Source organism: Antechinus flavipes, chromosome 3, assembly GCF_016432865.1.
Source record: "Antechinus flavipes isolate AdamAnt ecotype Samford, QLD, Australia chromosome 3, AdamAnt_v2, whole genome shotgun sequence".
Taxonomy (NCBI): Eukaryota; Metazoa; Chordata; class Mammalia; order Dasyuromorphia; family Dasyuridae; genus Antechinus; species Antechinus flavipes.
Genome location: NC_067400.1, coordinates 629,458,084 through 629,744,123, shown reverse-complemented (window position 1 = coordinate 629,744,123; position 286,040 = coordinate 629,458,084). Strand labels below are relative to the sequence as shown.

At 47.0% G+C, this 286,040-nt stretch overlaps 6 protein-coding genes across 7 annotated transcripts; 4 read left to right on the top strand and 2 right to left on the bottom strand.

Annotated features, from left to right (window-relative positions):
- The first annotated feature begins 11,987 nt into the window (after positions 1–11,987).
- Positions 11,988–26,640, top strand: VRK3 (VRK serine/threonine kinase 3). The gene is made up of 15 exons (XM_051990205.1): positions 11,988–12,615; positions 14,903–14,971; positions 15,740–15,879; positions 16,033–16,173; positions 17,145–17,291; positions 17,508–17,560; positions 18,333–18,399; positions 19,106–19,190; positions 19,303–19,408; positions 19,911–20,003; positions 22,161–22,293; positions 22,530–22,650; positions 23,497–23,555; positions 23,720–23,867; positions 25,225–26,640. The coding sequence occupies exons 1-14, from the start codon at positions 12,488–12,490 to the stop codon at positions 23,854–23,856; spliced, it is 1,479 nt and encodes a 492-aa protein (XP_051846165.1). The 5' UTR covers positions 11,988–12,487; the 3' UTR covers positions 23,857–23,867; positions 25,225–26,640.
- A 6,691-nt stretch (positions 26,641–33,331) lies between these two features.
- LOC127556771 (zinc finger protein 500-like) lies at positions 33,332–43,528 on the bottom strand. Its single transcript, XM_051990191.1, has 6 exons — positions 43,407–43,528; positions 42,267–42,736; positions 37,764–37,855; positions 37,400–37,571; positions 36,559–36,672; positions 33,332–35,682 (listed from the first exon to the last, which is right to left on the bottom strand). Exons 2-6 carry the CDS (start codon positions 42,703–42,705, stop codon positions 34,901–34,903), a joined length of 1,599 nt encoding a protein of 532 aa, XP_051846151.1. The 5' UTR covers positions 42,706–42,736; positions 43,407–43,528; the 3' UTR covers positions 33,332–34,900.
- Positions 43,529–87,028: 43,500 nt separating this feature from the next.
- LOC127556742 (NACHT, LRR and PYD domains-containing protein 12-like) lies at positions 87,029–111,613 on the top strand. The gene is made up of 10 exons (XM_051990130.1): positions 87,029–87,308; positions 88,662–88,754; positions 92,887–94,609; positions 99,831–100,001; positions 101,926–102,096; positions 102,186–102,356; positions 102,987–103,157; positions 106,876–107,046; positions 110,267–110,437; positions 111,307–111,613. The coding sequence occupies exons 1-10, from the start codon at positions 87,029–87,031 to the stop codon at positions 111,392–111,394; spliced, it is 3,210 nt and encodes a 1,069-aa protein (XP_051846090.1). The 3' UTR covers positions 111,395–111,613.
- Positions 111,614–138,081: 26,468 nt separating this feature from the next.
- Positions 138,082–187,243, top strand: LOC127557662 (WD repeat-containing protein 87-like). The gene is made up of 3 exons (XM_051990972.1): positions 138,082–138,099; positions 153,196–156,844; positions 187,078–187,243. Exons 1-2 carry the CDS (start codon positions 138,082–138,084, stop codon positions 156,094–156,096), a joined length of 2,919 nt encoding a protein of 972 aa, XP_051846932.1. The 3' UTR covers positions 156,097–156,844; positions 187,078–187,243.
- Positions 187,244–187,949: 706 nt separating this feature from the next.
- On the top strand, positions 187,950–200,457 carry LOC127557661 (trichohyalin-like). Its single transcript, XM_051990971.1, has 5 exons — positions 187,950–192,578; positions 196,586–196,753; positions 196,874–198,238; positions 198,351–200,300; positions 200,340–200,457. Exons 1-5 carry the CDS (start codon positions 188,190–188,192, stop codon positions 200,373–200,375), a joined length of 7,908 nt encoding a protein of 2,635 aa, XP_051846931.1. The 5' UTR covers positions 187,950–188,189; the 3' UTR covers positions 200,376–200,457.
- A 65,349-nt stretch (positions 200,458–265,806) lies between these two features.
- On the bottom strand, positions 265,807–285,830 carry LOC127556734 (NACHT, LRR and PYD domains-containing protein 14-like). Of its 2 annotated transcripts, XM_051990116.1 has the most exons (12): positions 285,732–285,830; positions 284,986–285,123; positions 284,185–284,256; positions 276,274–277,957; positions 275,351–275,521; positions 274,272–274,439; positions 271,179–271,349; positions 269,075–269,245; positions 267,918–268,088; positions 267,548–267,718; positions 266,599–266,769; positions 265,807–266,142 (listed from the first exon to the last, which is right to left on the bottom strand). In XM_051990116.1, the coding sequence occupies exons 2-12, from the start codon at positions 285,005–285,007 to the stop codon at positions 266,001–266,003; spliced, it is 3,114 nt and encodes a 1,037-aa protein (XP_051846076.1). In that variant the 5' UTR covers positions 285,008–285,123; positions 285,732–285,830; the 3' UTR covers positions 265,807–266,000. The 2 variants fall into 2 exon arrangements, with proteins under 2 accessions (XP_051846076.1, XP_051846075.1); XM_051990115.1 differs by lacking the exon at positions 285,732–285,830 and having other exon boundaries at positions 284,986–285,395.
- Between the last annotated feature and the right edge of the window lie 210 nt (positions 285,831–286,040).

Here is a 286,040-nt window from a genome sequence, read left to right as displayed (position 1 = left end):
GGAGACGACCTCAGAATACAGAGCACAGGATATCGGATATAGAAACTACCTTAGAACAGAAAGCAATGAATATCAGGGCCTAAGACTACCCTACAACACAGAGCAAAGGATATCAGTGCCAGAGAGTACCTTTGAACCCATAGCACAGGATATTAGGTCCAGACACTATCCTAAAACACAGAGCATAGGATATCAGGGCCAGAGAATACCCTGGAACACAGAGCAAAGGATATCAGGGGCAGAGACTACCCTGGAACACAGAGCATAGGATATAAGGGCCAGAGACTACCCTAGTACACAGAGCCAAGGATATCAGTACCAGAGACTACCTTAGAACACATAGCACAGGATATCAGGTCTAGATACTATCCTAGAACACAGAGCAAAGGATATCATGGCCAGACACTACCCTGGAACACAGAGCAAAGGATATCAGGGCTAGATACCATCCTAGAATGCAGAGCACAGGATTTCAGGTATAGAAACTACCTTAGAAACAGAAAGCAATGAATATCAGGGCCCAAGACTGCCCTACAACACAGAGCAAAGGATATCAGGGCCAGAGACTACCCTAGTACACAGAGCAAAGGATATCAGTGCCAGAGACCACCTTAGAACACAGAGCAAAGGATATCAGGGGCAGAGACTATCCTGGAACACAGAGCAAAGGATATCGGGGCAGAGACTACCCTGGAACAAAGAGCATAGGATATCATGGCCAGAGACTACCCTGGAACACAGAGCAAAGGATATCAGGGGCAGAGACTACCCTGGAACACAGAGCATAGGATATCAGGGCCAGAGACTACCCTAGTACACAGAGCACAGGATATCAGGGCCAGAGACTACCCTAGTACACAGAGCAAAGATATTACTGCCAGAGACTACCTTAGAACACATAGCACAGGATATCAGGTCTAGATAGTATCCTAGAACACAGAGCATAGGATATCATAGCCAGAGACTACCCTAGAACACAGAGTATAGGATATCAGGGCCAGAGACCATCCTAGAATGCACAGCACAGGATTTCAGGTATAAAAACTACCTTAGAACAGAAAGCAATGAATATCAGGGCCCAAGACTGCCCTACAACACAGAGCAAAGGATATCAGTGCCAGAGACTACCTTAGAACTCATAGCACAGGATATCAGGTCCAGATACTATCCTAGAACACAGAGCATAGTATGTCATGGCCAGAGACTACCATAGAACACAGACTATAGGATATCAGGGCCAGAGACTACCCCTAGTACACAGAGCACAGGATATCAGTGCCAGAGACTACCCTGGAACATAGAGCAAAGGATATCAGGCCCAGAGACTACCCTGGAACACAGAGCAAAGGATATCAGGCCCAGAGACTACCCTACAACACAGAGTATAGTATATCATGGCCAGAGACTACCCTAGAACACAGAACATAGGATATCAGGCCCAGAGACTACCCTGGAACACAGAGCAAAGGATATCAGGGCCAGAGACCATCCTAGAATGCAGAGCACAGGATTTCAGGTATAGAAACTACCTTAGAACAGAAAACAATGAATATCAGAGCCTAAGACTGCCCTAAAACACAGAGCAAAGGATATCAGTGCCAGAGAGTACCTTAGAACCCATAGCACAGGATATTAGGTCCAGACACTATCCTAAAACACAGAGCATAGGATATCAAGGCCAGAGACTACCCTGGAACACAGAGCAAAGGATATCAGGGGCAGAGACTACCCTGGAACACAGAGCATAGGATATAAGGGCCAGAGACTACCCTGGAACACAGAGCAAAGGATATCAGTGCCAGAGACTACCTTAGAACACATAGCACAGGATATCATGTCCAGATAATATCCTAGAACACAGAGCATAGCATATCATGGCCAGAGACTACCCTAGAACACAGAGCATAGGATATCAGGGCCAGAGACTACCCTAGTACACAGAGCACAGGATATCAGGGCCGGAGACTACCTTAGAACACAAAGCACAGGATATCAGGTCTAGATACTATCCTAGAACACAGAGTATAGGATATCATGGCCAGAGACTACCCTAGAACACAGAGCATAGGATATCAGGCCCAGAGACTACCCTAGTACACAGAACACAGGGTATCAGGCCCGGAGACTACCTCAGAACACAGAGCACAGGATATTGGATATAGAAACTACCTTAGAACAGAAAGCAATGAATATCAGGGCCTAAGACTACCCTACAACACAGAGCAAAGGATATCAGTGCCAGAGACTACCTTAGAACACATAGCACAGGATATCAGGTCCAGACACTATCCTAGAACACAGAGCATAGTATATCATGGCCAGAGACTACCCTAGAACACAGAGCAAAGGATATCAGGGGAAAAGACTACCCTGGAACACAGAGCAAAGGATATCATGGCCAGACACTACCCTGGAACACAGAGCAAAGGATATCAGGGCCAGAGACTACCCTAGTACACAGAGCACAGGATATCAGGGCCAGAAACTACCCTAGTACACAGAGCACAGGATATCAGTGCCGGAGACTACCTTAGAACACATAGCACAGGATATCAGGTCCAGATACTATCCTAGAACACAGAGCATAGTATATCATGGCCAGAGACTACCCTAGAACACAGAGCATAGGATATCAGGCCCAGAGACTACCCTAGTACACAGAACACAGGATATCAGGGCCGGAGACTACCTCAGAACACAGAGCACAGGATATCGGATATAGAAACTACCTTAGAACAGAAAGCAATGAATATCAGGGCCTAAGACTACCCTACAACACAGAGCAAAGGATATCAGTGCCAGAGAGTACCTTAGAACCCATAGCACAGGATATTAGGTCCAGACACTATCCTAAAACACAGAGCATAGGATATCAGGGCCAGTGACTACCCTGGAACACAGAGCAAAGGATATCAGGGGCAGAGACTACCCTGGAACACAGAGCATAGGATATAAGGGCCAGAGACTACCCTAGTACACAGAGCAAAGGATATCAGTGCCAGAGACTACCTTAGAACACATAGCACAGGATATCAGGTCTAGATACTATCCTAGAACACAGAGCATAGGATATCAGGCCCAGAGATTACCCTGGAACACAGAGCAAAGGATATCAGGGCCAGATACCATCCTAGAATGCAGAGCACAGGATTTCAGGTATAGAAACTACCTTAGAACAGAAAGCAATGAATATCAGGGCCCAAGACTGCCCTACAACACAGAGCAAAGGATATCAGGGCCAGAGACTACCCTAGTACACAGAGCACAGGATATCAGGGCCAGAAACTACCCTAGTACACAGAGCACAGGATATCAGTGCCGGAGACTACCTTAGAACACATAGCACAGGATATCAGGTCCAGATACTATCCTAGAACACAGAGCATAGTATATCATGGCCAGAGACTACCCTAGAACACAGAGCATAGGATATCAGGCCCAGAGACTACCCTAGTACACAGAACACAGGATATCAGGGCCAGAGACTACCTCAGAACACAGAGCACAGGATATCGGATATAGAAACTACCTTAGAACAGAAAGCAATGAATATCAGGGCCTAAGACTACCCTACAACACAGAGCAAAGGATATCAGTGCCAGAGAGTACCTTAGAACCCATAGCACAGGATATTAGGTCCAGACACTATCCTAAAACACAGAGCATAGGATATCAGGGCCAGTGACTACCCTGGAACACAGAGCAAAGGATATCAGGGGCAGAGACTACCCTGGAACACAGAGCATAGGATATAAGGGCCAGAGACTACCCTAGTACACAGAGCAAAGGATATCAATACCAGAGACTACCTTAGAACACATAGCACAGGATATCAGGTCTAGATACTATCCTAGAACACAGAGCATAGGATATCAGGCCCAGAGACTACCCTGGAACACAGAGCAATGGATATCAGGGCCAGATACCATCCTAGAATGCAGAGCACAGGATTTCAGGTATAGAAACTACCTTAGAAACAGAAAGTAATGAATATCAGGGCCCAAGACTGCCCTACAACACAGAGCACAGGATATCAAGGCCGGAGACTACCTTAGAACACAAAGCACAGGATATCAGGTGTAGATACTATCCTAGAACACAGAGCTTAGTATATCATGGCCAGAGACTACCCTAGAACACAGAGCAAAGGATATCAGTGCCAGACACCACCTTAGAACACATAGCACAGGATATCAGGTCCAGACACTATCCTAGAACACAGAGCATAGTATATCATGGCCAGAGACTACCCTAGAACACAGAGCAAAGGATATCAGGGGCAGAGACTATCCTGGAACACAGAGCAAAGGATATCAGGGGCAGAGACTACCCTGGAACACAGAGCATAGTATATCATGGCCAGAGACTACCCTAGTACACAGAGCATAGGATATCAGGCCCAGAAACTACCCTAGTACACAGAACACAGGATATCAGGGCCGGAGACTACCTCAGAACACAGAGCACAGGATATCGGATATAGAAACTACCTTAGAACAGAAACAATGAATATCATGGCCAGAGACTACCCTACAACACAGAACAAAGGATATCAGTGCCAGAGACCACCTTAGAACACATAGCACAGGATATCAGGTCCAGACACTATCCTAGAACACAGAGCATAGTATATCATGGCCAGAGACTACCCTAGAACACAGAGCAAAGGATATCAGGGGCAGAGACTATCCTGGAACACAGAGCAAAGGATATCAGGGGCAGAGACTACCCTGGAACACAGAGCATAGGATATCATGGCCAGAGACTACCCTGGAACACAGAGCAAAGGATATCAGGGGCAGAGACTACCCTGGAACACAGAGCATAGGATATCAGGGTCAGAGACTACCCTAGTACACAGAGCACAGGATATCAGGGCCAGAGACTACCCTAGTACACAGAGCACAGGATATCAGGGCCGGAGACTACCTTACAACACAAAGCACAGGATATCAGGTCTAGATACTATCCTAGAACACAGAGCATAGTATATCATGGCCAGAGACTACCCTAGAACACAGAGCAAAGGATATCAGGGGCAGAGACTACCCTGGAACACAGAGCAAAGGATATCAGGGGCAGAGACTACCCTGGAACACAGAGCATAGGATATCATGGCCAGAGACTACCCTGGAACACAGAGCAAAGGATATCAGGGGCAGAGACTACCCTGGAACACAGAGCATAGGATATCAGGGCCAGAGACTACCCTAGAACACAGAGCACAGGATATCAGGGCCAGAGACTACCCTAGTACACAGAGCACAGGATATCAGTGCCGGAGACTACCTTAGAACACATAGCACAGGATATCAGAATAGTTACTATCCTAGAACACAGAGCATAGGATATCATGGCCAGAGACTACCCTAGAACACAGAGCATAGGATATCAGGGGCAGAGACTACCCTGGAACACAGAGCATAGGATATCATGGCCAGAGACTACCCTAGAACACAGAGCATAGGATATCATAGCCAGAGACTACCCTAGTACACAGAGCAAAGGATATCAGTGCCAGAGACTACCTTAGAACACATAGCACAGGATATCAGGTCTAGATACTATCCTAGAACACAGAGCATAGGATATCAGGCCAGAGACTACCCTGGAACACAGAGCAAAGGATATCAGGGGCAGAGACTACCCTGGAACACAGAGCATAGGATATAAAGGCCAGAGACTACCCTAGTACACAGAGCAAAGGATATCAGTGCCAGAGACTACCTTAGAACACATAGCACAGGATATCAGGTCTAGATACTATCCTAGAACACAGAGCATAGGATATCAGGCCCAGAGACTACCCTGGAACACAGAGCAAAGGATATCAGGACCAGATACCATCCTAGAATGCAGAGCACAGGATTTCAGGTATAGAAACTACCTTAGAACAGAAAGCAATGAATATCAGGGCCTAAGACTGCCCTACAACACAGAGCAAAGGATATCAGGGCCAGAGACTACCCTGGAACACAGAGCAAAGGATATCAGGGGCAGAGACTACCTTAGAACACATAGCACAGGATATCAGGAATAGTTACTATCCTAGAACACAGAGCATAGGATATCATGGCCAGAGACTACCCTAGAACACAGAGCACAGGATATCAGGGCCAGAGACTACCCTAGTACACAGAGCACAGGATATCAGTGCCGGAGACTACCTTAGAACACATAGCACAGGATATCAGGAATAGTTACTATCCTAGAATACAGAGCATAGGATATCATGGCCAGAGACTACCCTAGAACACAGAGCATAGGATATCAGGGGCAGAGACTACCTTAGAACACATAGCACAGGATATCAAGTACAGATACTATCCTAGAACACAGAGCATAGCATATCATGGCCAGAGACTACCCTAGAACACAGAGCATAGGATATCAGGCCCAGAGACTACCCTAGTACACAGAGCAAAGGATATCAGTACCAGAGACTACCTTAGAACACATAGCACAGGATATCAGGTCTAGATACTATCCTAGAACACAGAGCATAGGATATCAGGCCCAGAGACTACCCTGGAACACAGAGCACAGGATTTCAGGGCCAGTGACTACTTTAGAACACAGAGCATAGGATATCAGGGCCAGAGACTATCCTAGTACACAGAACACAGGATATCAGGGTGGAGACTACCCTAGAACACAGAGCCCAGGATATCAGGGACAGTGACTACCCTAAAATGCAGAGCACAGGATATCAGGTATGGAAACTACCTTAGAACCCTGAGCACAGGATATCAGGACCAGAGACTACTTCAGAACACAGAGCATAGTCTATCAGGGCCAGAGACTACTCTTGAACACAGAGCTTAGGATATCAGGGCCGGAGAGTACCCTAGAACACAGAGCACAGGATATCAAGGCCAGAGACTATCCTAGAACACAGAGCTTAGTCCTTCTGAGACTCAAATGAACTGATGCCAAATTGAAGTGAGCACAACAGGAAAACATCATAAACAGTAACAACAATATTATGTCATGATCTTCTTTCAGACTCCATAGTCCTTTCTCTGCCTGTGGTCAGCTTTTTCAATCAACAATTTCTCGTAATTGTCTTGGATCACTGTATTACTGAGAATGGCTGAAGAGTATCCATGTAGATCATCAAGGCTCAAGTAATGAATCACCTGTCCTTAAAGACCCTCAAAGTTCAAGAGGAGATCTCTGAACCTAATCCGTGTGATGAACCTTTGTGGACAATTCTGCCTCCTCACTCCCTCCCTTTTTAATATCTGTTGTCCTCAGCCCATCAGCTGGGGTGCTTTTTCCACATTCGTCCACAGCCCCAATCCAGGAAGGTTCTCGGAGCTCAGTCCTTGCCCTGGCAGAATTAGTGCCTGGCACTCATCTCAAAATACTTCCTATGGCACAAATTTTAGAACATTTCCAACCTATAGACTGGAAAGAGCCTCAGCCGGCACCAGTGGGTACACTGGAGGTCCCAAATCTGGCCAAACAAAGAAGCTTTCAGGAAGCTCAGCCAAGATTAGGATTTGCTTAATATTTAGAATTTTGCTGTCTCAACCCAAGCAAACAGGGAAAAGGTAAAGAAAAGAACACGGTAAGAGAAGGTGGGGAGAGATCCAAGCCGTCGAATGGGAGGAATGGGAAGACTGAGATTCTTCGCAGAGAAAGAAACTCTGCTTCCAGCTAAGTTCCTGGGTATACAGTGGGGCTCTCTCTGCAGGAATTAAGGACACGCAACTCATCTCGCAACTGCCAGTCATTTCCCTTGCTTCTCTGTGGGGCCCAGGAAAGGCCCCTTCAGAAAGTGTACTTGAAGCAAGCAAGGGATTCTGAGAGTTGAAGATCAGGAGGGACAGTGCAGCAGGCATGGGCATGGGTACCAGCAGGAGCAGAGACATTGTAATGACAGATGCAGTCTAGCAAGAAGGGATAAGTCAAATCTTGACATGACAACTCTTCCAATGCTTCAAGACAACTTATGTGTCAGAGCCAGAAGAGGCCTTTGTTGAGGTCATTCAATCGTTTCAGCCGTGTCTGGGTCTTCATGGCCCAATTTGGGGTTTTCTTGGCAAAGATATTAGGGAAGTTTGCCGTTTCACTCTCCAACTCATTTTACAGCTGAGGCCAACAGAGGGATCTGGCCAGATTCAAGTTTTCCTGACCGCAAGCTCAGCACTCTCTCCATGTGCGACCTCATTGCCCTAGGTGGGACCTGACCTCATAATAACAGACACTGAGGGCAGATTGAGACTTTTTTTGACATGGCTAATGCGTACATTTGTTTTAACCCTAAGTATTTGTACAAGGGTTCTTTTTCCTTTCTTTTTGAATTGGTGAAAGGGAGGGAGAGGGAGAAAATATATTCTATGGAAATTGGAAAAAATTCATTTAAAATACCAACATGTAGTGTTCTGGTTAGTTTTCTGGAGGTCTCTGGACCAACCTTCGTTTCAGCTGAGTAATCACCACGAAAATAGCCAGAGATAAAGTCCAAAAATCTTTATTGTCTCCTTCACAGTCTTGTCTCTTGCCTGAGGCCCGGACTAGCTTTCAGGAGGTCTTCTGGAACATGTCTTAGTTTCTGTGGGGGAGGCAGGAGGACCACCATGACAGTCTCTGTTTTGAAGTCTCCCCGAGTCCGGGAGCTTGTTCTCCAGCCTCCAGTCCTCTGTCTTCCCCGAGTCTGTTCCAGTCTCCCTCTAGGTCTGACTCTGTCTTCTTAAATACTCTATTACAATTAAATCCATTCATCATACTGAGTATAAGCCAATTATTATATTACAAGGGAACCATTATTTGTTGTAAGATTAATTCAATCATATTGAGCTAGAGAACTATTAATCACTAGATCACCACTGTCTTATCAATTCCACTGAGTTAACACCTTGTTGTAAGAATCCTCGTTTCAAGTACAGAGTTCTGGCTCGTTACACTAACATAATAACAGCTTTGCTTTCTTAAAGCACTCTGAGACCCAGGGAAGCTCTAATTCTCTCATTTCATCCTTACCATCTGCTGCAGCACCATCTTCAGCGCTTCAGCTCATCACACATCCTCTTCCAAAAACAAGGCCATAGACTAATACATTGTTGGTGAAGTTATAAACTGATTCAACCATTCTGGAGAGCAATCTAGAACTATGTCCAACGGCCAATAAAACTGTGCATACCCTTTGACTCAGCAGTGCCATTTTCCCAAGGAAATCATAAAAGAGGGAAATGGACCCACATGTGCCAAAGTGTTTGCAGTGGTTCTTTTTGTGATAGCAAAGAATTGGAAAACGAATGGACGCCCGTCAATTGGGGAATGGCTGAACAAGTTGTGGTACGTGAAAGTAATGGATTATTATTGTTCTATAAAAAATAATGAAGAAGCCAATTTTAGAAAGGCCTGAAAAGATTTACATGAACTGATGCTGAGAGAAACAAGCAGAACCAGGAATACATTGTACACAGTGACAGCAAGATTGTGTGACAATCAACTATGAAAATCTTGGTTCTTCTCAGTGGTTTAGTGATCCAAGGCAATCCCAATAGACTTTGGACAGAACATGGCATCTGCATCCAGGAAAAAGAGATTGAATGTAAATCAACACATGCTATGTTCACTTCTTTATTAAAATTTTTTTTCCCTCTCCCATGGTTTTTCCTTTTTGCTCTGATTTTTCTCTCTCAGCACCATTCATAATATGTGTTAAAATAAAAACAATTTTTTTTTAAAAAAAAAAAATAAGGCTTGGGGAGGGAGGGAGAGGAAAAATCGGAACAGAAGTGAATGCAAAGGATAATGTTGTAAAAAAATTACCCTGGCATGGTTTCTGTCAATAAAAAGTTATTTAAAAAAAAAAGACAAATTATCCTAAATAAAATAAAATAAAATATAAAATTACCTATACATATAACTTGTAAATAAAAAGCTATTTAAAAAAAAAAAAAGAAGGCTACATGGTGTGACTAGCACACCACAAATATGCTAGTGCTGATTGAAAATAAGGAAATGAGGTTACTAATAATTCAACAGAGGCTTTTATTGAGAGGAATCATGTTGCTCTTAAAACCACATGTTACTATTAAATACATTGTTCTGTAGCCAACTCTGGTTTCTGTTTCCTATGAGCTAACTCTCTAAAGCATGTTATTAGTTTCTAAGGAACTCAATCATATTTAAAGTTGACAATGCCCTAGTTATTGTGCCAGGACCTTTTATTTTCTCATGATTTCAAGCTTAAATGCACTATTGATTAATCTTAGGAGGAGGTGGATATTCTAGCTACCGAAGTTTCCGGATTCCTGGGAGTTCTCTATAGCTATAGACCTGCTGTGGCCAAGCTGGAAACTGACCCCTTAGCCCCACCTGGCTCCCAGGTGCAGGATGCATGTTTTCTATCTTGACTTCCCAGGCTCCAAGGGAGCTTCAGTCTAGGAGAGCTTGAAAAGATTCTCTAGTCAAAGCCCCCCATCTTTTTGTTCAGGGGAAGAAACTGAGGTCTGAGAGGGGGGAAGGGAAGTGACAAGTGCCTGAAGTTCCTGGAGTGAGCAAAGCCATCCAAGTCCCTAACTCAGGCCTTTCTCCCCAAATTTGTGCTCAGTTATTTGGTAATAGTTGATCTCATGCTCTGGTGAGCAAAGACTTGGACACAGCAGAGAGAAAATCAATGAAGGAGTGAATGAATGAATGAAGGTGTGTGAGTAAATGTAAAAAAACAAAACAAAAAAACATAGTGCTAAGTGCTGAAGGTATATCATGGCCAATTGACAGCCCCTGCTCTCAAGGTGCTCACATTCTAAGGGGAAGAAAGGGCTAACAGAGCTTCATGTTTTTAATGTCTTCGGTAGGGATGGGGGGGCAGGTCCTAAGAAGTTTTGTCTTTTGTGGGGACCGGCCAAGAAGCCAATTTTGGCTCACAGAGGAAAAACCTGATTAAGTTTCTGAGTTTTCCAGGAATGGAATAGGTTGCCTCCAGGACTGCTTGGAGGGGCCCCTGACCACTGGCTCTGTCAGAGAGGACCTTCTCAGTCAAGTCCAGGCTGGATCAGTGGCCGCTGATGTCCCTCTCATCCTGCCCTTCTACTGTGATTCTATGGCAGCAGAAGCCTGGCTTGGAGACCACAGAATTCAAGCGTGATTTCATGTACAGTCGAGAGGGGTAAAGGTGAAGCTCCACAGCCTTTTTCGTAGTGGCAAGAAACTGGAAAGTGAGTGGATGTCCATCAGTTGGAGAACGGCTGAATGAGTTCTGGTATATGTTATTATTCTATAAGAAATCAATAGCAGGAAGATTTCAGAGAGGCCTGGAGAGACTTGCATGAATGATGATGCTGAGTGAAATGAGCAGAACCAGGAGATCACTGTACATGGCAACAAGAAGATTATATGATGATCAATTCTGACGGATGTGGCTCTTGTCAATAATGAGATATTCAGGCCAGTTCCAATGGTCTTGTAATAAAGAGATCCATTTGCTCCCAGAAAGAGGCCTGTGGGAACTGAGTGGGGATCACAATCGCATTTTCACTCTTTGTTGTTTGCTTGCATTTTATTTTCTCTTTTTTTTTCTTGTGCAGCACGATAATTGTATAAATGTGGACACATATATTGGACTTAACATATATTTCTACCACGTTTAACATATATTGGACTACTTGCCATCTAGGGGAGGGGATGGGCAAAAGGGGGGGGTGATAGGAGCAGGTCCTTGTGAGGACATCCGAGATCCCCTCTGCAAACCTTCAAGCCACAGGTAAATGCTACTTGCTGCTGTCCTGGTTGCAGGGGGAGGGTGGTGTCCCTGAAGCGTATGCAGCTGCAGTGATCCGGTCTGCACTTTGGGAAAACCAAGGTGGCAGCTCTGAAGAAGGTAGCCCTGGCATTAGCCACGGAATTAGGCTAGAGGTGAAGTACTTAGGGCCTGCTGGGAAGGCGGAAAGAGAGGGTGTTTGAGGGATGTTTGGAGGCAGAAGAGACATGTGGCAGCATTCTGATGCCTCGGTTTCCCCATTTGTAAAATGGGAGAGGGGAAAGGGAACAGTGGTACCAGACGAATTTCCTAGATGACGTCCTTGCTAAGTTTAAAACGAATGCCTCGAGAAACAGAGAACGGAGGAAGGGTCCCCTCTCCCATCTTCTTTCTTCTTTCTCCTTCCTCCATGCCTTATACAGCGCCGTTCTCCCCATCCAGAGCCTGAGCATCGCGGCCACTTCGGCGGACTACATTGCCCAGAAGGCTCTAACGCGGCCCGGGTGGAAGACGCTGCAGGTTGTTGTGGAACCGAGCACGTGCGGAGGGGAGGGGAGTAAAACAGGGAATCGGCCTTTGATTGGTGGACCGCACGTGAACGCTCGAGGCGGCGCATGCTCAGAGACGCCGTGGGTTTTTTCCTCCTCGCCTCTACCTAACTACGCAACCAGGGCCTCTCAGGGACGCGGGAGGCGACAACGGGCACAGAGCCCGGTCCGTGGCCCAGCGGCCGGCCTGCGGGAAGCCAGGCGCTGCCGAGAGCTGCGGGAAATGGAGCCCGCGGAGAGTTCCCGAACGCGGAGGTCCGGAAGAACGCCCGCACGTGCGCAGTGCCGCGGAGGGGCTGGCGTTGCGCGCGCAGCCCCGCCCTCCGCAGTAGCTGCGACTCTTCCAGAAAGGTGAGCGAATAAGCGGCGGAGGAGGGAGGAGGAGGGACGCGAGTGCTCCGTGGAACCGCCGAGCCCGCCCCGTGGCGTCACTGCCGGCCTGCCCGCCCCCTGCCTGGAGAGGGCGGCTCAGGGTCACCATGGCAACCTCCCCGCCTCCCCGTGACGTCACCACCTTCCGAACTCAAACCCGCCCTTTTTGTCAGGGAGGCCCTTTTACAGTTGGGGGACACTGAGTCCTCTTCTCTGTGGCGCTGGTGAGGGGGAGGTGGCTTAGTCCATGTACTCCGACACCCCTCCCCCAGTGTTCCTCGGATCTGCCGAGGAGCCGGGAGCAGAGGCGTCCCCCGCCCCCTCCTGGCGGGGTCTGGGTCTGGAAAGCCAGAAATGGGGCAGGGCTTTGGGGTCTCCTTCACAGTCCTGGCCTGGCACCCAGGAGGCGGTTAATAAATGTGGAGCAAAGGAAGTCTGGGTCATTATGCGCCCCTCCTCCTGAGCCTCGAGGCTTTGTCAGCCAGCAAGCCCTGCCTTCGGGGAGCTTGCCTGCTAAAAGGGAGCCGCAGAAAGAGCTGGACACGGGCGCCCTGGAGAGGCCCCCCAGAGAGGAAGGCCCCTGGGGGAGGGGGATCTAAGAGAGGAATGCCCCTGGGGGAGGGGGATCTAAGAGAGGAAGGCCCTTGGGGGAGGGGGATCTAAGAGAGGAAGGCCCCGGAGAGGACCCTGTGGGGGAGGGGGACTGAGAGAGGAAGGCCCCTGAGGGATCCCTTAGGGGAAGGGGACTGAGAGGAAGGTTCTAGCAGCTCTGGAGAGGCCTCCTGCAGCAGGAGCTGAGAGGGAGGGCACTGCCAGGGAAAAGACTGGGAGGGAGGCAGTGGGTACTCCCTCAGAAGCTCCCTGGGGCTGCCTCCTCCGGGCTCTCCCCGACTTCCTTCTTTGGGACACCCCCACCACTTGGCGCCAGCCCATCCACAGCCTGGGAGTCCCTTCTGCCTCAGTGCCCCCGGGCATCCTTTCTCTCTACTTCCCTGATTAAGTCCCTCCTCCTCATCTGCCTCCTGCCTAGGCTGTTAAGTGACCCCCTCAGGGCCCCAAACAGGCCTGGCCCCCTGCTCTCCCCACTTCCCGTTGCTCCCCTCAGGCGAGGGTGTTGGGACACAGGTCCCTTGCCGAGAAGGCCTCTTGAACACATTTGAAACAGATACTGAGAGAGGGCAAAAGGCTGGAGCTGAAGCAAAGACAGCAGGGTCAGATAAAGCAAAAGCAAAAAGATCTAAGGAAAAGAGAGGGGGGCGACCGAGGCTGGTCAGAAGGCGCCACAAATAATGGTGCTAGGCGCGCGTGCTCTGCGGGCGAGAGCATCCGGGTCCTCGGAGGAGCTGAGCCACTTACAGCGAGCAGCAGCCAGCCAGGCACCGGGGAGGCCCCCAACCTCCCCCTCTCAGAATTAGAGAAGTCCAAGCACAAAATCAGCAGCAGCAGGGGGGCAACAGGTGGGATGGAGCTCTGCGGAGAAGCGAATGGGGACGACAGGAACAGGCCTTTTCCTCAGGATACGTGGCACCCGCCCCAAAAGGGACCATGTATTTGGGCACCAGAATCTCACAGGCAGAGGCAGAAATAGGAGAGGCTCTTCGTGACCTCATCCGAGGTTTTTGGGGCAAAGAGATGGGTGGTCTGCTTTACAGATGGGCAAACTGAGGCAACGAGGGTCCCCCAGCCGGTCCGGGACAGGCTCGGCTCAGAGAGGACGGCCCGACTTCTGCTCGGCTCCCAGAGCGGGTCTGGGGGTCGGGGCCCTGCCGGCGGCGACCCTTCCCGTTAGCTTGTGGCAGCTCGCCTGGGGCTGGGGGCAGCTCGAGCCCCTTCTGTCCGGGTGGCCCGGGGTGTCAGGGGAGTCTGAGCCTGCTAGCTCGAGTGAGATCATCTTGGTCAAGGGCGCCGCTCCGTGCTGGCTGTTAGCAGGAGGAAGGCATGGGAGGCGCCGTGAGACCCGGGCCCGGAGCGGGCATTTCCAGGGCACAGACCCAGCGGGCCATGGGCAGCACCTCCCGGGGGCCCTCGGGGGTCCTGGCTGCATCACTTCCTGCTCTGCCTTCTCGGGCCCCTGCGGAGGGTGGCCCCCAAGGGGGCGGAGAGGCCCAACTGGGACTGAGTGAGGGCCCCAGGGCTCCAGGTGCCCAGGTCCCCGGCTCCCTCCTTCGCCTCCCCTTTCCCCACCCCTTTCCCCACCCTGATTAGGAGGAAACAGTGACTTCCTGGCCAAAGTCTGCAGCTCCTCCCCTCTGCTCCCTCACCGCAGGGCACCCCAGCCCGAGACACTCCCTCCATGCAGCAGGAAGATGGCAGCTGGGGGCACCCCTGAGCGCAGGTACTGGGCTGCACCTCTGGGGTCTGGGGGCTTCCTGGCTGGGAGGGGCTTCCTGACCCTGGGGGGGGGGGTCATGGCTTGGAGGGGCTTCTCTGGCCTGAGGGGGCTTCCTGGCCTGGGGGCAGCCGGCTTCCCTCTGGCCCCCAGCTGCCTTGTCTGAGAGTGAGGAGGGAACAGGCTGGTCCGAGAACACTGGCCGGGGCAGGGAAGGACCAGGGCCCCATTCTTGCTTGGGGGGGGGGGGCTCACCTGGCCCCATCTGTTCCCTAACACTTTCCCCTCAGGTGCTTCCAGGAGGTGCTGGGGGGGGCTTCTGGGCGCCCACCTGACGGTGGAGAAGCCCGAGCGAACGGCCCCGCCGGCCGGGCCCCCCAGGAAGGCTCCGGGGCACAGTCCCGGCCGTTGGGGGCTTTTGCTTCTTCCCAAGTGCCCGGGCTGGGGTTCTGAAGCCTCCTCTGGCCCTTCCCAGGAAGGCTCCTCCCGCTTTCTCCCTCCGCTTTAGGGATGGGATAACTGAGGCCGAGAAGGGGGGGGGGGGCTCCCTCCGTGCCCTTCCCTGGGCCGGCCCTGCCCTGCCCTCAGGAAGCTCCGCGAATGGGAGGAAGGGCACCGGGTGGGCAGGGCCGGGCTGGGCTCTGGGGCCCCCTGTGCCCGCTCTGCCTGTTACCCACAAGAGGCTCGTGCCCGCTGGTCCAGGGAGCGGGTCGTGCGCCAGCCCGGCCTCAGGCCCCCCCCCCCCGCTGACTGGCACACCCCGCTCCCCCACAGGCCCGTTCGCTTCTGCCCAGAGTGTGGGGAGGAGGTGAAGCCCACCTTCACCTTCTGCCCCTACTGCGGGGACGCCCTGCCACGTAGGGATGACATGGGGAGCCAGAGCTCTCCGCAGGCGCTCGGGGCCGCCGGAGAAGGTACCGTGGGGGCCCGGGGGTGAGGGCGGCCCCCCAGGGGGGTCCTGTGGGGAGGGCCGGGCCCGGGGCCCCGGGCAGGAGAGCGTGGTTAGGGGCTGTACCCAGGGTCCGGGGGGGGGGATCGCTCACACTCACCCTCTGTTGCTGTTCCAGCCTCCAGGAAGAGAGAGGCCCAAGGCCAAGGGGTCCAGAGGAAGAGAGTGAAGGGGGCCTCGCCCTGCACCTCGCCTCCCACCTCCCCCCCCGGACCCCAGGGGGTCACGGCCACCACCAGCCCCCTGGGGAAGGCCAAAGGTGAGAGCCGGCTGCTGCAGCGCCGCGGCCCCCCGGCCTCCGCCCTCGCTCTCCCAGGGGCGCCCACCCTCCGAGGGCCCCAGGCTGGCCAGAAGGGACCCCGCCTGCGGTGACCCTTCGGGCTGCTGCTGATCCCCGTGGTGGGCTCCTCGGCCTCCCCTCCTCCCCCCTGGGGCACGGTGGGGGGGGGTCCTCCTTGGACGGGGCTGACATTTAGCTCCTGGAAATTTCCACCCTCCTGAGCCCTCCCACCCCCGACACAAAGCCGCCGGGTCCTCCCGTCTCCGGGCCCAGGTGGGCCGGGTCAGTGGAGGCGGAAAGGAAGGAAGAGGCGCCCTGGGGGACAGAGGGTCCCCGCAGTGCCCAAGGGGGGAGGGGCCGCTTGGGACAGAACCAGAAGCGGCTCCCGGAGAAGCTCTCACCGCTGGGCACGGCCTCCCTTGGGGACCCCCGGGGATGGGGGCGAGGAGCAGGCGATCCCTTCGGAAGGAGCAGAAAACCCCCAAGGGGCCTTCACAGCCAAGCAGGCGGGGGCAGGGGGCCAGAACCCGGGCTCAGCCCGAGTCCGAGTGAGGGCCGCACAAGATGGACCGGACAGTACCTCCCGGGGGCCCGGAGGGGGATTATGGGGTAGACAGTAACTGGGGGGGAGGAGGAAGGGAGGGGGGACAAAGTCGGGGAAGAGAAATGGGGAGAAGGGGAGACAAAGGGAGGGAGAATGAAGGGAGGGAGGGAGGGCCCAAGGGGGCCTGGCGGGCCCTTTCCCAGGCTTGGGGGAGAGAGAAGACCCAGCTTCCCTCAGCAGGGGGCCTTCTCCCCTCCCTCCTCCAGGGCTAAAGGAGCCCTCAGTCTTGTCCGGTACCTTCCACAGCCAAGACCCAGCTGCCCCCCATCCCACGGCCATGAGGTGCGGGGGCTCCCCACCTCCCCCTTGTGGCCCCCTCTGGAACCTCACTCTTGTCTCCCCAAAGGCCGTGGCTCCCCCCAGAAGCCGAGATCCGCCAAGGTGCTGTCCCTGGAGGCTCTGAGGGCGGTCGAGGTCCTGACGGACAAGGACAGGCGGAGCTGGAGGCTGGGGAAGCTGGTGACCAGCGGCGAGGGCGCCATGCTCTTTGAAGGTGTGGGGGGGAGCAAAGGGGGCCCCACAGCCCCAGACTCCCAGCCTAGGTGAGGGGGGGGTCTCAGCCGTCTGTCCGGGGCCAGCCCTGGGGCGTTAGGGTTAGGGAGGGTCAGGGCCGCACTACGGGGATGGTGGAACCCACCATTGGGAGGGACTTCCTGGGGAAGGCTGGGGCGGGCTGGCCTCTGAAACTGGCCTCTCTCTCCCTCCCCAGCCTTCCTGGCCTCTGACTCCGTGCTCCCGAATCAGCGATTTTTCCTCAAACTAGTAAGTGCCGCGTGGGCCCCGAGATATCCCACAGGCTCGGGAAGCGCCCGTGGGGGCCCTGAGATATCCCACATGGGCCCCGAGATATCCCGCAGGCTTGGGAAGTGCCTGTGGGGGCTCTGTGAGACAGAGAGCTGGGGTCCCCACCCCGGCAGGCCCCAGGGCCCTGGGCAGTGGCTTCTCGCCTCTCCTCTGGGGGCAGAGAGAGCCCCGCTGGTCTTGCTCCTTTGGTGCTGATTTTGGGGTTCTCGATGAGAGCCTCCCGGTGCCCGAGCCTTCTCTTCTCCAGGCCAGGCAGGTGCCCGGGCTCCTCCGGGCAGGAGCACACTCCTCCCCCTCTGGCCCTTTAGTGGTGGGGCAGGGGCTGCCCGCAGGTGCGACAGGCGGCTCCCATGCCCTCCCTGCCCTTGCACCCCCAGTGAGGCTGCCTGGTGGGCACCGGGGGGCCGGCCCTCCGGCACCCTTGGGAGGGAACGCATCTAGCAGCTGGACAGCAGGAGCTGGGGGCTGCCAGCCCTTGGGAGTACCCGCTGGCACTGAACGCGCTCTCAGGGGACGTGTGACCTGGCTCCTGTCCCCCCAAACCTCCCACAGCTCCCCACAGTGCCGGTGGCTCCCAGCCTGGGCACATTGTCAGCCACCTCTGGGCAAGTGGGCACACGGGACGAGCCCCCATGAGCTGCAGGGGCCCCGCCTCCCCCGGCTGGCGAGCTGCATCTTCTGTGTCTTCCCCTCTTCTCCCTCTCCCTCCCCCCTCCCTCCCTCCTTCCAGGATTTGAAAAACGGACGCCTCTTCCACGAGCAGAACTTCTTCCAGAGAGCGGCCAAAGGGAAAGCAGGTGCCCCATGGGGAGAAGAGGGGGTTCCTCCCCTGTCCCCGCCCCCCTCCCCTCCTGTTCACACTAGGTTGTGAGTGGCTGATAGCCCTCCTGGGAGCCCCTCCGGGAGCTCATGCTCAGCTAGGGTTTGCTCGCTTCCGGAAGCTTCTCTGGCAGCTCGGGGAGAGCTCCGGGACCCTTCTATGGGGGCTCCAGAGAGGAGCCCTGCCCCCCCCCCGGCCCCGCGGGCTCTCGCCTCTCCCTCGGCAGTGCCGGAGTCTCGGGGCTCCTGCCGGCCTCTCACACGCCCAGGCAGACAGTGACAATCCAGCGCTTTATTGTGAGGAATAAATGGCACGACTGAGGACGTGGAGCCGGAGAAATGAGATCTGGCCATAGACGGGGCCCCTCCCGGCCCAGAGCCGCCCAGGCCCGAGGCCTTCTGTCCGGCGGGCCCGGGGCCCGGGCATCGGACCGGCTGCAGCCGGGGAGCCCCCTCTCCACAGCGGGCGACTCCCTTCCCTGGAGCCCCTTGGGGAGGGCCCTTGCCTTTGGCCCCCAGCCGGCCGGGTGGGCGACAGGGCTCCTGCTGTTCCCACTTTGCAAAGAAGCCTGAGGCTCCCCACCGGTTCCCGGCCTGAGGCTCCCCCCCCCCGGGGATTCTCTGCTAGCTCAGCCCCCACCCCCGGGGCAGCTGCCCACCTCCCGGCCTCCTTCTCTCCCACAGTGGACAGATGGAAGAAGGCCCGCTCCCTCCCCTTCTTGGCCATCCCGGCTTGCATCACCTTTGGCCTGTACCAGGACACCTTCAGGTGAGGGAGCCCGGGGAAGGGGGCGCCGAGTCCCCCCGGGTGGGGCCCCGCGGGCCCGAGGGCCCCTGGCTTTGCCGGGAGGTCCCAGCCCCGGCCGCCCTCTGCCCCTCAGGTTCCTGGTGTTCCCCTGCCTGGGGAGAAGCCTTCAGTCGGTCCTGGACGAGCGCCCCGGCAAGCTGCTGGCAGAGCTGACCGTCTTCCATCTCTTGTTCAGACTGGTGCGTTTGGGGAGCTCCCGGGCGGGCGCTCGGAGGAGGGGACGCCAAGCTTCCTTCCAGGATTCCATGGTCTCGGGGCCCTCGTCTGACCTAACAGGGGCCTTTCTGTGACCCAGCACGGCTCCCTCGGCCAAGAATGCCAGAATCTCGGGGTTGGAAGGGACCCCGGGGGTCATGTAGACCCCGGAGACCCCGGCGGCGAGGAGCTCGCTCCTCTCTAAGACAGCCCGGGGATAGAAGGCGCTGGGGCGGGGGCCAGCACGGGGAGGGTTCGGCCGGAAAGGCGAGGGCCGCCGGCGGAGAAGGGCCTGGCGGGCCCGACGGGCGCCGAGCTCGGAGGCCGCCCCGGCCGAGGCTCCCGAGGTTTGGGGGAGGGGCCGGGGTTCCTCGGGGCGACCGGCCGAGGCGAGGGGGTCCGAGCGGGTCACGCCGGGGCGACGACAGGAGGAAGGGCCGGCCCGGGCGGCCGGAGAGCGAGCGGGCTCCTGCTTCTCTCCCTCAGGTGGATGCCCTGGAATTCATCCATGAGAACGAGTACGTTCACGGAAACATCTCGGCAGAGAATATCTTTGTGAATCCGGACACGCCTGGCCAGGTGGGTCCGGCCCGGCCCGGAAGGCCGTCCGCGGGTCTGGGGACCCGGAGCCGCTCGCTCACCCGGGCCGGCGAGCGTGACCTCCTGAGGACGTGGCCGGCCTCCCTTGGCCCGGCTCCTTCGGTCCTCCCTTCTTCCACCTCCCCCACGGCTCCCGGTTCCGGGCTGGGGGTCTCAGGCCCATCTGACTCTGTGACCCCCTTTGGGGTTTTTCTGGACAAAGATACTGACGCGGTCTGCCTTTCCTCCTCCTGCTCGCTTTTCAGATGAGGAAATTGAGGGAAATGGGGGTCAGTGACTTGCCTGGGGTCACCAGCCCCCAAGGGGCCAAGGTTGGGGCCGAACTTGGGCTTTCCCGGGCGTAGCAGCCCCGGCCCGGCCGGCCTCTGGGCGCGGGAGAGCCCCGGCAGTCCTTGGAGACCCTTCTCGGGCTGGCGGCCAGCCTGTCTCCCAGGGCCTCGGGTCGCTCCCCAGGGACCCGCTGTCAGACCTTCCTTCTGAGACTCGGGGGCCGAGCGGTCCCGGATGAGTAGCTTCCCTCCCGGTCCTCCCCTGGAAGGCCGGCGGGGCCCTGACCCCCCGTCTGTGGCCCTCGGGTGCCCTTGCCGAAAGGCGGGGCCCGGGCCCCAGGCGTGCCGGCGCTGGGACCGTTAGGCTCTGATTCCGAGCAGTTGGGTTCTCTTGCTCACGCCGAGATCCGTTGGCCGTCCAGCACTTAGGAAGCGCCGGCCCCGGGGCCGATGGCGACCCCCGAGCGTCTTCGGCTGTCCCGGCCCCGCGTGCCCCGGGGAACGGCTGCCCAAGCTCGGGGCCCGACCGCGCCTCTTCCCCCTTCCAGACTTGGCTCGGCGGGGGGGCTCAGGCACCCAGAGGGTCACAGGTGGTCACTCGGCCCCTGCCAACGTCCGGGAAGGGACAAGCCTGTCGTAGGGGTGGCCGGGAGCGGCCCAGTGGCTCGAGCGCCAGGCTTGGAATCGCTCATCTTCACAAGCGCGAGTGCGGCCTCAGCCCCTGCCTGTCCTGTGGCCCCAGAGGGGTCCCTTGGCCCGCCTGCCTCAGTTTCCTTATCTGTAAAATGGCCAGAAAAGCCCCAGGGGCTCAGGGAGAGCGGGAGAGGCTCCTGGGGGAGGGGACGGGCCCACGTCAGAGAGGCTCGTGGCTCTCCGCTCCCCCAGGCCTGGGCTCTCCCTGCTCGGCGCTGACCACTGACCTCCCTGGCTCCCTTGCAGTCCCAGCCCCAGTTCCCCCCTCGAGTCCCTCTTCTTCGTGCTTCGTCTTCTCTGTTGGGCTCCTCTCCTCGGGGCCTCCTGGGCCCTCAGCACGGAGCCGGACCCAGCAGGCGCTTAATCAGCGCTCCCGGCGTCCAGCGGCGGCAGTCCCCTCTCCTCGGCCCGGGGTTCCCTGAGGCAGTTGGGGGCCGGGGACTTGCCCCGTCCTGACTTTGGGGCCGGAGCTCTGCCCGCGCGCCCCCAGCGGCTTTCTGGCTCGGTTCTTGCTATGCTTTGCCGGCCGTTTCCTTCCCCGGTTTCTCCTTTCCATTTGGTCTGAGCGTGTTTCGTCCCCCAGAGTCACTTTCTGGCTCGCTCTGCTTTTCTGTCCACGCGGAGTCCGCGACGCCCTCCGGGGCCTCCCTGCCGGCGTCCTCCGCCCGCGCGCCCGCCCCCTCTGCGGCCCCTCGGGACCCGGGCACTTGCGGCGGGTCTCGGCGCCCGTCTCCTCGCGACCCCGGGCCCGGCACTCCCTGGCGGGGAGTCCGCTCTCCTCGGTGCAGCGGGACACGGTCGCCTGCGGCCTCGTTTCTCGGGCCGTGTCCAGGGGCCGCAGTCCGGCCACAGCTTTACGCCTTCTCTGGGCTCCCTTGGGGGCTGAGGCCGCGGGCTCTCCCGGGCTCTCGGACCTGCCTCGTGGCCGGGGCACAGCCGGGGACGGGCCCCGGGAGACGGGGCCGGGGCCCGGAGCGGGAGCCCTCGAGAGACCGAAGGAGCGGCTCCCACGCCGGGAGGGCCCTTGTCCTCGTTCTGCTCTCCCGAGGACCTGGGCAGGGCTGGGGACGCTGGAGAAGACGCCCCGAGGGCCTCGGGCAGAGGGAGGGGGCGGGCGTCCCTGACGCCGCTGGATGGGCCCCGGGTGCCCGCGGCCTCCGTCCCTTCTCTCCAGGTCACCCTGGCTGGCTACAGCTTTGTGTTCCGCTACTGCCCCGAGGGGAAGCACGTGCCGTGCGTGGAGAAGAAAAGAGACCCTCACCAGGGGACGCTGGAGTTCATCAGCCTGGATCTGCACAGGGGCGCAGGTGAGGGGGCCCCTTCTCCCTGGGCCTGCGAACTCGGGGTCCTGACGGGCCCCTTCGGCCCCGCGCGCCGCTGCACTCTCGGAGGCCTCGGGCTTGGACGGGGCGGAGGCCGCAGAAGCCCGCTGGGGAGCACGCCCCCAACAAGGGGCCGGGGCCAGGCCGGCGGCCTCCGCGCTCTGCTCCTCTGCGGCTCTGCCGGCCCCCGCCCCGCACCAAGCCGGGCTGTGTCTCCCCAGATCCCTCCCGCCGCAGTGACCTGCAGGCCCTCGGCTATTGCCTTCTGAAGTGGCTCTACGGGATCCTGCCGTGGACCGGGCAGCTCTCCAACGCTCAGGAAGTCATGGGGCAGAAGGAGAGGTGAGCCGCTGGGGGGTGGCCCAGAGCCGGGGACGTTTGTGAGGGAGGGGAGTGTCGGGCCGGCTCTCCCGCCAGGAGGCCCTGGTTTTCTGGGGACTTTCCCAGATTAGGGCCTTCCCTCGGGGCCCGCGTTGTTCACTCGGTGCGCCCTTTGACTCCCGCTGCGGCTCAGTCCCTCCCGGCCTGGGCCCCCCTTGGGCCGGGGAAGCTGGAGGCTGCTGAGCCGCCTTTGCTCTCGTTCTGAGTTTACGAACGCTGCAGAAATGGCGGATGGGGGGAGCTGGGGGATGGGCGGCGGTCCTTGCGCACGTTCGGGGCCCAGACGCAGAGGACGGTTTAGTGGGCGCAGTTATTAAGTGCTGAGCCCTTGGTGAGGTGCCAGGGGCGCACGGGGAGATCCCCGGGCAGTCTCAGAGATGGCGCAGATGGCATAGGAAAGGGCGCCAGTGAATCCACAGGCGGAGGAGTCCCGGAAGCCCCCCGGCGGCAGGCTCAGGGGCTACGAGCCTGGAGGCCTGACGGGTGGAGACCAGGCACATGGCAAGGCCTGGAGACCCTCGGCCGCCTGGGGACCCTCGGCCGCCTGGGCACACGGGCAGACGCAGGACTTCCCACCATCACGAGGTGGTTGAGAGGAAGTGAGATTTGTGAAGTGCTTCGCAGGCCTTCAGCAGCCTCAGAGCCACAGCCTGTCAGGGAACGGCGGTCGGGGGGAAGAGGCAGCTCTCCAAAGCCCTGCCCTGGGCGGCTGTCCCGGCACTCAGCCCGAGCGTGAGCCCCTCGGGGCCCGGACACGGGGCGTCCACCGTGCGAGGGCTGAGCGTGCTTTTGTTTCTGCTCCGACAGGTTCCTGTCCAACGTGGCGGAGCTCATGAGGTGGTCCTGTGGCCAGAGGAAGCCTTCAGGTGGGCTGGGAAGGCGTGGGGGAGCCCAGCCCCTCAGAGGGTCTCGGCCGGCCCCCGCCCCGTCTGTGGGACCAGGGGTCCTTGAGCACTCGACTGCGGGTTCAGGGTCAGAGAGGACGGGAGGTCTCGGGCCTGACCCCGGCTTGGGGGCTGCTGTGTTTCAGAAGCGCTGAAGACCTTCCTGAAGGCGGTGATGGAGTTGCAGTACGAGGAGAAGCCCGACTACCGCATGCTGCAGACGGCCTTGGCGCCGGCCCTGGAACAGTACCACCTCATGCCCTACGGCCCCATCTCCTTCTAGCCGACTCGCAGGTAAGCGCCCGGGAAGCACCCGGGAAGGTGCTGGCCCCAGAGCCGGGAGGCGCCCGGCACACGTCCGGCCCGCGCTAACTGGGCCGGTGCCGCTGGCGCTCAGCCCACGGGAGGCCGCCCTTGACCTGGAGGGACCGGCCAGCTCAGCAGGGCCAGGATTGGGGGCCTCCGGTGCCCTCCCAGCTCGGAGGCGCCGGTTCTGGCCCGGAGCCTGGGCCGGGCCCAGTCAGCCCAGCAGCTCGCGGTGCTGGTGCCGTGGCTCCGTCTCCACGCGGTCAGATGAGACTTTCTGCGGCCGGGCCGGGCTGGGGGTCGGGGACACAAAAAGGGTCGTCCCTGCCCCAGGGAGCTCCCATTCGGTCGGGACCAAGTAAACACAGGTGGGGCCGTCACTCCCCCCAGAGAACATAAGAAACAAATCCCCAGCCCAGGGGATTCTGCCGGTCACAGTGTGAGGAACAGGGAGAACAGGGAGCTGAGCGCCGGGCTCTAGAGCGGGAGCGACTGAGGGGGGCTCGCCGGTCCTGGGTCCCCAACAGCTGGGACTCGGGGGCGGCAGAAAGAGCCCCCTCCCCCACGGGGTCCCTGTGCAACCCCTGCCCTCCAGCACTCCGCTGAGCAGCCAGGGGCCTGGGGAGGTTCTGGAAGGCTCTGGGCCGGAACCACTGGGAAAGGAGATAGTAGCCGAGTCACGGCATCCGAGAGGAGGGCAGGGGTTGATGTCAAAGAGCCGTGCAGGAGCCTGGGATCTGAGGAAGCCCATTGCAGGGAGACTCCCCGGGAGAGCTGGCCCACAGCCGCCCTCAGCGGACTTGTGTGTTTGGCAGGTGACCCTGGGGCTCGGCGTCCCGGGGGGGAAGGGGAGGTCACAGAACCAGGCAGGAGCAGGATGGAGGCGGCCACTTGGGGCTGTCTGGCTTTGTCTGGGAGCCCGGACACTCTCGGCTCTCGGGGGGACTCCTGCCTCGGGCAGGGCTTGGATCAGTCCTGTCCAGGACCCCTGGACTCAGCTGGGACCCAGCAGACGGGCTGCGGCTCTGCAAAGGGTGACAGAACAGGGACCAGGAAAGACCCCGACAGGCTCAGCTAGCCACGGGCTGGCTCCCCGGAGCCAGTTCTAGAGGAGGGTTGCAGGGGAGGGGGAGCTGACCGGCCTCTCAGTGAGAGTCCGTGGCTCTGTTCTGCAGAGGATTACTTGGGGGGGGGGTCTCTTAAGATCCCAAGGAATCCCAAGATCCCACCACCGAAGCTCTCTCTCGGATCCCAAAGGGGACCCGCCCTCCCCTCCGAGCAAGCCTTAGAACCGAAGGGCCGAGACCTGGCAAGAAAAAGCCTAATGGCCTTTTCTTCCTTTCAGATTTATCGGCTCCCTGCTTGTTTCCTCCAAAAGTGACTATGAAGCCGGCCCGAGTGTCATTCTGCGAGGGGCCCCCGCCTCGGGCTGATCTCGCCAGAGCCAGAAGTTCTCTCAGAAAGCTTATTTCTCAGTCTTAGATAATGTGAAAAGTCCAGTCAGCGCCCGTGAGACCCGCCGAGGAGGCGGAAGCCGGGGACTCGGGGGACCGTGCTTGGGGTTCTGGGATCGCCCCCCTGCCAGCCCTCCCCCGGGGCCCTGGGCGGCCCGCCTACACCTGTGGGGTCTGCCTGGGACTCTCCCTTAACCTCAGAGCCCCCAGAGCTGCGGCTTTATGTTCTGTGCTCCTGCCTCCCGGCACCCCCCCCGCTCCACACTGACCCCCCGCCGCTGCCCCCTCGCCGTGGGGAGGAGCCACATCTCCTGCTTCATCCCTTCGCTCTGCAGACTGTGGCTCCCAGAGACTCTCGGCTGAGTTTAGATGCGGCCCCCCAGGAGCCCAGACGTCTCTGCCCCAGTATTTAAACTGGAGCCCAGGGCAGCGCGTGATGGCGGCACCAAAGGAGACGGTGGAGAGGGAAGTGGCCCCCGATCGGGCCTTCCTGTTTCCTTGGAGCGGGGACGACGTCCCAGAACAGAAGCGACATGGGATGGGACGTGAGATCCTGAGACCGGGATGTCCGACGGCGGTCGTCGCGCCCGGCCCCCTCCAGAACACCCCCCCACCCGATTCTGCAGCTATTTCTTGAAGACCTTTGCAGCCACCAAGGCAGCCCGAGCTTCTCGCGTCAGGCCGACCTTCATTTCTAAAGGCGAGGCCCTGAGACGGGCAGGAACGAGCTCCGAAACGTGCCGCTGGACCGTAGGGCCGGGCGGCTCTCCCTGGGCCGAGGGACCCCAAGATTTCTGTGAAACGTTGGAAGTTGTTGTTTTTCTTAGAGGATGGTAGAGCCGGGAGTTTGATTTGTTTGGCCATTAGGGATTTTCTTGCCAAAAGGGACCGGAGTGCTTTCCGCTTTCCTTCCACAAGGCAAACTGGTGAAATGACTTTCCTAGAGCCACATAGCTAGTCTGCAGCTAGATCTGAACTCGGGTCTTCTGGACTCTAGCCTGGGGCTGTAGCCACTAGAAATCTTAATTCCACTTGCTTGAGGTTTTGTTTTCAATTCTGTTCTGAGGTCACTGTGACCACGATGATGACAGGGATTGGGGGCGGTACACAGATACCGTCGCCGCGTGTTGGATGTAAGCAGTTTATCCTCATTTAGTCCTTTGTCTTTGTTCTTTCTGATGAATTTTCCCCCTTTGCACTATTTTTGGGGTGTTTTGTGTCTGATTTGCAGATTTTATAACTTTTAAAAATTGTTGAAAAAAATTAAATATAAATACAAACATAAAATAAAACTATATTTAACTTAATTTGGTTGACGGAAGCATGTTTTATTTGTTAGATGTTGCACAATCTGGAGTGCCGTTTTCTGATGGTCTTTTTCTTTTGGCAAGAATCCAAGGCCGGCTGATCACCCTCTGGACACCTTCTAGCTAATACACTGTGGCTGGCTTACCCGGGCAGAGGTCCCGGCCCCAGGCACTGCTGCTAAGTGCTTCCATGGTAACCTTTTAATGGCCATAGGACCCTATGGTGACATTTAGCCCGCTGAGACCCCCAGATCTTTTTCAGATGAAGTGCAATGGAGGGATCCAACCAAGGCTTGAGAACACTTCCCCCCCCTCCCCCCAGCATCCCTGTGCGCTCTCTTCCCCAGGGGAAGCCTCCCAAGGTCCTTCTCGCAAGGTTTCCAGCTCCTTGGTTCTTCACTGCCATGCTTTCATCCCAGAGCACCGTAGCTGAGCAGTCCCCAAGGGGCCCTGAGGCTGAGCGGCCAGAGCTTCCAGGGCCCTTCCCCGCAGCCCGTCAGGCTGAGAGTGCCAGGCTCACGTCCACATTTGGTGGCAAGTCATCAGCATCGGGATGGACAAGACCCGTATGGGACTGGGAGCGCCAGCATGGGGGGGTTCTGGAGAGATCAATTAGATCCTAGATCACCTCCTGCTGAGGGGGGACGGCCCCTGAGGACCCCGCCTGAGAGGGAGGCAGCCCAAGATCCCAGGTGGGTGTGGGAGAGAGCCTAGATCCCAGACCCGTGAACATGACAGCTTAGTCCTGTTGGGGACAAGCAGTCCATCCATCCTGAGGCCTTTTCTTTGTTCTTTCCCCGTTACCTTTGTACGTTCCTCTTCACTCCTGTGTTTCTGCTTCGAAGGTTTATGTAACTATGGACTTGCCTCAGAAAGGCTGGGAAGTCTGTTCCTCCCCTCTGAAGCCATATATGTCCGGCTTTGCTGGATCCATTCTTCTTGATGGTAAACCTATATTTTCTGCCTTCTGGAATATCTTCTTCCAAGCTCTCCACTCCCTCATGTGGTAGCTACGAAACCGTGTGATTCTGACTATGGCTCTTTAGTCATTCTTCTCCATCTTTCTGCTGCTTGCAGTGGATTGTTTTTTTTGTTTGTTTGTTTTTTTTTAGCGTGGAAGCTCTAGGTTTTGGCTTTGACGTTTAGGGAAGCCTTTGGTTTGGGGTTTCTTCCAGGAGGTGACCATTTCCAACATGGCACCTGCTTCTAAGAGATCTGGAAGTTTTCCTTCATGAGTTCGTGAAATATGATGTCCAGGCTATTTATTTGGGGTCATGAACTTGCTTCGTTCTTAAATTCACCTTAAGTCGTCCTTAAATTTTTTCTCCTCAATCTGTTGTCCAAGTGAGTTGTTTTTGTTGGAAGATACGTTAAAAAAAAAAAAAAAAAAAAAAAAGGAAGATACGTTACATTTTCTCCTATTTTTTCAGCTTTTTGATTTTGTTTTAATATTTCTTAGTGTTTTGTGAAGTCATTGTTTTGTTTGATCCATTCTATTTTTCAGACCAAGATTTTGTGCCTCTCTGTGCCAAGTTATTCTCTTTCCAATTCTCCTTTGGTGGCTTTCATTTCTCTTTTTTCTCTCACGCTCTCATACCATTTATAAAACCTTTTTTGAATTCAACTCTTTCCTTTCAGTTGAACCTGTGCCCAAGCTGTAGTTTGCTTTGAAGCTTTACCTGTAGATGTTTTGGAGTGATTCTCTTCCGGGTTTGTCACCCTCAGCGCGCATTTCTTGTTTGCTGCTTTCTTGGGGATATTCATGATGGTGTAATTCCGGGATCTCAGGAACGGACCCGTGAGCTGCCCAAGCTCCTGAAGAGATCCGGCAGCTCCTGCGCTGTGGGTCTGTGGGCTGGATCTCAGTAGAAGACTGCTGGACTCAGCTGGCGGGGAGGCTCTGCGGGTTCAGTGCCCGACTCCCTTTGGTCGGGGATCCCTGCCCTGGACATCCATCTGCAGCCCTAGGCTGGAACTGAGATCTTGCACCTCTTGAGGTCTGAGCCACATGACCGCTGCCCGCTTGGGAACCCGCTCTTGGTTCAGTAGCAACCTAGAAACTGGAGCCTCTGGCAGACTCCCACTGGGCACAGGTCAGCATAGGATCTGTTGGCAAATGACCGAGCTGCCGTGATATAGAGGGCTGAAACTCTTGAGTTCATGCACTGAGGTCCGGACAACTGAGCACTTAAGGCTAATTACCAATTGGATAATACTCTATAAGCATACGCTTGGAAAATGGCCCTTCCCACTATCCTGTGCTGGCTCGATAATTGGTGTAGACAGAGAATTATGGGAGGGACTAGGGGGTGGAGTAAGACTAGCCAGGGTCACTTCTGGGCGGTAGATGAGGAAGAAGGCGGTCGCGGAGATTCTGTGTCCATCCAATTCACTCCTATCTCTAAAGACCAAGAATAAAGATCGAGGACTTTTGCTTCTCCTGACTCCGGCTGATTCTAAGGTATCCAGGGTGTTTACGCGGTCATCACACCATGAAGCCCTTGCCAAGGTTAAGTTCCCATTTCTTGCCATGGCCCACAGCCTCTCCCAGCCTGGTGAGCTCCATGAGGGGCCTTCCTGGCCAGGGCCTGCCTGCCATGCCAGCCCGAGCTGGGGCTTGTTCTGGGGGAGTTCTAGACCTCTTCCTCTATCTTGGCTCCTGAGCTCACACACTAACAAACAGGGAGAAAAACCATAGATGGAGAGTGGAGAGGTCCCTACAGGTCAGCCAGTCAGACCTCACTCTTTTACAGACCAGAAAACCGAGGCTTACGGATTTAGGAACGTGAAACCATGCAGGCTAAGAGACCAGATTCAAGCACAGATTTCTACTCGGAAGACGGCATCCCATCAGACCCTAATCCCAAGGTGCTTAGCAATGCTAAGGTTGTGTGTGTGAACACAATATATATAATATATATAAGAGCAATGGAGTCAAATGATAGAAACCGGACATTTTCCAGAGAAGAAATGTAAACTAGCAATAACCTTGTATGAAGTCTAGTTCATAATAATAATAGGAAATAGAAATAGAAAAATAAGTACAGTAACATTTTGCCTGATCAGAGTGGCAAAAATAAGACAAAAAAAATGTTGGAGGAGCTGGAGCACGACAGCAGCGCTAAGGCAGAGTTGTGGGCTCCAGAAAGCAAAGGATCACGGACCAGAGCTGGAAGGCCATGCAGCGTGCCCTCCTCCCATTCTACAGGTGGTGAGTCTGAAAGCCTTGTCACACAGGCGGGGGCCTCCGAGGGAGGACTGGGGCTCAGGTCTTGTCAGATGTACAAAGATGAGAGAGAAGGGATAAATTGGAGAGAAACTGAGAGGGAAGGCAGAGCAGTTAGAGAGGCTTCAGGAAAGCTTCCTGGAGCAGTTGGGATGTTGGGTGAGACCGGAGGGGAGCCAGAAATCCCAGCAGTGGAGAGACAGACACGGAGAGCAAGAGAAGAGGAGGAGCAGGGATGCCGGGTCAAAGAGCAGGGGGGAGTCATCCCCATAGACAAAGTTTTAGATTGCTGAGTGGGGGCTGCCGCTTCACCTGCAAACTCAGGTCGAATTTTCGGGACACTCAGCAAACCTCCCAAATCCTCTTCAGAACTCCGGTCATCTTTCCATGGCTCCCCATCGTGGGTTTGTGATGTCGATTTGGCCCCCAGATACCAAATTTTACATGAAATCTTATTGTATTTCATCTTAAAAGATTCGACCTCGGGCTGTATCTTGTCAAAGATCCTTTTGGATCCTAATCGTCGCTGGGTACGTCAGCCGTCCTCTGCTTGTCGTCTGCAAAATTGGCGAGCACATCCTGTATGTATACATCCTAAAACATTGATAAAAATACTAAAATGGCAAGCACAGGTTTCTGAAGCACTGCATTGTGGACTTCCTGCTAAGTGCCATCAAAGCATTAGCTACTCAAGTCCAACCGTCCAACAGAGTTTGAATGCATCTGATTAGATTATTGCCTAATCCACACTCTGCCCTCTTCTCCATAAAAGTAGCATGAGGTTTTAGCAAAAGCTTTGCTAAAACCCAGGAAAATCCATCTACAGCATTCCTTTTTTCTTATTAGTCTAGTAACGTTAAGAAAGGGGAAAAGTGAATTTCCAAATGTTCTTGATGAAGTTAGACTGATGGTGCTTGCCATTCTTGTTTTCAAAATATGAACAATTTGATTTATGTTTCATTAAATATGACTCACATCCCAGTCCAGAAAAACAGTAATACCCACTGGCAACTTCTACTGCTGTTCTCAGTAGCTTTTTAGCTCCTGTCTAGAAAGGGTAGATCAGGGTTTATTCCTTTATTTATATAGTCTCATCTGTCTTCCCTGAACTCTTTTTTTTTTTTCATTTTCAAAAGCTAATATTTTATTTTTTAAAATAATTATAGCTTTTTATTGACAGAACCCATGCCAGGGTAATTTTTTACAACATTATCCCTTGTACTCACTTCTGTTCTGATTTTTCCCCTCCCTCTCTTCACCCCCTCCCTCAGATGGCAAGCAATCCTATACACGTTAAATATGTCGCATTATATCCTAAATACAATATCTGTGTGCAGAACCGAACAGTTCTCTTGTTGCACAGGGAGAATTGGATTCAGAAGTAGAAATAACCCGGGAAGAAAAACAAAAATGCAAACAGTACATTCATTTCCCAGTGTTCTTTCTTTGGGTGTAGCTGCTTCTGTCCGTCCTTGATCAATTGAAACTTGAGTTAGGTCTCTTTGTCGAAGAGATCCACTTCCATCAGAATACATCTTCATACAGTATTGTTGATTAGGTATATAATGATCACCTGGTTCTGCTCATTTCATTTAGCATCAGCCCTGAACTCTTTCTTGATTTATATTTCATTAAATAGGACTCACATCCAAGTCCAGCAAAGTGGTAATATTCACCAGCAACTTCTACTGCTCTCCGAGTAGCTCTTTAGCCCCTGTCTAGGAAGGCCAGAATTTGGTCCTTTATTTATAGTCTCATCTGTCTCCCCTAATACTCTTTCTTGATGCTTACCAACTATATGATGATTTGTTCTTTAATCTTCCCAAGATTTCCAGTCAAGATCAAGCACATTGGCAGACTATTCCCTTCCCTTTTGTGAAAATAAGATCATTCAACCTTCTCCAATCTTGTAGTATCTTTCTCAGGTTCCATGATCTTTTAAATTAATACCTATAGTGGTTCAGTCAATACATTTTTCCGTTTCTTTCAGGACCCAAGGATGAAGTCCATTGGTATCAAATGGACTAAATTCAATGACAACTTTCAAGGTGTTCTCTGTCTTTTTATGTATCTTGGCTATCAACTCCCCGTGAGTCATTTTTGTTTTATTATTTCTAGTGTAAATGATCATGGCTAGAATCAATGTTTATTGATCAATTGATTGTCAAGATAATTCTCCCAGGCAGAAAAAAATAGGAACAAAAGAATTGAGCTTTACTTTCTCTAAGACCTCTTTATCCCATGTTCCCCAAAGATCTCATCTAGCCCTTCTCCACTCCAAGAATATAGCTTTAAAAGTGCTTTTTGATGTCCTTGGCTTCCCTCATCATTTAGTGCTAATTCTAATCTTTGATGTTGCTCAAACTCTTTAGATAAGATTGTTCCATGATCTTTTTCTTGCTCTTGCTATCTAATCTTGATCCCATTTTCTATACATTTCTTATTGTCTGTAATGGGCTGAGGCTTGAGTTGATGCACTGAGGTCCCAAGCACATGAGGCTAAATAGTAATTGGACCATACTCTATTAATATATAAGCTTGGAGAAAGAATGGCCCCCACCCACTCTTTGTGCAAGTCCTGATGTGTTGTATAGGAAATGACGATTTTGGTGGGTGGAGGCAGGGGAGTGGAAAAGGAAGGGGAGGAGAGACTTGGGATAGCCATTTGCCACGGTTGGCTTGCCTCGCGTCGCTCTCTCTTAGCTGGCTTCCTGTCGCAACTGCCTATATTTGCTATCGCAATCTTTATTCACCTCTTCACTTCAATAAATATTGAAGATTTTTCCCTTAACCTGAATTCCTGACTCCGGCTGATTTTAAATACGCGGTCATTACAATTGTCTATAATGGTTAGTGAGCTCCTGATAAATTCACACCCACCCGCATCTTCAGACAAGTTCCATTTTTCTCCTCACTGGATTTTTTTTTTTTCCTTTTTTATCTTTAGGATATAATTCTCAAACGTCTTCCTGGCCTCCGATCTGGAATTCCTTCGGAGCATGTCACACAATGGGGTCCTACTTTTTCTCTGTGATCTTTGAAGTCTTTGGTTGCCCAAAAAATAAAGTCTCAACTTTTCATCCTGGAATTCAAGGCCTTCCACATTGGCTTAATCCAGGTTTTCTAGTCCCATCTCGTCCCTCTCCTGTTTACACATTCTATATTCTAAGCAGACTACCCTTCAAACCTAATTTCTCATCTTTATGTCACCTTTATTCCTCTCCCATGCCTCAATAGCTCTTCGTCCATGTTCACTTAGTAAAGTCCCTCTCTTCCGAGCCTTGCCGAGGAGCCACCTCCTCCTTGAAGTCTTCCTTGATTCCCCATCCCCTTTCTCATAGCATAGACCATCTAAACCTCACATTTGCATTTACCTCACTCTCCCATATTTCATAACATGTAAGATGAATAGCAGGGACATGACAGAACTCTTAATCATGTACTAAAAGATCTTAGAGACTGGAGTCCAACAACATTTTTTAAATTTTTATTTGTTCCAGTTTAAAGCATTGATTTTCTTTTTCTCCCATTCCCAACTGACCCAAGTAAACCAGAATCCTTGTCCCAAATATGCATAGTCAAGCAAAGTAAACTTTTATCGTCTGCATTCAAAATGCATTTGTCATTCTACATTTTGAGTCCATTACTCCTCTGCCAAGAGCTAAGAAACTTGCTTCTTTACTGGTCGTTCGGGACTCCGGCTTTGTAGCTGCCTTGGAATTTGACTTCTTGTCCCTCTTTATAGTCCCATTGTTTTGTAAATTGCTCACTTCGCTATGTAGAATATCAGTTCTTAAAGATCATAGTTTCCTGTAAAATTGGCCATTTAAGAATTTCATGTGGCAAAGTAATATTGCATTACATTCTCATATTTTTAGCCATTCCTCACAGCGGGGCACCGCCTCCGTTTCCAGTTTTGCCACTATAGAAAAAGCTATTTTCTTATGTGTGTACATAGACATACAAGCACACACAAATACACACACACACACACACACATATATATTTTTTTCCTTTGATCTCTGTGGAGGACATATGATAAGTTTGTGGTACTGTCCACGAAGGACCTGGTGACTCATGAGTGGGCAAAAGTTCAAGTTGCTTTCCGGAATGGCCAAACTTTCACAGCATCTACACTGCACTGGGGTGTCCATTTTCCCAGCCTCTCAAACATTTGTCATTTTCCTCTTCTGTCTGTCACTTTTGATGGGTATGAGGTATAGAAACAAGTTGCTTTAATTTGTATTTCTCTAAATATTAATGATTTGAAGCTTTTTACACCATTGTGGATAGCTTGTATTTTTTTTTTAAACCATTGATCAGTTTGAGAAAGGACCCTTGTTTATATAAATTTGATTAAGTTCCTTATATTTCTTGGAAATGAAACCTTTATCAGAGGAAATTGCTGCAGAGATTTCCCCCCAGTTGCTTGATTCCTGTCTAATTTGAACTAGGTGGATTTTCTTTATACAAAGATATTTTTATATTGTCCAAATTGTCCGTTTTGTCTTCTGCGCTCATCTCTTTTGGGTCATGAACACTTTCTCCTATGTGTAGAATTTCTCTGTTGAATCCCTACTTTGATTATTGTCATTTTTCTGTCTCCACTATGATTTATTTGGAGCTTTTATATATATATATATGGGGTGGGAGATGTTGGTCTACACCTATTTTCTGCCAGACTGCTTTCGGATTTTTGAAGCCATTTTGGTGCAGGAGAACTTAACCCGGAACTGCTTCTTACCGAGGAGACCCTGAGGGCCAGCAGGGTTGAGATTTTAATTTTAAGTGAGGTTCTTTGACTTCAAAACACTGTTCTTGTAGAGGAGATCGAGGGAGGCCCAAAAAAGAGGATGGCACAGGAAGGATGCGGTCGAGCTGGGTTTCAAAGCTGGGTTCTCCTGTCAAAATACAACAGTCTTTGCCACATGGGCTCTGTTCCATGTGCCTTTCTCCCCCTCCCCCTTAGGCTGTACACTTATTTAGGGGTGCAGGATAAATGGATGAATGAATGAGCGAGAAGGCCCGGGGACATCACTCGGGGCGGCTGGAGGACACCGTTCCCCGATGGACTCTCTGATGGACCTGCAGGTTGGAGCTCTGCTTGAAGCCCTTCCCACACACGAGACACTTGTAGGGCTTTTCGCCCGTGTGGACGCGCTGATGGACGTGCAGGTGGGAGGTCTGGCTGAAGCCTTTCCCACACTCGGTGCACGTGTAGGGCTTCTCCTTCATGTGGGTGCGCCTGTGGATCCGAAGCGTGGTCTGGTGGCTAAAGCCCTTCCCGCAGTCGGCGCAGGTGTAGGGCTTCTCCCCCGTGTGCACTCTCTGGTGGATGTTCAGATTGGATCTCTGGCTGAAGTCTTTGCCGCAGTCGGGACATTTAAAGGGTTTTTCTCCCGTGTGCGTCCTCTGGTGGCGGACGAGCGGAGACTTGCAGTGGAAGCTTTTCCCACAGTCCCTACACCTGTATTGTTTGGGTCCCTTGGTCAGTCCCGGGAGGTCTTTCCAGGGAATCTTCTCTTCTAGGCCTCGAGAAGACCCTCCCTCGCTCGGGAGAGGTCTCTGTTGGACCGACAACTTCCCTTCGCCCCCTTTTACGTGGGGGACTTGGAGCTGCACAGTGGGGATGCTCTTGGCCACGAGATCCCTCTGAGGCGCGGGGGGCACCCAAGGGCTCCCCGGCCCCTCTGGAGAAGCCTTTCTGGCGTCCTGCCCTGGCGACTTTGCCTGGTCCTGTGGGGAGGCGGCAGCTTGCAGGGCTCTATGCGGGGTCCCTTTCTCCTGAGGATTCCCCTCACAGGGTCTCTTCCCACCTGGAGGGAGAGAGGTAACAAGGTAACAAGAGCTAACTCAGGTAATAAGGCCAACGGGAGCTCCCGGGGGCACCATCGAGCCAAAGCTTGCGAAAACCCCGGGCTCAGGTTTTCAGTGACTTTTCCAAAGTCATAAAACAACCTCAGAGAGCAAACGGGGGCAGATCAGAAAGCTGGATCTGCCCCACAAGGCCCGGATTCAAATTCCACCTCTGCCATTAACTAGTTACATGATCCTGGGCAAGTGACTGAATAGTGACTCAGTTTTCTTTTTGGTAATTCCTGCTGTAACTCCTCCCAGCTGTAGAGGCTCAAGGAAAGCGGGGTATCCCAAGTGTTTTGCAAACCCTATTCAGAGGCCAAAACCGGAGGCTCAGAGGACAGAGCGAGCCAGGGCCGTCTCCCTAGGGGGCATCAGAGCGGGTTTGGTGTGGGTCAGGTGCCCCCCCTCCCCGGGGAAATCCTGAGGTTATCCGGCACCCGTGGTCCGCTCCTGGGTGTCGGCTCCGGGAAAGGAGCCTCCCTTTGGGATGCACTTCCTGAGGAAGGAGGGACGTGAGCTTGTGGCCACAGTGCCGCGGACTCGGGCTGGATCACTGGCCAAGAGTCACAAACCCCCTCCCAGAAGGACCCAAGCATCCCACGGAGGAAGGTCAGCACTGACTGGCTGGCAGGGCCAATGCCGTCTAGAGCCAGCAGGGGCCAAATGGGAAGCCATAAGGCTCCGGGGCCTCCACCCAACGAACATTCAGGGTGGTCTGCCTCAAGGGCCACAGGCCCAGCTCTGAGCCCCACGGCTGGGGACTCTGGGTCGTGCCCCTCCTGGGGCCTCTCCCAGGCCTAGGTCTCGCGGGATGAGCGGGCCAGCTTCCTCACCGGCGGGGGCCCCTTCGGGCGCGGGCTGCTGTCCGGCCGAGCAGAGCCGCCCATCTCTGGCCGCCTCCTCTCCATCAATCAAGGCAATCAGGTCTGGTTTGGGGACAGGGATTCCTGGTCAGGAAAGAGGGAAACTGAATGGCCCGGGAGCCCCTGAGGGAGCCCCGGCAGCCAAGGGGAATGGGAGCCGTTGGGAATGAGGGAAGGGCCCAGGTCTCTGTGCGGGCAATGGGCAGCTGGGAGGCCTCCGGGGCCCCACTCTGCCCGGGGCCCGTCTGCCCATGCTCGTTCCCTCTCTCCGCCCGGCTCGCCCCTTCTCCAGCCCATTTTTCCTTACGCCCATTCTCTACCTGAGCCCCTCGGGGTCCATGGGAGGGTACTCCCGAGCTGGGGGCGGTCAGGCCGAGCCCCCTCCCCTCACATCCGGCCCTTGGGTCTGACCTCCCTCTCGGCTGACAAAGGCAGCCCCTGTTCTCCTGCCCACAGCCTTCTTCCAGCCCCCGGCCCAGCCTCAGCCTGGGATCTCGGGAAAGGGCCAGGGGGGCCGTGAGGTCCTGGGGCCTGGGGGGGCAAGGAGCCTGGCCCTAAGGGGAGGCTCATGGGGGAGCCCAGGAGACAGAGGGGGGATGGGAAGGGGACGAGCTGCAGGGAGGGACACTGAGTCTGCTGCAAGCCTTGGGCTGGCACGTGCCCACTGGCCAGGGACCCAGGCGCTCGGCTCGCTTCTGAGGCTGCTTGCTGAGAAGGGACGGGAGTCCACGCTTGTGATGAGGACCGGAAGAGCCGGGGGTGGGGACACGCTCCCGGCTGCCGACGACCCCGGGACCGCCCGGGCACTCACCGAGGGCACCCAGGTGCCCGTAGCTCTCCCACAGCACGTCCCTGTAGAGCTCCTTCTGCCCAGGCCCCAGGTGCCCCCACTCTTCCCACGAAAAGCTCACAGTCACGTCAGCGAAGGTTAGGTCGGCCCCGGCCCCGGGGGAGGATCCTGTCTGAGGCTGGAAGGCGGGGGGCTGACAGAGGGAAAGCTCCGTCAGAGGCCCCGTGGGCCCCAGCTCCGGGCCGGGCAGGGGTCAGGAGCAGACGCCGGAAGGGCTGGCACTGGCAGAGACGTGGGGCCCACGGGCAGGCAGAGGGCGGGCTGAGAACCGGGACGGGTCGGGGGGTCAGCCGGGGCCGGGGATGACGGAGCCCACCCCGCTCACCTGACACCCGGCTCTGGCCTGAGGCGCCTGCACACCCTGGTCTCTCTGCAGCTGCTCCCGAGGCCACGGGGGGGCTTCGGGCACCCGGACACCTGTGGGGGGGAGAACGGGCAGCCTGAGCAGGGAGCCATTCCCCACTCGCTCCCTGTCTCCCGGAGGCCGCCTCTGCCCCCGGAGCTCACTCCGGACTCTGCCCTAATGGTTACCGGAGGTCTGCAGGGGTCGGAGCTGGCTGGGCCTTGGGTGGGGGTGAAGGGAGCAGCGGCTAGAGCCCCAGGTGTGTGTGGGGGAGTGGTTAGAGCCCCTGGGGGGGGAGCGGCTAGAGCCCCAGGCCGGGAGGAGCCCCTGGGTACACGGGCCGAGCTCCTTCACCTTTTCTTTTTCTCTCCCATGGTTTCCCCTTTTGTTCCGATCCTTCTCTCCCAACATGATTCACAAAGAAACGTGTATTAAAAATGAAAGCCCACGTGTGAGCAGCAAAACCAATTAACCGAAACACACAAAAAAGGGGGAGCCCCGAGTTCAAATCCAGCCGCAGACGCTTCCCAGCTGCTCAAGAGCCTTTTTTGCTGCAGTTTCCTTATCTGAGGATATCGTCGATCTCCACATCAAGCATATACAAAGGGCTTGGCACACAGTAGGAGCTTACTCAGTGCTTGCTCCCTTCCCCTTAAAGGCCAGATGTCGAGGTGAGCCCAGAGGGCCCCGCTCAGGGTCCCACACGCAGCAGAGCCGGGATTCCTGCTTGGGGCTCCTTCCCTCGCTGCCCCCTCCCACCCTGAACCCGGCATCCTCCCCTTTAAAGGGGGAAGAAGGCCTCAGGACCCTCCAGAGGCCGCATCTACAACGGCCACGCAGAGGCCTTCTCCCAGCTCCCGACCCCCAGGGCCCCCGAAGGCCCGCCTTTCCTGTGAGGGGCCTCTCCCCCACCCCGAGGGCCCTTGTCCTTGGCCACCCGGCGGCCCCCAGGCCAGTAAACATCCCCAGCTGCCCGCGAGCGAGGCAGGGCTCCCTGAGCTCCCTGACATCCCCCTGGGGCACCTGTCTGGGGGAAGCCTGGCCTCCCTGCCCAGAGCGTCTCCTGCAACGGGCTCCCAGCGCAGCCTGGGGAGAGGACAGCTCAGGGGCTCCCCGGAGTGCTTAAAGGAACCTCCCTGAGGAAGGGAGCCCGAGAACATCCTGCAGGACTGAAGGAAGATCCTGGGCCACCCCGGCCCAGGCCATTATGCTTCTATTACCTAAAAGCTGCCCCCACTCTCACTTCCCCAAGGCCAGAGAGGCCCATTTTGAAGTGGAACCAAAGGCCCATCTCGGCCCGGATGTCGAGGATGCTCCTACCCTGGGGCTCTGAACTCCTGGGTTTGTACTTATACTTTGGGCCGCAAGGCGCACTCAGCAAGACTGGAGTTCAAATCCCCTCCTAGCTGTGAGACCCTGGCCCAGTCACTTCACTCTGCCTCAGTTTCCTCATCTGTAAAACAGGCCAATCCCCGGCATCTGCCAGCGGGTCACACAATGCCAAGGAACTTTTCCTCCAGGATGATCTCTAGGAATCAGCAGAGACGGGCGCCCCAGCCTAGGGCCCCTGGGCTAACGAGGAGCCGCCGGGACACGTGGTGCGTTAGGCAGCCAATGAGAGTGAAGGGGGCCCGGCTGGAGGAGGCCCGGTGAGATCCGGAGCCAGCCCCGCCACAAGGGTTCCGGGGGGTGTCTGGGAGCGGCGGCCTCGGTGCCCGTCTCTGCCACTCTGTATCTCAGGGTCTGAACTGAAAGGAATGGCGCCCCCGCTGCCTTCAGGACAGAGTTGGCCCAGCCCTCCAAAAGACCAAGGTTCCAATCCTGTCCACCTGGACCCCTTCTCTGCTAGGGCCTTGCTGGGGGTCTAGATCTGGAGCCCAGCGGAGCAGGGGGGTGGGGGTGGGGGGTCATTCCCTCATGTCTGGGGACACTCGAGATTCAGGGATCTCGACCCAGCTGGCTTTGGAGCTCCGAGCCTCCAAAAGCACCTGCTACTTCTTTAGGTTCTAGGGGTGAGCCTGAGCGAGTGTGGCCTCTAGTCCTGTTGCTCCTGAGCCCCCACTAGGAGGCTTCCGATTTTCCCCAGCCAGGAGACCTGTTTCACAAAGGTACATGTGTCAGTTAGTTAGATCCCTCCCTCTCATCCGATCCAATCCAATGCACCCACGACACTCTTGCCAAAGTGACTTCCTAAAGCACGTCACTCTACCACTTACTCCATAGCCTGCTTTGGCTCCCTATGGCCATGAGGATAAAATTTCCTATTTAAAGTTCTTATGGGGGCAGCTAGGTGGCGCAGTGGGTAGAGCACCAATCCTGAAGTCAGGAGGACCTGAATTCAAATTTGGTCTCAGACACTTAACACTTCCTGGCTGGGTGACCCGGGGCAAGTCACTTAACCCCAATTGCCTCAGAAAAAAAAAAAAAAAAAAAAAAAAAAAAAAAAGGCTGATGCTGCTACAGTTAAATTTCCAAGCCACACATTATGCCCTTCACTCTCTCTGCAAATGATGTCCTCCTGGCCCCAAATGAACCCCTCTCCCCTTCTGAGACTTTTGTGGTCCCCAAAGCGACTTGCCGCAAAAAAGTTGCCCTCGATTCCTTTCCATCTAAATCTGTAATTCTCAGTGACTTCTCAGCTCCCATTCCCTCAGAACATTAACTTCCTGTGGGGAGAGACTGCTTCATCTTTTGTCCTTGTGGTCCCAGCTCCTGGCACGCAGCAGGTGCTTAATAAATGCGCATCCGGATTTCTACTCCCACTTTTAGCAGGGAGGACCTGACTTCAGATCAGGACTCATTCATTAACACTTCCTCACTGTGTGTCCCTGGGCAAGTCACTTAACCCCAGTTGCCTCAGGGGGAAAAATCAAAGGGATGGGCAGAGAACTTCATCAGAACAGGCTGGCTGGGCTTTCAGAAGGCCCCCAATTATTCCTGCTGTTCTTTGGACAAGACAGCAAGAAGCGGGTGAAGAGCAGGCACGGTGAGGGCCACACTGGCCCGGAACTCTGGGTCGGAGCCTCGGCTCGTGCAGTACCAATTTCCGCACACGTGGCTTCCTGAGTGAGAGGCAAGGCCCATGTTTGCCTTTTATGCCTCCAACGTTTAGAAGAGGGCAGGTGTTTACAAGAGAACTCGGCAAGAAGTCCCTAAGGGAGACCCCGCGGCCGCCCGGGCCACTCCATGATCCGCCCCCCGATGACACAAAGGAAGGGACCCCGCGAGCGCACCCATGATGGCCACAAGATCTCAAAGGATCCCGCCCCACTGGGCTGCTGAGCTCCCTCGAGTGACTCGGCATTGATCAGGGATCAACGGGCTCAAGAACCAAGAGAAACGCCCGGCAGGGAAAGCAGATCCCGAGTCTGGGGGACACTTCCGGGGGACTCACTCCGGAGCGCCACAGCTTTGCCGCCTGAGCCGGAGCTGCCCCTGCAGGGGGGTGCACTGGGCCCTACAAGCGGGAACTGCCACAAAGTCTATTCCTCCCATTGGGGGGGGCGTGCAGGAGCGTGAGCGCCCACGGGACAAGAGGGACCGCGGTGCCCTCCTGGGAGCCGCACCTTCTGGCTGACTGGTAGAAATACTGCAGTGGGGGCTCGTGACCCATGCTCCCGACCCACAGATGCTCAGGACCTGGGGGCCCAGAGCGAGAGGCCCCCCGGTGTAAAAGAAGCAGGGATGAGACAGTAGTTTATGTAAAAAAAAGGGGGGGGGGTTCCCCGGGACGGCAAACTCAACATTTCTGCAGTGAGATGCGGTGGTCCCCAGAGCTTAGATCTAGATCTAGAACAAGCTTAAGGGAGGCAGAGCGGCCAAGGTCAGGAGCCGCGGCTCCGCCCTGGTTCAGGCTCCGCCCTGGTTCAGGCTCCGCCCTGGTATAGGCTCCGCCCTGGCCGGACCCCACTGGAGTCCCGGTCCAGCTGAGAGCGTGTCAGTGGTGGGACCCCGTCGGTTACACAAGGAAGCTAGCGTGGGAAAGACCTTGAGAACATGGCATTGAAGGATGTGGAGAAGGAACCTGGAAAAGAGAAGACTCTTAGGGAGCAGGAGAGGCAGGACCTGGAGTTGTCTGGGAGAGGAAGGAGGTTCTGCCCGGCTCCAGAGGCCAGAAGCGGCAGCAAGGCCGAGCCAAGGGAGAACCTCCCAGGAACCGGGGGCAGAGAGCTGTCCCGGAGGGGTTAGCTGCACGGGAGGGAGGGGGCTCCCCCTGAGGGCAGGACTTGGAGCAAAGGCCGGAGGAGCCCCCATCAGGGAGGCTGGAGAAGGGGTCCCGTTCAAGGCTGGGCTGGATCAGGAACCCCCAAAGCCACGGAGGGCTCTGAGCTGCCTTTGGTAGGTCCTTTCCATTCTCTGCCCTCAGTTTCCTCATCTGTAAAAGCAGGGATGAGGGTGGCTCCCGGGAGCCGGGAGCTCGCCCCGCTTGATGCCCCGGCACTGACCCTCAGCCCCGGCCCGGACCCCGGGCTGACCCAATCTCACCATTGTCTTCCTGCACGTGGTCCGGCCTGTCCAGCAGGCCCAGCACGTCCTCGCCCCTCTGGGGCCGCCGCTCCCTCACGCGGGCCTGCACCTGCCCGGGCAGGAGGCTCAAGAACTGCTCCAAGACCAGCAGCTCCAGCATCTGCTCCTTCGAGTGAAGATCTGGCCTCAGCCACCGGCGGCAGAGCTCCCGGAGCCGGGCCAGGGCCTCCCGGGGCCCCGCGGCCTCCCCTCGGTGCCCAAACAGGCGGAAACGCTGCCTCCAGGACTCCGGGTCGGGCTCGGCTTCACGGGCGGCCTCCTCCTCCTCCTCCTCCTCCACCTTCACCACCACCAGCCCGCCCAGACCCAGCGGGGCAGGGGCGCTGCCTCCGGGGGCCCTGGCCATGGCAGAGGGGCATCTCTGGGTCGGAAAGGGCCCCTTTCTTTCCTTCTCCATCAGGCGCAAGGACCTTCCGGCATCCCTGAGGCTGGAAGAGAAGGAAGATGAAGGTGCTGGCAGAGGAGGAGGAAGATGAAGGTCCTGGCAGAGAAGGAGGAAGATGAAGATCCTGGCCCCTGGCAGAGAAGGAGGAAGATGAAAGTCCTGGCAGAGAAGGAGGAAGATGAAGGTCCTGGCAGAGGAAGATGAAGGTCCTGGCCCCAGGCAGAGGAGGAGGAAGATGAAGGTCCTGGCCCCTGCCCCTGCCCTGGCCCCTGCCCCTGCCCCGGCCCCTGCCCGCCTGCGACCTCCCTCTCGCTCCTGCTCCCCTTCCTTGGCAGGGGCTTGGGCTGTTGCAGCAGCCTCGCAACCCTGCAGAGAAGGGAGGGAGCCCTTCAAGGACTCTTTTTCCAAAAGGGGAAACTGAGGACAAGAGAAGGGAAGGGTTACTGGGAGTGGAGGAGGCGAGAGCCGCAGCCCGGGGAGGGGCAGCACGTTCCCCCCACAGCCCGGGGTGCGAGCGCTGCCGGAGTCCCCGTCTCGCTCCGGCAGGGGAGGGAAAGGAGTCACAGCAGACGGAGGGATGGCCAAGGTGACGGGCAGGGACGCTCTGCCGCCGAGCCGGATCGGGCCGGGCCGCCCGCGGAGCGCTCCCGGGTGCCCAGGGCGGCGGGACGGCGGCCGGGGAGCTGCCCTCCGGGCGGGTGCGGGGCACTCACCTGCGGCCTCAGCCCCGGGCCTCTCGGCAGGTCGGCCGGTCCAGCCGCAGCCGCGGGAGCGGGGAGCCTCCTCCCTGCAGGCAAGCTCCTCCTGGGCCACCGCCGCCGCCGCGCCTCCTCCTCCTCCTCCTCCTCCTCTTCCTCCTCCTCCTCCTCCACCACCACCTCCCCCTCCTCCTCCTCCTCTTCCTCCTCTTCCTCCTCCTCCTCCACCTGCAGACACACACCCAGAGCAGAGGCAGTAAGTGCGGGGCTGGATGGAAGCAGGGGAGAGAGAAGGGAGGGGATGGAGGGGGAGGGGATGGTGGGGATGGAGGGGGAGGGGATGGTAGGGATGGAGATGGAGGGGAAGGGGAGAGAGGGGGAGGGGATGCGGGGGAGGGGAAGAGAAGAGAGGGGGAGAGAGGGAGGGAGGGAGGGAGGCACATGGGAGGGAACTGAAATGGAGAGGGGGGAGAGAATTAGAGAGAGGGGGAGGGGCGGAAAGAGGGGGAAGGGATGGAGAGGGGGAGGGGATGGAGGGGGAGAGGATGTAAAGGGGAAGGGGATAGAGAGGAGGAAGGGGAGGTGGAAAGGAGGAGATATGAGAGGTGGGGGGGTGGACTCGAGGGGAGGGGAAGGGCTGGCAGGAGGGGGCTGAAGGGGGAAGGGAAGAGGAAAAGGAAGGAAGGGGGAGGGGGAGGAAGGGGGAGGGGAGCGTAGTGGAGGAGAAGGGGAGGGGGAGGAAAAGGAGGGGGAAGGGAGGAGATGAGGGAGGGGAGGGGAAGGAAGGGAAGGAAGGGAGGAGGGCGAGGGGAGGGGAGGGCTGAGAAGGGGAGGGGGAGAGAGTGCGTAGGCCCCGCCCTCACCTCGGCCCTGCCTCGGCTTCCCTCCTCCCCTCTCTCGGGCTCTCTCTTTCTCCCCTCTCCCCGCCCGGGGCCGGCTGCTCTGACGGCCGCTCATTGGGTGATCGCTGACACGTGTCTCCAGGCCGCGGCTTTGGGTTGGCGGTCGCTTCCAGAAATCCGCCCCAGCGTCTCCTGGGAAACGTAGTTCTCTGTAGTGGCTACGTCTTCCCGGGACCACGCGCCTGCGTCTGAGTATGTCCTTGGCTCGTCTCGGCGTAACCATGGCTCCGGGGATTCCGTCCAATGAAATCTGCGCCGCCCTGGCCCCGCCCTCACGTCTGAATCTCCGGGAGGGGGGTGTGTGTGAAAAGAAGACGTCCCGGGAATGGGCGTGATCATGCAAATTAGGCCCAGGCCGCCGACCTCCTGGGGCTGCGGGACTCTAAGAAAATCCCGCCTCTGACTCTCTTGTGTCACAGATGAGTCCCCCTAAGTGCGGAGTAAGGTTGTTCGGTGCGGTAGACTAAGGCGCTTAGAGATCATCGAGGCAACGTGATCATTTTACAAATGGAGAAACTGAGGCTGAGATGAGGGCCAGGAGCTCCAGCGCGTAGGGCGGAGTTCCCTGCTACTCCGTCCCACTCTTACGTAGAACCTGTCCGTGGGATGGAGTCTAGGTGTGCCCTGGGGGGTTTCCCCTCTGAGGGGGAGGGCGAAGCTTGGTTCCTGGACGTAGGGGAGGCCCCTTAGACCGGCTAGCCCAGCCCTAGAAGCACTGTGCTTGCTGCCCCAGGCAGGTTTTCCATACTGCGGATGTGTCCGTTGCATTTATAAATGCTAAATATAATGGAACTTTAAATGTCAAATTGTCTCTCCACATGTAGCTGCGGATCTAGAGAGAGAGGGCTGTGATCTAACTAGATCTCTCTTATTAATATGCATCCATCTCTACTTACCTATATGGCGATTTTTGTATCCACTAAGTTCAAGTAAAAAGAAAGGACTAGAAGTAAGACCGGTTCAACTCGGATGTGCTCTGGGAGCGTATAGGAGGCAAAAACAAAAGGGAAACTGCCCTGCCCTTGGGGAGCTTATAACCCTAACCCTAACCCAGAGACAAAACCCCCAAAGTGCCAGATCAATCAAACTATGAAAAGTATTACTTCAGAGAAAAAATTAATGGGAAGTTGTGGGGTCACACACACACACACACACACACACACACACACACACACACACACACAGCTTTTTAAAAAGGCCAGGAATCTACAATGAAATCATGAAATTAATTGGGAAAGAAAGGGGCCCCAAAGGATCAAATGCTCATTTGCATTTCCCTAATTATTATGATTTGGAGCATTTTTTTTTCCACATGAATTTTTTAGATTTCTTTTGAAAACACCTGTTTCAATTTTTGGATCCTTTCTTTATTGGGGAATGGTTCCGATTCTTAGAAATTTAAAGCAGTTTCTTAATCTAGTTTAAGAAATGTGGAAGAGAAACTGGCTGCAGAGATTTTCCTCTCCAGTTGCCTATTTCACTCATTTTAAATGCATTAGTTGTGTTTTTGCCAAAACTTTTTAAAATGTCATATGATCAATACTGTCCCCCTTCTGTTGAGGTCTAGATCTGGGGGACCTAAATGAAAAGTTGAAATCTAGTGGCAGGTTTGGGGTACATGGAGTCAAGCAAAGCTCCCCTGGAACCCCCTTGGATTCGGCACAAGGATATGGCGGTAAATGGGATCTAGTAGCAGTGAGAGTCCCCAATAAAAGCATTTATTGGCCCGAGAGCTAGATGGATAAAAGAGGTTTATTATTAGGTTTGGAAGTAAGGAGACAAGTGAAGCTAGAGACACGGAGGGCAGTGGGCAGAGGGTCCTCACATGGCCACCATGTTTGGAATCTCTGCAAAGAGGGGGTCCTCGCCTCCCTTTTATAATGGGAGATTTAGCTGGAGGGGCTTTTGGTGTCATTCTAAAGTTGGCTCAGATCCGGGTGGGGCTGGGACAGGTCCAGATCTTCTATTGGAATTCAAAGGGACCAGGATTTGTGAGTTAAAGGGTAATTTACATTATTAACTAGGAGAGGCTGGGAATCTAGAAAGGAATCTTTCCCACATCATTTCCACTATCCTCTCTATGTCTTGTTCAAGTCATGAAGTCCTTCCCTCTCCATAGAAATCACAGGTAATTTATTGGTTTCTCTGATTTGCTTATAATGTAAACTTTTGCTTTTTAATCACATATGCAGGGGTCCTCAAGCTTTTTAAATAGGGGCCAGTTCACTGTCCCTCAGACTGTTGGAGGGCCGGACTCTAGTAAAAACAAGAACTTTGTTTTGTGGGCCTTTAAATAAAGAAACTTCAGAGCCCTGGGTGAGGGGGATAATCGTCCTCAGCTGCCACATCTGGCCCGCGGGCCGTAGTTTGAGGACCCCTGAGAGTTTATCTTGATATACAAGACGAGGGGTTGATCCAAACCTGATGTCTGCCAGACTCCTTTTCAATTTTTCCAGCAGTTTTTAATCAAGTATCTAATCCTTTCCACAGGAGCCGGAGTCTGGATTGCTGTGTTCCTTTCCTTCTGTATGCCTTCGCCTACTCTATTTCACTAATCAACTGCTCTTTTTTAACTAAAGCTAAATAGTTGTGATAATGATTGCTTTGCTTTATAGTCTGAGATCTTGTACTGCTAGGACCCTTTCCATCAAATTTTATTTCATTACTGCCCTTGAGATTCTTGGCCTTTTCTGTCTCCAGATGATTTAATTATTTTTCTAGTCCTAAAATAATCTTTTATTAGTTTAATGGCTATAGCACTGAATAAACAAATGAATTTAGGCAACATTGTCATTTTTATTAGGGTGACATCATATAGTCATGAGCAATTAATATTTCTCCGATTGGAGGCAGCTAGGGGGCACAGTGGATAGAGCACCAGCCCTGAAGTCAGGAGGACCTGAGTCCAAATCTGGCCTTAGACACTTAATACTTCCTAGCTGTGTGACCCTGAGCAAGTCACTCAACTCCAATCCAATAAACTCCAATAATAATAATTCTTTAATTATTTACGTCTATTCTTTATTTTAGGAAGGAGTATTTTGTAACTGGATACACAGAATTCCAGGATATATCTTGGTACACAGCTTCCCAAATATTTTATTCAGTTGGTCAATAAATATTTATCAAGCATCTATTATGTACCAGACATAGTACTAAGGACTAGAGATACAAAGAAAGACAAAAGGCTCTCCATCTAAAGGAGGAAACATGCAAACAGCTGTATACAAATAAAATATAGTCCAGATAAATTGGAAATATTTTTCTTTCTTTTTCTTTTTTCTTTCTTTCTTTTTTTTTTTTTTGCTTAGTCAATTGTGGGGTTAAGTAACTTGCCCAGGGTCACACAGCTAGGAAGTGTTAAGTGTCTGAGACCAAATTTCAACTCAAGTCCTCCTGATTTCTGCTGCTCCATCCACTGGGCCACTTAGCTGCCCCTGGAAATATCCTTAAAGGAAAAATAGTAGTATTAAATGGAATAGAGAAAGGCTTCTTGTAAAAGGTGGGATTTGAATGAAGCCAGGCGGTAGCAATGACAAAAGGAGAGAATTCCAGTCATGGAGGACAGCCAGCCTTTAGAAATGCCCAGGGTCAGCTGATGGCATGTCTTGTTTAAGGAAATACAAGGAGGCCAGTGTCACTGGATTTTGTACATTATATAGTTGTTTTGAATGTGATTTCTCTCACCGTCTCTTTCTGCTGAGTTTTGTGGGTAACATACCAGAATGATGTGAAAAATAACCATCCTTGCTTTACCCTTGATCTTATTAGAAAGACCTCTTAATTTTTTTCTATTAATATGATGCTTGTTCCTGGTTTTAGACAGTTATTATTTACACAATTAAGGGAAGTTTCCGCTATTCTCCTACTTGGTAGGGCTTTTAGCAGAAATAGGTGTTGGACTTTGTCAAAAGCCTTTTCAATATTTACTGATATAATCATGTGGTTTTTATTCTTTATTATCAATATCATTTATCATATTTATAGTCTTCCTCATATTGTGCCAATTTTGTGTTACTTGTAGAATTCCCAATTGCAGACTATAATCTTTTATTATGTTATTATAGCCTAACTCATATTTTGTTTAAAATTTTCCATCAATATGCTAAATTAGAGATACCAGCTTACAGTTTTCTTTGCATTGTCTCTCCCTCGTGTAAGTATCAGAATCATATTTGTATAACTGAAAGAGATCAGCAGAATCCATTATTTTCCAATTTTTGCTAACAGTTTGGTGATCCTGAAATTAATTCTTCTTTGAATGTTAGAATTCACTTGTAAACCTCTCTGGTCTGAGAGGTTTTCCTCCCTCCTATTTTGAAGTTCATTTATGACTTGTTTAATTTCTTTTCTTGCTTTGAGTTTTTAAACGATCTTTTTCTTATTTAGTGAACCTGGGTATTTGGATGTATTTATCCACTTCCTTTAAATTTTCTGTTGTCATGTAATTAAGCAAAATGATTTCTGATAAATTTGTTTATTTCGTCTTCAATTGTGGGGACTTCTCCTTTTTTCATCTTTCGTACAATTTGTTTTTCCTTTCTCTTAAAAAAATCTGATTAGCTAACTAATTTTAATTTTCTTTAAAAACAGTTCCTACTTTTAATTATAAATACTTATCTTTTGGTTTTGTTAATTCTTTTTTGATATTTTAGAATTTTTTCTCCAGTGTTTACTTGTAGAGTTTTGATTTATTGTTGTATTAGATTTTTTTTCAGTTGTTTCTCCAGTTCGTTGACTTGCTCTTTCTTTGATTAAAGCATTTAGAGATAAACATTTTCTGCGAAGGACTACTTTAGTTGTATCCCATAAATTTTGGTATATTGTTTCATTGTAGTCATTTTCTTTAATAAAATTATCTTGTGTTTCTAAGATTTGTTCTTTAGAATCAAGTTCATTTTAGTCTTCAGTTAAATTTTGTTTATTTCAAGGCACTTTGTTGAAAATAATTTTATTATATTATGATTAAATGAAAAGTTTAGTATTTCTGCTTTTCTGCATTTGGGACTGTTGCTTTCATGTACTAATATATGTGTGGTTGGTTTTTTTTTTTTTTTTTTAAGGTGCAATGCATGATGAAGAGGTAAACAAGCTCCTTTCATTTCCCATTCAATAATCACCAGAGATCTATAATCTCTAATTTTTCTAAAATCCTATTTGGGTTCTTAACTTTTTTCTCTTTTAGCTTGTTAGATTAGCCTAGATCTGAAAGGAGTACATTGAGATCCTGCAGTGTTGTCTCCCTATAAGTCTTCTATGTATCCTTGCAAATAGATTAACTTTGTAAAAAGTACACAGATACTTTGTAAATTATTTGGAATATATCTGTTAAAAATTGACGTTCATTTGTTATCTTTGGTGCTTTTAAGCATTTCAAGTCTTTTTCTATCATGTCTATATTTACTATAGCTTTATCTGAAATCATGATTGCTACTACTGAGGTTTTTTGCTCACCCAAAGCGTAATAAATTCTGCTTTATTCTAGCCCTAATCCAAACCCTCTGGGAATCTTTATATTTCACATAGCTTTCTGATAGACAACATATTGTTAGATTCTGCTTTCTAATCTATTCTACTATCCTTTTCCACTTTATGAATGAGTTTATGTTCACTTTCATCGTCGTGATCCCCAGTTGGGTATCTCTTGCATCCTGTCCTGTGGTTCTTTTTCTTCTCTTGCCTCCTATCCTTTTCTTTATAAATAAAAAGGTAGTAAAAGAGAATGAGTGTAGCCCATACTTTGATCTTTAAATAAACTGACCTGTTTTTACACCTCTACTCTTTCCCTTGTCTCCATTCTGATCCCACCTTTAATTTCTCACCCTTTTTTTTGATCTATTCATATTTTTCCCTCTGATATTGGAATTTGTTTTTGCTTACAACTACTCACTGATCTATCCTGACCTCCTATTTATAGCCTTATCTCTCCCTCCCTCTTGCTGTCCTTTCCTATTTCCCTGTTAAGTCTAATATGGTTCTATGTAAGTCTCTTTGCATGTGAATATGTTGAGGGGTCTGGAGGTGGTGTTCAACCTTCCCTTGGGTTCAGAAGAAAATAATTTGTGGAATGCCCCACCAAGTATCCCTACGATGCAAAATAATTATGTCTTTCCTCTTCCTCCTCCTTCCCCCCCCCAGTTCAGTCTCCATTCTATCCCTCCCTTTTGTGTCAACTCCTAAGACCATCAACAGAGGAAAAAAAAAAAAAAACAATCATTCCAGGCCCTCTGCCTGTTTTATCTATCTTACTCTGTGACTCTTGAAGACATTAGGGTTTCGAGAAGACATTTGTTTCTTGTCCTCTTATAAGCATGTAAACAATTGCCTTCCACGTGAGTAAATCTATGCATGTTTATTATATTTCTCTCAATCCCTGAGTTTCCCCTTCACTGGTTTATTCAAATCTGGTCTTTTCATTAAGAACACCTGGAAACGTTCTGTTCCTTAAAAGGTTCCTCCACTTCCATAGAACAAAGGTAACGTGGCTTCCATCTTTGTGGGTTGGTGATTCTTCTCTGGAAGCCTTCCTCCTTTACCTTGGAGCCATTCTGAGGAAGCATCGCCCACCCGAGCTCACTTCTAAATGTGGCCCAGCTGACGGAGGAGTCGCTGTGATCTCTCTTGGCTGCCTTCAATCCATTCCTGTGTAAGGGCAACCGACTCGATGGGAGCTTCACTCCTCCTGGACTCCAGGTCCTGGCCCTTTAGCAGATTGCCTTCTTGACCTTTTGAAGCTCACCAGCTCATATAGCTGATGGACCGGGAAGGGAGATATCAGCCCAATGCCTCTCTACCCATCTGGAGGTTTCCATTACTCCTCAGGTGAACACAGCCGGGAAACAGGGAGCACCTGAATCATGTCAGTAACTGCTTTTTGGAAGCATCCTAAGTTCTGACTTGGCAGCTCGTCAAAAAACTTCTCCATGAAGTTAATAGACAGAAAACAATTCCTAACCAGGCTATGAAGTCTACGTAGGTTTGCATCAGTGGAGCACAAGGCTCTTTTTGGTCAATCCCAAGCCCCCCTTATTTAAGTAAAAAGAAAGTCAAACTCTCTATATAGAATGTCTAACTTTGTGTTCTCTATCTGTTCTCCAATGTACCTTGAAATACTCATTTTATTGGGCATTTTATTCAGAATAATGAAGAAAAATGAGAAAAGAGAACAAAAGATAACATATGTATATTAAAAATAATAATAAAGGCCTTGAAGTCTCTGAACTCTGCCACTGATTGCCTGAGTGACCCTGATCATATCACAGCCTTCTTAAACTTTAGTTCTCTCATCAATTCAATGGTCTCTGACTCCCCTTTCATCTTAGATTGTTGGTCAAGTGAACTGCTATGGAAAAAGCGATCAGCTCTGGAGCCAGATAAGAGTTCCAATCCTAACCTTGATACTCCTCAAGTGATTTTAGGCAAGCCACCCAACCTCTATTTTCTCCTCTACAAATGAGGAGTTCGGACTTCATGTTCTCCCCGAATCCGTCCAGTTTCAACCCATCTAGGAACAAAGGTAACGGGGCCAAGCCTTCTCAGAGTTAAACTGGGATCAATTTACAGTCAGCAGCCAATTCCTTGAGCAGTGGGAGTAAGCTAAGTGCTCGATGACTCGGGCTTTTGGCTGGACCGAGCCTAAAAGAAATCCATAATAGTGTAATGGTATCCACTGCCTATCAAAAGTAAATCAGAATCCCACACTATTCAAGCCTCATTCTGAACATTATCCCTCCCTGAATACAGCCTAATGTCTCAAAGAAGGAGGAGGACTGAGGGAAGAGAGTAACTTCTCCTGCAGCCAGGCTGTAGCATATAGCAGTGACTTGCGCAGAGGGCACTTTGACAGTTCATTGGGTTGATAGAGTCTGAAGCACAAAGAAGAGAGCAGAGAAAACACATTGCAAGTAAACACAGGGAAAATGTTACCCAAGGGAGCATCACAGAAGGGAGCTGGCTCTGAACTCAAGAGAGAGGTAAATTTGGCTCCAAGAGCTGGATCTCAGTCTCTAAAGAAAAAAGGACCTCCAGTTCTGCATTTGTGTGTTAATCCCGTATGTGTGTGCCCTACAAATACCAAATCTGTTGTTTCCTAAGTTTATATTTATGGGGGTTTTTTTGGGGGGGAGAGAAGAAATGTTAATTGTATCTATTGGCAGATTTTTTTAAATTTTATTTTATTTAATAATAATTTTATATTGACAGAATCCATGTATTGGCAGATTTTTAAATGGAAAGCACATCAATGGGGGCTCATTCCTTGCCGGTAGGAGTCCAATTGGCTATCCCAGACCTCTAAGCATACAAATAATATGGGGATGAGGGAAAGTGTTGTTACCCAAAATAGCAAGTGTAAATCCATGAAGCTTTCTGTCAGATGCTTACCACACTGGAAAATGTATGTGGCTTACTGGAGCCATATTTCAAAGACTCTCTCCCCATCTAAGTGGTCAATACCCCAGAAACCTGTCCCTATTGTCTATTGCTGGAGAATCACCCCAAGCTAGATTACATACCTCAGAACCTGTCTTCCTGAGCCTTGACTCCTGAGTTGGGCTGGAGTGATAATAATATCAGTAGTAATGACAACTAACATTTATATAAAATTTTTCAGGTTTGCCAAGCATTTTATAAGTATGATCTCATTTAATACAATAATCTTAGGAGGCAGGTGTTATTATCTCTACTTACAGATAAGGAAACAGGCTGAGTGATTTCCAATTAGCTGCTCCATGTAAGAGGCCATATCTGAACTGAAGCCTTCCTCACTCCATGGCTACCTCCAGCCACCTAATTGTCTCTAGACAACACAAGTAGTTTTCTTTTGGGCATTCTTAGAAAACGACCAATGGCTCCAGTGTTAGTTTAATGTAGAATTAATGTAGAATATGTTATTGGACTCTGTGTTCCCTTTTTTTGGAGGCCTTTATGCAAAGGTTGGACGGCCACTTGCCAAGAACAGGGGAATATGGGTTAAGTAGTTCATTCTAGGTCTTAGCTTCTGGGATGTTGTGACCAGTAAGAATAGATCCATAATTTGTGGTTTTTAGAAATATTTCATAATCTAGGAGACTAAATTAGTTTACTTTTCTAGGGTAGATATTGACCTATTATTTGTTCACTTTTTTTTTTTTTTTGCATGAGTATCTAGGTGGAGAGTGGATAGCATCCTGGGTCAGGAGTCAGAAAGACTCACTTTCCTGGGCCCAAATCTGATCTTAGATATTTACTAACTGTGTATACTAGGCAAGTCACTGAACTGGAGAAGGAAATGACAAACCACTCCAGTGTCTTCTTTGTCAAGATAACCTCAATGAAGTCACAAAGAGTCATATGCAACTGAACCACAAAATTTTCCCATATTTTACAAGCAACATAACTTACTGGTCTTAGAATCAAGATGATGTATATAGAAATCTCTTCAAACACTAGCTATGTAAGTCTGGGAAAGTCACAACTTCTATCTGCCCCAGATAACTCCTCAGGATTTATATATTCCATTTATATGTTCTAGAAATGTTTTCTTGTAAAACTCAACTTGCAAGAATCAATTTCAATTTTACCATTTTAGCAAATACCAAAATTTACCTATTTGACCAGAAATCATCTTAGAAATGTTTCATTTTTTAAAAGCTAAAAAAAATTTTTTAAAAGGTCTTTGTGACACTAATCCATTAAAATTTTGCTCTCTGACTAGTTGGCATTTTTTAACTGACACGAATTTTGATAATATATCTTGGGTTTTTTTTTTTATTTGTTTTGTTTTTTACAAATAATGAGCAGATGAATAAAAGCTAACCATGGAGTACTGCAAAAGACTCCAGCAAGCCAAAGTAGCCATATCAGAGAGCATTAAGGACCAAATATTATTGGGCATTTAAAAAAAATCATTTTAATTTTAAAAAACCTTCATGCATGCATTTCACAAAATTAACTGGTTGAGTAAGTATCAAAAACTTAGCCAGGTCAAAAGAAATAGAGGATTCAATATCTTTGAAATGGTAATGCTTCCGTTTTTGGCCATTGTTTCCATGTCTACTTCCTGAGACTTTTGTATTTCAACATTTTTTAAAAATTATTTATCATTTGTGATAAAATGTGTCAGTGTCTCAGTGATTAAATCACTGGGCCTAGAATTAGGAGGACCTAAGTTCAAAACCAGCCTCAGAAACTGATTAGCTGTGTATCCTTATTTAAGTCACTTAACATGTTTGCTTTAGTTTCCTCATCTGTAAAATGGGGACAATAATAGCAACCCCACCCAAGGTTAGCATGAGAATTAACTGACATAATATTTGTAAAGAAAGCAACATCTGACACATAATAGATGCTCTATAAATGCTAATGATTATCATTATAGTTATTATTTTCCAGTCTTTGCTGAAATTTGTATAGAACACTAGTCAATAACCATTTATTAAGTGCTTACTATGTGCTAGGCATTGGGCTAAGCACTAGGAATACCAAAAAGAAGCAAAAGATAGTATCGTCTGTGATGAAACTCACAATCTAATGAGGAAAACAATAAATAAACACTTATGTACAAGTTATAAGTGGATAAATAAAAAATCAAATCATTAGAACTAGATTAAGGAGGGAGTGCGTTGCGGATATGAGGGAAAGCCAGAGAAAATGCCTAGAACTTAGAGATGGATGGTCTTGCTCATGGAACAGAAAGGAGGCTGGTGTTATTGTATCAAAGAATATATGTTAAGGAGTAATATGTAAGACTTGAGAGATAAGAAAAAGGGCCAGAGAACAAAGAGCTTGAAGCAACACAGAGTTCTGTATTTGATTCTAGAAGTAACAGGGAGTCATTGAAATTTACTGAGTAAGAGAATGACATGATCAGACCTGCACTTGAGGAAAATCACTTTGGTGGCTGAATGGAGGATGGAATCAGAGTGGGGAGAGACTCAAAGTAGGCAGAACCACCATAAGTTACTGCAATAATTCAGTCATGAGGTGAAGATGGCCTGCACTGGGTGTGAGCAATGTCAGAGGAGAAAAGGGGGTGTTTATCAGAGAGATTATAGAAGTGAAATCTACCCGAAATGCTACAGAGGGGAAATCTACATGAGATGTTGCAAAGGGGAAATCCACAAGAGGTGCTGCAGAGGTGAAATCTGCAAGAGATGCTGCAGAAGTGAAATCTGCAAGAGATGCTGCAGAAGTGAAATCTACAAGAGATGCTGCAGGAGGGAAATCTGCAAGAGATGCTGCAGAAGTGAAATCTACAAGAGATGCTGCAGGAGGGAAATCTGCAAGAGATGCTGCAGGAGGGAAATCTACAAGAGATGCTGCAGGAGCGAAAAGTATAAGACTTGGCAACAGCTCCAACATGGCAGAAGGAGAGTCCAGGATGACCCCTAGGTTGTAAGCCGAAGGAACTGGGGTGAGGGCAGTGCCCTGAATAGAAACAGGAAGAACTGGGGACTGTTTTTGTCTTTACTCCAGTATTATCCTCCATGTTGTCCTTTCTGTGAGAAAGATGTTGAAATTCTTCCCTGAAAGCATCTTTCACATCTGCCATCTGTCTGGATGGGGCTGTTGCACTTTGGCCAAAGTAGCAATGCATTCTTGGAGATTTTCCTCTATTTGTTTACTTTTAGCTTTTGGCTATTGTTTCCAGGGCTGTGGCTAAAATCTTCTCTGTGTCTTGCTCTCCCCCAATCTCTTAAAAAGCCAACCTGAATGGCATATGACAGAAAAGGCAGTCGGTGCTGGTGTTTGGGAGTAGCTTGCTGGAAAATGCTTCTCTTTGAGAAGCCAGAGTCAGAGAAAGTAGAGTGTTAGAGCTTTGGATGGTGAGGAGTGGGCAGTTACCATGGTAACTGGTACCAGGTACCTTAGTACACAAGGGGCCAGAGAGGGCCAGAAGCGTGACAGTATCGCAGGCAAGGAAATGGCAGAGTCCCACCCATTCTTAGGAAGGTGATCTTGGCAGCTGGGTAGAGGATGGGTTGGAAAGGAGATGTCACAAAAAGACCCAATAAGAGGTGATTAGGATTTACACTACTAATAGCTAATACTTATATGTAGTTTAGGGTTTTTGAAGCACTTAACATAGATTATCTCACTTGAAAACTAGGGTGACAGTTATGTGATTGAGAAAGGGAAGAATATATAAGAGCCAAATCCACAAGACTGGACGGCTGGTGCAGTCCCTTTCCATGAGGGAAAGGGAAGGGGAAATCGAGGCTGACTCAGAATTAACAAGTGTCCTAATTAAGGTGAACCCCTTGAACTCCGCTGAGATTTCCATAGGGATGTTCAGTCTTAGGTAGGGTATTCTGGAGACGATTGTTGCTCATCGTAAGGGGAGTAAAGCATGGAGCCTTCCTCCAGAGAAATACTAAGAGATTGGTTATTCAGTCTGCTACCCTTTGAATGAAATTTTCTTTTTTTAAAAATGAGAAAGAAGTAAAGGAAGCTAGGGGCTGGGAATGCTGGAACATGAAACATCCAACTCTTTCTTTATCATAAACTAGCTAGAAGATCCTGGCTCTGTTACTACTTACCTAGCGTTTCCCTTTCTCCCACTTGGATGCTGCCAGCCCTTGTCCTCATTTCTCATCTTATCAAACATTTATTCATAATTCCCACGTGCTGGAGTCAAAGCTACAAATAACTGATTCCTGCCTTTAAGGAGCTCACACTCTATTGGTATTGGGATTTACATAATGAATTTAGGTGACTGGGAGGAAGGAGAGGCTCAACTCTTTCATTTTCTCCTTTCCCTTCCCTTGCCTTAACTGCTTTCCCCTTAGCAATTTCAGGAGCACAGGAGCATCTTTACCCTTCTCTTGTTCCTTCACCCTGGCTCCCTGCAGAAGCCTTTATTCTAGTTGCCTTTTCAACTTGAATTTGCTTTTCCTCAATCAGTCAGAACTCAGTCCCCAAAACCAGTTCTGGATGCTTAGAACCTTTGTGACTTTGGGCAAGTTTCCTGCTCCTCAGTTTCTTCATCTGTATAACGAGGGTGTTGGATTGTAGGGTCTTTGAGGTCCTTCCTCATCTATCACCTGGATATGATCTTTTTTCTTTGGCTTTCTAAGGTCATGAAAGAGAGAAGAGCTTGGAAGGTTCAGCCAGAATGGGAAGAAAGCGCACATAGCCATCATTGGTCTCAAGCTGTCTGAGAGAGAGTGGCATAGCCCAGTAAAGACATAAAAGTAAGAAGCATTTACAGAGTGCCTACTGTATGCCAGAAAGCAAATTGAGAGGTTTTTTTTTTTTTTTTTAATATATTATCTCATTTGATTCTCACAACAGGCCTGGGAGGTCAATGTTGTTATTATCCCCATTTTACAGATGAGGAAATTGAAGGAGATAGGGGTGAAGTGAGTTGCCCAGAGTCACACAGCTAGTGTCTGAGGATAGATTTGAATTCTGGACTTCTGACTCCATTCATTGCTTTGTGCAATGGGGCGTCCCCTAGTGGCCTCGGAGAGCATTGCTAGATTGGAGCATGGGCTGACATAACCTGTATCACCCTGGGTCAGTTACCTACCACTCTTCTAAGCCCATTTCTTCAAGAGAGGGCTAGATATCCTAAGGTCCTTTCTAGAACTAAACCTCTGCTTTTATAAGAGCTGGGAACTGCTGCGTAGGGATCCCAGTACACAATCTGGCCATTGCCAGAAGCACCAAGAGGTTCTGATGGTCTCATTCATCAATCAGTGATGATTCCCCAGGTGACAGGACACTAACCTGACAGTATGGGTAAACTTCTGGGGTTCTCCTTCTCTCCTTTAAAAAAAATTATATTTTCTGTTTTTTTCCTAAACCTGACAAACACCAATGCCATAAATAAATTGACATAGGTTGAGGATTGTAAATGAAACCACAAATGTCTTGTTTCTAGCTTGCTTTCCCTTATGAATACAATAAATTCAACATGTAACTTTTTTTTAAAAAGGAGCTGTGTATCATTCCAGTAATTCTAGAAAGCAATTTGGAACTCTGCCCTAAAAGTCACTAAACCCTGAATTGCTTATCCGGATGCAGGGATATCACTTCAAGATCTATAATATACCAAGAAGTTCAGAGAAAGAAGAGAAAGGAGCCATATGTACAAAAGCTTTTCTAGGAGTTCTTTTTATAATGCCTAAGCAAAAATAGGGGTGCCTATCATTTGGAAAATGACTAAACAAATGATGGTATTTGAATATTTTTGAACCATAAGAAATGACAAAAGGGATTGTTTTGTAAACAAAACAAAACAAAAACTTGGAAAGACGTATAGAGTGAAGTGAGCAGAAAGAAAAGGACACTCTATAATAGAAAGAAAAATAACTTTGAAAGATTTAAAAATCCTATGTAATCAATGTAAAGATAAATCTCAGTTCCTAAGGACTGATAATGAAGCATGCTGCCCACTTGTGGAAACTGAAATGAAAGACACAAGAGCCAAATAAGAGACATATAATGAATGGGAAGCTAGCTAATGAAATCTCCAGCTCTACTAATGTGGGGATTTGTTTTCCTTGTCTAATTTATCATGCAGAGGGGGGCTTTTTGTCTTTTCCCTTGTGGATATGGAGAAGGTAGATAGGGATAGGTAGCAGAAAAAGATAGGAAAGAGTCACCGAAGCATCTTTTTTTTTTAAATGCACAGAAGGAAATCCATAAAGAATCACAAACAGGACAACATTAAAAGTTATGTCTGTAATAATAACTAGTGTTGATATAGCAGTTACTTTGTACCAGACACTATACTAAACATTTTATATTTTTATTTCATTTGTTCTTCACAAAACCCTGTTTTACAGATGAGGAAACAACGGCAAACAGGTAAAATGGCTTGTCCAGGGTCACATAGCTACTGTAACTCTTCCTAACTATAGGTCCAGTACTCTGTTCACTGTGCCACCTAGCTGCCCCTTCAAATTTATTACTCTAAAAGAACAGCAAGCTGTACATAATAAACATCCTCAATTTCAAGCGCAATCCTCTTTTTGGTCTATAAATATGAAAATGTCTTGTTTATTTTTTAAATTTAATTTTTATCTTTACTAAGGCTTTTTATTTTTCAAAACATATGCATGAACAATAGAACTGTTAGGTTCTGCACACATATATTGTATCTAGGATATACTGTAACCTATTTAACATGTAAAGGACTGCTTGCCATCTAGGGGAGGAAGTGGAGGGAGGGAGGGAGGGGAAAAATCGGAACATAAGTGAGTGCAAGGGATAATGCTGTAAAAAAATTACCCTGGCATGGGTTCTGTCAATAAAAAGTTATTAAAAAAATATGCATGGATAATTCTGCAACATTAACCCTTGCAAAATCTTGTGTTTCAATCCCCCCCCTTCCTCCACTCCCTCCTCTAGATGGTATGTAGTCCAATATCTATTAAACATGGTAGAAATCTATGTTAAATCCAATATATGCATACATATTTGTACAATTATCTTGTTGCACAAGAAAAATCAAATCAAATCAGGAAAAAAATGAGAAAGAAAATAAAATGCAAGCAAACAACAGAAAAGAATAAAATGTTATGTTGTGATCCACAGTCCTTTCTCTGAGTGTAGATGGCTCTCTTCAGCCATCAGAATTGATCACTGTATAATCTTACTTTTGCCGTGTACAATGATCTCCCGGTTCTGCTCATTTCACTCGGCATCAGTTCCTGTCTCTCTAGGCCTCTGTGAAATCACCCTGCTGATTGTTTCCTATAGAACAATAATATTCCATAACCGAATATACTATGATTTATTTAGCCATTCTCCAACGGATGGGCAGCCGCTACAAAAAGGGCTGCCACAAACGATTTGTTTCAATTAGTGGATAAGTTCCGAACGTTTTTTAAAATTCCATTTATCTCTTGAAAATATAGTAACAAGATAAAGTGTGTGAAAAATGTCTTAACATGAAATATTTCCCCCTGCAAAGCAGTGGAGAAATGAGCATTTTATCTGTGAGTTACAGCAGTCCAGAGAATTTAGGCGAATATTTCCTGTGTTCCTTAAGGAAAGAATGAAAAGAAAAGCCTAGAAACTTTAATTATTATCTGAAGCAAATTGAATGATTTGAAATTGAGTTTTCAAACAAGATTTAAGGTAAAATTGGTGCTGGCCGCTAGGTGGCGCGGTCAATCAGCTCACTACTGGAGTCAGCAAAACTTCAAATCCAGCCTCAAATACTTATCACCTTTGTGACCCTGGGCAAATCATTTAATCTTGTCTGCCTCGATTTCTTCTTCTGTAAAATGAACCGGAGGAAGAAATGGCAAAATCACTCGGGTCTCTTTGGCCAAAAAACCCCAAATGGGGTTACAAAAAGTTGGACGCGACTCAACAAAAGTGGTGACATTAGAGCTAAACTATTGTAACAGAAAAACAAAAAACAAAACCTTTTATGTTTATTGTTTTCATTTATTTACAAATTATGTTTAGTAATTTTAATATTTAATTATAGATCAGAGAAATAGCTACTAGGAAAAGAAGTGTCTAATTCATTAAACAATATTTAATGGAGTAGGAGCTCAAGAAAAAAAGTAGTTGATTAATGAGAGAATATTACAAATTAATGAGAATCAGATTAGTCAACATACCCCTAGATCACCATAGAACTCAGGATTAATCCTGTATACAATATCTCATTTTATGCACTCAATGTTCATTTTTATCCCTTTCCAGTGTTTGAACTATTCATGCAAAAAAGGGGAAGTAGAAGGCACAGATACTCTTATGCAGCATCCTCTTATTAACCTAGAATTGCCAGGCTCTGGGCTGTTTCTCTACTGCTCATAAGCACATCCACTTCCCCCTCTCTGGCGTTACAAAGCCACGTTTGATTCATCTGTGCACCCCCAATGGCTGAGCTCCCATCCCTCTTCTCTCTGTGGCTAAACTCTTCTAGAAAGTCGTCTTCTCCTCTGTCAGCTCCCCACAGTCCAGCTTCCAACTTTCCTGTTCAACTGAAAGCTGCTCTTCAAAGTTACTCCCAAGAGTGGAAAATAAATCGTTCCTGCTTTCATCAATGAGTCAGTGGAGTTCTTGGACTTAGGGTGAAAGTTCCTGTGCCGAACCTAGGAGGTGGGTCATAATATGGAGATATCTGGCTAAAAGCGGCAGGGGCATGAGGAATACAGTTCTGGACTTGATCAGAAAGATCTCTCCAGTAAAGTCGTTCTTCAATACTTCCCGGTGGTGCACGGATGATCTCAGCTCTTCATGGCTATGTCAGCTGACATAGATGTGGAAAACCGCACCAAGCCGGAGAAAGACAATCCAGGGCTGGTCCTGCAATCCATTGTGTGCTTGTTGTCCAAGGACTGGCCTAAGCTTGGACAGGTCCATCACCAGATTTTTCTGCTAAGTCATGATGTTTAACTCCAAACAGATTGAGACACATTGAAGAGTTGAAGTCTATGTCACTGGAGGGAGCACCCACGCCATTGAGACCATATGTCTTTAAAGCGAGATGCAACACAGCCAGAGGGAAATAAATTATTTCACGCCATTAAAAAGGAGGGAGCGGGGGAATTGAAGCCATTCCCTTTTCCTTAAATCGTCCTCCTTCCAAACCTCCAGAGCAGTCACTTCCCCCTCTCACTCTCCACATCTAAGCCATTTGACCTTCCCAACATTCCTCATAAAAGTTCCTCATGCGCCCCAACAGCTCCACGACACAGGGCACCACCTCCTCATGCCCGCACTATAGTGATCGTCCCAGAGGGCTCTGCTGCCTGCTCCAGTCCACTCTCCATTCGACCACCAGGGGGCTCTGCGACCATTCAGCCCCAGGGAGCTCTGCTGACTGATTCGGTCCATTCCATTCAGCCACCAGAGGGCTCTGCTACCTGCTTCAGTGCGCTCTCCATTCAGCACCATCTGCTGCCTGCTCCAGTCCAGTCACCATTCAGTCCCACAGGTCCCCTGCCTGGTCCTTGCCCTAGACTGCGATCTTCTCCTTTCTCACCTCTGTCTTGTGGCTTCCTTCAAGTCTCAGTTGAAGGCCCGACTTTTAAAACAGTCTATAGATCCCAGAATCAGAAAGAGCTGAATCCCAGCCCAGCTCGGACACTGATTAGCTTGGTGACCCTAGTCAAGTCTCAGCCTCTGGTGAACCTTGCTTATAGTGTGCAACATCACCCCAGCATCAACCTTGCAGTTTGGGGAGGATATTTGAGATCATATTTGTAAAGTATCCCACACAGGGCAGGGGAATTATAAAAAGTATGTACTCCCTCTTCCCTTTCCTGGTCTCCATTCTACAGACTTTCCTCTCCTGTTCTCTTGTCCTTGTCTTGTTTGTCATTCCCCTTTCCTCTAACCCCAATCCACTGTGAATCTGGGGGTGGGCCCGAGATACCTAGAATTGACAGATGAAGTGAGGCTGGGGAGAGGGGCAAATGGGAACAATCTAGAGGACAGAAGGGGACAATCTGAACGTTTGTAGCCGCAAAAGGATGATCTTTGCCTTTCTTTATGCTCCATGTACTTGGCACAGTACCTGACCCAGAGTAGGAACTTTTTAAAAATAGTATTTTGTTTTTCCAATTACATGTAAAAATAGTTTTCGACATTCATTCTTGTAAGATTTTGAGTTCCAATTTTTTTAGCTCTTCCTCTTTACCTCCCCCCTCTCCAAGACAGCAAAGAATCTGATATAGGTTAAATAATTGCAATCCTTTTAAACCCAGTTCCATATTTGTCATGCAAAGAAAATCACACAAAAAGGGAAGGAAAAACCACGGGAAAGAAAAAAGCAAACAATGAAAAAGGTGAAAATACTATGCTGTGACCCACGTTCAGTCTCCGTAGCTCGCTCTTTGGAAGCAGATGGCTCTTTCCATCCAAGTCTATTGGAATTGCCTTGAATCACCGCATTGTTGAGAAGAGCCACATCCATTAGAATTGATCACCGTATAACCTTGTTTATGCCCTGTACAGTGTTCTCGATTCTGCTGACTTTACTCAGCATCAGTTCATATAGTTTTCTCCAAGCTTTTCTGAAATCCACCTGGTCATCATTTCTTATAGAGCAATAATATTCCATTACTTTCATATACCATAACTTATTCAGCCATTCCCCAGCTCCTGGACATCCACACCACTTTAAAAAGGGTTTTTTTTTTTTTAAACACATTGGGATGATTCATTGGTCTCAAATTCAACAAGCCCCAAACTGGTAAAGCCAAGTCAGCAGGGACCAGCAAAAATCTGGAAAATCAGGAGGGGGCCCAGGTACGAATGACTTGGAATCTGTAGCACTGTGAATGCTTAATAATTGCTTATTTTCCTAACCTTATGCTCTTTAAATTAAAAAAAAAACTGGTTTTATTGAAAAAAAAAACAATAAGAAAAAAAGAACAGAAAAGGAATTCAAAGCAAAATAATATAAACAAAAGTGAACATTGCCATATGACCAGCAGAACATCAGGAAGGATTCAAAATATATAACAACAAATTACCAGTTCAAAAAAGTATATATATTAACAGAAGAAATTATATTGAGTGTCCATCTTTTCTTTACATCCATGTAAATTGTTCTTTTGTTCTCTGCAGCTGTACCTTTTTTACTTTCTTCTTCCCCACCTACTCACCTTATACTCTTTGAGAACAGATTGCTTCCTGTTTTGGGTCCTCTCTAGCTTTTAGCACAGAACTTGAAGCACAATAGGTCCCAAATAAGGGATTATTGAGCCATTCTCTAGCAATCCACAGATAATCCCTCTGCTTTCCTTTTGTGAACAAGGTTATGAAACCCTCCTTAGAAAGTGTCCTCTAGGTCATCTTAGTTTCTATCTGCTGGGTATATATATCATTTTCTCCCCTTAGAAAGTCAGCTTCTTGAGGGACTGTTTCTGCCTCGGTTTCCCTGGCTTTTAGCAGGGCGCCAGGCAAGCGTTCTTTAATCCTGACTCTTGATGACCAAATATGGGCTTTTCTTGGTAAAGGTACTGAAATGCTTTGCCATTTCCTTCTAGCTCATTTTACAGATGGGGAAACTGAAACAAACAGGGTGAAGTGACCTGCCCAGGATCACACAGCTAGTTAAGTATCTGAGGCAATATCTGAAGTCAGGAAACAGAGTCTTGGGACAAAGCAAGGGATACAGAGAGAGAAAAAAACGTAAATGGATGGCAGCCCTCTAGGAACTTTTTCCAAGCACAAAATATATTAAGTTCTTAATAAACACTAGTGGCCTTTTTTGTTTTCAGCACCTGGAACGCTTTGGGCTTAGTACCAAGCCCCAGCCCAGCACAAAATTGAATAGAATTCAATAGAATTCCAAGATTGATTGGACTTGGAAAGCCCTTCCTGATTTCCTGGCCCTCCCAAACTCAAGAATAGAAGAGATCAGAGGTATCAACCCTCAGGCCAGGAGAAGCCACTTGGTTTTGACTAAAAGTCCGGGGAATGAAGTGGGAGGGGAGGGCTTGTCCTGGGGCTAAAATGGGGAAGTTCTAAAAGCTCTGCATGAAACAGGCCATTACAAAGTACTTCCTGGCCATTCTCCCATTTAATCCTTTTAGCTGCCCCACCTTTCTCTCTCGTATCTCTTACCAAATAGTTGAGAGTATTGATCTCCTGTAGAGAATGAGGCATCCAGCCTTATTATTCAGTCCTTTTCCATCCTGACTTTTTGTGACCCCATTTTGGGGTTTCCGAGACAAAAACACTGGGCTGGTTTGCCAGTTCCTTCTCCGAGCTCATTTTACAGATGAGGAAACTGAGGCAAAGTGTTAACCCAGGGTCACACAGCTAGTGTGTGAGGCAGGATTTGAACTTGGTGGGTGATGAGTCTTCTGGATTCCGGGCTCGATAGCTGCCCAGTTCCTTGCTTTACAGATGAGGAAACTGAGTCAGGCTTGCCAGGGTCATCTAGGCAGGAAGTGGGAGGAGTGGGGGACAGGGAGGGAAAGTGACCCAGGTGGCTCCATGTGGAGACCCCCAGGTACATTTAGCGCCTATATTTTCACACGAAATTGTCTCCCTCATTCTAACGGGAGGTCGTTCCCCCTGGGCATTGTTTCGTACTTTGTCTCCAGTGCTTATGGGCCTGGTGCCATGGTGCACATAGTAGGTACTCATAGTAGTGCCCCTAGTAGGCATTTAATAAATGCGATTGATTACATTTATTTCTGGATTAGCAACACATACAAGCACACTTGCACACGCGCGCACACACACATACACGGGAAGGAAAAACATGGAAAGGAAACCAGCTAATATTTGCTGGAACAGGTCAGATCTTCTATTGGAATTCAAAGGGACCAGGATTTGTGAGTTAAAGGGCAATTTACATGATTCACTAGGAGAGGCTGGGAATCTAGAAAGGAAGCTTTCCCACATCACTAGGACCAATGGGATGGTTTGGGCCAAGCGGACTCAGCCATCCTTGTTGCTTTTGAAAGGGCTGCTACGACCCCAGAGGCTGGTGATGTGATCTGTGATGGGGGGGCTGGCACCCAAAGTTGGGGTTCGGTCATGTGAAGCATTCCCAATGGTCTTTCTCTTTGGCAAAAGGTAGATTTATTTCCCGTGTCAGACTGACCCAAAGAAGGGTAGGCCATGAGGAAATCTTATAGGGAAAATTTAGCCTTAATGTCACGACTGGGATTTCTGATAGGACATGGCAAGGGGAGGCTGTCCAAGACCCCTGCAGGGGGTGGGGAGGGGGCACTAAGGGGTTAACATAACTTGGATTTCTGACTGGACAACCTCCCCAGAGCATGAGATCAGGGGCTCAATTGTCCTGTTTCTCTCTGCCCAACCCACCGTGCAGGACTTCACCAGCTTTGCCCCAGGCTACCCCGGATAATCTTCCGGGTCCATTGGTTGATTTGCTTTTGGGGTTTTTTTTTCCCCAAGTGTTTTGCTTTCTTACTAAGAAAGATTTCGGGCTGCTTTAGGAAATGATACAACTAAAAGCAAAGGTGTCCATTAAGTACAAAGCCTCAAGAAACACAAGTTTAATTTTTAAATAGTTAAATAGTTGGCCCATGGAGACTCTCCCAATTTATTGGGGGAGAAGGGAGGAGGGATGCTCGAGGAGGACCAGCACTTTAGTGTGACCCTCTAAGCCCTGAGTGATCTTGGACAAGTCACCTGCCTGGGTCCAGGGAACAATCTCTCTCCACTGCTTGGATCTCGGGTTTTCTCTGGCCAAATCCCCTCTATAACGTATGTATTAATACATGCCTTAATAAATATGTATTGAGCACACAGTCTGTAGCCATGGAAGGAGGGCACTGAGGAGGTGGGCTAGGCAGGAGAGGCAGGAGAGCCAGGGAAGGGAAGAGAAAAGGCACCGTCCCTCTGCCCTCCCGCCCCCCTCCCCCCGGGGACACACTGGGGGAGCTCCCTCCCAGAAATGAGGGGAGGCTTCCCGGATCTGAGCGGGAGAAGCTCAGAAAGAGAAGGAAGGAATGAAAAAAGCTTTTTTAAAGCTCAGCCGCTCTGCTAAACAGCGGAGACACAAACACTTAAGTGGGAGCGGTCCTGCCCTTCCAGGGGCTTTTCTTCGCCTTCTCCTGGCCCGGGGAGCCTAGAGTTTAGCTTTGGTCCCGCCATTTCAGCCCTGTCTCTCTCTTCATGACCCATTTGGGGGTTCCTCGGCAGACACTGACGGGGTCGGCCGTTTCCCTCGGTAGCTCTTCTGACAGTTGAGGAAACTGAGGCAAACAGAGGGAAGAGACCTGCCCGGGGTCACACAGCTTGGAAGAGTAGGAGGCTGGGGAGACTTCCTGACTCCAGGCTAGGCACTTAATCCAGTCCAGAATTAAATGGAATTGAATGGAAATGAGTCTCCCTGGGGCCAGGGAAGCCTCCAGTGGCCCCCTTTGTTTCTTCCCCAAAATCCTTTCCCTGAGGCCGTGAGCTAGGCTGGGGAGAGGAAGACAAAGGTTGTTTGGGGGCCCAGAGGGGGATGGGGGTGTTGGAAATCGAAGGTCTTGGAACGAAAATGGCCTGGCCGGGATCTACCCTGCTCTTCCAGACAATTTCCCAATTTCTTCTGGCGCCTGGTTTTCAGATCTAAGTCTGCCCTGGACTCTCAGCTCAATTAGCTTCTATATCAGTTTCTTCATCTGTAAAATGGGTATAATAGCACAACCTACTAACCAGATTCAAAGGAGCTGTTTTGTAAAGCACTTGGGCTGTACTGATGCTAGCAACTATGACTACATGCTGAGATGAGGGAACTGTACTGATAAAGTTGGGGGGCCCACACGCCCCCAGCCCTGCTGAGTGGGGGAGTTTAGTACGGTGGGGGACACACGGGCTGGGGGAGGGGAGGGTGGTGAGCATCCTGGACACCACAGGCAGGAAGGACTGAGCCCCACTGAACCCCGGACTGTGGCGCTGGGGGCTGGATGCAGGCTGAGCGCAGGGTTTGCTCAGTAGCCCTCCAGGCCCCCAGAACCCAGAGATCCCGGGTTCCCCGGGGCCAGCAGAACCTCATTCTCCCAGTGGGCTCCGGGCCCTGGGCGCCAGGACCCAGGCAGAGGGAAAAGAGAGAGCCCCAAGGCCAGTCAGTCCTGACCCCCTCTCCCAAGGCTGGTGGGCAGAAACAGCCAGGCCTGGGAGCCCCCTGACAGGCTCTAGCCGAGTCCCCCCTCCCCCCCATTTTACTGGCTTCACTGCAAACCCATTGCTTGAGGCTCTGGGGAAGGGGGAGGGGGAGAAGGAGAAATCAGCAGCTGAGGACTGGTCTGGGGGTTGTAAGAATTCACTCACCAAAGCCAGGCCCTCACCTTCCCGGAAGGGAACAATCCCTGGCTCCCCAGGGCAGCCACCTACCCAGAGTGGGCTTCCCTGGGGCAGCTGCTTCCGCTCTCTTGGGCAGGGATGTTCCCCTGGTTGGGTTCCCCACAGGGGCCAGGGAGGCCTTTTCCAGCTTCCAGATTGTGGAAAGGGGCAGGTTTGCGGGCAAGTTCCCAGAGAGGGGGTCGCGCTTGTCTGCTCCGCGACCCCTCCTGGGAGGGAGTGGTTGGCCCCTTCCTTCTCCAGCTCCTCTCATGGGGCTGAGGAAACCCCATTTGGGTTCAGGTTTTCTGGCCCCGGGGCTGTGGCCCTTCGCAATGAGGAGGGGAGCGCGCATTAAGTGCCTCCTGTGTCCCAGGCTTTACAAACATCTCCCCGGCTCCCACTTTTAGGTGCGCGCTGTGGCTGAATGACTTGGCCGGTCACCTAGTTTGGGACAGGATGGGAACCCAGCCCGGGCCTGCAATCACTGGGTCACCTGGCGGCCAGGGCCTAGACTTAGAACTGGTCAAGGAGTCCAGAGGCCCAGAGGCTGCTGGGGGTGCCAGGTGTGCCCCCAGGTCTTCTGCCTTGGGGGCTGCCAGGTGTGGGGGAGCCCCTCTCTGGTGAGGAGCAGCCTGGGGCCTTCCCATCCGGCAGCACCCAGCTGCCCAGGGGCAGATCGCTTGGCCCTAGCCTCCCCCATTAGGCTGTCAGCTCACGGAGGGCAGCCGCTTTTACCGCTTTGTACTCTCCAGTTTGTGGTATATGCGAGGCGCTAAACAAAGGTGAATTGAGCCAGCATTTATGAAGCCCTTACTGAGAACTGGGCACTGCTAAGCCCGGGGAAGTCCAGCCAGAGCCAAGGAGCGATTTCCTAGCGTTTGTTTGGAGATTTCCAAGCTCTCCCCGTCCTAGGTGCCGTCCGCCCCATTGCGGTCCCCCGCCATTGCCGCCCCATTACCGTCCCAAGTGCCGTCCGCCCCACTGCCGCCCCATTACCGTCCCAAGTGCCGTCCGCCCCATTGCCGTCCCAGGTGCCGTCCGCCCCATTGCGGTCCCCCGCCATTGCCGTCCCGGGTGCCGGCCTCCCCATTGCCGTCCCAGGTGCCCTCCGCCCCATTGCCGGCCCAAGTGCTGTCCGCCCCATTGCCGCCCCATTACCGTCCCAAGTGCCGTCCGCCCCATTGCTGTAAAATTTTCATTTTAAGGGAGGAAGTTAGACTACCAGGGGAGGGCTTTTGTCTGCAAGTTCAGGGGTCTGGGGAAGGGGCTGCACTTGGGTCCCTGCTTGGAGGATGACCTCGGGCCAGCCTCAGTTTCTAAGTCTGTCTAATCAGAGCATCCCTGTGAGAGGAATGAAAGTTGATAGAAGCGTTATCTCAGAGGCAGGTAACATGGGGGAACAAGCACTTGGGGGTCATGGAGAATGGGGTGTAAGTAACGTACTCCCCACCCCCATCGCCGAGTCAGCACCGCACAGCCATACTCCTCTGTTACAGCCGCTCTGATCCGCCGGGGCTACCAGGAGAAAGAGGGGGAGTGGGGGGACCTGACTTTTGTCAACTGAGTTCCGGAAGAGCTAGGGGATCAGTCAGTTCCTCTCTGACTCAATTTCCCCACTAGAAAAACGTCAAAGTGTAATTAAATAAGTAGTCCTATAATATAAGGAGAATATTCCCCCTCTGGGTGGAAGGATGAGGTAATAGGAGGTGGGGCTTTAACTGAAGGTGGGGGAAGGGGTGGGATTATATAAAGGAGAGGGCAGTTGAGGAGACCATTTTCCCCAGCCATTTCCTTCAAGAATCCCTGCAGTCACTTCCTCGACAGATGAGCTTCTTGTGTGTCTCCTCCTTTAGGTGAGTCCAACTCTTTTCCTGCTCTTCCGATCTTCTGGTTCTTATTTTGTCACCACCCCCCCCATCCAAAAACCCCCAAACTAAAAATTTAGAATTTTTTAAAAATCCTGAACAAGTAGGGGGATGGGATACCTGGGCATCCTTTGCCAACCACCTGGCCTCGGCTTCCCTCATCTGCTAAAATAGTCAGTGCCCTACCTTGCACTCTTGATTCTGTTCACTGTCTTAACTAGTTTACCTTTCCTAGGCTGCTAAAGTGGGCTAGAGGAAACGATTCCATCCCTTTTCTATTGGCTGGCTATCCCTATGGCCCCCCCACAACGGGGCTTGCCGATGGGGACTCCCCCAGAAAGGCATCTGGCTGTTGAGAATATCTGGTACTTGTCCACACCAAGCCTTTGGGGATCTCCTTCCTGTACCTCTAGCATCCTTCATCATCGCTTTTAAGGAGGGAAAGAACTTGCGACAGGGTGTCTTGTGGGCAATTCGAGGCTGGCTCCTCAGTCTTCCTTGCAGTAAGTGCTGAGTATTCCTCGGTTTCCTAAAATCTTCACCATCTCTTGCCTGATTGCCACCCCACCCCCAGGACTTTTGCCAGAGCTGGGTTTTTCAGTTCGGCTGTTGTGTTCAGGTGGCTAGTGGCTGAAGGTCTTCCTGATCCGCTTCCCGGACTCCCAGGACACCTGGGCTTCCTCATGTCCCCCCTGCTCCCCCCCCACCCCCGGTCCTAGGGGTTCTTCACTGCTGTGTGCGGTTTATAACAAGCCCCACTTAGACAGTCTGTTCCCCCTTTTCCACATTGCTCTCCTTGGGGAACCCACTGGCCCAGGTACAGTACTGGAAGCCCTTCCTCGCTCATTCTATTACACATGTGGGCCAGGAACCTAAGGCCCTTTAGAGGACGACAGCGGTAGATGTTTGTGTTTGCCCTGTGTCCATCCCCAGGTTTTTGTGTTGCGGAATCTGCCACTGGCCATTGCCAAGGACAACGCAAACAGCCTCGCATCCTGCAGAAAGCCAGCTTGCTTTTATCTCGCCTTTAGGATCAGGTTGGAGCCATGTGCTCAAGCCGCCCACCCGCCCCGGAAGGAAATGGCCCAGCCAGGTGCACCACCCTCCCTGTGGCCTTTCACGTGTGGGGAGAGACGGGGTCCAGCCCAGCCTCATCCAAACTGGGCGCACTGTCCCATATGACCAGGATATGCGTCCTCTTTGGATATTGTTGGGCGAGAACTGATTGCAGCACCGGGGTGGCTTCCAGCTTCAGGCCTGATTTGGGAGTCTGATGGGTGGGCTTCCTCTGGGTTGTGCGGAGAGGAGCAGCACCCGCTGAGTCGTGTTGATCACGAAGGGCAGGCGGGTTCCGGGTTTAAGGGCTGTCCGCCTTCCTGGTTACAAGCCAGACTCCCTTAGGATTAGGCCCTGCTTAGTTCTCCGAGGGTCATGGTGGCGAGTCCTTCCCATTAGTGTCAGGAAACCAAGTGGTTCAGGACGGATCTCGGGGACTAGTTCGGATCGCTTGAACCCTCCCTGGCTAAAAGCTCCATTTGAGCCAGTCTCTCTTGCCATGGTGATGTCTTGAGGTGCCCACCTGTGCCCCTTGCAGTCTCAACTGCCTCATTCATACCACACTCTCATTCTTATCTGTATCTAGAATGGGGTGTCCTGGTGTGAATGATTCTGTTGAGGATTCATCAACCCGCAACGCAGTGAATGGAGGGATTCCGGTTCCAGTATTCTCACCTATGACCTTCAACCTGTGACATCCCAACTGGGCACACTGTTGTGATGATGGACAGATGGTGTGCTTGTTTGGATGTGGCAGTTTGCAATGGGACAGACGTCCAGTGATGGCTTCTGGCTTCCGGGTCCTGAAATGGTAAAGGGTCCAGCTAAGGAAGGTTTGGGTGACGTTGCGGAAGACTCGTGGAGTAATGTCAGACTTTGGGGGGCGCGGGGGCTCCATTCCAACAGTCCTGTTTCTTATACAAAAAACACCAATTAAGTCCAGTTTCCTTGCCTGTGTAGGAAAGGGGCTTATTGTGGCTGGAGGGTGAAAACACGAATGGCTTCAGCAGGGAGGCTCTCAGTGGGTCCGTGTGGACACCTTGAGAAAAGGCACCGATTGGGTGGAACTATCCCACTCTGTATAATGTAGCATAATTTAATTTAATTTAATTGCATAAAAATCGAACTAATTCTCTGCATGGGTCTAACCCTTAGTTTAATTCAACTAGAGATCTAGAAGCCGAGAGGATCCAAGCTTAGAGATGTTCTGGAAAAGCTCTCGTAGATCCAGGAAAAGCACTCCTTGGCACAGTGAGCTGGAAATTAATGGTCCCGCGTGGTTTGGGGGAGGAGTGTCCTCAGGAGCGGATGATTTCTAGCTTAACTCGGAACCCTGTGCTGTAAATTGTGAAAGACTTGCTCATGTCCTCAAGGGTTGCTTTAGCCCCTCTGTCCCATTCACACCATTCACGAGTTCCTGAAGAACTGCAGAATGAAATGAGCCACGGGGGCCTGGCCCTGCCAGGTTTGCCCCGCCCTGGGCCTGGGCCCCCCTCCTCCCGAGGTTTAATGCCTAGGTTAGGTTTTTATGGGGCCTCTCGGTCCTTGGAGGCCTTTTGAACCTGGGGAAACTGGTCTAACCCAATCACATCCAAACTAGACGCACTCTCTGGTCCTAGACAGGCGTCTTCTTTGGGTGTGATTGTGTGGGACAGATGGCGTCATTCATGGACAAGTTCTTTCTTGGATCACCTGGCTGGAGCCCCCTCCAAAGTTGGGAAGGAAGTTCTCGATGCATCGGCGCCAACTTGACCCAATTTCTCCAGTTTGGTTTGGGGCCAGAGCAATGGGCCTGTGGTGGTTCTAGGGACGCCCGTCTGAAGCTGGGGGGGCGGGGGAGGGGAGGCCCAGAAAGGTGAACGGCGACATCAATTTGTTCCATCCTTACTAAGGGCACTTTTCAGCAAGCTGAGGGAAAAGTGCTCCTAGTGAGGAAGGCACAGTTTGAGCTCATCCTGCTGCGTGTGGGTGAGAAAAAGGTTCCTGTGGGCCGGGCCTGGTGAAGGCTCCCACTCACCTTCTGCAAAGGTCAATTGCCTAAGCCCTTGCTCAGAAGGTCTGGGAAGCTTTTCTGGCAACAGACCCAGGTTCTGCTGAATTGTAGCTGGGCCGGGCGCTGAGCTCCAAAAGCTGCTATTGCAACCAAAGCCTTTAATGCTCCTCGCAGACCTCGGGGGGCCGAGGATGGTCTTGCTCAGCCCATACCCTCCCTGAGGTTCCTGGGTTTGAGAACAGCTCCCACCTAAGTTGGGCTGCCCAGCTGTGACAGGCTCCTCTACAACAGCCCGTTCGGGATGCGCAGCCCTAGGCCCATTTCCCAGAGCCACCAGCGCAGTTGTTGGGTTTTTGGTCGTTTAATTTTTAATAAAACGAAGATCTTTGACTTTATTTTTTCAGTGTGCTTTTTCCCATTCTCTGAGGTACTTTGGCAAAGGTGGGGGGGGTATAAAATGCGTTAAGGGGCTTTGGGTCCCCTGCTGGGCCGGAGGCCTGCGCCCGTTTGTGGGCCCACCCAGCCCGGCAGACTTGGAACAGTTTGTTGCGATCTCGTTGAGCAGCTGGGCCTTAACACCAAGCGCAGCGAAACAGGCCTTGGGGGAGGCCAGTAGCGGTCGCGCTTCGAGGGAGCAGGGCTGGGAGTCCTGGCCAGGAGAAACTGTAACAAAGGGGGCGGGTTACGATGCTCATGGCCTGGGTGAATACGTCCGTCAGCCTTGTAAGTTTAAGTCCCGGGTGGGGGCCGGGAGCACACGTGCTATTCAGTCTTGGGCCTGGGTCAGCGTCACGGTCGGGCTGCTCCCCTCACGCTGCGCTGGGCGGGGCCTATAGCTTGACCTCGCCGCCGAGACGGACCCACTGGTGGGGGAGGGGGTTTGCAGCCCCGGGAGCCGCGCGCCCTCACCGGAAGGGGCGGGGCAGCCTTTCCCGCGGAGCCTGGATCAGGGCCCGTGCCCTCCACTACCTTTGGGGCTGGGCTGCTTCGGTCATTACGTCATCTTAATTCCTCTGCCTATCCGCTAAAAGGGGCTTCGCCCGTCATCGCGCATGTGCATGCTGGGCTCCCCCGTTCCGGGACTTCATTTCCCAGAAGCTTCTGCTCCACGTCCCCACTTTTTTCAGGGTCGCATTGCAGCTGGGAACGGCCCCAACTGCCCGACTGTTTATACTGTGGCAACTGTCCGCGGGTTCTGCTGCACGTGCCTCGGTCCTAGCCACCTTGGGCCAGGAAACCCCTGCGGGCCATTCCATCCTGCTTCCCCGCACCGCGCTGGGCTGGGACTGACCCCCAAGGCCGGACCCAGCTCTTGCTGGGGGGAGGAGAAGGGGGGCTGTTCTGATGCCCCCGACTTGAGGGTCTGGTCCCTGCCCCCGCCTCGCTGGCTCAGCCACAGCCCGACCACCCCCCCAAGTGCGGTCAGGGACGTGTCCATCTCCCAGAAGGATTTAAAAGCCGGAGGCTCCCAGTGCCCCACAGTCTGGGCCGAAGAAAGTCTCCCACGGCGCTGCCCCGCCCCCACGGGTCACTAGGCGCCCTCCCCCCACAACAAGCTGGGGCTCCATGAGCTCTGACCGCGGGCTCGGCTTCTCCCCCTCCCCCCCCCCTGTGTTTTGTGCCAGTCGTGTCCAAAGAACTCATTACTGGGACGGAGAGGCCGCGGGGGGCGTGGCGGGCCCAGGTTGCTCAGACTCCGGGGGAACCCGACATTGTAGGGCGCAGTACCTCGGTCCCAGGTGCCTCTGCCCGCCCAGGCCTGGCCCTTACGTGGGGGACTCCTTTCCCGCTTGCCTCCAGAGACAGGGGCCGAATGGAGCAGCAGGTCTGGGAGCACTGGACGCCTGGAGGCCTCGGGCCTTTGCGCCATTAGCTGGGGCTGTGTCGGCTTTGTAGGTTTTCCAGACCCTGCGGGCCCTGGCCCTCCCCGCATACACCCCCACCCACCAAGCACTGACAGTGGGGGAGGGGAGTGTCTCTACCTGCCCCTCTGCCCTAGAGCTCGCGGCCACACCTTCCCATAGGTCCCGCACCGGACCCAGCTTCCTCTAGTAACAGATGTTAACCATTGGTGTAAAAGCGACCCACCACCTACCCGCCCTTGGGCTCCCCGCAGTGACTGCCCTGCCCCAGGTACAGGGAACCCGGAGGAGAAGGGGGTTTGTTGTTGGCACTCCAGCCCCAGCCCGGCCTCGGTGCTGCTGCCAGCCATCCCTTGTCCCCAAAGCGGGGGCGACCCCCGGGCTTCTTGCCTGGGCTCCTTCCCTCGGGTCCACCTCAGCCTCTTACCCACAGCTCAGACCCTCTTCCTCCCGACTGCCCCCAGTCACCCACTGCAAGCCACGGACTCCTGGGCCCTCACGGCCCGTGTGGCCAGGTTCTGCTGGCAGGTCGTCCACAGCTTGGTCCCCATAATCGGAGCCTCCCCGTTCTGTGGTTCGCTCTGCTCCCCTGGGACAGCCCCGAGGCCTCCAGGATCACTCCATGCTGGCACACGGGCTTGCCAGTCTGGGCCTTGGGCTCGGTGCCACAGCAGCTGATGCTCTTCAGAACAGCTGAGGCTCCCCCCCCATTCCCCTCCCCCCTCAGTTCTGAGCAGCTCGCCCCCAGGGGCTTAGCGGGTCCTTTCTGAGCTCAGGGGTGGAGCGGGGTTCCTTATAACCTGGTACAGGGCACCCCACACAGGGGCCGCTTAGCCCGGCCAGGTGGATTAGATTGAATCCTGGGAAAGTTGGCTTTATCCAAGTTCTCAAGTCCCATCTAAGCAAGGCTTTAAAGGGTGACTTTGGGGCAGCCCCGTGACACGGTGGATAGAGAATGGCCCTAGTCGGAAAGCCAGGAGTTCAAATGTGACCCCGGGTGCCAGCAGTGTGACCCCGAGCCCCCATTGCCTCGATGAAGTACCACTAGCAAGAGAGGTGAGCTTTCTCCCCCCACCTCAAACACATTGTATTCTCTCCTCTGGATCCTCTAGGAAAAGAAACTGAAACTTGTTTCTTCAAAAGCAAGAACATGGATGTCAGCCCAGGCCCCTCCATCCTGTCCCAGCCTCCTCAGCCCCAGCACTTCCATGAATGGGGAGGCTACCATTCCCCACCCCCATTTTGTCAGGAATTACCCAGAGGAAGAAAGTGAGCGGCCAGACCAGAAGGGAGACTTCTAACCCTTTAGAAATTGCTCAGTTGCGAGTCCTTGGTTCTGGACTAAGGATGTTAGGGTTATCTAGGACCCCAAAAGAAAGGAAACTGGAGGCAAAAGGGAGATCAGCTCCTTCAGTCCTGATATGCTCCTTTCCCCCTCAATAGTATTTTCTTTTTGTAGCATTATAAATGTAACATTTATTTGTAATAACTCATTTTGTAAGCCCTATGACCACGGCTTTTTTCTCCCTCCCCAAGACAGCATACAATGCGATAGAGGTTATATGTGCACAAATCTTTTAAGCATTTCCACATTATTCGTGGCGTGAAAGGAAAATCGGAACCCAAAGAGGAAAAACCATGAGCCAAATAAAAAACATGCTTTGATCACTCAGTGTGCAGAGTTCTCTGTAGGCAGATGGCACTTTCCATCCCGAGTTCGGGGGAATTTTGGCCCTCTAACAAAGGAAGAACTGCACAAAAACCATCTGTGTTACTGAGGAGCTGGCACTTGTTACTTAGACCCGGGAAAGAGGTGAATAACTGGAAACTAAGGCTGTCCTGCAGTGTCCTACCGAGCAGGACGGAGCCAGAGCATCTGAAGCCCAAACTTGTCTGGGCCTACAGGAGTGATTGAGGGTCCCCATGATCCATTAAAAAAAAACCCTGAAATCCTTTGCCTTGTCTCGTAGCCTCAGCTACAAAGGAAAAGACCCTAGAATTTAGATCTAAGAAGATGTAAGATCCATCCAGGCCAAACTTATCTTCTATGTGAGGAAAATGAGGGTCCCAGACAAAGAGGGACTTCTCTGAGGTCACCCAGCAAGTTGGTCTGACTCACTGGGCTTGGGAACCTCCAGCAGCATGGGTTGGAGGGAGAGAGGTACATCCTTAAGTTCTGGGGGTTGGCTAGGAGTAGGGATAAAGCCAAGTTCTATATATATATACCACTCTCTGAGGGCAGGGACCTGCTATTTTGTGGATTAAGAATTTTTGATTCCTGTACCAAAGTAGACCATCCCTCCCTCTCCTTTCCTATATAAAGGAGTCTTTTCCAGTTCAGACAAATTCCCAGGGCCTGGCCTGGAACTTCAGCTCTATGGATGAATCCCTGTTTCTTTTGGTTTCTCTGGAAGACCTGAATCCTTCCCTCTAAAGTTTCAATTAACCAACAAGCTTTTGTTTCACTCTTAGGGTGGCTGGCTACCATTCTAGGGGTTGGGGAATCAAAGGCTGCTGGTAAAAATGTCTTGACCATGCCCTCAGGGAACTCTTTCTAGAAGTTTACAAAGGGTTTTCCTCTCAATAATCCCTGGAGTGAGGGGCTGCAATGTCCTGCCTGTTTTCCAGACTTAGCACCCAAGGACTCACAGAGATCAAATATATTTCTCAGTCACCCAGCCGATAAAAGAGTTGTGGACTCTGATGAGACATGCGAGGCATCAAGTCCAGCTCTAGTAATAATGACTGCCATTCTTTGGTCATTTTGGTTAGAAACAAGCTGCCTGGGAAAGTCAGGTTAAAAAGAAATTTTTTTGGAGGAAATTCAGAGGAATTGCATATATTTCTGGCCAGAAGCAGTCTCTGCCTCCGCTGATGGGAAGAGGGAACCCTGGGTATCAAAGGACACACCTTTAAGTTATTCCTCACAGTTCCCTCCCCCCAGAGAATGGATTGGCTAATTCAATTTAGGGTTACATCATTTCTTCCAGGCTACTAAACATGTTCCCCCTCTTGTCATACACTTCCCATGTTCCGTCAATGAAGTTCTCACTCCATTTGGGATATGTCAGCTTTTGGCCTGAGGCCTATTAAACAAGTGCAGTAAAGAAAAGCTTTTCCCCCCATGTTGAACCTGGTCAATTTAATCCAGTTTCTAGCCTAGAGAAAAGTTTGGATCCCAGTGAGTCTCTTCTGAAAGCTCCTTGGTCAGAGATGTTTATTATCTTATATTATCTTGAGGCTTTTTCTCAGTGTCTACTCCAGGTTTCTGAAGAATTGAATTTTAATTGTTCTTTAGAAACAAAATATAATTTGTCTCTCACGTTTTCAATCATATCCCCTCCATTGGGGACTCTCAATAAAGGTAATGGAGTGGCTTGCCATTTCCTCCCGGGTCATTTTATAAGTGAGGAAACTGAGGCAAACAAGGCTGAGTACTTGCCAAGTCACACGTCTAAGGCTGGATTTAAATTTAGTCTTTATTTCAGTCCCACTGTGCCAGTAAGAGGAGGTTATCCCCAGGAGACTTCCATTGTTCATCTCCATATAGGAAGATGAAATACATTGTCCTATGGCAATGGGTTGTGGCAGGGTGGCGTCCTCCTAATCACTGCTGGCAAGGTGCTCCCCAAAGTGCCTTCACAAGCTGATCTTTCACCTGGAACTTGGTTATCTATATCCAAGAACCAACATGGCTTCAGAAGGCACTAAGGAACAATTGAAGGGGCTGTTTGCTACCTGATAAGTCCAGGAGAAATTTCGGGAGCCGACAGACCCATACACATTTGCAGATCTGACCAAGGCCTCAGGCATGAGGGCTTGTGAAAAATCACAGCAAAATTTTGCTTGCCTGTAGGATTTTATTAGTATTCACCAGTGCCATGATGGTATGGTTGCCCAGGTGGGGGATAATGGAGAGACACAAGGCTGTGTGCTTGCTCCCATGCTTTTTAGCACGATCTTTTCAGCCGTGTTGTTCAATGCCTTAAATTAGGACAAACATGGAGTCAAGGTCAATTATGGCAGTGATGGTGATTTATTTAGCTTGAAAAGGCTAGAAGCCAAGAATAAGGTGGAGAGAGGTACATGATTTCTTGCTTATAGATGGTTTGGCACTCAATGCAACCTCAGGCTGAGAAGTAATAAAGTATGGATCAATTCTCTGCTGGAGAGAGCTGGCTCAGTGTTGGGGAGGCTCAGGAGGAAAGTATGGGAGAGAAGGATCAGACTATCCATCAATTGGAAGGTCTGCCTTGTGCTGACCTCATTGTTGAATGACTGGGAAACCTGGGCAGTCCCATGCCATGCCAGGAAACTGAAATCACTGCCTTTAAATAGGCTCAGGAAGATTTTGATGATCACCTGACAGGATAAGATAGGGGACACTGAGGTCCTGAACTCTAAACTGCCCAGCCTTTCAACTACTGCAGCAGAGACCACGCCTCTGACTCTGTATCCAACGGATACTTGCCTAAAAGACTTTTATGGGGAGCTCACATAAGACAAGTGCTCAGGAAAAGGGATTCAAGGATGCTTAAGTTGTCTCTGAAGAACTTTAGAATCAGTGATTCATAGGAAACAGACTGTCCACCATGGCCTGTCAAATAAGGCTCTCTGAGCGAAGCAGAATTTCAGGGGCAGCAAAGAAACAATTTAGAGACGTGTCCACTCCCAGTGTTCAAATGGACTCTGTGCCGGAGAGAGGCAGTATGTGTCCGTAGTGGGGAGCTGCATGGAACGTGTCTCCGGTCTGCACAAAGCCCACTGGAGTCTGGGAGATGGGGGAGAGCTTCTTAAAAGTTCACTCCAGTTAGGGGCTAGACCAGCTCTTCTTCAAGTCCAAAGACCAGATGGCAGGGAACAAGATGGCATTTAATCTAACCCCTTGGTTTTGCGGATGAAGAAACAGACTCGGAGAAGAAGCCCTTCCTCCTTCCCGTTCTGCCAACCTATGAGTCAGTTATCACAATGACCATCTCTGACTCATAGATTGAATCAGTGGTAATAGCCGGTGTATCTGTGGCGTATTAATGTCCGTTAAGTATTTTACGTACACTTCCCCATTGACTCCTGCACCCTGGGAGTTCTGTTACCCCTTTATTGAAGATGAGACAGTGGGACTGAAAACCTTGCCCAGGATCACACAGCAGAATGAGAACTTAGCTGCAGCCGACTTCAAATTCAGGTTCTTTTAGCACCCTTTAGCCACCAGATGGATTACGTCCGTTTTACCAAGAGGAAGCAGATTCAGAGAGGGAAAAGCCCTGTCCAGGGCCACACACCTCAGAGCCCGGACAAGGAGCAGACCAGGGCTTATGCAATTTCCCCTCCCGAGTGTGTCTCCACTTTGGGTGACCACAGCCCAGGCAGGAAGCATCCGGTTGAGTCCCTCCCACTTCGTCCTCCTCCCCCTCCATATTCCTCTTCTGTCCTCCAGCCCACTGGCACAACCTAGCCTAAAAGAATAATCCAGTGCCGGGGCTGGTCCCAGCCATGGACCTTTGAGCTCCGAATCTCAGAAAGAAGGAGTAGTTACTGCTTAAAGCTCTACCCAGCTGCTGCTGCTTCTTAGAAGGCTTCCCTGAACTCTCCTACCAGTTACCTGGGTTCTCCAAACTCAAATTATCAAGCATTCACAAGTCTGCCCACATGATATGTCTATCAGGAGAGTAGAAGCTCTTTGAGGGCAAGAGTATCAGGCATACAATAGGCACTTAATAAATGCATTTTGCATTCAAGTAGAACAGCTACTAATATTCCTGGTTTTTATTGTGAATCCCCTAATGTTTACAGACATGCAGGAAGTCATCTATGACTCTGCTTTCTTTTGCAAACTCCTCTTCCCCCCCCCCCTTCCCCCTCTCCCATCCCCAGCCAACTTAATAAATGCTTATTTACTTGAGCTGGTCTAGAAAGAATTTAGATTTTGACAGCTGAGGAAGGGGAGTGAATCTGGGCTTCCCAAGTTACAGAGACTCAAGACTTGGAAGGGATTTTGCATCTATCCAGTCCAATGGATAACAGAGGAAACAATCCCTACTATAACATAGAATGTAATGGATTAAGCATTTATTAAGTGTCTACTATGTCACAAATCTTCCTGAAAGCAGATCCAGCCTGGCTCTTTCTGCTTGACTAACCAGTTGTCTCTAATATACTTGACTCAGGTCACCCACACTGCCTGAAGCTGTCCGGTTGGAGGTACCCCACTGACTCCCGGGACAGCCCATTCCACTGCTAGACAGCTTCTATTTTCACCTGGTTATCCCTGCCTTCAAGACAAATCCCCCCTTTTTGTACCTTCAGGCCGCTGGGTTCTTGTTCTGCCTCTTGGACTAAGAGAACAAATCTCCCAATCCCTCCTCTCTGTCACAGCCCTTAAAATAGCCCCAGAAGAACATCATGACCTCCCTGAGTTTTCTGCCTCTAATTTAAACTTGCCACAGTCCCATGAACTCCAGGGCGCTGATCATGGTGGTCGGCCTCTATAGCCGACAGATGAGAGAATAGATCAGTGATCTCTAGGTAGATGGGAGACCGATAGGTAGATGGATGGAGACTGCTAACAGATCGATAGGAGGATGCCCTCCTCTCCCTTCTGCTCGGCTCTGCCAGACAGCAGATAAATGTATTCTCAGCCTCTGTGAAGCGCTCTTCTCCCCAGCCGGGAGTGTCATTCCTAGGATTTAAGCTGGTTCCGGATCTTCAAATCGCAGAATATTATTTGGGAAGGACCAAGCCTGAGAAGAAAGCCCTGCTCCAACATGTGCAATGGATGGCCATTGAGCCTGCCGAGGAGGTCCTGGAGGCAGGCCATCCTTCCAAACATTAGGACGTTTTTTACTGTCATCAAGCTTTAACTGAGCCCCTTTGCAGCTGCTGCCCAGTGCTTCCCCTCATGCCCACTAGATGGCAAAATGGGTAGAGAGTCAGGTTTGGAATTGGGGAAGACCAGAATGGAAGTCAGACATTTCTCATCACAACAATGACTGTGGTCAAATCCCTTATTATATTACTATATTATTATACCTCAGTTTCCTAATTTGTAAAATGAGGGGCCTCCAAAGACCCTTCCAGTTCTAGGTCTATGATCAGATTAGGTTGGTTTTGCCCTTTGGGGTCCAAACTGCATAAATCTATTTTCAATTACCCATTATAACCCTTAAAATACTTGGAGACAAGCCATGTGTCCTTTGCCACCCTTCTCCAGGCTAAATCTCCCTAGCTCCTTTAGCTGACCCTTCTACAGACTGATCTCAAAGCTCTTCACTTTCCTGGATTCTCCCTGGGTTCTCAATGTTCTGAAAGAGTGGAACCACAACTGCATACAATTATGAAGATGTATTCTGAGCAGGGCTGGTCTAGGACCATGACACCATCAACTCCTTTCTGGAAAATCAGGTCATGAGGGGAATCACCATTTTTAGTTACCAAATCAATGATTCATGATTATCAAACTTGCTGTCCACTAGAACCCTCAGAACTTCTGACCTCTCAACTTACCCTTTTGAAATGATCCTTTGTTAGCCTAAGTGCAAGAATTTACATTTTACTCATTAAATTACAACAAATTAATTGATTTGACCCAATTTTTGAGCCTGTCAAGATCTGTTCAAATTTAAACTCTAGAAAGGGGATCAGCTGCTAGAGGCTGCAAGGAGGTACTGCAGTGCACAGAGGGCTGTGTCTGGAGTCAGGAAGCATGTAGATTCTTCAATAAAGTCTGACTCTTTGATTCGGTTTGTAGCCAAGAGACTGGAGTGATTTTCCATCTCCTTTCTCCAGTTCATTTTACAAGTGAGGAAACTGAGACAAATGGTTGATACTGTGTGACTCTGGATAAATAATTGCTGTTTGCTTTTCCCTCGATTGTAAAATGAGGGTAATATGACAGCTACTTCCTAAGTTTGTGAGTTTCAAGTGAAATATTGTAAAATGTTTCGCATAATGCCTGGCATATAGTAAGTGCTTAATAAATGCTTGTTTTTGGTGAGCATGCCATTCATATCTTGGTTGTTGATAAAAATGTAGTCTCTGAGGCACTCCCCTGGAGCCTTTCTGCCAAGTGGACATGGTCCCATGACCACCTCCTCTCTAGGTCTGGACAATCAACCAGTTCCATTTCACCCATTTCACTATTATCTAACTCACTTCTCTCCATGACATATCTTCCATCAGATATTCAATTCAATGCCAAATCTTTTCCTTCTTAGCCCACTATTTAATGATCAGCAATGGTGAAAAAATTGCCATATTCTAAAGTGATGGGGAGAGATAATGATAAATGTTGGAGAGGATGTGGGAAAACTGGAACACTGATGCATTGTTGGTGGAGTTGCAAACTGATCCAACCATTCTGGAGAGCAATTTGGAACTGTGTCCAAAGGGCTATCAAATGTGAATATTCTTTGACCCAGCAGTGCCATTACTGGGTCTGTATCCCAAGGAAATCATAAAGGAGGGAAAGGGACACACTTGTGCAAAAATGTTTGTAGCAGTTTTTGTTGTGGTTGTTGTTGTTGTTTTTTGTGGTGGCAAAGAATTGGAAAATGACTAGATGCTCATCACTTGCAGAATGGCTGAACAAGTTGTGGTTCATGAAAGTTATGGAATATTATTGTTCTATAAAAATGATGAACAAGCTGATTTTAGAAAATCCTGGAAAGATTTACATGAACTGATGCTGAACAAAAAAAGCAGAACCAGGAATACATCGTACACAGTGATAGCGAGATTGTGTCACAATCAACTATGAAAAATTTGGTTCTTCTCAGTGGTTCAGTCATCCAAGGCAATCCCAATAGACTTTGGACAGAAAATGCCATCTGCATCCAGAAAAAAGGAGATTGAGTGTAAATTGACACATGCTATATTCGTTTCTTTTTAATTTTTTTTCCCTTTTTACTCTGATTTTAAAATACTAAGCTTTGATCCACATTCAGTCTCCATAGTTCTCTCTCTGGATGTGGACTTTCCATCCAAGTTTATTGGAATTGTCTAGGATCTCTATTGCCGAGAAGAGCCACGTCCATCAGAATTGATCGTCGGATGATCTCACTGTTGCCATGTACAGTGATCTGGTTTTGCTCACTTCACTTAGCATCAGTTCCTGTAAGTCTCTCCAAGCTTTTCTGAGTCTGTTTAAGAGCCTGCTTTCTTCCTGAAAGACAGGAACTTGGGAAACACACACACACACACACACACACACACACACACACGGAGGGGAAGGGGAGAGTACGTAGGGTACTCCCAGCAGGCTGATCAGGGAGAGCGGGCAGATGGCTACCAGCTGGGAGCAAACACCACAGAGCATCTATTAATAAGTTCTTGGGAAGCACTCACCATGTGCCAAGCACTGTGCTCCTCGCTGGGGCTGTGTACAAAGAATGAAACAGTCCCTCCTCTCAAACACTTTTTCTTCTAACAAGGATCCTTGACAACGGCACCGAATGACTTCTGAGAAAATGCAAAGAGCAAATGTAGGGAGGCATGAGCGGCTGGGGGCGTCAGGCTTGGTCCGAAGGCTGCACGGACTCTGGCTTCCAGAAAGGGGTGGGGGAGAGGGGCCGGCAGATCTCAGGCACGAGGGACAGTGGCCAATCCCGGCAGAGATGGGAGATGGCTCAGCATGGGTGATGGACGGAGGCTGGAAACGGGAGGAGGGCTCAGGTTGGGGAGTTTTAAAATCTGGATAGACAAGTTTATATTTGATCCCAAAGGTAACGGGAAGACCTGCCATCAATGGAACGGCCCCACGGTTACATCTGTGCTTAGGCAGCTGATAGGATGATCTGGTGGGGAGAGAATGGAGGCGGGGAGACCAAAAAGGAGGCTGAGCTGAGAGAAGATGAGGTCCTAGGACTCTCTGGGGTCTCTCTGGAGGAGGCAGCAATGTTGAGATAAGACAATTGACAGGAGAGCATTGGGGGGGAGCTGAGTGGGAGGGGGGGGAATGCCCCAATATTAAAAACCTCAGAGACTGGAGGACTACAAGAAGGGCTGCCCTGGAGGGGATGCTTTAATTTTCTGCTTAATCCAGGACATTGTTTATAGATGATTGATGATATAGGACTGAGGCTACACAGAGATGAGAGTTGAAGCCTAGAGTGGTAGATGAAGTCACTGGGAGGGAAAGAAGATAGAGGGAAAAGGGAAGTGGGTCCAGGAGAAAGCCCTCAGGTAGAAGATGTGGCGCGGATGAAACTCAGCAAAGGGAAGGAAGAAGGAACAGCCAGATAGCAGGCAGGACAAAGTCGCTGGGAAGAATGAGACCGAAGTACCCCTTCTCAGATCGGCTCAGACAACAGAAAAAGATAATGACAAATGTTGGAGGGGGAAAACTGGGACACTGATGCATTGTTGGTGGAGTTGTGAACTGATCCAACCATTCTGGAGAGCAATCGGGAACTCTGCCCAAAAGGGCTCTCAAACTGTGCCCGCTCTTTGATCCAGCAGTGACACTAAAGGGTCTGTATGTCAAAGAAATCATACAGAAGGGAAAGGACTCACAGGTGCAAAAAATGCGTGCTTCCGTCTTATGTCACCAATGATCCATAAGCAACATCCTGGATTAATCTGAAATTAAATTTCATCTAATTAAATTAAAGCATCCCCTCCAGGGCAGCCCTTCTTGTAGACTTTCCAGTGTCTGTTGAAGCCCCCGGGCATCCATCCTCCAGTGGCAAAGAACTGGAAACCGAGCGGATGCCCAACGATCGGGGAATGACTTAGCAAATGGTAGGATGTGAATATCACAGAATATTATTGTTCTATAAGAAATGATGAACAGGCTGATTTCAGAAAAGCCTGGAAAATTTTATATGAACTGATGCTGAGTGAAGGGAGCAGAAGCAGAACACTAGAGACGAACAGCAAGATGAGGTGGTCGCCAATTATGATGGACGGGGCTCTTCTCAGCGATGGGGAGATTCGAGACAATTCGGGTGGGAAATGCCATCTGCATCCAGAGCGAGAACCACGGACACTGACTGTGGCTCCAAGTGGGCGCTGGGCACTGTTGGTTTGGGTTTGGGTTTCCTTTCTCATGCTTTTTTCCTTTTGTTTTTATTTTTCTTTCACAACATGATAATATGGACCCCATGATAATATGGAAATATGCTAAAAGTAAAGAAGAGGAGGAGGAGGAGGAGGAGGAGGACGATGATGACGACGAAGAGGAGAACAAGGCTGAGAGAAAGAAGAGCATCTAGGAGGAGAAGGTGGCCAGCAGTGGCCAATGCAAAAGATGGGTTGGGAAGGAAAGGGGGCAAGAAAAGATCAACCGAGTTTGGAAAAGGCCAAAGGAGAATGGGGTAGCAGGGGAGGGCCATGAAGGAAGGGGGAAGGGATAATTTCTCAAACACCACTTAGAGTTTCCCAGTACACCTCCCCCAACACAAACAAATGCCCAACTTCCCCTTTTACCAAGGAGTGGACTGAGTCTGGGCTCTGTGGGAGGAGACATGCCTGGGAGTGGGTGAAGCACCTGGGAGGCTTTCCTTGCCCCATCTCCAAGCTTCCTGGACCCTGGGCACCATCGCTCTCTTTTCCCCTCCCTCCTTTCTTTCGTCCCTTTCCCCTCTCCCTGTCCTTATCACCAGCTCCCTCTGTCCTTTTCTCTCTGTCTTTGTCTCAATCTGTCTCCCTGTAACTGTCTTTTTCTGCTTCTGCCTCTGCCCTGTCTGTTTGTCTCTCTGTCTCTCTCTTTCTGCCTCTCTGCCTATCTCTCTTTGTCTCTCTTTTTCTCTCTCTCTGCCTCTGTCTCTTCCCCTCTCTCTTTATTTCTCCCTCCAGTTCTCTCTCTCTCTCTCTTTCCTCTGCAATCTCCCTCTGGGTTTTTTCAGCTTTTTGTCTCTCCATCCGTTTCTTCCGACCTCCCCACTCCTCCTTTCTCCATCTCTTTGTTGCCGTCTTTCTTTCCCCGTCCCTCTCTCTGCCTGTGCCCGCCTAGCTATTCTCTCCAGCTAGCCTTCTCTGCACCCCCTACTCTCGGCTGCCTTTTCCCCGGCCCCTCCCTGTAGCCCCCCTCCCACACCACCCCCTCTTTGTCGGCTGTGGGGCAGTTCCCCATGTCCACCGTGGAAGCTCCTCTGTCCTCCTCCTCCGGTGCCGGGCCAGATAGAGGCTGACACTGGGCACTCCCTTGCCTGAGCAGGAAGCCTCTTATCCTGCCCAAGTCCCCGGGCTCTGGACCCTTCCTCGAAGCAGGGCCCGAGGGCTTCTGCCCTCGGCTGAGGCCTTGGCCGTGGACATGGCGGACGCCATCCTCTGCTGCCTGGCAGCCTATCTGGAGGAGCTGGAGTCCGTGGAGCTGAACAAGTTCAAGATGTATCTGGGCCTGGAGGCCGAGAGGGTGGGGGAGGGGAGAGTGCCCCGGGGGCGGATGGAGAAGGCGGGACCCCTGGACATGGCGCAGATCTTGGTGGCCCACTGGGGCCCAGCTGAGGCCTGGGAGCTGGCCCTCCGCGTCTTCAACCGGATCAACAGGAAGGACCTTTGGGCACGAGGCTGCCAAGAGGCTCTGGCGAGAGGTAAGGACAAAAAAGGCCTCTCTTCCCCGGGGGCCGGGGAGCCCTGGCCTGGGACCCCGAAGGCTCTGCTGCTGGCCCTGGCTGTGGGCCGGACTCACTGTGTGACAGCAAGCGGGCCAGTCCCTTTCTCTGGGCCGGCCTTCCTTTCCCCTTCTGAAAGATAAGGGACTGAACCCTATGTCTTCTGGGGGTCTTTCTGCTCCTCCAACATCACCTGTGTGGAAACCTTGTCCAGCCGTGGGTGGGGAGATGGCTCTTTGTAAGGGATGGGCTTTCAGCCACCAGAGCCATCCAAGAGGAAGATGGGCTACCTCTGGAGGCAGTGGGCCCTCCGTCCCCGGAGCCTTGAGCTGAGGGGAGGATCACTTGGGGGTATGCGGTAGTGAGAATTCTGGGCCCAGAAGTGCCCCAGGACCCCTTCTACTCAGAGAGTCAGTAAAAATCTATTGACTGATTGATCAATTGACTGACCAGCTGGCTGGCTGACTGACTGACTGACTGACCGATAAACTGACTGACCGATAAACTGACTGGCTGTCTGTCTGTCTGGCTGACTGACTGGCTGACTGACTGACTGACCGATAAACTGACTGGCTGGCTGGCTGGCTGGCTGGCTGACTGACCGACTGACCGATAAACTGACTGGCTGGCTGGCTGGCTGGCTGGCTGTCTGGCTGGCTGGCTGACTGACTGACTGACCGATAAACTGACTGGCTGGCTGGCTGGCTGGCTGGCTGACTGACTGACTGACCGATAAACTGACTGGCTGTCTGTCTGGCTGGCTGACTGACTGGCTGACTGACTGACTGACCGATAAACTGACTGGCTGGCTGGCTGGCTGGCTGGCTGACTGACCGACTGACCGATAAACTGACTGGCTGGCTGGCTGGCTGGCTGACTGACTGGCTGACTGACTGACTGACCGATAAACTGACTGGCTGGCTGGCTGGCTGGCTGACTGACTGACCGACTGACCGATAGACTGACTGACCGACTGACCGATAAACTGACTGGCTGGCTGGCTGGCTGGCTGACTGACTGGCTGACTGACTGACTGACTGATTGACCAACTGGCTGGCTGACTGACTGACTGACTGACTGACCAACCAGCTGACTGGCTGATTGACCAACTGACCAATGACTGACTGACTGACTGATTGATTGACTGACTGATTGACTGACCCATTAGCTGACTGACTGATTGAATGCCTGAGTGAATGAATGAATGAATGAATGAGTCTGGTTAGGTCAAGTTGAGTTGAGTAAGCCTAGCTGATCTCTAGAGGACCAGGCTATGGCAGAAGATTGAGCCTTCTCCAGTGATGGGTGGCCTCCACTTTTTTCCTTTTCCAGATGTCCCTCACTCCTTGGAGGTCACTACTTTAGACTCCTGTGGCAGGGAGCCCGGACGCTTGGCCGACAGCTCTCCAGGGATGACAAAGAAAGGTGAGCAGCCAGAACCATGTCGACCCTGTTCCCCTCAAGCCAGCCAGTTGGGTCTCAGACTCATCTCTCTCAGGCTGGGCCGACCCAACGACCAACATGTTGTTCTTGGAAAACCTCCATGTTTCGGCCCTCTGTTGTGTGTTAGTGTCCAGGAAATCTTGGGACACGGGTCTCAGCTCTGTGGGCACCTTGCCCACATCTTCATCTGCTGAGCCCAGGAGTAAGGGAACGCCTGGATCGGAGAAACGGGTGGACCAAAGTGGAAGGCTGACAAGGGTCAAGACCCTGAGAAATGACATATAAGAGCTAGACAATGTCCGTGACAGAACAGCCAGGATAGCAGTGGCTAGCATTCATGAACAGAGTGCTTTTCAGAGTGCTCATCCAGTCCTTCTGAGAGTGAGGGCTCATTATCCCCATTTTATAGATGAGGAGACTGAGGTGAGAGCTAAGTGTCTGAGGTGACCTTTGAACTGGGTCTTCCTTTCTTCACTAATCACGTCCCCTTGGATCTCATGTCATGAGGACGGGCTCAGGAAATGAGCCTGGAGAGGAGGAGACTTGGGGGCACATGAGAGTTCTTCTGATAGTTAAAGGACTATCCCCAGGAGGAAAAAATGAACTGAACCAGGGAAGTGAATGCAAGTCTCAGGTTCAGCAGATTTGGACTCAACAAGAGTGAATGGGTCCCAATCAGCTTGATCCCACCCTAGAACAGGCTGTCTGCTGGGTGAGGTAATGAGCTCCCCATCAGCGCAGGCTGGAGGCCCGCCTCCTTCATGGAGGGGTGAAGAGAAGCTCTTGGTTCAGGGAGGACCTGAATTCAATGCCCTGGGAAGTCCCTTCAGCTAGGAGATTTAAGATGGCCTCTGGGAAAGACTGCTGCTCTGGGCGTCAGATGACACGGGTTCGAATTTCATCAGACCCCACAAGTGTGTAGGGGCAATCACCTAGCTTCTGAGAGGCTCTGATTAGCTACAAAATGGGGATCCAAATTCAGCCTTTTTAGATCACACAGGCCAGAAGTGTAGGAGTTCAGAGTGAAATCTTTACAAGGGAACACATTCTGACCCACGTGCTGTCGAGGAGATTTCTGCTCAGGTTTGGGGGTGGTCACAAGAGAGATGCTGAGGGCGGGAGGTGGTGATGGGGCCAAGAAGTCCTGGATTCAAATCTCACTTGCAAAATGGGAACAGTAGCATCCGTGGGGCCTCCCTTGGTGGTCATTGGGACCCCGGGATCTGATACATCCCATAGAGACAGACACGGACGCCTGGGTCCTTCTGGCACTGAGGTTTATGGTGGGTGAGGAGCCCCTTGCTCTGGGTAAGAGGTAGGGCCGGATGCCCTCCAAGGCCCTTCCTGCCCCGGGGGAGGCCCTGACATGGAAAGGTGGCCGAGACATCAGCCAGCCTCCGAGGCTTCGCTACTTCTGAGAACATATGATTCATGGAAGCAGTTCCCTTTTCTAAAACTGAGCAAAAGACAACAGGGATTTTGCGGCTTTCTTGGCCCCCGTGTGTGGCCCTAAAGTTCAGGGGTGGCGGTAGCAAAGCAGATCTCTCAGAGATTTGCATGACTTCCTTTTCCTGACTTAGAGCCACCTCCTTTCAGGCTTCCTCTTTCTAGGTCTCAGTTTCCTCCCATGTCAAAAGATGCAGTCAGAGCCAAGGGTCAGGCAAGAGCCGGAGGAGAAGTTTTCTCATTTTCCCTAACTGATTCTTGTTCCCTGTATCACCAGAGCAAATCCTCTCCTTTCCTAGGCTCCAGCTTCTTCCTCTATAAGGGAGAGAGCCCAGGGTCCTTCCAGCTGATCCCAGGATGCATTGCTGAAAAGGCTAAGGTCCCTTTCTGAGGGGTAGCGGGAAGCCGCTCACCTCCAGGACCGGTATTGAAACATCGGTTGATGTGGGAAAGGGGGATGTTGCAATGGAAAACTCACTTTCAATTCAGTCCAATCCAGTGAGCAGGTTCAGTGCCTACAGAACCCTGCACTAAGTTCTAGGTTAGAATGGGAATAGATGATGAAGGGGATGAGGATGGAGCTGTCCATCACAGCTAGAACAGCAGCCGGCTCTGCGGCCAGAGGCAGATCTCAGCTGGGGCCATGATGGTTACTTCACAATCAGAGCTGTGTTCTACTTCCTACCATCTCATTCCCCCTTATCCCAAGCTCATCCCCAACTCCCCAGCTGAGGGAGGCAAGGAACTTCTGGTACTGGAAGATTTCAAGCAGATCTCTTGTAGGGGATTCTTGTGAGGCCCAAATTGGTCTCAAAGCCTCTGAAGGTCCTCCCGGCTTAGAAACTTTGGGGTAGGGGAGAGTCCAGCTGCACCCCAAAGTGTGTGGCAAAATGGGTTTAAAGGACTTTGAAAATATCAATTATGACTGATCAGGGAGAGACAGCGTGGATAAGCTGGACATTAGAGAGCAGCTCTGAGAGATCCTTCTAACTCCCTGGACCCACTCACAGGGTTCCAAGAACTAGAAGGAACTTCTGAGGTCAGAACATAAGATCATAGAACAGATCCCAGAGATTTTAGCATTTTAGGACTGATTGTAGGAACAGAGCTTGGAAGGAAGCCGGGTAGGCTTTCTCATGATTTTTCCCTTTTGTTCTGCTTTTTCTTTCACAACATGACTGATACGGAAATACATTTTAAATGATCTTACGTGTATAACTTATATCAAATGGCTTTGTTGTCTTGGGGAGGGAAGGAGAAAAAAATCTGGTACTCAAAATCTTACAAAAAGGGATGTTTTTTTAAAAATAACTTTTTATTGATAGAACGCATGCCAGGGTCATTTTTTACAGCATTATCCCTTGCATTCTCTGAAAAAATACAATTTTTCCCCTCCCTCCCTCCACCCCCTCCCCCAGATGGCAAGCAGTCCTATACATGTTGAATAGGTTACAGTATATCCTAGATACAATATATGTGTGCAGAACCGAACAGTTTTCTTGTTGCACAGGGAGAATTGGATTCAGAAGGTAGAAATAACCCGGGAAGAAAAACAAAAATGCAAGCGGTTTATATTCATCTCCCAGAGTTCTTTCTCTGGGTGTAGCTGCTTCTGTCCATCTTTGATCAATTAAGGCTCTCTTTATCGAAGAGATCCACTTCCATCAGAATACATCCTCAAACAGTATCGTTGTTGAGGTATATAATGATCTCCTGGTTCTGATCATTTCACTCAGCATCAGTTCCTGTAAGTCTCGCCAGTCCTCTCCGTATTCATCCTGCTGGTCATTTCTTACAGAACAATAATATTCCATAACGTTCATATACCACAATTTATCCAACCATTCTCCAATTGATGGGCATCCATTCATTTTTCAGCTTCTAGCCACTACAGACAGGGTTGCCACAAACATTTTGGCACATACAGGTCCCTTTCCTTTCTCTAGTATCTCTTTGGGGTATAAGCCCAGTAGGAACACTGCTGGATCAAAGGGGATGCCCAGTTTGATAACTTTTTGAGCCTAGTTCCACATTGCTCTCCAGAATGGCTGGATGTGTTCCCAATTCCACCAACAATGCATCAGTGTCCCTGTTTTCCCGCATCCCCTCCAACATTCCCCATGATCTTTCCCTGTCATTCTAGCCAATCTGACAGGTGTGTAGTGGTATCTCAGAGTTGTCTTAATTTGCATTTCTCTGATTAATAATGATTTGACAAAAAGGGATGTTGAGGGGCAACTAGGTGGCAGTGGATAGAGCACAGTCCTGAAGTCAGGAGGAGCTGAGTTTAAATTCAGTCTCAAACACTTAACACTTCCTAGCTATATGACCCTAGGCAAGTCACTTAACCCCGGTTGACCCAGGGAAAAAAATGAATGTTGAAAACCATCTTTACATGTAATTGGAAAAATACTATTGAGTAAAAAAAAAAAATCAAATCAAATAAAAAACCAAAACCAAAAGAGGGGAAACAGATAGGGGACAGTGGATAGAACAGTGGATGTGGAGTCCTGAGTTCAAATGGTGACAGTTGGCCGGGACCAGCACACACTCACAGCTAGCTTTCTCTCGGGGCCATTTCCCACCTTAGAGAAATCAGAGGCCCTGGAATGAATAATAACGTGTGCCCCGATAAATGTTCAACGATCCCTTTGTTCCTTTCCGTTAGATCCCCAGGAAATGTACCGCGAGCACGTCAGGCGCAAGTATCGCTTTATTGAGGACAGGAACGCCCGCCTGGGAGAACTCGTGAACCTCAGCCAGAGATACACGCCGCTGCTCCTGGTGAAGGAGCACGCCACCCTGACCAGAGCCCAGCATGAACTCCTGGCTGTGGGGCGGCAGCACGCGCTGGGCCTGGACCAGCGGGCCAGCCCCATCCAGGTAGAGACGTTGTTCGAGCCGGACGAGGAGCGCCCGCACGCGCCACACACGGTTGTGCTGCAGGGGGCCGCCGGGATTGGGAAGTCCATTCTGGCCCAGAAGGTCATGCTGGACTGGGCCGACGGGCGCCTCTACTCCGGCCGCTTTGACTACGTCTTCTACATGAACTGCCGAGAGATGAACCAGTTCCGGGAGAGGAGCATGGACGATCTGATTTCGGTCTGCTGGCCCGAGAGGAACGTGCCCATTTCTGAGATTGTTCGGGTCCCCGAAAGACTCCTGTTCATCATCGACGGCTTCGACGAGCTCCGGGCTTCCTTCCACGAGCCGAGAGACTGCGGCTGCATCCGGTGGGGGGAGAGGAAGCCGGTGGAGGCCCTCCTGAGCTGCCTGCTCAGGAGGAAGCTGCTCCGGGAGCTGTCCTTGCTGATCACCACCAGACCCACCACGCTGGAGACCCTCCACCACATGCTGGAGCATCCCCGGCACGTGGCCATCCTGGGCTTCTCGGAGGCTCTGCGCCAGGAGTACTTCTACAAGTTTTTCCGGCACGAGGAGCAGGCCCGCCAGGGCTTCAGCCTGGTGCGGGACAACGAGCCGCTCTTTACCATGTGCTTCGTGCCCTTGATGTGCTGGATAGTCTGCACCTGCCTCAAACAGCAGCTGGAGGCCGGCTGGCCCTTCCCCCACACCTCCAAGACCACCACGGCCGTCTACATGTTCTACCTGCTGAGCCTGCTGCAGCCCAAGCCGGGGCGACCCCGGGCCCGGCCGCCGCCCAACCTCCGGGGGCTCTGCTCCCTGGCTGCCAGGGGCCTCTGGAGCCAGAGGATCCTCTTCGAGGAGGAGGACCTGCACAAGCACGGCTTGGACAGAGACGACTTTTCGGCCTTCCTCAACGTGAACATCTTCCACAAAGACATCCAGTGTGAGCGATACTACAGCTTCATCCACTTGAGCTTCCAGGAGTTCTTCGGCGCCATGTTCTACGTCCTGGAGGGGGAGCCGGGGGCCCCTTCGGCAGACGTGGGGAAGCTTCTCAAGCGCTACGCCAAGTCTGAGAGGAGCCACCTGGCCCTCACCGTGCGCTTCCTCTTCGGGCTCCTTAACGATGAGAGGCGGAGCTCCCTGGAGAAGCAGCTCGGCAGGAAGACCTCCCGGCGCACCAAGAGGGAGCTGCTGCGCTGGATCCAGGCCAAGGCGCTGAGCGAAGGCTCCACGCTGCAGCGGGGAGCCCTGGAGCTCTTCCAGTGCCTCTACGAGATCCAAGAGGAGGACTTCATCCAGAGGGCGCTGGACCACTTCCAGGTGGTCGTGGTCAGCGACATGGCCACCAAGATGGAGCACATGGTCTCCTCCTTCTGCGTGAGGAACTGCTGCAGCGCCGTGGTGGTCCACCTGGGCTCGACCATGTTCAGTGCCGACTGTGAGGAAGACGCCGGGAACCAAGACGGCCGTGGGGCGGTGTCCGAGGGCGGGGAGCGGCCCGGGAACCAGGCTCCGGAGCAGTGAGTCCTCAGCTTCTCGGCTGCCAGATGGAGGGGTAGGCTGGGCCCCGAAATCCCAGAATGTCAGAGCTGGAACAGATCGCAAAAGGCATCTGGCGCAATACCTCCGTTGTCCAGACCAGGTCTGGACAGACTTCCTCAAGTTCCCGTAACGAAGCAGGGGCAGCGCCTGGGCTGGGACTTCAGGGAGGCCAGAAATGGAGGAAGCCTTAGAAATCCCCAAATCCAGGGGGCTCCCTTAGTGAGGCCATGAGGCCACATGACTTAGCAAGGAAGTGGCAGTGCTGGAAGATTAACCCAGGCCTTCCTGGTCTGGATCAGGAAGCTTGGATTGGAAAAAAAATCACTTATAACATATATACACACATATGCAAGCCACATGTAAATATCCTATATATGGTATACTCCATGTGGATGTGAACATATATACACATGTGTGTATATCCAAGCCACATGTAAATATCCCATATATAGTATAGTCTGTGTGGATGTGAACATATATAAATGCACATGTGTGTATATCCAAGCCACATGTAAATATCCTATATAGTGTAGTCTGTGTGGATGTGTAGATATATAAACACAGAGATGTATATATCCAAGCCACATGTAAATATCCCATATATAGTATAGTCTGTGTGGATGTGAACATATATAAATACACATGTGTGTATATCCAAGCCACATGTAAATATCCTATATATAGTATAGTCTGTGTGGATGTGAACATATATAAATACACATGTGTATATCCAAGCCACATGTAAATATCCTATATATAGTATAGTCTGTGTGGATGTGAACATATATAAATACACATGTGTGTATATCCAAGCCACATGTAAATATCCCATATATAGTATAGTCTGTGTGGATGTGAACATATATAAATACACATGTGTGTATATCCAAGCCACATGTAAATATCCCATATATAGTATAGTCTGTGTGGATGTGAACATATATAAATACACATGTGTGTATATCCAAGCCACATGTAAATATCCCATATATAGTATAGTCTGTGTGGATGTGAACATATATAAATACACATGTGTGTATATCCAAGCCACATGTAAATATCCCATATATAGTATAGTCTGTGTGGATGTGAACATATATAAATACACATGTGTGTATATCCAAGCCACATGTAAATATCCTATATATAGTATAGTCTGTGTGGATGTGAACATATATAAATACACATGTGTGTATATCCAAGCCACATGTAAATATCCTATATATAGTATAGTCTGTGTGGATGTGAACATATATAAATACACATGTGTGTATATCCAAGCCACATGTAAATATCCTATATATGGTATACTCCATGTGGATGTGAACATATATACACATGTGTGTATATCCAAGCCACATGTAAATATCCCATATATAGTATAGTCTGTGTGGATGTGAACATATATAAATGCACATGTGTGTATATCCAAGCCACATGTAAATATCCTATATAGTGTAGTCTGTGTGGATGTGAACATATATAAATACACATGTGTGTATATCCAAGCCACATGTAAATATCCCATATATAGTATAGTCTGTGTGGATGTGAACATATATAAATACACATGTGTGTATATCCAAGCCACATGTAAATATCCTATATATAGTATAGTCTGTGTGGATGTGAACATATATAAATACACATGTGTGTATATCCAAGCCACATGTAAATATCCTATATATAGTATAGTCTGTGTGGATGTGAACATATATAAATACACATGTGTGTATATCCAAGCCACATGTAAATATCCCATATATAGTATAGTCTGTGTGGATGTGAACATATATAAATACACATGTGTGTATATCCAAGCCACATGTAAATATCCCATATATAGTATAGTCTGTGTGGATGTGAACATATATAAATACACATGTGTGTATATCCAAGCCACATGTAAATATCCCATATATAGTATAGTCTGTGTGGATGTGAACATATATAAATACACATGTGTGTATATCCAAGCCACATGTAAATATCCCATATATAGTATAGTCTGTGTGGATGTGAACATATATAAATACACATGTGTGTATATCCAAGCCACATGTAAATATCCTATATATAGTATAGTCTGTGTGGATGTGAACATATATAAATACACATGTGTGTATATCCAAGCCACATGTAAATATCCTATATATAGTATAGTCTGTGTGGATGTGAACATATATAAATACACATGTGTGTATATCCAAGCCACATGTAAATATCCCATATATAGTATAGTCTGTGTGGATGTGAACATATATAAATACACATGTGTGTATATCCAAGCCACATGTAAATATCCATATATAGTATAGTCTGTGTGGATGTGAACATATATAAATACACATGTGTGTATATCCAAGCCACATGTAAATATCCCATATATAGTATAGTCTGTGTGGATGTGAACATATATAAATACACATGTGTGTATATCCAAGCCACATGTAAATATCCCATATAGTATAGTCTGTGTGGATGTGTAGATATATAAACACACAGGTGTGTATATACTCATATACAAAACGCATGTAGACGTGTGTGTGCATATATAATCCTGTACATAAGCTATCTGTCCATGAACCTACCAACAGAGAAATAAGATGTCATCTGTTCCTCGGGACAGCCCTGAGAAATAGGCTCTTACCGTTCCTCTTTCCGGGTTCAGATTCTTCTATAGCTCACCACCCTGGGCCTCGGTTTTAGAAAACGAGGAAGTTAGACTAGATGATTTCTAATAACAATAATGCTAATGATGGTGACCGCTAACATTAAGATACCACTAAGTTCCCATCACTGTGCTAAGCTACGTACAATTATGATCTCACTTATTCTTCACAACGACCCTTTGAAGTAGATGCTTTTATTATCCCCATTTTACAGATGGGGAGCCTGAGGCAGACAGAGAGAGGTTCCACAGCTAGCATGAGGCTAGACTTGAACTGATTTGATCTGAACTCAGGCCTCCTGTCTCCAAGTCAGCTGCCTGATCTCTAAGGTCCTTCCAGCTCTGATTATTCTGCTCTTTCAGGTGACTGGCTGTCTTTGACTGGGCCGGTCTCTCTCTCTGAGTTTGTTTCCCCATTTGTAATAACAAGAAAACCTTGTGTTAAATAGAACTTTCAGGTCTACAAGGTGCTTTATGCATTTTATCTCATTTTGTCCTGGTGAAAAAAAGGCATTCTTACCTTTGTTTTACGAGGGAGGAAATTGAGGCTTAGAAGGGCACCCAGTTTGCTAAAAATCAAAGGCATCAGGAGCAGAATTTAGTCAAGTCTTTGCCAAAGTCGCCCGTCCTTACCTGCACCATGAGGAGGTCAGGCTCATTCTCTCAGTGACCTTCAGACTAAGTCCTTCCATGTTCCCAAGATCTCCGAAGGCCTTCCCAGCACCATCACTTGGATTTTTGTCCCACGCACACTCTCCATTCCAGGCTTACCTATTGCCTAGGAATGATGCTCAATCTCCTACCCCATACCTCTGCCCAAGCAGTGCCTCATGCCTAGACTGCCCACTCCCTGTGCATTGGGTCTTTCTGAGCGTTTCAATTTCACTACTTCCTCCTGAAATCACTTTGTTAAACTCTGTTTGTATTTCCTGAGGACACAATGTAACTTCCATGAAAAGGTCAGCTTCTCAAAGGACTGGTTCCTTCCTCTATTTGTATCTAGTCCTAGCACTTTCCTTAAATAATTTTTTTTTTTTGCTCTTTTAGTAGTATTTTGTTTTTCCCGTTACATGCAAAAATAGTTTTCAATGTTCATTTCTGTTAGATTGTGAGTTCCAAGTTTTTTCTTCCTCCCTTTTTTGTCTCCTCCTTCCCTGAGACTGCAAGCAATCTGATACAGGGTATACATGTACAATAATTTTAAACAATTTTGATTTAACTTTAATTTATTTTCAATGATTCCCATACTAGTCGTATCATGAAAGAAAAATCAGAACAAAAGGGAAAAAAAAATGAGAATCAAAAAACAAACAAAAAAACTGTGAAAATAGTATTCTTTGATCTGCCTTCTGGTCTCTCTCTGGAAGCAGATGACATTTTTCATCCCAAGTCCATTGGAATTGCCTTGGATCATTGTATTGCTGACAAGAGTTAAGTCTATCATAGTTGCTTATCCCATAGTCTTGCTGTTACATGTTCTTTGGGTTCTGCTCTCTTTACTCAAGCATCCTTTTTTTTCTCCCTCCCTTCCTCCCACCCTCTCCCCTAGATGGCAAATAATCCCATATATGTTAACATGAAAGCACTTACTTTGTGCCAGGCGTTGAGCTAGGCCCCTAAATTACACAAATATAAGGAATAAAACACTGTTTCCAAGGAGCCTAATGGGTGAGACAACAAACAATATAAGTATATACAGAATAGATACATTGGATTAACATTTTGATCAGTGAAGCAACTTCAATTAACTCCCTTCTCCCTGAGCCTGTTTCCTTCTTTAGCCTCCAATACAATGTCAGGCACAGAGTAGATGATTAATACTAGTTGACTGACTATGAGAAGGTTGGATTCAGGGATTTGTAAGGATCCTCCTAACTCTACAAAATGATGTAGAATTGTGGTCCCCACACCCCCAACCCAGGTCCTCCTGGGGAGATTGCTGAGAGAGAGCCCTCCCTGTGAATTTGGCTCCCGTTCCCTTTGGGTCTAAAGCTGTCCATGGTCCTGCCCTGAAGAGTTTTGCCACTTGGTGACCCTAATTTGCTTCAGAATGAGTTCTCTTTTTGAAGAAGTGAGAATCACACAGGACCTCAGAAGTTATCCCATCGTGGTGCACATGTCCCCTCTACAGCATAAAATTTTACAATTCAATACAGTGCAATTCTACAATTGCAGTTATTCAGTGCACACTTTGTATAATTCACAGAGAACAGGAAGAGTTGAGTCATTCGATATTCAGTCAGCAAGCATTTATTCATGGTTATCATGTGTAGTAACTAGGCCATGCTAAGCCTAATGTTGGAGTTTCTTCTCCAACAGAGATGTGGGACTAGAAGTGAGAGATCTCAGTCCTCCCCTGAATAGACATCCTTGCTAAATCAGCACCAGCAAATGGATCCTCTTGGTTCCATCTTATGACCTTCCTCAATGGCAAACTCACCACCTTCCCGGTTAGCACATTCTGTTTGGCCCAGTCTCTTCCCCCGTGCCTATGTCTTTCCTCCTGGGTCTGTCTCTTCTTCCTGTAGGTCCGAGAAGGACGTCCTTCCGGAGGCCTACTGTGAGCATCTTGCCACTGCCCTCAGCACCAACTGGAATCTTATAGAGCTGGTTCTATACCGGAACGTCCTGGGGAACCGTGGAGTGAGACTGCTGTGCCGAGGGCTCAGACATCCCAACTGTCAACTCCAGAACCTTCGGTAAGGACAGCCTGGTTCCTTTGCTTAGGATAGCTCACTAGAGCAGCTTTAAGCAAGAGGGAGAGGGCTGAGAAACTGAGGGAGCTCAGAACTGACCAGTATCTGGGGTGAAGGGTCTGTAGGGAAGAGCAGAAGCACTGAGCTGGCAATCAAGCCCCAGCTTCTAGGCCCTGTTCTGTCACCATCTTCTTGGGTGATCACTTCCCCTTTCTGACCATTGGCAAGCAGTAAGTGCATGAGCAGTGATGTTGCACACGGGAAATGGGTCAGCAGGATGAGACACAGATTGTTGAAGAAAGATGGCACTCTGGAATCCATTGCTCTCAGAAGGTTTAAGGGATTTATCCCATTTCTTATCTGTCAGGAATAAATCAGGCCTCCCTCAGGTCAGGTGGTCCCTAAGGACCAAGGTGACTGAGCTCCAGTTGTGGCAGGCAGAAAATGGCATGAGATGTTGGAAAAAATGATGACCCCCTGACAGTGAGGAAGTTTTGAGAGTCACCTTCCACTGTGATAAAGTCATGTCCTTCTGTAGCTCTCAGATTCTCCTGAAAAATGGATCTACCTTGGTCTACTTCCCTCTGAAGGGAGCTTTGACCCCGTCTCTCTACTCTTAGGCTGCCCTGCTTCAGGCCCTCATTCCCTGCCTCCTGCACTACTACTTCAGGTTTCTGGCTGATCCCCTTAATTCCGGTTTCTCTTCTCCCTTCTATCCTCCACGTGGCATCCAAGTCATTCTTCTAAGGCACAGGTGTGAGCGTGTCGCTTGCCTGCTCAGAATCCTGTAGGAGCTCCTAGACTACTGTACCCATCCCATCTTCATCAGTTGGTTATCTCTCCTCCCTCACCCCCGTCCAGTCTGTGTTCCAGCTTACGCAGTCTATGAAATGCTGCCCGACTTTGGCTTTCAGCCTTGGTCTTCGTGGCTTTCCCACTTCTGGAAGGCCCTCCCTCTTCACCCCAGCTCTCAGGTTTCTTATCTTCCTCCCTGTGGAGCCTCTGTCCCTTCTTTCAGTCAGTCCTGCGCTCTCTGTCTTGCATTGCTTTATCTCACTTATGCTGAGCCGGTTGGTTGGTTGTTGTCTGTTGGAAGAGCACCAAAATGACATCACCACAGTGGGGTCAAGTTGCAGTGCAGGGGGTGGTGAAGAGAGACCGGCCCTGGAGCCAGGAAGAGTTAGGTGAGTTTTAACTCCACCTCTGACACGTCTACTTCTAGCTGTGGTAACAAGGCAGTGAAGTGGTTTGAACTTGAAGTTGGGAAGATCGGAGTCCAAAGCCTGCCTTAGCTGGGTGATCCTAGCCAAGTCACCTAAAAGGGCTGTCTGCCTCAGTTTCCTCAACTGTAAAATATTATCATAACAGCGCCTACCTCCCAGGTTGTGAGGGTCAAATAAAATCATGTATATAAAGTGGTTCACAAACCTGAAAGTGTTCTGTAATCCTAGCCATTATACCAACTGTGTCTTCGTGGACAAGTCACTTAGCCCCTCCGTCTCTGGCACAATCTGTAAGATTTTAAGACTTTCAGTTACAGGGGAGATTTAGTAGAGGAAGCTGCTTTTCCTGGAAGTTCCAAGGTCGAGGACACTCCAGGTCTGGTCTCCTATCTTGTAGTTGACTTTGAATTTTGAGTGACTGGCATACAGTAGGCGATTAATACCTGCTTATGGAGCTTGAGGCAAATATGGTGCTTGCTTTGCCTCCTTCTGGACTTTCTACTATAGCTGGGATGAGAGTTGGAGGGATTTCCAGCTCTGAGATTCTTTGTTGTTTGGAGGGAAGGAGAGAGTGGGGTAAATGGCTTCTTCTCCCTTTGGGAGCTCACGATCCTCTGGGAGCTGGTGAGGGGGGCTGGCAGCGTCCCTGGTGCGCTCCCTCGGCCTTGCTCCCTCTGCCCGCCTCGCCCCACTTCCTCCTCCAGGCTCAAGCGATGTCGACTCTCCAGCGCATCCTGCCACGACCTCTCCTCGGCTCTCCTGAGCAATCAGAATTTAACCCGGCTGGACCTGAGCAGGAACTCGCTGGGGGCCGCGGGGATGAAACTGCTGGCCGAGGGCCTCCGGCACCCCAAGTGCCGCCTCCAGATGCTGCAGTAAGTCCCTCCCGGGGCAGGAGGGGAGGAGGAGGGGGCAGCCCCTTCCCCATCCAGTTCCGGCTCCCCACCAGCGCTCTCCTGGCCAGGTTGCGGCGGTGCGGGCTGGATAGGGAAGCGTGCCAGGAGCTCTCCAAGGTGCTGAGCTCCAGCCGCCACTTGACGGAGCTGGATCTGACGGGCAATGCCCTGGGGGACTCGGGGCTGCGGCAGCTGTGTGCCGGGCTGAGCCATCCTGCCTGCAAGCTGCAGACTCTGTGGTAAGTCCGGCCATCGGCAAGAAATGCCCCCAGTGGCGGGGCCCGCCGCGCGCAGGGCAGCGTGGGGCGGTGGAGAGAGCCCGGGCTTGGGGCTCTGGGGCAGGCCAGAGGAGAGTTTTAGTCAGGCCCTGGGAGCAGCAGAAAGCAGGGAACGGTGCAAAACAATGTAAGGAAGCCGGAGAACCAGAAATAAATATAAGAGGCACCCACTAGAAGGAGGGCCTCGAATGTCAAACAAAAGAAATTTGAACCTTGCCCAAGAGAGAATGAGAAATTAGTGGAGACCTCTGCCCAGAGGAAGGACCCGAGTAGATGATTCTGGGAGGGAGTGAAGAATGGAGAGCTGGAGGTGGGAGGACCAGTCAGGGCTCTACCTGTCAGAACCAAGAGGGTCCCAGTAGAGTACAGAGCCAACTCCTAATATCTGGAGGATGTGACGACAGAGGTGAGAAGTGGTGGGGGAGGCTTCCAGGGCTCGTTTAGGGAGGGATCCTGGGGGCAGTCAGAGATGTGGAGATGGGAGCCATCTGCCTGTATGACAGGGGGAGCAAATGGGACCACCACCGACAGGTGGAGAGAGAGGGGGAGGACCAAGGTCCTGGCAGCTGAACCTTGGGGGGTTTCCTCTAGGTTAAAGATCTGCCACCTGCCACCCTCTGCCTGTCAGGATCTGGCCTCCGTCCTCAGCATCAACCAGAACCTGACCGAGCTGGACCTCAGCTTAAACGACCTGGGAGACCAGGGGGTGAAATTGCTCTGTGAGGGGCTCTGCCATTCCAAGAGCCAGCTGCAGACGCTTCGGTGAGTAGCTGCTGCCTTCATTCTGAGAGGTCCCCTCAGCCACCCCGTGGCCGACCCGGGAGCCGAAAGGGACAGTGCTCCCTCCCTCCAGGCAGGAGCGTTTGCTCCCCCAGGGAAAGGGCGTTAGAACCAGTCATTGACGTGCCTCTCGTGTCCTGCTGTGTCACGAAGGGTCTGGCGTCCACAATCATGCTCTGCTTTGGGGTTTGTGGGCCAAATTCAGACCACGCGGGGCTCAAGAACAAGTGGGCAGAGCAGCCTCGGGCCTCTGCTCACACTGCCCCCCTCCACCCCTTCCCTGTGGAGGCTACATGTGGGGTAGGGCTCCCAGACCCTCTCAGAGCCCACTACACCCAAGTTTTCTTGACCCCAAATCTAATAATGCATCCACTGGGCTACCCTGTCACTGGGTAATGTGCTAAGACCTGGTGCACCCACCACCCCTTATTGCCACGTAGGCAAGTCTGATTCCTTGGCGCTTGTGCTGTTCCATACCGTGCACCGGAAAAACACAGATGTTAACAAGATGGCACTTCGGGGGTATTGAAAGCTGTGTGAGAGTTCCACAGCCAAAGGAAACATTCTGGTGTGATGGGAAGAACACCAGATCGGGCATCGAAGGGCCTTGGTTTGCCCTTGCCCTTGTTTCTTTCCTTGTAGCTATTTGGCTTTAGTCTTATGGACTAAAGCCCTAGTCCCATTGGACTAGGAATGACCCATTGAGTTCTAAGTCCAGGATCTCAGGAGGCCCCTCTTAGTTCAGTTCTGGACCCAGATCGCTGGACATAGGAAAGCTAAGATCTAGGACCAGATATGCTCCCCCTGAGGTCTGGAAAAAGAGCATCCTGCCTGCATTTGCCTTCTTGTGTGTGCTTGGCTAGGGAGGCAGAACTTTTTGAGTAATGGTCATCCTCATCTGGAGTCTCTGTAGTGTTCTGGGACATGGCACAATCAGCTCAGTGTCATCCACAAGCATGAGCATCCCATGCACACGGAATCCTTCTTGCAATTGGGCTCCTCATTTCTTCCCCAGCATTGGCCAGCACCTTTGGGTTGCTCCCATCTCTATTTTCTGGGCAGATTGACATTAATAATTAGATGCTTATTATCTCTGTTGTTGAATCTATCAAGGGATTTTTCCCTGAAAAAAATGGTGGGCATTTAATAAATGCTGATTTACTGACTAATCTTAACATTTATGCATATATAAGCATATTGTTAGAGGGAAGCTGCTAAGGCTTTTTTTTTTTTGCAAATATATTTGTCCCCCCTCCTCCCCCCACAACTGAGAAGTAGTAAACAGAGTGAGACTGGATATTCTCTTCAGTTCTTGAACAACTTATTTAAAATCCACATCTTTTGGCCATTGGGGTATGGCTCATCCTGCTGTGATCAGCTCATCTTCTCCCCTGAGAATGACTAAAGTAGTCGTAAGAAGAATCTCCTACTGGGAAATAAGCACCCAGACGCAGGAGCTCCTCACAAATCCTATCAAATCTTGGAACATCTCTCCCAGGAGGCCCAGTTCAGTCACCTGTGTCCAGGGAAAGAAATACAAAACACAACAGACAGCCAGGGACTTGAAATCCCATCTCAGGCTCATCTAGATGATCAGTCATGGTGCTCGATGCCATTTGTGGGCAGTCACCAACAAGGCCGAGGGCAGAGAGGATTTTGAGGAAGAAATCCTTCCTACCCTCTCCAAAGTAAGTCCATGAGCAAGTTATTGTATTTTCAAGCCACAAATGAAGAAGAAAAAAGAAAAAAAGACATCTCTGCCTTTTAAGTCTGCTTGGTGAGTGGTTCTTGATATTTAGCCATAGATTGTGCCCTCAGTCTTTTCCACTCATCTTCAGTCCCTGCCCATCTACCGGCTTCTTCGCTGTTGCCCACAAGTATGTCTATGTCTTCCCAAATCAAAAAGCTCTTACTCAACCCTTCCATCTCTACTGATTATTGCCTCATTTCTCCCCTCTTTTTTGAGGAGAGGCCATCTATAATAGGTACCTCCACTTCCCTTACCTGCTCTTTTTTCAACCCTCTACAGTCTGGCTTCCAATCTTATCTTTCAACTGAATCTGCTTTTCCCAAAGTCATCCATAATGGCCCTTTCTTTCTTTCTTTTTTTTTAATAGCTTTTTATTTACAAGTTACATGCATGGGTAATTTTTCAGCATTGACAGTTGCCAAACCTTTTGTTTCAATTTTTCCCCTCCTTCCCCCATCCCCTCCCCCAGATGTCAGGATGACCAATACATGTTAAATATATTAAAGTGTAAATTAAATACAAAATAAGTATATGTGTCCAAACCGTTATTTTGCTGTACAAAAAGAATCAGACTGAAATATTGTACAATTAGCCTGTGCAGGAAATCTATGCATAGAGGAAGGAAGAGAATTTGGAACTCAGAAATTTTAAAAATGATTGTTTAAAATTATTTTTATATGTAATGGAAAAATGAAAAACTAAATAAATACTTAATTTAAAAGAAAAATAATATGAGCTCTTTGAGAGCAAGGACTGTTCTACTTTTCCTTTTATACTGTCAAATCCTGCCATTATTACTTTTATAACATTTCTCATATATGTTCCCTCCTCTCTTCTGATGTGGCCATCTTTCTAGTTCAAGCTCTCATCACCTCACACCTGGACTACAGCCCGCTGGTGAGTCCCTGCCTCAAGTGTCTCCTCACTCCTGTCTGTTGTCCACATAGCTGTCAAAATTGACCTTCTTCATCTTTTTGTTTGTTTGTAATTGTCTTGAATCGTTGTATTTTTTTTTCAAAATTCAATGATTCTTCCTCCCTTTTTCCCAGTTATATTTAAAAGTAGTTTTCAACATTCATTTTGGTAAAATTTTGAGTTCCAAAATTTCTTCTCTCTCCTTCCTTATCCCCAAGATAGCAAGCAATTTGATCTAAGTTAGATGTACAATCATTTTAAACATATTTCCATATTAATCCAAATCGATCTCCTTAACTTTGAGGTCCTGCCATGTCACTTCCTTATTCTATCAATTTGAGTGCTTCCCTATTGCTTCCAAGAACAAATACAATATTCCTCCAAAACTTGGCCCTCTCAAACATTTCTATATTACATATCCCTCATGCCCCTTCTCCTAATGTACTCTGCCATTAGGTGGCACTAGCTCCTTGCTATTTCTCACAAAAGACACTGCATCTCACAACTCCGAGCATTTTTATTGGCGAATTCAATTGGATGGAACTCTCTCATTCCCTGGGGAAGGGTCACTCACCAAGAGTTCAGAGATGGGGTTTTCCAAGTCAGGGAAGAGTTTGCAGGTGAAGATATGATGTAGGAATTTGTCTTTTGGATGATAATTGAAAGCTCTGGGATGGGTAAAGAAAAGATAGAGAAAAGAGAAGATAGATTGGAGGAAGGGAAGGGAGGCAGGAGGAGGGGAAGGGAGGTAGGGGAGGGAGATGGGGAAGAGAAAGGAGCCAGGAGGGGAGGGAGACAGGAAGGGAGGAAAGGAGACAGGAGGAGGGGAAGGGAGATGGGAAAGGGAGGGGAGGGAGACAAGAGGAGGGGAAAGGAGACAGGACAAACACAATGAGGGAGTGGGAGGAAGATGATGGACTCCTCAAAGAAAGAGAAAGAATGTTAAAGGAGCTAAGACATTTTATACTTGAGCCCAGAGTAAGAAGATTAATATAAGTAACAGTATCCTCCCTTCCCTGGGGTCTTATCTTCCAGGTTGGGCATCTGTCGGCTCACCTTTGTCTCCTGTGAGGCTTTATCCACTACCCTGCAGTCCAACATTCACCTCAAGGCTCTGGATGTGAGTTTCAACGACTTGGAAGACCTGGGGGTGCACCTGCTCTGTCAGGGACTGCAGCACCCCAACTGTAAGCTTCACAAGCTGTGGTGAGTCGTCTGGGTTGGGAATGAAAGCGGGGAGAGTTCACTGTGGTCACTTCCTCATCTGAAATGAAGAGCTTCCACGTCCCTCCCACCTCAGACATTCGACGTCTTGTGTTCTCGTGTTTTCTAACTCAAAAATACTATAGTTGGAGATCCACCCCCATTCAACTTCTACTTTTTATGTTCTAAGGTCCTAGTTCTAAGGCCCCTCTTGGTTAATGTTCTAGTTCTAAGATCACTTCAGCTTAGAAGGAACCTTAATTGAGCTACTCCGCCCCTCATTTCATGGAGGTTGAAGCTGAGACTCAGAGATGAGGAATGATCCCCATGGTTGCAGAGGGAGTGAGGAGCCCAGCTGGAGCCAGACCAGTGTCTCTTTAAATCCTAAACTGGGGCCCATCCATTAGTTCCCAACACTCCCTGGGGGGTCTCCATTTCCTTCTCTCTAAGAAGAGATTGGGCTAGCAAGCCTGGACTCAAGAAGTCTCCTCCCCTAGCCTGACATTCTTTGCGGCCGCCCCAGTTCCGTGGAGCCCTTCTGTCTCCTACCTAGTTCTTGACTTAGAATGGAAGGAGCTGGAAGGGACCTCTGAAGTCAGAGGGCCGATTCTCAATATTTTATAGAGAAGGAAACTGAGGCACAGGGAGCTGCAGTGGTGCCCTCAAGGTCCCAATAGATAGGAAGCATCAGAGGTAGAGTTTGAGCTGATGGTCTCTGACTTCAGTCGGGAGGCTGGAGCCAGAAGCCATAACTTAGCTGGTGTGATGAAAAGAGCCTCTGGAATCAGGTGCCAAGGCTTAGCTCGGTCCTCTCTTGACCTGGGCAGGGCCCTTCTCACAAGATCCTAGATGCTTCTGGCAAAGACAAGGACCCTCTCTACAAAATCCCCTGGCCAGCCAAGCTTTGTCGGAAGATTCTGGGGAACACGAGCTCCTTGAAGGCAGGCTCCATCTGGGGTTTCTCTCAGCTGCCCCAGAGATGCTCTCCAATGGTGCTTCCCTCAGGTGCTCCCCAAAGATGCTTCCCTCAGGTGCTCCCCAAAGGTGCTTCCCTCAGGTGCTCCCCAAGATGCTCCTCAAAGATGCTCCCCAAAGCGCTCCTCAAAGAGATCCCCAAAGTGCTCCTCAAAGAGATCCCCAAAGTGCTCCTCAAAGATGCTTTGCATAAATTAACCAACTCTGTCCAGCTGAGTTGTCTAACTCCAGTAAGAGAGCTTGGCTCCTCCGCCCCCTCCAGCGGTTGTGAGGACGTTCTCCCTGACCAAGCGCCCAGAGAGTTCTCTGCCCCTGCCACCCAGTGGTCCTTCTCCCAGGCGCTTGCCAGAGCATCGCCGGTAAATCGCAGCCCCCCCAGACCGAGGACGTCTTACCTTCCTGCGAAATACCCCCAGTGCCTCCAGTTATCCCCAGGTGGCAAAAGCCTGGCCTTGTTCCCCGTCTGGGCCGCTCTTCTCTGGCTGCGTTCCAGGAGGCTTCCTCGAGGGCAGTGCTCAGAGCCGGGCTCGCCGCGCCTTATTCCTAGAAGTTGGGCCACGTGGCTTTGGGGGGTTGCCATATCCCCCCACTGGCTCACTACGGCCCCCAGATCCTCTTCAAACAGAGTGCTCCGGAGGCTTAGGGGACAGCTCCGTGATCCTGATGTTCCGTGGCTCGGAGGTTTATTCTCCGTTCAGTGCTCCCAACCAGAGTCCTCGGGTGCCCCTTTGCACTATTCTGTCTCCTGGTCAGACGCTCGCTCTGCCTCCTACCTGCCCTCACCCAGCTCTCTGGGATGGTGCTGCCCCCTTGTGGCCGATGCAGGGACGGCTGCGCCAACCCAGAATTCTGGCCTGTCAAGGGCGGGCTTTTATTTTAAATTTCAGTTGTTTTCATCTGCCTTTATTTGTTTTTGTTCTGCTTTGTCTCCTTTTGTTTTTGTTTTTAGTTTTTTAATTTAATTTTCCCCATTACATTTAAAACGATTTTTAGACATTTGTTTTTTAAAACTTTTGGGGAGTTCTCAGAATTCCTTTTAAAGATGCCCCAGTCCCCCTAATCTTGTTGAGAAGGGATTTGAGCGGCAGAGGAGAGATGGAGCCAGGTGCAGCAGAGGGATGCTTGGGAGCCATCTTGGCGCGCTCCTAGGTAACTCCCGGACCCCCCACTCATCTCAGCCCTTGACAAACCTTGAAGTTCCCACCTTCCCCAGACAAGCCCTCCCCCCTTGCCGTCTGTTCGGTGAGCTCCAGTGACTTTTGTAACGGCCAGGACCCTCATTTAAGGGGCCTTCCCGCCTCCCCTCCTCCACCAGCAGTGCTGGCCTCCTGGATAGTCCCTGACCCTTCCCCAGCTCCCTCCAATCCCCCTTCCCTGGGCTCTCAGGAGTCCCCCTCCTCCCCCACGGCACCTCGCTTATTGATCTTAGTTTCCCTGACCCCCTTGGGCTGCGCTCAAATTCCAGGTTCTCCAGGAGGCCTTGCCTGCCCCCTGTGAACCCCTTTCCCTCTCAAAGGACCTTCCCCCACCCCACCCATCTAGTAGGAACAGTTGTGGGCCTGGGGTCTCCTGCAAGGCGCTCCTTAAGGGCAGGGGATTTCTAGGATCCTTTCTAGGATTTCCCAATGAAGAGGGGACCCCGGAACTCTGAAAATCCTTCAAGTTCTGGGGTCCCCTCTTCACCAGTACTTGGGCAAGGCCGTCGCACAGTAGGTACCTCATAAATGCTTGTCCTGTTTGCTGAGTGCTGTGCTAGGATCTCTTGGAGGCACAAGGTTTGGCTAAGGCCTGCCTCAACCCTCAGGGAGCCCTGTTGAGTGGGGAAGGACCCCTCGTTGAGAATGACAAAGCAATCACACTTAGGGATTGAAGCAGACTTTTTAAAGTTTATTTTTCTTGAGGGTTTTTCTTTTGGGGGGGGGCGTTTTCCTCGGACTTTGATGGAAATGTTTTGCGTAATTTCACATGTGCCTTCTCAATGGGAGTGGGGGTGGGCAGGGAGGAAGGGAGAGAGTTTTCAAAACAAATAAAAAATTGTTTTACCCGCACCTGGGGAAAAAGAAAATATTAAAAGAGAATGACAAAGGCTAGATTTTGTTTGGAGAGAGGCCTGGCCCAGCGGAACCTGAGGTCAAGGCCATAAAGAGCCCAAGGGAGTCTGGGAAGCAGAGCCGGGGTGTCTTTGCTGAGCCAATCTCACAGACAAATAAGGTTCCCTCTGCCTCCTCTCCCTCTGCCCTTTGCCCAGGTTGGATAGCTGTTCCCTGTCCGGGGCTGCCTGCAGGGACCTTGCCGTGGCCCTGGGGGTCAACCAGACCCTGAGAGAACTCTACCTCACCAACAACGCTCTGGGGGACGCAGGGGTGCAACTGCTGTGTGAGAGGCTGAGCCAGCCCAGCTGCAGGCTCCGAACCTTGTGGTGAGAGCCCCCGGGATAATGGGGGGGAGGGAAGGGGGGAGACAGGCTGGAAAAGGGAAAGAGATGGGGGACTCCTAGCCTCCAGAAAGAGAGCTTAGAACATCCATGGAGTGTTGGAGCAGGGAGCGTCCTCCAAACAGGGGGTGTTAGAGAGGGAGAGTTCTCAGAACAGGGGATGTTAGAGAGGGAGAGTCCTCAGAACAGGGGATGTTAGAGCTGGAAGGCTCTCAAAATAGGGGGTGTTAGAGCAGAGAGGGCCTTCGGAACAGGGGGTGTTAGAGCCGGGAGGGCCCTTGAGACCTGTTGGAGTAGCAAGGGTCCTTAGAACATGGGATGTCAGGTCTGGGGGAAGGTCAGGAAGAGAGAATCCCAGAATGTGGGAAACCATTGTTGAGGGGTCTCCTGCAGAGGGTGGGATGCAGCTTGGACTTGGTGAACTTTCAGGCTCCGCCTAATTCTAGAAATCTGCTTTTATGTAATGGAGAGAGATCTCCTGCTGCTGCCGCCGGTGTTTAGGGTGGAGGGGAAAGGGAAGCTGGGGGATGAGACCCCGCAGAGATGCTGAGATGTAGCCTGGGGATTCTGTGAGTGCCTGTCCCCGGGTGGGAGACTCCGTGGGTGCCCACTGGAGGGTCACGGGCATCAAATCGGACAGGCCACATGCAGCCCCCCCGAGGATTTCTTTCTGCTAGGGAGTCACATTGGACCTGAGGTGGAGGAGATGGCTCTGGGCTCCCTCTTTTTCCAGAACACAGAGGGAAGCTTCTCCAGGACGGTCCTCCAGAGGCGTCGGGTCCGAGTCACCAGGACCCCGAAAGCAGAGGTAGGTGGGGTGGGTGCCACCGCTCCGTCTCCTTGTGTCTCCGTAGGTTGTTTGGTACGGAACTGACGGAAGGGACCCAGCAGGCCCTGGCTGCCCTTCGAGGAGCCAAGCCACACCTGGACATCGGCTCCTGAGGAACTCGGCCAGGGATGGGGCCTCTCGGGCCCAGGACTCATCGTCGCCCTGCAGGGAGGCCGCGGCACATCCCAAACTCTCCCAGCTTTCTCTTGTGACCAGACAACCCCTGCCAGCACTTCCACATGTGTCCACGAGTGATGGGAGCCTCCCCCTCCTGGGTCTCAAGTGGGAGAAGAAGGGCTTTGAGATGGCCGCCAATCCCAAGTGTTTCTGAACGTGTGACTGGGTAAGAGATTGGAGGAGATGCCCTCGAGGTTTCTCTCGGCCCATCTGGGGGTTCTGGCGGGGATGCCCTGTGGCCTTCCAGCTGTGGAAGTCGACTCCTCTGTGGACTGGGAGGATCTCAGAGGACCCCCCGTCTCTGTTGTGGTGAGGACCCCAGGAGGCTGGACTCTGGGATCTCCCCATCAGGGAACGGCAAGCCTTCCTGAGTCAGTCTGAGGACATCGGGGACTCCGCCGTCCTTGTGATGGGCTGGAGGGGACTCGGGTGACTTTAGTCACCAAGGGCAGCTGGACAGAGACCAAAGGCACCAGGCTTTCCAGTGGGAGAGAGCATGTGGCCAAGTCCATCTAAGGAGGAAGAAATCGAAGCATGCCCATTAGTGGGGAGACAGCAAGGCCTTGGAGGCTGGGTCCTGCCAGGGAAGACCCCCTCGTCTCCTCTGTTTCACTGCCTGGCTCCTCCAATCCCTACTTCCTGAGCAGCCCAGCCGGGTTTGGGGCCAGAACGTCCCATTTCGGCCTCGCACCACGAGGCTGAGGGAGCTTACACGTGCCCCCATGAGCCAGAGATGGGCTCTGAAAGCCGGGCCTCCTGGCACCAGGTGCAGGGCTCCAGGCATTTCAGACTCTAGAACCCAGCTGCAGACTTTAGGGGCCCTCAGAGGGGGCTTCAGTGCCCCCCAAGAAGAGCAGGAAAGACACTGGACGGTGCACTGGGAAGAGATCGAGGCTGAGAAACAGTGGGCAGAGAGGGAGGGCGACCTCAATGCAGCCAGACTGCCAGCACTCATAAGAACTCAGCCCAATGAGATCATGAAGCACCTGGGATCTGGTAGATCCAGGAGAGGTGATCCCTCCCTTTGGGAGGGTCCTCCGCCTTCTGCGCCTCCAGTCGGAGCCCTGGCCATTGCCTCAGCCGACGGCTCCCCCCCAGCCGATGGCAGACCCTTCTAATTCTCTGACAGACGGGCTAACCCAACATCTCGGACTGCATTTCTAGAATGGGAGTCCCCGACCATCCCTCCGACTTCCCCTCGACTGTCCCAGGCCCTCCTTGCGACATCCTCAATGCCTTGTGCCCCATCTGGGGCCCAGGTCTTCCTCCTCACATCCCCCAAATCTCCCTCTCTTCTCCTCTGGCCCTGCTCTCCCACCCCTTAGCACCTCGGGCCTGGGCTGGGCCAGCAGCTGCTGGGGGTCTGCCTGCCTGCCTTGGGCTCCCCACTCCAGCCACCCAGTCTCCCTCAGCTGCCAAGGGCATCATCGCCCACCTCGACAACCCCGTGATCTCCAGGATCACAGCCAAAAGGCTGTTGACGTTTAGAGCTTTTATAACCTTCCATCCCATGTTTTAATGACTTGTCACTCCAACAGCCATCTCTGCCCTCTTTCTTCCCCACCCCGTCCCATGTTCTCTTTGGTCCAAAGACACCGCCTCCCTCTGGCCATCCCCTAGGCCTGGTGTGCTCCCCCTTCCTCCTCCTGTCATCCCTGGCTTCCTTCCACCTTCTCAGGAAGCCTTTGTCTCTTATTTACAATTAATCCCACGTCTGGCTTATTTCTACCCATCTATTGGTGTGCTGTCCACTGTGAACTCCATGAGGGCCTTTATTTGGATCAGTGCTTGAACAAAATGTCCAGCACATAGTGGGTGCTCCATAAATGCACAGTGACTGGGAAAGCATGTGCGCAGATGAATCACCACAGGAGCGGGAAGTCTGCAAAGCCTTTCACAGATGCTCTAATTCCAGCCTCCCAGTGACCTGGAAGGGAAGTGCTGTTAATATCCCCATTTCACAGATGATGAAGTAAAGGTTGGGAGAGTGGAAGTGCCTTTCCCAGAATCAAACAATGAGGGAGTGTTTGAAGAAGGATTTGAGTCCATTGCGTTCTCTCGCAAAAAAAATACTGCAATGATTTGCCATTCCCTTCTCCAGTTCAGCTGAGGAAACGGAGGTAAACGGGAAGAAGTCACTTGCCCACTCTGTGCCTGCGGCGGGATTCCCAATTTCGAAGCCGGCACTCTGCTCACTTTGCCGCCAGGTGTCCCTCCCTCCGAGGAGCAGCCTTTTCATCAGTGCCCGTTGAATTAAATTCATCTAGAAGGGACCTGGAAACTCAAAACCGGAGTGTCAGGGCTCAGTAGCCCTAAAGCAAGGACTCCTCCTCTCCTTCCTCTGCTCCCAACCTGTGCGGGTGCAGGGGCTAAAGCTTCGCCTTCCGTTCCAGGCCTAAAAGCTCATTGGAGTCCTCCTCATTACAGCGGATCTCAGAAACTGGACGTATAGGATGGGAGCCACGTGTGCGTCAGATCGTGGAGAGAATAACATACATAATATAGAAATATGGTCCCTTCGAAGCATATCTTCATTCAGACAGCGGTGTTTGTCGTTCAAACGTATCCATTCGAAGGAAAAAGGAAAATAGCGTTTTTAAAGGACTGTGTCTGTGTACGTATATATAAAGTGTGGAGGAGGTAGAGCCGAAAAGTTGAACAGCAATAAAATTGCTCTGGGTCCCCTTCCACACTCCTTTTTCTATTGTTTAAATGTTTTAATGATGGTCTTCCCCCCCCCATTATTACCCCCGTAACTTCTCTCTGCTCCTCTCCATACTGCAAGTAGAAGCTCTTTCTTGTGGTAGTATTCAAGCACAGATCACCAAGAAAGCAAATGGGGGAAGCATTTATTTAGCACTTCCTGTATGCCCCGCTCAGCCCAAGTCACTGAGACTGCAAACAGAGAAGGGAAGATTTTTCCGCCCACCCTCCCCACCTCCTCCTCTATCTTCCCCTTCCTCAAGTCTTCCTTCTCTCCTGGGGAGCCGCTGACTAGGGAGGATCAGGACTTCACTCTACAGCTTGCGTCTCTGTGCGATGATCCTCCAATGAAAGGTCAGCTTCTTGGGGCCGGGGACTGTCTTTCCTATTTGCTTATGTCTGTCTTCCCAAAATGAACACGGCGCCTAACCCACAATAAGCACATAATGGTTTGTCTTTGTTGCTACTCCTTCATGTATCTCTTTGTCTCTCCATCTCTCCATCCATCTTTTTCTCTCCATCCAGCCAGCCATCCTCATGCGCTTAAAGTCCAATCGCACTATTTGGGACCCGCTACAACTACAAAGTCCGAGGCCCCCACACTCACTGGCTGGGGGGAGGGCCGGCGGTGCTCCTCGCGGAGTGGGCAGAATCCCAGCGCCTCTGCCCAGGTTGTGGGGACCGGGATCATCCTTGTCAAGTGCTTGGCACAGTGCCAAGTAGCACACAGTAGGTCCTCCAGAGGGGGGGTGCACAGTAGGTCCTCCAGAGGGAGAGCACACAGTAGGTCCTCCAGAGGAGGAGCGCTCAGTAGGTCCTCCAGAGGGGGAGCGCTCAGTAGGTCCTCTAGAGGGGGAGCGCACAGTAGGTCCTCCAGAGGGGGGGCGCACAGTAGGTCCTCCAGAGGGGGAGCGCTCACTTTTCCCGAGGTCACGTCAGGAGGAGAACTCCGCAATCGTTAGGCGAGGGTGTCCCCGCCCCTGCGAGTGGCCACCGGCCGCTGGGGTCAAACGGAGTCCCGCTCTCTTGTAGCTTTGGGGCCCTTGAAGCCAGTCCCTTCCCTTTACAGATGGGGAAACTGAGGTCCGGGCAGGACGTGTGACTATGTGGACTTCAAGCCTCCTTTGCTCTCCTCTCTTCCCCTCCCTCCCACACTCCTATCATTCTTTCCTTCTTTACTCCTCGCCTCAGTTTACTCTTTTCTCAATCCGGCTGGCGTAAAACGGGAAGGCTGGACCTCGCTCTCACTCCTCCCCCAAGGATGCTGCCGGAGCAGGACTACACTTCCCAGAATGCTGCGGGGCAACAGCATTTCCGGCATGGTGTTGCTATGAGGCATTCTTGGGGCGGGGCCTGAGGGGAGAACATGTGCTGATTGGCTAACTGTTTCTCGGCCGCGAGATTCTTCTCGCAGGGAAGCCTTTGGTCAGTTACCGCCGCACATGTGCGCAGGCGTGCGTCTGAGCGTGGGTTGGCGCCGGTTTTGCAACTGCCATGTCCTCATCTGTAAGATGAGCTAGAGCAGCGAACGACAGCAGAGGTAGGTGCTGTTTCCCCATTTCATAGACAAGGAAACTGAGGCAAAGAGATGAAGTGACTTGGCCGGATCCATGTGAACCTTGGATCTAGCCCCTCCCCAGTTCTGACTGCATTAAGCCCAGGAGCATCCAGTCACATTTTCTCGGTCTTCTCCGCAAGAACAGGACAAAAGACTGTCAGATAAAGTCTAGGAAAACTTCCGTAGCCGCCTCCTGTTGGGACAGAAAGACCCACCCAAAGTGACTAGCGCAGAGATCACTCAGAAAGCAGAACGATTTATCAGACTCTGGAGAGGCGGCCCCCGCCTGGTCTGGGAGCCGCTGCCTTGAAAATCTTCACGGCTTTTATCCGTTTCAGACAAAGAGCCCCCCAGATCCCCCCTCTGTGTGTGGCGATTGGTCACATAAACCTTGATTCCCTCCTTGGGCAGTGGAGGGCAGTAGACCAGGCGATTTACAGCTTCTGCCGCAATCCCTTCTTTGGACAATGCAATGCAGTCCAGGCCTTATCTACAATCACGGGACCAGGCCTACAGGCCTCATCTACTTTAACTAACAGTCTCTGGTCAGTACGTGCTAAATCTGTAGGTTCTTCCCCTTTCCACCCAATCCCCCGTTATTCATAAATATATATATATATGTGTGTGTGTGTGTGTGTGTGTGTGTGTGTGTGTGTGTGTACAGATGTTTCCTCATGAAGAACCAACATTGTGGCTAAACTCAATTAACATCTCTACACATCGCTTGTTAATCTCACCTGGATCATCCCCTGCTACTGCCTCCCATCCCTCTTTCTGTCATTTTAATGGCATCCTCTGTCTGTAAGATTCTTGACAATGATCTTTGAACTATTCTTGTTACCAATGTAATTATACAGGGCAAACATGGCGGGAACAGAATAACACCCCTGACTGCAATGTCTGTACCACGAGAGCGGTTTCCTCCAGCCACCATCAAACAGAGACCACCAGCCATTTGTGAAGGGGGGTTTCCAGACCTGCACAGGCACATGAACTATCCTGCGAGTGCCCTTGGTCATTTCTTTTACTACTTGTCCATTGTCATCAATTTACATACAACAGGTGGACAGGTTTGTTTCTCACAGATCCCTCCTTCCTCTGCTAACAGATAACCTAAAACTAACCTATGTTATAAAATAGCTTCTCTTGTCTGGGTGGCTTGATCAGCTAATAGATTAAGGGCCTGAGCAGTTTGATTAGTTGTTACCTCTAAGACTGCTTGCAGTTGAATTAATCTGAATAATATATATTGGTGTCCGATACCCCCAACCACCATCTTGGGCCCATGTCGCCAGTCCGTATTCCTTGATAATCTGTGCTGGGGCCGGGCACCTCCCCACCCATTAGCATCACTGGTTTGAATAGATTATGAGGTGTTTGACAAATAGGCTTCAACTAAATTCCTTCAAACATCTCTCAATACCCCCTAATGAATGCTGGTGGACCCATCATCATAAACAATATTTGACTTGCTCCATCTCTTTTTTTACTTACTATAATCTATAATATCTACCCTCTCTGGTCGAAGAGTAAAGGTCCATTCACACTCTCTCCCATCCATGGCCCTGCCCCTGTTTGATTTGGGCAATGCCCCAATAAGGTACCCCAGATCAACATCACTATCAGGATTTTACATGCACAGTTCATCGATTCCTTTTCAATGTTTGTCTCAGCTCGTTCTCTGGATTCAGCTTGGAAATCCACACTCTCGGAGGGTCCACCGTTCCTTTAATTTGAGTATGCTGATTCCACCTTCTTTGCTGTGTAGCACTGCTGTATCTGATGTCAGGAGGATCTGGAACGGTCCTTACCTGATGAGGGCAGATGCCATGGGGTATGTAAATCCCAGGATATTTCTAGAGCTCGGGCAACAGATTGGAAGATTTTAGCCGTGAAACGGGTGCCTTGGTCTGAATCTACCTATTCCACCAACCCATACCCTGGAATGATATGCTCAAGGAATACTTTCACAACTGCCGAGGCAGTTGCCCAGGCAAGGGAGGAAGGCCTCTACTCATGAGATCAGATGGTCCACTATGACCAACAGTTATTAGCGACGCCCCACTGATGGTAGCTTGGTAAAGTCCACATATATGCTTTGGAAAGGCCTGATACCAGGAGGCCTTCCTCCTTTTTGGACTTGGCATTGGGCCACCCTATTCTTCCTTTGACAAGCAGGACACCGCTATTGTGTACAAACCTGTTGCCACCAACTTAGCACTATGTCACACAGGTTTTGGACACCCTGATGACTGCCCTGATGTAAATGTTGGAGTACGTGTCCCCTATCCGCTGTAGTCTGTACCTCTCTGCTGTCAGGGAGGAGCCAGTGCCCTCTTTATCCCCTGAGCACCAAGGTTTTGGATTTCTTGCTTCTCTTAAGGGGTAAGGAAAAGTGGAGGCATTGGAGGCGGAAATGCCAGAATTAGCACCATCTTCTCTTCCGGACTCACAAATTCCTCTTCTCCAGCCAATTTCGCCTCCTCATCCACAAAGTGGTTTCCCATCGCCTCAAATGAATCTCCTCTTTGGTGACCCTGCACATGAATCACTGCAATGTTCTTAGGTAACATAGGATTAGTCAAAATTTCAGTGACCAATGCCCTGTGTGCCAATCCCTTACCTTTACTGTTTCCATTCCTTCTTTCAAGTAATTTACAGGATCTAATTTCTTTTCCCCTTCACTTATACAATGACCTAATATTTTACCTCATGTTTCACAAATTGCAATTTGTTTTAAATTGTTTAAATGCTCCTAAATAATTTAACAAACTTGGATAAGGTCACTCTTTTCCTTTCTGCCACAAGAGGATCTTCTACATATTGTAAGACTTTTAACAGTAAGAAATTTATCCCAGAATGTTCACACAATTCTTAATACCCAAGTAGATGTTCCATAAATTGAATATTATACCAATCATTTTGCTTTTAAAATACCCAATACACAGAAAAATCCCAAACTACATATTGTCCATGACAAAAACATTTTCAAAAGGACAAAGGCAAAAACTATTATCCTTGGAGTCCCTTTAAATAATTGGCATCAATACAGTTAATTAAAACTTCATTTTTTTTCATAAAAGAATCTGAAAGGTTCTTAAAAATATCAATTAAACTTTTTGAATAACTCTTTCAAACTATAGATCACATTTATGATCATATTCCTTAAACAAGAAAACCATTATGTATCAAAGAAACAAATATTCAGTCAATTAACCAAACCACTACAGAAAATGACTGGAATACACTTGGTACGGGGGAGAGAGGAGAGGATTCCATGTGGCCACACTTTCCCCACTCCTGCACTCCTGGACAAAAGATTCCCTCCTGTTTCTCCACTCCATTTTCTACACGGGATTCCTTCTCAAGATTTAGGCAGTTTATTTCCTTTCTTTTTCCAACTGATTCCTTCTTGATATCATTCAGGCTCTCAATTTGCTCCTACAAATCAATCCTTCATAAATCTCTTGCATTCGTCTTTCCAGTTCTCTTCAGAACTTTTAAGATTCACAATATAGTGAATAGCTAGAAAAACTCCATAAAGCATAACTTACAATATTAACAAATTACCCAATATGTTTCAGAAGGTAACATAGTGAATCAAAATGAATACAGCTATTTTTAAAAGTTTTCTTTCTTTTTTTCTTCCTTCTGCCATATTTCTTCTCACAGCAATTAGCATTTCTTATCCATCCAAGCAGCTTTTATGGCTCAGCCCAGGCTAAGTTTGAATTTTATTGCTCTTTCCCTTTAATCCTACTAGCAGACTGCTTTTTTTTTTTCCTGCCATTTCTAAAATAGATAATTTTTTTTTCTTTAGTAATAAAGGTATCAATATTCAAACAAATTCCAAATCTTTTACTCAAAGTAAACAAATCTAGCATGCAAAGGCAATGCAAAATTGTTACCCACAATTTCAGAATCATCTTAGAAATCTCCTGCCTGAGTTTCGATCAGATAAGGTTTTTATTGTCCTCTACTCTAACAGGCTCTGAAAACTCTTCAGCACAGTTTTTCCTTACTTACAAACTAGTACCTCAGGTTAAAAAGTTTAAAACCACAAGCAAATTTTATACTAAGTAACATTAAAATAACCAATTCCTAAATTTCTTAATCATCATTCTTAAAATTTAACAGAGCTTTTAAATCAACAAAACAAACTAGAGGCTTTTCCCAGGACTCCCCTGGAGAAGTTTGTTTCACCTTGAAAATTTTTCTTTCCAGAATCCAAACGGAGCTTCTCTAAACTTTCAAGTCCTTTAGTGCATCTCTCTATCTTCACAGAGAACGCCTAGATATTCCATGATTTAAGACCAATACATCCTGAAGCACTCTGAAAGCATTACTACTCTGAATGAATTCCAACTCCCAACAATTCAACCTGATATTTTCTAAGCCTGCAACACAGAAGCTGAATTCTTATCTCTTACAAGCTTGCTAACTTTTTAACATGGAACACAAAACAAACAAACATACACATATAAACATATAGTACACATATAGGCAGAGCTCTATTTTCACCTTTTACATTTCTTTTTATCCTTTTATACTTAGCTACCATCCTGACAAATTCTTGGACTGCTTCTATCCCATTACCAGTGCTCACCCTCATGCTCGCAGTCATCCAAGAGCCTATTCAAGGAGTCCTTTCCTTGGGGTCGACAACAGTCCCCATTAAAAACAAATTTAGGAGAGCTAATCCCTTGGGGTCTCCCCTGACCCAGCCAATGGACCCCCAGACTTATCCCTGAAAGCATACCTTGAATTACACGTGTAAGTCTTCCAGACTGCATTGCTGGCCATCAGGACTCTACTTCCTTCTTCAGTCTTCAATTCTGCTGTACCTTTGACTCAGGCCATTGTCTAAGAGGGAGGGAGGCTGCACACCCAGAGCCAGAAACCGTGGAGAAAACTGCTCTGTGGGCGCCTGTCCCTGCCGGGGTGTACATAGCCATCTCCCCCAAAGACCCCATCCTGGACATTTGGACAAAAAAACCTACTCCAAGTGATTACTACAGAGATCACTCAGAGAAAGCAGAATTATTATTAGAATCTTGAGAAGCGGACTCCATCCTGGTCTGTGAGCCAAATTCACAGCAGGATAGAGCCACTCCCTTGAAAATCTTCACAGCTTTTATATGTTTCAAATAAAGAAGCTCCAAAATCCCACCCTCTATATGGTGTGATTGGTCACATAAACTTTTTTTTTTTAATATTTTATTTTATTTTATTTTATAATAACTTCATATTGACAGAATCCATGCCAGGGTAATTTTTTTACAACATTATCCCTTGCACTCGTTTCTGTTCCAATTTTTCCCCTCCCTCCCTCCACCCCCTCCCCTAGATGGCAAGCAGTCCTATATATGTTAGATATGTTGCAGTATATCCTAGATACAATATATGTTTGCAGAACTGAACAGTTCTCTTGTTGCATAGGGAGAATTGGATTCAGAAGGTAAAAATAACCCGGGAAGAAAAACAAAAATGCAGATAGTTCACATTCGTTTCCCAGTGTTCTTTCTTTGGGTGTAGCTGCTTCTGTCCATCATTTATCAATTGAAACTCAGTTAGGTCTCTTTGTCAAAGAAATCCACTTCCATCAGAATACATCCTCATACAATATCGTTGTCGAAGTGTATAATGATCTCTTGGTTCTGCTCATTTCACTCAGCATCAGTTCATGTAAGTCTCGCCAGTCCTCTCTGTATTCATCCTGCTGTCATTTCTTACAGAACAGTAATATTCCATAACATTCATATTTGGTCACATAAACTTTTATTCCCCTATTTGGTCAGTGGGATGCAGCAGACAAGGTGATTTACAGCTTCTGCCCCTAATCCCTACTTTGGACAATGGAATGCAGTCCAGCCTTATCTAACTAAAATCACGTGACTGGGATCTACAGGCCTGATCTACTTTAACCAACAGTCTCTGATCAATATGTGCCTAATCTGTAAGTTCTTTCCCTTTCCACACACCCCTATCCCCTCCTTTAGTAATCTTGGTTCCCTTTTTTACTAATGATATTATAAATAATATTCCATAACATATACCACAACTTATTCAGCCATTCTCCAACTGATGGGCAGCCAGCCACTCAGTTTACAACTGCCAGGTTAGTTCTTTGGAATCATTGCTTCCCTTTCTAGAAGGAAGCATCCCTTTAATTTTCTATTCTGGAAAGCTCCCAGAAGTCACAATCGTTGGCCCATCCTCGCAGATTCCTTTTGAAAACCAGGACGTTTGTCTGTCGCATGTGTCCCTTTCTCCCATTTTCCACAATCTTGCCAACGCTCGATCCAAAGAGATCTTAAAGGGGCAACACTGGGCTGAATCTAGGGCTGGAGTGGGGATCAATGTAAAATCTTCCCCTCTGGCTCAAGAAATCAATGTCGCAAATACACTGCCGGGACTTTATGGTCAGACATAGACTTGGGAAGAATCAGCAGTTTGGGATGCCGCAATCAAATACGTGGGGCACAATGCCCCCCTCCCCCCTACGGAGGGGAAAGCGTCCTTCTGTTCTCTGCCTCATCAGACCTCCAGAGGGAATGTTGCACTCAAGCCTGGACCCCAAGGGAAGCAGCCTTCCTGCGATAGAGTGGCCTTCTGAGGCATTACCTGGGGCTGGTGGTGAGGTTCTGGGGCCATCCAGGCAGGGGCTTCTGATGCTGGAGAGCAACCTCGTTTTATGGCCTGAGGCTTGCCCCAAATCTCACAAGTGCTCACAGCAGGATTTGATGGCTAGCCCAGTTTTGGACACGGCCTTGGCCCAAGAGGTGTGACTGGCCCCAGGACCTTAGGGGAAGCTAGGGCTGCCAGAGCCAACCTGAGAATCGCCAGCAGGGGATAATGAAGGAAGCTTCATGGTCTTCCCAAGCAGCAGCAAGGGGGGGAGAAGGCCCAGACAGGCCTGGGGAGCACCTGCATTACTGGAGTTGGCAGAGGAGGAGTGGCCAGGCAGGTGGGAGGAGAACCAGAGGGAACCTCAAGGGAGAGCAGAGGTCTTACAGGTAGCTTGGGAGGTGGAGGCCTGAGAAGGCCCCAGAATCCAGAGGGAGAAGAGGGTGATGGAAGGGGCAGAAGTAAGGGAGTTGAAGAGATTGAGAAGCCAGGAGTTGGAGTTGAGCTAGAAGCAAAGGACTAGCAACAAGAGCTCTCAGAACCAAGGAAAATTGGACTATTTTAGAAGAGACAATAAAGAACTACTTTAAAAGCTGGCTGCATTTGAGGTGATTATTACTTTGAACTGAAACTAAGGTTGTCTCCAGAAAACCTTCCCAAGAAACCTGCTCCCAGAGAGAACGATCATATATTTGATAAAAGAGAACATTATATTATGGCGCCCAATGTGGGGCGTGGTGCCTGGCACATAGTAGGCACTCTAAAAATGCTAACTATTTATCATCAGCAGCATTATGATTACTTTTACTCTTATCATTCTTATTTCTTGTTTCAGATTGCAAGACTTCACCTGAGACTAAAGAGCCCAATTTCATCAAAGGAGAAGCACAGAAGGTTGTATTGGAGGGACCCAGCGGGGCTGCTGACCAGGAGCCTGTGTGGGACAGCCTTGAACATGGAAGCCAATCCTTGGCCCTTCCCAGAGTAGATCTATTTTCCTGGAATGGGATTTCATCCCAGTGGCCCTCCTCCACGAGCGGCCGCTGGCCCATGAGATGAACTGGAGAGACGTGTCCATCTGCGGTCTAACCCAGTAATGTGTGGGCAGAGTCCCATGGGAGAGACGTTTTGAGGGCGTGACACCAGAGCCGTGCTGAAGTCAAGTCGCACATGTGTGATGTGTGTGGGAAATGCTTCAATTGGCGTCTGACCTTGGCGAGAATCCACCTTGGTGGGAAGCCCTATCGGAACAGTGAGCGTGGCAAGGTCTTTGGACAAGGATTCAGCCCTAGAGAATTCATGCTGGAGAGAAGCCTCATCTGTGGATCCAGTGTGGGAGGGCCTTTAACCGGAGCTCAGTTCTCATTCAGCACTGATGGACCAGTGCTGGGGAGCAGCCTTCCCAGTGTGCTGAGTCGGCAAAGCTTTGGATCACAGTTCTAATTGTTTTCTAAACCAGAGAAAAACCCTACAAGGACCGTGAGTATGGGAAGGTCTTTCGTCAGCACTCCAAGTTCTTTCTACATCAGAGAACTCACACCTGAAAGAGCCTCTGAATGGAGGTGCTCAGGACCCAGGAAGGAGCCCTGTGCATTTGGTGGAATTGTGAGACAGCAGCGTGCTGGGCTAGAACCAAAGGGCAGTCCTGAAGAGAGTGCCTGCCTCACACCCTCCATTGCTCAGTGAGAAAATTCATGTTAAAATATAATGAGTTTTTAATATCCAGCAAGATGTTTGTTATTATTCTTCTTTGCAAAGGGGGCAGCTAAGTCTAGGCCTGCACAGGCGGCATGGTGCCCCAAACTCACAGTCAGAAAGGCTGCCCCTGACATTTGCCAGCTCTGTGGCTTGTGGGTGTCAATGCTTTGTGCCTCAGCACCCCGTGAAAAGGAGATGATGCTCCCCCAAGATGCTCATTGTGAGAATTAAATGAGAACCTGTAGAAAACCCTTTGCAAACCTTAAAGCACTATATAAATGCAGGTTAACCCAGAACCCCAGAGCTGGAAGGGACTTACATAAGAGGACTCAATCCAAACAGTACCTCGGCTAGAATCCCCTGCCCTGTATCTTGACAAGCAGCCCTGCGTTTTCTGGAAGGTCCCCACCCCCATCCTCCAGTAATGAGTCTGACAATACTATATCCTAATATCTCTCCAGCCTGATCTCCCCATTCTAAATTCTGATATCTGGTGCTTCCCTAGTCCTATGTAATGAGACCCACCACTAATTCTCTCCATTCCCTCCCATGCCTGTTCAAGGTGACAAAATGAATGGAAATTTCCAAAGTCTACACCAGCCATGTTCAACCTTCCATACCTCCCTTAGCTTTGGGAAGGCTTAACATCAGATCTGGCCACAAGATGATGACTTTCAACTCTAGCAGCACCTCATAAAGAATTGGTTGCTAAGACAAAAAAGAGGTTGGGAAGTGAGATAGAAAGAGAGGGCATAATATGGAAGAGAATCTGGATGTAAAAAGGGGAAATTCCTGTTCATTATTAGCACCCACTAAGAACTTTCCCTTGACAGACACTGAGAAGTCACTTAAATGTAATGAATGTGGGAAAGTCTTCAGTAAATGGTTTCAAGTTCAAGGGCACAGCAGAGAATTCACACTAAAGAGAAATAATAACAAATGTGAGAAAACCTTCAGCCATCATTTAGACTTCACTCAGAACACCTAAGAGAATTTACCCTGGAGAGAAACCCCAATGGATTTAATGAATGTAGTAAGATTTTTAACTAGAGGTTGGTTCTAAAAAGTCAGAAAACTATGTTAGTAGGGTATGTGTCTTTAGAAAAGTAAGAGTACACAAAATAGCAAAAAATCTAATATTTCTTAAGGGCATATCACTGCTTCTCTTACTCTGAGTATTATAAATTATCAAAAAAACTAAGGCTTTCCCATTCAATTGACAAATGGTCAAAAGATATAGACAATTTTCAGATGAAGAAATTGAAAACATTTCTAGTCATATGAAAGGGTATTCTAAATCATTATTAATCAGAGAAATACAAATTAAGACTACCCTGAATCACCACTGCATACCTCTCAGATTGGCTAAAATGACGGGAAAAGATAATGACGAACATTGGAGGGGATGTGGGAAAACTGAGACACTGATACATTGTTGGTGGAATTGTGACTGGATACAGATTCTGGAGAGCAATTTGGGCTCTCAACTGTGCATATCCTTTGAACCAGCAGTGTTTCTACTGGGCTTATCTCCCAAAGGAGGGAAAGGGACCCACATGTCTGTGGCGGCCCTCTTTGTGGTAGCAAGAAACTTGAAACTTGAGTGGATGTCCATCAATTGGAGAATGGCTGAATAAATTATGGTGTATGAATGTTATGGAATATTATTGTTCTGTAAGAAACGATCAGCAGGATGATGTCAGAGAGGCCTGGGAGATTTACATGAACTGATGCTAAGTGAAATAAGCAGAACCAGATCATTGTACATGGCAATGAGATTATATGAATTCTGATGGATTCTTTCCAACATTGATCTGATTCAGGCCAGTTCCAGTGATCTTGTGATGAAGAGAACCATCTGCACCCAGAGAGAGGATTGTGGAAACTGAATGTGGATCACAACGTAACATTCTCACTCTTTTTATTGTTGTTTGTTTGCATTTTGTTTGTAAATGAGTATTTACTTTCCTTTTTGATCTGATTTTTCTTGTACAGCAAGAGAATTGTTTAAATATGTTTACACATACTGGATTTAACATAAAAAAAAATTAAAGCTTTAATGCTTTGTAAAATGCTTCCTTTACAACAATTCTTGTGAAAGGGGCCCTCAGTAAAGCCAACTGTGTTAACTGGCAGATGATTAAAGTAAAACCCTTGATAGGGACTCACAAATGATCATTTTAGTAGTATGGATCCACAGAATACCATAAACCTGAGTTAATCATCCTTGAGGAGGACCAATCTGAGTTGGAGAGAACCCCAAAGGGAACACAATGATAAAATTTTTTGCAGTCAACTGCTTGTATCATATTTAAGTGTTTTGTAAAGCAAAACATGCACATTGTTTAATATTCTGTTGTACTTTTATTTAGTTAAAAATTTTCCAATTATGTTTTTTTACATTTTTAAAGAAAATTTGAGTTCCAAATTCTCACCATTCTGTCAGTCCTTGCCCCACCTGGTTTGTTGGTTGCTCTCTTTTGTACTCAGAGGACCAACATGACATCACATATTTGAGTCTAGTTACATGTCCAACTGGCTGATCCCACCAATGGGCTCAGGTCTGCCTGAGGTCACAGGTCAGACACAAATGAATATTTGGGGTAGCCCATATCCGTAAAGTCGGTAAAGCATCAGACTTTTAATCTGAAGGTCCAGGGTTCAAGTCCCCCTCCTCCCCCCCCCAATGCATGCTTCTTCCATCTATTGAGAAAGTAAAGCATTATGATAACTATTATACAAGCTGTACAATCCAGCCAGAACAAAAGTGCATTAAGAGAAGCCAAAGTGTTACAAAGAAAGCTATCTGGGGTTCCATGAACTAGAATTTGTAAAGTGTAAAGCTCTGCATTTTCTTTCAAATCCTAGTCTCCACATTCTCTGCTGAGACACGGAAGCAAAGCTTAGGGACCCCACAGAGCAAGAACCAGATTTGGAAACTTTTGAACCACATGCTGAACCGCATGTTGCGTGCTTCTATCAGTGATTTGTAATTAGATTCAAGCAGACATATTTGGGCTACTTAGACTTCTTAATGAGAACTTCATGTCCAGGAATAAAAACAAAACAAAACTGGAAAAAAAAAAAAACCCAAATCCTAGCTGCCTAGAGACAGAAGAAACCCAGAAGACTCTCTCCACCCTCTTGTTCTCTGTAAGAAACCCCTTTTTGGGTTTTTCTTTTTTTTTTTTTTTTAATTAAAGCCTTTCATTTTCAAAATATATACATCGATATTTTTTGACATTCACCCTTACAAAACCTTGTATTCTCATTTTTCCCTCCTTCTCCCCCACTCCCTCCCCTAGATGGCAAGTAATTCAATATATGTTCAACATGAGCAATTCTATGCATCAAAAGGGAAAAAATAAGAAAAAGTAAGTAAAACAACAAAAAGAGTAAGAATGTTATATTGTGGTCCACATTTGGTCCCCACAGTTCTCTCTCTGGATGCAGATGGCTCCCCTCATCACAAGAACACTGGAACTGGCCTGAATCATCTCATTGTTGGAGAGCCACAGCCATCAGAATTAAACACTGCATATTCTTTTTGTTGTCATGTATAATGATCTGGTTCTGCTCATTTCACTCAGCATCAGATCCTGTAAGTCTCCCCAGGCCTCTGAAATCATCCTGCTGGTCATTCCTTACAGAACAATATTCTATAACATCCATACACTGTAACCTATTCAGCCTATAAACCAACCCTTTTTCATATATTCACACCACACTATGTCCTTGCAAGGTAGGTAGTATGTCTACACGGATTGTCTAATGTGGCTTGTGGGCGGCCAGTAAGACATTATCTGGGTGTCCAGGGGGGAGCTGGGCACCTCCAGCCTGGGATCTCCAAGGGGGCTCTCTGAATGCCTCAAAGACCTAACCATGTGAAGGAAGGCCTGAGTTGACCCTCACCTGCTTAGCTCCATCCCCCATTCTGTTAGATAAAAGACCGTCACAAATAGTGAATGGCTGGCCTCCTCTGGGTAGCCTGGGCCAGCTGGACACTGTCTTGGTGAAATGGGATGCTGAGGAGATGGGAGAGGACATGTCGGCCGAGAGAGCCCCAGGAGTGTCATTCTGCCAGGGCACAGATGCGGATCGGCATCTCCCGTGGGGGTGTGCCCAAGTGGGGGGGCCCTCAGTATTCTCCCCCAGCCCTGGTTGGAAGCAGGTGGGCTTCCCAGGACAAAGAGCCGAGAACCCTGGCAGGGAGCTGAGGACTCGGTCTAGCGGAGGCCCAGGAGTGGGATGCCTTAAGTGGGGCCCGATCCCAGCCCATCGCAGTGAAGAGAGGGGGATCCAAGGTGACCCTCGAGGAGCCTCCTTCCCAGGGATGTTGCAAGGACCAAACAGACAGGATTTGTGAGACCCTTAGCACACATTAGGTGCTTAATGTTCGTTCCCTCCAGGAACATGACCCCACTCAGACTCCGTACCTGGGGTGGGGGCTTTGAGACTCACCACTGGGTTTATAAAGGCGGGAAGGAGCAGAGCCAAACATACCGGCCCCGCCCATCAGCAGAGGACCTCGTGGCCACCTCCCTCACCCACACCCTAGATCTTCCCCTTGAAGGGAAGGGGGAGGACGCATGCGCCTGGGCCTGGCGCTGACGCATGCGTGTTCAGGGGGGTGGGGAAGGGGTGGGGCAACAGCAACAGGAGTTATCAAATGTTTGGAGGATGAGAGAACTCACCTACGCTGGGGCTCCCGGAGCATCCCCCTCCCCGAAGCTCTTTCCCGGAGAAGCTCTGCCTGGTCTGGCCCCGCCCCTTAAAGGGCTTGGGGCTTCCATTGGTGCGCGGCCCCGAATTAGAATGAGGAGCCTTCGCGCGTTCCCTCCTCCCCTTAGTTTTTTCCAAAGCTAGATTCCAAGGTAAAGGCGTCCTAACAACCCGAAAGGCCGCCCCCGCCCCCAGCCGCCCCACGCCTTTCGACGCTCGCTGGTGGGCGGCGCCGGGCCTCCGAGTTCCCGTGAGCCTGGGTCGGGCGCTCCCTCGTGGCGGGGCATCCCCGGCGGGCCCAGAGCGGGAGGGGCTGAGCCGGGCAGCCGTGTCCTCGAGAAGCTCCTAGTGTTACCAGGAATGACCCCGCGGGCGGGGGAGGGGCTGCAGGCGGCCGAGAGTCTGGCCCGCCAAGCTCTGCCTCCGGGGTAGATCCTGCAGGTGACCGGCCGGGAGTTTGCCGAGTGACTCGGCCAGCCGGCAGGGGCAGGGCGGGGGAGGGTCCGAGGAGAGATGAGCCCAGGGGAAGTGGACAGGCCCTGGCGCCATATTGGGTGGGGGGCGGGGAGAGGAGCCCAGAGGGACAGTAATGGAGAAGTGCGGAGCCCGCGGTGCCTGCCCCAAAGCTGGCCTGGATCCTCGCTAGCTGTGTGACTCTGGGCAAATCCCTTAGCCTACTTGCCTCAGTTTCCCCATCTGTAAAATGAGCTGAAGGAAGTGGTCGATTTCTCTCTCCGTCCCCAAATCGACTGACCAGCCCCAGGAGGCTGGGATGGGGGAGTTTAGGGCAGGGACTTCTGTCAGGGTCTGGGACGCTCAGCCGCGAGGCTGCTAGGGGCCCGATCCCTAGGCTTGAGAACCATCTGTGTAGGGGTAGCAACCGGATTCCTGGGAGCTGATGGGATGCCGACTGGAGGCAGTGCAGAGGCAGACCCAGAAAGACCTCGGGCTCAGGAAGGGTGGGGAGGGTGCAGGAGGCCTGAGAGGAGAGTGACCAGCTTGCCCAGGCTGGTCAGGGGCCCAGGATGGGCCGCTGACCACGAGTCTCCGTGCACCCCAGGAGGGAGGCTGGGGCCCCGAGCTGGCCCGATTTGGGCCCCAGGCCCTGGGGCAGGGAGTGATTCTAGTCTTCCTCTCCTCCTCCTTTCTTCTTCCTCCCCTCCTCCTCTTTCTCCTCCTCTTCTTCCTCTCCTCATCCTCTTTCTCCTCTTCCCCCTCCCCTTCTTCCTCCCCTCCTCCTCTTTCTCCTCCTCTTCTTCTCCTCCTCTTTCTCCTCCTCTTCCCCTCCTCTTCTTCCTTCCCTCCTCCTCTTTCTCCTCCTCTTCCCCCTCTTCCTCTTCTTCCTTCCCTCCTCCTCTTTCTCCTCCTCTTCCCCCTCTTCCTCTTCTTCCTTCTCTCCTCCTCTTTCTCCTCTTCTTCCTCCCCTCCTCCTCTTCTTCCTTCCCTCCTCCTCCTCTTCTCCTCCTCTTCCCCCTCTTCCTCTTCTTCCTCCCCTCCTCCTCTTTCTCCTCCTCTTCCCCCTCTTCCCTTCTTCCTCCCCTCCTCCTCTTCCCCCTCCTCTTCTTCCTCTCCTCATCCTCCTTCTCTTCCCCCTCCTCTCCTCTTCTTTCTCCTCCTCTTCCCCCTCCTCCCCTTCTTCCTCCCCTCATCCTCTTTCTCCTCCTCTCTTCCTCTCCTCATCCTCTTTCTCCTCTTCCCCCTCCCCTTCTTCCTCCCCTCCTCCTTTCTCCTCCTCTTCTTCCTCTCCTCATCCTCCTTCTCATCCCCCTCCCCTTCTTCCTCCCCTCCTCCTCTTTCTCCTCTTCTTCCTCTCCTCATCCTCCTTCTCTTCCCCCTCCTCTTCTTCCTTCCCTCCTCCTCTTTCTCCTCCTCTTCCCCCTCTTCCTCTTCTTCCTTCCCTCCTCCTCTTTCTCCTCCTCTTCCCCCTCTTCCTCTTCTTCCTCCCCTCCTCTTTCTCCTCCTCTTCCCCCTCTTCCTCTTCTTCCTCCCCTCCTCTTCTTCTCCTCTTCCCCCTCCCCTTCTTCCTCCCCTCCTCCTCTTTCTCCTCCTCTCTTCCTCCCCTCCTCCTCTTTCTCCTCCTCTTCTCCTCCTCTTCTCCTCCTCTTCCCCCTCCTCCTCTTCTTCCTTCCCTCCTCCTCTTTCTCCTCCTCTTCCCCCTCTTCCTCTTCTTCCTTCCCTCCTCTTCTTCCTCCTCCTCCTCTTCCCCCTCTTCCTCTTCTTCCTTCCTCCTCCTCTTTCTCCTCCTCTTCCCCCTCCAACTCTTCCCCCTCCTCCCCTTCTTCCTCCCCTCATCCTCTTTATCCTCCTCTTCTTCCTCTCCTCATCCTCCTTCTCTTCCCCCTCCTCCCCTTCTTCCTCCCCTCATCCTCTTTCTCCTCCTCATCCTCTTTCTCCTCTTCCCCCTCCCCTTCTTCTTCCCCTCCTCCTCTTTCTCCTCCTCTTCTTCCTCCCCTCATCCTCTTTCTCCTCTTCCCCCTCCCCTTCTTCTTCCTCCCCTCCTCCTTCTCCTCCTCTTCTTCCTCTCCTCATCCTCCTTCTCATCCCCCTCCCCTTCTTCCTCCCCTCCTCCTCTTTCTCCTCCTCTTCTTCCTCTCCTTATCCTCTTTCTCCTCTTCCCCCTCCTCTTCTTCCTTCCTCCTCCTCTTTCTCCTCCTCTTCCCCCTCTTCCTCTTCTTCCTTCCCTCCTCTCTTTCTCCTCCTCTCCCCCTCTTCTCTTCTTCCTCCCCTCCTCTTTCTCCTCTTCCCCCTCTTCCTCTTCTTCCTCCCCTCCTCTTCTTCTCCTCTTCCCCCTCCCCTTCTTCCTCCCCTCCTCCTCTTTCTCCTCCTCTTCTTCCTCTCCTCATCCTCTTTCTCCTCTTCCCCCTCCCCTCATCCTCTTTCTCCTCCTCATCCTCTTTCTCCTCTTCCCCCTCCCCTTCTTCTTCCCCTCCTCCTCCTCTTTCTCCTCCTCTTCTTCCTCTCCTCATCCTCTTTCTCCTCTTCCCCCTCCTCTTCTTCTTCCTCCTCCTCTTTCTCCTCCTCTTCTCCTCTTCCCCCTCTTCCTCTTCTTCCTTCCTCCTCCTCTTCCCCCTCCCCTTCTTCTTCCCCTCCTCCTCTTCTTCCTTCCCTCCTCCTCTTTCTCCTCCTCTTCCCCCTCCTCCCCTTCTTCCTCCCCTCATCCTCTTTCTCCTCCTCTTCTTCCTCTCCTCATCCTCTTTCTCCTCTTCCCCCTCCCCTCATCCTCTTTCTCCTCCTCATCCTCTTTCTCCTCTTCCCCCTCCCCTTCTTCCTCCCCTCCTCCTCTTTCTCCTCCTCTTCTTCCTCTCCTCATCCTCTTTCTCCTCTTCCCCCTCCTCTTCTTCTTCCCCTCCTCCTCTTTCTCCTCCTCTTCCTCCTCTTCCCTCCTCCTCTTTCCTCCTCTTCTTCCTTCCCTCCTCTTCTTTCTCCTCCTCTTCCCCCTCTTCCTCTTCTTCCTTCCCTCCTCCTCCTCTCTTCCCCCTCCTCCCCTTCTTCCTCCCCTCATCCTCTTTATCCTCCTCTTCTTCCTCTCCTCATCCTTTTTCTCCTCTTCCCCCTCCCCTCATCCTCTTTCTCCTCCTCATCCTCTTTCTCTCTTCCCCCTCCCCTTCTTCCTCCCCTCCTCCTGTTTCTCCTCCTCTTCCCCCTCCTCCCCTTCTTCCTCCCCTCATTCTCTTTCTCCTCCTCTTCTTCCTCTCCTCATCCTCTTTCTCCTCTTCTTCTTCCCCTCCTCTTCTTCCTTCCCTCCTCCTCTTCTCCTCCTCTTCCCCCTCTTCCTCTTCTTCCTCCTCTTCCCCCTCCTCCTCTTCTTCCTCTCCTCTTCCTCTTCTCCTCTTCCCCCTCCCCTCCTCCTCTTCTTCCTCCCTCTCTTTCTCCTCTTTTCCTCTTCCCCCTCTTCTTCCTCCCCTCTCTTCTCCTCCTCTTCCCCCTCTTCCTCTTCTCCTCCTCTTTCTCTCTTCCCCCTCCTCCTTTCTTCCTCTCTTTCTCCTTCTTCCCCCTCCCCTCCTCCTCTTCCCCTCTCCTCTTTCTTCCTCCTCTTTCCTCTTCCCTCCCCTCTCCTCTTCTCTCTCCTCTTCCCCCTCCCCTCCTCCTCCCCCTCCTCCTCTTCCCCCTCCTCTCTTCTCCTCCTCTTTCCCCCCTCTTCTTCCTCCCCTCCTCTTTTCCTCTTCCCCCTCTCCTCTTTCTCCTCCTCCTCTTTCTCCTTCTCTTCCCCTCCTCCTCCTCCTCCTCTTCCTCTTCTTCCTTCCTTATCCTCTTTCTCCTCTTCCCCCTCCCTATCCTCTTTCTCCTCTTCTTCCTCTCTTTCTCCTCTTTCTCTCCTCCTCTTTCTCTCCTTCTTCCCCCTCCTCTTTCTCTCCTCCTCCTCTTCTTCCTCTTCTTCCTCCCCTCCTCTTTCCTTCCCCCCCCCTCCCTCTCCCCCTCCTCCTCCCCTCATCCTCTTTGTCCTCTCTTCTTCCTCTCCTTATCCTCTTTCTCCTCTTCCCCCTCTTCTTCCTCTCCTCTTTCTCCTCTTCCCCCTCTTCTCTTCTTTCTCCTCTCTTCCTCTCCTCTCCTCTTCCCCCTCCTCCTCTTCTCTCCTCTTCCTCTTTCTCCTCTTCCCCCTCCCCTCATCCTCTTTCTCCTCTCTTCCTCTCCTTATCCTCTTTCTCCTCTTCCCCCTCCTCTTCTTCTTCCCCCTCTTCTTCCCCCTCCTCTCTTCTTCCTCTCCTCCTCCTCTTCTCTTCTTCCTCCCCTCCTCCTCCCCTCATCTTCTTTGTCCTCCTCTTCTTCCTCTCCTTATCCTCTTTCTCTTTCCCCCCTCTTCTTCCTCCCCTCCTCTTTCTCCTCCTCTTCCCCTCTCCTCTTCTTCCTCTCCTCCTCCTCTTTCTCCTTCTCTTCCCCCTCCTCCTCCCCTCATCTTCTTTGTCCTCCTCTTCTTCCTCTCCTTATCCTCTTTCTCCTCTTTCCCCCCTCTTCTTCCTCCCCTCCTCTTTCTCCTCCTCTTCCCCCTCCTCCTCTTCTTCCTCTCCTCTTCCTCTTTCTCCTTCTCTTCCCCCTCCCCTCCTCCTCTTTCTCCTCCTCTTCTTCCTCTCCTTATCCTCTTTCTCCTCTTCCCCCTCCTCTTCTTCCTCCCCTCATTCTCTTTATCCTCCTCTTCTTCCTCCCCTGCTCCCTCTCCCCCTCCAGGGATCAGCTGCGGTGAAATTAAAAAGTGAGCTGGAAGCATCCAGAGCTAAACTTGGGGCCGCAGGGAGCGAGGAGAGCGGGGGTGAGTAGGGCCCTGGAAGCTGGGGAGGCTGGCCTGCTGGGCAGGGGGTGGGGGCAAGGGCTTCTCCTCCCAGGACCCCAGGATCCTGTCCTCAGCTTCATATTGCCCTTCCCAGAAGCTAGGTGCCCCCCAGTGGAACCTCCCTCCCTGCTACAGCCACGCAGGAGCAGGCCATTGGAGGTCATCCCCTAAGACCTCAGGGAGTTGCCACCAGCGCCCATGGAGGGAGGACCAGTGATCCCACTGTGGCTCCACGGTTCCTCCTTGCCCATCTTGGCCCATTTGGCTGCAACTGAAGGGAGCAGCTCCCCTGAGCTTGCCATTAGGCTAGAAAGAGCCTCCTAAGAGGTCTGATCAGTGAGGGGTAGAGACGGGCCACCAGACTTTCTGGTCTCGGGCAGAGCAAGTCCCCAAACCTCAATTTGCTCCTCTGTAAAATGGGAACAATGACCTGTCATGAAAGGGGAGGGCAATCAGCAGTCTCATTACCTGGGGGTGGGGGTCCGGAAGCCCATCTAAACAGGGACAGCAAAGACCTGGGCATTGAAGAGAGTGGCCAGCCCAGGGAGGAGGACCCGATATCTGGGGCAGCGCCCCTAGAGCAGGGGTCAGGAAGCTGACCCCACGAGGAGAACACCTCCCTTTCAATCCTGGGCACTGGAGCCCTACAGCACATCGTATCCCAGGTATCCTTCCCTGTGTGTGAACTCCTTTCCCTGGCACATGAGAGGTTGCATCAGGCAGCCTCGGGTTCCTACAGGGTCTGGTTCCAGGACTGGGGATCTTTTCTGTTACCTCCCATCTCTGGCAAGACTCCTGAGCCCCAGAGGCCAGCCCCCATCCAGCATCCCCCACTCTGGGCCTTGGTGGTCCCACATCCCCCAGTTCTGGGCCTTGGTGGTCCCACATCCCCCAATCTGGGCCTTGGTGGTCCCACATCCCCCCTCCCTCCACTCTGGGCCTCAGTGGTCCCACATCCCCCACTCTGGGCCTCGGTGGTCCCACATCCCCCCCTCCTTCCACTCTGGGCCTCAGTGGTCCCACATCCCCCACTCTGGGCCTCGGTGGTCCCACATCCCCCCCTCCTTCCACTCTGGGCCTCGGTGGTCCCACACCCCCCCCTCCACTCTGGGCCTTGGTGGTCCCACATCCCCCACTCTGGGCCTCGGTGGTCCCACATCCCCCCCCTCCCTCCTGTCTGGGCCTCCGTGGTCCCCAGAGCTAACAATGGTCTGCTGGAGGCCAGAGGTCTAGCTGTGCCGAGACCCTCCCAGCACCCTGGTGCCATGTGTGTAAATGTGTTCTTGGTCCCAGGAGGTTCTGGACCAGGAGGCCTTTAGCAAGCTCAAAGATGGCTGAGAAAAAGCTCATTCTTGAGTGGAAACATATGAAGAAAGAGATCAGCAACGTCCTGAACAAGCGCACGGTAAGAGCCGGCAGCCCCAGCGGCCTCCCAGCCGGCAGCCCGGCCCCCCAGGGTGCCCCGGCACAGGACAGGCCCAGGCAGGCGGGCCCAAAGAGACAAAGTGCTTTGAAGTCGGGGTGCAAGGGGCTCACGGGCAGGGCCACGGGGAGACCTCCCGGGCCAAGGGGACTCCGGAAGGCCTGGCTTCTGATCCCACGAGCAAGTCGCTCCGTCTCTGGGCCTGTTTGCTCAGATGGTGGTCTCCAAGCTTTCTCTGGCCCCTCTGTGGTCCCGTGGGCCGTGAGGAGGCAGATGGTGGTCCTGAGGGGGTGCTTTCCATTGGTCACAACCATCCCCCGGTGGAAGGGATGCCACTGGGGGTAGTGAGCTCCCCGTCTCCAGATGTCGTCGGGCTGGCCTCTCGGCGTAGTGTGAAGGTGAGAATTCCCGCCCGCCCGTGGTGCCGGGCTGCCCGGTGGGCTCCAGAGCCGCGGGTGGGAGGTTTCGACAGCACATCTGCAGGTTCCTGCACGGGCCAGAGGTTGGAGGCACAGACACAGAAGGAGACATAAAATGAGACCTTCCTCCTCCGAGACCTTGCAGTTGGGGCGGGGGGAGGGGGGAACATCAAGAGGGTCTCCAAGCTGACACGTGTGTAGAGTGGGGGCCCCCAGTGCTGTTAGGAGCAGTCTCCTCGGAGGCCAAATGAGGCCGAGGAGGCTGCCAGGGCCTGGAGGGGAGACCCGGCCTGGTCCAGCTCCGAGGGGCTCATGACCTTCGGCCTCCAGAGCATTGTCCAAGGGGCCACGGGAGGCCTGAAACCCAGAGAGCAGAAGGAGCTTCCCCATTCTTTCCAATAGAGAGTCCTAAAACTCGGCCCCTGGATTCTGCTCTTGGTGTCCTGTGGGGGACGGCCCCCAGGCCAGGCCGCCCCCCGGCTTCCCTTGGCTCCTGGCCAAACCTGACGCTTGAGGGTGGGGCTACTGGGATGGGCTGGGTTAGCAGGGATACTGTTTGACTCCCAGGAAAATAGAAGCTCTGGGAGGGCAGGGTCCCAGTGCCCCATGGGCGGCCCACGTAAAGAGACTGGAAAGGGGCTACTACAGGCTCCTGAGGAGGGGATGAAGTGGTTGGACCTACGCTTTAGGAGGCTGAATGGAAGCTGGAGTGGAGTGAGGAGAGACTGAGGCAGGCAACCCCCACCCCCACCCCAGGCAGTTAGTTCCATAGTCCAAGTAGAGGAGTGAGGACCTGGGCCAAGGAGACCCACTGCTGTGGGGAGAGTCTGGCCTGGAGGCCGTGGAGGCCCAGGGAGTACCTGGGGAGCCTAGAGGAGGAAGGTTCTTGAGGGAGGGGAGGGGGCAGGGCAGTCATCTCACCTTGCCCCCCTTCTCCAGCAACTCGGGATCCATCCGGATGCCCCGATCGTCCTGAGCGACCACCCCCGGGTCTTTTTCTCGGAGAGCTGCAGACCCCAGAAGCTGCCCACCATCTGCCACTACTTTACTGATGCCCACTACTACGTGTCCTTGGGCTGGAGAAAGGGGGACGAGGTGGAGGTGAGTGTGCCCAGCTTGCAGCCCGCGCTCCTGGGGGACCGCCAAGCCAGGTGTGGGGAAGAAGAGTCACGGAGGCCCCGGGCGGCAGTGAGGGCTCCCAGGGAGGGTAAAATTGCTGGCCACAAGTGGGAGGTCCCCACAGAGGCTGCCAACATCTCCCTCAAATCCCCTCTCCTCAGCGCCTGACATCCGAGAATCTCAGGACTGGCAGGGAGCTCAGGGTCCACTTCAGTGGAATCTCTCCAAGGGGGCTGCTGCCTCGGGGACAGCTCCTTCTATTGTGGGGCAGCCCTGCTGCTTGGGAAGCGCCCTCCTGTTCTGCCCCCTGGGCCGAGGAGCGCCAACCTGAGCCCCCTTCCAGGAGACAGCTGATCCTCATAGACATGAGCCTGAGGCCCATCCCAGGGGAAGCTGCTCCGAGGGCGCTCTCATTCAGCAGTGGTGTCCTGAAACACGGGGCCCAGAACTGGGCACGTGCGCCCAACGACGAGCCAATCGTGGCGTTCTGTGGTCTGGGAGCTTCCTAGAGTAGGGACACCACAGCCTTCTGGAGAGCCCAGAACCTTGGTCGCAGGCATGGGCCCCCATCTTGGACTTAGTAGCTCGATTCCTGGAACCTGGGGCCCTTGTGTCGGACTCAGGAAGGGGAAGTCAGGAGCCAGGCTGGCTCATCCGCAAACTACAGGAAGGGGCCATCTCCATATTTTCCAAGTCATTGGTAAAAATATGAAGCGGAGCAGGACCTTCAGCTGAGTACTGAGGGGTACTGAGAGGGCTTCAGAGGTCACTCACCCCAGCCCCTCCCCATCCGCCCTAGGAGCCATCCTCAGCGCCAGCTCACAAAGGACAGAGGACGGGACTGAGTTTTAAAAATAGGAAAACCATTGGTCTGTTCTACTCGTGTTGCCAGGCCACAAGTATTAAGAGTCTCCTGTCAAAATGTCCACCAGCAGGTGTTCTGGGAGCACAGAGACAGGGAATAAAATGAGGCCCCTTTGCAAAAAGCTCATGGGAAGAGAGAAGGACATATCCTGTGATTGAAAAGGGAAATGACTGAGGAAACAAAGCTTTGAGTTTCCAAGTGTATTGATTTTTTAAAGCGGGGCATGTCGATTGCCAAACAAGTGAGACCAGGCCCCTTCCCCAGCTTAGGGCCGGACCCCAAATACAGAGGGAAACTGATTTTGATTTTTTTATATTTTATATTTTATATTTTCATATTTTACAAAGCAATTAGGGTTATAGGGTTGAGTCCTCCTAACTTAGCCAGGGCTCTATGAACTGGGCCATCTAATTGTCCCAGACAGATTTTTAGACACTAAAAACAAGTAATTAAGAAAGACCAAGTCACTGAAACGATACGTCGGGTAATCTGGTTTCTAATTGGAGAAAAGGTTAACGACTTTCCAGTTGAGAAGGGGAGAGTGAATAGATACCATTCCCTGAAGTCAGAAAAGGAGGGGTTGCTGTTCCCAGAATGTCAGGACAATCAAAGGAAAGTGAGTGACCAGGATGGGGCCCAAAGCCGTTGGGCTGCTCCTTGCCTAGGACGTTGGATCTGACTGCATTTCTGGTCAGTGTGAGCTAGGTCCTTAGTTAAGGGTCTCTAACCAGCCGATAGGGGTGGTTCAGTTCAAAAAGAATGGTGTCCTCTGATTTCCCACAATTGAATAGTTTTCTTACAAGATAGAAATTGCACTAGACTCATAATCGGATAGAAAGAGAGCCGAGCTAGCTCCAGAATGGAGTCACCAAAGGAATGAGTGGGGTTCAGTCACTTCCCATAATCAGCCATTTTGCCCTCAGTATAACATAAATGATATAAATGCATATATGTCTCTCTACATGCATTACATGTACAAACTAGCTAAATTCCCGGTCGTTTGGAGGGAAGTCAACAGTAGCATTGGGAGGCTCAGCAAAGGCTTTTTTGCAGAAGATGCTTTCTAAGCTGAATCTTTAAGAAAGAGAGGATGTACATTCCCTGCGTGGGAGCCAGGGGTCAAAGAAAAGAGAGGTCAGGCTTGCCACCTCTTAAAATGCAGCAGAATGAGGACAGGCCCAAGGAAGTAATCCAGTCCCTGGGTGAAGAGCAGGTCGTGGGGGACTTTAAAAGTGAAACAGGAGTTTCTACGTGGTCCCGGAGTGACAAAGAGGGCATGGGAATGGTTGCGCAGGAGACTCCGTTGTTAGATGTGTGGTTGAGGAAAAGTACTTCGAATGAATGAACAGAAACGTATGACGAGACTACTACATACTAGCTTCTGGGGATATAGATGTAAGAGGGACGTTCTGCTATCCAGAGTGTACGTTTAGTTAGTTTCATCCCTTCTTTAGTCTATACCTTTTCTCCTCCCTTTTCTTTCTTTACTATGAGACTATAAATACATCTTCATTGGATAATCCTTTTCAATTGCTCCAATGTAGTTACCTTTTTAGATTTTCTTGGCACTTGTGTTTGCATTTCAGAGATTCTGTTCATTTCTAATATTTTCCTTGAGAATAACTAAAAGTCCTCTATTTTATTAAAATCACATTTTCACCTAAAGGTATATATACTCAGTTTTGCAGGTAAGTTATTCTTGGTTGCAGTATTGTATCTTAGAATCTGTGTTCCAAGCTCACCTTTGCCTTTAGGAGGTAGCTCTCAAGTCTTATGTGATCCTGAGTGTGGTTCCTTGGTACTTGATCTTTCTTTCCAGCTACTTGCAGTATTGTTTTCTTTTTAAACTGGAAGCTCTGAATTTTAGACTATGATGTTCTGGGAAGTTGTCATTGTAGGGTTTCTTTCTGGAGATAACTGGTTGATTCTTTCTATTTTCATTCTGCCCTATGATTCTATAAGCCTGGACAGTTTTCATTTGCCATTTCTTGGAATGTGGCATCTAGGCCTTTTCCTTTTTCCTTTTTCTTTAGGTTGTGGTTTTCAGAAGTCCAGTGATTCTTAGATTATCTCTTCCTGATTTGTTTTCTGATTATTTTTTCTAGGTGTTACCTCACATTTATTTTCATTTATTTATTTGTTTTTAGTATGTAGGTTTTATGGACTTGGAAAACTAGTTGGAGTCATGCAGCGATCTTTAAATTGAGCAATTAAAATTTGATAAATCGGGCATCATTATTTATTAAACAATTAATCTGTACTTTGTGTAGTAATTAGGAAGGTCATACCTTGCAGCTATGAAAGTAAAAGAGTCAACTACTTTAGACTCCAGAAAACATTCAATATGGATTAACAACAACAACAATAGCAAATATAGCTAGTATTTATATAGGACTTTAAAGTTTGCAAAGTGTTCTGAACATATTACTTTTGATCTTTACAACAGCCTAGGGAGATAGGTGCTATAATTTTTCCCATTTTCCAGATGAGAGGCAAATTGATTTGCCCACACCTAGAACTTCCTAACTCCAAATCCAACACTCTTTGTATTGCACCAGCTATTTTCCTAGAATCGTCATTTTCCTAGAAGCCAAGAGTAGGACATAAGGCTGTGGAATACTTTGCCAAGATGATTTGCAGATGCTCACAACTGGATTAATGTTATTATGTTAGCTGTAAGTTTTCATTTTTTACATTTTAGTTGCTAAGATTATGTTATATCATATTTAAAAGTTTCTTGGGTCTAATTTTGGAGGACTATATAAAAATACTGTTAAGATTTTGTGAAGACCGAGTTAACCCCCTGGATACCTTAGAATCAGCTGGAGTCAGGATAAGCAAAAGTCCTTGGTCTTTATTCTTGGTCTTTAGTGGTAGAAGTGAATTAGATGGATGCAGGATCTCCACGACCTCCTTTTTCCTCATCTACCGCCAAAGTGACTCTGGCTTGTCTTACTCCACCCCCTAATCCTTCCCACAATTCTCTGTCTACACCAATTATCGAGCCAGCACAGAATGGAGGGAAAGGCCATTTCCCAAGCATGTGCTAATAGAGTATTGTCCAATTGGTAATTAGCCTTAAGTGCTTCGTTGTGTGACCTCAGTGCATCAACTCAGAATTTCAGTCCTTTACCAGATTTGGGAATGATACAAGTGTGATACATTGTTGCAGCTAGCTTTTAAGAGCTCATGGCATATGAGCCCTTTGATCTCAGAGGCGAGATGAATGAGGCGGGAGACTCAGTATGAAAGGAGCCGTACAGCCTTATTGATAAACATTTTTACAAGCGTGATCAGCGTGTGGACAATAGGCAATCCCTAATCACCAATCAGAGAAGCAGCTCGTGGGCTTTGAGTATGCATGGAATCTAGCAATGGGAGAAGAGCCAATCCAGCAATTCAGCAGCTTGCTCACAGGCCAGAGACCCTGTTCAGGCATCCCTGCTGACATAGCCACTGGCTGTGACCCTTGCTTTACTCATTCCCACGATCACACAAATCAGCGCTCCTTGCTCAACAAGGGTGTTTCTGCAATGTGGCTGAAAACTTACTGTGCACCAGAGGTCGAGGTGGTCTCAGTACTCCCTCTCAGCAGAATCCATAACTTAGCAATTCCCCCTTTTTATCTTTTAGATAAAAAGTCCTTTCTTTTTTTTTTTTTTAATTTTTATTTAATAATTACTTTATATTGACAGAATCCATGCCAGGGTAATTTTTTTTACAACATTATCCCTTGCACTCATTTCTGTTCCGATTTTTCCCCTCCCTCCCTCCACCCCCTCCCCTAGATGGCAAGCAGTCCTATATATGTTGGATATGTTGCAGTATATCCTAGATATAATACATATTTGCAGAACCAAACAGTTCTCTTGTTGCACAGGGAGAATTGGATTCAGAAGGTAGAAATAACCCGGGGAGAAAAACAAAAATGCAGATAGTTCACATTCGTTTCCCAGTGTTCTTTCTTTGGGTGTAGCTGCTTCTGTCCGTCATTTATCAATTGAAACTGAGTTAGGTCTCTTTGTCAAAGAAATCCACTTCCATCAAAATATGTCCTCATACAATATCGTTGTCGAAGTGTATAATGATCTCCTGGTTCTGCTCATTTCACTTAGCATCAGTTCATGTAAGTCTCGCCAGTCCTCTCTGTATTCATCCTGCTCGTCATTTCTTACAGAACAATAATATTCCATAACAGTCATATACCACAATTTACCCAGCCATTCTCCAATTGATGGGCATCCATTCATTTTCCAGTTTCTAGCCACTACAAACAGAGCTGCTACAAACATTTTGGCACATACATATCCCTTTCCCTTCTTTAGTATTTCTTTAGGATATAAGCCCAATAGAAACACTGCTGGATCAAAGGGTATGCACAGTTTGATAACTTTTTGGGCATAATTCCAGATTGTTCTCCAGAATGGTTGGATTCGTTCACAGCTCCACCAACAATGCATTAGTGTCCCAGTTTTCCCGCATCCCCTCCAACATTCATCATTTTTTCCTGTCATCTTAGCCAATCTGACAGGTGTGTAGTGGTATCTCGGAGTTGTCTTAATTTGCATTTCTCTGATCAATAGTGATTTGGAACACTCTTTCATATGAGTGGTAATAGTTTCAATTTCATCCTCTGAAAATTGTCTGTTCATATCCTTTGACCATTTATCAATTGGAGAATGGCTTGATTTCTTATAAATTTGAGTCAGTTCTCTATATATTTTGGAAATGAGGCCTTTATCAGAACCTTTAATTGTGAAGATGTTTTCCCAGTTTGTTGCTTCCCTTCTAATCTTGTTTGCATTAGTTTTGTTTGTACAAAGGCTTTTTAATTTGATGTAATCAAAATTTTCTATTTTGTGATCAGTAATGGTCTCTAGTTCATCTTTGGTCACAAATTTCTTTCTCCTCCACAAGTCTGAGAGATCAACTATCCTATGTTCCTCTAAATTATTTATAATCTCGTTCTTTATGCCTAGGTCATGGACCCATTTTGATCTTATCTTGGTATATGGTGTTAAGTGTGGGTCTATGCCTGATTTCTGCCATACTAATTTCCAATTAAGCCAGCAGTTTTTATCAAATAATGAATTCTTATCCCAGAAGTTAGGGTCTTTGGGTTTGTCAAACACTAGATTGCTATAGTTGACTATTCTGTCTTGTGAACCTAACCTTTTCCACTGATCCACTAATCTATTTCTTAGCCAATACCAAATGGTTTTGGTGACTGCTGCTTTATAATATAATTTTAGATCAGGTACAGCTAGGCCACCTTCATTTGATTTTTTTTTCTCATTAATTCCCTTGAGATTCTCGACTTAAAAAGTCCTTTCTTGAGCTGCAACTCTGAAAGAATGGTGAAGAAAATCATCCTAATTATTACAGGGCAACAACAAAGCAGGAACAACATAACACACAGGGCAATCCATGATTCGAAATTTAACCATCATAAAGGAGTATAATCAAACCAATGTTTGATTTTTTTTTTAGCAGTTTTGTCTGGATTCACATTGTAATTGAGCCTGGAGTTTCAATAACTCTACTTCTGCTCCTTTTTCCAGTGATACTTCTCTTTTTTCTAATGGGATTAAGATCTGTTTCTTGCTTTTGACAGGAAGCATTGATACATTAGCTGTAATGATCACAAATACAGTCTGATTTTCAATTTCAGTGTACAATTCCAACAGGTAACATTGTAAAAATCTAATGTTTCTTTGGTAACAGTTACAGAAATGCATATTTCCCTCCAAGACAGGCATTAGTGTAGAATTGATATCCAATTCTCTCTCTCTCTTTTTTTTTTTTTTAAATAACTTTATATTGACAGAATCCATGCCAGGGTAATTTTTTACAGCATTATCCCTTGCACTCACTTCTGTTCCGATTTTTCCCCTCCCTCCCTCCACTCCTTCCCCCAGATGGCAAGCAGTCCTTTACATGTTGAATAGGTTACAGTATATCCTAGGTACAATATATGTGTGCAAAACGAACAGTTTTCTTGTTGCACAGGGAGAATTGGATTCAGAAGGTAGAAATAACCCGGGAAGAAAAACAAAAATGCAAGCAGTTTATGTTCATTTCCCAGTGTTCTTTCTTTGAGTGTAGCTGCTTCTGTCCATCCTTGATCAATTGAAACTGAGTTAGCGCTCTTTATCGAAGAGATCCACTTCCATCAGAATACATCCTCAAACAGTATCATTGTTGAGGTATATAATGATCTCCTGGTTCTGCTCATTTCACTCAGCATCAGTTCACGTAAGTCTCGCCAGTCCTCTCTGTATTCATCCTGCTGGTCATTCCTTACAGAACAATAATATTCCATAACATTCATATACCACAATTTACTCAACCATTCTCCAATGGATGGACATCCATTCATTTTCCAACTTCTAGCCACTACAAACAGGGCTGCCACAAACATTTTGGCACATACAGGTCCCTTTCCTTCTTTTTTTTTTTAATTTTAATTTTATTTAATTTAATAATAACTTTGTATTGACAGAATCCATGCCAGGGTAATTTTTTTTACAACATTATCCCTTGCACTCGCTTATGTTTCGTTTTTTCCCCTCCCTCCCTCCACCCCCCCCCAGATGGTAAGCAGTCCTATATATGTTAAATATGTTGCAGTATATCCTAGATATAATACATATTTGCAGAACCGAACAGTTCTTCTGTTGCACAGGGAGAATTGGATTCAGAAGGTAAAAATAACTCGCCTTTCCCTTCTTTAGTATCTCTTTGGGGTATAAGCCCAATAGAAACACTGTTGGATCAAAGCTTATGCACAGTTTGATAATTTTTTGAGCATAGTTCCAAATTGCTCTCCAGAATGGCTGGATGTGTTCACAATTCCACCAACAATGTGATAGCCAATTCTCTTGCCATTTGTCCAAAGATTCAGGGCCCAAGATGTTTTTCCATGTGCTAACCTGCCGGCCCGATTCTCAAGTGACAAGAATGTGTCCCACGGAGGCTTGTGCTTTCTAAGGGGCCAACCTGATGACCCTTTATGTAGACATACCACTGCAACCCTCCCACATGGACAAGGGTATCACTATGACAGGGTGTCCCCTGCATGCCCAGCATGTGTCACATGATACCTCATTCCCCCATGAGACAATCCTAAATCATATTGGGTCCAGCCCACCTTTTGGCCTCTATTGCCAGTCTTGATTGTGTGTAACACAATCCCATATATACAGAAAACATCTATCTAATGGTCTTGAGGGCACATTTTCTCCTCCTCCTGGACAGTATCCTCTTCTTCCTTCTTTTCCTCTTCTGTTTTATGGACAACTTTGAGATGTCTGGTGGGAATCCATTGCTGAAAGTTTTCTCCTGTGGAGATACAAGCATATCCTGGCCCCCACATTAGAACCCTAAAGGGTCCCTCCCATTGTTCAGGACCCTTTTTTATTACCATGGTCTCAGTCTTAGAGGGCTTTCATAATGGGGTTATCTTCAAGTGATTCTCTATGTTCACCAAAGAATATTTCATAGCTAGACTTAAATCATTTCAATCAAATTTTAAGTAATTTATTGAGTGTACTGCTTTACCTATATCTTTCTGAGTGATACTATCTCCTGTTTTTGTTTTTTGATAAATCTCTTAAGCATCTGATTAGTCCTTTCTACAATGGCCTGTCCTGTAAGAAATAAGAACTTTTAATATTTTTGATTATATGAGGATCCATTATCAGTCTTAATGGAGTGTGGGATACCCATAAAGGCAAAACAGTGAAATAGGTGATTTACTATATATGAAACAGCTTCCCCTTGTTAAGAGCATGCAAATACAGAGCCTGAATAAGTGTCACATGTTACAGTTGTAACATGAATGTATGTTTTTCCCATATGTGTAACATCCATTTGCCAAATATCATTTGGCCTGTCACCTCTGGGGTTAGTCCCCAGCCTTACAGGTGTTTGAGAATTATATGTTGATACTGAGAAAGCAAATTAATCCCTGTCCTCAGGGTGAAGAGAGAGAGAGTAAAAGCAATCCTTAATATCTATTATCCATAAGGACCATTCCCTGGGGATCATATTTGGGGATGGCAAACCTGCCTGTAAAGACCCTGTGTCTTTCGATATTGAGTTTACTTGTCTCAAATCTGTTAACATTCTCCATTTACCAGATTTTTTCTTTATAACAAATACAGAAGAGTTCCATGGGTTATTTGTTTTTTCAATATGTCCTAATTCTAATTGTTCTTGTACAATTGATATAAAGTGACTGTCTTTTCTTTTTTTTTCCTTTGGTCAGGGGCCATTGCTCCCCTCATATGGGTGTGTTGGTAGTCCAAGTCATTTTTGAAGTGGTGAAAGCCACAGGAGCAATAGCCCCTCCTAAAAATTCTGTAGTAATCTTCATCCCTAATTGATGTAATATATCTCTACCCCATAAGTTAATATATAAGCCATCTATTATTAAAGAGAAAATGGTTCCCGTTTTTCCTTCTTTTTGTCAATTTACCAGTTCAGCAGACATCAAAGGCTCTTTACTGCCAAGAGGGCCATTGAGAAGCAGCCACCACAGTCTTGTCAGCTTAATCCTGTCTATTAATGTCTATTGATCCTTCAAACTGTTCATTATTTAAAGTAAGGGTTAGTTTGGCTGAGTGAGTGTAATAGCCTTTGTAAAATATATTTGCACAATAGCCTCTGATTTTGGACCCATCTGTGAGACTAAATCGCAATTAATATTTTCTGTTTTAACAGTAAGTACAGATGAAATGACTATTCCTTGAGCTATACATTGTTAATATATGTTTCAATATTGTCAGTGTTAATCATAGTTACAGACACAAGCACTTCCTCATTTATTTGTATGACTGCGATAGCTAATGAATCTTTGATACTGTTGAATGGGCACTTCACAAACAGCATGAGGGGGTAGGTAGTAATTATCATTGCTCCTGAGTTTTATTACTGTGATTATCCCTTGGCATCTAAAGCTGCGTACCTGTTCCTCCATTCCTGATTTTTTTCTGTCCCTACTTGAGCTGTCATTCCCTAGATTGGTTTCGGGCCCCAGTGCTGCTAAGTTGCTCAAAATATAACTTTATGTTTGTTCCTGAAGCAACCTGAGTGGCAGTCAAATGAGTCTGTTCTAAAAATTCTGCCATCCAGAACATTGCCTGTCTTGGAGTCAACACTGCCTGTGCAAGTGCTTTCCAGTCACTGGGGCACAAAATTTCCCATGGCATTGTTTCAAGTTGAAACATAAAAGGTGCTATGGGCCCATATTTATGAACTGAATCCTTACGAGGATTCCCCTTAAAGAGAAGTGGTTCATATCTGCATCTTCACTGCCCTGGATTAAAAAAGGTCATCCTCCTCTATAACAGGATATAATTCTTCCCACCCCTCCATGTCTTCTTGTTCTCTAGCCTGCTGCAAAACTTTTTGAAGTGAAGGTAGAGTATAACTGATTAACTTTTGCTTTTTGTCCACTAAGTGTCGCTGTGGTCTTTGTTTTATATTTCTGATCCTTCTTTTCCGTTGATCCTTCCTTTTTTTTTTTTTAAACACATTAGAAGAGCCTTTGAAAGGCTGTAGGTCTGGATAGCCACATGTAATGGGCCAGAACTGTGAAACAAGGATTCTTACAAGGTGTTCTCAGTGGAATTGATAAGACAATAGTTATCTAGTTTAGCACGGTGATTAATAGTTATCTAGTTCAGTATGATTGAATTACTCTTACAACAAATAATGGTTCCTTAGTGATATAATGATTGGCTCAGTATGATGAGTGGATTTAATTGTAATAGAGTATTTAAGAGGACAGGTCAGACCTAGATGGGGACTGAAACAGACTCAGAGAAGACAGAGGACTAGAGGCTGGAGAACAAACCCCTGGACTCAGGGAGACTTCAAGACAGAGCTCATCATGGTGGTTATTTGTACAACACCTCTTGAATATGTTCCTTTTTTCTATTTTTGTGGCTACAAACTTGATTCAGGCCCTTATTGCCTCTTGCCTGGACTATTTAAATTGCCGTCTAAATGGCTTTCCTTTTTCAGGTCTTTCTTATCTCTAATCCATTTTCTACACAGTTGCCAAAGTGATAAATATTTGCTAAATGTTTGGATATGTGGGGTGAGTGAGAATGGGGAGTTGAGGATGACACCAAAGTTTTAAAACTGGTATTATTTTTATCAGTATTCTTCACATTTATATTTTAGTAGTAATCAATTAGATTTATGTACTACAATTTGTTGGTACTCTCAAAGAATTTTCAATTATTGCTACCACAAAAAATTCTGCTATGATTATGAATATAATAATGCATGTAAAGTCTTAAAAAAAAAAAAGAAATTAGACTTTTACCAGAGAAACTTGCTACAAAGATTTTTTCCTATACATTGTTTCCCTTTTAATCTTCTAATATTTTATTTGAACTTTTTGTATCTATATGAATTAGAGATATTGGTCTATAGTTTTTTCTTCAGTTTTGTTAGTCCCTATTTATGTATCAAAACTATATATTTGTGTCACAGATGTAATAACAATTTATATAATACTAGAATTAATTGTTTTTTGAGTATTTGATAGAATTCACTTGTATATCTTTGTGGTTCTAGAATGTTTTTTTCTCCCTTTGTAAGTTCATTTTCTTTCCCTGAAATTAGGTTGTCTGAATTTTGTGGGTCTTGTTCTTTTAATTATGGTATTTTACGTATTTTTGAAAATATTAATTTATTTCAATGTTTTTGGTTTGATTGGCATATTTTGAGCAAAATAGTTTCTTGTGATGACCGTGTTATTTTAAAATTAGAAAGAGTCAGGCATTCAGGTTAAGGGAAAATCTTCAATCTTTATTCTTTTTGAGGTGAAGGGGGATTAGCAATGTGAGCAGCTGCAACAAGTCGCCAGCCAGTAGTCTCTTTCCGCTTCTCTCTCTGCCCCCTGCCTCCACCCACCAAAATCATCATTTCCTATACAACACATCAGGACTTGCACAAAGAGTGGGCATTCTTTCTCCAAGCATATATATTAATAGAGTATGGTCCGATTACTATTTAGCCTCACGTGCTTGGGACCTCAGTGCATCAACTCGAGCTTCAGCCCATTACAGTTTCTAAAAATATTTATTTCTTCATTTGTTATGAATTCTCCTTTTTTCATTTTTGATACTGGTAATTTGATTTTTCTCTTTTTTATTCATTAACTAATGGTTTATCTATTTTATTAGGGGCTTTTCCTCAAAAACAAACAAACAAACAAACAAAAAAAAAAAACCCAGCTCCTAATTTTTTTAATCCAGTGGGGCTTTTTCATTTTCAGTTTTGCTAATTTCTTCTTTAATTTTCAAATTTTCTGTTTTCCAGCTAATCATTCCTTTGCATATTCTCTCTCTCTCTCTCTCTCTCTCTCTCCATCTATCTCTCACATAAAATTGTATTTCTATCTTTCTTTCCTCTCAAAACTGCCTCAGCTGTACCCCCAAAATTTTGAAATATTGTCTCATTGTTATAATTATCTTTAAAGAAACTTTCTATCTTCTCTGTGATCTGTTCTTTGACCTAACAGTTCTTTACGATTAAGCAATTTAGTCTCCAGTCGATTTTTTTCTTTTTCTTTTCTAGTTGATTTTTAATTTAAATAATTAATTTCTCTATATAATTGCCCTTTATTTACCATGATTTTTATTGTACTGTGATCAGTAAAGGATTCATATAACATTCCTGCATTTAAAAAGAATGTCTGTGAGGTTTTTTATGTCTTATAATATGATCAGTTTTGTAAAGGTGCCAAGCACAGCTGAAAATACATATTTCCCTTTCTATTTTCATTCAGTAATCAGCAGAAGTCTAACATTTATAATTTTTTTTGAAAATTCTATTCAAGTTCTTAACTTTTTTGTGTTTATCTTTTCGTTAGATTTATCTTGGGCTGATAGGGATATATAAAAATTCTTCATTATTGTATTTTATTGCTTATTTTTCCATTTAGGTTTTTTTTCTTTAAGTGTTTAGAAGTTATTACATTGGGAGTATTATCTTAAGTATTGAAACCAAAATACTATCTGCTTATTTGTATTTTCTTTTTTATATTAACTCAGTTTTTGTTATTGTCTTTTCTAAAATAATGATTACTACTCCTTTTTTTCATTGTTTGTTCTCATCTGAAATTTAATAGATTTTTCTTCAGCCTCTTATTTTAACTCAGTATTAGGCTTTATGTTTCATATGTGTTTCTCGTGAACAACATAGCATTAAATTTTTGCTTTCTAATCCATTTTGCTAATTTTAGTTTTATGGCTGAGTTCATCCCATTTACATTCACAGTTATGATAATTACTTCTCTTCATTCTGTTCTTTCCTACAGTTCTCTTTCCCTGCTTATTTCAAGTTTTTAAATTTTTTCATCTTTTAACTTTTTTTCTTCACTACCCCTTTGTTTTTGTTTATGACTAATCTATAAATCTACCCTTCCTCTTGTATTTTTTTCCTTTCTTCCTATTCTTATTTCTGTTGAAGTTAATGTTTTTCTACACCAATTCTGTGTGTGCATGTGTGTGCATGTACATGTGCATGTGTGTGCATGTACATGTGCCTGTGTGTGTGTTCTGCCCTCTTTTGGCCAGTTTAGGTGAAAATGAAGTTCAAGGACTGTCCACTTCTCCTATGCCTTCCATAGTGGTACATAGTTTTCTTTGCACAATCTAATTATGCTTTGGAAGCAGAAAACAAGAAGCTTAGGATTATACATCTAGTATGACACAGCTAGGGTTCAGAATCATGCTTTCCATCTTCCAGCCCAAGACTCTTAGGTTCTGCTCACCCCAATGCCTTGGAGGCCTTTCCCAACTCTACCATACTTTGAAAGCTCTGATCTGGAGGGAGGGACTAGATAAAATGAATCATCTCTAATCTTCTCTGAGTTTTGCTCCATCTCATGCTTATGAGGATCAGCCAAGAAACATCAGTTTCAGAATATGACAGTTAAGAAACTCACTACAAATGCCCAGGAGTCTATCTCATCTCCCAACTCCATAGCAAGTTCCTTGATTATTATCATCCTCACCACAGTCACTGTGAAGATTGTAAGCTTCTCTGCTGTAAGAGAGAAGCATTTTATCAAGAATTCTATAGATCCACTGATGAAGCCAGGAAAAGATTTTATTTTATGTTCTTGCAAGATCAGGTGTCTAAGCTAGTAGACACATCCTTGAAATGAAAAAGCACAGTCTTTTACTCCCTATCCCAAAATACAAGTCTTTCCCCTGTTTCCCCCTTTGGCTAAGTCCTATAGAGGTTACAATCTATCTGGAGAGCCTAATTCCCTTACATGAGTATAAGTCCTCACCCCCGATTACATCTTATAGCACGTTTCTTATTCTAATTTATGGCTTCCCTCCATAAATTTTGTTTCACCTTGTTCTACAGCAGCCTATCCTTTAGGTTCCATTTCATTTTTTTCTGATTTGTTCCATTTCTCCACCTTTCTCTAATTTAAGTTTCCTTACTCTGAAAACTAAACCCTCGTCCAATTTTCACATCCATAGTAGAATATAGTAGACTCGTAATAAGTTTTTATTGAGCAGTTGACTTACTCCACCTACTAAGCTCAATAGAATTCAGATTTGATGAAGGAAGAAAACAAGGAAAGGGGGAGGGGGAAAGGAGGGAGAAAGGAAGGATGGATTGAGCATCTATTATGGACCAGACATTGTGCTGAGAGCTAGGAATGCGAAAGAAAGACAATTCCATCTCTCAAGGAGCTTGCATGCTAATAAGGGAATACCACATGCAAAGGTGGCCGAAAATTTTTTGGAAGAGTGTGAATGGGCAATTAAGAGAGCTAGTTCACAGGCTAGTTTGGAAGTCCTGAGAATGTCAGGAACAAGGTCAGGAGGGGAAAGCAGAAGAAGATTGGCAAGGCAAGATGAGTTAGCAAAGGTCATAAAACAAAAATTAAACAAGTCGGTAAGATCAATGTTAATGAGAAAAGAGAAAAAAGGTGCGGTTAAGTGATAAACCCACAGCTGGCTCAATCTAAAAAGTTGAATTTCAGTTCGGCATAATGTCTACAAATAATTATCCCAAAACAATTTTACAAGTATGACATGGGCCTGGTTTGGTGGACTGCAGGCTTAATCTAAATCAGTAGCAAGTTTGACAGCCAAGGGAGCTGAAGTGATCTGGAGCTGTATTGGGAGTCTTAGCTTCCAGGTATAGGGAGATGAGAATCTCTTTTCACTCTGTGCTCATCAGCTTTCTTCAGGAGCATTGTGTCCCATTCTGGGTCCTATAGCTTAAGAGAGACAAGGAGTAAGCTGGAGCACTTCCAGAAGAGGGCAGTCAGGAAGGTGAAGGATCCAGGTCCATGCCACATGAGAGTTGTGTTCAGGAGTGGTCATGTAGAGGAGGGAGGATTTGGATTTTCTGGTTCCACTACAGAGAGTAAACCCTGGAGCAATAGAAGGACGCTGACTAAAATAGCAGCCGGTGCTGTCCCCAAGGCGAATGGGCTGCCTGGGGGGGGGGGGGGGATCCTTGGATTTTTTTGAGAAGAGAGTGGACAACCACTTGTCCAAGATGTTTTAGAAGCAATTTGGGGGGACACAAAAAGTGGGATGTGAGTTGGGTTTAGATAAGGTATCTGCTCAGTTTCCTTCCAGCCACAGAGATTCTTGGAGATGTGCAAGGACTCCCTTTAAAAGCCCTCTCTTCCTACAGCTCTTTTGGGTCCTGGAAAGCCCTTCTCCACCCCAGGAAGGGCTGGGACTCTGTCTCTCTCCCCCTTCTCTCTTTCTCTGTCTCTCTGTTTCAGTCTCTGTCTTTGTGTCTCTGTCTCTCTATCTCCCTCTCTCTGTCATGCTATCTCTCTGTTTTCCTGTATGTGTGTCTCTATCTCTCTATCTCCCCCTTTCTCTCTTCTCTCCTCCTCTTTCTTCCTCCCCCTCCCCAACTGGCAGGCCATGATCTAGGCAGGCAGCTGGGATATGAAGAGCAGTCTGTTCACCCCCCACCCCATGGCCATCTTGCCCCCAGGGCCTGCTCCTCCCCCTTCTACAGGCACACCCTGCTCTCCTCCCCTCTTCCTCTATTCCCTTTTCCGTCTCCTTCCACATGCACTCTTCTGAGTTCTCCTTTTTTTCAGCCTTGTTTGCCCATTTCTGTGTTCTCTGCCCTTTCTCTCGCATTTCCCCATCAGCTCCCCTGCTGCTCCTCTTTTCCTCCCTCTTTACCTTGACTTATGGCCTTGTCATTCACACCCAGGGCCCTAGCCCCCGCCCAACGAGGGCCCCGAGCTGGGGGGGGGGGGAGGGGGGACCTGCCGCCTCCGTCTCCCTCCCCACCTCCTGTCTTTGTCTCCCTGCAGGCAGTGGTGTGGGTGCAGGTGAAGGGTTATCACCAAAACATGGAGAAGAAGACCTTCCCTATGTCCGAGTGGCTGCCTCCCGTCCAGGCTCTGGTGCACGCCGGGGAGCATCGGGTGCTGGCCGCTCACTGCGGGGACATGTACCTGCGCCTTTACGGCGACCATACCCGGCTCCTGCGCAACCTGTGCGTCGTTCCCTGCCGCTTCTCCATCAGCTGCCTCAGCTTCGACCCCAAGTCGGGGATGCTGCTCTCGGGCCTCGCTGGGGCCGTGGTGCTGTGGATCATTGAGCCCAGCGGGCGTGGACTCCACCAGGCCCAAGAGGTGAGGATGGCCGGCAATGAGCTAGTGCAGGACATCTCGATGGCCGGGCCCGGCGGGAACATGGTGGTTCTCTGCGAGAGCCTGGTGCGCACCTTCAAGCGCCAAAGCCACGATCGCTTTGAGGAAGCCAAGGTCTTCGCCTCCCAGAGCAGCGGTGCGTCTCTCACCTGCTCTTTCACTTGCAACATCCAGGGCTACCTCTACGTCGGCAACAAGTCCGGGCAGGTCCAGGCCTGGAGCTTAGACCCGGACTGCACCTTCCACAAATTCCAGGCGCACGTCCAGGCGGTGGTGTGCCTTCGCAGCCGGCCGGAGGCCCACACCCTGCTGACGGCCGGGAAGGAGGGCTTGGTCAAGGAGTGGAACCTGACCTTGGGCAACCTGCTGCGGCAAGTGAAGTTCCAGGAAGACCTGGTCCGCCTGGAGTTCTTCCGGGCCAAGGCCTTCTTCTCCCAGACCACCACCACCTTCTCGGTATACCGTCTTCCTTGCTTCTACAAGCTCTTCAGCGTCTGCGGCTCCAACCCGCAGGAAGTGCGCCAGGTCTGCCGCGAAGGCAAGTCCCCGCGCATATCGTGCTACACTCAGGACGGCCTCCTGCGCTTCCTGTGCCCCCTGACTGGGGATCTCTTGCTCCTGAGCTGGCCCTTCGCCCTCCTGGATCAAGCTATCGACTGGACCTACGACTCCGACCGGGAGGAGATCTTCGTGGCCACGGGCAAACCAGATGTGCTGGTGCTGGATGCCACCCGCTGCCCGTGCACGGCCAAGTACCTCGTGTGCCCCTCCCCGAAGGCTAACGACCGGGTGCAGTGTCTGGCCTACGGAAGGCCTAAGTTGAGCCGGGGGCTGGATGGCTTGGTGTTCTGTGGGCACGAGAGCGGCATGGTGAGGGTGCTGTCTCAGCACCTTTGTGCCCGCATAGAGAAGAACCTGCATTCCGGCACGGTGCTGGCACTGGCCACCTTGTCGGGAATGCCCTGCAGCGCCCGGGAGAGTTCCTTCCTCTGTTCCTACGGCATAGACGACTTCTTGCAGTTAACTGAGGCTGTCTTCGAAGGGAAAAAAGTGAACCTGATGCCCCTGACCAGCATTATCTGCAGTTGTAAGCTCAGTCACATCATTCTGCTGCCCAGATCAGTAGCTGCCATCACGGAGGCCAATCGCCTGCGCCTCTGGCACTACCAGGACTTCCTCGTATCCTCCAACACCAAGCCGGAGGAGAGCTTCTTTGAGACCGATACCCTGCACTCGACCCGCATCACTTCCTTTGACATCTGCTTGAACCTGGGCATCTTTGTCACGAGTGCTCGAGACGGCAGCGTCAAGGTCTGGGACCTCCAGGGCATCCTCTTGGCCTATTTTGATTCACTCCTCAAGTTTGGGACTCTCTGCTTTGCCAATGAGCGGGGTGACCTGCTTGTCACGGTCAACCAGAGCCTTTACTTGGTGTCTTGCCTGATGCTCCTCCCCGCTCCTGTCTTGAGCCGCCTGGCAGTCATGCACATAACGGACAAGGTGCAGGAGCCCCCCAGACCTTTCTTGCCAGGCTTCTTCTTATCCTTTAAGAGTATATTTGCACCACACTACCTCTATTTGGGCAACGGGAAACAGATGTTGGACAGGTTGGAGACCCTACCCAACTTAAGGGCCATTGCCTTTGACCGCTCCGTCCCCCACGTGGTACAGGAGGCGCGAACGGGCCCTCAGCCGGAATCGGAGGACAAGCGCCGAGAAAGACGCTGGCTGGCCTCCCACAAGCATAGGAGGCCGGGCGGGCACCACCAGCTGATGCAAGCCACGCCTTCGCCCTTCCAGGGTACCCAGCCGATGGGCTGGGACGAAATAAACCGGTTTCCACTGGTGCAGAAGTTTTTCGGCCAGGGGCGAAAGTGGATAATCGCACCCGATGGCTACGTCCCCAACTCGGTGGTGCGAGCTTTTCTCTGGCCCGAGGGCACTCCCGTCTTTCTGAGGTCAGGGGAAGGGTCCACCGAGGAATTCGTGGAGCAGGAGCCGATTCTAGAATCTCGTTTGCACACGCTGTTCCCCCTTTGGGATGAGGAGTTAGCCACCCAACTCTTAGGAGAGACCCGCCTCAACCTGGCCAGGCGCAGGGAGAAGGTTTCCGAAGTGCCCCGCGACATCTTCATCGACAACCGCACCAAGCTGTCCCAGAGGATGAGCGCGGTAGGCGTGAACAACACGATCCAGTCTCTGCTCGGCATGATGACCGACTCGGACCCAGACAAGTATCAGAAGTGCACCAACGCCCTCGCGCAGATCTTTGCCACCCACGACGTGGCCCCCCATCTACGCTCGGCCACAGCCAAACACCTGGTCACCTTCACTTCCCACGCCCTGCCCATCTTCCGCAAGCTGGCCTGGGAGGGGCTGGAGAAGCTGGGCTTCCTCAGCCACTATTTCGCCATCCCCTTGACCTGGGGACTGGTAGACTTAGACCCCGAAGTGCACCAGAAAGCCCGGAATCTGATGATGGATTTCACGGGAGTCAAAACAAAGAAGGAACTCCTCAGCCTGCTCCATCAGGATGACATCTTCTTGGAACTGCAGTAAGTGTGGTGGGCCTGACCCACCTTGCTTCCATCTCCTGGCCCCTTCCCACTGGGTTCTCCACCGGCACCCTTGGCTCTGCATGATTTTCCCCAAGAGTCCAGACTCCGGGAGGCCCTGGGGTTCGGTCTCTGGTCCTTCGGCTCCAGGCTCAACCCCAGCACCGTCCTACAGTCCCTTCTCATCCTGACATTCAGTGACGAGGCCGGGCAGGCAGAACGGCAAGCCGAGGCCGCTGGGCTCTAGACTTGTTATGTGACCTACTGTGTAGAAAGCCCTGGGCAGACCTGACAGACTGAATCCAAATGGGGAGACGCCTGCTCATTGCTCCAAGGGACCTACACATTTGACATTCTATGTTGAGGTCCTTCCCAGCCCTGATGTTCCCTGTTCTGAGATCCCTCCCCACCCTGATATTCCCTGTTCTCAGACTCCTCCCGACCCTGATGTTCCCTGTTCCGAGGGCCTTCCTGTAGACCTCATCTTGGCCTTGGCTTCCTTAGGAAACAAATCATAGGAGATGAGCGTTTGAATCAGATACTGGGCATTCGGCCAGTGGACCTGCAGGTTCTATCTAATCAGGTGGACAAGTACATCAAGGACGACCTGACCCAGTGGAGTAAAGAGCAAGAAGCGCAGGTCACAGAGGTGCAGGAGGAGGAGGCTGTGGAGATCTATAAACTGCCTGAAACCCCCAAGGCTGCCAAGGTTTCCAAAAAGGCCAAGCAGCGCCAAGTCAGGAAGTCTTTAGGTAAGTATGGCTGGGACCCCAGGAAACCCTAAGGAAGAAGAGGAGCCTTTGGCAGCCTGAGGCCTACCCCAAGGGGAAAGCACAGGTTGGGAAGGGCCTTGATGCGGGACTTTAATGAAGTATAATCAAAATCCTGGGCTCAAGGGAATCCCCAAAATGTTGGGGTTTCAGATCCATTTTGCAAGGTGTCTCAAAAGAATTTGCAGACTCAGGACAGCTAGGTGGTGGATAGAGCACCAGCCCTGAAGTCAGGAGGACCTGAGTTCAAATATGATCTCAAACACTTCACACTTCCTAGCTGTGTGACCCTGGGCAAATCACTTACCCCCAACTGCCTCAGCAAAAAGAAGGAAAGGAAGATAGAAAGAATTTGCAGGCTCACACCTATCTCCAAGTCAAGGGGTAACGTTTATCATAATTGTAATGCCAGTTAAAGTATACTCACTTCCAAAAGAAGTTTGCAAAAAACCAGAAGGTAAATTTATAGGGAAAAGTTAGAGGAACCAGGTGCTTCATGTCCTAAGAGCTGCAACACATCAATCGAGCTGTTGGGACCCAAATTCTTTTGGGGCAAAGGGATGAAGATCATCTTCTGGAACTGCTTCAGGCTCATAAGAGGTGGAGAGCGGACCCTCCCTAGTGCAGTCCTGGTTGAGATGGATAGATGTTGAAAGGTGCTGGGTCTCGAGATCAGGTAGAAGATAGGAATCAGATTGAGCAAGTAGTTGCAGGTTCATGGCTTGGAGACTGGACAAGGCAAAGCTCAGGAAAACATTGGATAACAATTGGTATGGAAACACCAGTAATAACACCCTTGCAGGGAGAAGCTTTTACCTCTAGGTTAAAAGACTTGGGAGGGTATGTAAGTATTCAATTTCAGAACAATATATATCATATGAGACATTTACAAGAAAACATGTCTGTACCAACAAGTCACACGGTACAAACATGTTAGTAACAAACTTGAATAAAATTAACTTTTTTTATTGCTGTAATGCAAAATATCTAAGTCACATCCCTCTAAGAAAACTGATTGCACTAAAATTCTCTTCTCTAAACCATACTGAAGACGTTTCAGATTTAATTTCAATAGAATACCAGTTAGGTCCCGTAGACAGTATATCAACATCCAGTTATTCTTATATCATTTCCAAACATTTAAGAACCTTATTTCATACAGACTTATATCTAGTAATAGGCAGATGACTAGGCGAGATACTCATTTACCTAATTATTTAGTATATAATGATGATATACTTTCAGATTGAAAACGGCAAGATCTTACATACTTGTGTCATGCTCGTGGCCTCTACTAACCATTTCCTCTGATTATAGAAATTTGCCAAAAGAGGAAAATGCAGGGACATGATTATAATAGCATCAAAACTGGTTCTTCAGGCTTCAGCCTGAGAGTCATTCATGACAGAATAAAACATCTTTAGCTCTGTTGACAACCAACATCATGGAGTAAGAATTCCACCTCATAGCCAGACTCGGGAATAATTAGGAAGGAAACATGCCTGACTAAAGAAACATAGCTGGAAAACTGAGTCACAAGGATCCAACCTTAAGTGGAGACCAAGGTTGTCCTAGGTTTTACCCAGATATAAACATTTACCTGTAACAGTTCAGGATTGCATCCCTTTGAGTAATTTATGGTATTTCTCTGGAATGGTGGTTTACTGATTTAGTGATCTATCAGATGATCATCCCCAAATTCAAAATTCAAAAGATTATCAGCTACAGTCCCAAGAGATTTTATCTCACATAGCAAGTTCCATTAATCACAGCTTAAGGCTGTAATTATACTCTCATGAAGTTGCAATAAGCAATAAAATTTTACCAGGATTCACACACATAAGAGATTTCACTTAGCATCTTTTTACATGTTATTCTTGTCTTCTTCACTTTGAATTCTTCCTGATGCAAAGACCAATCATTAGAAATCATTTCTACATAATAAACAAGCTTTAAGATTCTCAGTAAACACATGCCTTGTTTAGGAACTATACATCTCAAATTGGGATTTCTCAGGGCTGATGACCTTGCCTACATTGATGGATTCAAGAAAATTGACAGGGGCAGCTATGTGGCGCAGTGAATAGAGCACCAGCCCTGAAGTCAGGAGGACCTGAGTTCAAATCTGGTCTCAGACACTTAACACTTCCTGCCTGTGTGACCCTGGGCAAGTCACTTAACCCCAATTGCCTCAGCAAAAAGAAAAAGAAAGAAAGAAAGAAAAAGTAAATTGACAAGTTATAAATTAAGGAGAGTTGACAGAACTCTAGAGATGATTCTGAGCTAGCTCTTCCTACCTGCCCACCCCAACTATCCTTAGAACTTTTGTGGGCTGTTCTCTTTGATAACTCCCCTTACTTTATGAAGGGGGGAAAGATGCTTCACACATTCAGATTTCAAGGTAAACTAATAAAGCTTTCACCTCATCCCTCTTTTTCCACACAGAGTAATTTTACCAATTTTAGGTTTAACATAATGTCAGTAACTATATAACTCAGTTAATAATCTTACAATTTTCATAAGTAATAATCAAATAGTCTTAACTGTGATTTCCTCTTTTTTTTTTTTAATAACTTTTTATTGACAGAACCCATGCCAGGGTAATTTTTTACAGCATTATCCCTTGCACTCACTTCTGTTCCGATTTTTCCTCTCCCTCCCTCCACCCCCTCCCCCAGATGGCAAGCAGTCCTTTACATGTTAAATAGGTTACAGTATATCCTAGATACAATATATGTGTGCAGAACCGAACAGTTTTCTTGTTGCATAGGAAGAGTTGGATTTGGAAGGCATAAATAACCCAGGAAGAAAAACAGAAATGCAAGCAGTTTATATTCATTTCCCAGTGTTCTTTCTTTGAGTGTAGCTGCTTCTGTCCATCCTTGATCAACTGAAACTGAATTAGCTCTCTTTATCAAAGAAATCCACTTCTATTGTGATTTCCTCTTAATAGGAAAGGTGGAAATACCTAAACAAATTTTTTGTCATCTTTTCATTATTCAGTATATTCTTTATTATTATTGCAGCTTTGAAAGTTCTCATGGAGGGTTTGAGCTTCCCCACTGGTTACATTGAATGAATTTTCCCTTTTCTTTCAGAGAGAAAACAAGACAATTCTTAAAAACTCAGAACAGAATCTCTCACAAAAATGGATAGGATTCTCATATAATTTGCACTTAAGTTTCCAATTTTAACATACACGGCAATTGTTAGTTATTTTAAAATTGACTTAACTTTAGTTTGTGAGATTCCCTAATTCTAACTAGATGCTCCAATCAAACTCAATCACCTTTTGGTTTGATTCTTCAGTTCACACAAACCGCTTCTCTTTTAGGAGCAGAAAGAGGTTAAATGCCAGTTTTTATTTCACAATGCAGACTTTCATCTAGAAATTTTCACTGAAGTCTTTAGAAGCCTGACTCCTAATAATGCAAATGCAGATTGTTTGCTGCCAAAGTTTTTATTGTGGTAGCAAACTGCTTTTTTTGTTCTTTGTTTTCCCAAAGTTTCATATGTTTTGGTAACACTGTCAGTGTAAAGATTACAACTTATATATGTCTTTAGTGGGCTTTAATTAAAGCCCCTTTAAAACTTTTTATTATCATATCTCAAGTAGCAGTTTTCATTGAACTGAGTAGATTCTCTCTCTCCCTCCCTCCCCTCCCCTTTCTCCTCCCCCCTCTCTCTCCCCCTCTTTCTCTCTGGCTGTCTCTGTGTGTCTCTCTGTCTCTGTCTCTCTCTTTCTCCCTTCCCACTCCATCCATTGATCCTGCTGCATTTGGGGAAGGAAAGAAGGGGGAAGAAAGAGAAAGAGACTCTTTTTCTTCTATGCACTATCCTCCAAGTTCTAGGGAGCCCAGTAGTGGTTATTTTAATTTTGGTGAATTTGCTTCCAAATTACTTCCCCACAAAATCATTTATCTCAACACTGGCATTATATGTTGGTCACATTTAAAAACCCATATAAAGTCATCAAGTATGATGTCATTACATCCAATAAAACAATTAACATTCACATAGCATCTGCCCTGTACAAAGCACAGAGATAAAATAATTTACCATAAATCACATAGCTAATACATTTCTGCAATCATAATAGAGAATGATGGTCTTGCCAAAGGCAGAAGCCAACTGGCTTTCCCACTTCACACTGCCATGCTAGGCCCTGTCAGCCCCCCCCAGATTCTTCCTAGGCAGTTGCTGGACATAACCCCCTGAATGTTGGGGTGGCTGGTGCCAGAATCTCCCTTTGGTGGTAGTATAGTCAGGTGTCAGGGCTCAGGGAATGTTGACTATGGAACCTGACTCCTACTTCCTCCCAACTGGGTTGGGGAGATGCTTAGTGAAATATGTGCTTCCTGCAGTTGCTGCCTCTCTCCTGTTTCTACCAGGTGGGTCAGAATTTGAATTTCCCTACAGTTCTTCAGCATTATCTTTTCTTAGTCTGATCTGAGATGAGAGGGGCTAAGAGAGAGACATGGGCTATATTGATCTTGTTATCAATTTTCACAACTGAAATACACTCAGGACCCTGGAGAGTGGAGCGTGCTGAATGATCAGGATTGTAGAGAGGGTCCCTTAATATCTTCTGGGGTGGTTTTCCTTTTCCTCATCTACCTTAGCTTTTATGTAATATGAATCATATTTTCCTTTCCTAATGAGGCAGACAGAGACTTGGGACAAAATAGGAAGTCAAGGAAGGGTTAGAAAAAAGTTGCTGTTTATCTTTCTTTTTTTTCCACTCTTCATTTCTGGGTTTTCTGCCAACTAATTTTTCTTTACTGCATTATCACAGGAAACTTAATCTTGTCAATTGCTTTTAAAAACTTAAAACCTTTATTATGATGTAATAAGTCCTTATTTTTCCTCAAAATAAATTCTACAGAATGATACCTCACAACTTAAGATGTTTCAGAATGGGATAAATTCCTGGAATTACCTCCAATGTCTCAGGAATTCTTTCCTGCAATCTTAAAATAACCAACTGTCAAACTCCTTAATCATTACTCTCAAAACCTTCAGAATATGCTAAGATTTTTTTTTTTAGCAGTTCTATAATTTTCATATCTAACTTCATTTTTATAGTCCCTAACTTGGCTAGTGCTGGGTCCAAAAGAAAAAAAATGTCAGGCTTTTCCCTTTTCTTGGTGGGAGTTAGAAGTATTAATAAATCTTTCCCAATGTATAAACTTCAGCATAGAAGTTTGTTTTTTTGCTTGCTCTATTTTAAATCATTCAAGATTACAGAATCTAGCTTACAGCACAAGTCCCGAGTCAAAGAAAGTATGCTGAACATGGAGCTCTATGATTGTAATGACCGCATATTTAAAATCAGCTAGAGTCAGGAATTCAGGTTAAGGGAAAAATCTTCAATCTTTATTGAAGTGAAGAGGTGAATAAAGATTGCGATAGCAATATGGGCAAGAAAGATTGCTATAGCAATATGGGCAGCTGCGACAGGAAGCCAGCTAACAGAGAGAGATCTCGGCTGAGCAAACCGTTGCAATCACAATGCCCAAAGTCTCTCCTTCCCCTTCCTTTTCCACTCCCCTGCCTCCACCCACCAAAATCGTCATTTCCTATACAACATATCAGGACTTGCACAAAGAGTGGGCAGGGGCCATTCTTTCTCCAAGCTTATATATTAATAGAGTATGGTCCAATTACTATTTAGCCTCATGTGCTTGGGACCTCAGTGCATCAACTCAAGCCTCAGCCCATTACATCTGATGACCCCAACAAGCCTTCCTAGGTGCTTGGGGGTTTCCCACTATGGGATAGCCAGGGGAAAGAATGGAGAGGGGCTTACCTTTTCAAGGAGGGAGTAAAACTGGCAGAAACCAGATTTTCCCTATATGGACTACCAAATGTTGGGATTCAAGGGGGTTCCTGACATCACGAGGTGTCTCAAAAATTTTGGGGGTTCCAGACATCACAAAGTATTGTGATGGGCCATCTACCAGTGGCTGCTAGAGGTGTAACTCAGACCTGTAGAATGGAGTTCTTCATGTGAGAGGGTGATGATGATACAAGGAGACTGAGAGGCAGTTGCATTCTCTGACCACTCTCCTCTTCCCTCTTGCCTCCAATTTATTTCATTCTCAATCCGCAAGGAACATCTGCATAAGTAAAGGCTGCTTTACAACTCCTTCAAATATTATGATTCAACTGTGGAGGTTGCCCGTTCACCTAGGCATGGTCCTTAACAATTCCCCATTTTTTTGTTTTATGGAAACATGATTATTCTCCCCTTCCCCCATAGAATGGTCAGTAAATTTGTGCATTAGTTGTTATCTGAGTCCTCAGGCTAAGGTATCTGAGTTCGCATTCAAGGGAGTGCAAACAGCACTATAGCAGGTGTTGAAGCTTGTGAGATGTCGTGGAGGCAAACTTTCAAATGGAGAAGTGGACGATAGTCAGAACAGGCATTTTTCTTAAGTCTCTCATCAGTTTCCTGGCTCGGCCCTTTGATGTGTTGGCCCATTTCATTACCCCAACTAAAAAAATCTTACTAGGGCTCTTCTCCTTTTCCTTCCCTGAGGATTACCGAAGGAACTCTGGGAGGATCCTACTCACAAAAAGCTCTCAAGCTGTTTCTTTGTTTCTTGTGTTTCTTATGCCCACGTTGGGCGTTATATGTTGTGATATGGGAGCCACCTGCCAGTGGCTACTGGAGGTCTAATTCAGACTGCAGAATGAATCTCTTCATGTGAGAAGATGATGATAATACAAGGAAACTGAGAGGCCATTTTGTTGTCTGACCTCTCTCCTCTTCCCTCTGCCTCCAATTTATTTCAATCACAAGGACCATCTGTGAAGGCTGCTTTGTAACTCCTTCAAGTGTTAGGATTCACAGCTATGAAAGCTCTCGGAGAATTGACCTGTCCCTTCACTTAGGATGGTCCTTAACAACAAGGTGTCTCAAAAAAATTTGCAAGTTCAGACCCACCTCCAAGTCAAGGGGAAAAGTTTATTATAATTGTAATGCCAACTAAAGCATGATGAAATCCAAAAGATGTTAGCAAAGAACTAGGAGCAAGAAGGTTAATTTATAAGGAAAAATTAGAGGAAACAGTTGCTTCATGTCCTAAGATCTGCATCACATCAAAAAGATCAGAGTTTGCTTCCTACCTCTGGCACTTGGTGCCTGTGTTCTTGGGCGAGTCACTTTCCTGCTGTGGGTCTTGGGATCCTTATCTACAAAATAACTAGGTTGGATTACTTAATATTTTTTCCCTTATTTTTTTCAAATAGGTTTTTTTCTGCCAATGCAAATGTCTTTTCTCCCCCCTAGTTCTGTTCCCTTCTTGAGAAAAATAAAAAATACAAAAACGTATAGTCAGGAAGCAAAATAAACCCCTGCGTGGCCATGTCCAAATCCTGTGGCCTCATGAACTGGAATCTGTCTTTTTCTGCACCCTGAATCCAGTGGTTCTTTCTCTGGCAGCAAGCAGCAACAGATTCATCAAGAGGCATCTGCAATTGGGATCGATCATTGGGTGGATCCATCACAGTTGCTAAATTTTTTCAAAAACTTTTTATTTTTTTAAGGCAAAGATTTTTTGTTCTTTTTTTTTTTTCATTTCCAAATTCTTTCCCTCTCTTCCTCTTCTACCCAAGGAGAAGACAAGAAAAAGGAAACCTATCACAAATATGTTTTGTCAGGGAAAACAAATTTTTCCAGTAGTGAAAAGAAGGAAGGAAGGAAGAAGGGAGAGAGAGGGGGAAAAGGAAGGTAGGAGAGAGGGACAATGGAAGGGATTGAGGGAGGGAAAAAGGAATGAAGGAAGTTTTATCTGCACTCTAAGACTATCTGTTCTCTATAGGTAACTAGCATGTTTCATCATGAGTCTTCTGCAATTGTGATAGGTTATTTATTGATCAGAGTGGCTAAGTCTTTCAAAAATATTTGTCTTTACAATATTGTTTTTATTATTATAAATTGTTCTCCCACATCTGTTTACTTCACTCTGTATCAGCTTATATGAACACGCCTTACCATGTTTTTCTGAAACCATCTCCCTCATCATTTGTGTGTGTCTGTGTTTGTATAAGTATATATACACACGTATACATATACATACATATACATTTGTATATATGTATATATTTGTAAATAGTATTTTATTTTTTCCAGTTACATGTAAAGATAATTTTCAGTATTCGTTTTTATAGGATTTTGAGTTTCAAATTCTTTATCCCTTTCTCCTATTACCCCTCCCCAAGAAGGCAAGCAATGTTATATAGGTCATTTGTATGCAATCATGAAAGCATATTTCCACAGTATTCACATTGTAAAAGAAGACATAGAACAAAAGGGAAAAGCCATGAAAAATAAAAAGACAAACAAAAACAAAGTGAAAATAGTCTGCTTCGATCTGTATTCAAATTCCAAGTTCTTTCTCTGAATATGGACAAGCATTTTCCATCATCAGTCTTTTGGAATTGTCTTGGATCATGGTATTGCTAGAAGAGGTAAATCAATCATATAATTAATCATCACACAATGTTGCTGTTATGATGTACAATATTCTCCTGGTTCTGCTCACATTACTCAGCATTAGTTCATGTAAATCTTTCCAGACTTTTTTGAAATCAGCTTGCTCACCATTTCTTATAGAACAAAAGTGTTCCTTTACATTCACATACCACAATTTGTTCACCTATTTCCTAATTGATGGGTATTCTTTCAATTTTCAATTCATTGCCACCCCAAAAAGAGCTGTTAGAATTTTTTTTTGTACATTTAGGTCATTTCCCCTTTTTTATGATACAATGTGAAGTACAGGCTAGTTCCTTGGAGGGCCTTGAGGTCAGCCAAAGTCAGGATAAGTAAAAGTCCTTGGTCTTTAGGAAGAGAAGTGAGAGAAGCCACAGGCTCGCCAAAGATGTATCCTCTATTCTCAAGTCCAAAGTCATCAACTTCTCTCCTCCTGATCCTGCTGCAAAGTCAGTTTCTGGCCTCTGTCCCTCTGCCCTCTAATCCTTGCCTATGATTATCTTAACACCAAACATTCACCTCACATCAACTGTGAGAAGAGCCATTTATCCAAACATATACTAATAGTCATTGTCTCATATTGAATAGGTAATTAGCCTTGAGTGCTCGGTTTTCTGATTTTTTCAGCCCCTTTTCAGAGTTTTTCAGAGTTTCAGCCGTTTACAATACAATATCTTTGTGATTTTTTTTTTAACCTAATAATGGTATTGTTTGATCAGAGTCACAATGCCCATGCTTCAAAATATACGGTTTGATTGCCCTTTGAACATAATTCCAAATTACTCTCCAGAGTGGTTTTAACAATTCATAATTCCTCCAGTAATGAAGCAGTATCTCAATTCTCTCACATCTTCAATATTTATCGTTTTCCTTTTCTAGCATATTAGCTAATCTGAGTAGTTTGCGTTTCTCTACTTAATAGTGATTTAGAACATTTTTTCATGTAATAAAAGATGGCTTTAATTTACTCATTTGAAAACTCTTTTGTTTATTTCTTTTGACCATTTATTAATTGAAAAATTGTATTCTTATAAATCTATGTATTTGAGAAATTAGGTTTTTATCAGAAATACTTGCTGTAAAAATTGTTTTCCATTTTTCTGCTTTCCTTCTAATCTTGGTTGCATTGGTTTTGTTTGGCCAAACGTTTTTAATTTAATTGAATGAAAATTGTCCATAGTGCATTTCATTATGTTCTCTATTTCTTGTTTGGTCATAAATTCTTCCCCTCGCTTTAGATCGGATAGGTAAACTATTCCTTGCTCTTTTAATTTACTTATAGCATCATCCTTAATGTCTAAATCAAGTACCCATTTTGGATTATCTTGGAATATGGTCAGATGTTGGTCTATGCCTAGTTTCTGTCATACTATTTTCCAGTTTCTCTAGCAGTTTTTTTTCAAATAGTACGTTCTTATCCCAGAAGCTAGAGTCTTTGGGTTGATCAAACAGTAGATTGATAGTCATTTGTTACTGTGATTTGTGTACCTAATGATGAGGTCCTGGATAGCAAGGTGGGGTTGGCAGAGAAAGCCTGATGTTCTGATAAGATTATCAGATAATTTGATAATTACCAGAGGTAAGCAGGGAAGGATACTGATGAGCATCAGTCCAACCCCCTGCAAAGATCTTAGGTAACCCCACCTTACTCTATCCAACCACAGAAAGCAATACACCTTTTGGCAAGGAGAAAGCTCTTGATTTCTTCACATGTGAATTGCTGTTCAACCCCAATATTTGGTGCCAATTCATTTGGTGTATCTACATAAACCCCAACATTTGGTGTGAATTTCCCACCTCAGTCTCATCACCTGGTCTGTTTCACTGATCCATCATTATATTTTTTAGCCAGTAGTAAATGTTTTTGATGATTGCTGTTTTATAATATAATTTTAGATCTGGTATGAGGAGGCCACCTTCCTTTGTATTTTTTCCCATTAATTCTTTTGATATCCTTGATCTTTTTTGTTCTTACAGATGAATTTTTAAATTATTTTTTTCTGCCTCTAAAAATAATTTTTGGTAGTTTGATTGATATGGCACTGAATTGATATTTTTCCAATTGCTTAGATCTGATTTTATTTGTTTGAGAAGTGTTTTGTAATTGTGTTTATATAGTTCCTGGGTTTGTCTTGGCAGATAATTCCCAAATTTTTTATATTTTATATAGCTATTTTAAATGGAATTTGTCTTTCCATCTCTTGCTGCTGGGCTTTGTTGGTAATGTAGAGAAATGCTGATCATTTGTATTGGGGTTTGGATACCTAGTTTGAAATAAACAAATTCACAGTGGCCATTCAGTTTGGCATATTTAGGGAAGAGGTTACAAACAGGGTGAGAAAGTTAAAATAGGCACTCGGAGGGGCAAATATGAAATAGAGTTGGGAGAGCAACGGGGTTACAAAGGAAAGGAATTTGGAAGAATCCATTAAAGGAATCTGCCATGAGATCTGAATATGCCATTGACTGGCAGGTTAGCTCCATCGAGGAGTTTTGCAGACCAACAAGAGTTAGCCAGAGTAAAGAGAAAGACAACAGTGCAGGAAAGGCACTATGAGGATGGAGAGAGAGTAGTTTGGTCCCGAAAAATGATTTAGTAAAGTTCTTGTCACAAGCAGGTCTTTTCTAGGGGAAATACTGCCTCATAGTAGCTTGGTCCTGAAAAATGATTTAGTAAAGTTCTTGTCATAAGCAGGTCTTTTCTAGAGGAAATACTGCCTTGGGAGTTTTTTTTTTCCTCAGGGAGACCAGAGCAGTAAAATCAGGAACTCAGAGAAAGGAGTCAGGAGCCAGATGGAATGCTCCTGGCAGACCTGGTGGTCTAAAGAAATGCTAATTTATATCTCAAAGGTTGTTTAAAGGTACCCAGGGCTTGGGGAATGGACAATGGGGGTTGATAAATAATTCCTCCCTAGAAAGTCTGGGAATTATCTGACAATATAATTATCTGGAGGGGAGGATTCTGGGAAGATGGCAGAGTAGGTTGGTAAATTTCAAGCTCTTTAGATTTCCCAATGTGAGGGATGTAGAAGACCCTTACCCAAAATGACTACTCAGAGATCACTCGGTAGAAGGCAGAAAAGTTGTTTATTGAAAACCTCCCGAGGATGAGCTGTCCCATCCCAAGATAAGAAAGAGAAAGCTCATGGTAGGAGGACTAAAGAAGTAGGAAAGATACATAGCTTTTATACAAGAAATTACATCACAAGTAAGAGAGCATTGAGAAGGGGAGGTGGAGGCATCTAACTGGTTGTTGCTATTTGGGGAGATTGAAACGGAAGGTTTCTGTTTCCCTGAAATCTCCTAATTTCTAGGAAACAAAGTCAGGCTTTCAGACTTAATCATAAGACAGCATTCCAGCTAATAGACTAAATATCGATAAATGTCAAATACCAATAAATGTCATCAGCTCAGGTTAAGTAAATATGTTTCTAGCTGGCCAAGGCTCAAGTAGATATGAGCCTGCACATATTATACAGATCATAGGGGAGACACAGAAATAATAAAATACAGAAAAAGAATTCATGCATTTCTATAAGGTCTTCCTTATCTCTCTATTCCCCACAACTCCCCCTGTCTAATATGTAAATGATTTTTTATCATATTTCTATGAAGAACTTACACACTATTCAAAATCAGTTAACATATCTATACATTGCTTGTCAAGTTCACCAACAAGATCATCCCTCTCTAATACATTCCAGCCTTTTCTCTGAAGAATCATCATTTTAATAGCATCTCCTATATGCAATATTTTGATAGGAACCATTGAACTGTTCTGCTTATATCATAATGTAATTATACAGAGTAGACATAGTGGCAACAGGATAATAGCACTGATTGCAATAAGTTCATACCATAAAAATTGTTTCCACCAACTATCTTAAAAACAGTTATCACAGAACAGGTTGGCATTTGGTAAACATAAAAATACAAAGATAAATAAACAAAGATGACAATCTAGGGAAACTGAGGCACAATATTACACACTCTCCTTCTGAATATTTGAATTATTGAATTACCTCCCCTAGATACCTGGGAGGTCTCAGCACCATAATTTTGACCAATCCAATGTGAGGCAAATAAATCAAAATGAAACTAGAAAATGCAAGGACTTATGGCAAGGGCAAGTCTCTTCCTGACAACCCCAGAATTATCAGCAGTACAAAGACCCTCATCTCAGCCAGAGAATCCAGCTTGAGATGGACAGTTCACTATGTTAGGTGGTCTTCAGTCATTTGTGCACGTAACTCAGCTTCTGCTTATCTAGGGAGTAACAGGGCTTGAGACAGTCATGCTGCCCATTCAGAGGGGCACCCCACTCCAGAGGAGAAGGGTGAGGCTTGGAGTACCTCCACCTGTCCCCACCCAGAAGGACAGACAGGGCTGCTACTAGAAGACAGATTTCTGAGCAGAGCTATCGGAGCATGCACAGTTAGACCATGAAGGCAGGCAAACCCCAAACTTTAGAGGCTTGATCTCAAAACTGCAATGTTATTGAAAATGCTGAGAGACCAATTGAGAAACTGGGGTTATAGGGCTGGAGACTGCCAGTCCCTAGACAGGTGTATATATCTTGGAGATTTCCTAAAAACAAAATAGTCCTCCAAACTGAGTCTGCCAGGGCAATACCACAGAATAAGGGGTTTCAAAGCTAAAGCATAATAAAAACAAAAAAGACTATTTAAGGACTTCCAATTCCATCTGAACTGGTGATATAGGGGGTGGGGCAGAAGTACCTAAGGCAAAGTGAACAGAAAACTAAGGGTTCCCACTCTTTTAGGTATTTTGAGAAAAATCCACCAGTTTCCCTAGTTTCCTATCTCTTCCTCTCCTTTTTTTTTTCTCATGGAAAGGAATCATCCAAAAAAAAAAAAAAAAGTAAATAGTCAAATAACCATTCACATATAAATCCCAAGAGTGAATTAAAGTTCCTATGCATAACAGACTAATACAGGAGGAGTTTCCTCAAAAAAAATCCCTCAAACAATTACATATTCTGAAGTGAATATAGATATTATAAAGATATTATAACTTCCTTAACAGCAATAGTTACCAATTTTAACAATTTCCATCCCAAATCTTAAACACACAGTCATAGATGACCAAGTCAGGGTTTAACAGTCATTCATCAACCATTCCCAAGTCCCCCATATCAGTTCAAATTACATCAGGAGCATGGGTGATGGTCTCAATCTTAGCTGCTTCGAGCTGATAAATGGGTGAAGAACTGGCTCTCAGTCCAAGCAAGGGAATGGATATGGTGTCAATCTAAGCTTAATTAGATGGGCCGATCCATGTCTCAGAAGAGGTTCAATAATCTGTAATTTGACCAAAATCTAGGACAACAAAAAAACAAATCTAACAAGGTTAGAACAGTCTGGAACTGCAAGAACATGCAGATTGGCCAGCAATTCTTATGTGAAGGAACAAGTTTGCTTCACAGGACAAGCAGATGGCTATAGTCCCAATAAATAGCAGTTAGGTTTCATAGACAATTGTTAATTGTCCTCTTATCATTTAGAAACATTTTTAAAACAAAACACAAATATCCAGTAACAGACAGATGACCAGGCTAAATACTTATTTGCCTAAGTATTTAGGATATAATGATTACACATATAACCAAATTGGAAACAGCGAGGTATGACATATTTGAATTGCATTAGCAATTCTTATTAACTAGTGTTCTGATCATAGAAATCAGTCACAGGAGGAAAAAATGAAAGAACATAGCTATAACATAATATAAGCAGTTAAAACCCAATCTTTAGCACATCAGAGAGTGGAGCTTTAAAACTCCCAAATAGCATTAATTATAAGCCCAAAGAATTTTATCTCCAAAGTTTCAGATAAATCCCAGTTATTTACCATGACCTTATATCAGTAACAGTAAGAAATTTATCCCAGAAAATTCACACAATTCTTACAGACCCAAGTAGATGTTGCATCTTGAATAAATTGAATATTATACCAATCATTTTGCTTTTAAAATACCCAATACACAGAAAAATCCCAAACTACATATTGTTCACAACGAAAACATTTTCAAAAGGAAGAAGGCAAAAACTAGTATCCTTGGAGTCTCTTTTAGATCATTGGGATTAATACAGTTAATTAAAACTTTCTATTTTCACATAAAAAAAATCTGAAAAGTTTTTGAAAACATCAATTAAGCTTTTTGAAATAACCCTTTCAAACTATATACCACATTTCTGATCGTATTCTTTAATATTCATAACCATTATGTATCTAAAGAAACAAATATTCAATCAATTAACATATTGAAAGAGCAGCTTGTCTCTTTAACTTTTTTTTTCTTCAGCCAAAGGAATCAAGTGGCGTTCCATTGCTGTTCTGCTGCTCTCCCCCCGCAAAAGCACATCCTGTCTCACAGCCATCTCTCTGTGACTTCCCTTTCCAACCAGTTCCTTCTTTTTCCCACTGATTTCTTCTTGAAATCATTTGCTGCCACTAATCAATCCTTCTTAAATCACCTTCATTCTCCTGTCCCATCCCTCTCTCTCTCCTCCCAATGCCTACTTGCTCAAACTTTATCACATATTTTAAACACTCCCAAACCAATAATCCTTCTGACTAGATGCTCTATTTAAATTATTAATTGCTTTTGTAAATCAATCTCTTTTCCCTTGTCTTTAAATCACCTTTTTTTAAAACTTTAAACTTTGAGTCACAATTAGCTTTGAGCCAAATTTCATAAAACTCATAGTTTACAAATTACCCAATACTTTTAAAAGCAACATACCATTTAAATAGGGAGATACAAACACGAGCCCCCCCTAAGGTAAGCTACTGGCATTTTGTTTAATAACCTATATTTCTAATTTGAAGTCCAACCAAATCATAAAAAAAGAAAAGTTTTTCTCTTCAGATGTAAAGGCCACAATATTCAAAAAATTCTTAAGATTTTACACTCAGAATAAATCTAACATTTGCAAGGCAACAGTAAAATTATTTCCCCTAATTTCAATTTTATTTCAATTTCAAAATTATTGTACCTCTTTAAAATATAGTAGATTCCCAAAACTCTTAATCAAATATTGCAGACAATTACCCAGTTTAATGTTCTTAAACTTTCTGTTCTCTAATTCCATGAAATGCAAACTTGCTAATAATGATTTTTCTTTCTTCTGCTGGCACAATTTTTAGAAACACGCTTAGTTTTCCCACAGGTCCAACAAGTCAGAGAGTCCCCGTGTTCAACTATTTACCTCTCTTACTCTATTTTTATTCCTCCCTTCCAATATCTTATATGCAATTTCTTATTTTTAATTTTAAGTTTCCAATATTAACATGCATACCAATTTAAAGTTATTTTAAAATTAACCAGTACTGTGGTTTGTGAAATTTCCTAAAATCTACCTAGATATTTCACTCAAACTTCTTTTCTTTAGTAACCAGGAAAGAATTAAGCAACAATCCTTGCTTTACCTTGAGAATTCTTTTCTCTGGCTAAGTCCTGATAACAGGCTCCTTATTTACAGGAGTGATGCCACTGTTCTTCTGTTTTCTCAAAACTTTGCAAGCTTTCAATCTATGTTTTTATTTTTTCCCCTTCTTTCCCCCTTCCTGCAAAGCCACTGCCAGAGACAGAGGGAGAAAAAGAGAAAAATGATTTTCTTTTCTTGAGAAGCCCAAAACTAGTTCCCAAATTCTAAGACCAATATATTCTGAGCCACTCCGGAAGAATTACTTCTCTGAATGAATTCCAACTCCCAACAATTCAGTCTAATATTTTTCTAAGCCTGTAACACAGAAGCTGAATTCTTATCTCTTATGAGCTTTCTAACTTTTCACACAGAACAAAAGCAATGCAAAGCAGACATACACACAGATATTCACAAAACTCTATTTCCACCTTTTACATACAGATTTAAGTCTGATATACCCAAATTGTCCTGGGATATACATCCTTCCAGTTTTTCTTCCCTTTTGTATCGGGGAAGTTCATTCCAGTCTTGAATTCCCTAGCTAACATCCTGTTACAAATTTTTGGACTGCTTCTATACCACCCTGGACCAAGTCCAGGTGTTGGCGGAGGCCCTACGTTACCCTCATGCCCCCACAGCCACCTGAGAGCCTCCTTAGGAAAAGTCCTTTATTGTTGGGGTCAACAGCAGTCCACACCAAAAATAAATTTAAGAGGGTTAATCCCTCAGGGTCTCCCTCGACCCAGCCAATAAACCCCCAGACTTCCCAAGAGCTTTACCTCGAGAACCTATGTTTCTTTTCAGGCTGCAAATCCCAGCTATCAGGACTCTACTTGCTTCAATCTTCAATTCTACATTCTACTGAGTATCCCTGCCTCAGGTTGTTGTCTAAGAGGGGAGGGAGGCTGCCCACCCAAAGCCAGGGACCATGGAGAAAATTACTCCGTGGGCTCCTGTCCCTGTTTGGGGTGCACATAGCCATCTCCCCCAAAGACCCCATCCTGGATGAGCCCCCAACTGTGAGGGATGTAGAAGATCCTTACCCAATATAACTACTCAGAGATCACTCAGTAGAAGGCAGAAAAGTTGTTTATTGAAAACCTCCAGAGGATGAGCTGACCCATCATGAGATAAGAGAGAAAGCTGCGGTAGGAGGGCTAAAGAAGTAGGAAAGATACATAGCTTTTATACAAGAAATTACATCACAAGTAAGAGAGCATTGAGAAGGGGAGGTGGAGGCATCTAATTGGTTGTTGCTATTTGGGAGATTGGAATGGAAGGTTTCTGTTTCCCTGAAATCTCTTAATTTCTAAGAAACAAAGTCAGGCTTTCAGACTTAATCATAAGACAGTGGTCCAGCTAATAGACTAAATATCGATAAATGTCAAATACCAATAAATGTCATCAGCTCAGGTTAAGTAAATACATTTCTAGCTGGCCAAGGCTCAAATAGATATGAGCCTGCACATATTATACAGGTCATAGGGGAGACACAGAAATAATAAAATACAGAAAAAGAATTCATACATGCCTGTAACTTCTTCACCTTATCTCTCTATTTCCCACACCAACAAAGAGGCTGGGGAAAAACCAAGAAGACTTGAGGCAAAACAGGGGTCCTCCTAGTATAACCCAAGATGATCTGAAGAAAGATGCCAGGATGGGGATGCATCTGTCTGGAATGCAAATACCACTGGGCTAGCTCCCCACAAACACCAAATAGGGAGTCCTGAAGAGAACTGGGTGGGAGTCTCATCAGGAATCACAGAGATCTTCTCCCCCTGAACATTGTGACGATTTGGGGTTTGAGTCCAGGAAGACTGAGGGAATCTTGGCTTATTGGGAATACTGGCCAGTTGTGTCTCAAGGAAGAGACCCTGGGCAAGAAGGAAGCAGCACACCAGGAGTGCAGAGGCCGTGGGTCAGGGACACTACTGGCTGCTAGCACTTGCAAGAGAGGGAAGCTCCTGCTTTGGGGGTTCCAGGTTAGAGGGGAGAGCTGAAGGTGTAATCCCAGAGAAACTGAGGCAAGATAGAGATTAGAGAGTTTTTTAATATTTTATTTGGATTTCTTAGAGGAAGAGAGAGTGCTGGGGACATGATGCTCCCAGGGCTGATGTCCAAAGCATCCAGCAGTGAATGTGAGTTCTCAATGACATATTTATATCACCATCAATCCAGTTCCAACAGGTTGGAGGGTAGACCATAAATTCTACAAACTGGGAGTTAAGGATATGTCCAGCTTAGATCCAGGAAGTCTGAAATTTAGAGTTATAAACAATGCCAATTAGTTATCTGAAACAGGACATCTGGAGTCTTATCTTCTGGAATGTCAAATCTCCACAGCCCTAATTATCTCAGTTCTAATGGGCAGAAAAGGAGGGTTGCAACCAGGAGAACTGAGGCAGAACAATTCAGGGAAACTGAGGCAGGACAATTTAGGGAAACCTGAGTCAGAACAATTTAGAGAAATTGAGTCTGAGTAATTTAGAGAAACTGAGGCAGGACAATAAAAGGGAACTGTGGCACAACAAAGAGAAGCTAGGAGCACCATCACTTCACTCCATGATTAGAGGTATTTACACTAATTCTTCTCAATTAAAAAAAATGAACCCACAAAGTAGAAAAAATCCAACCACGGAAACTTACTATGGGAACAGGAAAGTCCATGATTCATCTTTAGAAAAGGACATTGAAGTAAAAAAAAAAAAAAAAAAAAAAAGAACATAAAATGGTGCTTTGCCCAGAAATAATTTATAGAACTCACTCAAAAAAAAAAAAAAGAAGAATTCAAAAATCAAATGAGAGACATTGGGGAAAAACTAAAGAAATAAAAATAAAAAACATCCAAGAAAAACAAGATTATGGGGGGAAAGGTTAACCAATTAGAAGAGGAGATAAAAAGTCTCGAAGATGAAAATAATTCTTTGAAAAGTGGAATTGGACAAAAAGAAGCTAATGAAGCTGTGAGAGACCAGGAAATAGCAGATTATAAAAAATGAAAAAAATAGAGCAGAATGTGAAACATATTAAAAGAAAAACAACAGATCTGGAGAGCAGATCAACAAGAGAAAATAGAAAAATAATTGGACTTGCTGAAAGTTGTGACCAAAAAAAGAACCTTGACACAATAATTGAAGAAATGATCCAAGGAAATTGTCCAGAAGTCATAGAATGTGAGGGGAAAGTAGAAATAGAAAAAATCCACTAATCACCATCTCAACAAGATCTTTTGTGAAAACACCTAGGAATATTATTGCCAAATTTTAAAAGCCCCAGATCAAAGAGAAAATTTGGCAAGAGACAAGAAAAAACAACTTAAATACTCTGGATCTGTAATTAGAATTGAACAGTACTTAGCAGCAGCCACAATAAAAGACTTCAGGTCCTGGAATTAAATCTATTAATAATCAAAACTAGGCCTATGAACAAAAATATCTATCCAGAAAAATTATCCTTAATATGAATGAGAAAAATTGACATTCAATAAACTTGAAGGTTTTCAGGACTTTCTCTCAACCAAATGCAAACTCAATAGAAAATTTAACATGTAACAATTTCAAGGAATTTAACATAAACAAGTTGTTTATGATTTTTTACATAGGAAATATATATTACCACATGTTTAAGACTGATATCAACAGTAGGATAGCTGAAATGAAAGACTGAGGCAGAGTTAAGGTAATAAATAGTAATTATGTTATACAAATAAGGTATAGAGGAAGAAGAGACACAGTCACTAAAGGGAAGCTTGTGGTTTTGAAATTTACTTTTTTCCCCATAATCTTCTTGTATGTCTTGGATGGTAAAAATAAAAATATTTGTTTGTTTGTTTATTTTTAGTTTTTCTGCAATGTGTCTCATTTGATTTTTAAATTTTTTTGAATGAATTCTATAAATTCTTTCTGAGCAGAGAGCCATTTCATATTATTATTAATTTTTTTTACTTTAAAGTCCTCCTCTGAAGATAAATCATGGTTTTCCCTGTTCCCATAGATGTAATTAGATGGATTAAATAGGCAACACTACATATATACCATGAAGGGTATATTATTCTACAAAATCTATAAAGAAATAAGGGAGGAAAGATGAGCAGACAGGGAAGCAAAGGGTACAGGAAGAAGACAAGGGAAAAATCCATGGATGGATAGAGGTTAAGTAATAGCAAGTTAAGGAACAGAATTAAAGCAAAGTGTCTGAAGGCAAAGGAAAGATGCGGGGAGGGGGGCAAGCTGTGTGTGTGTGTGTGTGTGTGTGTGTGTGTGTGTGTGTGTGTGTGTGTGTGTGTTTGTATATATCTACTATATATATATATATATTCTTTTTTTGGTCGAGGTAATTGGGGTCAAGTGACTTTCCCAGGGTCACACAGCTAGAAGTGTTAAGTATCTGAGGCTAGATTTGAACTCAGGTCCTCATGACTTCAGGGCTGGTGCTCTATCCACTGTGCCATCTCTCTATCCCATAAATATATTCTTAAGGATAACTTGGCTGGGGAAGAGGGGAGGGGATGAAAGGGGGGGGGGGAAATAAAATCAAAAAGGTTCACAGAAGAAAACAAAAAAAAAAAAAAACAATTTACAAGGAAGTAAAGAAATGATGGACACTTATGAATATAATTTCTTCTACTAATAAATGTACTTTCTTGAATTGGCAATTCATTGTTATATATTTTGAATCCTTCCTGATGTTTTGCTGGTCACATGTTCTATTTTGTTTTGCATTCCTTTTTTCTTTTTTTCTTAGTTTTTTTTTAAATAAAATTTAAAACAACAACAACAAAAATAAATAGAATTACCTGATTATTGCTCCTTCCTGTCAGAGGAAGAGAGTAAGTCCTATCAATTTGTGTGGATTTATTTCTATCCTGCAACTTTGCTAAATTTGCTAGTTACTTCAAGGAGTTTTTTAGTTGGTTCTTTAGGATTCTCTAACTATACTATCATATCATCTATAAAGCGATAGTTTTATTTTTTCACTGCTTACTCAAATTGCTTTATTTTTCTGATCTTATAGTTAAAGCTAACATTTCTAGCATAATATTGAAAAATAGTGGTGATAATGAACATCCTTGTTTCACTCCTGATCTTTTGGGAAGACTTCTAGCTTATCCCCTTTACAGATAATGCTTGCTGATTGTTTTAGATAGATACTACTTATTTTAAGGAAAGCTATGTTCTCTAGTGTTTTGTTTTGTTTCTTAATAGGAATGGGTGCATATTTTGTCAAAAGCTTTGTCTGCATTTCATAAGATAATCATATGATTTCTATTGGTTTTATTATTGATAGGGTCAATTATGCTGAGAGTTTTCCTAATATTGACCTAACCCTGCATTCCTGGTACAAATCCTGCCTGCTCATAGTATATTATTCTGTCAACATGTTATTGCAATCTCTTTGCCAATATTATATAAATATTTTTGCATCAATATTCATTAGGGAAAATATAACTTTCTCTGTTTTGCCTCTTCTCTAAGTATCATCACCATATTTGTGTTTTAAAAGGTTGTTGTTGTTTTGTCAGGGAGGTAATATCATGACTTGCAGGTGAATTGGATTTAAGATAAGGAGGGCTGTGCAAGGTTACCTGCCTCACTTTCTCCTCCAGAGCCATCTGAATCCAATGGTCATAGAGAGATCTGGATGACTTGAGAAGGCCCTGGATGCAGTGGGAGATTTTAACCTTTTGAAGCTAAGGTGTTTTAACAAGGTCTCATTTTGACTGAGGCCACATCCATTCAATGATTAAGACTAGGTAGCAATTAAGACAAAGAATAGTCTCTTTCACCTAGTCAAAATAAAATAAAATAAATCTGGAAAGGAAAGACACTCAGGGTTTCTGGCCAAAACAGAAATGATTGCTATTTACATTCGCTCTGAGTCAATTCAGACCCAACCAGTGACCAATTAAGGCTTTGTTTAGAATCTATTTATTCTTTTTTTTAAATCATAACTTTTTATTGACAGTACATATGCATGGGTAATTTTTTTCAACATTGTCCCTTGCACTCACTTCTTTTCTGATTTTTCTCTTCCCTCCTTCCACCCCCTCTCCCACATGGCAGGCAGTCTTATGCATGTTAAATATGTTATAGTATATCCTAGATACAATATATGTGTGCAGAAACGGACAGTTCTCTTGTTGCACAGGAAGAATTGGATTCAGAAGGTAAAAATAACCTGGGAAGAAAAACAAAAATGCATACAGTTCACACTCATTTCCCAGTGTTCCTTCTCTGGGTGTAGCTGATTCTGTCCATCATTGATCAATTGGAACTGAATTAGATCTCTTTGTCGAAGATATCCACTTCCATCAGGATACATCCTCATACAGTATTGTTGTTGCTATGTATAATGATCTCCTGGTTCTGCTCATTTCACTCAGCATCAGTTGGATGTATGTCTCTCCAAACCTCTCTGTATTCATTCTGCTGATCATTTCTTACAGAACAATAATATTCCATAACATTCATAAACCACAATTTACCTAACCATTCTCCAATTGATGGGCATCCATTCATTTTCCAGTTTCTAGCCATTACAAAAATGGCTGCCACAAACATTTTGGCACATACAGGTCCTTTTCTCTTCTTTAATATCTCTTTGAGATATAAGCCCAGTAGTATCACTGCTGGATCAATGGGTATGCACTGTTTGATAACTTTTTGGGCTTAATTCCAGATTGCTCTCCAGAATGGTTGGGGAATCTATTTATTCTTAAGGACCATGCCTTAAACCCAAAAAGTCTTAAAAGAAATTTGATAGGACTCCACCTATTTTTCCAAATTAATTATATAGTATTGAAATTAACTATTCTTTAAATATTTGATAAAATTCACTTGTTTGGGACAACTTGGTAACACAGTGACTCTGGAGTCAGGAGAACTTGAGTTTAAATCCAGCCTCAGACACTTACTAGCTGTGTGATCCTGGGTAAATCACTTAATCCTGATTGCCTCAAAAAAAAAAAAATCCATCTGGCCCTGGAGATTTTTTTGTTAGGGAATTGACCCGTCCACCAGGTCATCAAAGTGTGGGTCCTGAGGTGGACATTTGTCTGTAAGGCTAGGCCTGAAAAGGGACGGGGTTAGGAATGAGGAGGGAGACAAGTTGGGGTGAAACAAAGTCTCAGTTTAATGAATGAAGAGGGTCTAGTTAAATACATTTCTGAATGGGGGGTTGCAAAGTAAAGAATGTCACACCAGATGTGTGGCAGACATCCTGGAGCCTAATCGTTATCTTCCACCTGGGCTGATATTTCCTGGGACACACATCATCTTGTCTCAGGAGTTTAGGATGTATAGTTTGTTTACGATAAGGTTGTAGCTTCAGAATTTATGTGCAGGCAATTACATTCTTCTTTAGCTCTTTGATTCCAAGGACATGGTCTCTGGCAGGGAATTTATTAATTGGTTATTGAATTTCTTTTTCTAAATGGGATTGCTCAACAAGATTATTTGATGAACAACTATGATAGATTTAGTTCTTCTCAGCACTATAGTGAGCCAAGATAATTCCAACACATTTAGCATGGAAAATGCCATCCACATCCAGAGAGAGAACTAGGGAGACTGAATGTAGATTGAAAAATACTCTTATTACTTTTTGTATTTGCTTGTTTTTTCTTTCTCGTGGTTTTCCCTTTTGTTCTGATTTTTCTTTCACAACATGACTCATATGAAAATATGTTTAAAATAATTGCATATGTCTAATCTCATGTACTCCTCCCTGCCTTCCCATACAAAGAAGCTATTATCAGATAATTCTATTATCAAATAATTCCTAGACTATATAGGAAAGAACGCTTTATCAATCCTCATTGTCCATTCCCCAACCTCTGGGTATCTTTAAACAATCTTTGAGAGATTGATTAGCATATCTTTAGGCAGATCTGGGACCTGATCTGTCAGGTACATTTCATCTGGCTCCCGATCCCTCCCTCTGAGTTCTTTACTTCTCTGTTCTCCCTAAGAAACCTCCAAAGCTGTATTTCCTGTATAAAAGATCTGGTTAGGATGAAGATCATTGCTAAGTCCTTTTCAGGACTAAGTCCACCTTGAGGTTACTCTCTCTCTCTCTCCTCATAGTGCCTTCCCTCTAATGCCAGCTTTCTCCTTACTCTGGCTAACACTGGTTAGTCTAACTCAGGGGTCCTCAACCTTTTTAAATAGGGGGCCAGTTCACTGTCCCTCAGACTATTGGAGGGCCAAACTATAGTAAAAACAAAAATTATGAACAAATTCTATGCACGCTGCATATATCTTATTTTGAAAGGAAGAAACAAAATGGTAACAAATGCAATATTTAAAATGAAGTAAAGTTAAATGAACAAACTTACCAGTATTTCAATGGGAACTATGGGCCTGCTTTTGGCTAACGAGATGGTCAATGTCTGGTTCCATATTTGTCACTGCTAGTCCTAACAAGTGATGCAAGTGTGCATCCGTTAATCTTGATCTACTTGGAGATTTCAAATGTTTCATTCTAGAAAAAGTCTGTTTACAGACATAAGTGCTGCCAAAGATGGTTGCCATTTTGAGTGCATGGTTCCTGAAATGAGGATATGTCTCAGAGGGGAGAGATGCATAGAAATTATGAAGGCTGCTTGACTTGAATGCGTCTTTCAGAGAGTCACAATTTTGCAGTTCAGCCAGTTCCATTTGGTAAATTGAATCCACATTTTCAGTGTCAATAGAAAGTGGGTTATGGAAAAGCTGTATATCCTGTTCATGGAGATGAAGCTCTTTAAATCTAAATTGGAACTCCTTTTGCAATTTTTCCAATGAATCCACACATGTTTTGTTTGGGAATACAATCAGTGGTTTTTCCACTAACAGATTTTGAGTTGTGGGGAGATGGCAGAAGTTTTCCTCCTTCATTTTTTTGATGAGGAGGCCTAATTTTACTTCAAATGCTTTGACATATGATTGCATATCACAGAGGAGCTTCCCCTTTCCTTGAAGTTGCATATTGAAATTGTTGAGTAGCTCTGTTCCATCTGTCAGAAAGGCAAGGTGCCGTTTCCATTCTGCATCATTGAGCTCTGGTACTTCTTTGTTTTTTGAAAGCAGAAAAATTATAATCTGTGGAAGTAAGTCAGAGAAACATTTCAAAACTCTCCCTCGACTCAGCCAATGGACTTCTGTGTGATATAGAACATCTTCCTACTCAACATTTAGCTCGAACAGAAATTCCTGAAATTGTCTGTGATTTAGTGCATTAGCTCTAATGAAGTTAACACAAGATACCACAATTTTCATAACAGAGTACCACTTCAGTGATTTACTACACAGCACTTGTTGGTGGATGAGGCCATGTATGGCTATTGGATGAGAACGGTTATGTTTGTCCATCTCTTGGTTAATGCGAGCAATTACTCCTTTCTTAGACCCCACCATGCTAGGAGCACCATCAGTTGTCATGCTGGCTAATTTAGCCCAGTCCAGCTCCAAACCATTCATAGTTTGGCAAACCTTTTCATAGACATCCTCTCCTGTAGTTGTTCCTTTGATGCTTTGCAGTACAGCAAGCTCTTCTATGACTTCAAAATAATCATTCATCCTATGAATAAAAATTAGAAGTCAGTGCCGAATCACGAACATCACTGCTTTCGTTGAATGCCAAGGAAAAATATGAAATTTTTTAAATGGAGTTTTGCAAATGCTGATGCAGATTGTCTCCCATTTCTTCAATCCTCCGTGTAATTGTAGGTCCTGAAAGACTCACTGTACTAAATAAATCGGCCTTCTCTGGACACTTCTCTTTGGCAACAGAAAGAAGGCATTCTTTAACAAATTCTCCCTCCACGAATGGTCTGCCAGTGCGTGCTATTAGCTTGGCAAGTTGAAAACTTGCTCGCAGTGATGAAATGTTTAGCTGCTTCTGCTTCACAAAAGTATTTTGCTGAGTTGTCAATGTATTTTTCAGTTTTAATATTTTCTCTTTTCTCACTCCTCCAACCAAGCAATCATATTTATTTTTATGTTGAGTTTCATAGTGTCAACGCAAATTATATTCTTTGAACACAGACACTATATTTTTGGCATATCAGATATACAGCTCTTTCCTTTTACTGCATGAAAAAGTAATCATAAGTCCACTGTTCTTTGAATAGCCTACACTCTGAGTAAATTTTCTTTTTCTTGACATCATTATTTCTGAGGGATTCCAAATTGCTATTAGTGAAATACCAATATATATACACAGTGCTACAATATACCAGCAATAACTTTGCCCACACAGAGACATACAGACTGCAATGCACAACTTCCTCCAAGTTGCCTCTGCGCTGTGATGCCTCGTTTCCCACACTATCTCTCCCACTCTTCACGCTCCCACTTCCGACCTTCACTGCTGCAGTGAATTCCCCTTGAAGCGGCCGTGACATGTGCAGCATGCACTGTACATCCCCCGCGCCTGTCTGTTGTGGTGGCTGCCGTTACTGTACAAGGCTGCAGGCTGTCAGTTCTCTGTCTTCTGCATCTCTCTCCCTTCCCCACACTACACACCCTGGCCTGGGAACTCACCTTACCTCAGTATCGCCTCACACTCTGTCTCCACAGCCTCGGCCCAGTGCCAGAAGTGTGCATTGCTAACGCAAGTTTAGGTCGAATGTCACTTCTGGTCTGATTTTGTCATAACCCAGTGGGCCGCATAAACGTCCTCAGAAGGCCACATCTGACCCATGGGCCATAGTTTGAGGACCCCTGGTCTATCGGTTCTCTCAATTCTATTTTTTATTTGCCATTCCTGTTGTCTATTGTATCCCTTCATTTTGTCTGTAACCTCTTCTCCTAAACAAATCTCCTTTTGCCAAAAAGATTGGCTACTGTGAATTTGTCACATTTATTTCAAACTAGGTATTGCTACCTATATTAGATTGCTTGCTATCTTGGGGAGGGGGGAGTAAAGGAGAAGAGGAGAAAAATTTTGAAACTCAAAATCTTACAAAAATAAATGTTGAGGGGGCAGCTAGGTGGCGCAGTGGATAGAGCACCAGCCCTGAAATCAGGAAGCTCTAAATTCAAATCTGATTTCAGACACTTAACACTTCCTAGCTGTGTGACCCTGGGCAACTCATTTAATTCCAGTTGCCTCAGCAAAAAACAACAACAAAAAACCACAAATAAATAAATGTTGAAAGCTAGCTTTACATGTAATTGGAAATATAAAATACTCTTGTAAAATGGGATTACTTAAGTATTTTATTTCCTCTTCTATTGATTTGGACAATTTATATTTTTGTAAACATTCATCCATTTTATTTAGATTATCAGATTTATTGGCACTCAGTGTGTATGTTATTCCTTCTTTGAGCCAACATTAATGAAAGTAAGGTTTAATGATCACCCTTTCCCTTCTTTTCCTCCACTGTAACAGATCTTTTATTCCTTTTCATATGATATAATTTACCCCATTTTGTCTCCTCCTTTCCTCTTCTCCCATTACAGTTCTTTTTTCATCCCTTAATTTTTTTAATCATCACATCAATATCAACTTATACTCATACCCTCTTTCTAATTATACCCCTTCTAATGTAATAGAGACATATTGTTATAAGTATTATCTTCCCAAATAGGGATGTAAATAACTTAACTTTATTAAATATCATAGAGCTTTTCCTTTTTTAATGTGCAATCATTTTTTATTATGCTATATCATAGAAATGCTTGTTTTATTACATAAATTAAAAATACATGCAAAGATAGTTTTAAACATTCACTCTTGCAAAACCTTGTGTTCCAAGCTTTTCTCCCTCCCTTTCTCCCAGCCCCCTCCCCTAGATAGCAAGCAATCCAATATATATTAAACATGTGCAGTTCTTCTATACATATTTCCACATTTATTATGCTCACAAGAAAAATCCTATCATAAAGGAAAAAAGTGAGAAAGAAAAAAAAAAGGCAAGCAAATAACAAAAAAAAAGTGAAAATACTATGTTGTGATCCACATTCAGTCCCTACAGTTTTCTTTCTGGCTGTTTCCACTATTTTCTTCCTGCCCTGATAGTTCTGGAATTTGGTTGAGTGGGTTTTCTTGCAGTTTTTATTTTGAGATCTCTTTCAGGAGGTAATCAGTGGATTCTTTCAATGACTATTGTGCCCTCTGATTCTAAGATAGAGGGGAAGTTTTTCTTGATAATTTTTTAAAAGATGCTGTCCAAAAGATAATGACAAATGTTGGAAGGGATGTAGCAAAACTGGAACATTCATGCATTATTGATGGAATTGTGAAATTATTCTGTCATTCTAGGTAGTAATTTGAAACTATGCCAAAAAGGCTATAAAATTGCATACCCTTTGATCTAGTAGTGCCACTATTGGGTCTATATCCCAACAAGATAATAAAAAAAAGGGAAAGGATCCATAAGTGCAAAAATGTTTGTAGCAGCCCTTTTTTGTGGTAGCAAAGAATTGGAAAATGAGTAGATACCCATCAGTTGGGAAATGGCTGAATAAGGTGTGGTATAGGAAGGTAATGGAATATTATTGCTCTCTTAAGAAACCATGAGCAGGCTGCTTTCAAAAAAGTCTGGAAAGAAAAGGCTAGAATAAACTGATGCTGAGTGAAGTAACCAGAACCAGGGGAACATTGCACATAGTAATAACTAAATTATGTGATGATCAAATGTGATGGATTTAGCTCTGCTCAACACTGTGGTGATCCAAGGTAATTCCAGTCCCTTGAAGGACTGGTTCAGCCAAAGGACCTTGGAATTGAACCACTGGGTCAGCCTGCAGGGAAGATCATTTCTTCTCAGGGATTTGTCCAGACAAAGGAATTTGGTGTTGAAATAGTGGGTGAATCTGTAGAGAAGCTCATTTCCCCTAAGGGATTTGTCCAACCAAAATCACTTGGTGTTGAAAGGGTGGGAGAGCCTACTGGAAAGTTAATTTTCCCCAAGGGATCAGTCCAGCCAAAAGAACTTGGTGTTGAAAAGATGGGTGAGCCTGCAGGGAAGATCATTTCCCCCAAGAGATTGGTCCAGTCACAGCCAACAACTTGGTATTGAAAGGGTGGGTCAGCTTCCAGAGAAGATCGTTTCTCTCATGGAATTCTAAAGGGTTACGTAGAGAATCAGAAGAAAGTGGGGGTACCATCTCAAGAAGTTTAGCCACAAAAGACAGAAGAGATAGAGAATGGTAATCATTGGGATGGAAAGATCAAATGAGGTTTTTTTCAGGATAGGAGTTATGGACATTTTTTTTTTAGAGTGACCAGGGAATATGTCTTTTATTCTCTCTTTTTAAATTTTTTTAAATAACTTTTTATTGACAGAGTCCATGCCTGGGTAATTTTTTTTCAACATTATCCCTTGCACTCACTTCTGTTCTGACTTTTCCCCTCCCTCCTTTTACCCCCTCCCCCAGACGGCAAGCAGTCCTATACAAGTTAAATATGTCACAGTTATCCTAGATACAATATATGTGTGCAGAACTGAACAGTTCTCTTGTTGCACAGGAAGAATTGGATTCAGAAGGTAAAAATAACCTGGGAAGAAAGACAACAATGCAAGCAGTTTACATTCATTTATGGACATGTTTGTAGGCAGTAAGATATGGGCCAGCAAATAGACAGGCAGAGATTGAAGATAACTAAGAGTGGGACTGACACTCTTATCTATTGGAGGAGATGGAATGGAATAGGATTTTTTCAGCACATAAAGGGGTTTGCTAGAGAAAGAACTGATAAATTGAAGTATGTATAGGATAATTTTACATATATGTCTATTTGTGTCTAATAGTAGCCATTTCTAAGGGGAGAGGGAAGAAAAAAAGTAAAAGAAAAAATGTATATGATAACTATTATATATTTAAAAAGAATAGCAAGTTGTATATAATAGATTTGCAATTTTGTGTGTGATCACTTTTTTATTATACTATTTATAGAAATGCTTATTTTATTGTGAAATTTTTTTAAAAAAGAGTGAGGAGGAGAGGGAATATAAACTTAAAAGTCAGATCAAATGTCCATGAAGTGCTGTGTTCCAAGGCATGGAGAAGAACAAAAAAATGGTTATTGGACAGTGAAATTCAGGGCTAGGGTAACCACTCTAGTTCAAGAAAAGTTATAAATTACAGGATTTCCTAAAATTTGGGGATTTTGATTGTGAGATCCTGTATTCTACATCCCTATTCAGTGCTGAAGGGGCAACATGGCTTTAGATGGAGTCTGTTGAGCCCTAGGCAAACTAATCTATTCCCCCAGGCTATAGACTTGTATTTCCTTTTAATGCTCCATTTCTTTTTTTTCCCCCTCTGTAGTCAAAATTCCCAAGAAATTAAAAGAGGGACGCAGGAAAACCATAGAAGGAGAAGGAGAGGGACGCAAGAAATCAAGTGTAGAATACAGCCGCAAGAAATCAAGTGCAGAATACAGCCGCAAGAAATCAAGTGTAGAATATGGCCGCAAGAAATCAAGTATAGAATCAAGATACAAGATGTCAAGAGAAGAGATACGTAAGCCATCAAAAGAAAGACACAAGAAATCAGTAGAAGAAAGAGGAGAAGAAGGAGGAGCAGGAGAGGGACTCAAGAAACCAAGAGAAGAAGAAGGACTCAAGAGAAAAAGAGAAGAGAGACCCAAGAAATCAAAAGAAGAAGAGGAACTCAAGAAATCAATAGAAAAAATAGAAGAAAGAGAAGAAGAAGGAGAGGGACTCAAGAAATCAAGGGAAGAAAGAGTCGTGAAATTAAGGAAAGAAGAGAGATACCAAAAACCAAGAGAAGAAGAGATACATAAGAGAGTAAGAAAAGAGGGATACAAGAAACCAATAGAAGGAAGAAGATATGAAGGAGAAGGAGACAAAAGAGAAGGAGATGAAGGAGAAGGAGAGGGACTTTGGAAATCAAGAGAAGAGGAATACAGAAAATTAATAGAAGAAGAAGAACTCCAGGAATCAATAGAAGAGGAACTCAGGAAATCAGAAGAAGAAAGAGAAGTAGAAGGAGAAGGAGAAGAGGGATTCCAACTATCAAGAGAAGAGAAACTCAAGAGATTACTAGAAAAACTCAAGAAATCAAGAGAAGAGGCATTCAAGAAAGCAATGGTAGAAGGAAGAAAAGGAGGAGTAGTAGAAGAAGAAGAAGAAGAAGAAGAAGAGGAAAAAGAAGAAGAAGAAGAAGAAGAAGAAGAAGAAGAAGAAGAAAAAGAAGCAGCAGCAGCAGCAGCAGCAGCAATAGAGGCCTACAAGAAATCAAGAGGAGAGAGACTCAGGAAATCAAAAGAACGCAAGAAATCAAGGGAAGAAAAAGGTCGCAAGAAATCAAGGGAAGAAAAAGGTCGCAAGAAATCAAAGGAAGAAAAAGGTCGCAAGAAATTAATAGAAAGAGAAGAAGAAGGAGAGGAACTCAAGAAATCAAGAGAAGAGATACAAATGGAATTAATAGAAGAAGAGGAGCGCAAGGAATCAATAGAAGTAGAGAGCAAGGAATCAATAGAAGTAGAGCGCAAGGAATCAATAGAAGTGGAGCGCAAGGAATCAATAGAAGTGGAGCGCAAGGAATCAATAAAAGTGGAGCGCAAGGAATCAATAGAAGAGGAGCGCAAGGAATCAATAGAAGTAGAGCGCAAGGAATCAATAGAAGTGGAGCGCAAGAAATCAATAGAAATGGAGCGCAAGAAATCAATAGAAATGAAGCGCAAGAAATCAATAGAAGTGAAGCGCAAGAAATCAATAGAAGTGGAGCGCAAGAAATCAATAGAAGAGGAACGTAAGAAATCAATAGAAGAGGAGCGTAAGAAATCAATAGAAGAGGAGCGCAAGAAATCAATAGAAGAGGAGCGCAAGAAATCAATAGAAGAGGAGCGCAAGAAATCAATAGAAGAAGAAGAAGAAGGAGGAGAAGAAGGAAAGGTACGCAAGAAATTAAGAAGAGAAAAAAGACAAAAGAAATTAAGAGAAGTAGAGGGAACCATGAAAGCAAAGGAAGAGGGAAAAGCAGAAGAGGAAGAAGAAGAGGAACCTATCACGTTGCCTCAGGAGAGAAAAAGTACTTCTCAGACATCTTCTACATCATCCTCAGCACTTTCCTCAATGACTTTGGCTTCCAAAACCAGTATCTCATCCCTTTCACGAAGACCCTTTGACCATCTGGATGCGGATCTTCTGAAGGTGAGGAGAAAATCCCGAAGCAAAAGAACTGACCAAAAGAAGTATGAAATAAGTAAGAAGCCTGAAATCAGCAAGAAGGAAAAAGAGATGGAGGAGGAAGTTCAGAAGATAGTAGAAGCCCCACAACCTGAGAAAAGGTATGAAGAGCGAGATTCTTGGAGGGATGATGTTTCCCGCCTCATGACCCTGCGTGTTTCTGAATTACAAGAGAGCATAGCCAAGAACTTGACTGATGAGCTGGTGACCTTGGCGAGAGAGGTACTGGCAGAGCGGCAGCCTAGCGGGGAACGCTTTCAGGAGATTTTTCCCGGATTAAAGGAACAAAGCCCAGAGCCAGTTAAGGAGATGGAAGAAATGGAGCAAGAAGAATTGGAAGTGAGTCCTCCACTCACTCCTCCATCTTCCCCAACAGTCAGGTCAAAGAAAACCTTCTTCTTTGAAGGAAGTGAACTCACCAAGCAAGAAATGAAGCTAGTCAGGCAACAGAAGAGACTGGGCAGGAAAGAGAGGAAGCTTGCCAGGAAGGAACGTGAGCTGGCTATTGCAGAGGAGGATCTAGCACAGAGAGAGGAGCAACTGAGTAGGGAACATGAATTGCTGATCAAGGACCTGGACGCATTGGCTAAGGAAGAAGAAAACTTGAACAAGGAAGAGTCACTTCTCATCAAGGAAGCGAACCTCCTGCTCCAAGAGGACACAACCCCAGAAGAATTCAAATTGTTCAAAGAGGAAATGAGGGAAGCCAGAAGACAAATTAGAGAGAGTAGGCAGGAGAAGATGAAAGACAGAGAAGAGAGCATAAATGCTAAGAAGTCCAAAAAAAGGAGACTTTCTCCCAAGGAGTTAGAAACAGACACAGAAAAGAGAAACCAGATAAAGGAGATGAGAGAAATCATAAAGTTCAACATGGAAAGAGCTCGAGAGGAGAGAATTCAGGCCTGGGAGGACCGAATTCAAGCCCAACAAGAAAGACAACTGACTTTTTTTGTAAAGTATGGCCAGATGGGAGACCAGAGGCCAGAGGATCAAAGCATTGTGGCCTTGTCCCCTGAAGAGAAGATGCTTATGGAAGAAGAGAGGAGACTGACGTTGGAAGAGCTGGAACTAATCCAGGAAGAGAGGAAGCAGATCCAAAAGGAGAAAATGCTGACACAGCAAGAAATAGAGATGGTAAAGAAGAAACTAGAAATGCACCAGGAGAACCAAAAACTATCAGACCAGGAGACAAAACTGATCATGAAGGAGCAAAGAAGGGCCATTGAGGAGGATGCAGTGAAGAGGCCAAAGAGACGTTATCATGAGAGGAAGGAGGAAGAAGAGGAGGCTCTGACAGAGGAGGAAGAACATCTGCTGAAGGAAAGGAAAAAGTTTGTTCCCAGAAAGTTTGATACTAAGGGAAAAAAGACATTTCATCGTAAGATAAAGACAATACCCTTTTTACAAAGGAAGGAATGGGGGGAAGAAGAAGAGGGGGAAGAAGAAGAAGAGGAGGAAGAGGAGGAGGAAGAAGAGAAAGGGCGTAAGTTGTCCACTGAGGAAAAAATTCTGCTTATGGAAAAAGAAAGGGAAAAGAAAGAACTGTTAATGGAAGGTCAGGAGCAACCATCAAAAATGGAGAAATTAGTGCCAGAAGAGTTGGAGTCTGCTGAGGAGTGGAACCTGCTCCGGGCAGAGAGGCACCTGACCCAGCAAGAGTTTGAGATAACCAAGAAAGAAAGAGAGCTCCTTAATAAGAAGATGGAACTGATCACACAAGAGAAGCTAGTGGTTCAGAAATTATCACAAGTAGATGATGATACACGGATTCAGCGTCTGAGAGAAATGCGAAAGACTGAGGAAGAAATTGAAGGCATCAGAGAACAGCGGAAACGGCTCAGTGAACAAAGGCAGAAATTCTCTGAAGGGAAGCTATCCTTGGAAGACTTGTTTGGGAAAGAAGAGAGAAAGCAACCCTTGACCAAGGCAGCTGTGCAAAAGGAGCGCAGGAGGCTGGCAAGCATTGCAAAGAAACTAGCTGAGGAGATGAAGGAACTGGCTGCTGAGCAGATGAAACTGGATAAGGAAGAAAAGCAGCTGATGAAAGAACAGAAGAAGCTGATAAAGGAAGAAGAGAAAATGGCCAGGAAGGAGCGCAACTTGGCTTTACTGGAAAGAAGGATGACTTTGGAGGAGAGCTTGGCAATGGAAGGAGAATTAGATACTGAAAGAATGAAAGATACCAGGGAATTCCTCAGATGGCAAAGGCAGAAGATTCTGGCACTCCAAAAAGAAACTGCTGCAGAGGAGGCTGAGAAAGCCAAATCCATGTTTTCAGAGGTGGTGAAGGAGGCTGATGAGGCAGCAGAAGAGGAAGAGGAAGAAGAGGAGGAAGAAGAGGAGGAGGAAGAAGAAAAAGAAGGATCATCATTATATGAAGAAGAAATGGCTCCTGATAAGCCTGCAAAGAAGATCATTTCCACTGAGGGACTAGTTCAGCCAAAGGACCTTGGTGTTGAGAGGGTGGGGGAGCCTGCAGGGAAGATCATTTCCCCCGAGGAACTGGTCAAGCCAAAAGAGCTAGATATTGAAAAGCTGGGTAAGGCTGCCAGGAAGATCATTTCCGCTGAGGGACTGGTAGAGTCAAAAGAACCTGGTGTTGAAAGGGTGGGTAAGCCCCCAGGAAAGATCATTTCCCTTGAGGGATTGGTCCAGCCAAAGGAACTTCGTGTTGAAAGGATGGGTGAGCCCCCAGGGAAGATCATTTCCCCTGAGGGACTGGTGGAGCCAAAAGAACTTGGTATTGAAAGGGTGGGTGAGGAAGCAGGGAAGATCATTTCCCTTGAGGGACCTGTGGAGCCAAAAGAACCTGGTGTTGAAAGGGTGGGTAAGCCCCCAGGAAAGATAATATCCCTTGAGAGATTGGTCCAGCCAAAGGAACCTGGTGTTCAGAGGTTGGGTGAGCCCCCAGGCAAGATCATTTCCCCTGAGGACCTGGTGCAGCCAAAGGAACTTGGTGTTGAAAGGGTGGGAGAGCCTCCTGGAAAGATCATTTCCCCTGAGGGATTGGTCCAACCAAGGGAGCTTGGCGTTGAAAGGGTAGGAGAGCCTCCTGAAAAGATCATTTCTCCTGAGGGATTGGTCGAGCCAAGGGACCTTGGTGTTGAAAGGGTGGGAGAGCCTCCTGGAAAGATCATTTCCCGTGAGGGATTGGTCCAACCAAGGGAGCTTGGTGTGGAAAGGGTGGGAGAGCCTCCTGGAAAGATCATTTCCCGTGAGGGATTGGTCCAACCAAGGGAGCTTGGTGTGGAAAGGGTGGGAGAGCCTCCTGGAAAGATCATTTCCGCTGAGGGAGTGGTCCAGCCAAGGGACCTTGGTGTGGAACAGGTGGGAGAGCCTCCTGGAAAGGTTATTTCCCCTGAAGGAGTGGTCCAAGCAAGGGACCGTGGTGTAAAAAGGGTGGGAGAGCCTGTGCGAAAGATCATTTCCCCTGAGAAATTGGTCCAACCAAGGGAGCTTGGTGTTGAAAGGGTCAGAAAGCCTCCTGGAAAGATCATTTCCCCTGAGGGACTTGTCCAGCCAAGGGACCTTGGTGTGAAACGGGTGGGAGAGCCTGTGGGAAAGATCATTTCCCATGAGAAATTGGTCCAACCAAGGGAACTTGGTGTTGAAAAGGTGGGAGAGCCTCCTGGAAAGATCATTTCCCCTGAGGGATTGGTCCAACCAAGGGAACTTGGTGTTGAAAGGGTGGGAGAGCCTCCTGGAAAGATCATTTCCCCTGAGGGATTGATCCAACCAAGGGAGCTTGGTGTTGAAAGGGTGGGAGAGCCTCCTGAAAAGATCATTTCCCCTGAGGGACTGGTCCAACCTAGGGAGCTTGGTGTTGAAAGGGTGGGAGAGCCTCCTGAAATGATCATTTCCCCTGAGGGACTGGTCCAACCAAGGGACCTTGGTATGGAAAGGGTGGGAGAGCTTGGTGGAAAGGTTATTTCCCCTGAGGGATTGGTCCAGCCAACGGACCTTGGTGTGGAAAGGGTGGGAGAACCTGTAGGAAAGATCATTTCCCCTGAGGGATTGGTCCTACCAAGGGAGCTTGGTGTTGAAAGGGTGGGAGAACCTCCTGGAAAGATCATTTACCCGGAGGGATTGGTCCAACCAAGGGAGGTTGGCGTTGAAAGGGTGGGAGAGCCTCCTGGAAAGATCATTTACCCTGAGGGATTGGTCCAACCAAGGGAGCTTGGTGTTGAAAGGGTGGGAGAGCCTCCTGGAAAGATCATTTCCCCTGAGGGATTGGTCCAACCAAGGCAGCTTGGTGTTGAAAGGGTGGGAGAGCCTCCTGGAAAGATCATTTCCCCTGAGGGATTGGTCCAACCAAGGGAGGTTGGTGTTGAAAGGGTGGGAGAGCCTCCTGGAAAGATCATTTCCCCTGAGGGATTGGTCCAACCAAGGGAGCTTGGTGTTGAAAGGGTGGGAGAGCCTCCTGGAAAGATCATTTCCCCTGAGAGATTGGTCCAACCAAGGGAACTTGGTGTTGAAAGGGTGGGAGAGCCTCCTGGAAAGATCATTTACCCTGAGGGATTGGTCCAACCAAGGGAACTTGGTGTTGAAAGGGTGGGAGAGCCTCCTGGAAAGATCATTTCCCCTGAGGGATTGGTCCAACCAAGGGAGTTTGGTGTTGAAAGGGTGGGAGAGCCTCCTGGAAAGATCATTTCCCCTGAAAGATTGGTCCAAGAAAGGGACCTTGGTGTTGAAAGGGTGGGAGAGCCTCCTGGAAAGATCATTTCCCCTGAGGGACTGGTCCAACCAAGGGAACTTGAGGTTGAAAGGGTGGGAGAGCCTCCTGGAAAGATCATTTCCCCTGAGGGACTGGTCCAGCCAAGGGAGCTTGGTATGGAAGGGGTGGGAGAGCCTCCTGGAAAGATCATTTCCCCTGAGGGATTGGTCCAACCAAGGGAGCTTGGTGTTGAAAGGGTGGGGGAGCCTCCTGGAAAGATCATTTCTCCTGAGGGACTGGTCCAGCCAAGGGACCTTGGTATGGAAAGGGTGGGAGAACCTGTAGGAAAGATCATTTCCCCTGAGGGATTGATCCAAGCAAGGGAGCTTGGTGTTGAAAGGGTGGGAGAGCCTCCTGGAAAAATCATTTCCCCTGAGGGACTGGTCCAACCAAGGGAGCTTGGTGTTGAAAGGGTGGGAGAGCCTCCTGGAAAGATCATTTCCCCTGAGGGACTGGTCCAACCAAGGGAACTTGGTGTTGAAAGGGTGGGAGAGCCTCCTGGAAAGATCATTTACCCTGAGGGATTGGTCCAACCAAGGGAACTTGGTGTGGAAAGGGTGGGAGAACCTGTAGGAAAGATCATTTCCCCTGAAGGATTGATCCAAGCAAGGGAGCTTGGTGTTGAAAGGGTGGGAGAGCCTCCTGGAAAGATCATTTCCCCTGAGGGAGTGGTCCAACCAAGGGAGCTTGGTGTTGAAAGGGTGGGAGAGCCTCCTGGAAAGATCATTTCCCCAGAGGGATTGATCCAACCAAGGGAGCCTGGTGTTGAAAGGGTGGGAGAGCCTCCTGGAAAGGTCATTTTCCCTGAGGGACTGGTCCAACCAAGGGACCTTGGTGTTGAAAGGGTGGGAGAGCCTCCTGGAAAGATCATTTCCCCTGAGGGATTGATCCAAGCAAGGGAGCTTGGTGTTGAAAGGGTGGGAGAGCCTCCTGGAAAGGTCATTTTCCCTGAGGGACTGGTCCAACCAAGGGACCTTGGTGTTGAAAGGGTGGGAGAGCCTCCTGGAAAGATCATTTCCCCTGAGGGACTGATCCAGCCCAGGGAGCTTGGTGTTGAAAGGGTGGGCGAACCTGTAGGACAGGTTATTTCCCCTGAAGGACTGGTCTCACCAAGGGTTCTTGGTGTTGAAAGGGTGGGAGAGCCTTTAGGAAAGGTTATTTTCCCTGAGGGATTGGTCCAGCCAAGGGACCTTGGTGTGGAAAGGGTGGGAGAGCCTGTAGGAAAGATCATTTCCCCTGAGGGATGGTCCAACCAAGGGAACTTGGTGTTGAAAGGGTGGGAGAGCCTCCTGGAAAGATCATTTCCCCTGAGGGATTGGTCCAACCAAGGGAACTTGGTGTTGAAAGGGTGGGAGAGCCTGTGGAAAAGATCATTTCCCCTGAGGGACTGGTCCAACCAAGGGAGCTTGGTGTTGAAAGGATGGGAGAGCCTCCTGGAAAGATCATTTCCCCTGAGGGATTGGTCCAACCAAGGGAACTTGGTGTTGAAAGGGTGGGAGAGCCTCCTGGAAAGATCATTTCCCCTGAGGGATTGGTCCAACCAAGGGAACTTGGTGTTGAAAGGGTGGGAGAGCCTCCTGGAAAGATCATTTCCCCTGAGGGACTGGTCCAACCAAGGGAACTTGGTGTTGAAAGGGTGGGAGAGCCTCCTGGAATGATCATTTCCCCTGAGGGACTGGTCCAACCAAGGGAACTTGGTGTTGAAAGGGTGGGAGAGCCTCCTGGAAAGATCATTTCCCCTGAGGGACTGGTCCAACCAAGGGAACTTGGTGTTGAAAGGGTGGGAGAGCCTCCTGGAATGATCATTTCCCCTGAGGGATTGGTCCAACCAAGGGAACTTGGTGTTGAAAGGGTGGGAGAGCCTGTAGGAAAGGTTATTTCCCCTGAGGGACTGGTCCAACCAAGGGAACTTGGTGTTGAAAGGGTGGGAGAGCCTCCTGGAAAGATCATTTCCCCTGAGGGACTGGTCCAACCAAGGGAACTTGGTGTTGAAAGGGTGGGAGAGCCTCCTGGAAAGATCATTTCCCCTGAGGGATTGGTCCAACCAAGGGACCTTGGTGTTGAAAGGGTGGGAGAGCCTCCTGGAAAGATCATTTCCCCTGAGGGATTGGTCCAACCAAGGGAACTTGGTGTTGAAAGGGTGGGAGAGCCTGTAGGAAAGGTTATTTCCCCTGAGGGACTGGTCCAACCAAGGGAACTTGGTGTTGAAAGGGTGGGAGAGCCTCCTGGAAAGATCATTTCCCCTGAGGGATTGGTCCAGCCAAGGGACCTTGGTGTTGAAGGGGTGGGAGAGCCTCCTGGAAAGATCATTTCCCCTGAGGGATTGGTCCAACCAAAGGTCCTTGGTATTGAAAGGGTGGGAGAGCCTGTAGGAAAGGTTATTTCCCCTGAGGGACTGGTCCAACCAAGGGAACTTGGTGTTGAAAGGGTGGGAGAGCCTCCTGGAAAGATCATTTCCCCTGAGGGATTGGTCCAACCAAGGGAACTTGGTGTTGAAAGGGTGGGAGAGCCTGTAGGAAAGGTTATTTCCCCTGAGGGACTGGTCCAACCAAGGGAACTTGGTGTTGAAAGGGTGGGAGAGCCTCCTGGAAAGATCATTTCCCCTGAGGGATTGGTCCAACCAAAGGTCCTTGGTATTGAAAGGGTGGGAGAGCCTGTAGGAAAGGTTATTTCCCCTGAGGGACTGGTCCAACCAAGGGACCTTGGTGTGGAAAGGGTGGGAGAGCCTGTAGGAAAGGTTATTTCCCCTGAGGGACTGGTCCAACCAAGGGACCTTGGTGTGGAAAGGGTGGGAGAGCCTGTAGGAAAGGTTATTTCCCCTGAGGGATTGGTTCAACCAAGAGACCTTGGTGTGGAAAGGGTGGGAGAGCCTATAGAGAAGATCATTTCCCCTGAGGGCTTTGTTCAGCCAAGGGACCTTGGTGTGGAAAGGGTGGGAGAGCCTGTAGGGAAGATCATTTCCCCTGAGGGCTTTGTTCAGCCAAGGGACCTTGGTGTGGAAAGGGTGGGAGAGCCTGCAGGGAAGATTATTTCTCCTGAGGAATTGGTCCAGCCAAGGGACCTTGGTGTGGAAAGGGTGAGAGAGCCTGTAAGGAGGATCATTTCCCCTAAGGGCTTTGTTCAGCCAAGAGGCCCTGGTGTAGAAAGGGTGGGAGAACCTCTTGGAAAGATCATTTCCCCTGAGGGATTGCTCCAGTTAACGCGCCTTGATGTGGAAAGGGTAAGAGAGCCTGCAGGGAAGATTATTTCCCCTGAGGGACTGGTCCAGGCAAAGGACCTTGGTGTTACAACAGTAGGTCTGAAGCCTGCCATAACACCGAGGAAAGATACGAAAGAGATCGAGTTGAAAATTGAGGGGAAAACATTTACTTTTCAAAAGCCTTACCTGGAACTTCCTTCAGAGCTTAGACCTAAGCAGGTTGTGATCTCCCCCCGGCCCAGTGATTCTCAAGAGGAGAAGTTACTGTCTTTGGCCAAGTCTAAATACAAGCCCAGACCTCCACCCCTCCAGACCCCACAGAGGTTTCCACCCAAGCCAAAGGAGCCAGTGGCCCCAACTCCAACCCCAACTCCATCTGAAGGACGTCCAGAGAGTCCTACCTGGGAAGTCATGGGACCAGACACTGTGGCTTCCCCAAAAAAGTCAGCCCGAGACCGCTGGAGGTGGTTTCTGCGGATTCATCAGACTATCAGAGCCTTCAAGGGGGCCATGGCCCGACGTGATAGAAGCCTTCCTCCTACATATGGTGAATTCATGCACAAGCCCCCCAGAGGAGGCTGGGAGCAATTACAGAATGCCCTGCGAAAGCTTCGCCAAAAAGGGACAATCACCAAAAAAACCATGGACTCCCTTTGCTGGCTGCTGGAGCAGACATCCCCACTGAAGCAGATGGAGTGGGTGGAAACCGCCCATCTGGAGGCCCTTGCCTCCCAATTGGAGGCCCTAAAGGCTCCCCAAGTAGTCTCCCCATCTGTTGTCTATGGCATGCCCGCAGTGGAAGTAATCCCCCCACAGACAGACTACCCTAGAGAGGAACTCCGCCCCAGAGGGAGCCTCCTGCTGCCCGAGTTTCCCACCCTGCCCAGGCGATCCATTCAGCCTGGCGCCCCTGATGGGGTGGCCCCAGAGAAAGTCAAGGAAATTCCACCTGAGATCCAGGAACTCCGCCCCAGAGGGAGCCTCCTGCTGCCCGAGTTTCCCACCCTGCCCAGGCGATCCATTCAGCCTGGCGCCCCTGATGGGGTGGCCCCAGAGAAAGTCAAGGAGATTCCACCTGAGACCCAGGAACTCCGCCCCAGAGGGAGCCTCCAGGAACTCTACCCCAGAGGGAGCCTCCAGGAACTCCGCCCCAGAGGGAGCCTCCTGCCTGCAGAGTTTCCTGCCCTGCCCAGGCGATCCATTCAGCCTGGCGCCCCTGATGGGGCTGATGGGGTGGCCCTGGGGAAAGTCAAGGAGATTCGGCCTGAGTTCCAGGAATCCTTAGTGATGGACCTGGCTCGGATTTTCCCAGATTACTCAGCCAATGCCCTGAAGGTCCTGAAACTCCAGCAAAAGGTGCAGGTATGGAAGGACAAGATAAAGGACCTTCAGCTGTCCAGGCTGAAGGAGAAGAAATCATTATTAGCCCTTGCAGCCCTGCCAGGACCCCCAGGAGAACCCCCACCCACCGCAGCCAGACCTGGATTTCCAGGAGAACCCCTTCCCACCGCAGCCTGGCCTGGACTCCCAGGAGAACCCCTTCCCACCGCAGCCTGGCCTGGACTCCCAGGAGAACCCCTTCCCACCGCAGCCTGGCCTGGACTCCCGGGAGAACCCCTTCCCACCGCAGCCAGGCCTGGACTCCCGGGAGAACCCCTTCCCACCGCAGCCAGGCCTGGACTCCCGGGAGAGCCCCTTCCCACCGCAGCCAGGCCTGGACTCCCGGGAGAGCCCCTTCCCACCGCAGCCTGGCCTGGACTCCCGGGAGAACCCCTTCCCACCGCAGCCTGGCCTGGACTCCCGGGAGAACCCCTTCCCACCGCAGCCTGGCCTGGACTCCCGGGAGAACCCCTTCCCACCGCAGCCAGGCCTGGACTCCCGGGAGAACCCCTTCCCACCGCAGCCTGGCCTGGACTCCCGGGAGAACCCCTTCCCACCGCAGCCTGGCCTGGACTCCCGGGAGAACCCCTTCCCACCGCAGCCAGGCCTGGACTCCCGGGAGAACCCCTTCCCACCGCAGCCTGGCCTGGACTCCCGGGAGAACCCCTTCCCACCGCAGCCTGGCCTGGACTCCCGGGAGAACCCCTTCCCTCCGGAGCCAGACCTGGACTCCCGGGAGAACCCCTTCCCACTGCAGCCAGACCTGGACTCCCGGGAGAACCCCTTCCCTCCGGAGCCAGACCTGGTCTCCCGGGAGAACCCCTTCCCACTGCAGCCTGGCCTGGACTCCCGGGAGAACCCCTTCCCACCACAGCCAGGCCTGGATTCCCGGGAGAACCCCTTCCCACCGCAGCCAGGCCTGGACTCCCGGGAGAACCCCTTCCCACTGCAGCCAGGCCTGGATTCCCGGGAGAACCCCTTCCCTCTGGAGCCAGACCTGGATTACCGGGAGAACCCCTTCCCACCGCAGCCTGGCCTGGACTCCCGGGAGAACCCCTTCCCTCCGCAGCCAGGCCTGGATTCCCGGGAGAACCCCTTCCCACTGCAGCCTGGCCTGGACTCCCGGGAGAACCCCTTCCCACCACAGCCAGGCCTGGATTCCCGGGAGAACCCCTTCCCACCGCAGCCAGGCCTGGACTCCCGGGAGAACCCCTTCCCACTGCAGCCAGGCCTGGATTCCCGGGAGAACCCCTTCCCTCTGGAGCCAGACCTGGATTACCGGGAGAACCCCTTCCCACCGCAGCCTGGCCTGGACTCCCGGGAGAACCCCTTCCCTCCGCAGCCAGGCCTGGATTCCCGGGAGAACCCCTTCCCTCCGCAGCCAGGCCTGGATTCCCGGGAGAACCCCTTCCCACCGCAGCCAGGCCTGGACTCCCGGGAGAACCCCTTCCCTCCACAGCCAGGCCTGGGTTCCCGGGAGAACCCCTTCCCTCCGCAGCCAGGCCTGGATTCCCGGGAGAACCCCTTCCCACCGCAGCCTGGCCTGGACTCCCGGGAGAACCCCTTCCCACCGCAGCCAGGCCTGAACTCCCGGGAGAACCCCTTCCCTCTGGAGCCAGACCTGGATTACCGGGAGAACCCCTTCCCACTGCAGCCTGGCCTGGGTTCCCGGGAGAACCCCTTCCCTCCGCAGCCAGGCCTGGATTCCCGGGAGAACCCCTTCCCTCCGCAGCCAGGCCTGGATTCCCGGGAGAACCCCTTCCCACCGCAGCCAGGCCTGGACTCCCGGGAGAACCCCTTCCCTCCGCAGCCAGGCCTGGGTTCCCGGGAGAACCCCTTCCCACCGCAGCCTGGCCTGGATTCCCGGGAGAACCCCTTCCCTCCGCAGCCAGGCCTGGATTCCCGGGAGAACCCCTTCCCACCGCAGCCTGGCCTGGATTCCCGGGAGAACCCCTTCCCTCCGCAGCCAGGCCTGGATTCCCGGGAGAACCCCTTCCCTCTGCAGGTAGACCTGGATTCCCGGGAGAACCTCTTCCCACTGCAGGTAGACCTGGATTCCCGGGAGAACCTCTTCCCACTGCAGTGTGGCCTGGACCCCCAGGAGGACCCCCATACATAGCGGCCAGGCCTGGATTCCCAGGAGCACCCCTGCCCACTGCAGCCAGACCTGGACCCCCAGGAAGACCACCGCCCACTGCAGCCAGGCTTGGACCCCCAGGAAGACCTCTACCTATTGCAGCCCGGCCTGGACTCCCAGAAGGACCCCTACCCTCTGCATTGTGGCCTGAACCCCCAGAAGGACCCCCACCCACTGCCGCCAGATTTGGACCTCCAGGAGCACCACCGCCCACTGTACCATGGCCTGGGCCCCCAGCCCCTGCAGTGTGGCCTGGACCCCCAGGAGGACCCCCATATATAATGGCCAGGCCTGGATTCCCAGGAAGACCCCTGCTCACTACAGCCAGACCTGGACCCCCAGGAAGACCCCCGACTACTGCAGCCCGGCCTGGACTCCCAGAAGGACTCCTCGCCTCTGCATTGTGGCCTGAACCCCCAGAAGGACCCCCACCCACTGCAGCATGGCCTGGACCCCCAGGAAGACCCCCATACATAGCCGCCAGGCCTGGATTTCCAGGAAGACCCCCACCCACTGCAGCCAGGCTTGGACCTCCAGGAAGACCCCTGCCCACTGCGGCCAGGTTTGGACCCCCAGGAAGACCCCCTCCTACTGCAGCCCGGCCTGGACTCCCAGAAGGACCCCTACCCTCTGCATTGTGGCCTGAACCCCCAGAAGGACCCCCACCCTCTGCAGCATGGCCTGGACCCCCAGGAAGACCCCCATACATAGCGGCCAGGCCTGGATTCCCAGGAAGACCCCCGCCTACTGCAGCCCGGCCTGGACTCCCAGAAGGACCCCTACCCTCTGCATTGTGGCCTGAACCCCCAGAAGGACCCCCACCCTCTGCAGCATGGCCTGGACCCCCAGGAAGACCCCCATACATAGCGGCCAGGCCTGGATTCCCAGGAAGACCCCCGCCTACTGCAGCCCGGCCTGGACTCCCAGAAGGACCCCTACCCTCTGCATTGTGGCCTGAACCCCCAGAAGGACCCCCACCCTCTGCAGCATGGCCTGGGCTCCCAGGAGGACCCCCATACACCGCAGCCAGGCCTGGACTCCCAGGAGGACCCCCATACACTGCAGCCAGGCTTGGACCCCCAGGAAGACCCCCACCCACTGCAGCCAGACCTGGACTCCCAGGAGCACCACTGCCCACTGCAGCCTGGCCTGGACTCCCAGGAGCACCACTGCCCACTGCAGCCTGGCCTGGACTCCCAGGAGCACCACTGCTCACTGCAGCCTGGCCTGGACTCCCAGAAGGACCCCCACCCACTGCAGCATGGCCTGGGCCCCCAGGAGGACCCCCATACACAGCAGCCAGGCCTGGACCTCCACCTACTGCAGCAAGGCTTGGACGCCTAGGAGGCCCCCTGCCCCCTACAGCATGGCCTGGACCCCTGGGAAGACTCCCTACCACTGCAGCATGGCCTGGACTCCTAGGAGGACCCCCACCCACTGTAGCAAGGCCTGGAACCTTGCCCACTGCAGCCTGGCCTGGACTCCTAGGAGGACCCCCACCCACTGCAGCAAGGCCTGGACCCCCACCCACTGCAGCAAGGCCTGGGCCCCTAGGAGGACCCCCACCCATTGCAGCAAGGCCTGAACCCCCACCCACTGCAGCAAGACCGGGACTCCTAGGACCCCTGCCCACTGTAGCATGGCCTGGACCCCCTCCCACTGCAGCATGGCCTGAATCCCTAGAAGGACTCCCACCCACTACAGCTTGGCCTGGACCCCCTCGCACTGCAGCAAGGTCTAGATCCCTAGGAGAACTCCAGCCCACTACAATGAGGCTTGGACCCCTGGGAGGACCCCCACCCACTGCAGCGTGGCCTGAACCCCCACCCACTGCAGCGTGGCCTGGACCGCTAGAAGGCCCCCCACCCACTGCCATGAGGCGTGGCCCCCCAGGAGGACCCCCACCCAGGGCTGGACTCCCAGAAGGACCAACTGAAGCAGAGCTTGGACCAGTAGGAGGACCTCTGCCCACTGCAGTGAGGTCTCGACCCCTCAGAGGACTACGACCCACTGCATCGAGGTTTGGACCCCTAGGAGAACTCCGGCCTACTGCAGCAAGATCTGAAATCCTAGGACTCCAGCCTACTGCAGTCAGGCTTGGACCCCCCCCAACTGCAGCAAGGCCTGGACCCCTAAGAAGACCCCTGGCCACTGCAGCAGGACTTGGACCCCCAAGAGGACTCTCACTCACTGGAAGCATGCAGGAGCCTAGGAAGGAATCCTTGGCAGTAAAGACAGAGGAAAAGAAGGGGCTGAAGTTGGAGGCCTTCCTGGCACTCTACCATGTCCTCCTGGCAATGCAGAAACAAGAGGATGAAGCCACAAGCTCTATATTGATAGACAAGGTCTGCCAGATTTTAGATCAGTACCAAATCAAGACTCCTGAAATGCAGCAGCTGCTCCAGCAGCTTTTGGACCAGAAAGCCCAACCCCTTCAGGAGATCATCTACAAAAAAGCCTTGCAGGCCACAGAGCTGGTCCCTGGAGAGCGGATCCTCTACCATCTTCTGTGTAGCCGTGAATTTCCCCCAGCAGAGCCACCTGGTTTCCAACTGGTGGTGCCTCTGCCAGAGAAGAACCAGGTGCATACTGTCTTGCCCTTGGGTAAGACCCGCTATGGCATCCTGGAGCTAGCCTGGAGGAGTCTGCCTCAAGCGGAGCCTCATCAGGCTGAGGTCCTGCCCCAAATCCCCACTATAACCTCCCACTGACTCCAAATTCTCCTTAATCTCTCCATTTTCTCTCCACTCCCCTAAACCAACATTAATCCCTGTAGGATTAGGGATAATGATAGGCAGGCAGGTAGGACCAATGAGATGTGTCCTCTTGCTGAGCCCCGCCAGGGTTGGGACCCCTCAATGGCCCCAGTTTTCTGAATCCCTCCAGTCTCCATCAAGGCCCCGTCCCCAATGTGTTCAACAGACCTACTTAGTTTATGGTACTCCCAGACCTCTCCTGAAAAGACCAGAGTTCTTCTAACCCTGTTGACCACTGTGGATTCCAAGCCACCAACGGAGCCAAGAGGTGAAGGAAGAAGCTATTAGTGGTTCTCCAAACAAACCACTCAATTCTCTGTTCTCCACCCAGTTACAAACTGAGCAGAAGAAAAGAGATCTACTGATGAGAAAGACATGACTGAACCCTTAGCCAAGGGAGAGGGGATCTATACAAACTGTGACCCTCTTGAAACCAAGGAAGTAAAAACAATTTGGAGCCAGTCACAAAGAAATAAGGCAAATGGAGTTGGTTCCTTTGCTAGGAGGCGGTCATTCAGGAGAAGGCTCTGGAGTTGGCTGCCCTGTGCTTTTGTAACCTCTCACAGCCCCCAAAGTAGGAGGGGTGAAGTCTTGGACCCTCTACCAATGTCAAATAAAAGTTGTAATATCTTCCCCCGGTTTGGCTTGAAGTGTATTTGGGGAGGTAGGGATGATGGACTAGCTGGATGTCAGGAAACATAAAGAGGTAGTCATTGCTTTAGAAAACACAGGAATAGTCTGGGTCTCTTTTGTCATACCTTCCCCTTCCCAGCACCATTGGTCAATTTTAGGTGGTCAAGTGTCCCAAGTTCCTAACCTAGCATCTCTAGAGGATTTCACCCCTCCTGGGTCTCTTAACAATTTTACCCCTTACTTCATCTCTTGTGGATTTCACTTCTCCTGAGTCTCTTGTCAATTTTAGCCTTGTTGCATCTCTTGTGGATTTCATCTCTACAGCATCTGCTGCATCTCTTGTAGATTTCACTTCTGCTGCATCTCTTGTAAATTTCACCTCTGCTGTATTTCTTGTGGATTTCATCCCTGCTGCATCTCTTGTGCATTTCACCTCTGTTGCATCTCCTGCCGGATTTTACCTCTCCTGAGTCTCTTGTCAATTTTAGCCTTCCTGCATCTCTTGTGGATTTCATCTCTGCAGCATCTGCTGCATCTCTTGTAGATTTCACTTCTGCTGCATCTCTTGTAAATTTCACCTCTGCTGTATTTCTTGTGGATTTCATCCCTGCTGCATCTCTTGTGCATTTCACCTCTGTTGCATCTCCTGCCGGATTTTACCTCTCCTGAGTCTCTTGTCAATTTTAGCCTTCCTGCATCTCTTGTGGATTTCATCTCTGCAGCATCTGCTGCATCTCTTGTAGATTTCACTTCTGCTGCATCTCTTGTAAATTTCACCTCTGCTGTATTTCTTGTGGATTTCATCCCTGCTGCATCTCTTGTGGATTTCACCTCTGCTGCATCTCCTGCCAGATTTTACCTCTCTTGCGTCTCTTGTCAATTTTAGCCTTGCTGCATCTCTTATGGATTTCATCTCTGCAGCATCTGCTGCATCTCTTGTAGATTTCACCTCTGCTGAATCTCTTGTAGATTTCACCTCTGCTGCATCTCTTGTAGATTTCACCTCTGCTGCATCTCTTGTAGAGTTCACCTCTGCTGCATCTCTTGTAGAGTTCACCTCTGCTGCATCTCTTGTAGAGTTCATCTCTGCTGCATCTCTTGTGGATGTCATCCCTACTGCATCTCTTATGGATTTCACCTCTGCTGCATCTCCTGCTGGATTTCACCTCTCCTGAGTCTCATCAATTTTACCTCTTGCTGCATCTCTTGTGGATTTTATCTCTGCAGCATCTGCTTTATCTCTTGTGGATTTCATCCCTGCTGCATCTCTTGTGGATTTTACCTCTGCTGCATTTCCTGCCCAGATTTCACTTCTGAGTCTCTTGTCAATTTTAGCCTTGCTGCATCTCTTGTAGATTTCACCTCTGCTGCATCTCTTGTGGATTTCATCTCTGCAGCATCTGCTGCATCTCTTGTAAATTTTATCTCTCCTGGGTCTCTTGTGAATTTCACCACTGCAGCATCTGCTCAATATGCCCCTTATCTCTTGTGATACCCTTTATAGGTCCTTATCATCCCATGCCTGGATGGAAATAACTGTTGGGGCGGGGTGAGGTGATGGAGGGGAGAAATTTGCCAACCTCCGGTCTTATTCCATTCAACTTTATCCTCTGTTCAACAAAGGGATTTTTCTAAAGCTCAGGTCTGTCACCTTATCCATTGCTCAATAAACTCTAGTAACTTCCCTTCAAGATCAAATGTAAAGTCCTCTAATATAAATGACGGAATAGTTGGAAGGAAGCTATCTTTAGATAGCTAGCCTGGGTCATGCTAAAAAAGGAATCCCAGTAATAATTTTTTGGGACAAATGGTCATCCAACTTCTGACTGAAGAGCTCCAAGCCATCGATTCAAAAACAACAAAACAGCAGAGCCAAGGACAGGTCCCTGGGGTCTCCACAAGAGACTTCCTGACATTTTAATGTTGAAGCATTATCAATTTCTGTCCAACCAGTTTAAATCATTTTCATTGCATTGTTATCTAGCTCACTGGTCCCCATATATTCCACAAAAACAGAATGAACTATTTTTCACAAAGCTTTTTAAAATTCCAGGCAAATTCTATGATGTTCCTTTATCTACAAGTTCAGCAGTCCTGGCAAAAAGTATAAAAATCAGATAAGAGCAGTTCCTGTTTACTTCTGTTTTCAAGGTTGAGAAGTGCTTTGAATCCATTCCACTTTTACAGACACTCTACTCTGTAAGGTTGGTCTCATTTGACAGATAAAGCTCAGAGAGATTAAGCTGATTGTCCTTGGTGATACAGAGGACCTGGAGTCAGGAAGACCCAAGTTCAAATTCTTTTCCAGACTATAAGAGTGACTCTAGGAAAGTCACCTAATCGCTTGCCATTTCCCCAACTAAAAATAGGTATAACAGTACCCACATCCAGTTGTCATGGATCAAAAGAGATGGTATTTGCAAATTGCTTGGCACACAGTAGGTGCTTAACAAATCCTTTTTCTTACCTTGTTTTAACACCCGCCCTTTACCATACACATGAACACACATCCTTCCATCTCATCTATTGTCAAGGATCAATTCAACTAGGAAGAAAGGTGGGAGTGGAGTAGGTTTAGTGTGCAGAGGTGTGGCCATCAAGAACCGGGCCAATAGCCCCCCAAACATTTTCACACGTGTCCACTGGGGAAAATAAAAGCGATTTCAGCACTTCAGCGAAATCATAGTGCTAGAAGAAGGCTTCAAAAAGTGAGAAGAGCCTTGAATGGCCACTCCAGGCTGGGGGGAGGCTAGTGCACAGAGCAAACCGCGCAGGCAAGCTTATGAAACCAAGACGGAGGGATGGACGATGAGCATGGGGTGATCTCCGACTGCTCCTCACAATCCGCTGTTCCCCTCGCCTGGAGCGCGGACGGAGCACTGGGAGTCTGACTCAGGGGGCTCTCCTGCGCACGCGCAAAAGCCTCCCCGCGCATTTCTCCGAAGTCTTGACAAGCCTTGGTCACGTGACAGGCGGGTTCCGGATAGGCAGGGAAAGGAAGGAAATAGGAAAACTGGAAGTCCTGTTTCTGAGTCTCACCCACCCTCCAGCTACGGTGGTTTCCGCGTGCCCTGAGTTCCCAGTCTGGGCTGACTGACCCCGAGGGAACAGGGCCAAGGTAGGTCCTCTAAAATGGGAGAAGACGGGGAGGGGGGATACGAGAGGAGTGATGGCAAGAAGGGGTGGTACCGGAATAGGCGGTACCGGAAAAGCTGGACGGAGCCTCAGGCACCGCGTTCAAAACGTGAGGAGCTGGCTTCTCACCACGCTCCTCCCCAACTGGCGCGCTTATTGGTTTGTTTCTGGGGGCGTGGATCAGCCATTATCCAATCATCCGGTCGCTCCGTTTGTAGGAGGCGGAGGCAAGAATTGAGACCTGGCTGGGCAGCCGGCATGTGGTGGGGACTTCACGAGGCCCTGGACACTAAACCTGCAGCGTCCCCTCTTCCCTTCTCCCTGCCCCTTCCTCCTCCTCTTCTCTTATTCTCCCCTTCCCCTTGTCCTCCCTTTCTTTCTGTCCTCCTCTCCCTTTTCTCCTCCTCTTCCTCCTCTCTTCCTCTTCCCTACCCTTATTCTTCTCTATTTCTTCCTTCTCCTCCTCCTCTGTTATTCTTCCCCTTCCCCTTATCTTGCTTTTCTTCTTCCTTCTATGCCTCTCTCCCTCCTCTTCCCTCTCCCTCCTTTTTCCCCTCCTCCTCTGTTCTCCCTTTTCTCCTCCTCCTCCAAATAACCTAATCATCTTTGAAATCAGAGTATCTATGACCCAGTCCCATTTCTGACATATCCCTTGTGATTATGGGTGTAATATTCTTCTCTAAAATATAATATTCTCTGGAAGCAGGTTTCTGGGGGGGGGTTGGGAGCAGCCTTCCTTTCAGTTCATAGTTATCACCCCAAATACAGCGGGGAGTTAAAGTCCAAATCCTTTATTGTTTCCTTCAAAGTCTTGTCTCTTTTTCTGGGGTCTGGTTAGCTTTAATAGAGGTCTATCTCTCTCTCCTTGGTTCTGAGAGCTTAAGCTGCCTTCTTTGGCTTGTGAATCTCCTCAACTGAATCCTCGCTGAAGCTCAGAGCTTCTAGTGGGCTTCTGTTCTTTGGCCAGGAGAGCGCCTCCTTATATATGCTCTCTTAAAGGTGTGAATCTTGTGGAATTATAGTAACTACTAAGTATATCTAAATTAGAGAATCATTATCTCTTCAATTACACTGACTTGGCACCTTGTAAGAATCCTAACATCTCCTGCTTTCTTTTGATTTAGAACATAGGTGGTCATGACCTCCCTGACTTCTCAAGGAGGTGAGAACCCCCCAAAACAAGATGATCATGCCTTCCCTAACTGCTCAAAAAAAGGAGTGAAAGCACCATAAAAAGAGGTGATCATGCCCTCCCTGATTGCTCAGGAAGGCAGTTGAAAACACCAAAGGAAATGGGAAATCAAATCAGATTAGTGGGTTTCTGAAAGGGCTCACTCTTAAAATTGGTATACATAAATCCATCAATATGGGTGATATTACTCATAATTACATAAATTACATAAGCACATAGCAATATAACACAGGCTAATAGTGATGTAACAAATAACATGAATCAACATGAGGAATTATACATGTCCATAAGTTCTAGAAATAGTACAAAAGGAATCTATTGTCCATTACTTCATGTACCAGGAATCCAATAATTTCTGCAAGGTTTGAAGTCCTGCAATAGTCTCATCAACAATTTTTCATCTCAAGGAATCCAATGATTCCTGCTAGTTTTCAAGTCCTGCAACAGTCTCATCTTATGTTAGGGAATCCAATGATTCCTGCAGATTTTGTTCTTAGGTCTTCTTTGTTTCCAGATTTTCCTCTTTTTCTGTCTCTCTCTGATGGACAAAGTGAATATGGCTCGTTGGCACCCATCTGATTCCTTCTTCATCTGTAGAAATACAAGCAAACCCTATTCCCCAAGCAGTTAACCTATCTGGTCCCTTCCATTCACCACTTTCTGGATCTCTCCACATCACCTGGCAATTATCTAAAGATCATGGAGCTGCTTGCACTGGACACTGGCCTTCCGGTAGGTTATAAAACCTGTCTGCTGAAACCAGTGCATATTTGTCAAAAATTTAAAAAATTAATGGTATAGAGAACTAAATTTAGAAGTTCTCTAGGGTTATTCGTGGCTGTGGTGTTCTTCTTTTATATAATATATGATCGTTCTCTGGGAGCAGGTTTCTTGGGGAGGTTTTCTGGAGGCAGCCTTAGTTTCGGTTCAGAGTAATAATCACCCCAAATACAGCCAGCTGATAAAATCCAAATGTTTATTTCTTATCTCTTTCCTTGGGCCTGGTTAGCTTTCTTAGAGGCCTATCTCTCTGCTTGGTTTGCAGCTTGTCCTTTGCCTCTGCTTCCTTCAGCCTCCAGCCAGCACAAAGGTGTCAGATGGAATGAATCTGACTTCATCTCTGGAAGTGGGCTTGTGTATCTCCCAGAGTGCTCCTCTCCGAGTTCTGGGAATGTTCCAAACTGACTCTGACTGATTCACTGAATCGGTGTAAAAGATTGACTCCTCCAAGAGTGGGATTATGGGTTTCTGACTTGTGAATCTCATAATGAATACTGACTTGTGAATCTCCCAAAAGTGTGAACTCCAATGAGTACTTAAATATATTAGTGAGTTAGAAGATTTGCTAAGTACCATGCTAAATTAGGCTACTGACTTATCACTTTGTAAGGATTCTAACATCTCCCGCTTTCTTTTGATTTAGAACATAAGGAGGTCATGACCTCCCTGACTTCTCAAAGAGGTGAGAATCCCCCCAAAAAAGAAGGTGATCACGCTTTCCCTGACTGCTCAGAAAACACCATAAAAAGAAGGTGGTCACACCCTCCCTGACATCTCAGGAAGGGAGATGAAAACACCAAAGGAAATGGGAAATCAAATCAGATTAGTGGGTTTCTGAAGGGGTTCACTTGAAACAGGTATACATAAATCCATCAATATGGGAGACATTACACATAATTACATAAAATATATAAGCACATAGCAATTTAACAGGCTAGTAGTAATGTAACAAATAACATGAATCAACATGAGAATTTATACATGTCCGTAAGTCCTAGAAATAGTCCAAAAGGAATCCATTGTCTATTAGTTCATGTGCCAGGAATCCAATCATTCCTGCAAGCTTTGAAGTACTACAATAGTCTCATCAACAATTTTTCATCTCAAGGAAACAGTCTCATCTTGTGTTAGGGAATCCAATGATTCCCGAAGATTTTAAAGTTATTTTAACACATTGTCAGCCATGCTCTTTCAGTGTCAGATGTTTCTTAAATCTTCTCCTTTGTTTTGAGATTTTTCTCTTTTTCTATTTCTCTCTGATGGACAAGGCAAATACAGCTCCTTGGCACCCATCTGATTCCTTCTTCATCTGTAGAAATACAAGCAAACCCTCTCTCCCAGGCAATTAACCTATCCTATCTAATTCCCTTCTAATTACCACTTTGGGGATTTCTCCTCATCATCTGGTAATTACATTGGAGCTGTTTGCACTAGACACTGCCCTGTTGGGTTAAAAAAAAAACCTATATTATACTCCCCAACTGTAATTCCTGATTGCTTTTCTGTTGGTTGATTAACAGAGTCCTGCCTTCTAAAGACTCTCTGGGTGTAACTTCAGCTGCCATCATGCTCCACCTGTCTTTTGATTGATATCTTAGAGCTGAGCCCTGACTCTCATTTCCCTGGGTTAATCTACATTTAGAGTCCCAGTGAAAGCCTCAGTTACATTTTGGACATGGGGTTTGGGGTTTTATTATCTCACTCTGTCTCTGTATCTACATTGAGCTCTCAAATGTCCAACTTTTCCACACTGAAACCATCGACGAGTTTCTCTAGAATTCCTTTTCCAAGAAGGACCCTGTCTTTCCATGTTCATCATAGATTGGGTATAATAAGTATTTGTGCCCACAGTGGCACAGCGTCTTATGATCTCCTCTAAAGGAGCATCTTTGTCTAGTCCCCATATAATTCTTTTGCAGACCTCATTGGCATTTTCCTTAGCCAGATGTCTGGTCATTATTTCTGTGGCAGCATTATCTCCAATGGTTCTTATTACAGCTGTTTGCAAACATCCCACAAAATCTACATAAGGTTCATTGGGATCTTGTTCTATTTTTGTGAGGACTTCCCCCCGATCTTTTTGTCCTGGGAGGGAACCCCAAGCTTTTATTGCAGCCTTAAAATTTTGCTCACTCATATGGGATAATAAATCTGTTCTGAATTCTCTGCATACTGACCTTCACCAGCTAGTTGGTCAAAAGTGATTTCTACAATAGCTCCTGTTTGCCTATTGCATTGGGTTTGAATCCTACATAATTCATGAAACTCTGAAAGCCACAACAAATTTGTGTGGAAAATGTTTTGTAGTTTTGCTCATATAGTTTCTGACTTTCCCTTGGCAGATAAATTCCCAAATATTTTATACTATCAACAGTTATTTTAAATGGAATTTCTCTTTGTAACTGTTGCTGTTGGATTTTGTTAGTGATGTATAAAAATGCTGAGAATTTATGTGGATTTATTTTGTATCCTGCACCTTTGTTAAGTTGTGGATTATTTCTAATAGCTTTTTAGTTGATTCTCTGGGATACTCTAAATATACCATCATATCATCTGCAAAGAATAATAATTTGGTTTCCTTATCACCAATTCTAATTCCTTTAATCTCTTTTTATTATCTTATTGCCAAAGCTAGCATTTCTAATACAATATTGAATAGCAATGGTGATAGTGGGCAACCTTGTTTCACCCCTGATTTTGTTGGGAATTGTTCCAGTTTATCCTTATTACATATGATGCTTGCTAATGGTTTTAAATAGGTGCTACTGGCTATTTTAAGAAAAAGTTCATTTATTCCTATATTTTCTAATGTTTTTAATAGGAATGGAAGTTGGATTTTATCAAATACTTTTTCTGCATCTATTGAGATAATCATAAGTTTTTGTTAATTTGGCTATTGATCTAGCCAATTATGCTAATAGTTTTCCTAATATTGAACCAGCCCTGCATTCCTGGTATAAATCCTACTTGGTCATAGTGTATTATCTGGGGAATGATTTTTTGTTATCTTTTTGTTAATATTTTATTTAAGATTTCTGCATCAATATTCATTAAGGAGATTAGTCTATAATTTTCTTTATCTGTTTTCTTCCAATCTGGTTTAGGTATCAGTACCATGTCTGTGTCATAAAAGGAATTTGATAGAAGTCCTTCATTCCCTATTTTTTCAAATAGTTTATATAATATTGGAGTTAATTGTTCTTTAAATGTTTGATAGACTTAACATGTAAATCCATCTGGTCCCGAGGATTTTTTCTTAGGGAATTGATTACTAGCTTGTTCTATTTCTTTTTCTAAAATGGGACTATTTAAGTAATTTATTTCCTCCTCTGTTAATCTGGGCAATCCATATTTTTGTAGGTAATCCTCCATTTCACTTAGGTTATCAAATTTAATGGCATAAAGTTAGGCAAAGTAACTTCTAATTATTGCTCTAATTTCCTCTTCATTGGTGGCTGTAATGGGCTGAAGCTCTTGGGTCGTTCCACTGAGGTCCCAGGCACTTGAGGCTAAATAGCAATTGGACAATACTCTATTAATATATGCTTGGAGAAAGAACAGCCCCGCCCACTCTCTGTGCAAGTTTGATGTGTTGTATAGGAAATGACGTAGAGATGATTTGGTGGGTGGAGTGAGAGAGGCAGAGGCACTGCTGGCCGGATTCTGTCGTGATTGCTCTCACTTCATATTTCCATTCCCATTCACCTCTGCAAAGAATAAAGATCAAGCATTTTCCCTTATTCTGACTCTGGCTGATTCTAATATACTATGGATGCTAAATGCAGTCATCACATTTGGTGCACAACATGGGGCCAAGGACCCTATTTTCACTGAAGAAGTCTCTGGTGACCAGGAAATTAGGTGAGTATTTTAATAGACAAACGGGGAACTTACTTTGTTAAGGGTTAAACTAGTAACCTTTTCTGACTGAAATGGGACAGATATTGGGAAAAGATTCTCCTCCATCCCCATCTCCACTCCCATCCCCAAAGGGGCGCTATAGAAAGCATGCTTAAGTTGATAGAGGGACAAGGCTTACTTATAACTTGGGAACAGATAGCTAGACTTCTGGGTATATTAAAACGCACCTGCCCTTGGTTCTTAGAGGAAGAGCAAATCTCTCTAGATAATTGGAGATTAATAGGACAACAGCTCTCTGAATATTACAGCGAAAAGGGTTCTCGTTCAATTTCCATTGAAGCATTCTATGTATACAACATAATACAGTTGGCCTTGAAAAATCCTGCAAGTTATAGAAAAAGGAAAACTTCTAGGAACAGCCAGATGAGGAAGTATGGGGCAAATGAGGAAGACAATGAATAGGTTAATGACCATATCCCCACAGGGCATGGAGATTTAAGGAAGCTCAAGTGTATGGTGACTTTCTATCCCACAAGGCAGCTTCAACACAGCCTACGGAGCAGATACTTGACTCTCCTCCATCAACTCCACCTTCTGGGGTGGAGGGAGGAGAAGTAGGGTGGGGGGGGCAGTGATACCACATCCCCCCCAGCACCCAACAACTCCTATGAGCAGATTGCAAAAGGCACTACTCAAAGCTCAAAGAAGGGAAAGATGTAAATGAGTTACAACCACACATTTTTTCCTGTGATTCAACAGTTTTAACTCTTCAGGTCAAAAAAGTAGAAAATACGATCCTGTTGATATAGAAATCCTCAAAGGCCTGAAAAAAGCTTGCACTCTTTATGGGGCTACATCGGCTTATGTTAAGATGTTATTACAGAATTTGGCTTTTGAAATCTTAACCCTTAATTGTGAACTCATTGAACTCCAATGAGTAAAGGTGTGAACACAAGCCTTGTATTAATTAGTTCTACTTAGTACCTTGTTTCAGGTTCTGCCCAAAACATCTTCTTGTAAGATTAGATCAACTCTAATTAGTTAGCAGTTAGTAAGGATTCCAACATCTCCCCCTTTCTTTTGTTTTATGCTCCTTTGGAGGAGATCATAAGATGCTGTGCCACAGTGGGCACAAATGCTTATTATGCCCAAACTATGATGAACATGGAAAGACAAGGTCCTTCTTGGCAAAGGAATTCTAGAGAAACTCGTCGATGTTTTCAGTGTGGAAAAGTTGGACATCTAAGAGCCCAATGTAGAAATGGAGATAGAGTGAGAAGACAGGGTGAGAGAAAACCCAAAACCCCATGTCCAAAATGTAACCGAGGCTTTCATTGGGCCTCTAAATGTATATTGACCCAGAGGAAGGAGAGGCAAGGCCCAGCTCCAAAGTATCAATCAAAGGACAGGTGGGGCATGATAGCAGCTGAGGTTACACCCAGAGAGACTTTAGAAATTCAGGACTCTGATGTCATCAACCAACAGAAAAGCAATCAGGATTACAGTTGGGAAGAATACAGGCCTTTTAAGACAACAAGGCAATATCTAGTGCAAACAGCTCCAATGTAATTACTAGATGATGAGGAGAAATCCCAAATTTGGTAAATAGAAGGGAATTAGGTTAACTGCTTGGGGAAGAGGATTTGCTTATATTTCCACAGATGGAGAAAGAATCAGATAGCTGACAATGAGACAGATGTGAACTCATTGAACTCCAATGAGTAAAGGTGTGAACACAAGCCTTGTATTAATTAGTTCTACTTAGTACCTTGTTTCAGGTTCTGCCCAAAACATCTTCTTATAAGATTAGATCAACTCTAATTAGTTAGCAGTTAGTAAGGATTCCAACACTTAATGACTGGAAATCTATAGCAAGGGTATGCCTAGAACCTGGACAAAACTTGTTGTGGCTTTCTGAATATAGTGAGCTCTGTAGGATACAAGCCCAACAAAATAGTCAAAGTGGAGTTCATACTCCAATCACCTATGACCAACTAACAGGTATAGGTTCTTATGCAGACATTGCAATAGAAATTAATTACTCCATAGCAGCATATGAGCAAATTGCTCTGCTGCTATCAAAGTGTGGGCCTTTCTCCCCAATAAAAACGACAAGAATGAGGCCTTCACAAAAATAACACAAAGGCCAAATGAACCCTTTGCTGATTTTGTGGGACATTTGCAGACAGCTATCACACAAACTAATGGAGAAAATGTAGTAACAGCCATTATGATAAGGCAACTTGCTAAGGAAAATGCCAATGAGGTTTGTAGAAGAATTATACTAGGACAGCACAAGGATGCTCCTTTAGAGGATATCATAAGATGCTGTGTGGGGGGCACAAATACCTTTTATAGCCAGGCTATGATGAACACTTCCCAAGATCCCAACATGGGAAGACAGGGTCCCTCCTGGCAAGGGACTTCCAGGGATACTTGTCAATGCTTTCAGTGTGGTAAAGTAGGGCATCTGAAAGCTCAATGTTGGTCAGATCTTTTATTGCTTCCTCCAAAATAGCCCAGTTAGGTTTCTTGGTGTCCTATCTCTCTTTGGTTCCAAGAAGTCTTGTCGCTAATCTTTTGCCTCTGCCAGCTTTGGTTTCTCTTCTTCCAAATGTCTCCAGCCAGCACCAAGGTGAAAGTTGGAATGAATCTGACTCCACCTCCGAGAGTGGGCTTGTGGGCTTCCTCCCAGAGTGCTCTGTGTCTGTCCCACAGTGCCTCTGTGTCTGTCCCAGAGTACTCTGTGGCCCTAAGAGCTTCCTGCTTATATGAGCTCTCTAAAGGTATGAACACAAGCATTGTTTCTATTAGTTCCACGTAGTACCTTGTTTCAAGTTCTGGTCCATAACATCTCCTTGTAAAATCAGATCAATCATACTGAACCATGCTAAACTAGATAATTATTTTCTCTATCAACTCTAATGAGTTAACAGTTTGCAAGGATCTCAACAGAGACAGAATGAGAAAACAGGGTGGGAGAACAAGACCCAATACCCCATGTCCAAAATGCAACAAGGGCTTCCACTGGGCCTCAGAATGTAGACTGATTCAGGGAAATGGGATGAGGGGCCCAAGACAAAAAACACTTGGGGCATGATGGCAGCCGATGGTGCACCCAGAAAATGCCTAGAAGTCCAGTACCCAGACATGACCAATCAGCCAGGAAGCCATCTGATGGGAGAAAGGGATTACAATTGGGGAGAATAGAGTTGTATGCAGCTGGGACAACTGAGATACCCCCTAGAGCAGTGAAATCTGTTCCTCTCCAGCCTATGGATCCCTTGCCTCCAGGCACAGTAGGCTTGACCATTTCACCTCCTGAGAGCACTTACAAGACAGTGTCCATCCACACACTGATGTGGGAAACTGGGTAATGTGTAGATAATATCCCAGTCACTAATACAGGTAGACAATGTGTGACTTATTAACCAGGAGAAGTAGTAGCATCAGATTTACTGATATAGACTCCAAATAAGCAATCTGGTGATAGTTGCCCAGATTCTGACTCCAAGCCACAAAATCCAGGAATATCTGGATAGCAGCTGTGACAGCTAACCGACCTATGCTCATGATCTATATAAATGATCTACCATTGGAAAGATTGGTAGACACAGGTGCAGACTGTTCAATCATTAGAGGTGCCAACTGGCCCAGTCACTGGCCAAAGATTAAAGCAGATACGTACATGTCTGGTGTAGGAGGATCAATAGCAGTTGAAGTTAGTGCTGCCCCTATGAGATGAACTTTTGAAGGCAAAACAGGAGTCTTTACTCCTTTTATAGTTGAAAAAATCCCCATCGATCTGTGGGGAAGAGACGTTTTACAACAATTAGGGTTAAAAATGAGCACTTCTGTTTTTAGGCAGGGCTGCTATTGAAGGCCTGCCAACACTTTCAGCTGTTCCTATCCAATGGAAAACTGATACACCAGTGTGGGTAGAGCAGTGGCCCTTAGGTAGCAATAAAATTTAGGCCTTATTAGATATAATACAGGAGCAATTTCACCAAGGACACTTACAACTTCTCTAAGTCCTTGGAATCCCCCAGTATTTGTTGTAAGAAAAAAATCTGGAAAATGAAGGATGTTGACTGATTTAAGAAAATTAAATGAACAGATGGAAACTATGGGAAATCTTCAGCCTGGACTTCCATCTCCTACTCAATTGCCTAGAGAATGGCCTCTTTGGGTTATAGACATTAAGGATTGTTTCTATTCTATCCCTCTGGATAAGGAGGATATGAAAAGATTTGCCTTTTCAGTGCCAGCGTTAATTTAGCTGAGCCTTATAAAAGATATGAATGGACAGTTTTGCCACAGGGAATGAAAAACAGCCCTACTATGTGTCAAATGTATGTTGCTGCTGCTCTTACTCCAGTAAGAAAAGCATTTCTAAAAGTAATGTTGTTACATTATATGGATGATACATTGGGATGTGCACCTGAGGAGCAAATGTAAGAAGCATATCTACAAAAGACCATAGAAACATTAAGGAATTACAAATTGGAAAAAGCTCCAGAAAAATTTCAAGACATGATCTGTTTCAATATTTAGGATATGAAATATACCTTAAGGTGCTTATAGTACAAAAACTGTCCTTAAGAACAGAGAAGCTAAACATCTTAAATGATTTTCAGAAATTGATAGGAGATATCCAATGGATGCGACCAGTGTTAGGTTTGACTACCTATCAATTGCAACCATTATATGATATTTTAAGGGGTGAAAGTCCTTTAAATTCATCATGCCAGCTTACAAAAGAAGTTCAAGAGGCTTTGAGAGAAATTGAATTGGCTTTATCCAATGTGGTTGAAAGAGTCACTCAAAAACCCTTGGAAATATCAGTTTTTGCTACACAAGAGGCACCCACAGCAGTCCTTTGTAGTGTTCTTTTTCTTCTTTAAAATAATATAAATATGATGGTTCTCTCTGGGGGAGAAGGTTTCTCGTGGAGATTTTCTGGAGGCAGTCTTAGTTGCAGTTGAAAGTAATAATCACCCAAATGCAGCCAGCTGGTAAAAATGCAAACGTTTATTTTCTCCTTCCAAAATAGCCTGGTTAGTTGAGGCCTCTCTCTCTGCTTGGTTCCAAGAGCTCTTGCAGATTGTCCTTTGCTTCTGTCTCTGCTTTCTTCAGCCACCAGCCAGCCAAGTGGAAAAATGGATTGGATCTCTCTTGCCTCAGAGAGAGGGCTTCTGGCTCTCAGTCTCCAATATAGTCCGGTTAGCTTTTCTTAGAGGCCTCTCTCTCTCCTTGGTTCTAAGAGCTCTTGCAGTTTTGTTCTTTGCTTCTGCCTCTGCTTTCTTCAGCCTCCAATCCAGCTCCACTCTTCATGTAATTCTGCTGAAATCTGACTGAGAGCCTCTGTCTGTCTCTTATATAGGAGAGAGAGGAATTGTGGGATATGAGAGAGAGGGATTATGGGTTTCTTCCCAGAGTTCTCTCTGGCCCTAAGAGCTTCAAGGGAGGTGTGAATTCACAAAGTTACAAAGTTTACTTTGTGAATCTCCCATACTTGTGAATTCCAATGAGTAAAGGTGTAAACCCAAGCATTGTATTAATTAGTTCTACTTAGTACCTTGTTTCAGGCCCAAAACATCAACTATAATGAGTTAGTAGTTTGTAAAGATTCCAACAGTCCTTCTTCCAGGGGACAGTGTGATAGAGTGGGTGAACCTCCCGGCATAACCAGAACAAATCCTTACTCCTTACCCAGTGCTTGTGGCTAGAATTTTATTAAAGGCCATTAAATGAGCAGTACAATTATCTGGGACAAGACTTGACGAGATATACACCTTTTATACTAATACACAAATGAATGTGTGCTGTGAGACCATCCCAGAGTGGCAAATTTTATTGGCCATGGCTCCAAATTTTACACACGGGTCTCCATTAAAGATAATCAGACTATTACATAATTGATGATGGATTCTTGAAGAGAAAGTTTCTAAAGTTCCTCTTAAAGGACCAACTATCTTTACAGATGCATCCAAATATAATATTGCACTGTATATCCTCGTGACTTAACTATAAAGAGAATAGTCAGAACTCCTTTTCAGTCCACTTGGCAAAATGAATTGTATGCAATCATTCTAGCTCTTATTATTCAGGAGATATAAATATAATGTCTGATTCGGCCTATTCAGTAGAATACCACAAAGCCCATACCACAGCCCAAATAAAATTTGTAGCCTCTAATATATATCAGCTCTTTAAGAAACTTCAAGAGCAAGTGAGAAAGCATCCAGGTAAGATTTGTATTTTGCATGTCCACTCTCATAGTGGACTTCCAGGTCCTATTTTTGATGGTAATTCAAAAGCAGATAGCCTTCTAACTATGTTGGTCAATACTCCTTTATTCCAAGAAGCCCAGGAATCTCATTCTAAATATCATCAGGCTGCTCAAGCTTTATGTTTATAATTTGGAATTACAAGAGAGGAATCTAGGAGCATAGTAAAAGCCTGTACAGCTTGCATTCCTTTCCATGCTCCTACAGTGCCTCCAGGGAAGAACCGTCATGGTTTGAGACCCAATGAAATTTGGCAAATGGATGTGACCCATTATACATCTTTTGGTCGTCTGTCTTTTATCCACATTGTGGTAGACACCTTTTCAGGATTCACTTTTGCAATACCAGCAGCAAAAGAGACAGCCTGAGTGGTCACTGAGTTCTTTATTCAAGCATTTGCAATTATGGGTGTGCCACAAGTTGTAAAAACAGATAATGGACCTGCATGTACTTCTAAACATTTTGCACACTTTTGTGCACAGTATAAGATTTTACACACCACTGGCATACCTTTTAATCCTCATGACAGGCAATAGTAGAGAGGAGAAACAGAAACATTAAGATGCTCCTCCAAAAACAAAAGGGGGAGCCACAGATAACTCTAGAGAACTTCTAAATCTAGCCCTTTATACTTTTAACTTATTGATTCTTGTCAAAGATGCACTGGCTCCAGGAGACAGGTTTTATAACCCACTGGAAGGGCAGTGTCCAGTGCAAGCAACTCCACTATTTTTATATAATCACCAGGTGATGTGGAGAGATCCAGACAGTGGTGAATGGAAAGGAACACATAGGCTAACTGCTTGGGGGAGAGGGTTTGTTTGTATCTCTACAGGTGGAGAAGGAATCGGGGGCCAACGAGCTGTATTTGCCTTGTCCATCACAGAGAGACGGAGCAGACCCTTGAAATGAAGGAAAAGACCCAAGAAACATTGCGTGGTTCTGTTGCTGATTGTGCCCACCATTGAAAGAGCATGGCAGGTATGGCATTTGACTCATGGACATTGAAAATTGTTGGACTTCAAAACCCTTAGGAATCATTGGATTCTCTGAGACATGATAAGATTCTTGTAGGACTTCAAAACACTCAGGGATCATTGGATTCTCTGAGACATAAGATTGTTGTAGAACTTGAAAATCCTCAGGAATAATTGGATTTTCTGAGAAATGATAAGACTGTTGCAGGACTTCAAAAACTTGGGGGTATCATTGGATTACCTGACATGTGAAGCAATGGACAATAGATTGGTTTTGGACTATCTCTTGGCTGCTGAAGGAGGCGTATGTGTGACTGCTGTTTACATACTCTCCTTCTAGGACTTCTGGAAATCTTTTACAACACCATGTTGATTTATATTGTTTGTTATACTGCTACTTGTGAATACAATTCATGTTTGTTACACCACATCGAGTCTGCACTGACTGTGGGGAGGGTCATCACTATAGCCTCTGCATTATTGCTATGTGCTTGTGTAACACCTCCCATGCTGGTGGGTTTGTGCATACCTGTTTCTAATAAGACCCTTCAGCCCAGAAACCCATTGGCTAATCCCATTTCCCTTTGGTGCTTTTCATCTCCCTTCCTGAGATGTCAGGGAAGGCGTGATCATTTCCTTTTAGTGCTTTTCTCTCCCTTCCTGAGAAGTCAGGAAGGGTGTGATCACTTCCCCTTGGGGGCTCTGAGCTTTCTGAGGAGTCAGGGATGGAATGATAACCTGTGTTCTAAAACAAAAGAAAGAGGGAGATGTAATGGACTGAGGCTCTTGAGTCATTGCACTGAGGTCCCAAGCACTTGAGGCTAAATAGCAATCGGACAATATTAATATATGCTTGGAGAAAGAATGGCCCCACCCACTCTCTGTGCAAGTTTGCTGTGTTGAATAGGAGATGATGTAGAGACGATTTGGTGGGTAGAATGAGAGAGCCAGAGGCACTGCTGACCAGATTCGTGTCATGATTGCTCTCACTTCGTATTGCCATTCCCCTTCACCTCCACAAAGAAAAAAGATCAAGCATTTTCCCTTATTCTGACTCCAGCTGATTCTAATATACTGTGGATGCTAAATGCGGTCATCACAGGTGGAAAATTCTCTTTTTATTTTTAAGACTAACAATTTGATTTTCCTCTTTCCTTTTTCTAATCAAATTTACTAAAGGTTTATCTGTTTTGTTGGTTTTTTCATAAATCCAACTCTTAGTTTTATTTATTAATTCAATAGTTTTTTTACTTTCAATTTTATTATTCTCTCCTTTTATTTTTAGAATTTCAAGTTTGGTATTTGATTGGTGGTTTTTAATTTGGTCTTTTTCTAGCTTTTTTAGTTGCAAGCCCAGTTCATTTATCTTCTCTTTGTTTTATGCAAGTAAGCATCTAGAGATATAAAATTTCCCCTTATTGCTTTGACTGCATCTCACAAATTTTGGTATGTTGTCTCATTATTATCATTCTCTTAGATGAAATTATTGTGTCTATGATTTGCTGTTTCACCCATTCATTCTTTAGGATGAGATTTTTTAGTTTCCAATTACTTTTTGGTCTATTTTCTCCCTGGCTTTTTATTGAATAATTTTTATTGCATCATGATCTGAAAAAAATGCCTTTATGCATTTGGTTTTGATGTCTCTATGTTTTAATATATGGTCAAGTTTTGTATAGGTTCCATGAACTCCTGAGACTTTCTGTCTCCATTCAATTTTCTCTAAAGATCTATCATAGCTAACTTTTCTAGTATTCTATTTACCTCTTTAACTTCTTTCTTATTTATTTTGTGATTTGATTTATCTAGTTTTGAGAGAACAAGGTTGAGATCTCCCACTATTATACTTTTGCTATCTATTTCTTCTTGCAACTCTCTTAATTTCTCCTTTTGGAATTTAGATGCTACACCACTTGGTGCATATATGTTTAATATTGATATTGCTTTATTATCTATGCTACCCTTTAGCAAGGTATAGTTTCCTTCCTTATCTCTTTTAATTAGATTTATTTTTGCTTTCGCTTGATCTGAGATCAGGATGGCTACCCCTGCTTTTTTTTACTTCACCTGAAGAATAATAGATTCTGTTCCAGCCTTTTACCTTAACTCTGTATGTATCACTTTGCTTTAAATGTGTTTCTTGTAACCAACATATTGTAGGATTCTGGCTTTTAATCCAGTCTGCTATCTGCTTCCACTTTATGGGAGAGTTAACCCTGTTGGAATACATGGGAGCTGTTGGAATACACAGGAGCCACCTGACAGTGGCTGTTGGAGATCTAACCCAGACTTGCAGAATGGATCTCCTCTTGTGAGAGGATGATACAAGGATACTGAGAGGTAGTTGCTGTTCTTTGACCTCTCTGATTAAGAGGCTATTTCATTGCCTGACTTCTCTCCTCTTCCCTCTGTCTCCAATTTATCTCATTCCCAGTCTGCAACACCTGTGTCAGCAAAGGCTGCCTTGCAATTCCTTTCGATGTTATGATTCACAGTTGTGGAGACTCTCAGAGAATTGACCTGTCCCTTAACACACCCCATTCACATTTACAATTAAAACTACTAATTCTATATTTCCTGCCATCTTATTATCCCCAGATTATACTTTTCACTTTCCTTTTCCCCTTTCCCTCCTGCCCAGTATTTTACTTATGAGCATCACTTACCTCAAGCAGCTCTCCCCCTTTAGAGTCCTTGCCCCTTTCTTATAACTTTCCCCTATTATTTCTGTTTTCCCTTCTATTTAGCTTACCCCTTCCCTTTTTGCCTTTCTTCTCCCACTTTACAATAAGATAAGTTTCTCTGAAAACCAAATTTGTGTAATATTTTCTCTTTGAGCCAAATCTGTCGAGAGTAAGATTCACACAATGTTTATCCCCCTCCCTTCTTTCCCTCAAATATAATAGGTTTCCTTTTCCTCTTCATAAGATGTAATTTCCCTCATTTTACCTCCACTTTTTCCTTTTTCTGGTACAATTCCTTTTGCACCTCTATTTTCTTTTTCATATTATAACAGTAAAATCAAATTATACATACACTATGTATATTCATAACAGAAATAACGTTCTCAAGAGTTCTTTTTACCTTTTTATGCTTCTCTTGAATCCTATATTTGGAGGTCAAATTTTTTGTTTAGCTCTGGTCCTTTCATCATAAATAATTGGAATTCATCTGTTTCATTAAATGCCCATATTTTTCTCTGGAAGAAAATGCTCAGTTTAGTGGGGTAGTTTATTTTTGGCTGCATTCCAAGTTCCTTTGCCTTTTGGGACTATCAGGTTCCAGGCCCTTAAATCCTTCAAGGTAATCCTTATTGTGACTCCTCGGTATTTGAATTGTTTTTTTTCCTGGCTGCTTGTAATATTTTTTCCCTTGGTCTAATAGTTCTGAAATTTAGTAATGATATTCCTCGGAGTTTTAATTATGGGGTCTCTTTCATAAGGTGTTCAGTGAATTCTTCCAATGGCTATTTTACCTTCTGATTCTATGACATCAGGCCAGTTCTCTTTGATGATTTCCTGAAAAATAGTGTCTATGCTCTTTTTAAAATCATGGTTTTCAGGGAGTCCAATAATCTTTAGATTGTCTCTCCTAGAACTATTTTTCCAGCTCAGTTGGTTTCCCAATGTAAAGGGCTGAAACTCTTGAGTCATTGCACTGAGGTTGGTTCAAGCACTTAGGGCTAATTACTGATTGGATAATACTCTATGGGCATATTCTTGGGAAATGGTCCCTCCCACTATCCTGTGCTGGCTCAATGATTGGTGCATATAGAGGATTGTAGAAGAGATCAGGGGGTGAAGTAAGATGAGCCAGAGTCACACTTTGGTGGTAGATGAGGGAGAAGGTGGTCGTGGAGATTCTGCTTCCATCCTGTTCAATCGTGCATCTAAAGACCAAGAATAAAGACTAAGGACTTTTGCTTATCCTGACTCTGGCTGATTCTGGGATGTCCTGGGTGCTAGCGCAATCATCATATTCCAAGTTACTTTTTTTATTTTTTTGGTTTTGCTTGGCTGATCCTTGATGTCTCACTGAGTCATTCATTTCCATTTATTCAGAGCCGATTTTTAGTGAATTATTTTCTTCATTTACTTTTTTTTTAACTTCTTTTTTTATTTGTCCAATTGAGTTTTTAAATGAGTTGTTTTGTTCTATGGATTTTTTTTCATTTCACAAATTCTGTTTTTCAGGGAATTGTTTTCTTTTTCCATTTTGTCAAATCTATTTCTTGCTGAATTATATGCTTTTTTCATTTCACTAAGTCTATTTTATGTTGTCTTTTCCAAACCCTTTCCCCATTTTCCTTCTTCTAGCTCTCTTTTAAGATCCGTTTTAACTTCTTCTAGGAAAGTCTTCTGTGATGGGGATCAGGTTACATCACCCTTTGGGGCTTCATATGGAGACTATCTACTTTTAGTTTCCTCAGGGTTTGAAATCTATTCTTCTCTTTCACCATAAAAACCAGCTATGTTCAGACTTCTCTTTACCATTTTACTTTTTTTTCTTAAAGTTGGGATCTGCTTTTAAAGGAAGGGAGGTTTTCCAAGCTTCCTCTAGAAGTGACAGTGGCTGCGCTGGGTTCCTGCTGACATACTCCTGGTATTATGTGGACGTGGCCAGGTCCCATGAGTTTCTGGCATTTTGGGGTTCACTATTTTTTGTGTGTGTTTGTGTTGGATGTTTTATCTCTGCTAATCTACTGGCTGGCAATCAGGGCAAAGTAGCCAACACTGCTGTAGAATAATCCCCTTATATTCTCTATCATGCAGAATCTGCACCATCCCACAGAGTCCATACCTGCCCTGGGTCTGCACAGCATGCACTGGCATCCCTGCTCGACCTGCTTGCACCTGGCCACCTTCCTCTGTGCCCTACCAAAACTGACCTTTTCTGGCAATCTTCAAAATTATCTTCTGTTGGTAATTTGTTGTACTCCCAATATTTGTGAATTCTACCAGTCCAGAACCAATTCAGAATCTGGATTTGGTAATTAGCTGAGGGTCATGGGAGGGATCAGAAAGAAGCATGTGTCCCTCTCTGCCATTTTGGCTCCCTATCTCCAAAATTCTTTTTAAAAAGTCTTCACCCAAGATCTCCAGGTTCTCACCAACTACTATTGTAACCTGGTGTACACGCCAATCACTCCACTGAAATTTCTCTCTCCAAAATCACCAATGATCTGAATACCAAATATAATAGCCCCATTTTACCTCCTTTTGCACCCATGAAATTTTTGACATGACTGTCTCTTCTCTCCTTCTGGACAGTGTCTTCTTTTGCTTGGTACTTATCCTGTCACCTTCGAGGTACTGAACATTATGAATTTCTAGTTTTCCACTTCTCTACAGAATGGAAGGTGTTTTATAATCTGTTTTATAGGACAAGGATTAGTCATTCTTCAGTTTTGTCTTTAGGTATACTTGTTTGTTTTACATATATCTTATCACAAGAAATGCAGGAGAAGATAGGTTGGGAAACCTTACAATGGTGGCTCTCTTCTATCTCACCTGAAATCATCAGAAGGAGAATACTAAATGAACAGGGAGAAAATCAGGATAATCAGAAGGTGATGGAGGATACATAGATGGTTATAGATGTAAACATTCCTTTCTAGGAATTTGACTATAAAATGAAGAAGAGTTTAAGGGAGTATCAGGATTAAGTGAAGAGAAGGGTATGGAGAGGGAGAGTAGAGAGAAGGAGAGGGAGAGGGGAGGAGAGGGAGAAAGAGGAAGGGAGGGAGACAGAGAGAAAGAGAAAGGGAGTTCTGTATCATTGGATATTAAAAACAGAATGTAAGCTGCCTAAAGAGGAGGAAGCTTGATGCTCCAAAGAAGAGAGAAGCTGTTTGTCTTTCTCAGAATGATGTCAAAGATCCACAAAAAGCTAGTCCATTAAGGCACAGAAGAAGAGACAACTTTTAGTAGTTGATTTCCTGCCTGAGGTGCAGAGACAGCTCTTTATCAAATTGATAGTAAAGTTGTATTGGCTTCCTGAGGTATGTGTCCAGAACAGAACAGAACCTTTCAAGCCTTATTATATTGGATGACAACTACGCCCTTCTATTGCTTCATGTCAGAACAGATGACACTTCCAGAAGGAATCCAAAATATTACTGAGGTTATTAAGCCTTGAGCAAGAAACTTGAAGACCATATAGGCAGATGGGTGCTAAAAGTAAGGGATGCAGAAGAGAAAAGTTAATGTAGAAAGTGAGTAGCTGGCAAGATGTTTGAGAATGGAATTTGGATTTGGAGACTATAGTGTATGTTAGGAAATTTACATATTTTGGTCAGAGATAGAGTGCCTTAACAAGGCCATTAAATATATTGTATTAATTAACTTGCAGATCTAAAAGGGACTTTGAAAAGAACAGGAGGGAAAAGTCTGCCTGCATGTATATTCCTCAAATTAGATTTTATAGATATATTAGATATAGAGTGTGCAGTCACAAGGAAAGAAAAAGAGCAGCTTCATTGATTCAAAGAAGATCGAATTCCAGAAAGGATTCAGTAGTAAAATCCTATGTGTCTATGTGCAGAAACTCAAAAGCATGAACAAGCATAAAGGTCATTATGCAAGAGATAAATGTGTCTTAATGTATTTCACTGAGATTTGCAGTGATGAGACCCATATCCAAACCAAGGATATGTATGCATCTACTTTATTTCAAAGAAAGAACCTGGGTAGATAGGGTAACATTTTCTATTAAGAAAGAGAATTCATGTGAAATAATCCAGAAATCAGAGGTAACAGCATTGTGAAGAGTAATTTGGTGAAGGTTAAAAGAGAAATGTGGTTTTGTCACTGGAGAATATTTAAACAACAGTCCACTTGGACAGAAAGAAAAAAGATGAGAAATGCATTATGTAAACATTAAAACAAAGGCATGGAGCAGTGACAATAGGCTCCTCAGTTATCCACACATTTGCTGGAAATTTGCCCAAAGTAGAGCAGCTAATAGCTTCCTGATTTGCCTTCATTATAATTTGATCTTTCAAAAGAAACCAACCAGGAAAGATCCTATTCTGACTTTGATTCTCACTAACGGTGAGAAACTGGTTGCATGGGTAGAAATGAAGGGAAACATGGGGGAAAGTACCTCTCTGATCTTAGACTTGGAGATAAAATCTGGGCATATTTCAACATTTTCTTTATATTTTGGGAAAGCAGAGTTTGAAGGGAGATGAGGAAGGATTCTGTGGAATAAAAAGTTACAGAAGTCAGTCGAGAAGAAGTTGGAGCAGGGGGACTAAAGAATTAAATCCTGAAAACACAAGGGAAAATTGCTAGGCTATGGGACTCTGCCAAGAAGGAGTGCCAAGGCCACCTCGACCTTTGGTGCACAATAAGTTTTCTGCCACATTGCAGAAATGCCATTGTTGAGCAAGGAGCAATGATTTGTGTGAGCCTGAACAAGTGTGAGCCTGAGGGTCACAGCCAGTGGCTCATGAGCAGGGATGCCTTTACGAGGCCTCTGACCTGTGAGTGAGTTGCTAAATTGCTGGATCAGCTCTCCTTCCAGATACCATGGCAGATACCATGCATACACACAAGGCCGACAAGCTGTTTCTCTGAGTGGTGATTGGGGATTTCCTACTGCTTGGAGAAAGAATGGCCTCTGCCCACTCTTTGTGCAAGTCCTGATATATTGTATAGGAAATGACGATTTTGGTGGGTGGAGGCAGGGGAGTGGAAAAGGAAGGGGAAGGAGAGACTGCTTGCATTGCAATTGCAACGGCTTTTCAGCTCAGATTCCCCTGTTAGCTGGTTTCCTGTCGCAGCTGCCCATATTGCTATCACAATCTTTCTTGCCCATATTGCTATCACAATCTTTCTTGCCCATATTGCTATCGCAATCCTTATTCACCTCTTCACTTCAATAAAGACTGAAGATTTTTCCCTTAACCTGAATTCCTGACTCCGGCTGATTTTAAATACGCTGTCATTACAGCCTACTGTTCACATGCTTATCTCGCTTGCAAAATGTGTATCAATGAGGCTGTACAGCATAATAAACTGGAGCTCTTATCACAACCTGAGAGTCTCCTGCCCCATTCATCTCGCCTCTGAGATCAAAGGGCTCATATGCCATGACCTCTTAAAAGCCGGCCTCAACAACTGGCTCCCAGGAACAGGAACAGGACAGGAATCTAAATGGGTGCCAGAGTGACTGCTTTGCACTGCTACATGGTCAAGAGTACTCCAAAGGGAGAACCCGCCAAACTGAGCTGTTTCTGGACCAGACAGAGTGTGGCAGAGATTGGTTAAGTGACCTAATGGGGCAGAAAATGGGCACCCTACTCCCTTCAGACAGGGAAGCAAGCATATGTCAGGACTATATATAAATGTATAAAAGAACAAGGGTGTACAGTTCAATTAAGAAACATTAGGAAATTCCTGGACATTGCTTTCTCCATGGTTACTGAGGAGGGCTGTTAAAATTGTGAGAGATGGATTGTTTTTGGTGAATAGCTCATCACTTTTGATAAACAATGACCAGGAAAAATACAAAAAATCATATTAAACAAAGTCTAAAATCAAAACCAGAAAAGGGGGTCAGTAAATTTACAGTTGGAGCACAAACAAGTCCATCTCTTAGCAGTAGATGTCCCTCTCTTGATTCTGAGGAGGATGACATTGAATGGCCTCCCTCCCCCCTCCACCATCTTCAGTCCCACCTTATCCAGACCTATAGCCTTTCAAAGGCTCTCCTAATGTAAAAAATGAAATAAGAACTGAGGAAAAGTGTAATATTCTCTTGTTGGGGTCCTCTTGGGGTTCTCAGTTCAGTAATCACCACATGAGTAGCCAGAGGTTAAAGTCCAAATCCTTCATTGTCTCTTTCCAAGTCTTGTCTCCTTTCCTGTGGCTCAGGTAGCTTTCTTATAGTCTGGATCCTTTATTATCTCCTTCCTGGGGCTGGGCAGCTTTCTGAAGAGCCTTTCAGTCTACCCTTGGTTCTGAGAGCTTGAGCTCCAGCCTGCCTTCTCTGGCTTCTGAATCTCCCAGACTGAATCCTGGCTGAGGCGCTTTGCTTATATATGCTCTCTTATCAAAAGTGTGAGTCTTGTAGAACTATAGTAAGTACTAAGTACATGTACTGAACTACAGAATTGTTAAGCACCATGCTAAATTAGATAACTATTGTCTCTTTCAATTCCACTGACTTAGCACCTTGTTTCAAGTTCTGGCCCATAACATCTCCTGCTTTCTTTTGTTTTTAGAACATGGGTGGTCATGACCTCCCTGACTTCTCAAGGAGGTGAGAACCCCAAAAAAGAAGTGATCATGCCTTCTCTGACTGCTCATAAAAGAGGCAAAAACACCATAAAATGAGGTGATCATGCCCTCCCTAAGGTCTGAGGAAAGGAGATGAAAACACCAAAGGAAATGGGAAATCAAATCAGATTAGTGGGTTTCTGAAGGATTTCACTCTTAAAACAAGTATACATAAATCCATCAATATGGGAGGTATTACATATAATTACATAAATTACATAAGCACATAGTAACAGGCTAGTAGTGATGTTAACAAATAACATGAATCAACATGAGGAATTACACATGTCCATTGTTGTGTTCTTCTTCTTTAAAATATAATGGTTCTCTCTGAGTACGTTTTTTGGGGAGGTTTTCTGGAGGCAACCTTAGTTTCTGTTCCAAGTAATAGTCACTTCAAATACAGCCAGCTGATAAAATGCAAATGTTTATTTTCTATCTGTTTCCAAGTCTTTCTCCTTCCTTGGGCCCGGGTAGCTTTTCTTAGAGACCTCTTGGTTCCAAGAGCTCTTGCTGCTTGTCCTTTGCCTTTGCTTTCTTCAGTCTCCAGCCAGCACCGAGGTGAAAGTTGGAATGAATCTCTCTTGCCTCCAAGAGAGGCTTCTGGCACTCAATCTCCCAGAGTACTGAATCTGGTTGCACCTCCAAAAGAGTGCTTCTCCTCAACTGAACTGATGCTCCCTTCTCAATCTTTTCAGCTGAACTACCGACTGAGCTTCTGTCTGCTTCTTATATATGATCTCCTCTGAGAGAGTGGGATTATGGAATCTGAGAGTGGGATTATGGGTTTCCTCCCATAGTGCTTTCTGGCCCTAAGAGCTTCTTGCTTATATGAGCTCTCTAAAGGTGTGAACACAAGCATTGTTTCTATAAGTTCTACTTAGTACCTTGTTTCTTCTGGCCCATAACATCTCCTTGTAAAATCAGATCAATCATGTGGAACCATGCTAAATTAGATAATTATTGTCTCTATCAACTCTAATGACTTTACACTTTGTAAGGATTCCAACATCCATAAATCCTAGAAATAGTCCAAAACCAATCTATTGTCCATTACTTCATGTGCCAGGAATCCAATGATTCCTGCAAGTTTTGAAGTCCTGCAATAGTCTTATCAACAATTTTTTCATCTCAGGAAATTCAATGATTCCTTTTGGTTTTAAAGTTCTTTAACAGTCTCATTATCAGCCATACTCTTTTAGATGTTTTTTAAGACTTCTCCTTTGTTTCAAGGTTTTTCTTTTTTTTTCTGTCTCTCTCCAATGGACAAGGTGAATACGGCTCATTGGCACCCATCTGATTCCTCCATCTGTAGAAATATAAACAAACCCTTTCTCCCAAGCAGTTAACCTATCTAATCCCTTCTGTTTACCATTTTCTAAATCTTTTCTCATTACCTGGCAATTACACTGGAGCTGCTCGCATTGGATACTGCCCTTCTGTTGTGTTTAAAAAAAAAAAAAAGCCTGTATTCTCTCCAATTGTAATCCCTTTCTGCCATCTGATTGCTTTTTTGCTGATTGATCACATCAGCGTCCTGAACTTCTAAAGACTCTCTGGGTGTAACCTTGGCTGCCATCATGCCCCATCTGTTTTTTATTTGATGTCTTGGAGCTAGGCCCCACGTCTCATTTTCTCATTTTGAAGGATTAAACAATAGAGTCCAGGGGTAGAAAGCAGTAAGTAGGCTTTGATGTCTGCTGAACTGGTAAATTGGCAAAAAAAGATGGAAAGAACCATTTTCCTTTAATAATAGATGGCTTACATATTAACTTATAAGGTAGGGATATATTACATCAATTAGGGATGAAAATCAACACAAAATTTTAGGAGCAGTCATTGTTGCTGAGGCTTCCACCGCTCTTAAAATGACTACTGACACACCAGTATAGATGGAGCAATGAATGGTCCCTGTCCAAAGAGAAAACAGCTGCTCTAAATCAATTAGTACAAGAACAATTAGAATTAGGAAATATCAAGGAAATAAATAGTCCATGGAACTCCCCTGTATTTGTTATAAAGAAAAAAATTTAGTAAATGGAGAATGTTAATAGATTTGAGACAAATAAACCCATGGCAGGTTTGTCATCCCCAAACATGATCCCCAGGGAATGGCTCTCATGGATAATAGATATTAAACAATGTTTTTACTCTATCCCTCTTCACCCTGAGGACAGGGATAAATTTGCTTTTTCAGTACCAACATATAATTTTTAAGGACCTGTGAGGAGATTTCAGTGGAAGATACTGCCACAAGGTATGAAAAACAGCCCTATCATATGTCAATGATATGTTGATAAAACTATTAGCAAGATAAGGCAACATTATGCAGTCATCCTCCATTACGTGGATGATATTTTGGCTGGTCATCCACAGCCTGAGGATTTGGAGGAGATGTTACAAATGACAGAAAGAGAATTAAAATACTTAGGTTTTATAATATCATCAGAAAAAAATTCAGACACCCCCTTTAGTTATTTGGGTTTCACTGTTCAGCCAGAGGATGTATATCAAAAATCACCTGAATTCCAGACTGACCAGGTACACACATTAAATCAGATTCAAAAATTGATTGGGGATATTCAACGACTTAGGCCCTGAGCTTGTATAGCCAACACTCAGCTGTTTCCTTTGTATAAAATGCTAGACAGCAATCCTCAGTTAGATTCCAACAGGACATGGACTCCTAAAGCCCTTCACAACATAAAGCAGATAATACAAATAATAGCAAAAGCAAGCACTCAGAGAGTACTTCCACAAAAAAAGCTACATGGCTCTGTTATTTTAGCTCCTGTACAACCCATAGGAGTTATACACCAAAACAATGATATTTATGAATGGTTATGTATCTCAAAGACAAAAAGGTCACTAGAACCATACTTAAGACATGGTAGCTGAAATAGCAAGGAAACCATTGCTCAGAATTGTCCAATTAACAGGAGAAACAGGAATTATAGGGATTAACATAGACAAGGATATGTTAGAGTGTTTAATAGCTACTCAAGAAACCTGGACCATTTTGTTCGGTTTAGGAGAAGTAAGAGCAGGAAAAAATCCTGATCCAGTTGCCATTCTATGTACAGTGGTAATGGATTTTTCCCACAAAAACAAAAACACATCCACTTAAAGGCTCATCAGTCTTCACTGATGCCATATCAAAATAAAGCAGCCATATATTGCCCACAATTGGGCATCTCTAATGTATTCACTACACCTTACACCACTACACAGCAAAATGAGCTGTAGGCCATTATACAAGCATTGAAAACAGACCCACCCATTAATATCATTTCAGATAGTCACTATGTAGTTAGGGTGATCCAGAGAATAGAGACAACACATATAAAGGACCTATTTTCTCATTGTTTCAGATGGTAGAAGAGGTGATTTTAATGAAAATCGATCCTTTTTATAGCATGCACATCCATTCTCATACAGATGGGCTGGGACCTATATTTGAAGGGAATAAAACAGTGGATGGTCTGCTTACACAATGTATACTTCTATGCCCTCTAGAACAAGCAATAAAAGCTCATGCACATTTGCATCTATCTGCCAGATCTCTCCAGAGATTGTATGGGGTGTCCCAGCAAGAAGCAGCAAGCATAGTAAAAAGATGTGCATCTTGTGTGCCATATTCTCAAAGACCTGTCGGGCTGGGGACTAAGCCCAGAGGTGACAGGCCAAATGGATGTTACACATATGGGAAAAACATGCATTCATATTACAGTTGACAATTATCCAGGCTTTGTAGCTGCATCCTCTCAATGAGGGGAAGCTGCTTCACATGTAATAAATGACCTATTTCACTCTTTTGTCTCTATAGATATCCCACACACCATCAAGACTGATAATGGACCTTCATACACCTCAAAAATATTATAACAGTTCTTACAGGAATTCTCCATACTGAGAAGACCAAGTTAGCTCCCTGGATACCTTAGAATCAGCTGGAGTTAGGATAAGCAAAAGTCCTTGCTCTTTATTCTTGGTCTTTAGGAGTAGAAGTGAATTGGATGGAGGCAGGATTTTCACAACTTCCTTCTTCCTTGTCTACCGCCAAAATGACTCTGGCTTGTCTTATTCTACCCCCTAATCCTTCCCACAATTCTCTTTATACAACAAAAGATTGAACCAGCACAGAATAATGGGAAGGACCATTTCCCAAGCATATGCTAATAAAATATTGTCCAATCAGTAATTAGACTCAAGTGCTCATTTGTCCCACTTCAGTGCATCAACTCAGAGTTTCAGTCCTTTATATCTCCTGCTTTCTTTTGTTTTAGAACACAGGCGGTCATGCCATCCCTGACTTCTCAGGTGAGAACCCCAAAAAGGAGGTGATCACACCCTCCCTGACTTCTCAAGAAAGAGGTGAATACACTAAAAAGGAGATGATCATGCCCTCTCTGACATCTCAGGAAGGGAGGTGAAAAACACCAACAGGAAGTGGGGATTGTTAGCAGGTTTCTGGGCTGAAGGATCTTATTAGAAACAGGTATGTACAAACCCATCAGCATGAAAGGTATTACACAAGCACATAGCAATAACGCACAGGCTATTAGTGATGACTCTCCCCACAGCCAGTGCAGGCTCAATGTGGTGTAACAAACATGAATTGTACATGCAAGTAGTGGTATAACAAACTATAAATAAACATGATGTTGTAAAAGATTTCCTAGAAGGAGGGTATGTAAACAACAGTCACACATACACCTCCTTCAGCAGCCAAGACATAGTCCAAAACCAATCTATTGTCCATTGCTTCACAGGTCAGGGAATCCAATGATCCACACAAGTTTTTGAAGTCCTGCAACAATCTTTTTATATGTTAGGGAATCAATGATTCCTGCAGATTTTGAAGTCCTGCAACAGCCTTATCATGTCTCAGAGAATCCAATGATTCTTAAGGGTTTTCAATCCAACAATTTTTGATGTCCATGAATCAAAGGCCATAACTGCCATACTCTTTCAGTGGTGGCATACAAGATGCACACTATCTGATGTTTTTTGGATCTTCTCCTTTGTTTCAAGGGTCTGCTCAGTCTCTCTCTGATGGACAAGGCAAATATGGCTCATTGGCACCTATCTGATTCCTTCTCCATCCGTGGAGATACAAGCAAACCCTCTCCCCCAAGTAGTTAACCTATCTGTTCCCTTCCATTCACCATTTTCTGGGTCTCTCCACATCACCTGGCGATTATGTAAAGATAGTGGAGCTGCTTGCACTGCACACTGCCCTTCCAGTGGTTTATAAAACCTGTCTCCCGGAGCCAGTGCATCTTTGGCAAGAATCAATAATTTAATAGTAGAAAGAGCTAGATTTAGAAGCTCTCTAGGGTTACCTGTGGCTCCCCCTTTCTTTTGTTTTTGGAGGAGCATCTTAATGTTTCTGTTTCTCCTCTCTACTATTACCTGTCATTGAGTATTAAAGGTATGCCAGTGGTGTGTAAAATCTTATACTGTGCACAAAAGTGTGCAAAATGTTTAGAAGTATATGCAGGTCCATTGTCTGTTTTTATGGCTTGTGGCATACCCACAACTCTAAATGCTTGTATAAGGAAGTTATTGACCACTTAGGCTGTCTCTTTTGCTGCTGGTATTGCAAAAGTGAATCCTGAAAAGGTGTCTACCACAACATGGATAAAAGACAGACGACCAAAAGATTTATAATGGGTCACATCCATTTGCCAAATTTCATTGGGTCTCAAACCATGAGGGTTCTTCCCTGGAGGCAGTATAGGAGTGTAGAAAGGAAGGCAAGCCATACAGGCTTTTACTATGCTCCTAGCTTCCTCTTTTGTTATTCCAAATTGTAAATGCAAAAGCTCGAGCAGCCTGATGATATTTAAAATGACATTCTTGGGCTTCTTGAAATAAAGGAGTATTGGCCAGCATAGTTTGAAGGCTATCTGCCTTTGAATTTCCATCAAAAATAGGACCTGGAAATCCACTATGAGAGTGGACATGCAAGATGTAACTCTTACCTGTAGGCTTTCTCACTTGCTCTTGAAGTTACTTAAAGAGCTGATAAATATTAGAAGCTGCAAGTTTTATTTGGTCTGTGGCAATTCTTTGTACCACACCTATTGAATAGGCCGAATCAGATATTATATTTATATCTCCTGGATGATAAGTAAGAGCTAGAATGATTGCATATAATTCATTCTGCTGAGTGGACTGAAAAGGAGTTCTGACTATTCTCGTTATAGTTAAAAGTCATGAGAGTATACAGTGCAAATATTATGTTTGGATGCATCTGTAAAGATAGTTGGTCCTTTAAGAGGAACTTTAGAAACTTTTTCTTCAAGAATCCATCACCAAACAAATATAATAATGACAGTACTACCTAAACTAGTCTATTTATTTAGCGCTATACCAATCAGACACCCAAAAAACTATTTTAATGACCTAGAAAAAATAACAACAAAGTTCATATGGAAAAACAAAAGGTCAAGAATTTTAAGGGAATTAATGGGAAAAAAAAATCAAGTGAAGGTGGCCTAGCTGTACCAGATCTAAAATTAAATTATAAAACAGCAGTTACCAAAACCATTTGGTATTGGCTAAGAAATAGATTAGTTGTTTAGTAGAATACGTTAGGTTCAAAGGACAAAACAGTCAATAACTTTAATACTCTAGTGTTTGATAAACCCAAAGACACCAGCTTTTGGGATAAGAACTCACTGTTTGACAAAAATTGCTGGGAAAATTGGAAACTAGTATGGCAGAAAATAGGCATTGACCCACACTTAACACCATACACCAAGATAAAGTCAAAATGGGTTCATGAACTGGTCATAAAGAATGACATTATAGGACTTCCGGGGGCGGAGCCAAGATGGCGGAGCAGGCACACACAACTCTCTAAGCTCTTCTCCTTCCCCTCATAACCAACTATTTAATCCAGCCTCAAAAATAGCTCTTCACTGCTTAAATTTATGAAGATGAGAAGCACTACAATTTACCAGCCAATCCGGAAGCTCGCCAGGAAAGGTTTGTCCTGATGGGCCAGGAACAGACTAGCACAGGCAGCGAGAGGCTAGCGTCCTGAGCAGACCAGGGGCGGGGGTGATCTCTGTGGCTAGAGAAGTTATAGAGATGACTCTGCTATAGGCTAACTGCTCTGCCTTGACTACAAAGCAGTAAACTGGCAGAGAAATTAATGCCTGAAACAAAGGGTCCTCTAAAAAACGCCAGAACCTAACGAGATCTGGCTGTAACCCCTCAAACCCGGAAGTGACTCAGGCAGACTTTACCGCAGCCCTTCGGCCACATCCGGCAGTTCGGGGCTTTTGCGGGGGCAGTTACAAATCTGCACGGCACGGGCAAAGCCTGGGCAGCCTCTGATCGGCAGAGTGGGGGACTCAGCCTGGGGCAATAGAACCTCCCCAGCTGACTGTGCTTTGGGTAAGACACTTCTGGTCCCTGCAAATCCATTCACTGCTCAGCTGCTAATACCCACAGCTCCAGGGCAGGGTTTGGCTTGGGGCAGTGAAACTCTCACTGCTAAGTGTCTAGCCCCAGGGCAGTCGTTATCTCACACAGCAGGGGTTCTTTGCAGGGCACTTTCCCAGCCCAGCCCTGCGGGCCTGAGTTACTTTCAGGTGGGGAACTCTTTCCCAGAGCATTCCAGTACCTCACTGCTTTTTGTAGCCGGCTGGCAGGACAGCTACCCATCCATATACCTTTCACTGCTCTGCAGAGGAAGCTGGTAACCTCCTGGCTCTGAAGGCAAACCTTACAATCTTTAACAAAATGAGTAAAAAAATCAAAAGAACGATTGATAGTTTCTACACAGAAAAAGAACAGCTTTTCAACCCTGAAGAGACTAAGAGCAGACAGTCTCCAGACAATTATTGGTCTCCAGTACAAAAGGCTCTCCTAGAAGAGACTATTAAAAACCTTAAAAGAGAACTAGAAGAGAAATGGGAAAAGGAAAGAGAAACTATGCAAGAGAGCAACAACTTCCTAAAATGTGGATTGGAAAAGATAAAAAAAACTCCCAAGAAGTGCAGGGAAACAGAATTTGCGAATTGGAAAAAGAAAATAACTCACTAAAAAAAAAAAAAATTAGTGAAATGGAAAAAAATTCCACAGAGCAAAACAACTCAATTGGACATATACAAAAAGAAGTAAAAAAAAGCTAATGAAGAAAATAACTCACTAAAAATCAGAACTGAACAAATAGAAATGACTGATTCATTGAGACATCAAGAATCAGTCCAGCAAAACCAAAAAAATGAAAGATTGGAAAAAAATGTCAAATATTTACTTGGAAAAACAACAGACCTGGAAAATAGATCTAGGAGAGATAACCTGAGGATCATCAGACTACCAGAAAATTATGATGAAAAAAAGAGCCTAGATACTATTTTACAGGAAATCATCAAAGAGAACTTCCCAGAAGTAATAGAACCAGAAGGGAAAATAGGCATTGAAAGAATTCATCGAACACCTTCTGAAAAAGACCCTAAAATAAAGACTCTGAGGAATATTGTGGCCAAACTTCAGAATTTTCTGACTAAAGAAAAAATTTTACAAGCAGCCAGGAAAAAACAGTTCAAATACCGAGGTGCCACAATAAGGGTCACGCAAGATCTGGCTGCCTCAACATTAAAGGATCGAAGGGCCTGGAATCAGATATTCCGAAAGGCAAAAGAACTTGGAATACAGCCAAGAATAAACTACCCAGCTAAGCTGAGTATTTTTTTCCACAGAAGAAGATGGACATTTAGTGAAACAGAGGAATTCCATCTGTTTCTAAGGAAAAAAACCAGACTTAAACAAAAAATTTGATCTCCAACAACAGGAATCAAGAGAAGTAGAAAAAGGAGAAACTAGACAACATAGTAAAGTAAGAGAATACAGTTCAACCCAACTCCTCCTACAACTACTTCAACAAAGATGAGAAATTGAAGGATACACTGCAAGACTCAAGTGTTCAGAGTCAATGTTCTTTTCACTTGCCATTGTGCTTCCCATGGTCAGGCACACTGTAACATGCCCTTGACTCCTGTGCCTCCAAATCCTGTATTTGGAGTGACCAAATAAATGTCTCCTCCCCAACCCACTCACAAAAAAAAAAAAAAAGAGATAGAGCACAGGACCTGGAGTCAAGAAGAACTGAATTCAAATATAGCCTCACATCCTGCCTAGCCCTGCACAAGTCATTTTACTGTTGACAAAGTGGATCCACTGGATCCACTAGGGAAGATCTCTGCCAAGAAAAGGCCAAATGGGGACAACAAGGGCTGGACAAGGCTGTCACAACTGAGCAACAACCAGAGAGAAGTTTTCCTGATGCCAGGATCAGCCTTCTAGCCACTGTGCCACCCAAAATACCCTTATTAATATGCCTATTAGCAACCTTTGTGTTATATATGTTTATCTTAATATGTGCCTATTAACACTTTTATGTTATATATTATGTGTTAATTTTAATATGTGCCTATTAACAATCTTTGTGTTATATGTTATATATTAATTTTAATGTGTGCCTATTAACAATTTTGTATTATCTTAATTTTTAACATATGCCTATTAAAAATTTTTGTTTTATAAAAAAAAAAAAGAATGACATTATAAATAAATTAGAGGAACATGGGATAGTTTACCTCTCAGATCTGTGGAAGAAGAAGGAATTTATGACCAAATAAGAACTAGAGATCACTATTGACTGCAAAATAGAAAATTTTGATTATATCAAATTGAAAGTTTTTGTACAAACAAAACCAATGCAGACAAGATTAGAAAGGATACAATAAACTGGGAAAACATTTTTACAGTCAAAGGTTCTGATAAAGGCCTCATTTCCAAAATATATAGAGAACTGACTCTAATTTATAAGAACTCAAGCCATTCTCCAATTGATAAATGGTCAAAGGATATGAACAGACAATTCTCAGATGAAGAAATTGAAACTATTTCTAGCCATATGAAAAAATGCTCCAAGTCATTATTAATCAGAGATTAATTCTTGTTCTGTAAGAAATGACCAGCAGGATGATTTCAGAAAGGCCTGGAGAGACTTACATGAACTGATGCTGAGTGAAATGAGTAGGACCAGGAAGTCATTATATACTTCAACAACGATACTATATGATGATCAATTCTGATGGCCCTGGCCATTCTCAGCAATAAGATGAACTAAATCAATTCCAATGGAGCAGGAATGAATTGAACCAGCTACACCTAGTGAAAGTTGGGAGGTGACTAGGAACCATTACATAGAATTCCCAATCCCTCTATTTTTGTCCACCTGCATTTTTTATTTCCTTTACAGGCTGATTGTACACTATTTCAGAGTCTTATTCTTTTTGTACAGCAAAATAACTGTTTGGACATGTAGACATATATTTTATTTAACTTATACTTTAACATATTTAACATGTATTGGTCAACTTGCTATCTAGGGGAGGAGGTGGGGGGAAGCAGGGGACAAATTGGAACAAAAGGTTTGGCAGTTGTCAATGCTATAAAATTACCCATGCATATAACTTCTAAATAAAAAGCTATATATTAAAAAAAAAAAAGAATCCATCGCCAATTATGAATTAGTCTGGTTATCTTTAATGGAGACCCGTGTGTAAAATTTGGAGCTATGGCTAATAAAATTTGTCATTCTGGGATGGTTTCACAGCATACATTAATTTGTGCATTAGTATAAAAGGTTTATATCTTGTGAGGTCTTATTCCAGATAATTGTACTGCTCGCTTAATGGCCTTTAACAAAATTCTAGCCACAAGCACTGGGTAAGGAGTAAGACTTTGTTCTGGTTGTGCTGGGAGGTTCACCCACTCTTTCACACTGTCTTCTTGATGAAAGACTGCTGTGGGTACCTCTTGTGTAGCAAAAACTGATATTTCCAAGGATTTTTGGGTGACTATTTCAACCACATTGGATAAAGCCAGTTCAACTTCTCTCAAAGTCTCTTGCACTTCTTTTGTAAGCTGATGTGGTGAGTTTAAAGCACTGTCTCCCCTTAAAATGTCATATAATGGTTGCAATTGATAGATAGTCAAGCCTAACACTGGATGCATCCATTGGATATCTCCTATCAATTTCTGAAAGTCATTTAAGGTGTTTAGCTTCTCTGTTCTTAAGGAAAGTTTTGTAATGTGAGCACCTTAGGGTATACTTCATATGCTAAATATTGAAAAGGAGCATGTCTTTGAATTTTTTCTGGAGCTATGTGCAATTTGTAGTTCCTTAGTGTTTCTATGGTCTTTTGTAGACATGCTTCTAACATTTGCTCCTCAGGTGCACATCCCAATATATCATCCATGTAATGTAACAACATAACTATTGGAAATGCTTTTCTTACTGGAGTAAGAGTAGCACCAACATACATTTGACACATAGTAAGGCTGTTTTTCATTCCCTGTGGCAAAACTGTCCATTCATATCTTTTATAAGGCTCAGCTAATACTTAGCTGCTCTCAGGAGGAGAAATGGTCAAGCCTACTGTGCCTGGAGGCAAGGGATCTATAGGCTGGAGAGGAATAAATTTCACTTCTCCAGAGAGTACTTCAGTTTTCCCAGCTGCATACAACTTTATTTTCCCCAATTGTAATCCTTTTACCCATCAGGTTGCTACCTGACTGATTGATTGTGTAATCCCTTTCTCCTATCAGATTGCTTCTTAGCTGATTGCTCATGTCTGAGTACTGAACTTCTAAAGATTCTCTGGGTGTAGCATGTGCTGCCATCATGTCCCACGTATTTTTTGCCTTGGGCCCTTGGGCTCCTCATCCCATTTCCCTGACTCAGTCTACCTTCTGATGCCCAATGGAAGCCTCTGTCGCATTTTGGACATGGGGTATTAGGTGGTCTTGTTCTCCCACCTTGTTTTCTCACTCTGCATGCCAACATTGGGCTTTCAGATGCCCTACTTTATCAGATTGAAAGCATTGAAAAGTCTCTCTGGAAGTTCCTTGCCAAAAGGGACCCTGTCTTCCTATGTTCGGATCTTGGGAAGTCTGCATCATAACCTGGCTATAAAAGGCATTTGTGCCCATTGTGACACAGTGTCTTATGATCTCCTAAAGAAGCATCCTTGTGTAGTCCTAGTATAATTCTTCTACAAACCTCATTAGCATTTTCTTCAGCAAGTTGCCTTATCATAATGGCTGTTCCTGCATCTTCACTATTAATTCATATGACAGCTGTCTGCAAACATCCCACAAAATCAGCAAAGGGTTCATTTGGCCCTTGTGCAATTTTTGTGAAGGCCTCATCTTTGTCATTTTTACTGGAGAGAAAAGTCCATACTTTGATAGCAGCAGCAGCAATTTGCTCATATGCTGCTATGGTGTAATTAATCTGTACTGAAATTTCTGCATAAGAACCTACAACTGTTAGTTGGCCATAAGTGATTGGAGGATTATGTCCACTATGACTATTTTGTTGGGCTTGTATCCTACAGAGCTCACTATATTCAGAAAGCTACCACAAGTTTTGACCAGGTTCTAAGCATGTCCTTGCTATAGATTTCCAGTCACTAGGGGTTAGGACTTCATAAGCCAAATTCTGTAATAACAGTGCAAGCCTTTTTCAGGTCTTTGAGTATTTCTTTATCAAAAAGAGTGTATCTTCCACTTTCTTGACCTGAAGAGTCAAACTGTTGAATCACAGGATACATTCCTATTTTCAAATCAGCTAAATCCTGTCTTTCTTCTGTGGCTTTAAGTAGTGCCTATTGCAATCTAGTCATAGGAAGGGGTGATTGCTGGGGGGGAGGTGCTGGTGATATCACTGCCCCTCCCACTACTCCTCCTCCCTCTATCCTGAAAGGTGAAGTTGATGGGGGTGTGTCAAGAACAAGTTCAGGTTTAGGTGGGGTTGAAGCTGCCTTGTGAGAGGGAGAATCACCATGCCCTTCAACCTCACTTAAATCCTCATACCCTCTGGCGATATTGCCATTAATCTGTCCTTTGTCTTCCTCTTTTTCGGCAGACTTCCTCATCTGGCTGCTCTTAAAACTTTTCTTTTTTCTATAACTTGCAGGATTCTTTAAGGCCAATTGTTGTATATATAGAATGTTTCCTTGGAAATTGAACCAGGCCTTTTATCATTGTAGTATTCACATAGTTGGTCTCCTACTAGTTTCCAATTATCTGGCCCTATATCTTCTTCCTTTAAGGACCAAGGGGACATGAGTTCTAATGTACACAAGAGTCTAGTGATCTGCACCCAAGTTACAATTAAACTATGTCCCTTGATCAACTTAAGTAAACTTTCTATAGAGCCCCCTTGGGGTGGGGGTGGAGGTGGGGCTGGGGATGGGGGAGAATCTTTTCCTAATATCTGCCCCATTTCAGATAGAAAGGGTTACTAGTTTAGCCCTTAACAAAGTAAGTTTCCTGTTTCTATTAACATACTCACCCTATTTCCTGGTCACCGGGGACTTCTTCAGTGAAATTAGGGTCCTTGGTTCACACATTGGGCACCAAATGTGAAGACTGAGCTAGCATGCTAGGTACCTTAGAATCAGCCAGAGTCAGGATAAGCAAAAGTCCTTGGTCTTTATTCTTGGTCTTGAGGGGTAGAAAGTGAATTGGATGGATGCAGGATTTCCACGACCTCCTTCTTCCTTCTACCACCAAAGTGACTCTGGCTTGTCATACTCCACCCCCTAATCCTTCCCACAATTCTCTGTATACATCAAAAGATTGAACCAGCACAGAATAATGTAGAATAACGGGAAGGGCCATTTTCCAAGCATATGCTAATAGAGTATTGTCCAATCAATAATTAGTCTTAAGTCCTTAGTTGTTCAACTTCAGTGAATCAACTTAGAGTTTCAGCTTTTTACACCATATATCATATTTTTTGGATTCCTCACAACTCCACAGGGCAGGCCATTGTAGAAAGGACGAATCAGACCCTGAAGAGATTTATCTAAAAGAGGGAGATGGAGGTAGGGTCACTCAGAAAGATATAGATAAAGCAGTATATACAATAAATTACTTAAAATTTGATTCAAATGATTTAAGTCCAGCTAGGAAATATTCTTTGGTGAACACAGACAGAGAATCACTCAAAGATAACACCCAATCTTCATTAAAAAGTTTCTTTAAGAACAGGACCATAGTAATGAAAAAGGGTCCTGAAGAGGGAGGGACTCTACAGGATTCTAATGTGGGGGCCAGGATATGCTTGTATTTCCACAGAAGAAAATCTTCAGCAGGGGATCCCCACCAGACATCTCAAAGTTATCTGTAAAGCAGAAGAGGAAAAGAGGGAAGAAGAGGCACCTGTCCAGAAGAAGAAGATGGGCCCTCAGGACTACTAGCAAGATGCTATATATATGGGTTTGTGGTACACACAATCAGAACAAACTGCAGAGGCCAAAAGGTGGGCTATCATGATGGACCCACCATGGCCTAGAACTGTCTCATGAAGGGAATGTATACCAGATGTAATACTTTTAAAAAAATAATTACAACTTTTTATTCACAGAACCCATGCCTGGGTAATTTTTTACAACATTATCCGTTGTACTCACTTCTGTTATGACTTTTCCCCTCCCTCCCTCTACCTCCTCCCCCAGATGGCAAGCAGTCCTATACAGGTCACAGTATATCCTAGATACAATATATGTGTGTAGAACCAAACAGTTCTCTTGTTGCACAGGAAGAGTTGGATTCAGAAGGTGAAAATAACCCAGGAAGAAAAACAAAAATGTAAACAGTTAACATTCATTTCCCAGTGTTCTTTCTTTGGGTGTAGTTGCTTCTGTCCATCATTGATCAATTGAAACTGAGTTAGATCTTCTCTTTGTCAAAGATATCCACTTCCATCAGAATACATCCTCATACAGTATCGTTGTTGAGGTATATAATGATTTCCTGGCTCTGCTCATTTCACCTAGCATCAGTTCATGTAAGTCTCTCCAAGCCTCTCTGTATTCATCCTGCTGGTCATTTCTTATAGAACAATAATATTCCATAACATTCATATACCACAATTTAACCAGCCATTTATCAATTGATAGGCATCCATTCAGTTTCCAGTTTCTAGCCACTAAAAACAGGGCTATCACAAACATTTTGGCACATACAGGTCCCTTTCCCTTCTTTAGTATCTCTTTGGGGTGTAAGCCCAGTAGTAGCACTGCTGGATCAAAGGATATACACAGTTTGATAACTTTTTGGGCATAATTCCAGATTGCTCTCCAGAATGGTTGGATTCATTCACAACTCCACCAACAATGCATCAATGTCCCAGTTTTCACGCATACCCTCCAACATTCATCATTATTTTTTTCTGTCATCTTAGCCAATCTGACAGGTGTGTAGGGGTATCTCAGAGTTATCTTAATTTGCATTTCTCTGATAAATAGTGATTTGGAACACTCTTTCATATGAGTGGAAATAATATCTTTTCATATCCTTTGACCATTTATCAATTGGAGAATGGCTTGATTTCTTATAAATTAGAGTCAGTTCTTTATATATTTTGGAAATGAGGTCTTTATACCAGGTGTAATACTAACAGGAAATGCATCCTGAATAATCTGGGATGAATTTCACCTTGAGAATACAATGAATCTATAGCAAAAATAATACATAACTTTGCTGGACTTGCAAATAGGCTTCCTTTGTGCTGGTCACAAAGGAAGAGTACCTATTGTGCACAAGTGAAGAACGTGACTTTACAAATGCTAGTTTCGGGTATGGAGTTATCATGTGACACATGCTAGGCATGCAGGGGACTCCCTGACATAATGACACCCTCATCTGCAGGACAGTTGCAGAGATGTGTCTACATAATGGATCATCAGTCTGGCCCCTTATAAAGCACAAACCTCCATGGGACACATTCTTGTCACTCAAGAATTGGGCCAGCAGTTGACACATGGAAAAACATCTTGAGCCTTGAATCTGGGACAAATGACATAAGAATTGAATACCAGTTCTATACTAAGGCCTGTGTGAGAGGGAAATATGCATTCATGCGGGGCGACTCTGTAACTGTTACCAAAGAAACATTGGATTTTTACAATGTTACTTGTTGGAATTGTACAGAAAGTGATTGTTTAGAGAACGAAATTGAAAATCCGACTGTGTTTGTGGTCACTGGGGCTCATGTAGCAATACTGCCTGTAAAAAGTGAGAAATGGTATCATACTAAGACTGATCATATGTTCGATACCATAATAGAAAAGAAGGAAACAGACCTTAGTCCCATTAGAAAAAAAGAGATGTATCAGCTGTGTCATATTAGGTATCGCTCTGCGGGTTTCACTTAGAGCTTCCTCAGTCTCTCTTGCAATGTCCTTATCTTGAAATAGCCCAGGCAATAAAAGTCTAGACAGCCGCAAGGAGTGAAATTTAGAATTTATTTGGTACCAAGCTCAGGATGGAGTTCTGATCGAATTCCGTGCCTCATAGAACTAGAGACAACTTTATAAGTATTTCTGTCATTACATTCTGACATTAAACAGTGACTGGATTTTTACAACAGGAGAATGGGGGTTTTACAGGCTGAAAGGAGAATGCACCGGGGCAGATGTTTTAACATAGATAGGTTAGGCGACCACTTCAGGAACAGATACCCTTAGGAGCATTGTTGATCTGGCACTTTGAAGTGCAAAAGAAGTCCCCTAAACTAGCTGAGCAAACATTCTTCTGCTAGCCCAAGGCCTTTGAAGTATGACTAAAGAAGGGGGCCAGTCCTTTGTCCATTTCAATCTAATGTACAAAACAACATAGTACAAGCTAGATAGAGAGAGGAACTAGCTAGGAATGGCTCGATGGATTTTGCCTGACAGGATAAGATAGATGAACAATTGTATCAGGTGGTAAAAGATGTAAGCAAAGTATCATTGGAAATAGGAATAGAAGTAGGATTATTGAAACTCCAGGCTCAACTACAATGTGACTACAGAGATACAAAGGTTTGTATAATTCCTTAGCTGTATAATCATACAGGACAAAATTATGATCTGGACAGTATCAAGAGGTATTTGAATGGTTTATTTCTCAATAACACAGTTGAAGATGACATGGAAAGTTTATATAAATTAGTATCTGACATAGTATCTTCTCATGAAGATTTGAATCCAGATAAAACTGCTGAAAAAATCATACATTGGTTTGATAATTCTTCTTCATGGTGGTTAAAATCGAATGATGGATTGCCCTGAGTGTTGTTAGGTTGTTACTGCTTTGTTGTTGCCCTGTAATATTAGGATGCTTTTACAGATCTCTTTCCCCACCATCCTTTCGGAGGTTGCAACTCAAGAAAAGACTGTTTATCTAAAAGATAAAAACAGGGAATTGCTAAGCTATAGGACTCTATCGAGAGGGAGTACCAAGGCCACCTCCACCTTCGGTGCACAATAAATTTTCTGCCACATTGCAGAAATGCTCTTGTTGAGCAAGGAGCAATGATTTGTGATCATGGGAATGGATAAGCTGGAGGGTCACAGCCAGAGGCTTGTGAGCAAGGATGCCTTGACAGGGCCTCTCGCCTGTGAGTGAGTTGCTAAATTGCTGGATCAGCTCTCCTCCCATTGGCAGATACCATGCATACACAATGTCTACGAACTGCTTCTCCGAATGGTGATTGGGGATTGCCTACTGTTCACATGCTGATCACCCTTGCAAAAATGTATATCAACAGGTCTGGATGGCATAATAAACTGGAGTTCTTTTCACATCCTGAATCATCTCTCTCATTCATCTCACCTCTGAGATCAAAGGGCTCATATGCTTTGAGCTCTTAAGTCATCTGCAACAGGAAACAATTCCAACTAGGGAGAAAAATGCTATTTGTCCAAAGAAAGCAGTATGGATGCATATTTTTAAAAGAAATATATAGGACTTCCGGTTAAGATGGCGGAGAGGAGGCTCACAGTTGCATAAGCTCCGCGCTTTCTCTCACTATCCACTTCATTACAAGCCTCTGAATCAATGCTTGACTGAAAAAAAAAACCCACAAATAGTTACCAAGAGAAGCCATCCTTGAGATCCGCCAAGAAAGGTCTGTCTTTACTGGAGGGCTGGGGCGGTTTTAGATCGGGCGCAGGCTGAGGGCAGCGGCAGTGAGAGCACGGGAGCAGACTGGAGAGGGGGTGGGGAGTGATCGCAGCTGTCTCTGCGGGGAGAGCTTCGCTACAGGTTTGGAACCTGCAGCAAGTCAACAGCCCAGCAGAGAAGCTAAAAACACCGGGGTTGAAGAACACAACCGCAAACAGCTGGAGTCTCTCAGGACCTGGCCGCCCCCCCTTTCCCCCCCCTCAGTGACTCAGCACGCTTTGGGATCTCAGAGTGCAGGCGCAGCACAGTCCTGCTAGTGCCTCACTGCTGCCACCTGCAGTCTGTAGAGGAAGCTCGATAACACACCCAGCCCCCCCCCCCAAAGAAAGACTCCAGTTTTTTCTGTTTTTCTTTGGTAGTTTGTCTCTGATTAATAGACAGAATGAGCAAGAAGCTGAAGAGGACTTTAACCCTAGACAGCTTCTACACAGATAGAGAGCAGACTCTAAATCCTGAGGAGACTAAAAACAGGCAGTCCCCAGGTGATTCCCCAAAGGAGGAGATCGTCTGTTCCTCAGCACAGATGAACCTCATAGAAGTGATTAAAAAGGCTCTCACAAGGGAGCTAGAAGAAAAATGGGGAAAGCAGAGTGAGGCTTGGCAAAAGGAGAAGGAAGCTTGGGAAAAGGAGAGGGAGGCTTGGCAAAAGAGCCTGGAGAAGTCAGTTAAAGAGAGAGTGGATAAAGAAGTAAAATCCTTGAAAAATAGGATTAGTGAACTGGAAAACAAAATTGGCGAAATGGAAAAAAAATTCCACAGAACAAAAGAACTCAATTGGACAATTAGAGAAAGATTTTAAAAAAGTGAGTGAAGAGAATACTTCACTGAAAATCAGAATTGAACAAGTGGAATTGAATGACTCGAGGAGACAAGAAGAATCAGTCAAGCAAACCCAAAAAAATCAAACAATGGAGAAAAATGTGAAATACCTTCTGGGAAAGACAACAGACCTGGAAAACAGATCCAGGAGAGACAATCTGAGAATCATTGGACTCCCAGAAAAACATGATGAAAAAAAGAGCCTGGACACTGTCTTCCAGGAAATTATCAAAGAGAACTGCCCAGAAGTCATAGGAACAGAGGAAAAAATAAACATTGAAAGGATTCATCGATCACCCACTGAAAGGGATCCTAAAATCAAAACACCAAGGAATATAGTGGCCAAATGCCAGAACCCTCAGATGAAAGAAAAAATATTGCAAGCGGCTAGAAAAACCCAATTCAAGTATCAAGGAGCCACAATAAGGATCACCCAGGATCTGGCAGCATCCACATTAAAAGATCGAAGGGCCTGGAATATGATATTCCGAAAGGCTAAGGAACTTGGTATGCAACCAAAAATAACTTACCCAGCGAGAATGAGCATCTTTTTCCAGGGAAGAAGATGGACATTCAACGAAGTAAGCGAATTTCATCTATTTCTGATGAAAAAACCAGAACTTAACAAAAAGTTTGATCTACAAATATAGAACTCAAGAGAAATCTAAAAAGGTAAAGATTAATCTTGGGAACTATATTTTGACTATATAGATGCATAAAGAATACATGTATACCTTGTTCTAGAAATTGATGTGGAAAGGACATTGTACCAGAAAAAGGGTAAAGTGGGGGTAGTACATCTCATGAAGAGGCATAGGAAACCTATTATATCTGAGAGAAAGAATGGAGGGGGATGAATATAGTGGGTATCTTACTGCCTTCAGAATTGGCTTTAAGTGAAAAATCTTAAGACATATTCAATCTATGGTGAAACTTCTCCCATCTCATTGAAAAGTGAGAAGGGAAAAGTGGAAAGGGAAGGAATAAGCTAAGCGGAAGGGAATACGGGAACTGGGAGGGAAAGGGGTAAGATAGGGGGAGGAACTCTAAGGCAGGGGGAGGGACACTAAAAAGGGAGGGCTGTGAGAAGCAAGGGGTGCTCACAAGCTTAATACTTGGAAGGGGGGGAAAGGGGAAAGAAGGGAGGAAAGCATAAACCGGGGTTAACAAGATGGCAAGTAATACAGAATTGGTCATTCTAACCATAAATGTGAACGGGGTAAACTCCCCCATAAAGAGGAAGCGGTTAGCAGAATGGATTAAAAGCCAGAATCCTACAATATGTTGTTTACAGGAAACACACCTGAAGCGGGGAGATACATGCAGGTTAAAGGTAAAAGGTTGGAGCAAAATCTACTATGCTTCAGGTGAAGTCAAAAAAGCAGGGGTAGCCATCCTGATCTCAGATCAAGCTAAAGCAAAAATTGACCTAATTAAAAGAGATAAGGAAGGACACTATCTTGCTAAAGGGTAGCATGGATAATGAAGCACTATCTATATTAAACATATATGCACCAAGTGGGGTAGCATCTAAATTCTTAAAAGAGAAACTAAGAGAGCTGCAAGAAGAAATAGACAGTAAAACTATAATAGTGGGAGATCTTAACCTTGCACTCTCAGAATTAGATAAATCAAACCAGAAAATAAATAAGAAAGAAGTCAAAGAGGTAAACAGAATACTAGAAAAGATAGATATGATAGATCTCTGGAGAAAATGTAATGGAGACAGAAAGGAATACACTTTCTTTTCAGCAGTTCATGGAACCTATACAAAAATTGACCATATATTAGGACATAAAAACCTCAAACTCAAATGTAGTAAGGCAGAAATAGTAAATGCATCCTTTTCAGACCACGATGCAATGAAAATTACATTCAACAAAAAAGCAGGGGAAGTAGACCAAAAAATAATTGGAAACTAAATAATCTCATACTAAAGAATGATTGGGTAAAACAGCAAATCATAGACATAATTAATAACTTCACCCAAGAAAACGATAATAATGAGACATCATACCAAAATGTATGGGATGCAGCCAAAGCGGTAATAAGGGGAAATTTCATATCTCTAGAGGCCTATTTGTATAAAATAGAGAAAGAGAAGGTCAATGAATTGGGTTTGCAATTAAAAATGCTAGAAAAGGAACAAATTAAAAACCCCCAGTCAAACACTAAACTTGAAATTCTAAAAGTAAAAGGTGAGATCAATAAAATTGAAAGTAAAAAAACTATTGAATTGATTAATAAAACTAAGAGTTGGTTCTATGAAAAAACCAACAAAATAGACAAACCCTTAGTAAATCTGATTAAAAAAAGGAAAGAGGAAAATCAAATTGTTAGTCTTAAAAATGAAAAGGGAGAACTCACCACTAACGAAGAGGAAATTAGAGCAATAATTAGGAGTTACTTTGCCCAACTTTATGCCAATAAATTCGACAACTTAAATGAAATAGAAAAATACCTCCAAAAATACAGCTTGCCCAAACTAACAGAGGAAGAAGTAAATATCCTAAACAGTCCCATCTCAGAAAAAGAAATAGAACAAACTATCAATCAACTCCCTAAGAAAAAATCCCCAGGACCAGATGGATTTACATGTGAATTCTACCAAACATTTAAAGAACAATTAACTCCAATGTTATATAAACTATTTGAAAAAATAGGGATTGAAGGAGTCCTACCAAACTCCTTTTATGACACAGATATGGTACTGATACCTAAACCAGGTAGGCTGAAAACAGAGAAAGAAAATTATAGACCAATCTCCCTAATGAATATTGATGCTAAAATCTTAAATAAAATATTAGCAAAAAGATTACAGAAAATTGTCACCAGGATAATACACTATGACCAAGTAGGATTTATACCAGGAATGCAGGGCTGGTTCAATATTAGGAAAACTATTAGCATAATTGACTATATCAATAACCAAACAAACAAAAACCACATGATCATCTCAATAGATGCAGAAAAAGCATTTGATAAAATCCAACATCCATTCCTAATAAAAACACTTGAGAGCATAGGAATAAATGGACTTTTCCTTAAAATAGTCAGGAGCATATATTTAAAACCATCAGTAAGCATCATATGCAATGGGGAAAAACTGGAACCTTTCCCAGTAAGATCTGGAGTGAAGCAAGGTTGCCCACTATCACCATTATTATTTAATATCGTATTAGAAACACTAGCCTCGGCAATAAGAGTCGAGAAAGATATAAAAGGAATTAGAGTAGGCAATGAGGAAACCAAACTATCACTCTTTGCAGATGATATGATGGTATACCTAGAGAACCCCAGAGATTCTACCAAAAAGCTATTGGAAATAATTCATAATTTTAGCAAAGTAGCTGGCTACAAAATAAATCCCCATAAATCCTCAGCATTTTTATACATCACCAACAAAACCCAACAGCAAGAGATACAAAGAGAAATTCCATTCAGAATAACTGTTGATACCATAAAATATTTGGGAATCTATCTACCAAAGGAAAGTCAGGAATTATATGAGCAAAATTATAAAAAAGTCTCCACACAAATAAAGTCAGACTTAAATAATTGGAAAAATATTAAGTGCTCTTGGATTGGCCGAGCGAACATAATAAAGATGACAATACTCCCTAAACTAATCTATTTATTTAGTGCTATACCAATCAGACTTCCAAGAAAATATTTTATTGATCTAGAAAAAATAACAACAAAATTCATATGGAACAATAAAAAGTCGAGAATCTCAAGGGAATTAATGAAAAAAAAATCAAATGAAGGTGGCCTAGCTGTACCTGATCTAAAATTATATTATAAAGCAGCAGTCACCAAAACCATTTGGTATTGGCTAAGAAATAGATTAGTGGATCAGTGGAAAAGGCTAGGCTCACAAGACAGAATAGTCAATTATAGCAATCTAGTGTTTGACAAACCCAAAGCCCCTAACTTCTGGGAAAAGAATTCAATATTTGATAAAAACTGCTGGGATAATTGGAAATTAGTATGGCAGAAATTAGGCATGGACCCACACTTAACACCATATACCAAGATAAGATCAAAATGGGTCTATGACCTAGGCATAAAGAACGAGACTATAAATAAATTAGAGGAACATAGAATAGTTTATCTCTCAGACTTGTGGAGGAGAAAGAAATTTGTGACCAAAGATGAACTAGAGACCATTACTGATCACAGAATAGAAAATTTCGATTACATCAAATTAAAAAGCTTTTGTACAAATAAAACTAATGCAAACAAGATTAGAAGGGAAGCAACAAACTGGGAAAACATTTTCACAGTTAAAGGTTCTGATAAAGGCCTCATTTCCAAAATATATAGAGAACTGACTCAAATTTATAAGAAATCAAGCCATTCTCCAATTGATAAATGGTCAAAGGATATGAACAGACAATTTTCAGAGGATGAGATTGAAACTATTACCACTCATATGAAAGAGTGTTCCAAATCATTATTGATCAGAGAAATGCAAATTAAGACAACTCTGAGATACCACTACACACCTGTCAGATTGGCTAAGATGACAGGAAAAAATAATGATGAATGTTGGAGGGGATGCGGGAAAACTGGGACACTAATGCATTGTTGGTGGAGTTGTGAACGAATCCAACCATTCTGGAGAGCAATCTGGAATTATGCCCAAAAAATTATCAAATGTGCATATCCTTTGATCCAGCAGTGTTTCTATTGGGCTTATATCCCAAAGAAATACTAAAGAAGGGAAAGGGACCTGTATGTGCCAAAATGTTTGTAGCAGCCCTGTTTGTAGTGGCTAGAAACTGGAAAATGAATGGATGCCCATCAATTGGAGAATGGCTGGGTAAATTGTGGTATATGAATGTTATGGAATATTATTGTTCTGTAAGAAATGACCAGCAGGATGAATACAGAGAGGCTTGGAGAGACCTTCATGAACTGATGCTAAGTGAAATGAGCAGAACCAGGAGATCATTATACACTTCGACAACGATATTGTATGAGGACATATTTTGATGGAAGTGGATTTCTTTGACAAAGAGACCTGAGTTTCAATTGATAAATGACGGACAAAAGCAGCTACACCCAAAGAAAGAACACTGGGAAACGAATGTGAACTATCTGCATTTTTGTTTCTCTTCCCGGATTATTTATACCTTCTGAATCCAATTCTCCCTACGCAACAAGAGAACTGTTCGGTTCTGCAAACATATATTGTATCTAGGATATACTGCAACATATCCAACATATAAAGGACTGCTTGCCATCTAGGGGAGGGGGTGGAGGGAGGGAGGGGAAAAAAATCGGAACAGAAATGAGTGTCAATATAATGTAATTATTAAATAAAAAATTAAAAAAAATAAATAAATAAATAAATAAATAAATACTTATTATCTAACTAGGCAAAAAAAAAAAAAAGAAAAGAAATATATAACATATGTTAGAGTTAACATATATCTTAACATGTTTAACATACTTTGCACTACCTGCCATCTCGGGGAGGAGGTAGGGATAAGAAGGGGAAATTTGGGAACAGAAGTTTTCACAAGGGTCAATGTTGAAAAATTACCCATATGTTTTGTAAATAAAAAGCTGTAATTAAAAAAAAAAGAAATATACAGAAGCCAGAAGCAATAACAGATAAATATAAGTCTGGGGCTCAGCTTGTTAAAATTATTTTCAAAAATGCTAAAGCTCAGAATGAATTGAAGTTTACTATGTGCCAGGCATTGGCTAAGTTCTGGGGGTACCAAGGAAGGTAAAAACCATCTATGCCCTAAGAGAGCCTAGAATCTTTGGGGGACTCTGCAGCAGAAAGAATCTTGGAGACCTGGAAAGACTTTGGGTAGGGGTGGGATTTTTTAAATTTCTTTAATAATAAGCTTTTTATTTTCCAAATACATGCAAAGATAGTTTTCAACATTCACCCTTGAAAAACCTTGTGTTCCAAATTCTTCTCCCTCTCCCCCTTCTCCTAGATGGCAATTAATCCAACATAGATTTGATATGTGAATTAATTTACTTTAAAAATTTTAAATATTTTTTCAAATGCACACAGAGAGTTTTCAGCATTCACCCTTGCAAAATCTTGTGTTCAAAATTTTCCTCTCTTTCCATCTGTGTCTTCCCAAGATAGCAAGCAATCCAATATAGGTTAAAGATGTGCAATTCTTCTAAGCTTATTTCTATATTTGTCATTTCTTGCTATGCAAGAAAAATCAGATCAAAAGAGAAAAAACTAAGAGAAAGAGAACAAAAACAAGCAACCAAACAACAAAAAAATAAGGTGAAAACACTATGCTCTGATCCACATTCAGTCTACCTAGTTCTCATTCTGGATGAGGATGGCTCTTTCCATCACAAGTCTATTGAAATTGCCTTGTATTGCAAAGTCAGGAACTATATGAACACCACTACAAAACACTTTCCACACAAATAAAGTCAGATCTAATCAATTGGAAAAATATTAAGTGCTCATGGGCAGGTTGAGCAAAATAATAAAAATTATTATACTACCTAAATTAATCTTATTTAGTGCCATACCAAATGCTCAAGAAATTATTTACAGATCTAGAAAAAATAATAACAAAGTTCATTGGAAGAACTAAAGTCAAAATTTCAAGGAAATTAATGAAAAAAAAAAGCAAATGAAGATGTCCTACCTGTGCCAAACTTAAAACCATATTATAAAGCAGTGGTCATCAAAACCATCTGGTACTGGGTAAGAAATAGACCAGTCTACCAGTAGAATAGATTTGGTTCACAGAACAAAATAGTCAATGACTACAATAATCTAGTGTTTGACAAACCCTGTTATGGACCAGAACACTGTACTTGAAACAAGGATTCTTACAAGGTGCTAACTCAGTGGAATTGATAAGACAATGGTTATCTAGTTTAGCATGGTAGTTAATAGTTCTCTAGTTCAGTACATGTACTTAATACTTAATACAGTTCTTATAAGATTCACATCTATGATGATGCAATAAAGATAGAGTATATAAAGCAAACTCAGCCAGACACATTCCATCTTTGGTCAGGCTCCTGATGGCTCTTCTTGGGGACCAAGAGGCTTGGAGATGACTCAGATAAGAGGACTGGAGGCTGGAGCTCAAACTCTCAGAGCCAAAGAGAGACTTTAATTCCATCTTCATCGGCCTTATGGTGGCTGGCATGTCCTCCTGCTCCTCCCACTGACACCAAGGCCTGTCTGAAGGGCCTCAGGAAAGCTAACCAGGTCTGAGGCAAGGAGACAATAAATAATTTGGACTTTGTACTTATAACACCTGGCTATTCTTGTGGTGATTACCCTACTGAAACTAAGGCTGGTCAGAGACCTCCAGAAAACTAAGCAGAACATTACAAAACCCAAAGACCCAAGCTTTGGGGACAAGAACTCATTTATATGGTAATAAACTACTGGGAAAATTGGAAACTAGTATGGCAGAAACTAAGCATTGACCCACACCTAAGGCCATATACCAAGATAAGGTCAAAATGGGTTCATAATTTAGACATAAAGAATAATAACATAAGCAAATTAAAAGAACAAAGGATAGTTTAACTTTCAAATCTGTGGAGAAGGAAGGAATTTGTGTCCAAAAAAGAACTGAAACTCATAATTGAACAAAAAATAGATAATTTTGATTATATTAAGTAAAAAGTTTTTATACAAACAAAACTAATGCAGACAAGATTGGAAGGGGAAGCAATAAACTAGGAAAACATTTTTACATTCAAAGATTCTGATAAAGGCCTCATTTCCAAAATATATACAGAATTAACTCAAATTTATAAGAATTCAAGCCATTTGATAAATGGTCAAAGGATGTGAAGAGACAATTTTCAGATGAAGAAATTGAAACCATTTCTAGTCATGAAAAGGTGCTCTAAATTACTATTTATCAGAGAAAGGTAATTAATCTGAGATACCACTACACACCTGTCAGATTGGCTAAGATGACAGGAAAAGATGGCAGAGCCTAGATGGAGGAGGGGACACACACATTTGTCTAAATTCTCCCTCACCCTGAGACTACTTTTTAATGGAACAGCCTCGGAATTAGTGCTTGACTATCAAAACCCGGGAGTATTGGGAGTGCAACACATTACCAACAGAAGATAATCTTGAAATTCACCAGAAAAGGGATGGTTAGATCAGGCACAGCTTCAGGCAACTTAGCAATGAGAGCACAGGAAGCAGCTCACGCTGAACAGACTCTGGAGGGAGGTGGGGGTGGGGGGGTCTTTGCCAGTGGAAAATTTTGGGGGAGAAATTTACCACAGTGTCAGCTGCTCTGCTCTGCTCTGGCAGCAAACCAGTGGATCAGCAGAGAGGCTATAAACACAAAGGGTAAAGACTGTGACCCCAAAACGCTAAAGTCTCTTGAGACCTACCCCACACGCACCCAGCACTTGAAGGGATTCAGCACGATCTCAGCACACAACCACTGAGCGCAGCTTAGACACTGATCGCAGCTTAGACACTGATCCCAATGCAGATGCTGCTCCCAGCACAGCCATTGCTGCCCCACTGCTACTTCCTATTGTCTATTGAGGAAGCTTGGTAACACCACACTCTCCCCAAAGTAGACTGCAGTTGTTGTTGTTGTGGTTGTTGTTGTTTTCTCAAAATCAGTAAAGAGGCAAAGCGGGATCTAACTATAGATAGGCTTAAAGAAGAAATTTAAAAGGCTCTTTTAAAAAGAGCTAGAAGAAAAATGGGGAAAGGAAAGGGAAGCTTTGCAAGAGGATATGAATAAGTCATGTTATTCATTAAAAGATAGAGTAGATAAAGAAATCAACTCCCTGAAAAATAGAATTAATGATTTGGGGAAAGAAAATAGTTCCCTAAAAAATAAAATTGGTGAAATGGAAAAAAATTCCATAGAACAAAACAGCTCATTTAAAACCTCAATTGGACAATTACAAAAAGAAATTTTAAAATTAAATTAAGAATTCCTTAAAAATCAGAATCGAACAAATGGAAATGAATGACTCAAGGAGACACCAAGAATCAGTAAAGCAAAACCAAAAAAAAAAAAAAAAAAATAGAAAAAATGTTAAACACTTACCTGGGAAAACAACAGACCTGGAAAATAGATCTAGGAGAGATAATCTGAGGATTATTGGACTTCCTGAAAATTATGATGAAAAAAAGAGCATAGACACTATTTTTAAGGAAATCATCAAAGAGAACTGCCCGATGTTATAGAAACATAGAGTAAAATAGGCATTGAAAAAATTCATCGATCACCTACTGAAAGAGATCCCAAAATCAAAACTCCAAGAAATATTGTGGCTAAATTCCAGAACTATCAGACCAAGGAAAAAATACTACAAGCAGCTAGGAAAAAAAAAACAATTCGAATAGAGAGGAGCCACAATGAGGATTACTCAGGATCTAGCAGTGTCCACATTAAAGGACCAAAGGGCCTGGAATCTGATATTCCCAAAGGCTAAGGAAGTTGGTATGCAGCCAAGAATAACTTACCCAGCCAAAATGAACATTTTCTTCCAGAGAAGAAAATGGACATTGAATATAATAGGTGAATTCCATCTATTTCTGATGAAAAAACAGGAACTAAACAAAAAGTTTGACCTCCAAACATAGGACTCAAGAGAAACATAAAAAGGTAAAAAGCAATCTTGGGAACTATATTTCTGTTTTGAGTATATATAAAGAGTACATGTATAATTGCTTTTACTGTTATAATATAAAAAAGAAGCTATAAAAAATAGAATGCCGAAAAGAAAAGTGGAAAGGAAATTGTACCTGAAAAAAGGGAAAGTGAAGGTACTACATCTCACAAAGAGGCAAGGAAACCTATTATATATGAGGATAAGAAGGGAGGGGGATGTGAATCTTATTGTCATAAGAATTGGCTCAAAGAGAAAATGTTAGACACATTTGATTTACAGAGAAATTTCTCCTACCTTATTGAAAAGTGGAAGGGGGAAAACAAAAAGGGAAGGAGTAAGCTAAATAGAAGGGAATATAGAAATCGAAAGGAAAAGAATTAAGGAAAGGGGAGGGACTCTAAGGAAGAGGAGGCATCCTAAGAGGGAGGGCTTCATAAGGCAAATGGTGCTCACAAATTTAATACTGGGAAGAGGGGTAAGGGGGGAGAGGAAAGAGAAAAGCATAATCTGGGGTTAACAAGATGGCAGGAAATACAGAATTAGTAATTTTAACCATAAATGTGAATGGGGTAAACTCCCCCATGAAGCAGACTGGATTTAAAAGTCAGAATCCTACAATGTGTTGTTTACAAAGCACACTTGAAGCAGGAGTAGCCATCCTGATCTCAGATCAAGTAAAAGCAAAAGTTGATCTTATTAAAAGAGATAAGGAAGGGCACTATATCTTGCTAAAGGGTAGCATAGATAATGAAGCAATATCAATATTAAACATTTATGCACCAAGTGGTGTAGCATCTAAATTCTTAAAAGACAAGTTAAGAGAGCTTCAAAAAGAAATAGATAGCAAAACTATAATACTGGGAGATCTCAACCTTGCACTCTCAGAACTAGATAAATCAAACCACAAAGTAACTAAGAAAGAAATTAAAGAGGTAAATAGAACGCTTGATAAATCAAACCACAAAATAACTAAGAAAGAAATTAAAGAGGTAAATAGAACGCCGAAAAGTTAAGTATGATAGATCTTTGGAGAAAACTAAATGGTGACAGAATTTAGTACACTTTCTTCTCAGCAGTTCATGGAACCTATACAAAAATTGACCATATATTAGGACATAAAGACCTCAAATTCAAATGCAGAAAGGCAGAAATAATAAATTCATCCTTTTCAGATCATGATACAATAAAAATTACATTCAATAAAAAGCCAGGGGAAAATAGACTAAAAAGTAATCGGAAACTAAATAATCTCATCCAAAAGAATGATTGGGTGAAACAGCAAATCATAGACAATAATTTCACCTAAGAGAATGACAATAATATAAGACGTCATACCAAAATGTGTGGGATGCAGCCAAAGCAGTAATAAGGGGACATTTTCTATCTCTAGAGGCCTAGTTGCATAAAATAGAGAAAGAGAAAATCAATGAATTAGGCTTGCAACTAAAAAAGCTAGAAAAAGAGCAAATTAAAAACCCCCAGTCAAACAATAACCTTGAAATTCTAAAAACAAAAGGAGAGATTAATTAAAAGGAGAGATTGAAAGTTAAAAAAAAAAACTATTGAATTAGTAAATAAAACTAAGAGTTGGTTCTATGAAAAAACCAACAAAATAGATAAACCCTTGATAAATTTGATTAGAAAAGGAAAGAGGAAAATCAAATTGTTTGTTATGATTCTTACAAGGTACTAAGACAGTAGAATTGATCTGATGCTATAAGGAGATGTTATGGACCAGAACTTGAAATAAGGTACTAAATGGAATTGAGGAGACAATAGTTAAATCTAATTTAGCATTGATTTAACCCTACAACAAATAATGGTTTCCTAGTGATATAATTAATGATTGGAGTATACTCAATGTGCAGCATATAAGCAAGACACTCTCAGGGCCAAAGAACACTCTGGGAGATTGAGAAGCCAGGATTCAGTTGGGCTGAACGAAGGAAGACAGAAGAAGTGGCAGGCTGTCCTGTGGAGAATACTAAAACCAAGATTCGGAAGGCCTCCAGAAAGCTAGCCAAGCCCCGTGAGAAGGAAAGAGAAAATAAAGTACCTGGACTTTAATAGCTGGCTGCATTTGAGGTGATTATTAAACAGAACTGAAACTAAGGCTGCCTCCAGAAGCTCCCCAAGAAACCTGCTCGCAGAGAACGATTATAATTTAGAGAAGAGAACATTACAATTGTTAGTCTTAAAAATGAAAAGGCAGAACTTGCCACTAATGAAGAGGAAATTAGAGCAATAATTAGGAATTACTTTGCCCAATTTTGTGACAATAAATTTGATAACTTAAATGAAATTGAGGATTACCTACAAAAATATAGCTTGCCCAGATTAACAGAGGAAGAAGTAAATTTGTTAAACAGTCCCATCTTAGAAAAAGAAATAGAACAAGCTATTAACTCCCTAAGAAAAAATCCCCAGAAGGGGCCTGTATGTGCAAGAATGTTTGTGGCAGCCCTCTTTGTAGTGGCCAGAAACTGGAAACTGAGTGGATGCCCATCGATTGGAGAATGGCTGAATAAATTGTGGTATACGAATATTATGGAATATTATTGTTCTGTAAGAAATGATCAGGAGGATGATTTTAGAGAGGCCTGGAGAGACTTACATGCACTGATACTGAGTGAAATGAGCAGGACCAGGAGATTATACACCTTCAACAATAATACTATATGATGATCAATTCTGATGGATGTGGCCCTTTTCAACAATGAAGATAAACCAAATCAGGTCCAATAGAGCAGTAATGAACTGAACCAGCTATACCGAGGGAAAGAACTCTGGGAGATGACTATGAACCACTACATAGAATTCCCAGTCCTTCTATTTTTGTCCATCTACATTTTTTATTTCCTTCACAGGCTAATTGTACACTATTTTCAGAGTCCGATTCTTTTTGTACAGCAAAATAACTGTTTGGACATGTATACATATATTTTATTTAACTTATACTTTAACATGTTTAACATGTATTGCTCAACCTGCCATCTGGGGGACAGGGGTGGGGGGAAGGAGGGGAAAAGTTGAAACAAAAGGATTTGCAACTGTCAATGCTGAAAAATTTCCGATGCATATATCTTGTAAATAAAAATCTATAAATCTATATATATGGGGTATTCTTAAAAAGAAAAAAAAAAGAAAAAAGAAAAAATCCCCAGGACCAGATGGATTTACATGTGAATTCTACCAAACTTTTAAAGAACAATTAATTCCATTGCTATATAAATTATTTGAACAATTAATTCCATTGCTATATAAACTATTTGAAAAAACAGGAATTGAAGGAGTCCTACCAAATTCCTTTTATGACACAGACATGGTACTGATACCTAAAACCAGGTAGGATGAAAACAGAGAAAGAAAATTATAGACCAATCTGCCTAATGAACATTGATGCTAAAATCTTAAATACTAGCAAAAAGATTACAGAAAATCATCCCCAGGATAATACACCATGGCCAGGTAGGATTTATACCAGGAATGCAGGGCTGGTTCAATATTAGGAAAATATGAGCATAATTGATTATATCAGTAACCAAACTACAAAAATCATATGATCATCTCAATAGATGCAGAAAAAGCATTTGATAAAATCCAACACTAATTCCTATTAAAAACACTAGAGTGTATAGGAATAAATGGACTTTTTCTTAAAATAGTGAGTAGCATCTATTTAAACCCATCAGTAAGCATCATATGTAAAGGGGACAAACTAGAACCATTCCCAATAAAATCAGGAGTGAAACAAGGTTGTCCACTATCATCATTACTATTCAATATTGTATTAGAAATTGCTAGCTTTGGCAATAAAAGGGAAAGAGATTAAAGTAATTTAAGTAATGAGGAAACCAGATTATCACTTTGCAGATGATATGATGGTATACTTAGAGAACTCCAGAGAGTCTACTAAAAAGCTATTAGAAATAATCCACATCTTTAGCAAAGTTGCAGGATACAAAATAAACCCATATAAATCCTCAGCATTTTTATATATCACCAACATTCTGGAGAGCACTTTGGAAATAAGTCTATGGGTCCTAAGACTCAGGGATACTGTTCCTACATCCCTAACCCAAAGAAAAGGAAAAGGCCCGAGGAAGGTACGGAAGGAGTTCTAGCAAGTTGCTCTGTGGTGGCAAAGAATTGAAAACTGAAGGGACGAGTGTCAATCAGCAGAGTAGGTTGTGGCACATGATTGTGTCATAAGAAATGCTGGGGAGCATGTGCTCAGAGAAGCCTGAGGAGGTGGCTGCTGGGGGCAGTGCACAGAGTGAGTTGGGGACTGGGATCGCCAAGACTCCTCTTTTCGGGTCACTTCCTAAGCTGGGCGGGACCCTGGCCAACTCCTAACTGGGTTTGCTCCAGTTTCCTCACCTATAAACTGAGCTGAAAATAGCCAACCCCCTCCAGCATCTGCCAAGAGCACCCCACCACCACTGTGGGCTCAGGAGTTGTCCCACTAGACAGCAGCAAGGGAACAGAACCAGCGGTCACTGGACAGTCCCAGTTACCGGTCACTTAGCTCTTAGCAACGCAATGGATATTTCCCAAGACTCTTGTGCCTCATGGGCTCCAAGGCAGACTGAAGCAGACTTTCACTCTTAAGGATCACTCTCCCAAGTGCGAAACCCAGAAAGCCTGTAAAGGGTTAAAAGGCCTGCTCCATTAAGGGGCCATCGGTTCTCCCAAGGCCCCCCCAGCTGTGAATGCCAACACCCCTGAATTGCAAATCAGCCTTTCCTGACCAGATGTTGCTTGTGAATTGGGAATGGAATAAATGGGAGGCCAGAAGAGGGAGTCCAGAGCCTATTCCTGCCCCCCAGTCTCCTTGTATCATTATCATCCTCTCACATAAAAGGGATCCCTCCTGCTGATCAGAACTAGATTCCTAGCAATCACTAGCAGGTGGTTCCCGTAACATTTTTTTTTTTAGTATATGTGTTAGTTATGTATAATATATATTGATACATATTATCAATAACTTTTTGCTTTGGAGTTTGCCACAACATGGCTGATATCCCCAGCAGCCACTAGCAAGTCGTTCCCATAACTTTATTTTTAATATATGTGTTAATTATATATAACATATATTTTAATATATAATAATTTTTGTTTGGGGTTTTTTTCACAATGTGGTTAATATCCCCAGCAGCCACTAGCACGTGGTTCCTGTAACATTTATTATTTTTAATATATGTGTTAATTATATATAACATATATTTTAATATATAATAATTTTTGTTTGGAGTTTTTTTCACAATGTGGTTAATATCCCCAGCAGCCACTAGCACGTGGTTCCTGTAACATTTATTTTTAATATATGTGTTAATTATGTACAATATATATTGATACATAATAACTTTTTGCTTTGGAGTTTTCCACAACATGGCTGATATCCCCAGCAGCCACTAGCAAGTGGTTCCCATAACTTTATTCTTAATATATGTGTTAATTATATATAACACATATTTTAATATATAATAATTACTTTTTGTTTGGGGTTTTTTCCACAACGTGGCTAATAATCCCCAGCAGCCCCTAGCACGTGATTTCAGTAACATTTATTATTTTTAATATATGTGTTAATTATGTATAATATATATTGATACATAATAACTTTTTGCTTTGGGGTTGTCCACAACATGGCTGATAACCCCAACAGCCATTAGCAGGTGGTTCCCAAAACATTTATTATTAATATATGAGTCAGTTATGTATAATATTGCTATGGGCCAGAACTCTGAAGTGGAAACAAGGATTCTTACAAGGTGCTAATTGAGTGGAATTGATGAGACAATGGTTGTGTGGTTTAGCACGGTCATTAATAGTTCTCTAAGTTCGGTATGATTGATTTAATCTTACAACAAATAATGGTTTCCTAGTGACATGATTGGTTCATACTCATATGCTGGAGAATATAAGCTGAGACAAACTCAGCCAAAGGAGGCAGAGACAGATTCATTCCATCGTCCACGTTCGTGGTGGCTGGAAGCTGAAGCACAAGCCGGGGACCAGACCCACTTCATCTCCCACCGCCATGCTGGCCCGTCCTCCTGCATTTTCTCCACTGAAACTACATCCCCTCTGAAGGCCACGAGCACCAGGTGAAGGAGACAGACACTTTTGGACTTGAACCTCTGGTTATTCTTGTGGTGCTTTCTCTGCTGAAAGACTACCCAGAGACCTCAAGAAAACGCCAAAAAAACATTACTTAATATATAGTTACATAATATTAACTTTTTGCTTTAGGGATTTTCTACAATGTGGCTCATATCCCCAGCAGCCACTAGCAGGTGGTTCCCGTAACATTATTTTTCATATATGTGTTAGTTATGTATAATATATATTGATACATAATATCAGTAACTTTTTGCTTTGGGGTTTTCCACAACATGGCTGATATCCCCAAGCAGCCACTAGCAGGTCGTTCCCATAACTTTATTATAATTTTCAATATATGTTTTAATTCTATATAATATATATTTTAATATAGAATATTGATAGCTTTTTGCTTTGAGGTTTTTCCACAATATGGCTAATAGGGAAATGTTTCGTGTGACTGCCCATGTATAGTCCGTGTATAATTTCCCCAATTACACTTAGTCGATGTTTAACATTCGCTTAAAATTCTGTTCTAATTCCTCCCTCCGCTCGCGCCCCTCCTCGCTAAGAGGGCAGGCAGTTTGACGTGGGTTACACGGGCACAATCGTGTAAAACCTATTTCCACGTTCAGTGATTTTGTGAAAGAACGATCAGAAAAGGAGGAAAAAACGACCAAAAAAAGTTTGCTTTGACCCCTATTCTGACTCCACTGGGATCTCAAAATTGTTCAAAGAAAAAATGAGAATATTATATAAATACTTGACCCCTCGAGGGCCAGGACTTGCTTTGCTGGCAGGACCACGAGCTCACCACAAAATCACTCTTTGCTCCTAAAACGGGGAGATGATGGGCCCCGGGGCCCTCTGCAGACCCAAGGAAGCCGCCCTTAGCAATCGTGCACATGTGGGATGGTGGGGGAGGCGGCGCCCACTGGGTACGCTCCCTCCTGCGGTGGCCAGTGGCCACCCTGCACTGGGTGGGGCTCGTTCGCCTCATCTCCGGACCCCTCCTCGAGCTGGTAGACGAGCTCTTTGATCCCCCCCTTTGGCTGGCTCTGACAATCCTTTGCCTTTCCCAAGAGATCCTTGGGAGGGGAGAATGGGCAGAGGGGCTTGGGGGAGTCTGCGAGAGCTGTTGGTCCAGAATCTGCTTATGAACCCTGGGACCAAAGGGGACAGCTCCTGGACCCCCCTCTTCCTGGATGTGGGAAGCCCCCGAGACAGCAGCCACAGAAAGGGTGCCACGGTTCCAGAACCTGCCCCTTTGGTACTGGCCCAATCCACCTTCCAGAGAGAATAGCAATCCCCTCTTGGGAGGGGAGACAGTGTCATGGAAACCAGAGGATGAAAGCCATGACCCAAGGGGGCACAAGTCCCCTGCCATGAGTTATCCGGACAGTTACCTGCTCAGGCCCAAACTCAGCCAGACGTGGCTCCCAGGGGCCCCATCATGCCACTGGGATTATCCCCCTTACAAAGGGGTCCACATGCTGGGGACAAGCAGCTGGGGGGCAGGTCAGCCAACTCCCTGGAGGCCCAAACTAGTTCCCCTCGAGGGGCCCGCTGACCCTGTAGGATGGTCCTCACTCCTAAGGACAATCATTCTGGTGTTTAGAGGTTCCCGGGAGCCCCTGAATCCTCGGGAGGGGAGGCAGGCCACCCCTCCCACCCCGAGCTACTTGTGTGGGAGCCAGGACCTATCATCAACATTTGGGAAAAGCAAGATCCCGACTCTCCCAGTCTGAGGTCCCCCCGGAGCAGCTCTGGGGAGTGACTTGAGGGATGACGCGAGCGAGCAAAGGGGAGGGGGACTTCCCGGGGGTCCGCAAGGCCGAGCCGCACCAGGGGAGCGGGAGCCCGGCCCGGACTTACAGGCGCACGTCACAACTCACACAAGCACACTGAATGCAGAGAAAAACAATCAGTCTGTATTTGATTCACCCTCGAAGATGTCCAAGGGAAGAAGGGTGTGGACACCGCGTGACCGCCGAGGGCTGAAGGGGGTCTTGTAGGGCACGCGTGCCGCGCCGGGGACCCGCTGCTCCCATGGGCCCCTGGGACAGACTGAGAATGGGGGCGGGGGCAGGGAAGGGGAGCGGGTCAGGTCTCCAGCCACCAGGAAAAGCCGAACTCCTCGGGCTCGTGACTGTACCAGTCGCCAGTGATGACCAGCTGTGGCCGGTTCTCCTCGGCCGCCTTCAGCATCCGCTGCGCGTCCTCGCTGAACGCCTCCTTCCACAGCCTGGGGGGGAGGGGGCCGGCGGGGAGCACTAATTAGACACCTCTGAGGTGCACCGGCCGGGCGGGGAACACTAATTAAGACACCTCCTCCAAGTACACTGGGGGCCAGTTGGGGAACATTAATGAGACACCTCTGAGGTAACACTGGGCCCAGCCAGGGAACATTAGACCCCTCTGGGGTGCACAAAAATGGCCAGCGAACATTAATGAGACACCTCTGGGGTGCACCGGCCGGGCGGGGAACACTAATTAAGACACCTCCTCCAAGTACACTGGGGGCCAGTTGGAGAACATTAATGAGACACCTCTGAGGTAACACTGGGCCCAGCCGGGGAACATTAATGAGACACCTCTGGGGTGCACAAAAATGGCCAGGGAACACTAATTAGACTGGGGCAGGGAGACAGAGTCCAAGCAGGGTCCGCCCGCCACCGCCGCGCCTTCGCTGGGCACTTACGCCAGGAGCTGCAGTCCGCATTCAGGCCGCTCCAGGGCCTCGCACAGCAGCCTCACCCCTTCGTCCCACAAGGCGTTCTGGGCCAGGTTCAGACTCTTCAGCCTCGAATTGCAGAGGATGACCGAGGAGAGGTCCTGGCAGCCGGCGGTGTTGATCTGGCACCTCTCCAGCCTGCCCGAGGGACACAGGCGAGGCCGTGAGCGTGGCCGGCGTGAGTAGAGGGCGCAGAGGCCCCGAGGCCCGGGGTAGAGGGTGCAGACCGGCTGGGGGCTCCGCAGAGAAGGGGTGAACCAGCCAGAGGCCCCGCTCCCTGTGCTCCCAAGGTTCCCTCATCCAAGGTCACAGATGGCTTTCTGGCCCTCGTCCTCAGCTTCTCCTCCTCTCGCCCCGTGCTTGGCCCCTTCTCTCTCACCACCCTGGGAGGGCTCACACACTCCACTCCCAAGTGCAGATCGCAGCCCTCTGTGCGCTCCCTAGAGCCTCCCTCTAGCCAGCTGACTCCACGGCCCCTTGAGTTAACATGGCTCCCACTGGAACGCTCAGCTAGCGGGGCTGCCCATCGTTTCTGCCCTCTCGCCATCGCGTGACCTTGGATGCCCTTGGGCCTTCCCCCTCCTTACCAGAGGCCCACGGTTCCCCCTCCTTCCCTTAAGGCTCCAGCCCCACAGCCTCCATAGGGACCACGTGTCCAAGCTGTGACCCAAGGTTCCAAAGCCCGCGATGGCCCAATCGGCCACCCCGGACACACGGTAACCCGACTCACAAAGCGACGCCATGTCGGCCCTCTTGGGGAATGGAGGACGGCTACCAGCCAACACAAAGGCCTGTGCCAAGTATGAGCCTCGCCCCCCCCCAGGAGTTTACAGTCTTAGTGGCCCCAGAAACATGCTGCAGTCCTACCGCCCCCCCCCAAGAACCACGCCGTGGTCCCTCGGCCCCCCTGATGTACCCGAGCCTCTGGAGCTGACAGTCGGGGTGTCTCAGGGCCTTGCAGAGCAGCTTGACCCCCTCATCTTTGAGAGCGTTGTGACCCAGGTTCAGGCTGTGCAGGTTCCGGTTGAGGATGAGGGCGTCCGCGAGGTCCTGACAACAGGCCTCGGTGAGGAAGCAGACCAAGACGCTGTGGGAGAGGCCGGAGTGAGGGGGAGCCCGAGGCCGAGCCCCCGAGCCCTTCCCCTCTGCCTCGGTCCCCCCCTCCGGGGTCGTGGCCGGAGCTCCCTTGCCGAGGACAGGGGCACACGACGAGGCCGCGGTAACCCCCGCCCACAGCCCCTGCATGCAGTGGTGCTACGTAAGTGCTGAAGACGGCAAGGGCTTACTCCAAGGCTTGAAGGCTGCACTGCGGCTGCGCCAAGGCGGCGCACAGCAGCTTCATGCCGTCATCCCCGAGGTCGTTCTCCCCCAGGTCCAGGTGAGTCAGGTTCTTGTTGTTGAGGAGCACCGTGGCGAGATCCTGGCACCCCGCGGCGGTGAGCCCGCAGCTCCACAACCTGCAGGCCGGGCCAGGACGCGCGCTCACCTCCACTGAGCCCGGCGTCCCTGCGGCCCCCACCCCGGGGGACTGAGCAGTCCCATAGTGGGGAGGGGGCACTCACTCAGGCCCCACCCCCAGCAATCGGGCCTACGCTGGCCCCCAACCCAACCCTCAGCAACCCCCCTCCACTCAGCCTTAGGCTGAAGCAGGGGTGCCATGGGGGGGGCCCACCCTCTGCCCTCTGCCCTCTGCCACTGCGCTTCACTAGAACAAAGGCATGTCCATGTGGGCCCTGGTGCGCCCCCACCCACACGGCAGGGAGGGCCCCCCAGCCAGCAAAGGGAGACGGGCTCCTTCCTGAGGTGCTCTGGACAGCCAGGGGCTCCTTACGAGGGGGACCCAGGCAGCACCGGTGTCGGCTACAGAGAGCTGGGGGCCCACGAGGGCCAGAATGTGCTGAAAGGGCCACAGGAGATGGAGAATCCCGCCTGCCCCCGCCTGCCCCCGCCAAGCTGAGGAACGCTGCGAGCCGGGCAAGGGCAGGCCGTGGCCGACCTCGGGGTGCCCACCCCTCTGCCTCCCGGTGCCCCCCCGGCTGGGAAGGGCGTGGACAGGGGCCACCTCCTAGCTCCTCCCCATTGGGGGCACTGCGTCCCCCTCAGCCTGGGGCCTGCCCCCTCCTTCCCTCTTGGAGAGGCCTCTGGCTTCTGCGTCTCCTCTGGTCCTATTCTTTCCCTCCCTCCCTCCTCTCCTTCCTCCCTCTATTTCCTTCCTCCCTCTCTTCTCCTCCCATCCCTCCTCCTCCTCAGTGTGCTCCAGCATACTAGGGCAGCTCCCACATAAGGACCCAGAAGCACTTGCCCCATTACCAGAGATGAGTCCAAGTAACTAAGGGTATGAGCCCCTGCTCCCATTCCCAAGGACCCTCCTGAAGGCCCCCCCAAGGACCCTCCTGAAGGCCCCCACCCAGGGACCCTGGAGGGCACATCCCTGAGGCCTTACGTCAGTTTTTGGAGGGGGCAATCGGGGCATTTCAAAGCTGTGCTCAGAATCTTTAGGCCTTCGTCCCGAAGGCTGTTGTGGGCCAGGCACAGGTGGGTGAGCTTCCGGCTGGCGGTGAGGGTGGCAGAGAGATCCTGGCAGCCACTGTCGGTCAGGCCGCATCCTGCCAACCTGCGAGGGGGGACACACAGAGGTGGGAAATGACCCCGGGCCTTCTATGGGGGAGGGACAAGGAGACAGGAACAGAAGGGGCTGGCTAGAGGCAAGGAGCAAAAGGGGGGGAGCGGTGTCTCCATCGAGGCACCCCCGAAGCAGCCACCTCTGGGTCCCCCGCAGAGGGGGAGCTTGCGACGTCCATGACCTGCCTTGGCTACTTCCCCCACCTCTCGGGTCAGACACAAGTGCGACCCCCTCCTCCACACAGGATCCCTCAGATGCTACCATCAGCCACTTCCTCCCACTGCCCCAATCTCCCCCCATCCAGGCTGTCGTCCTCTGGACTCACTTCAGCTAGCTTCCCAGGAGGGCCCTCCCCCCTCCCAAGGGCTGAGCCCCTCAATGCGGCACAAGATCTCGGCAGTCAGGAATTCCCAAGCGCGATCCCTGGCTGTGGATCCTGGATGGCACTTTTCTGGGACTCGGTTTCTCCATCTTTAAGACTAGAGGCTCAGACAACCCAGAAAGTCCATGATCTTGGGAGCCCCGTCCATCCAATCGCCAATGGGCTGGGACGGCATCCGGCGCACACGGCTCCATCTCCTCCACAAGGAGAGCGCCAGACAGCTTATAGAGAATGCAGCCCGGGGGCCCGATCAGCCCGGCTCCGGGAGAGAAGGTGGCGAGTCCAGGGGCCCGATCGGCCCGGCTCCGGGGGAGAAGGCGGCGAGTCCGGGGGCCCGATCGGCCCAGCTCCCTCCATCACCGCTTCCTGTCCTCAAGTTAGCCAAGTTTACGGGCCAACGTTTGTGGCTCTGTGCCGCTCTTCCCTTTTTCAGGACATTTTTATTCTGCAATCCTGGGCCATCCATCCTGGTTTGTTTCTGTTTCTTAACTTTTTTTTAATGGGCAAAAAACCTCCCTTCTCTTCTCCCTCGCCTGCACTCCCCCTCAAAAACAGGGAGTAAAACCAAAGCCCCGATCCAAACCCGACCGTGGAGCACAGCGCCCGTCCACGTCGGCCACAAAAGGCTTCAGCATCAGTCTCCTGGAATCGTGCGATCGGGACGCAAAAGGCTCCCCCAAAGCGCAGGGACTTTGCCCCCTGGTTCTGTGCACGGAAGCTGCCCAGATTGCCCTGCAGCCACTCCCTTCCTGCCTGCTCCCGGCACCAGTGTGCCCCTCAACATTCGGAGGCTCTTGTTCAGTCATTTCCCAAACGTGACGGCCCCTTCTCCAGCTCTTGGCCACCAAAAAAGGCCCGTTCTAAAGGTCTGCGGCTCTTCCGTTTGCTCTGCTTAGGGCTTAACCCACCCCCATTCCCTGTCTCTTCTCTTCCTTCCCACTTCTCTGCTGAGGGAAACATTTCTGCTTAGGGTCTCCTTTGACCGGTTCGATGCGGGTCAGGCTTCCCCGCACCCGTTCCCCTCCATTCACAGCGACGTCTACTCGCTCACCCCGAGTACGTGAGACGCCGTTGCCCCGACCTCCCTCCCCCTTCCTCTCCTGCCCTCCCCGGTGCAGTCTTTCCCTATTTCTATGCATGTTTAAGACCATCGAGACATAACAGGGCTCATGTAATTCGACTGCCCTCTGCAACCTCACAGGGTGAACCACTGCACTACTCGGTGTCTACGAGTGCCGACCCAAAGCCACCATCGCCAGATGTGTCCGCCATCACCCCCCGTCTGCCATCACACCCTCCCCCTTCCGCCATCACCTCCCGTCCACCATAAGTGCCCCTGGAGCTGGGCAAGGCTGGCCCCTCCTCCGTGTGCTGGCCCTCCAAGTCTGACCACAGCTCTCACTGCCTTCCCCAGCCTTATCCCGTTCCTCCCGGATGCCCACCACGGCGCCATTTCCCAGGCGAGGGAATCTCAGTCACCCCGAGAAGTCCCGCGGCCCCCCAGCCTGCCCCCGGTACGGGAGCGGGGGAGCGGCTACTTACACCAGTTTCTGGAGGTGGCACTCGGGCCGGTTCAGGGCCTCACACAGCACCTGCACGCCGCTGTCCAGCAGCTGATTCCCCTCCAGGTTCAGGTGGCTCAGGCTCTGGTTGCAGGTGAGGGCCAGGGCCAGGTCTGGGCAGCAAGCTTTGGTGAGGGCACAGCTCTTCAACCTGGGGGGCGAGCAGTGAGCGTCACGGGGCCGCCCGCCTCCCCCCTCCCCTCCCTGTCCCGTCCCCTCCCCTCCCCACTCTTCCTCCTTCCCCTCCCGTCCTGCTGCGTCTCCCATCTGCGTGTCTGAGGTTCTGTTCATGTCTCTGTCCTGCCTGTCCCCGTCAGCTCCTCCATCTCCTCTTCCTCTGCCCTTGGGGTCTCTCCTTGTCCCACCCTCCTCCCCCTTTCCTCACCCCCCACCCCATGTTTCTATTTTCTGAACAGAGAACAACTGTCCTGGGCAGGAGAGCAGGAGAAAGGGCAGCACTGGCAGGAGGGGGGACCTGGCCATGACCGCATGGGGGGGATGGGGGGAGCCAGCGGGGACTAATGAGACACTGGAGAGAGCTGGGAAGCTGAGAGAGAAGGCTGGGAGAGGAAGGAAGACTCCCGAAGGAGGGAGGAGGCAGCCGAGCACCCCGGGGTGGGCCGAGAGGGACACCACACGGTCCTCGGCTCGGGTCCCCCAAGAGCGATGCGCCCAGTCAAAGCTGAATCTGAACGCAGACTTCAGCCTCAGTTCCCTGCCCCCGACGCTTCCTGCTGCCCCCTCCTCACCACCTCTGCAGCGAGAAGCCCTCGCACCCAGGGTGCCCTGAGCCTTGCATCTCCCGCCGGGCACCGCGTGACCTTGACGGGAGGCAGCCAGGGGCATGAGCGGCGCTGGGCATCTTCCACCTGCGCAGCCAAGGCACCTTCCGCCTCCTGCGCCGACCCGAAATCCCCGGGGGGGCTCCCAGGGTTGCCTCCGCTCGATGGGGAGGGACTGGTCACACCCTTCCCATCCCAGTGACTCTCAGCCCTTGCAGATTATGACCCAGATGTACCCCCATCACCCCACCCACCCGACTTCCCACAACCCCCCACTCTCCCTCCCCAAAGTCCCCAGGCTTTGTGCCTGTTCCATTAACCACCTTCAGCTTAAATCTATTCCTCTCGTCCTCCTTCCATGTACTCCCTCCTTCCGAAACCTGGCCCTCCCTGCAGACGGAACCTCCCTGGCTGCCCCTCCCCTCACTGGCCCAGGCTCCCCACTGCTGCTTCCAGAGCCCCCCTTCCCCCGTCACTCAGTAGCCTCTGAGGTTCCTGCTCCTCGTAGCTCCTGCCCAATCCCAGTCCTGGAGCCGAGTCTCCCCTCCCTCCCTGTGTTTGGTCCCTGGTTCCCAATATTTCTCTCCTCCCCAACTCCTGCCCTCCTCCTCCTAGGAGACTCATACACAGACTCTCCCCTCAAACACCCTAACCAATGAGCTATTCTGCCTCACACACGGACCATCTCCATGCTCACTCTTGCTGAATTCCCTCAGGCAACCCCCATCTATGGGCTCCCTCTGCCTCTCCATAACTGCCCAGCCCCTCCGTGACTTCTCCTCCCCCCACTGTGACCTCTTGGTGCCTCATTCTTAAGTTATTAATCCCCTTTCTCAGATCCCTCCTAGGGTCCCTCCTACATCCTGCCGCCATTCAGACTGAGCCGCTTGTTAAACAGCTGGGCCCTCGCTGCCGCGGCCAACCCTGGGCCGGCCTTACTCTCCACAGCGGCGCTTCCAAAGCCCCGCTCTCCCAGCTCCGAGCCCGATTCACCCAAGAGGCCGTGGCCGTGCCATGGCTCCGTGGCTCCCATCTCCTCTCCCGAGGCGGCCCCTCCATCCCACCCCTCATCCCCCTTCTCCGGCTCAGCTTCAGCCTCTCCCTCCTCCTGCTGCACCTAGACCTCCCCGACCTGCAGTCCCATAACTGGTCCTGTGGCTTCCCTGCCCTCTGGAGCGCCATCCACTGAAACCGCCCTATCCCGATGTCTGTCTCCTTTGCTGGCTCCTCCCCGGTCGGGCCCTCTGACCCTGGGTGCCCCTCGGGGCTCCTCCCGCTATCCCATCAGTCCCATGGATTGGGCGATCCCCTCTCAGCTGAGAACTCTCAGGTCCCACTCCTGCAGACCTCCTCTGGCCTCTCCCCAACTGCCCCCAATCACCTGAGCCTCTCCAACTGCCCCAATCACCTGAGCCTCCTCAACTGCCCCAATCAGCTGAGCCTCCACACGCCCAAAACAAAATGCTCTCCTTCGGACCGACTCCTCCCTCTTCTCCCCTCCTGATGCCAAGGACACCCCCGACTGAGGCGCGCCACTGTGCAACTCACCTCATAACCATATGAGGATCTCGCCTTGGCAGCACCCCTCAAATTCACCCCCTTCCTGCAACTCCCCTCCCCAGGCCTTCCTACTTGCTCCCCAGACCACCACAACAGCGCTAGCAGGTGGGAGCCTGCCTGCTCTAGTCTCCTGCCCACCCCAGCTACTCAAGTCCTGTCCTGTCAAATTCTTCGGTCCTGGGGCCGAGGGCAGGGAGGCTTCAGGTAGGGAGGCTTCGGGCAGGCTCCCAAAATGCCAGGCATAGCCCAGAGCCCAGTGACTCCCCGATTACGGGTGAAGGGAGGCCTGAGAAGGCCTTTGCAAGAGCAGTTTTTTCCCCTGAAGCAACTGGGGTTAAGTGGCTCGCCCAGGGTCATACAGCCAGGAAATGTTAAGCCTCTGAGGTGGGATCTGAACCAGGTCCTCCTGACCTCAGGGCTGGTACCCCATCCGCTGCACCGGCCGGCTGCCCTTGGCAGTCATTTCTAAGCCCCCACTCTGTGCCACCATTGAGTTCATCCTCAGCCCCAGCGGGTCCCCGCAAGAGCACTGGGGAGAACGCTGCAGGGTGGCTTCTGGCCCGGGGTGCTCCGCGTCCTGAGGTGAGATCGGCCTTCCTTTCGCCATCACCCACTGTTCTTCCATCATTGGTCCCATTAAGGAGCCACAGCTGGCAAATCATGGGTGCTTCCCCCATCCAAAAAAGGGCACGGGGAAGGGGGGGAGGGACAGGGTTTTGAGGAAGACTCACCTCAGATATTGGAGGTTACACTGGGGGTGTCTCAAAGCCTCACACAGCAGCTTCATCCCATCATCCCCCAGCTGAAGATCCAGGTCAAGGCATATGAGATGCTGGTGCCCGATGAGAGCCAGCGGGAAGTCTCCACAGGCAAAGGGGACAAAGGCGGTCTGCCTGATCCTGCGGGGAGGGAGGCCCGAGGAGGCCCTTTGTTCCTTTCGGCCTCCGCCAGGGCCCCACCCAGAGTGGCCATTGTTCCCCAACATTGCCCACCCCCCTTCAGGAGCCCCACTCATCTCGTTTGGGGCTCGGCCCAAAGCTACTGGTAGATCAGGTAACAGCTAGAAGAGAGACAAGGAAGATGGGGAAAAGGAAGGAAGGAGGAAGGAGGGGAGGGAGAGAAAGAGGGAGGGAGGAGAGGGAGGGGAGAGAGAGAGGAAAGGGGAAAAAGGAAGGAAGGGAGAGAGGGAAGGAGGAAGGAAGAAGGGAGAGGGAGAGAGGGAGGGAAGGAGGGAGGAAGGAGGGAAGGAAGGGAGAGAGGGAAGAAAGGAAGAGAGGGAGGGAAGAAGGGAAGGAAGAAAAAGAAGGAGAAGAGATAAGGGAGGGAGGACTGATAGTCATTTAAGGTTCTCAAAGCCCTTTACAAATACTCTTCCCCCCCCACTTCCTCACACCCACCCCTGGGTGGTGGGCACTACTGGGATCCCTTGTTTGACGAAGAAGGAACGGAGGCTTCCACAGAAAGCCTCTGACTAAAATCTTGCACACTCACCCCAGGAGGGATGGGAAATTCCGAAGGTGGCAATTCCAGGGAGAAGGAAAAAGGAGGGTCCCCCAAAATGACTGGTGTGGATGCCCAGGGAATTCGCCAATCTTTAAAGCTGCCCCCCCAAGCTATCGCACTCTATGCCCCGCCAACTCCTAGGAAAGCTGTCTACACTGGCTGGCTCCATCCTCAGCTCCCTCACTCACTGAGTGGGCTCTCTCTGAGGGTCCCGCATGGTTTTTTTGGGTCAAGCCCAGCTTTGGGCCTGTCCTCCCCAGGGTCCCCCATCCTCCCCAGGGTCCCCCGTCCTCCCCGGCCCCCTCACCTCAGGGTGTGCAGGCGGCAGTCGGGATGGCTCAGTTGGTCACTCAGGCACTTCATGCAGAGGTCATTCATGGAAGAGAAGCTCAGCTCCATCTCCCGCAGGGTGGCGTTGGTGCTCAGCACGGTGTACAGCGCCTTCCAGCGCGAGGCGATGAGGTCCAAAGCTTGGGGCCTGGACGAAGGACAAAGGGACAGTTGGAAAGCGGCTGGGGGAGGCCCGGGCCAGGTCCCAAAGCCACTGCGGGGAGCCCCACTCTACGGGGAGGACCCTATTCTAGGGGGAGGAGCCCCATCATATTAAGGGGGGGAGGAGCCCCATCATATTAGGGGGAGATGCCCCACTCTAGGGGGAAGAATCCTATTCTAGGGGGAGGACCCTATTCTAGGAGGAGGAGCCCCACCACTCTAGGGAGAGGAGCTCCACCTCTCTAGGGGGAAGAGCCCCACCACTCTAGGGAGAGGAGCCCCATCATATTGGGGGGAGGAGCCCCACCACTCTAGGGGGAGGAGCCCCACCACTCTAGGGAGAGGAGCTCCACCACACTAGGGGGAGGAGCCCCACCTCTCTAGGGGGAGGAGCCCCACCACTCTAGGGAGAGGAGCCCCATCATATTGGGGAGAGGAGCCCCACCACTCTAGGGGGAGGAGCCCCATCATATTGGGGGGAGGAGCCCCACCACTCTAGGGAGAGGAGCCCCACCACTCTAGGGGGAGGAGCCCCACCACTCTAGGGGGAGGAGCCCCACCACTCTAGGGGGAGGAGCCCCACCACTCTAGGGGGAGGAGCCCCACCTCTCTAGGGGGAGGAGCCCCACCACTCTAGGGAGAGGAGCCCCATCATATTGGGGGGAGGAGCCCCACTACTCTAGGGGGAGGTGCCCCACTCTAGGACGGCCTCCCGCCCGCCAGGCCGCCCGCGCTCACCCAGCCTCGGCCTCCGCGGGTGACTCCGGGTCGTCGGGGTCCTGCTCGTGGAAGACCTCCCTCTGCAGGTGGAGCACCAGCTTCTCGAGCCGGCGGCAGTGGCAGAGGCAGAAGGACGACACCAGCAGGTCCACCTTGCTCCAGAGCACCAGCTGCAGGTCCCGGAAGTGGTCCATGGCCTCCTCCACGAAGGCCGCGTCCTGCGTCTCGTAGAGGCTGAAGAAGAAGTGGTGCAGCGAGAGGGCGCGCAGCGAGGGGGCGGCCGAGCCGCTGAACACGGCGGCCCACAGCAGCAGGTCCCGCCGCAGCTGGGGCGACAGGCGGCAGCCCAGCTCGGCGTCCAGCAGCCGGGCGCACTCGGGGTTCAGCAGGCCGAAGAGGAAGTGCACGGCCAGGCTCAGGAAGCTCGTGTCCACGCCCGAGTACTTCTCCAGCTCGGTGGTCAGGTCTTGCACCGAGTGCGCCGCCGAGGGGCTGCGGGTCACCTCCATGGCGCTGTACAGGGCCGCGAAGAACTCCTGCAGGGTCAGGTGGAGGAAGGCGTAGCCGCCGGCGCGGCCCAGGATGATGTGGGTGTTCAGGAAGGGCTCGAGGTCGGCCGGGGTCAGCATGTGCCGCTGCAGGTCGCTGGTGTCGAAGCCCGTGGCGTGGGCCAGCACGCCGTCGGCCGCCAGGCGGCACAGAGCCCGCAGCTGGCTCTCCTGGGGGGCGGCGCGCCCGCGGAACAGCCCGGTCACGTAGGACACGTAGAGGCGCGTGGCGGTCAGGGGGCCCTGGCTCAGGTCCTGCCCGTCATCCAGCCGCTGCTTCAGGCCCGTGCAGATCAGCCAGCAGACCAGCGGCGAGCGGCACAGGGTGGCCAGCGTCTCGTTGTCCCGCACGGTGGCCAGGGCGGCGCGCGCGCTGGCCCGGTCCCCGAAGAAGCGGTGGAAGTACTCCTCCCGGTCGGCCTTGGACAGCCCCAGGACCTCGACCAGCTGGGGGCAGCCCAGCCAGCGCGCCAGGCGGGCCCAGCCCGAGGGCCGCACCACCAGCAGCAGGCAGGCCTCGGGCAGCAGGGTTCTCCGGAGCAGCCCCTGCAGCAGGCTGGCCAGCGGCCGGGGCTCGTTCCAGTCGCGACACAGCTCGGCTTCGGGCCCGTCCAGGAAGGGCTTCAGCTCCTCCAAGCCGTCCAGGACGAACAGCAGGTTCTGGGGCTGCGACAGGATGTCGGAGACGGGGACCGGCGGGCTGGGCCACTCTCCGGAGATCAGCTCGGCCATGCTCTTCTCCGCCGTCCCGTCCATGTCGCCGAGGTTGAAGTAGAAGACGTACTGGAACACGTCCCGGCAGAGGTGCCCGTGGGCCCAGTCCAGCATCAGCTTCCTGGCCAGCACGGTCTTGCCGATGCCCATGGGCCCCTGCAGGACCACGGTGTTGGGTCGCCGGTCAGTCCTCTCGTAGGGCTGGAACAGTGCCGCCAGCTGCCCGGCCTGGCCGGGGATCTCGCTGAAGGGTGGCCCTTCGCCAGGGGGGAGCTCGGAACCCTCTTCTCCGATGACCACTCGGACCTTGGCGCAGGTGCGGGAGAACAGCAGCGTGGTGGGCCCGTACAGGAAGTTCTCCCGCTCTCCCGGCCAAGAGTCTCCAGCCCTTAAGGAACTAAATTTCTCCGCCATCCAGGCTCTGTATCTCCTCCTGTCATCTGTCATGAAAAAAGCCGGAGAAACAAGGGTTAACGGGTGGCGGCGGGGTAGGGCTTTCCTGAAGTAGCCTTCATGTTCCACTCAAGTCCCAAGAGCAGAGGGCCAGGACCGCAGGATTGAGATCTAGGGGCCTCCATGGGGGTGAATTCTACAATGCACAGGCCAGGAACTAGGGAACGTGATGAAATACAAAGTGGATAATCTCAATTATATTCAATTAAACAAAACCAATGCAGCCAAAACTAGAAGGGAAGCAGAAAACTGAGGGGGAAAATTTTACATCCAATGTTGCTGATAAAGGCCTCATTTTCTAAAATATACAGAGAACTGACTCAAATTTATAAGAATTCAAGCCATTCTCCAATTGATAAATGGTCAAAGGATATGAACAGACAATTCTCAGAAGAAATTGAAACTATTTCTACCCATTTCAAAAGGTGTTCCAAATCACTATTGATCAGAGAAATGCAAATTAGACAACTCTGAGATTGCACTACACACCTCTCTGATTGGCTAAGATGACAGGAAATGACAGTCATGAATTTTGGAGGGGACATGGGGAAAACTGGGACACTGATGCATTGTTGGTGGAGTGGAGAACAGATCCAACCATTCTGGAGGGCAATTTGGAACTATGCTCAAAAAGTTATTAAACTGTGCATACCCTTTGATCCAGCAGTATTTCTACTGGGCCTCTAACCCAAAGAGAGCTTAAAGGAGGGAAAGGGACCCACATGTGCAAAAATGTTTGTGGCAGCCTTTTGGTAGTGGGCAAGAAACTGGAAACTGAATATATGCCCATCCATTGGAGAATGGCTGAATAAGTTCTGGTATATGAATATTATGGAATATTATTGTTCCGTAAGAAACGACCAGTGGGAGGATTTCAGCGAGGTCTGGAGAGACTTACATGAACTGATGCTGAGTGAAATGAACAGGACCAGAGATCATTGTACACGGCAACAAGGCTCTACCATAATCAAGTCTGATGAATATGGCTCTTTTTTTTTTTTTGAGTGGAAAATCTTTTTTTTAAATTTTTTTTTAATTACAGGTTTTTATTTACAAGTTATATGCATAGGTAATTTGACAATTGCCAAATCTTTTGTCCAACTTTTCCCCTCCTTCCCGACACCCCCGTCCCCCCGATGGCAGGTTGACCAGTACACGTTAAATATGTTAAAGTATAAATTAAATATAATATTAGTATACATGTCCTAACAGCTATTTTCCTGTACAAAAAGGAGTTTGAAATAGTGTACAATTAGCCTGTGAAGGAAATCCAAAATGCAGGAGGACAAAAATAGAGGGATTGGGAATTCCATGTAATGGTTCGTAGTCATCTCCCAGAGTTCTTTCGCTGGGTGTAGCTGGTTCAGTTCATTACTGCTCTATTGGAACTGATTTGGTTCAATCTCATTGCTGAAGATGGCCACGTCCATCAGAATTGATCCTCATATAGTATTGTTGTTGAAGTATATAATGATCTCCTGGGTCCTGCTCACTTCCCTCAGCATCAGTTCATGTCTCTCCAGGCCTTTCTGAAATCCTCCTGCTGGTCATTTCTTACCGAACAATAATATTCCATAACATTCATATACCACAATTTATTCTCCAATTGATGGGCATCCATTCAGTTTCCAGTTCCTGGCCACTACAAAGAGGGCTGCCACAAACATTTTGGCACATGTGGGTCCCTTTCCCTTCTTTAGTATCTTTTTGGGATAGAAGCCCAGTAGAGACACTGCTGGATCAAAGGGTATGCACAGTTTGATAACTTTTTGAGCATAGTTCCAAATTGCTCTCCAGAATGGCTGGATTCCTTCACAACTCCACCAACAATGTATTAGGGGACATGGCTCTTTTCAACCATGACATGATTCAGACCAGTTTCAATAGATTTGAAGTGAAGAGAACCATCCACACCCAGAGATAAAAGTTATGAAGACCAAATGTGGATCACAGTTATCATATTTTCACCTTTTTTTTTTGTTTTTTTTTCTTTTTCACTTTTCCCTTTTGATCTGATTTTTCTTGGGCAGCATAACAAATATATTTAAAAGAACTGCACATGTTTTACTTATTTTGGATTACTTGCTGTCTAGGGGAGGAGGTGGGGGGCAGAGAAGGAAAAAAATTTTGAATCACAAGGTTTTGCAAGGTTGAGTGTTGAAAACTATCTCTGCATGTACTTTGCAGGGGGGAAGCTAATTTTTTTTTAATCACTTGCAGAATAGTTTACATAAGAAAAATCTAGAGGGTTTTGTTGCTATTGTTTTGTTTTTGGTTACTTACAAAGGTTCTTATAGGCTTTAAGCTGTATGGTCTGGTGGGCTACCTAAAATGCTCACAAATTTGCAGTAATGGAAGTGCATGTCTAGAACGTGATCAGGGAACACTGCCGTATTTTAGAGAGAATAAATCAAAGTGATAGGATTCTATTCTTAATTGGTCAGATCATTTACACATGAAAAGGCTGGAGGCCAGAGCAATAAAGTCCTCCCAAAGCTTCCCATTACAGAAGGATCACCATTTCCAGCTAACTTAATTTCCCATCAGTTGCTTTGCTTGGTTTCAACTCCATAAATATCAGCCTCTTTACTTTCATCACCCCACCTCTTTTCAGCTTCCCTTAATGAATTGTATTATAAGCTTCTTGAGGGCACAGATTGGTTTGGTTTTTTATTTTGTTTTGTTTTGTTCTTAACCCTTATTTGTATCTCCATTGGTTAGCACACTCCCTGGAAAATAATAGGTTCCTCAATAAATGTTTGTTGACTAGGTGAAAAGAAAAACCCACAGTTCTTAACCAGTTCTTAACCTAGGATCAACAGACCCTGCTCTAGGATCTGTGGACAGAAGTCAAAAAGGCCCATGGTTACAGACATAAAACCACCAAGCTGGCACATGAGCTGAGCCTGGGCTTTGTTCCACGAAGGCCATGATGCCCACAGGACAGCCCTCCTTCGTGGCAAACAAGGGGATTTTAAAAGCTCGAGTACCGCCAATGTTCGCTCAGGCAGGAGGTAGCTAAGGAGCCCCGCACTGGGAGGCAGCTGGCGTTTGAGGTTTGCATAGCACCTTGGTGCTGTTTTCATGCCCTTTACAGGTGGTAAACTGAGGCAGATAAGGGCTAGTCAATGACTGAGGCTGGACTTGAATTTGGGTCTTACCGACTGAGCCGTGCACTCTATGCATCGTAGTGCCCCCTTGCCGCCTCCAGGTCAAAGACCGGAGTTCAAATTCCATCTCTGTCATTTGACTACCTTGGATATGGTAGCGCTGGTGCTACCTGGGACTTGGAGCGAGTCCCTTCCCCAACTAAGAAATCGTACTAAGTCTTGACCACATCCTTGGGGTATTTTCTGTGATTTGTAAGGGATCTCCTGGAAGGTCAGGTCCCTTTGTAGAACTTCTTACCAAGAACAAGAGAACGTGCTTGCGATTATTTGATAAGAGACCGGGAGCCACAGGAAGAGCGGAGCACGTCTCCTTGTGTTCGATTTAAGACCTTCCTTTGAGGGCATGTGTTTCGCTCTGAAAACTTGGTTAGTTCCCTGAGTGAAGCAGCTGGGATAAGGGAATGAAGAAAGCACTCTCCTTGATGGAAGAGCCCCTCTCTGGGGAGCTTTTCTGTCCAGGAGGTCGTATATCAAATAATAAACTGGATGTAGTACCTTCTTTGTTCTCAGTGTATAAATCCCATAGGGCGGGGGGGGGGGGGGCTATTCACCCAAGGAGGGGAACACTATGCCTGGGATTCTTCCCAATTTGGGGTATACTCTGACCAGCAGCCTGATGTGGGGCTCCCCCAGCCCTGAAGGGTCCAGAGTTGATGTTTCCCGAATTAATGACGATGTAGTTTATATTTATTCTCTGTTTTTGTTATAGCATGATAATGGTTGTCTGTTAAGTTGTGTAACAGTTTTCACTACAAGTCTTTTTACCATTGTTTACATCAGCAATAAACTTGTAGGCCTCCCTTCCTCGTCTGTGCCTGCTGAATGTGAAATCTGAACCTAGATTAACCTGACACCCCTCGAGCTGACAGTTTGTTCTTTTGTAAAGTGCTGGATGAAAGGATCCCCAGGACCCCAGCCACATCTCCACCCTCTGGTTCCTGCCCCTTGTGGGGGCTCGTCCCAGGGATGCTAGGGAAAGGCTCAGCCAGAGGGCTGGCCAGAGAGGACAGTGGGCAGAGCTCAAGACTGGAGGCAGCAGGCACTACTCTTACTAGTCTGTAGCCAATAGATAATGCTAGAGTTAGTACTAGTGGTCCAAGGGAGTGGAAGTGAGTAGAAGCATCAGCCAAAATAGTCAGTGGCAGTACTAAGTAAAAGCGATAGTAGTTATAGTAGTTGTACTAGGGGACAGTGAAAAGGCTGTTAGTAGTAAGTAGTGATGATGTTACTAGTGACAGGAGCAGCAGGTCACAGTTGCTACTAACTACTAACAGTAGTTAGTACTGATATGAAATGGTAGCTACTCAGCAGTATGGAGAGAAGAGTAGTTCAAAGTAGTAAAAATAGTAGTACTTTGCTAAGTGACAGTAAGAATGGCAGTTAGTAGTAGGTAATAATGGTTTTACTAGTGATAGGAGCTAGGAGCAGCAGGTAAGAGTTGTTACTAACTACTATTAGTACTGGTATGAAGTGGTAGTCACTCAGCAGCATGGAGTAGTGGGAGAGAAGAGTAGTTAAAAGTAGTAACAGTAGTGATCATACTTTGCGAGGTGACAATTAAGTGACAGTGGCAATAAGGGACGATAAGAATGGTAGTAGTAAGTAGTGGTATTGTAGCAGTATGGAGCTATGGGAGAGGAGAGTAGTTAAAAGTAGTAACAGTAGTAGTAGTTTTGTGCTACATGACAGTAAAAATGGTGGTTAGTAGTAGGTAGTAATGGTGCTACTAGTGATAGAACTAGGAGCAGCAGGTAAGAGTTGCTACTAACAGTAGTTAGTCCTAGTATGAAGTGATAGTCACTCAGCAGTATGGAGAGAAGAGTACTTAAAAGTCATAACAATAGCAGTAGTTGTGCTGAGTAACAGAAACAATGGCAGACAGTAGTAGGTAGTGATGGTGTTACTAATTAAAGGAGTTAGGAACAGTAGGTAAGAATTGCAAGTAATAAAAGTTATAGTACTAGTAGTACTGATATGAAGTGATAAGTCACTCAGCAGTATGGAGTAGTAGGAGAAAAAAGTAGTGAAAAGTAGTAACAGTAGTAGTAGTTTTGTGCTACATGACAGTAAGAATGGCAGTTAGTAGTAGGTAATAATGGTGTTACTAGTGATAGGAGCTAGGAGCATTAGGTAAGAGTTGCTACTAATTACTATTAGTACTGGTATGAAGTGGTAGTCACTCAGCAGCATGGAGTAGTGGGAGAGAAGAGTAGTTAAAAGTATTAACAGTAGTGGTCGTACTTTGCGAGGTGACAGTTAAGTGACAGTGGCAGTAAGGGACGATAAGAATGGTAGTAGTAAGTAGGGGTATTATAGCAGTATGGAGCTATGAGAGAGGAGAGTAGTTAAAAGAAGTAACAGTAGTTGGTCGTGGTATTAGGTAATAGTAATGGTGGTCGTAACAGTAGTCACTGGTGGTAATGGCGTTCCTGGTGATACTAAGTAGGTGGGACAGTCAAGAGTTAGTAATATTACTACTAATAGTAGTTAGTCATGGTACTAAATATAGTAGCAATGGTAGTTAGAGCAGTTAATTCTACTGTGTTCAGTGGCAGTTAGTAGTTGGCTAGTGGGATTGGGGTTACTAAAGGTACTAGGGGCAGGAAGTGGAAGTGAAGAGCGCTCAGTAGGACTAACGCTCGGAGTTAGCAGTGAGAGGTGGCAATGATAGCACTTAGTAGTTGTTGGGACAGTAATAGGTGGTAAGGGTGGCAGTATTATAAGAAGTGGTCATGGTGGTGGCTAAGAGCAGCGGGAGTAGCTACTGGTGGAATGAGGTGGTGGTAGAGGCAGTGAGTAGTCATGGAAATTCATGGTCATAATGGCCATAGTACTACTCGAGGTAGTAAGGACAAACGGCACTAAGAGGACCAAATTAGGATTCACATTCACATTAGGCAATTAGCACGAATAAGGGTAAATAAGGAATGGTTGTTAATGGAAGGAAAAGCAGCCATCGGAGCTGGCTGAGCACAACACTGCCCACACTTGCAGCCTGCCCCCATCTGCTGCGCTCCCCCATCCTGCCAAGGGGCCCCACTCACCTGAGTCCTCCTCCGGCTCAATGACCTTCTCTACCGGGCTGGCTCCAATCCGTCCCCGCATCTCAGCGGCCTCTGTGGACCAAACAAAGGTCACTGACGGTCGGGGTCTCGCCACACCTTCCCCATCCCGGGGGGGCCCCCTTCCATTCGACCCAGTGCCCGTCAGCTCTTTCAGCGAGCTCCCTCATGGTCAGTGAGGCAGGATGAGATACAAAGTGACAAGCATCCAGACCCAAAGCCAGAGAGACCAGGGTTCAGATCCCACCAACAAATGGGGGGGAGAAGGGGGAACCACATGAAAGCAAGCTCTGAATCACCAAGAATAAGGTGAAAAATGTCAGGAACAGACATATACGGGGGGCATTGTTGGTGGAGCCCCATGGGGAATTAGGGACAGTCAGTCACTGCAGTGCTCCCTTCGGGCCATCCCACCTCTGGGCATGACCCAGCCCAGGAGGCAAGAGGGTTCACTCTGTACCCGCAGAGAGCAGGGCCCAAAGTGCCACCCCCCCAAAGAGCCTCTAAGCTATGACCACACCATACAGAAGAGCAAAGCTGAGAAACAAGGGCCCCCAAGGCAGAGGAGGGAAGCCCCCAGAGACTAGGGAGGAGGGAGCACAGGATAGAGGCCCCCAGACTGGGGGAGAAGGGGTACAGGGCGGAGGAGGCCCCCAAGATTGGGGAGAGAAGGGGATACAGGATGGAGACAACCTCCCCAGTCTGGGGAGAAAAGGGTACAAGGCAGAGAAGGCCCCCAGAGACTGGGGAGAAAAGGGGGGCCAAGCCTGGCGAGCCACTCACCGCTCTCTGGGGGCTGCTCCATGTTCTCGCAGACTCTGGGGGTCCCGTCTCACCAAAGGGGGGCCAGGGGACCAGAGGACCTTCGTCCCTGTGGCCAGCACCAAGTTGTCACCTGCCTCACACAAGGCCAACCGGACCCTGAAAGGACAGTGGCCAGGTCAGGCCCAGGATCAGGCCCACCCCGTGCCCTCTCTGTACGAGGAAGGGAGGAGGGGGGAGAAAAGGAGAGGGAGGAGGGAGAGGGAAGAGAAAAAGAGAGGAAGGAGAAGAAGGAGGGAAAGAAAGAGAGGGAGGAAGGAGAGAAGAGGAGAAGGAAGAAGGAGGGAAGAAGAGAGAGGGAGGAGGGAGAGAAGAGGAGAGTGAGAGAGAGTGAGGGAGAGCTAGGGGGAGAGAGTGAGGGGAGGGAGAGTGAAAGTGAGAGTGAGTGAGGGGAGGGGCGGCGAGGGGGAGGTAGGGCAGCTGGGGGTGGGGCGGGGCGGGGCAGGGCGGGACAGACGCGCCCCGTGACAAGGTGCTGAACCAATAAAGAGCGCATTGCTTAGACACTGGCGGTAACCCAGGGCCCCGCCCCCTCCGGGCAGGGTTGCGGCCCCCAGAGGCCTCATTAGGCAGGACTGTCCCCTGGGGTTCGAGGCCAAGTCCTCCCCCTCTTACTTGGGAGGCGGGAAAACTGGGGGAGGGGGAGCCGGTGGACGGGGCCAGATCCCATCGGTCGAGAAAAGAAACTGAGGCAGAGGCTCGCTCACCGAGGCTGTTGCGGGTCCGGGAGCGCGCCCGCCGAGTTCGACGCCCTACTTCCCTTTGGAGGGAAAACTTTCGCTCGCGAATTCACCCCCAGCGCCCGGGGCGCAACTCCATTGGCTCTTACAGCCGACCCTCTCCCTAAGCCCCTCCCCCTGCCCTTGGAGGTGTGGGGGCCGGGCCTTAGAGCGGAACAGCTTCAAAAAGGGTGTGTGCACATGCGCCCGGCGCCTCTAGGCCTCCCATGGAAAACTACATTTCCCAGAGGCCCCGCGCGGCGCCGGCTTCGTCCTCCGGCGGTGAGGCGAGGGAGG

What these genes read in the sequence shown, in the direction of transcription:
- VRK3 (XM_051990205.1), top strand. Translation starts at nt 12,488, where the DNA reads ATGGAGCCCGCGGAGAGTTCCCGAACGCGGAGGTCCGGAAGAACGCCC. An exon ending in GGGGGCACCCCTGAGCGCAG is followed by an intron (nt 14,972 to 15,739) that starts GTACTGGGCTGC and finishes GCTCCCCCACAG; the next exon opens with GCCCGTTCGCTTCTGCCCAG. An exon ending in GGATCTGCACAGGGGCGCAG is followed by an intron (nt 22,294 to 22,529) that starts GTGAGGGGGCCC and finishes GTGTCTCCCCAG; the next exon opens with ATCCCTCCCGCCGCAGTGAC.
- LOC127556771 (XM_051990191.1), bottom strand. Translation starts at nt 42,705, where the DNA reads ATGGAGAAGGAAAGAAAGGGGCCCTTTCCGACCCAGAGATGCCCCTCT. An exon ending in AGGCCAGAGCCGGGTGTCAG is followed by an intron (nt 37,572 to 37,763) that starts GTGAGCGGGGTG and finishes TCCCTCTGTCAG; the next exon opens with CCCCCCGCCTTCCAGCCTCA. An exon ending in CGGGCACCTGGGTGCCCTCG is followed by an intron (nt 36,673 to 37,399) that starts GTGAGTGCCCGG and finishes TTTCCTGACCAG; the next exon opens with GAATCCCTGTCCCCAAACCA.
- LOC127556742 (XM_051990130.1), top strand. Translation starts at nt 87,029, where the DNA reads ATGGCGGACGCCATCCTCTGCTGCCTGGCAGCCTATCTGGAGGAGCTG. An exon ending in AGCCAGCTGCAGACGCTTCG is followed by an intron (nt 103,158 to 106,875) that starts GTGAGTAGCTGC and finishes CTTATCTTCCAG; the next exon opens with GTTGGGCATCTGTCGGCTCA. An exon ending in TGTAAGCTTCACAAGCTGTG is followed by an intron (nt 107,047 to 110,266) that starts GTGAGTCGTCTG and finishes CCCTTTGCCCAG; the next exon opens with GTTGGATAGCTGTTCCCTGT.
- LOC127557661 (XM_051990971.1), top strand. Translation starts at nt 188,190, where the DNA reads ATGGAATTAATAGAAGAAGAGGAGCGCAAGGAATCAATAGAAGTAGAG. An exon ending in GGGACCTTGGTGTGGAAAGG is followed by an intron (nt 196,754 to 196,873) that starts GTGAGAGAGCCT and finishes GGATTGCTCCAG; the next exon opens with TTAACGCGCCTTGATGTGGA. An exon ending in AGAACCTCTTCCCACTGCAG is followed by an intron (nt 200,301 to 200,339) that starts GTAGACCTGGAT and finishes TTCCCACTGCAG; the next exon opens with TGTGGCCTGGACCCCCAGGA.
- LOC127556734 (XM_051990116.1), bottom strand. Translation starts at nt 285,007, where the DNA reads ATGGAGCAGCCCCCAGAGAGCG. An exon ending in CCCGCGGAGGCCGAGGCTGG is followed by an intron (nt 275,522 to 276,273) that starts GTGAGCGCGGGC and finishes TCCTTCGTCCAG; the next exon opens with GCCCCAAGCTTTGGACCTCA. An exon ending in TGCCGCCTGCACACCCTGAG is followed by an intron (nt 274,440 to 275,350) that starts GTGAGGGGGCCG and finishes CCCTCCCCGCAG; the next exon opens with GATCAGGCAGACCGCCTTTG.